The 288,358-nt window shown below is 44.9% G+C and overlaps 1 protein-coding gene across 1 annotated transcript; it reads right to left on the bottom strand.

Annotated features, from left to right (window-relative positions):
- Positions 1-25,942: 25,942 nt before the first annotated feature.
- Positions 25,943-27,139, bottom strand: POU3F4 (POU class 3 homeobox 4). Its single transcript, XM_056859815.1, is given in 2 exon segments — positions 25,943-27,109; positions 27,112-27,139. Coding segments are annotated over 2 exon segments (1,182 nt in total). The 3' UTR covers positions 25,943-25,955.
- Between the last annotated feature and the right edge of the window lie 261,219 nt (positions 27,140-288,358).

Below are 288,358 nucleotides of genomic sequence, written 5' to 3'. Positions count from 1 at the left end.
TTAGAGTGCCATAGAGTCCAATGGCCAAAGTGGCCATTTTCTCCAGGTGGACTGATCTCTATCAGCTGGTAAGATCAGTTGTAATAGCAGGAGATCTCCAGCCACCGCCTGGAGGTTGGCATCCCTACTCCTCAGGCTTCACCCCAAATATCTTCAGGTATTTTCCAACCCAGAGCTGGCAACCCTACATATGTATGAGCAGGCGGGAAAACACTTGTGCTGCTAAAGTTGGTTTTGGATGTGTAAAATATTTTCCCCCAGTGTCAAACCAGTGTGTAAATTCTACCAGGACCAGCTGCAATAGAAACTTTCAGAAAAATTTCAGCTGAGCAGTAATATTCCCTTCTGGTTGCTGATATAAACTTCAAGGGTTGTGCCCTTGGGGGGGGGGAGATAGGATAAGTTATAAATTTCAGTTTTAGATATCCTACATACTTTGAATGCAGCATGTAGAAAGGCAAATTAGAAACTAATAAAAGATATTTCCGTTAAAAAAAAAAGGATTAACATTCTATTAACATGAACCAAGTGTTTAATACTATGACCTCAGCTGGCACCTTGTAGAGAGGGCCATGCCATGTAATTATCTCTGTTGATGGACCAAAATGCTTTAATGACTCCCGCATAAAAAGGAAGGCAAATCTTAGGTGCCTGTCTACATTAAAAGCATGCATTAGTTGTATACCGCTTTAACTATCATGGCTTCCCCCATAGAATCTTGGGAACTGTCTAGGGTTGCCAGGTCCCTCTTTGCCATCGGTGGCAGGTTTTTGGGGCGGGGCCTGTGGAGGGCGGGGTTTGGGGAGGGGAGGGACTTCAATGCCATAGAGTCCAAATGTCAAAGCGGCCATTTTTTCCAGGTGAAGTGATCTCTATTCGCTGGATATCAGTTGTAAATAGCAGGAGATCTCCAGCTAGTACCTGGAGGTTGGCAACCCTATTCAGGTGAGAAGGTAGTGAAATGCCTCAATTACCTCAATTGTCCAATAAAGTAATTCAGGAGAGGTTATCAGGATCAAACAGTTCTTTTATTGGCCAATAAAAGAGCAGCGCGTGTGGAAAATGCCCTTAAAGCGTCAGAGCATTCCCCACCAAGAACAAAGAAAGACATTGTGTTTTATAGACTTTAGAATAAAGGGCAGTAATTAGAATTACGCAGAATATTACAGCCAATACACATTAGATTTGTGTGTGTGTGTGTGTATATATATATACAACCATTAGCATATCCAATTAGAGTGGTCTTTAAGGCGTTCACATAGGTGGCTATATGATTTCTTAATGAAGAAACGAAACTTAACATTCTTATCTGACACTTCTGTCTTCAATCATTGGTGTAGGCCTTGTTATGGCGGCTAGTGGTACCAGCCGAGCAAGGATGATCTCACTGGCACCTGATTAGAAGTGGCTGCCAGCTTATGCCCACCCAGTGATCACACACTTGTGAATCTGAACCAAAGATTAATTCTTTACCCCTTAAACATGGGGCAGTGCCTTTACATATGTGTGAAGAATATATGTGCCTGATGCTATGCTCTTATACCTGAGCATAGCACCTCATGAACCTATGAGTATACATACATGTGAAAGAATACATGTTTTCCCATAAATAAAGTTTATAGGCACTTCAGTAAGAGGGAGGATTGAGCTGGTGATCACAAGCATTGTGACAAGTATGAACATTGCCTCTGTGAGATTTGTGTACATCCTGGCCTAATGTTGGCTTGTTCTGCTGTCTGAATGCAGCCAAGTGTCTCAAAGTGAAGATTCAAATGCAAAAAAATGTACAATGCAAACAATGTGCAGTAACCATCCCCAAAGCATCCCCTGAATCTCAACATCCCCACATTCCCAGAGTCTTGTAATTTTTGACTCTGGCAGTACAGATTCTATTTTTAGGCTGAAATCTTACCTACGCAAACTTAAACTGGGAAAATCTGTTCTGCTATGTTAACAATATGCATTAATTTTATTCCTTCCTTTCTCTGCTTGATGGCTTTAGCAAAAATAGAGGCGTGCTGCTTAAAGCATGGTTTTAATACAGGCACTATTTAGCAAGTTGTTTTAACTATAATTGCTTTTGATATTCAAAAAAATAAAATTGAAAACAGCTGAGAGACTGTGGTGTTTCGGAAAAAAATTGGCTGTTGAACATTTGAAATAAATTTATCCAGCAATCGCTTGTAGGAATCTCTGACAGCTATCGCATATCCTAAATACGCAATTACTCTGGAGCCTTTCTGGTCTATTGGCTGCAGAATACTTGTGTTGAAGTGGAGTCTGAAAACAAATGGAGGCCCTGATCCTGCATACATCTCCGAGAAACGTCTCATTTCTGTGAGAAGAAGAAAAATATGGTTTTTACATGCCAACTTTCTCTACCACTTAAGGGAGACTCAAACTGGCTTACAATCACCTTCCCTTCCCCTCCCCACAACAGACACCCTGTGAGGAAGGTGGGGTTGAAAGAGCATGACTAGCCCAAGGTCACCCAGCTGGCTTCATGTAGAGGAGTGGGGAATCAAACCTGGTTCTCCAGATCAGAGTCCACCACTCCAAACCACTGCTCTTAACCACTACACCACGCTGGCTCTTGAGCAATTTGGCAAAAAACACTCTTGATCTGATTTCCCCCCTGCCCTTCCTTCATGAAACTTCGGGCAGCATGCACAGCTCTCCCTTCATTTTAGGCTCTCAACAACCCTCTGGGGTAGGCTAGGCTGAGAGAGAATGAATAATCCAAGGTCCCTTGTGAACTTCATGGCTAAGCGGGGTGTAGCGGTTATACTTTCAGGCTAGGATCTGTGAGACCTCAGTTTGAATCTCCACTCTGCCATGGAAGCTGGCTGGGTGACCTTGGGCCAGTCACACACACTCAGCCTAACCTTCCTCACAAGGCTGTTGCGAGGATAAAATGGGGAAGAACAAATGTAAGCTGCTTTGAGTCCCCACTAAGGGGAATAAAAGGACAGGCAGAAAAGGTCTCGCCATGGTGGCGCATGCTGTGGTTACAGCTAGGTTTGATTACTGCATTGCACTCCATGTGGGGCTGCCCTTGAGAATTGTTCAGAGAAAGTTCAATTGGTACAGTACTATGGAATGCTGCAGCCAAGATGTTGGAGTGGGCTGTAGGGACCATATCCAGCCTTGGCTGATCACGCTGGCTCCCAATTTGTTTCTGGGCTCAATTCAAGGGGCTGGTGTTGATCTTTAAAGCCCTATATGACTTGGGATGGAGAGGGAAGGCAGAATGGTATGGCCTGATCTTGTCAGATCTTGGAAGCTAAGCTGGGTCAGTACTTGGATGGGACACCACCAAGGAAAACTTTGCCAAGGAAAGCATTGACAAACCACCTCTGCTTGCCTGGAAAACCCCATGAGGGGTTGCCATAAGTCGGCTGAGGCTTGATGGCACTTTACACATACATGACTCAGGACCAGCACACCCGAAGGACTTCATACTCCCATACAAACCTACCTGACTGCTACCGTCATCTTATGAGGTCCTGCTTTGGGTGCCCCTGCCTTCTGAGATTAGATGGGTGGCAATGTAAGAGATGCAAAAGGAAAGTCCGAAGCTGTTCAATGCATATAGGAACATGGAATGTGAGAAGTGTGAATCAGGGTAAGCTTGAAATTGGAACATATGGACATTTCAGTCCTGGGAGTAAGTGAATTAAAGTGGACTGGATTAGGACATTTTCAATCAGAAAATTACAAAGTGTTTTATTCAGGGAATGACAAAAAGAGAACAAAAGGAATTGCTTTAATAGTGAGGCAAGATGTAGCAAAGGCAGTCAGGAGCTAAATGCAAAGTCTGACCGAATAATATCAATCAGACTTCAGGGAAAGCTTATCAACATAAGCATCATTCAAGTTTATGCCCCAACTACAGATGCTGATGAGGAAGAAATTGAAAGTTTTTATGCCAGTGTTCAGGAAGAAATTGATCACACACCTAAACACGATATGCTGATAATCATAGGTGATTGGAATGCAAAAATAGGAAATAAAGCAGAATCAAATGTTGTTGGCAGATTTGGGCTAGGAGCATGGAATGAAGCAGGTGAACGCCTCATAGAATTCTGCGAAGACAACAATCTGTTCATTGCAAACAAATGTTTCAGGCAACCAAATTGACGATTGTATACATGGACATCACCAGACGGCCAGTATAGAAATCAAATAGATTACATAATTGGAAGCAGAAGATGGAGAAGCTCTATTCTCTCGGCCAAAACAAGACCAGGAGCTGACTGCGGTACAGATCATGAATTGTTAATATCAAAAATCAAGATAAAGCTTAAGAAAAACACCAAAACATTCATAGCACCAAAATATAATCGAAGCAATATTCCTGAAGAATTTAAAGACCATGTAAGGAACCGATTCGCATTACTGAGTTCAAGTGAATGTAAACCTGAAGAACTATGGGGGGAAACTAGAGATATTATCAAGGAAGAATATGCCAAGACTATTCCTGTTGCCAAAAGAAATGAAAAACCTCGATGGATGTCTGAGGAAACTCTTAAAATTGCCAAAGATAGACGAGAAGCAAAAGTAGAAGGTGACAGAAACAGAAATAAAAGTCTAAGTGCAACGTTCCAGCGACTCGCGCGTAGAGACAAAGAGACCTATGATAATGACCAGTGTAAAGAAATAGAAGAGAACAACAAAAAAAGAAGAAGAAGAGATCTATTCCACAAGATCCAAGAAATCAAAGGGAAATTTAAAGCACTGTTAGGCATGCTGAATGATCAGCATGGAAATACATTAACTGAACAGGACAAAATAAAGAAAAGGTGGGAACAATACAGAAGAGATGAAAGGATAACAGATTCTTTCCAAGAAGAATCTTTTGAAGAAGAACCTGCAGTTTTAGAAAGTGAAGTGAAAGCTGCACTGAGAGCAATCGGGAGAAACAAATCACGAGGAGCAGATGGGGTATCAATAGAGCTATTCCAAGCCACAGAAATGGAGTCCATCAAAATCTTGACAAGAATATGCCAACAGATATGGAAAACAAAACAATGGCCCGCAGACTGGAAACGAACCATTTACATTCCAATTCCCAAGAAAGGAGACATCAAAGATTGCAGCAACTATCGGACCATCGCATTAATTTCTCACGCAAGTAAAGTGATGCTCAAAATCTTACAGCAAAGGCTGTTACCATATATGGAACGAGAAATGCCTGATGTTCAAGCTGGTTTCAGAAAAGGAAGAGGCACTAGAGATCTTATTGCAAATATACGCTGGTTACTGGAACATACAAGAGAATTTCAGAAGAAAATCAGCTTGTGTTTCATAGATTTCACCAAAGCTTTTGACTGTGTGGATCACGAAAAGCTATGGCTGGTTTTAAAGGAAATGGGTGTGCCTCTGCATCTGATCGTTTTGATGCACAACCTGTACTCTGGACAAGAGGCCACAGTTAGAACAGAATATGGAGAAACGGAATGGTTTCCAATTGGCAAAGATGTCAGACAAGGATGTATTTTATCTCCCTATCTCTTCAACCTATATGCAGAACATATAATTAGGAAAGCTGGATTAGATTTAGATGAAGGTGGAGTGAAAATTGGGGGAGGAACATTAATAATTTGAGATATGCCAATGACACTACATTATTGGCAGAAAATAGTAAAGATTTGAAACGACTACTGCTGAAAATTAAAAGAGAAAGTGCCAAAGCAGGACTACAGCTGAACATCAAGAAAACAAAAGTAATGACTACAGGAGAATTACACAACTTTAAGGTTGACACTGAGGAAATTGAAATTGTTCAAGACTTTCTATTCTTTGGCTCCACCATCAACCAAAAGGGAGACTGCAGCCAAGAAATCAGAAGGCGATTGAGACTGGGAAGGGCAGCCATGAAGGAGCTAGAAAAGATTTTGAAGTGTAAGGATGTGTCACTGGCCACCAAGACTAGATTAATTCATGCCATCGTATTCCCTATTACTATGTATGGGTATGAAAGCTGGACAGTGAAGAAAGCTGTTAGGAAGAAAATAGATTCCTTTGAAATGTGGTGTTGGAGGAGAGTGTTACGAATACTGTGAACTGCCAAAAAAACAAATCAGTGGGTTATAGATCAAATCAAGCCTGAACTGACCCTAGAAGCTAAAATGACTAAACTGCGGCTATCGTATTTTGGTCACCTGATGACACGACAAGAGTCACTGGAAAAGACTCATGCTAGGAAAAGTTGAGGGCAGCAGGAAAAGAGGAAGACCCAACAAGAGATGGACTGACTCAATAAAGGAAGCCACAGCCTTCAATTTGCAAGATGTGAGCAAGGCTGTCAAAGATAGGACATTTTGGAGGACTTTCATTCATAGGGTCGCCATGAGTCGGAAGCGACTTGACGGCACTTAACACACACACACAATGTAAGAGAAGGATTTCTTGGCCACTGCATCACAATTATGGAACTCTCTCCCCTGGGATATTCATCTTCTTCTGTTACTGTCTTCCCCCAGCAGATGAAGACTTTTTGGGTTTAATATGGTGTTCCCTCAGCGAGCTTTCCTTCCTGGCTTATATTTTAATTAACTGTTTTATGTGTTTTTATTTTAATTTGAGTTTTTATTGTTCTGATGCTCAGTTTTTATAATTTCGTTTTTACAGTGTGTGTTTTAACAATGCTTTGCTTTCACTGTTGGAACATAAGAACATAAGAAGGGCTGGATCAGTCCAAGATTCATCAAGTCCAGCCGTCTGTTCACAAAGTGGCCAACCAGGTGCCTCTAGGAAGCCCCCAAACAAGACGACTGCAGCAGCACCGTCCTGCCTGTGTTCCTCAGCACCTAATATAATAGGCATGCTCCTCTGATCCTGGAGAGAATAGGTATGCTGGGTACCCAGGGTTGGGTGAGAGGAAAATTTATGTAAGTCTATGTGGAAATATTACAAATATATTTTATTAGAAGCGCTGTACAGATTTAAAATTTTTTTTTTAAGCATTAAAATGGCACAATGGCCAAACTTAAGGTTGATATCTGTAACCACAAACCCAAACCCGTTTCGGCCTCTAGGGCCTTCATCAGTGGTTAGTTAAAACCTTTTCTAAAATCTGAACACATTTATAGAAATACAATGATGTGAACCAATACAAATACAAAATGCAAAGTACAAACAGTTTAAAACCCAACCAGGTAAGTGAATATATTGTAAAGTTTATTCTCAGTTATTCAAACAACTGGTATATTGGGTTTTTGTTGTAGTACTGGTTAGTATAAGTCTCTCGTATTTTTTGTGTGCAGATATCTACCTGGTGAAGCAGTATCCATGGATAGCCCTCTCCTCCATAGCTCAATGAAGGTGTCAACCCAGTGTGCAGCTGCTGTAAAAAAGGCAAATTCCATGCTGGCCATAATTAGACGAGGAATAGAGAATAAAACTGCTGATATCATGCTGCCCTTGTACAAATCTATGGTGAGACCACACTTGGAATACTGTGTACAGTTCTGGTCACCACACCTTAAAAAAGGATATTACAGAGTTTGAGAAGGTGCAGAAAAGAGCAACCAAAATGATTAGGGGACTAGAGCAACTGTCCTATGGAGAGCGGTTAAGACACTTAGGGCTGTTTAGCTTGGAAAGAAGGCGGCTGAGGGGAGACATGATAGAGGTCTATAAAATTATGCATGGTTTGGAGAGAGTGGACAGGGAGAAGCTTTTCTCCCTCTCCCATAATACTAGAACATGGGGTCATCTGCTAAAGCTGGAGGGTGAGAGATTCAAAACAGATAAAAGGAAGTATTTTTTCACACAACGCATAGTTAAATTGTGGAACTCCCTGCCCCAGGATGTGGTGATGGCTACCAGCTTGGAGGGCTTTAAGAGGGGAGTGGACATATTCATGGAGGAGAGGGGTATTCATGGCTGTTAGTTAGAATGGATACTAGTCATGCTGCATAACTATTCTCTCTAGTATCAGAGGAGCATGCCTATTATTTTGGGTGCTGTGGAACACAGGCAGGATGGTGCTGCTGCACTCGTCTTGTTAGTGGCTTCCTAGAGGCACCTGGTTGACCACTGTGTGAATAGACTGCTGGACTTGATGGGCCCTGGTCTGATCCAGCAGGGCCTTTCTTATGTTCTTATGTTCCATGAACATGTCCACTCCCCTCTTAAAGCCTTCCAAGTTGGCAGCCATCACCACATCCTGGGGCAGGGAGCTGCACATTTAACTATACATTGTGTGAAGAAATATTCCTTTTATCTGTTTTGAATCTCTCACCCTCCAGCTTCAGCAGATGACCCCATGTTCTAGTATTGTGAGAGAAGGAGAAAAGCTTTTCTCTGTCCATTCTCTCCATGTGAGAGAAGGAGAAAAGCTTCTCCCTGTCCATTCTCTCCATACTATGCATCATTTTATAGACCTCTATCATGTCTCTCCTTAACCACCTACTTTCCAAGCTAAACAGCCCTAAGCGTTTTAACCTCTCCTGATAGGGTCCATCAAGTCTGATTGGTTAGCCTGCTTGGTGGCCCTGATTGGGCAGAAAGGCAAGAATACAAATTTTATATATAAAAATGAAGTAAACAAATAAATAGGAATTGAAGGCTGGTCTCCCCAACCCACTTTGATCACCTTTTGGAGAGTTGAGAAGTTGGCTACATATGGTACACATTTCTAGAATTTTGTTTTAAACTGCATACCACTCAATTGATTTGCTTTTTCTTTACAGAACACCACATTCTCTTATATTCTAGCTGCTATTTGGAGCATGCTTGACACTAAGGGATCATTCAGGCATGATGTCCAATCCTACATCTTCCACTTCAGGTAGTGGGCAGGGAAAGGCCTTGTTAACATATTCAAAAGTCCCTGTAAGTCAGAGACGACAAAATTGAGCTAGGTGGGCTAATGTTCTAACTCAGCATGATGTAGTGGTTAAGAGCGGTGGTTTGGAGCGGTGGACTCTGATCTGGAGAACTGGTTTTGATTCCCCACTCCTCTATATAAGCAGCGGAGGCTAATCTGGTGAACCTTGGGCCAGTCACAAAAGCTCTCTGAGCCCCACCTACCTCACAGGGTGTTGTGGGGATGGGGAGGGAAGGTAATTGTAAGCCGGTTTGATTCTTCCTTAAGTGGCAGAGAAAGTCGGCATATAAAAACCAACTCTTCTTCATCTTCACAATAAGGCATATGTTCTCTCCCTTTTCTTCATGCAGACATGCTTTCCTCTGGGTGCCACAGAAGGAGCGGCCATGGCTCAGTGGTAAGACACATGCTGTGCATGCAGAAGGCTCAGTCACTGGCACTGCCAACAGAAAAAGATCTTGGGCAGTAAGTGCAGGGTAGAGAGCCATTGTGGTGTAGTGGTTAAGGTGTTGGCCTAGGACCTGGGAAACCCAGGTTCAAATCCCTGCTCATGCCATGGAAGCTTGCTGGGTGACCTTGGGCCAGTCACACAACCTCAACCCTGGCTAGTATTTGGATGGGAGACCTCCAAGGAACACCAGGATGGTGACGTGGAGGCAGGCAAGGGCAAACAACCTCTGAATGTCTCTTGCCTTGAAAACCCCACCAGGTTTCACCAGAAGTTAGATGTGACTCGATGGCCAAAAAGTAAAGTGCAGGGAAGGACCTTTCCTGGCCTGAAACCCTGGAGAACCTCCGCTAGGCAGAGTAGACAAGGGCTAATGGTCTGACTCAGGACCCACAATGCATCCACTAGCAGCCATTTCCATGGGGCAGAGAAGCAACAGGTTCAGGGGGCTGGTTTGGGGCGTCATTAAAGGACAGAGGAAATAGCCATGAACTTATTTATTCCCCTTTGGTTCCACCACTGTGCACCATTTGAATTGCTTTCCTTGGGTGCCCAGATATTTTGAGACCGTCCTGACGACTTCCCCCTTTCTCTGCTTCTGCTGAGTTGTTTGTGCAGTCTTGAGAGACATCTGAGAAAGTTATTCTGCAGGCTGAACTGGGCAATTTTGTGGTGACTGCGGTCTCTCAGTGGGTTCCCAAACAATTGGGATGGGAATGGAAAGCATGCCGTCCCATTTGGAAAGCTGGACTTCAACGTTATTATGAGGCCATAAAGATAGGCACGTTTTTATACAAAGCTTTTATTGGGCTACAGATATTTGGGGATGTTGTTATTGTTATAAAAGTCTTGGGGTGGCAGTCAACCTGTAAATGATCCAGCATTTCCGACTGGTGTCAGCAAGACTGTACATCTGTTTTGTTCAAGCCTGAATCTGGACCATACAGGATAACCCTGCTGTAAACATTTACTGTGATGTTAACCACTGTGCATTGTTTATGGAGGTTTCTGCACACTCTTGAGCAGGGGGGTTTTTTAATCAAGTTTCCCAGTCCTCGGCTGCTGTTTCAAAATCAATTTCGTTATGTTCCAAAATGGATTTGCTCCTAGATGAAATAGCCCTTGGAGGCTCTTCCAAGAAGCCCTGGGAAATTCTACTTTATGCCTTCTTAAATTTGCATTTCTGCTTTTTGGGGCTGCAGACCTGCCACCCCTGCTCTGTTTCTGTAAGACCACCCCCAAACAAATCAGGGGAGAAATATGTGGGGGACCCATAGAAGCTATGAAGTCCCAGGGTACAGTCTGAAAATACACGAGACAGCAACTTCGCTGAAAATGAGCAGGTCAGTACTAGTCATTTCTTGGATAGCAGAGTTCTGTATATGGCACTCTGTATATGGCACCCTTGGGGAAGGGCTGTGGCTCATTGGTAGAGCATCTGCTTGGCATGCAGAAGGTGCCAGGTTCAATCCCCGGCATCTCCAGTTAAAAGGATCAGGTAGCAGGTGATGCGAAAGACCTCTGCCTGAGACCCTGGAGAGCCGCTGCCGGTCTGTGTAGACAATACTGACCTTGATGGACCAAGGATCTGATTCAGTAGGAGGCAGCTTCCTGTGTTCATGTATTTCCACACGTTAAGCCTCTGTTAAAGGGACAGGACATTTTTCTCCATGCCTGCTGGCAACCCTAGTGTGTTGTCCTGAGTGCCTTGATGGACAGGTAGGATAGAAATGTGATGCTACATCTATTTGTGTGTGTGTGTGTGTCAAGTGCCGTCAAGTCACATATGAGTTCCATAATGGAAGAAAGATAGGATATATATGTAATAATAAAATATGAGGGCAGCATACTGCAGACGTAGGGCTGTCGATTTGGTTCAGCCTGAACTGAAAAACAGCCGAATTTCCCCTGATTCAGCGGTTTTTAGTTCGGGACGAACTGAACTCAAAAATGGCGGGAAACCGGAGGAGCTGAATTCAGCGAGTTCGGGAATTCACGAATAAATTCGGCAAATTTGGGGCGTCAGTAAGCAGCATAACCGTCAGTAAGCAGCATTCTCCTCCCCCGGCCAATCAGTGGCCAAGCTGGTTCTTCTTCTGGCCAATCAGTCAGGATTGAGTACTGGAGGAATCAGCTGCTGCGCGGCCGGGCCGGGGAGAGAGAAAGAGTGAGAGAAATCCTCATGGGGGGGTGCTTGTGCACATTCGCTCCTTTCCGTGGCTGCAGGGGGTACATTTTTGGGGGTAGAGACCCCAAACTTTCAGCAGAGCTTCAGACGAGCCTTCTTAAGAGACCCCCCATGTTTTTTAAACGTTGGGTCAGGGGGTCCCGAGATATGGGCTCCACCCCTTTTCCCTCCCCCCTTTTCCATTTCCGTGGCTGCATGGGGCGCTTTTTTGGGGGTGCAGCCCCCAAACTTTCAGCATAGCTTCAGACGAGCCTTCTTAAGAAACCCCCCAAGTTTTGTAAAGATGGGTTCAGTGGGGGCAGAAATATGGGCTCCCCCCTTTTCTCTTTCTGTGGCTGCAGGGGGTGCATTTTTGGGGGTGCAGCCCCCAAACATTCAGCATAGCTTCAGACGAGCCTTCGTAAGAGACTCCCCAAGTTTTGTAAACCTTGGGTCAGGGGGTCCCGAGATATGGGCTTTCCCCTTTTCCCTATTGGGATGAATGGATCACCCAATCCTGTATGCATCTCCAGAGCGGCAAAACCTTCCATGCTTAAATGGAATCATATTGGATTACCCTGTCCTCCCAGCCCCTCCTGATGGAACAGAAGACAGCCACAGTAAGACCCCTTTGGGGGCTTTAATCTATAATTTTTCTCCTGTGTGTGTGTGTGTGTGTGTGTGTGTGTGTGTGTGTGTGTGTGTGTGTGAAGCAGAGTCTGTGTGTGTGGGGGGAGGGAGCAGTTTCTGTGGGGGGGGGAGCCAAAGGGGGCTTTTGCCCGTTCTGCCTGGGGGGTGTGTGCCCCCTCCAGTCTCTCTCTCCCTGGTTTGAGGGGGGCTTCAGTTGTGTGTCCTCATTCATAAGATCGGTTAGGTCTATTTTGATGCTTGCTCAAAACTGGTTTTCAAATGGTTACTTAAAGAATGCATTTGCCTGGTCCCGGGTCCCATGCAAAAGGGGAAATTCCACCCCCTCCTGCTCATTATGCATAGCTAGCTGCCTTTGTCCCTTTCCATGGTTTGCAAACTCCCAGGTGTCAGGTGTTGCTTTGCATGGTTACAAAGGTGTTGCTTTGCAGTTGTGGGTGTTGCTTTGCAGTTCTGTTGCTTTGCAGTTCTGTTGCTTTGCAAACTTCTTGGCACCTGCCCCGCCCTTGCTCTCAGCTGTTTGTCGGGGCTGGGAGCTTTGTGCATGGGCGGCAAGCTCTGCTCAGAGATGCACATTAAGGGTGGGGGGACCCCTTTCGGGCCCATATCTCAGCCCCCCCTGACCCAATCTTTACAAAACTTGGGGGGTCTGGCAAGAAGGGTCCTTTGAAGCTCCACTGAAAGTTTGGGACCTCTACCCCCAAAAATGCCCCCCCTGGAGCCGCGGAAAGGCACGGTTGTGTTTTTAATGGCTTTATTCGGCCAAATTTGTTTCCCGAACTTTGAATTCACGCCGAATTGCACGGAACCGAAGTGGGGGAGTTCAGACTTCGGCATATCCCGAATCCAGACGGGCTGAATTTGGCCAAATCCGAACTATACCGAATTTTTTTTTCAACAGCCCTATGCAGAAGACAGAATTAGGGACGCCCAAACTTCTGTGGGTTTGTATCACCTCATAATCGCCAGGTGCAAATTTGCCACTGTTTTATCGATGATCAGATTGACTCATGGGCAAGCCGTTTGCTGGAATTCACCAGATGCCTGCACAATAACAGTTACACACACTCAGCTTTTACATGGGTATGTTGTCTCCTACAGACTACTGGTGCTGCTGCATACGCATAATTCTTTTCTCTGCAACCAAACTTAAATCTCCCACAAATTTCTTCCAAAATGAATTTGTTTTAAAGTAGATCCTACTTTTCCCTGTTCCCATTCATGATTTCAGGGTAGCTGCCTCGGTGTGATTTTCGTGCTTGCGCATTTTTGCAAAGGAGCATAGGGGCTGCCTTTCCCCCTAAAACATGGAATGGTTGAAGAACAAGGGAATGGGTCTAATATGATCTCTGCAAGTGGAATGAGGCTGCGATCCCTTTTTCTTGGTGGTAAGCTCATTGAATAAAAGGGGGCTTACATATGAGTCAATGTGCTTGGGGGGTTGACAGGGTGGCCAAAACAGCCCTGGAAAAGGCCACCATTGTCTCCCCAATGGAAGCCCAAACCAATTTACAGCATTCTCCCCTTTTCCCTTTTATCCTCAGAACAACCCTGCGAGGTAGGTGAGGCTGAGAGTATGTGACTGGCCCAAGGCCACCCCGCAAGAATCTCCTGGTGGTCCCCATCTCAAAGAGTGTTCGGCTGGCCTCGAGCAGGGCCACGGCCTTTTCTGCCCTGGCCCCTGCCTGGTAGGATAGCCTTTCTAATAAGACCAGGGCCCTGCGGGACCTTAGGGAATTCCACAGGGCCTGCAAGACTAAGCTATTTCACCAGGCCTATGGCTGAGAGTCACATCCTGCCATCACATGTGGGAATCTGCACGTTGAAGGGAATGGATAGTAGAGATTGTTTTTTGGGTTTTTTTTTTTTTTTTTGCATTGTCTTGCTTGGCAATACAGTCCACTTGGCTGCTGTGGGTTTTGGCCCTAAGGCTCTTTCCTGATGCTTCCATAGTCCCTGCTTAGGGGGAGAGGGAGAGAGCCCGGGAAGACTGCAGGAAGCAGCAGCAGCTTCCTCTCAAAGACCCAGTTCTTGCAACACATTTTCTAACCCCTGGGAGTTCTGCCCTGCAGTTCCCATCTCATTTCTTTTGACGTTTTTTAATATTTTTTTGTCAGCTGTTTCAGTTCTCGGTTTTCCTTTGGTTGCGTAGGTTTGTGTGCATATTGCAGGTTTTGTATATACCACACTCGCACGCACGTACATATAATATTTTAATTATATGTACTGTTGATATCATTTATGTGTAGAATGTACATATAATGCATACTTCTGGTTTATTGATGCACAAATAATTCTGAAAATGCATACGTTATATTTGAAAATGAGTTGGGTGGAAAGGGGGAAAAAACCTGCAAAAAGGAAGTTGCCTGGGTTCGAGGCACACATGGGGAAAAGCCAAATCAAAATGGAGATAGAGACGAGAAATTCAAAACTGTCTCTGGAACTTTCTCGTCCAACTGTATCTATTTAATCTTTGCAGTTCCTCTGTGGTATTTCATCTTACTACACATGTGTAGATGTTGCTAATGCACACTCAATTTGCCTGCCTGTATGTGTGCGCCTTTCAAAGGCAGCTTTTTGATGGACGGAATATCCATTTTCTTGTTTTGGCATGAAACCTTACAACTCTTCCTAGTTTGCTGTGACAGATCTGCCGCCAGGTTGGCTTTGTGTGTGTGTGTGTGTTTTTGTTTTGTTTTTTGCCATCAAATCATAGCAGAATTATGGTGACCCCATAGAGTTTGCCATTGCCTGCCTCCACGTCATGACCCTGGCATACCTCGGAGGTCTCCCATCCAAATGTTTGCCAGGGTGGACGCTGAGAGTGTGTGACTGGCCCAAGGTCACCCAGCAAGCTTCCAAAGCTCGAGTGGGGATTTGAACCCGGGTTTCCTAGGTCCTAGTCCAACACCTTAACCACTACACTACACCAGTTTTACAGAAGAAAAACAGCAGCACCTTACCTTATGTCTTTGGAGGATTCCCATTCTCCAGCCAAGGGCCCTCTGCTCTGATATGTGGCTTAAAGTCCTTCTCTGCAAGCACAGAGGTTCAAGTGGAGGAGTGGGGAATCAAACCCGGTTCTCCAGATCAGAGTCCACCCCTCCAAACCACCACTCATAACAACTACACCACACTACTCCAGAAGGGCTGAAAGAGAAGTGAATGCATTCTAATAGGTGCACACACAAACATAATTTTCATAAAGGCATCCTAAAATTTCCCCAAGAAGCAAAATAAAGACATGATGGGCCAGTGATGTCTTAATAAGTCTTAATAAGATGGGCCAGTCTTAATAAGACTGTAGTTGCAGGAATTGTAATTGAAAGAGGAAAACCTTTGCAGGAGGGAGCGGGAGAAAGACTATTTAACATGCTCATGTTGTACCTTTTTTGCCAATAAAAATTGCTACTCCCAAGTTACTAGTAAACTTTCCCCTAGAGGCAGACTGTGGAGTTTGAAGATGATGATCTTTGTCAGTGAAAAGACCCAAGGATTACAAATTGAATGGCTTCCCCAGTCTTCACTTTTGAATTGCACCTCCCCACACTCATACAGCTGCATTATTTTTTTTAAAATCATTGGGGAAAAATAATTACAGAACTTTAAGTTATGAAATCTTAGAAATGCTGGCAAGCATAAGGAAGCTAGAGGTTCACTACAAGGAAAATGGGCATGTTTAAAAGTCTCTAAATGTAAATGGGTATGGTCTCTAAGTGACAGCAGAATATAGGTTTGTCTGATTTTAAAATTGTAGAGTTCTGAAATGGCCGAAGGAAGTTTTCTGTAAGAACAGAAGATTATTCCTTTTTGGTCAGAGCCGAAGTCCATTGCCATGATCCCGCTTCCACAGTCCCCCCCCCCCCCAATATCTATAAGCAGGACACAGAGGCCAAAGCCTCCCCCTGATTTTACCTCCAACCAACTGGTATTCTGAGATATACTGTTTCTGAACATGGAAGTTCCACCAATGGATATCAGCCATCGAAGAACCCTATCCTCCATGAAATTGCCTACTCCCCTTTTAAAGCCATCCAAGATTTTATTCTCTTGATCCCCAGGAAAACTACAGGTTCCCCCCTTGCATTTATAAGTATTTTGAAGGAAAAATAAGAAATGATAGAGTAAGTATATCTCCTCTCACACACACCCCTTATGTGGAGGCTAGGCCAGCCGTATATTCAATCCATTGTATGGATTAAATGACGGAATGTTGAGAACTTCACCGAGAACGTCTGGCCATTTTCAACAGTGGCAATCACTCACGAGAGGCGCCGCTAATCTCCTTGCCGTCCTCCAACCTGAACTGCGTGCCAAACAGCTTTGCAGCTGCGCAGTAGCTCTGGCGGTGGAGCTTTATTTCCTTCTGCCATGCAACCGCTTTTGCACCTGCATGGGAGGCAGAGCAAATTCTCCTCTAGGCTCATGAATCAAACCCTGACTCCCACCAGACTGTGCAGAAACATGCTTGTGCAAAATTATCTTGATGATGGAGGCTTAGATGAACAGTAAGATTAAAAAAAACACACCACAGTGTTTGTTTATAAACAATTGGTTTTCTCTGTATCGAAACAACTGGCTGTGGAGCAGTGTACAGCAGCAACAGATCCATGGAGGGGAAGGAAACTAGGACTTCCATCAGGCTGTGTGAGAACATGCATATATGAAATACTGCCGATTGCACTATATTGTACTGTTGGAATCCATGGGAAGTAATCTGTCGAACAAACTTGAGCTGCTTACAACCAGCTGAACTGCCCCCAATGAAAAATTGGCTCACTACTCCTGACGGCTGAGCACAACGCAAGCCAAACTGGTGGGTGTTTAAGCATCCTCCACATGAAGCCTGCTGGGTGGCCTTGGGCCAGTCACAGTTCTCTCAGAACTCTCTCAGCCCACCTGGAGGTAGGCAATGGCAAATCACCCCCTTTTCGACAATTCCTCACCTCTCTAGAGCCTTCTTGAGCCAGTGTGGTGTAGTGGTTAAGAGCAGTGGTTTACAGCAGTGCAGTCTGATCTGGATAACCGGGTTGGATTCGCCACTCCTCCACATGAACGGCGGAGGCTAATCTGGTGAACTGGATTTTTTCCCTCACTTCTACACACAAAGCCAGCTGGGTGACCTTGGACAAGTTACAGCTCTCTTAGAGCTCTCTTAGCCCCACCTACCTCACAAGGTGTCTGTTGTGGGGAGGGGAAGGGAAGGTGATTGTAAATCGGTTTGATTCTCCCTTAAGTGGCAGAGAAAGTTGGCATATAAAAAACAATTCTTCTTTCTAGCTAGATTAAACGTTAACCCTTCAATGGGTATGCAAGGCAAAATTTTGAATTTACCTGACTCGGAAAGGACTTGTCTGTGCTCTTCTGGCTCTGTTGACTCATTAGCTCATGTGCTCTTGGAGTGCCGTTTCTCCTCTTTTAATACATAAATCCAATGCCTTTGTGTCTAATGCCTTTTTTATTAAGTGACAGGGACCCCAAGGCTACATTGACAGTGGCAAAATTTATCTCAGTCCTTATATCCCCCAAACATTAGATTCAAAACTATGCTGCTCGAGAGCAGTGGATCAAGGAGCTTCTAAGGGATAAAGGAAAGGAAATCACCTCCGAACATCTCTTGCCTTGAGAACCCTACAGGGTCGCCATAAGACAGAAGTGATGTGAGGGCTCTTTCCACCCCCACCAAACCCAATGGTAGCATCTATATGATGCTACACCTGTGTACATGAGTGCTTAAGAGCACAGTCTTGCTGTTTAAGTATCTTTAGTAGGGGGAGGAATCCGCCAGATGGTTCAGCTGCAGAACCAAGATTCATCTCAGCAGAGCTCAGATAAGATTTCCAGTCAGGCCATTGAGATGAATGGAGGCTGGACAGCAGCCATGGTAGGCTGATGGATAGATTAATTGCTCCTGCTGCCATGGGTGCAGAATCTTTGTGTGCAGTCATTTGGAAACACAGAGGATTCCCTTCTTCACTTACAAGCCAGTGAAAGATGCAATGTAAAAATGTCTGGCTTTCATGGATGCTACAGGAAGACAGTGTAGTGGTCCAGGCACCTGTCTGTCATGCCCAGATCTTTACCTCACTGAGCATCTCCTTCCTGACTACCTTTATAGTTCAAAAGTATTTCAAATGACATTTCTATGTTTTAAAATTTTAAAAAGCCAGGTAAAATACAATAATAAAACAGGCCCGGGTGAAAAGCAGAAACAAATTTAGACACCCCCCCCAAATCCAGAGAGATACTTGGGCCTCTCTCACGAACTGACTCATTTGAGCCATGGGGAACTAAAATGGTAATATCTCATGGGGTGAAATTGGAAACACCAATTACCCTATTTACCTGAAAGGAAGACTAGAGGGTTTTCCCCAGGAGTGCTGTCAAAAAAGAGGGGAGGGGTGTTCTTAAATTTGCATGCAAGTTACAGCTATGTACAATAATACCTTTTTGTGCATAACCTTGGGGGGGGGGCATCTTTTTGCCCTCCTAAGTGATCCAAAAATTGTTGCAGTATTTCTAGTTGACTCAGGAAACTGCCACCCAGCATAGTGATTGTTGGGAAAATTTTGAAAGTGGGACATTCTTGTATATTGGGACAGTGGACAGTGTTTCAGAGCAGAGTGTACCAGGCCACATGAAGAATGGACTATTGGGGCATGGAGAGATTCCATTGCCTCTTTAGGTGAAGGAGGAGGAGGAAGAAGAAGAGGAAGAGGAGGAGGAAGAGTTGGTTTTTATATGCCGACTTTCTCTACCACTTAAGGAAGAATCAAACTGGCTTATAATCATTTTCCCTTTCTCTCCCCAAAATAGACACCATGTGAGGTAGGTGGGGCTGAGAGAGTGTGACTAGCCCAAGGTCACCCAGCTGGCTTCATATGAAGGAGGAGTGGGGAAACAAATCCAGTTCACCAGATTAGCCTCCGCCGCTTGTGTGGAGGAGTGGGGAATCCAACTCTGCTCTCCAGATCAGAGTCCACTGCTCCAAACCACTGCTCTTAATCACTACACCATGCTGGCTCTCAGAAGAAGAAGCACGTCTGATAGCCACACCTATACCATACAAAGCTTCATGTACTATCATAAATACATATCCATGTGTCTAAAACATGCCTTGTATACATGCAGTGCATATATGAGCTATATATATGATCTCTATATGTCATATAGATCCTATACACACATTAAGATTTAACACACATACTATAGAAATATTGAGTAGGTGGCTAGAACCAAAGAGTAAGTACACCACAGCTGATCAATCGTTGCTTTGCGATTCACTCCTCTGTGGTGCCTCTCTTGACAATGACAGTATTTGGAGTACATCTCAGCAGCTATGAAAACAACATGCGCTGGTTCATTTCCAAAAAACTCCTTCACACACACAAAGCATTGCTTGATCCTAAGTCAATGAGCTACGAAACATGCATGTACTCAGCTGGACCAGAGACGCTGACAGTGATCTAAACTTAACATTAGGTGGCAGGAAAGAGTTTCTTTTTGCTCTGCAAGAGACTAGACTTTTAAAAACGTGTTGGATAAGAGAACTTGCTTTAAATGGGTTTCCTTGTAACCCTTTCCCTCCATAGCATTCTTTAAACCTGTTCTTTCCACAGCTAAGATAAATACAAGATTTTTGCGGGGGGGGGGGGATGAAAATAAGAGAAACTTCCAGGCGCACCATAAAAGACACGGCAAAATACCAAAATTGCAAGATTCTAAGCTTTGTACCCCCTTTAAAAAAATCTGGTTTGGCTTCAGTTTCCAAAAATGGTGAGCATTTCAGACATTCATATAGATATTTGATGTAAGATAACTGATACAAAATAATGTCCTTAAATTGCACTGTTTAGATTGCTTTAATTCCCCCCCAAGTGTTCAATTACGTTATTTTAATCACCATGTCAGTTCTTATTTTTAAAAGGTTAAAGAATCAGTGAGAATTTGGGAATTGATTTCCTTTTGTTCTCACCTGAGAATTAAATTTTATATACATGTATGTGTGTGAGATACCAATCCTGCAGTATTAAATCTACATTCACAAGCTTCCCTTGTTGTGATCAGTATATCCCCAGCCAGCAGAACTCCATATACAGGGCTTGATTAACAGCTATGCACCGTAGTTTGTAAAGGGATCCTAGCAAACTGGACCCTCTCTGCTGTAGTGTAATTATCTGAGATGTTCCCAGCAGAAAAAATGGTGCCCAGCTTGATCCTATCAAGGACATAAAAACAAAAGAAATCCAGTAGGTAATTATACGATAGTTGGGTTTGTACCAAATGCCCAGTGGTCATTTCTTCCCCAAATACAGAAGAATTCAACTTATAATACTAATCATCTAGCCAGTAGAAGAAATATAACACATCCTTTATTGTAGATTTTAATTCCAGATGATCCTCTGTTACCTTTTATTAGGTGTATCTGCATACATTAGAGCAGGCCTTGGCTAACTATCTAAGCCAAATTCAAACTACTGCCCACATATGCTAGCCTACCTGGAGAGACCCCCTTGCATTTACTGCCTGCTCAGGACATTAAAAATAAGCACGTATCAAGCATCAAGCATAGGTGTTCTGCTTGGTGAAGTCAAAAGCATAAGCTTCAGACTTCAGTGACCTACAGAATCTTGGGTTGCAACCCATGAGGTGCCATGTTGTGTAGTGGTTAGAAAGCCAGGGAGACCTGTGTTCAAATCCCCACTCAGCCTACCATGAAACTCACTGGATGACCTTGAACTAGTCAGTCACTCTTTCTGGGTAAACTAACTCATAAGGTTGTTGTAAGGATAAAGGGTACACTGACTTCCTTTGGAGAAAGTGTGGGATAAAACCCATGATAAACCCTGGCAAATAAAAAATAAAGGGGTAGGGATTAAGAATATCTGAATGTTAGTAGGAGGGAAATTGCTTTTGAGTTGGAGAACAACCAAGGCTCCAGTCCAGAGGAGTGTCTAGCAGAACATACATAGCTAAGTGGATGCTAGTCCCGAGATCTAATCTTACAAGCTGTTCTTGAACACATTATTCTTTAGGAATATTTTTTCCTAATGGTACTTAATTCTAATGCATACTGGCAATGCAGTTGTGTTGTTTGTTGATATACTGCAGACAATACCCCCCCACACACACTAAAATATTCGTATAGAATGTTTTAACAATAATATAAATTTTAAAAAACCATTTAGCTTCATTGTTGAAATACCAGCCAGCTCTAAGAATGGCTGGATTTTTTTGCTGTTGTTCTTGATGTAGTAAGAGCAAGAGTAAGTCTCTACTAAAAAGCATTGCATGGAATTTAAAACAAACAAACAAATAAACAAACAGGAACAATCTCCTTTCTAAAGCTATAAAAGATTTGGGCAATTTGCTACAAAACTATTTCTTGCTTAAATAAAATATTCTGTAGGCCTTCTCATCCCCGCTTTTCTATTTTTAGACAGCATAGATGGCTTGCACTGGGATTCTATTCCTTCTTCTCTAGCCTTATCATTCCCTCCAACCTATATCTCAAATCAGGGGTTAGATCTTTGATTCCCCCCAATTTCTTCCCATTACAGTTTCATCTCCTCTTAGGGTGACAGCCCTAACAGTGCAATCCTAAAAACAAAAGGAAAAAAACCCCACTCAGACACGCTTTCCTGGGGGTAAGCCTCTCTGAATAGATTGGGGTAGGATTCGGAATAGACAGACTTAGGATGGCTCTCTTAGAGCAGGTCTAAGCAAGCCATATGCAGCCCCTCACCATATTTTATGTGATCAGTAAAAACAGAGCCCAGCCCAAGAGTACCTCTAGGTTCCAAGAGGTTGGGGGGGGGGGACTCTGGATGGGGTGGCGGCTGCTTGGCAACAAAAGGAAGAGAATCCATGCATATTAACCATTCCTGCTCTGGCAGTAATCTCAACCTATTCATCACTTCTCCATCCCAGATTGTCGTGGTCTACATTAAGGAGGATGGAGGAAGGCTTAATTAAAACAGAGGGCACAAGCCGTGGTCTGAACGTTGCTCCTTTGGTTCCAAAACCATTCTTGGATATATGCTAGAATGACATACCTGGACATAGAGACATTAGGAATTAATTAATTAGGAAGGGAGGGGGTGGGTTATGTATCCTCTCCCCACATTCAAGCTCGACCCCTTGACTGTGTGGCAATTTCGCTGCGTGTTCTTCAACAGCACAAACACTCTGATGTGAAATACAGCTCCTCAGAAGCAAAACCATAGGACATACTTTCAAGTCGACGGGCGAGCGCTCACCTATCTGCTTCTGTTGCTAATCAATCCCAAAGCAACCGGATACCTCTCAGCTCCAAAGTTGCCCATGTGTACACCTCTATACAACACCACTTTTTGCCAACAATGATCGAACAGAGAGAGCTGTTGGGAGGGTAAACAAAACAAAGGCACGTTGAAAAGTGGTCCACGACTCCATCATAAATGCCTGACAACCACATAAATGTAATAAAAGTCTGTGTTCCTAGGAATTCACAATACAACTGTAGCAATTTTTAAAAAATATATATATCTGGGGGGTTGTTTCGGTTTCCAACAATCACCCTTTTAAACCGGAGGGGGGGGCATGACAACAACAATAACCAAGCATCCTGTCTTCACAAAGACACCGACCTATTTCCCCCTCCCCCACACCCTTCTGCAGCGGCGCCTCTCTGTTTTAAATTATAATATTTTTTTTCTTGCAGGCGGAAGGCGCCGGCGAACACATTCACACAAACGCAGGAGAGAGTTACATTGTGTGCGGCCGGTGCGTCGACCACAAACGTTAAAGCTGCCTAAAGTGGCGAGAGAATGAGACGCAGACAATGCCGCACGCCTGTGCTTCGAACAAGGAAACATATGTCATCCAAGCAATCCCACACACACCCCAAAAAGAAGCCGAATCAAAGACAAGAATCCCCCTTTGCCCAATCCCTAAGTGAAACTGATTCCATTGGCTGGCCTGGCAAGGAAAAATTTGCAACCCAGACTCCCCCCCCCCAAAAAAAAGAAACCTTAGAAAACTCAGCTAGGATTTTCTACAAGCTGGATTGCTTTACCTTGAAGGTATTACCTTAGAGCAGTGGTTCTCAACCTTTTTTGCTCCATCCCCCCCTTTCACCATTGTTCAGAATATAACCCCCCTAACTAAAAAAAATAAAAAATAAAAATACAGTTTTACAGATTGTACATAATTTACAGGACATCACACTTTGCTGAACAGTGGTCCCAATTTCCACCCAACCCTAAAATCCCTCCCCCTTGTTGAGAACCCATGTCTTAGAGGAAGACCCTCCTTCCGCTCCCAAACTCCTCAAAGGTGATTTTGGGACGTTAACAAGGGCCTCCAGTCCCCTGTAGCATATTGGCACAAAGATTGCTTAGAAGAAGAAATTGACAAATTCTTGCAAATCTCATCTGCGTTTGAAAGAAGAGCCTTAAGCAGACCGCGCTCTTTTTTTTATTATTTTTTTTAAAAGAAGCTTCACAACATATTTTAAGAGCAGGGCCGCACTGTAAGGTAGGAAATCTTGCAGCTTTTGTCGTTGTAAGATTTCCTCGTTCTTTCGACACCGTAACAAATAACGCAACATTTTTTTTAATTTGTAAAAACGTTTTATTTAGAATTTTTTGTGTGTCTTTACAACAATAAAATATTGCGTCAATATAAACCCCCCTCGACTAAAAGTGGTTGACAGTCAAACATCACAAGCGTATCGTTTATTTATTTATTTTTTCCCTTTTAAGCCTTCCTTCCTTTCCACAACCGCATCGGGTATTTTTTTTTTAATTTTTACTTTTTTTTAAACATAATGCAGAATTTATTGAAAATAAATAATTGTCGGCAACTGCGATAGGCAATTTTGGAATAAAATAGTTGAAAAAAGCAACCTTTAATGAAAATAGCGTTTATTATACATCAGTTACTAAATGAATAATCTAAATGATCTTTTTTTTCCTTTTAAATTAATAACTTCCCAAAAAACGTTTAGAATATACAAAACTGTACAAGGTTTTTTTTTCCCGTTTTGTTTTGTTTTTAATATAAAGTTGGCAGAGAAAAAGCGGGGTCTTCGGTGATGGGGAAATATTCACGCATATTCAAGATTCCTGGGGGAAAATAGACATGTCAAAGTAGAAAATTGTGATGCTGGAAAAGTGGAGTTGGGGGTGTCAAAAAAAGAGAGCGAAACCGGGGGGGGGGCGGTGCTCTTTTTTTGCAATTAAATCGGCAACACATTTTCGCCCTTCCAGGGTTGCAAATGCAGAGGGGCCGGGTTTTTCATATACTATTGGCTGGTTTCTCTGCTTTGCTGGTTCCGTAAAAGACCAGTCCTTGCGATGGAGGCCTATTTGCGGATGTTTTGCGTGGATCTGGGTCTAATATGTATACGTGTAAATATACATACCGCGGGTCTCTATAGAGGGTCTCCAGACAGACAATGCGCCAGACGGCTGTTTGTACAGTGAGTGTGTGTATACACCCCCCCCGTTGCGTGCGCCTTTGTAAACACACACACACACACACAAGCACAAATGCAGAAAGGCTATTTCCTCTGCCAGATGGGGTGGCCGGAGAGGGGGGGGGGATCTGAAAGCAGAATACATTTGAATTTCCTTTCTTTGGGCAATTAAAACCCGAGAATCCCTCGATCGGCTCGCCTAAGCCACCGCGGCAAAATCCCCTCCGCGCTCGGCTCACCTGCCCGCAGTCCTGCCCGGATCCTGCCCGACTCCTGCAAGGGAACCCGGCTGACCCCAGAGCTCCAGCGCCCGGCGACGCCGCGGAACGGAGCTGGTCGTCGGAAAGCCAAAGACCGGGGAAAGGGAAAGAGTCTGCTGGATCACAATCTGCTGGCGGCGACGTTTCCTGGGATCCCTTCTCTTGACGGAGAGAAGCCAACATTTAGCTTGGGAGAGATCGGAGAGTTTTATCATTGGGGGTGGGGGGGATTGGGGCAGCGTCGATCGCCGGAAAGTGATTTCCAGCGAGGGAAGCAAACGTGGGGAGAGACCGGACCCCTTTCTGTCCGGCCCTCCGCGGGAAACCGGTCCTCCGAATTAAATCAACGACATGTCATAGGCAAAAAAGAGCAGATGGGCTGCTATCAACCGGGCCCCAGTTTGAGGATGAAAAATGTTGCGTCCCGGCTGGAATAAAACACACACACACACACACACCCTCCGGGCCTCGGAAAGGCCTCCACGGCTAGACCAGAAGTCCCTCGGCCGGCCGAGTCCAGCAAAACCCCCTCCGCTCCGTCCGCGGAGACATCCCGGGTCTGACCGAGGTGCGGAAAGGTTAAGCAGTAGGCACATCTTGTCTTTTGCAAAAAAATAATTCAAAAACGTACATAGAGACAGAGATTTCTTCTTCCTTCCTTCCATCCTTCCCTTCTCTTCCTACCGGAGCTTTAAAGGGGAGGAGGGAGGGGGAGAAGCCTGGAGAGACCCCGGCGAAAGGAAGCGAACAAAGGACAACTCAGAGACGTATATAATCTGTACGCGCCGACAGCGAGAGGGGTCTCTCTGCTGCCCACGAGGCCAGAGCGCGCGGCCAGGTCTTCGCCCCCCTCCCCTGGAAAGGAGCTCGAAAGATGCCCCCGGGGTCAATTTTGGGGATGGTTTTTTTGTTTGGTTTCTTTTGGCTGGCTCGTTTCGTCCTGCAGGGCGGACGACAGAGGAGTGACCAAACCCTGGCGAGGGAAAAAGGAGGACCATCGGGGGAAATCATCATCATAATAATGACAATAATAACAATATAATAATAATAAGAATTCAACTTTTTGTCGCAAACGCTCACACCCAAAGCTCCGCGCCGAGGCCGCCCGAGTCCCCGCGTGGGGCGGCCCCTAGTCAGAGGTCGTGGCAGGAGGCGTCCGTTTTGACGGGGTGCGCGTACCCCTCGTGGGGCTGGGGGGGCTCGCCGGGGGGCGTCATGCGCTTCTCCTTCTGCCGCCGGTTGCAGAACCAGACGCGCACCACCTCCTTCTCCAGCTGCAGGCTGTCGGCCAGCGAGGAGATCTCCTGGGCGGCGGGCTTGGGGCATTTGAGAAAGTGCGTCTCCAGCACGCCCTTGACGCTCACCTCGATGGAGGTGCGCTTCTTGCGCTTGCGGCCCTGCGCGGCGATCTTGTCGATGCTGGTGGGGCTGCCGGTGGAGGAGTCGGCCTCCTCGAGCCACTTGTTCAGCAGGGGCTTGAGCTTGCACATGTTCTTGAAGCTCAGCTGCAGGGCCTCGAAGCGGCAGATGGTGGTCTGCGAGAAGACGTTGCCGTACAGGGTGCCCAGCGCCAGGCCCACGTCGGCCTGCGTGAAGCCCAGCTTGATGCGCCGCTGCTTGAACTGCTTGGCGAACTGCTCCAGCTCGTCCGACGTGGGCGTCTCCTCGTCCGAGTGGTCCTGGCAGGGGTGGCCGCCCAGCTCGCCGCCGTGCTCGGGGGGCGGCTCGCCGCGCAGCCCCGGGTGCAGCCCCGGCGGCGGGGGCGCGGCGGCGGGCGGCGGCGGGGGGCTCAGGCCGCCGTGCTCCAGCAGGCCCCCGACGCCGAAGCCGGCCTGCGCGTACACGTTGAGGGCGGCCGGCTGGCCGTTGGCGTGGGCCGGGCTGGCCCCCCAGGCGTTGGGCTGGTGGGGCGAGGGGTGCCCCCCGCCGTGGGGGGCGCGGTGGTGCAGCAGGGCGCCCAGCTGCAGGTCCTCGCGCCCGGGCTTCACGTCGGGCTGCTCCCCGCCGCCGGCCAGCGAGGCGGCCCAGGGCCCCGCGTCGCTCAGGCTGGTCACCCAGTGGTGGCCCAGCGGATGCCCGTTGCTGGCCACGCCCGGCAAGTAGTCACTTTGCAGAAGTTTGGGCGCGGCGCGGAAGGGGCTCCCCTGCTGCATGCCGCCCCCCGACGCCTCCCCGCCGCCGCCGCCGTGCACCAGCAGGCCGTAGGGGTTGGAGGCGGCCGTGGCCATCCTGCCTCCGCCGCCGCCGCCGCCTTGGCTGCTGCTCCCCCCCGGCTCGCGCGACTGCGGCGGAGGCAGCCGCGGCCAGCCTTTGACATCCACCCCGCCGAAAGGGAGCCCCAGCCGCCCAGCCGCCGACCGACAGCCCCGGCGGCCAATCCCGCCGCCCCCGCCCGACGCGCCAGCCAATCGCCGCGCCGCCCGGCCAGCCGGAGAGGGAGCGAGCGCGCGAGCCAGCCAGCCAGGCAGGCAGGCGCCGGGCGGGGAGGGCGGCGCGCCGAAGGGGTTAACGGAGCCGCCGTCTGGAAGCAGGAAGTGGGGCCGTCGCGGGACCCCATTGGCCGGGAGGCGCCGGCTCCGGCGCGCGCGGGGCGGGGGGCTTAACCCTTCGCGCGCCGCGGGGGACCCAGCGGCTCCTTTCTTCCTCTCGCTCGCCCTCCCTCGTCGGAGCTCACCGGGAGGGGAAGGAGGTTGCGGGGGGGGGGGGGAGCCGGGAGAGGAGGAGGAGGAGGAAAGGGGGGGGATGCCGGGGCATGGTTTACATTTGTCGTGATTGATTCCAGGTAGAGCCCCCCTCTCCCTCCTCCAAAACAGGGGAAGGGGGGGCGGGCGAGGGGGACGGAGGAGAGGTGCAATACCTGCCTCCGAGACTGACAGCTGCTCCTTAGCGCAGTTTGTAGGGGTGGCCCCACACTCCCCCCCCCGCGCGCCCCCTTTCACATTTTGCATACAATCTGAAAGCAATTGGGAGATGGGGGGGGGGAGAAAAGACCCCCATGAAACCAGCCCTGCTGCCCCCTCCAGAAAAGCGCCCCATCGCTGCGACCCTGGAGGCTCCGCCGGCCAGCCGTCCGGGGCTGGCTCCGCCGGTCGGTCAACCGGTGGTTAACCCGTCGCCCGCTTGCGATGCAAACCCCTGCCTCCGGTCCGGGTTCGGCGGGGCGAACTTGGCCTCCCCGCTCTTCCCCTGCCGGGCTCGCCTCTCCCGAGCTCTGCGACTTGGCAAAAGCCTCCGGGAGGCGGCCAGAAACTGAGCCCCGGCGCGGGCTGGCGATCCCGGGGAGCCCCGACGGAGCCGGCCCGCTTTCTGGGGGACGTGGGGTTCGTCCGAGGACTCACGTCGGGCTGAGCTCCCGCCTCCCTCTTTGGTGATCGCAGGCGCGTTGGAAGAAAGAAAAAGAAGGGGCGAACTGGTCCAATAAACCCCAGCGGGGTCTCCTAAACCTGACCCTCCCCCCAACAGTGAGATGATGCAGAGCCCAGATTTTTTTTTTTTAAACACTATGCTAGGGGTGTGAGGGTTTTTTTTTTTTTTTTGGGTAAAAACTCACAAAGTGCAAAGAAGGCGACCTGACAAATCCAGAATAGGTGTTAATATGTTTTTATTAGGTAAAGATTGTATTGACTAGACTTGGACACAAAAACCCAACTTGTTTCCCCCATTTCTCCCCCATCCCCCCCTTTTAATTTCTGTACCCTTAACATTATATATATATAATGTTAATTATATATATTGTTATATATATATAATTTTATATGCATAATATATATGCAGATCCCAGATAATATATAAAAATAGGTGAAACCGAGGAAAACGGTGGTGGGGAGAAAGACAGAGAGAGAGAGAAGGCGAATGGCTGAGGTCTCTCTGCCTTCAAGTTCAATTACGATCCTTTTTCTTTCTTTTTTTTTTGGTGAATCGAGAAAGTAAGCGTCTATTGTGCGCTTTCTTCTTCCCAACGTTCAGCGAAGGAGCAGGAATCGGCGCGTTGCGGGTTTGTTGTGGTGCTCCAGCTGAGAAAATTAAACCCTAATACCTTCGGAAGGAGGGAGGGGGGAAAAACCTCTCTGAAGTTTAGGGGGGAAAATGACCTTTCCGTGCATAATTCCGGAGGTAACCTAGCTGCGTAATTATATTTGTACTTGCCGAGGACCGCATCACAGTTCTCTTATTGGTTTGAAATTCCATTAAATATATTGCAGGAGCTCCTAGGTTAAGCTTGATTTAAATTTGCATACATTTTCATATATTTAGCAGAAATAAAAGAAGGCTTGCAGCTACCCGAAAGTCATTAAGGCGTTAAGTTCTCTAGGAAGACAGATCTGGAGGGGGGGAAATCGAGAAAATGAAAATATCGCCCTAAACAAGGTGAGCGTCCTCCATTCTTTCTCCCTCCCCCCTCTCTTTCTCTTCCCCTTCTTCTTAATTTGAGTTGCATCCTTTTTCTAAGAAGCGAAAGAAAGAAAGAAAGAAAAAAACCCTGGACGAACCAGTTGCTAAAAATATTTCCCAAAATTGCCCGTCTTGATCCAGTGGGCAGGAGTTTGGAAATCTGAAAGGATCCCCCCCCCCCTAAAAGTTTGCAACAAAATGGGAAACGATTTTTAATGCGTATTTATATCTTGGCCGGCTTTCTTTCTTGGTTGACAGGCGTGTGCTGTTCTGGTGTGGATGGCCCGGGTCTGCTTGCCGTCTACATACGGTTTTGTTTTTGTGTTTTAATTGGGCTGGGGGCTGGATTCCCTCTTTTTGCCGGTGTTCTTGACTGAGGTTCTTGCTAGATCCAGAAAGTTATCCGTTAAGGCCGTGGGGGGGGGGGCTGGGTGTGTGGAGTGCTTTGGGGGAGAGGTTTCAGGTGCCGTAGAAAGCCTGCCTTCCCACAGTGGGTGGGAGAATGGGTGGGAAGCACAGCAAGGTCCCACGGTGTATGGGGGCACAAAGGGGGGGTCTGCAAAATATCCGGCCCTGACCCCTACAGACAATCGAATCTACACTGTTTCTGAAACTGTCTTTGGAAATTTAGAAGAAGTAAAACCTCTTTCAATCAAACTTTCCTGGTACAGAGAAGCGATGTGTCTGGGGGTGGGTGGGGGGAAGAGAAGCATTCGCCCCAGCGCTACAACGATCCACAAACATCTCAGCAAAGACAGTGGCGGACTGAATCGGATCGTGCCTTCCCTCCTCGCGAGACCCGTTGGAATGAATGGGAGGGGGGAGGGGACGTCTGGAGGAGAAATGAGGAGGAGGAGGAGGCACCAAATGGGCCGGTCCATCTTTTCACCGGTTCGTCTGGGGATCGGCCCCGGGGGGAGGATTTGCAGGAAGCCCGGTCGCACCCGCCCAGCTTTGCAACCGGCCCCCTTTCTTCCCAGCCCCCCCTCCAATTAAACGAGCAATTGATTGAAAACAGTAGGCCTAAAGGGGGAATGTTTTTTTAATTTTATTTTTGGAAAATCGAATTTCTGTCTCCGAAGCGAAGGTGGTGCGGAAAGGCCCTGCATTTGGGGGAGATCCCCCTCCCGCTTATTTATCCCCCCCGCGGGCCCTGGAGTGTTTTTTATCTGCGAGGCTCCTTGCTTTCCCTCCTAATCTGCTGGAGTGGGTTTCTTTAGCTCTTTCCTGTCAGTCTAACTTCCCGAGTGTAACAGATGCCGCTCTCAAACGCTCCTCTCTGCTGCTTGCCTTTATTCAGGCCCGCATAGTTCTCCCCACGATCCGGGTTTCCATAGCGAGAGGCATAAAAGAGAGACCCCGAGCCGCAAATGCGTTGCCCCATGCGGAATAAAAGGAGCTCATTCAATAGGCCGACCCCGTCGGAACATGGGAGAGTTTTACTTTTTCAAGCGCTGGCGGGAGCAACTGTTGCAAGGATTTGTAACTTATTTTTCATCGACTCCGAGAAGCCCTTCATTTTTGTTGTTGTTTTATTTTGTTTTTAAGGGGGGGGGATCCACCAAGTTTGTGTTCTGGTTGATGAACTTTCTGGCTTAAAGGGGGAGGGGAAAAAAAAGCGGAATCTCTTTTCTTTTAAGTGCTTTTGGCGCCCAGCACTTTGTTCCTCTCGAAGAATAACTTTATTTTCATATCTATTCTCCCTCCCCCCTCCCCTCCCCCCCCTCCTCCCTCCTGGCTGTGCCTCCATCCTGAATAAAGCCGCAAAACCGACCGTTTTGGTTCGGGGCACTTCGGAGTGGCTGCAGGGAGAGGCCAGAACACTTGTTTGTTTGTTTGTTTGTTTGTAGCTCAGGAGGTGTCAAAACACGGTTCTCCCTGACCCCTTCCAACACGCACTTGGCAAAAAGTGTCTCTCTCCCCCCCCCTTTTCTTTGAAAGTGAGCTTGGACGGTTGACAGAGCTCATTGAGGGCGCTCGGAGTAGCTGTGAAAAGTGGTCCTCGCTATTGTGGAGCAAAGTCATGGGGGTGGGGGAGAGAAATCAACCCACAAGCAAACTCTGTGCTCAGAACAAAAGGTTTTTATTTTATTTGTTTGATTTTTTTTTTCCGTGGAGAGGTTGGTGCTTTTTAGTACATTCAGCACAACGCGTTTCTCCCAGATTACAAAATCCTCCCAGTTTATGAGTATCTATGTGCGCTCGCCTGTGTACACCCGTATAGGGTGAGCCCAGAGGATATGAGAGGGTGTATGGACATACACAACTGTGCCCACAGACACAGGGAGCCCAGAATTTGTGTGTGTATACAATTTACGGCGTGTCTGCACCTGTCCAGACATCTGTTATCTTCCCAAGTTGTATGACTGTAAATTTTTAAAATTAAAAAAGGCGTTTTCTGGGATCACACAAGTGCCAGAGCAACACACACACTCACACGGATGTGTGTAAACAGATTGGTATGGACCCCCCCCCCCAAAAAAAAATTGGTCTATTGCATTGGTTCTCAACAAGGGAATTTCCCCCCGGGGGGGGGAATTTTAGGGTTGGGGGAAAATTGGGACCACTATTCAGCAAAGTGTGATGTCCTGTAGATTATGTACAATCTGTAAAACTGTAGTTTGTTTTTAATAACTGGGAAGGGGGGAATTATATTCTGAACAGTGCTGAAAGGGGGGAATGGACCAAAAAGGGTTGAGAACCACTGGTCTTGGAAGCAGATCGGGGTCCGGTCTTGGCCTGGCTAGGGGCGCCCCTAGGAGCCCTCCCGGGGTGCCCTTTTGGGGAAAAGGTGACCTGCCTCCAAAGTGCACGGGTGGCCGAGGAAGCCCCCCCTCCCCCAGCCCTCCACCGAGGCCGGGTCGAAGGGGCAGCGACGGCCGGCCGGCTCCTGGCGGGGCAGGGCGTCTCGGGCTGCCACTGTCTCCGCTCCCGGGGACAGCCGGACAGCCGCTGCTCCTCCAAGGGTGCGGTTTGGGCTGGCTTGAATGCGGCCCGAAGCCGGGGAGGCCGGGCCGGCGGGAAGCGGCGCTGGGTGGGGAAGGGGAGCCTGAAAAGGCCGGGGAAGGGGAGAGTGGGGGCAGAGCAGGAAAAGTTTAACTGTTTCTTCAACAGGAGGGCAAGTTTGCTCCCCCTCCCCGGGCAGCCCTCGCGCCAAACCGAGTCTCCAGCGCCAGCCAGGCATCCAAAACCCCCCCCCCCACACACACACGCTTTCCCCAAACTGCACACACACTGGAAGGATTCTTTAGACCCGAGTTTGGGGGGGGGGGGAAGGAGAGAAAAGAAGGCAGGCGGGTTTGGGGAGTCTTAGCCATAGCAATTAGCCAATTAGCAGCAATTAATCCCTTTCCCCCCCATCTCCTCCCCCCCACCCAAAGAAGGGAGCCGGTGCTTTCTGACTGGGGAGGGGCGGTCGCCTGCCATTCAAGCGACAGGCTGAGGACAAGACGCCAAGATTCCCCCCCCACCCACGCGGAACAGGACTTTTGGCAATATTAACCCCCCCCCCCCAGTGGCGTCTTATAGGAGGCGCTTTGGAGAGGCGATTCTCCGCAGGGAGGGAGTCCCCGAGCCACTCCTCCCCACCTGGGCAAAAGGTAAAGAGCTTTTCTCTTCTTCTGAACCTCTCCCCAAACGCAAGGGGAAGGGCCCTCAGCTCAGCGGCCGCCTCTGCTCCCCCTCCCCACCACCAACGCGTGGCCGAAGGAGGATTCTGCTGGAAACTGTGGATTCCCACGTTGCCATGTGCGGGTTTCTGTGTATTTCGGGGAGGGGGGCGGCGGCTGGAGTTTCCTTCAACTCGGGATCGGATCTGCTCTTTTTCTAAAAATCTGGCTCAGCGGTAATTCCCCCACCCCGGAGAATAAGCAGGGTCTAGAATCCAGAGGGGGTCGCCTTGGTAGCCTGAAGCAGCGCAACTAAACAGGAGTCGGGGGGGGGGGCTCTTTTAGGCGAACAGCATTTATTCCAGCAGCCGCTTTGGGGGGTCGCAGCTCCCTTCTTCCGGCGCACGGGGCAGGAGGGGACCGTCCCGGCTTGTAGGGTGCGCATTAGTACGCATGCATTTATGGGCGAGGCGCAAACGCCGTCTTCTTGCAGACAGCCGGGACATTTGGCCGGGGTCTGTGATCGCCTCCGGTTCTTCTTTCCTTTCCTTCCGCCTTGGAGTAGTCGTTGCTGCAAAAGAAAGAAAGAAAACGGCCTTAGCGGGATGGCAACCGGGCCCTGGGATCGTCCCCAGAGTTCAAAGGCGGCCAGCTGGTGAGGACAGGCGGATCTCCTGATCCGGATCAGGCGTGCGAGGAAGTCTTTCGTCTTCTGTGCCCAGGTGGCGAAGGAGGCGGCCGGGATCTGTCTGCGCGGGCGGGGATGGCGAGTCTAGGTGGTGGTGGTGGGGGGTCAGGTGTGGGACGATTCGTTCGGACAGCCGAAGAGCCCGTTCGTTGCGTTTTGTTTGGGGTCTTGTGCGGCACTTTGGGGGCCGTCAGATTTCTACAGGGCGGACGTTTTCATCGACTTTTCGAACTGAAAACTTCCAGAGTTATGGAAAGGCGACCAATTGCTCGATTTGCCCCGGATGGCCCTAATTCTGCACCCAGTGGAATCAATTGTTTTAGAAAGCTATCGCTCTGTTTGGGATGGCACTGTTCACCCTAAAGACACCTTCACGGGAGCGAACCCCATTCGATAAAATGGGATTTCCTTCCGAGTAAATCTGATCAGGATTGCTCCCTTGGGTACCCTTGTTTGGATATGTTAATCAAATAAACCCCCCATCCCAAGTTATGACCTCGCTTTGCCAATCTCCTTTCTTCAGGCGCAGAATGTTTCTTCGGAGATTTATACTTCGTTTCCCATCGAAGAAACTCTTCAGGAGACCCATTCCTAATCGCCGCAGGCGTGTCTGTGTACTTTCAGACCCAAGGAAGCAGTTTGTGGTTTGTTGCCCAGCCCCTATATTTCGGATCGGCTATCTGTATTTACCTGCCAAAAAGATATTCTCAGAATCTCACTTCTGAAGCCGTTCTAAAGCCCCTTTCGTAGCTTTACAAACAAAAACCAATCAATCAAACAAAAAGGTTTTATTTATGTATTGACGTTTATATCTAAAGGGGCGTCCCGGGTTCTCCAAGCAGAATGAGTTTTGTTTTGTTTTGTTCTGCCTTGGATTTGCCACTCTTATATGCACATTTTCCCCAGCCAAATTCTCAAAACTCAACCATAAGCCCCCATGCAGAGTGCTGAGAATTCAGATGGGGAAAACGTGCACCCAGAGGGCGGCGAATCCAGGGCAAAGCCTCCCGCGCGTCAATGGCCCCACTTTTGAAACCCAGGCCGATTCGAATAAGCTGACTTCCGAGTAAGAGGCTCGCGGCCCAACCCTAGGGAGGGATGTCTGCTCGGAGGCAAGCACCACGCGGTTCCAGGGCAAGTAGCCGAGTCAGGATTGCAACCGTGGGAGAGTCATGGCCAAAGTTTCCTTGAAGGTCTCAGGACTGAATCTCTCTCCCCCACCCCACAACCCCCCAGCATTGAGAGGGGGGAGACATTGTCCTCTGTAAGAGGAGGAACGTGGGGAGGGGGGGGGCTTTCCCCTTGCGCGCACCCCCGGACAATGGCTCTCCGGCGCGGGGAGAGGCGGCAGCTCCCGAACAAAAGCCCGACGCGCCAGGGACGGGGGTCGTTTGAGGACTCCTCTTTTCCAGCGGCTCTCGGGACTGATCCTCCGCTTGGAAGGCGAGAGGCCCGGCGGGGGGGACGGGGCTCTCCGGCCGGCGCCCCGCCGCTCCGGAGGGAGCGGGCTGCGAGCTGCTCTGCCCCTCCGAAGGGGACGGAGCCCTGGCCCTGGCGTCCTCATGAGGACTAGAAACGGCTGGGAGACGACGGCGCCGGGATTCCGTGCCTCCTGGAGCCACGTGTGGCGGCAGGAGTCACTGAGCCGACAGGGAGGGGGGCCAAGTCCCTTCCAGAGCCAGGAAGCCATCTATCCTGGGAAGGGGGGGGGTTGCAGGCCCCCAGACGCCAAGGCCGGGGGGTTGCTGGCACTATAACCTGGGCATTAAATTGCTTCTCCAACACCCCCCTCCCTTCACCAGCCCCCTTTGGGATCCAGAGCCTGCATTGCCCCCTTTGGGGGGGGCAAGATGCCTTCAGTAGACATCTCTCCCTCACACACAGTGCATGTATTGGAAGGGGGGGGAACACCCTAATCCCGCATTTGGAGGAAGCAATGATGTTTTTCGTACCCGTCCCAGATCGCTCTGTCCAGCTTTGACATCTGATGTGAAATCGGAGTGAGCCCCCTCCCAGAAGAAAAGGAAGCAGGAAATCTACCTGGGTGGGCAGGGAAGAGGGGAAGGGAGCCCCTGATGAGAACGGCGCTTACCTGGTGTCCTCTTGGCTCTCTCGGCCTCCTTGGTCCCAGGTCCTTTGCCGTCCAGGTTGCGTTTGTATCGTAGCCACACACACACACCCGTCAGCCCAACGGGGGGGGGGTGGGGACGGCAGCTGGGCGTGTACTAGAGATCAACCTGCCGAAAGCACGCCAGCTCCGGGGGCTTCCTCTTTGGGGCGATCTATCAGTCATCTGAAACCGGCCGCCGCCGCCGCCGAGATACGTGTATTCTGGTGTGAAACCGGCTGTTTGTGTGGGTGTGCCTAGAGAGAAAGGACTAGACGATTTCACTGGGGGTGGGTGGGAGAGAAGAGAGAGAGAAACCCACTTTCCTTCCTCTCTTGTTTCTCTCTTCGGTGTTTGTGCGAATGTGAGCATCGTGCCACAATTGTGTGATATCACACCTGAAAAGCCTGAAGAGGTTACGTGTTTGGACAAACAGGCAGGTGAAGAAATGGGAATCTAAAGGGTAAATAACTTCAATGCTCCACCCCAAGTTTTAAAATGTATTACAGAGATATATTCGAAACAGTGACTCTGACTCAAGGATTATCAGTTGTATATTTTTAAAAGAGAGAGTAATGCAAAATAGCTAAGGGGAAAAATTCTCCCTATTTACGCAAACATGAGCTCAGTTGCTAACACTTGCTTCCGAGTAGTTTAAGCCCTAATGCGTCTTTGCTAGGGAGTAAATCCCGCTGTGCTGGGTGGGATTCAGTTCCAAACAAACCTGCCTAAACGGCAATCTTATGGTGCCTGCTTTCCCGGAGACTAAGGCCTACTGCCGTGGGAAAAGGCTTACTTGCGAGTAAACATGCAGAGCTTTCCCAGCCCTGGCATTTAGGATCACAACTTTGCCACTGGGGATGTGTTGGGTTTGAGTATTCATGGCCGGTGATCTCCTGGTTTTCAATGCTACGAGCGCTGAATTCAGTGGGGTAAATATGTAAATATGCCTAGCTCTGACTCTCAGAAACGTACACCCGGATGCAATAATGAAGTTGAAATGCTATTATTATTATTATTTTTTTTAAAAAAAACACGTGATCGCCATCTTGTCGCCTAGAATACCGATTTGCGTTTCTATGCTGCTTTTGTCCACTTAAGAAATCCCATTCAAATACAATACATTTATGTCTGAGTAAATGCACTGAACTGTCAATCCAATGGGAGTTGAAGGAGCCTTGCAGTCCTTAGACATGCTTACTTGGGAGCCCCATGAAGAAACGTAGTGGGACTTACTTCCGAGGAAACCTGCCACCAGATAGGGGCCCCTGCGCAACTGCCGAGGCCGAATTGGACCCTTGTGTGATTGACAGATAGGGGACGAGGTCGCCCGTCAGTAGAGGGGAGATTCTCCCCCTCCCGTCCCTTCAAGTTTTAGACGCCCCTCCCCCAGGCAGAATATCTAAATTGTTCTCATAATTTCATCTGCCAGGAAGTTAAGAACAACAAAGTGGTGTGTGTGTGTGTTGGGGGGGGGGGGTTCCCCTGCAAAAGTGGAAAGAAACCAGTAGATTATGTTGTGCTTCATCATTTGGAAAAAAGGCTCCCTTCTCTCCCATTTTTTTTGGGGGGGGGATCTTTTAAAATGGAAGTTGAATCTGTGAAAGGGGGACAGACGAATTTCTTATCAATATTTCATAATAACCTCTTCCTCCCAGGATCTATCAGCCACCGACATGGTTCTCCCTTCCCCATCCTCACAACACCCCTGTGAGGTAGTTTAGGCCTATGGAGCCTGACCCGCTCTGGGTCACCTTTGGCAGAGCGGATATTTGAATACGGGTCTTCCCAGGCTGGCACTCTAACCATTGCGTTCCACTGCCTTCTCTAGGGGCAGTGGAATTTTACAGAATTGCAGCATACATTTTTTGAAACTGGTAAATAGGTTCCAGCCCCGAGAAGCCTACAATCCAAAGGAGAGAACAACGGGGGGGGGGGGTGCGGCAAGAACTCCATAAACCCCAGTAAATGCGAAACGCTGGTGTTTCTGTTTAACAAATACATAAAAGAGCCAGAAAGAGTTAAGAAGAAACAAGAAGCCCCGTGCCATTGTGAACCGTGCAAATCTAGCCTCAGATGCAATTCCTTGGGACTCAACCCGATTTTATTTTATTTTTTAAAGAGCAGACTTCTATCTCTAAGGTAGAAATCCATGACCCTGGTCCCTGACTTCCACAGAAATGGGTTCAGGATCAGGGGGGTTTCGCTGAAGACTCAAGACAACGCTTGCTTGAAAAAGAGGCCGGCATCAACGAGCCGGACAAACGCTTGGCGGATCTGGGATATTTGGGTGGAAGCTGTTCTCCCTCTGGCACAATACCAGAAGACGGGATCAGCAGCTGAAGGTGGAGGGTGAGAGATTCAAAACTGATAAAAGGAAGTATTTCTTCACACAAGGTATAGTTAAATTGTGGAACTCCCTGCTCCAGGATGCGGTGATGGCTGCGACTTGGAAGGCTTTAAGAGGGGAGTGGACATGTTCATGGAGGAGAGGGCTATTCATGGCTACTAGTAAAAATTGATATTAGTCTTGATTCATACCTATTCTCTCCAGGATCAGAGGAGCATGCCTATTCCGTTAGGTACTTTGGAGCACAGGCAGGATGGTGCTGCTGCAGTCATCTTGTTCATGGGTTTCCTAGAGGCGCATGGTTGGCCACTGTGTGAACGGACTGCTGGACCTGATGGGCCTTGGTCTGATCCAGCAGGGCTTCTCTTATGTTCTTATGTAACTGCGCTTTGAACCGGCTGCTTAGTCCAATGGGGCCGCATCCACACGTGGCTGGACATTGCAGGTTCGTGACACTAGCAATAATTTGCAACGGGACTGTGCTGTAGTGTAAGGATAGTGCGCGGTATCCAGCGATGGGTGGATGAGGCCCGGCTGTCTGTGGATCTCTGGATCTCACCTCTGCGCGGATCGGCTTGCAGAAAGTCGGTCGGAGGGGGTTTCTTCCTGCGTCCATAAAACCACAGCCAAAAACTTTCCCCCAGTGTCGATTCCTGCGCTCGGATCCTTCTTTTTGACCCACTTTAACCTCAGCTCCGGACTCTTCAGAAGGCGGAGTTCCCAGCGGCCCAAACGCCCTCCTGTAAACCTTGCTTGGTTCTCACGCACCCCGTTGAAGTCTCCCCGCGATCGCTTAACTGACTGTGTGAACCGAGACAGACACACACACACACACAGGTCCTAAAGTTTTATGAAGTTCTGTGAACCAGATCTTGAACGTCTGAATCCGCGGGGAACAAAACAGCCCCGCGCGTTTGAAATGATGAGATGAAATTTCTCTCAGGAAAGTTAGAGCGAGTCCCTTTTGTCCACTGAAACCAGCGCGCGACAACCGGACGTGTGAACCAGTGCTGTGGATGCGTGTACACGTGTATCTGTGATGTCCCGGCTTTCTGTACCACTCCGTTTGGGAAACGGAAGGACTGTGACGGCTTCTGTACCCATGGCCTACGTTGTCTTGGACGTGTGAAGGGGGTGCTCGCGTGACTTCCAGTTCCGAAAGTTTTCTTTGCGGGAAAGGCGCTAGACGATCACTCCATTGTTCCAGGACTGAAGGTGCAAAGAGAGCCAGAAGCTAAGCCCCGATGACCTGGCCTTCGAACAAGTCCTGAATAACTAACCACTGAGTATCCACTGAGTAACTGCAACCAAGGACCGCTGGCTCCGAAGAATTGACGTCCAAGGACCCCGGCACGTTTTCGTTTTCCAGACGAACCCCGGTTCCTCCTCCCAACCCCCCTCCCCATCACCCGCTGCTTTTGCAAAGTGTTTAGAACCGACTAGTAGCGGCTAAGTAATTTGCAAGCCAACCTAGTGAATTAGGATGCTCCTCTCTCCGTTTAATTTATGTTTTATAGTTGGTTTAGCCTTCTGATTTGATTGCCTTAGTAATGCGGGTTGCCTCCAGCTGCTGATGATACAGCTTTAATTCTGTTTTAAAGGTCATGTAAACATGTGCCTGTAGCAGAAGGAATGCAAATTCAATTCATCTCTCCCCCACCTCCTTGAGAAGGAGGCCTCCCATTCCCTCCACCGGCTTTTGCCTGGAAAATATATAATATTCGTACGGACAGCCTCCTTCTTTATTCCCGCAGGGAAAAAGGTAAACCAGTTTTCTTCACTCTATATTAAACTAGTGGTAAACAGTCTATTTGTTCCCTGACAAAGAAAGAAAAACCAGAAGTTGTTTGGATTCCTTATGCTGCCATAGGGTTGCCAACTTGCCCTGCTCACATGAACACATGAAGCTGCCTTATACTGAATCAGACCCTTGGTCCATCACAGTCAGTATTGTCTACTCAGACCGGTAGCAGCTCTCCCGGGTCTCAGGTAGAGGTCTTTCACATCACCTACTTGCCTAGTCCCTTCAACTGGAGATGCCTGGGATTGAACCTGGGACCTTCTGCATGCCAAGCAGACCCTCTAACACTGAACCATGGCCCCTCCCCTTAAGCCCTTAAGATGCCTGGCAAACAGAAATTAGCCTGGTGACATTTTTCCTGGGGTGGGGGGAGGTGTAAGGATGGGCAGGAAGCTTAAACCGGCTTCCTTTCTGCATCTTCAGACTGCTGTAATTTAAACGCAGAGGAGCAGGGCTTGTAAAAAAAAATGGCAACCCACTTTTCTCACTTCTGCAGTGAGAATCCCAACTTCTTTATGAGCAGCCTATGTCTTTTTGTAGCTTCAAAAAAACGGTAGTCATTTAAGTGAGAGAGAGATCTACTTCCTCAGTTTTTCCCTTGTTCATTTTTATTTGTTAATGCTTTTGATCCTGCTTTTCTCCCCTAATGGGGACCCAAAGCAGTTTTTTTGCATTTCTCTTCCTTCTGCCATCTTGTTCTTACATCACCTACTCTGTAAAGTAGGTTAGGCTGAGAGAGTGTCTGGGTCCTTTGATATGACACTTCCGCAACTAGCTTTGACTTCATTTGTAAAAGAGATGGGGGAAGAATAGTGTTTTCTTCTCAAATGAAGCTGGATCTTATTGCCATGTGAACCCAGGGAGCTTCCCTGGCAGAGTGGCCCAGCCACTTCCACCTCTGTGCAGGTGCCACACCTGGGAAAAGCTGATGGGCTTACCTGCAACTGAAGAATCACAAGCTGCTCTCTTAAGGCCTGCTGGGTGAGCAGCACATTCTGGTAGCAAATCATTTATTATCACAAGAATGTGGGGGGGGGGGCTTTCTAAGAGCATAAGCAAAACCATGTTGGATCAGACCAAGGCCCATCAAGTCCAGCAGTCTGTTCACACAGTGACCAACCAGGTGCCTCTAGGAAGCCCACAAACAAGACGACTGCAGCAGCACCATCCTGCCTGTGTTCCATAGCACCTAATGTAATAGGAATGCTCCTCTGATCCTGGAGAGAAAAGGTCTGCATCATGACTAATATCTCTTTTGACATGAATATCCCTCTCCTCCATGAACATGTCCACTCCTCTCTTAAAGCCCTTTAAGTTGGCAGTCATCACCACATCCTGGGGCACGGAGTTCCACAATTTGACTCTGCGTTGTGTGAAGAAATACTTCCTTTTTCCAGTTTTGAATCTGTCACCCTCCAGCTTCAGCAGATGACCCCACGTTATGGTATTTCTGATCATGCCAAAGACCAAATGAGGAGTGTATTTGGGGAAGGGGACTGCTACACTACCAGCCTTGTGATCCAGAAGGGCCTCATTCCAGCTGAAAGACAGTAATGTGTAGTGGCTGGAGTGGCAGACTTGGATGTGGGGGTGTGGGGGGAAAGCCCTGGGTTCAAAGCCATGAAGCTAATTCAGTCTTCCTCACTGGGTGGTTGTGAGGAAAAAATGTGCGAAGGGAGAGTGGGTGTGTTTTGGAAGCTTGTCAACAGGCCTGGAGGAGAGGGGGAATGGTCTGTTATTTTAATACAGGTTTAATGGGATGTTATTGACCAAGTGATGTTGTTCACCTCCATGCCATGAGAAGCTTCCACATTCACAGAGCCCAGGACCCTCTTTACACCTGTATGTACATCCTGGCCTTTTTGTAGAAGTATGCATATGCACCCATAATAGGCCAGAACTGGCCTGATCTCATCAGAGTTTGGAAGCTAAGCAGGGTCAACAACCATGGTCATACTAGGGAGGGGCTGTGGCTCAGTGGTAGAGCCTCTGCTTGGCATGCAGAAGGTCCCAGGTTCAATCCCTGGCATCTCCAGTTAAAGGGACAGGGCAAGGAGGTGATGTGAAAGACCTCTGCCTGAGACCCCGGTGAGCCGTCCTGTTCAGTATAAGGCAGCTTCCTGTGGCCATGTATTTCCACACGTTAAGCTATTAAAGGGACAGGACATTTTTTCTCCAGGCCTGCTGGCAACCCTAGTGTGCTGTCCTGAGCGCCTCAATGGACAGGTAAGATAGAAATGTGATTCTACATTTATGTGTGTGTGTGTGTGTGTGTGTGTGTGTGTGAAGTGCCATCAAGTCACAGCCGACTGAAGGAGACCTCAGCAAGGAGTTTTCAAGGCAAGTGAGAAGCAGAAGTGGTTTGCCAGTGCCTTCCTCTGCAGAGACTCCCTTAGGGGTCCCCTTCCAAATAACTGACCCTGTTTAGCTTCCAAGATCTGACGAGACTGGGGCTATCCTATGATACCTTTCCTTCATTACATTTATTTACGCCTCTTTGTGAATAAAATATACTTCTTTCCTTGCAACTTATGAAATTTGTGCAGATGATGGTATGTGTATTATAGGTTTATAGTGCGCCTAGATACATCATGAAGTGGTGTTTACAGGGTGTTAGTGAAGAGAAGTGGTTTTTATACCCCGGTTTTCTCTACCTTTAAGGAGTCTCAAACTGGCTTACAATCACTTTCCCTTCCACTCCCCACAGACACCCTGTGAGGTAGGTGGGGCTTAGAGAGTTCAATGAGAACTGTGACTAGCCCAAGGTCACCCAGCAGGCTTGATGTGTAGGAGTGGGGAAACCCACCCAGTTCACCAGGTTAGCATCCACCACTCATGTGGAGGAGAGGGGAATCTAACCCGGTTCTCCCGATCAGAGCCCACCGCTCCAAACCACTGCTCTTAACTGCTGCACCATGCTGGCTCTTCTATAGACCTGACTGCTTGACTTATTAGATAGTGGGGTGGACTTTTTCATAATCTTAACAATGTGTCCATCGCTGGAATTTAGCAGCTTTACATATCTTAAAGCCCAGCTATTACTGCAGTGATCAGTATGAAGCACAGATGGGTGTTCTGTATATGGGAAATGTTTGTACCCTGTTTTTCTCCCTGATGGGGAGGGGACCCAAAGTGGCTTACAATGTTCTCCCTTTCTCCATGTTATCCTCACAATAACCCTGCGAAGTAGGCTAGGCTGAAAGTATGTGACTGGCCCAAGGTCAACCAGCAAGCCTCTGTGGTTCAAACCTGTGTCTCCCAGCATCCTTTTCTGACACTCTAACCACTACACAATGCTAGTAGCCGACTCCTTTGATAGTCCTAACCTCTAAAGACATTTGCTAAAAGTGTTATTCACATCAATGAAACTCACTTCCAAGTGTCAAGGTTATGCAGGCTTTACTTGGAAGGAAGCTCTAGCGTTTTCAGTGGAGCTTCCTTTCAGGGCAGAGTACCTGAAAGAAAGAAAGTACTCCTTGTACTCAGTGGGATTTCCTCTGTGTAAGTTGGGTTGCTTTCTCCACTCCTACACATGAAGCCAGCTGGGTGACCTTGGGCTAGTCACAGCTCTCTCAGCCTCACCTACCTCCCAGGGTGTCTGTTGTGGGGAGAGGAAGGGAAGGCAATTGTAAGCCAGTTTGATTCTCCCTTAATTGGTAGAGAAAGTCGGCATATAAAAACCAACTCTTCTCCTGTGTGTGCAGAAAGACTGGAGGCTCGGAAAAATCCTGTTATTTAATATGAGAAACCCAGCAGCTCTGTCCAGAAAACAAGCCAGATTTGCTTGTTTTTAAATGTGGCTTGGCATTCCCTTTCTGTGCTTTGGCAGGGCTTTGTCCCAAATCTGTTGCTTTAACTGGTTTACGGATCGAGGTTTGATTGTGATCCACAAACCTCTTAGGCCTGTGAGAAGTGGCTTTCAGGTTTCCCCTTAGGCGATCTAAAAAGGAGCAAGTCTGAGCAACTTAGTAGTTAATATTATCTACCCAAAGGCTGTGATCCACAAACCGTATCAATCAACTCCAAAGCCTCCTGAATTGTATTCCCCCCACCCCCATGCTGGAAGGCAAATCCAGTTTAAAGCTGGCTGGGGCCTTCCTCTCTGGTGTGAGCCGGCATTTTGCCAATCTATAGTTAAACCTGTGGCTGCGTGTCTGTCATTAACCCTATTTTAGAGGGTTACAAACTCAGCCATGCAGAATTGGCTCCGGGCAAAACTGCTTTTGCTACAGCACAGCTCCAGCCCCCGGGGGTAGCCTTGGTGGAAATTCACCTCCATTGCTTTTGTCCAGATTTTTTTTTTTTTAAAAAAACAACAACCTTGAAGGAGAAACCAGAAAGGGGGTGGGGGGTGGGAAGTAAAAGATCTCAGAGCTGTCATTGATTAGGAACTTCAGTGTCCAGCTTTGACTTCATTTGCAAAAGAGTTGGGGAGGGGGAGGAGAAGAATCATTGGCTCCCGAATGGAGCTCGACCTCTTTGTTATTTTGAACTCCAGAATTTAATAAGCAGCCTTGCAAAAGCCTGCCGGGGTGTGTGTGTGCTGGGGATCTTCTATGAGCTGCTTCAGGGAAATATTCAAAAGGAAGCCACCTCCGATGCAGTCCAGACGTCCAGCTTAGCATTATTTTCTCTCCTGCATGGCAGCTGCTCTCCAAGGTCTCAGACGGCAAGCCTTTCCTATTCTTGCCACCTAAGCACCTTTGGCTTAAAGAGCACCGTCTGTATGCAAAGCATGTGTTCAGCTAAGGACCCTTCCTTGAGGAATCCAACCAGGGCCATGGGCTAATAGCACCGTTGGCCAGAGAAGTCAAGCACCTGGGAGAAGAGCATGTGCACAAACACATCTTGCCCCAGTATTTATCACTGTACTAGGACTTTTAGCAGGAAAAGGTGCTTTATGGCCCATAATTCATACCCCAATTGGGAGTGAGCTTGTCTGGAAGTAAATGCCGCTGAAAGCAATCCGGCCACTTCATGTGCTTCAAAAGGGCCTCTGCGCCATTTGAATGGCTACTTATTGCTCCATGTGGCTCGCATGTGACGTCACCAGTAGTTTCTATGGCCCAAGGCAGGTTTTCAGTAGGGAAGCTATGAATTTTGCATGGAAACAATCAAACATTATGTCCCATTGTGTCGATCAGACATGAGCCGATCGCCAGCTCTGTTCAGTTTGGTACCGAATGTTTTGGATGTGTGCCAATCCAGTTTGCATTACCCCCCCCCCCCCGAACTACGCATGTGCAAAAATTCCACTGATTCAGACAGGCATTGATATCTCTAAAGAATGGTTAGATGAACACTGAATTGTATGACTAGAACATTTATTTGTGACTAATTTTGGGACTGATTTAACTGTCGATTTAAAAAATTGCCTGCCCAGAGGAACAGCAAAGGCGGGGGAGGAGTAGGACTCCATTGGGTTGTGTGAGAATGGTAGGGTTGCCAACTTCCAGATGGTGGCTGGCGAGCTCCCGTTATTACAACTTATCTCCAGGCAACAAAGGTCGAGTCACCTGGAGAAAATGGCCACTTTGGAAGGTGGACTGTATGGCTTTATACCGTCCTTCAAGGCCAGTATTGTCTACTCAGATTGGCAGTGGCCCTCAAGGGTCTTGGGCGGAGGTCTTTCACATTACCTACTGCCAGATCTTCTAACTGGAGAAGCTGGGGATTGAACCTGGGACCTTCTGCATGCCAAGCAGATGCTCTGCCACTGAACAACATCCATTCCCCAACTGATTTCAAAACTTGTATGAAAACAAGTCATACGAATTCTTGGCACAAGGTCTCACCTTTGTCCCAAGGGTCTCAGGACTATGAGTGGTCCCTCACTTTTTATCCTCACAACAGTTCTGTAAGGTAACTTAGGTGGAGGAAGGTTACATTCCCCTCCCCCTTGATAGAGGAGATGCCAGTGTGGCGTAGTGGTCAAGAGCGGTGGTTTGGAGTGGTGGACTCTGATCTGGAGAACCAGGTTTGATTCCCCACTCCTCCACAAGAACTGGGGAGGCTAATCTGGTGAACTAGATTTGTTTCCCCACTCCTCCACATGAAGCCAGCTGGGTGACCTTAGGCTAGTCATAGTTCTATTAAGAGCTGTCTCAGCCCCACCTACCTCACAGGGTGTCTGTTGTGTGGAGGGGAAGGGAAGGTGATTGTAAGCCGGTTTGAGTCTCCCTTAAGTGATAGAGAAAGTCGGCATTTAAAGGCCAACTCTTTTTCTATATCTATACATCTTCCCTGGATCATAGCAAGTTATCTGTGTTTGTGGTATAAGCATGCATGTGACATGATACCCTTATGCATTCAGTCAGAATGGTTCCCATTCCTGGGTCTGTGCTTGCAATCATTCACAGGGCCTGGGATCCTCTTTACACCTGTATGTACACCCTGGCCTTTTTGTGGAAGTATGCTTATGCACCCATAATAGGCCAGAACTGGCCTGATCTCATCAGAGCTTGGAAGCTAAGCAGAGTCAACAACCATGGTCATACTAGGGAGGGGCTGTGGCTCAGTGGTAGAGCCTCTGCTTGGCATGCAGAAGGTCCCAGGTTCAATCCCTGGCATCTCCAGTTAAAGGGACCGGGCAAGGAGGTGAGGTGAAAGACCCCTGCCTGAGACCCCAGTGAGCCATTGCCGGTCTGAGTAGACAACACTGACTTTGATGGACCAAGGGTCTGATTCAGTATAAGACAGCTTCATGTGTTCACGGATATTTGGATGGGAGGACCAGGACTACTGTGCAGAGGAAGGTTATGTCACACCACCCCTGCTCATCTCTTGCCTTGAAAGAAGAAGAGTTGGTTTTTATACCCCACTTTTCTCTACCTCAAGGAGTCTCAAAGCAGCTTCCCTTCCCCTCCCCTCCTCACAACAGACACCTTGTGAGGTAGGTGGGGCTGAGAGAGTTCAGAGAGAACTGTGACTAGCCCAGGGTCACCAAGCAGGCTTCATGTGGAGGAAGGGGAATCAAACCTGGTTCTCCAGATTAGAGACCACCACTCATGTGGAGGAGGGGGGAGTCAAACCCGGTTCTCCATATTAGAGTCCGTCGCTCATGTGGAGGAGGGGGGAATCAAACCCGGTTCTCCAGATTAGAGTCCACTGCTCTTAACCACTGCACCACGCTGGCTCTCCTGGGATTGCCATGAGTTGGTTGTGATACGATGGAACACTTTCCTTTGTGTTAGGAACTCTCTCTTTTACTCTCCTGATCGTTGGTGTAACAGGGTAGCTAGAGGGGCGCTGAGAGAGAGTGGACCTTTCTTGTCTCACCCTCATGCCCACCTGCTCAGTAGTTCATAACTTTGGGAGAGCAACACCCATACATACTTTTGGCTGGACCACTCTGATCTGGGTAGAAGTCACCAATCAAGGCCTGAGTAGGGTGAAGAGGGACCACCTGGCAACCCTGGTGGTGGTGGTGGAAAAGCACTGCTGTTCATATATCACAACCTGATCTACTGGAGTCTTCTGGGCTCCTCCCTCTGGCCCCACTGAGGAATACGGTTGCCAGGTCCCTCTTTGCTACCGGTGGGAGGTTTTGGGGGTGGAGCCTGAGGAGGGCAGGGTTTGGGGAGGGGAGGGAATTCAATGCCATAGAGTCCAATTGCCAAAACGGCTATTTTCTCCAGGGGAACTGATCTCTATTGGCTGGAGATCAGTTGTAATAGCAGGAGATTTCCTGCTAGGAGTTGGCAACCCTACTGAGGAACCAGGATTTTTGACACTGAAAGTCAATAGTGCAATATCAGGCCATGGAATGATTGGTGGCTCCAACCCCAGAATCCCTGGAATTGAAATATGTGGCATTAAAGCTGTTTGCAGTTACTCATTGCCAAGGGAGAGAAATGCAAGTGTGTGCAAAAAAGCAGATAGGTGGAGAAGACCTGCAACCAACACACAACCCAAGCCCAAAAGGCTGAGGAGTAATGAAAGATCAAGTCCACATTTCGGAATCAATGCATTCTAAACAAGTACCCTTTAATAAATTAACAACATCATCTGCAGAACATTCTCATTTTAAACCATAAAAGTCCAAATGCATTTTGAAATTTTGGTTTAGTAAGTGGTCTCTTCATCAAATTTTATAAATACAACTGTCCCACAATACATAGAATTAAAATACCAGAAGCACAGATTAAATGTCCATATATTAGCGAACCATTCCCAGCCAAACATTCTACACATGCTCAGAGGTACTCTCTTTCTTCTGCTTTCTATGCATGCACCTGGGCAGAATTTAGACTGAACCCATGAGAAGTTCTGATGTGCTATTTGGAGTGCTTGACCCAGCTAAGTTCAGGAGGAATTGTGAAGTGTTGTGCCTTATTGGAATCACCAACTGAAGGCTTTTTATTGCCCTGCTGGGGAAGCAGATTATATTCTTGTGTTTGTCTAGATCAGTGGTTCCCAACCTTTTTTTGACCAGGGACCACTAGGACTTTTTTGTTTGGTGCAGGGACCCCAAGGTTCAAAATAAAAATTCCAAGAATTTTAAAATAAACTTTGATCATAACTGTTAGTTAAACATTAAGCTTAGAATAGTATTTGAATATATATATTTATAATAGAGAACTTTTAATTGAAAATATTAATTTATTATGGGTTTATAACTTTGTTTCGCGGACCTTAATTTAGTTCTCGCGGACCCCTGGGGGTCCACGGACCCCTGGTTGGGAACCAGTGGTCTAGATGATGATCCTAGATGCATCTATGCATTGATCTCCTCATACGGATACATTTGCCTTTGATAATTATGCATGCACTTTACAGCCGGTGGGGCTGAGAGTATAATCCAGCAGAGAATTGGTTATCTGTTGGGATGTCACAGTATGTGCGGTGAGGGGGAAGAGGGTACAGTTGTTAATGGCCGCATTGATGTGATGTCACAGGAGGCCAGGATAGCCTTGGCAGGGTAATGGGGTTGCCAGATCCCTCTTTGCCACTGGTGGGAGGTTTTGGGGCGGAGTCTGAAGGCAGGGTTTGGGGGAGGGACTTCAATGCCATAGAGTCCAATTGCCAAAGTGGCCATTTTCTCCAGGGGAACTGATCTCTATCGGCTGGAGATCAGTTGTAATAGCAGGAGATCTCCAGCTACTACCTGGAGGTTGGCAACCCTACAGGGTAAGTATGGGAAGATGGACCTTAGATTTTGAATTCCAAGGTCCACGAGCAAGCTTTGTCCAACCCTTTAGAGCTGAGATGAAAATAAAATATTTGAAGTTCACTGAATTTTCCAGTTTCTTTGTCGAAATGGTCAGCATTCGAATCCTCATGCCAAATGTGAAATTTTCAATTTGAAATTCAAATGCATCCAGCTAGTTGGGTTCCCTTGTTGGTTTTGGCTTTGTCGGGCTTTGGATGTGAAACCTTGTATCAACTGTCCAATATTATTTACTACTGCACGCTGTCTATCAAATGCTCTAAGGCAAAACACATGTCAGCTCTCAAACGCTAGTGTTAAATAGCACTGCACGTCAACCATCAAATCCTGTCCAGTAAAATATACCAATGGGTTTCATGCTGTTTTCCAAGGATCCTTGGAAAGTTTTTCTCAGGGGTTCTGTGGTGAAAATAGCTGTTCGCTAACCTTTGCCTCTCTGCCTCTGCTATACTCAACCACAGGTGCATGCTGGGTATGTTCTAGGGCATAAAATGCCACACAATGTATTTTTGGATTCCTTGGCACACACACACTGAAGTTCTTTGATGGATGTTGAACGTGTCAGCTATCAATGTTGTCCAATGGTAAGTGTACATCAACTGCCACATGCTGCTAAATAGCCTGTATCACATAATGGCTGGGTTCCAAAAGACCACATACGGTGGGAAAGAGGAGTGGAGCTCTCTTTGCCCAAATTTCCATCCCATCTTTGACTTAGATTGGTCACAATGCTGCTGGCTATGATTAGGAGTCAGAATGCATATCACAAGTGGGAAGAGCTGCAAGTCAACAACACAAAAAAGTCTCATTTTCAAACTTTTCTGCTAATCGAATTTCCAGATACCATGTTTAGTTTTCTGCTCTTTTATTTCTATAAGTGACTGAATCAAACAGGGTGAAACAATGAGTCTTAATGTGTGTGTGTGTGTGTGTATGGGTGAAAAACTAAAATATCTCAAAATTACTTAACCTTAGCCATTAAAAGTCATTCCAATCAAGAAGAAGAAGAAGGAGAGTTGGTTTTTATATGCCAACTTTCTCTAACTTTTAAGGAGAACCAAACCGGCTTACAATCGCCTTCCCTTCCCCTCCCCACAACAGATACCTTGTTAGGTAGTTGGGGCTGAGAGAGTTCTGAGAGAACTGTGACTAGCTCAAGGTCGCACAGCTGGCTTCATGTGGAGGAGTGGGGAAACCAATCCAGTTCACCAGATTAAAGTCCGCTGCTCATGTGGAGGAATGGGGAATCAAACCTGGTTCTCCAGATTAGAGTCTGCCACTCCTAACTACTACACCATGCTGGCTGTGAGGGATGATTAGAAAATTCTCTGATAATTTTCCAAGGGAAGGGTTTTCCGCAACTTTGTAATGATTACCAAGTGGGCAGGGGACTGCGATTCAGGGGATAGAAGGCCTTCAGAAGGTCCCAGGTTTGATTAAGAGAGGAGTGGACATGTGCATGGAAGAGAGGGCTATTCATGGCTAATCTGGTGATTATGTTCTTGGAGGAGAGGTATTCATGGCTACTAGTAAAAATACTAGTCATGATGCATACCTATTCATGATCAGAGGAGCATGCCTATTATATTAGGTGTTTTGGAACACAGGCAGGATGGTGCTGCTGCAGTCGTCTTGTTTGTAGGCTTCCTAGAGGCACCTGGTTGGCCACTGTGTGAACAGACTGCTGGACTTGATGGGTCTTGGTCGGATCCAGCATGGCCTTTCTTATGTTCTGATGTTCTTATCCCTGGTGTCTCCTGTTAAAAGGATCAGATACCACATGTTGTGAAAGACTTACAATCTTGGAGAGCAGCAGCCAGCCAGAGTTGACAATACTGACCTGGATGGATGAATGGCTTGAGTCAGTAGAAGGCAGCTTAATATGTTCATAAGGATCATTCTCTTTGTGCCCTTTTCAGTTTGCAACTGGCATGGTAGGGGTAGGGCATGGTTGTTGCTATATTCCTAACAGCAGCAGTGCGAGAGAGCCATGTTGGTTGATGCTCGATAGGGATGAAGTATTATGTCACAAAGGTGCCAGTCAGCATTGGGCATATAAGAACTCAAGACTGTTCAGTAAGCGTTCCAGAAAGAACATTGCATATGCGTCTCTCTGTGTGTTGTGTCTCAGGCAAAGCAAATGTTTGAGCCAGGTAAATGTTTGAGAAGCATTCGGGGGGGGGGGGTGTTCCCATTTTGCATTCACTTGGAGTTTGCTGAAGGTCATGTCTGTTTCTTCTTAGCAAATCAGCATTTTCAAACAGCTAACTTTGCCATTTCCCCCCTCCTGAATTAAGCTCTTTGTAAGTAGACAATTTTATGTTTACCTACATAGAGAACTTCCATCTCTTTGCATCTATCTCTCCCCCCTCCTTTCTCTTCTAATATTATCCTAAGATTTAGGAAATCTTATTTCTTTGGTTGGTAGCAGTGCCGATGACTGAATCAAACTGAAAGTACAGTTGATTGTTCTGGATTGTCCAAAAGCTCGGTACCCCAGGTTGGGTAGAGAAGGTAAAATGATATAACAGAAAACTATTTTTATTTTAAGGCGCTTATGTCAGGGTTAAAAACACTAAAAATGATAAAACAAGGCATAATGGCATCTCATAAGGTTGATAGCCACCTCTGTTAGTCTCTTGCCATGAAAACCCCCAAAAGGGATCACCATAAGTCGGTTCCGACTTGACGGCACTTTACACACACACAAGGTTGATAGACTTAAACCACACTCCATACGTGTTTTGGCAAACAGGCCATCAGGGGTCAAATAAAAACCCATATAATGCACATGCAAGTAATTTACAAATGTATCACAATATATAGATAACTTTATATAAGCCCAGGCATATGTATAGGCCAAAACACGTATGGTGTGTGGTTTAAGTCTATCAATCTTATGAATTGCCACTGTGTCTTGTTTTATCATTTTTAATGTTTTTAACCGTGATATAAGCACCTTAAAATAAAAATAGTTTTCTATTATATCATTTTACCTTCTCCACCCAATCTGGGGTACCCAGCTTTCAGTTATTTAAGGCTGGGTTTCTTCCCCCCTTTTTTTGTTTATTGATAGAGTTGCCAACTAGCTGGAGATATCCTTCTATTACCACTGATCTCCAGCCGATAGAGATTAGTTCACCTGGAGAAAACGGCCGCTTTGGCAATTGGAATTGGTCCCTCCCCTCCCCAAACCCCGCCCTCCTCAGTCTCCGCCCTAAAAATCTCCAGCCGGTTGTGAAGAAGGACCTGGCAACTCTATTTATTGCTCATCTGGACAGTCCAATCCATCCCACCGGAGAGGTAAAATTACCAGGACATCAAGGGGCTTTTTGTTATTTGTAGAAGCCCCCCCTTTTTCCCCTTTAAAAATGCAGCCGGGATCCCAAAGAGATGCTACAGGTACTCTCAGGAGCTTGGATATGTCAAGTGGGATTTTTTTTTTTTTTTACTTTCCTCTGAATAGCTGACACTTTCCCACCAAGTGCTTTTGAATTCCTGTTGACATGCAGAGTTGGGGTGGGATGGAAACTATGGTTAAAAAAATGCTTCAAAAACTCTGTTTTTATTTTTTTCATACAAAAGAAGGAAATAAAGTTCTACAATAACAGTGGTATCCCCACCCCCAATTCGATTTGTCTTCTATCTCATGGTCAAAATAAAGTCAGTATGCATCAAAACAAAGCAATCACTACAATATCACTGAAGCATCATTCAAACTTTTAGCTATAACCATCTCTTAAAAGCTCTCTTAGGTGTGCAGAAGTGGTTGCACTGTTATTTTGGATCCAGGCCATAATCCAGGCCATAATTAGAGATCAGTTCACCTGGAGAAAATAGCCACTTTGGAAGGTGGACTCTATGGCACTATACTCCACTGAAGTCTGTCCTAGGGTTGTCAGGTCCCTCTTCAACACCGGCGGGAGATTTTGGGGGTGGAGCCTGAGGAGGGTGGGGTTTGGGGAGGGGAGGGACTTCAATGCCATAGAGTCCAATGGCCAAAGCAGTCATTTTCTCCAGGTGAACTGATCTCTGTCGGCTGGAGATCAGTTGTAATAGCAGGAGATCTTCTGCTATTACCTGGAGGTTGGCAACCCTAGTCTGTCCCCTTCCCAAACCCCATCCTCCACAGGCTCCACCCCTTAAATCTTTAGGTATCTCCCAAACTGGAGCTGGTAACCCTAGCCATAGTTCAGAAACGTGAAGGCATGATCAATTAAAATTAGCTTGGGCGAAAATTCTGCTTTTTCTTTTTTTCTTTTTTCTTTTTGTTTTGTTTGCTTTATGTATTTATGTGTTTCTGTGTTTGTGAACTGGATTGCATCTATTTCTGTTAATAAAAAAACAAAATGTGTGGGGGGGCAAATTCTTTCTATGGTACATTTTTAGATATTATGGAGAGAGCTCTGAAATATCAAACTTTCATTAAACTATTATTGGATAGCTAGCATTGCTTGGAAGAAAAACTTTGTATGTATGAACATGGCTCTATGGACCAAGGAATGGTCTGAAAGCACATGATAGCAACTTTGGAGAAGTTAAGTGTTAGTTCACTGCCAGATGGGAGGGAGACCTGGGAAACCTATGCACTCAAGCCTGCCTAGAGTTTTATGATGGAAGAAAGGTGAGATAAGCCTGCCCATTCAGTATCCTCAGCTGAGGCCCTGTCCATGGTGTCCTCTCCCTTGAAGGATGGCAGCTAGGGAGCAGGGCCTTTTTGGTAGTGGTGTCCTGTTATGGAATACCTTCCCTAGAAATATCTGTCAGGCACTTGCTCTTTTATCTTTTAGGTGCTAAGCTGAAATTCCTCCCAGCTTTATGAAAACAGTAATATGTTCCCTGATGTTTTAATGTTGCTCATTTTGTTTGTTACATGGTGTGTGTTTTACATGGGACTTGTTGGCTTAATAGTAAGTAGATTTTATTGTCCATTGTGTTATTCTGGATTGTAAATCACTTTACTAGGTGGAAAGGTGGAGTACAACAAATGTCTTCATCTAAATACATGTTGGGGCCTCATCACATAAACATTAAAAGAAGAAGAGTTGGTTTTTATATGCTGACTTTCTCTACCACTTAAGGAAGAATCAAACCTGCTTACAATCACCTTCCCCTCCCCTCCCCTCCCCACAACAGATACCTTGTGAGGTAGGTCTGGCTGAGAGAGCTCTAAGAGATCTGTGACTAGCCCAAGGTCGCCCAGCTAACTTCATGTGTAGGAGTGGGGAATCAAACCCGGTTCTCCAGATCAGAGTCCACCGCTCCAAATCACCGCCCTTAACCACCACACCATGCTGCATCTCAAAGGTGCACGTGAGGATCAAATGCCTGTGACGACGTGATCGTGGACTCTCTCTTTTAATGGCATGTGTTTATTTAATAGGTTAGGTTAAAATAATCTGATGGAGAGCACCTCGTTTCGAACACCCCATCATTCTCTATGGGCTTCACATGTGTTCTGTATGGTTTTTTTTCCGTGTGGCACACCCGGGGTTCTTGTACACCACCCCACCCACCACCACCACCACCACCATGCCTTCCTCCTTCTTTATCTGCTTCTTTATCTGCAGCTCTCCTCTGGCTCCCCCCTCCTCCGCTTCCCCCCCCCCACCCTACGCATTTGATCATTTTTTTCCCCTAGTCCCTTGGCTGAACCAATCTCTTTTCATGCAGAGGATAAAAAGAGAAAGACTTCAAAGTAGGTTCAGGTAATTAACAGCTGAGGGGGAATATAATCTAAACCATCGGCCCTGCTTTGCACCCAGGTCTGCTTTCTGAGCCAGCCGGCCTGGGAGCGCCTATTCCCTGTAGCATCCAGATCTGCTTCCTTCGAACAGCTTTGCCGGGCCTCCAGTTATCGCATCTGCATTTCAAACACCGGGGCTCTGGCATTAATTATTAATTAGCCTACAGTCACCCCCGAGGATTTAAGTTCCAGCCTGCACATACTTATTCATTGACCTCTATCTGAGTTTTTGTTGGGGGGGGGGGAGAGAGAGAGAAAGAGAGAGACAAAACCCCAGCAGAATGTTTAATAATTTCCTTTCTCTCGGATCCTCTGTTCCAGTTTCAGAGAAAGGGAAAACAGGGTATTTTTCAGAGTAGAGGGGGGAAACCGGGGAGGTTGAAAAGCTATTTGTTTACAGTAAAATGGTGTGATGCGTTGCTGGTCTCGGTCTTTTCCGAAGCTGCAAAGAGAATTCTGTTTGGTGGTTTTTTTTGGTGTTTTTTTACATTTGACAAAGTATCTCTCATACACAATATGGCTCCGTTTTAGTTAAAAATATCCCCATATACTACTTAAATATACACCCAGTAGTAGAGTTGCCAACTACCCTGAGAAAAAAGTACTTTCCCTTTAATAGAGGCATACTGGGATTTTATTTACCAGATTATGTTTTTTACCTCCATGCAATAAAAAAGTAAGCAGCTCATTTCCACATATTAAATCTTTTTTAAAGGGACAGGACATTTTTCTCCAGGCCTGCTGGCAACTCTACTCACTGGGCAGTATTTTGGCACAAGAAACTTACAATGAAATCCTAAGTAGAGCTATACCCTTCGAAGTCTATTGAGGTCAAAGGGCTTAGAATACGGTTGCCAACCTCCAGGTGGTAGCTGGAGATCTCCTGCTATTACAACTGATCTCCAGATGATAGACACCAGTTCCTCTGGAGAAAATGGCCACTTTGGCCATTGGACTCCATGGCATTGAAGTCCCTCCCCTCTCCAAACCCTGCCCCCCACAGGCTCCACCCAAATCCTAGAGCTGGCAACCCTAGTTTAGAAGGGTGTAACTGTCTTTAAGGTTGTGATCCTAAGCACATCTATTCTGAAATAAGCCCCCTTTTATACAGTGGAACTTGCTTCCAGAAAAATAGGATTGCAGCCTTATAGGGCCAACCCTGTTACCTGATTCAGGCTTTTTGTTTGCTGGTGTGTATATGCGGCAACATTATTGTGCCCACCAAGGAAAAACAAACCATTTTGTCTACATGGGGCTCCAATCTGTAATCATCAAATGTTTATTTCTTTTACTAGATAACGATAAGAGGGAGAAGTTGAGTTGGTTACTATTCTATGAAGTCCTACAGCATTCACATTCCTGTAATGCAAATGCCTTTCTTACCATGTTTTTAAAAATTACTATACTGTTTAACTTAATATTCAATTGTGTACTATTAGGAAAGCACTCTTGTTAGTGAAATTACTTATCCTTTTTCATGGGGGTTGCATTTTTTGGTTTCATTTTAATGTTCTTGCATTTTAGATTTAATCTCCTGAGCGACTGTAGATATGAAAGTAATTGTATCACCTCCTCCCATTTAAAATTATTACTGAAACATGAAATGTTTGTACAGTTTAACTAATTCCTGAAGGAATGATCATAGTGCAATTAGAAGGTCAGACTGGTTAACTTGTGTTTGACATTCCAGCATTGATTTTTATTTAAGAATTTAAATCTGTGCCCGTACTTTTCAGAATACTTAAGTAGGCTGTATATATGCATGCATGTATGTATTCAGGTTTTGTTTTACTAGGATTTTAGTCGTCCCCCCCCTTACTAGGAATTTTTGCTATTACATTAAAATGTTATCATATTTTATAATCCATTTACTGATTGACTGAATAGTTTTAATCATGATTGTAATCTCCCCTGAGTCTCAGTGAGAAAGGCAGACTATAAATGAGAAATAATAATAATAATAATAGTAATAGTAATAATAGTAGTAATAATAGTAATAATAATACAGATACACACATTTAGGGCATGATCCAGTCAAAGTTGAACACTTTTAGTCCCATTTATTACAATGACAGATTTCCAGCCCAATTCTGAGCACTTGGGCCTGCCCAGTGTGGTGGAAAGCTAGCTGAAATTGTCTGTGCTCTCAGCAGAGGAGAAAATACATAGGAAAAAAGATCACATTCCCAGGTGTGTTATGGTTAAGCTCAAGACCTTTGGTCAAAGGAGCTAGTAAATAAATGGAATGGATTCCCAGGTGTGAAGGATAGGGTTGCCAACCTCCAGGTAGTAGCTGGAGATCTCCTGCTATTACAACTGATCTCCAGCTGACAGAGATCAGTTCACCTGGAGAAAATGGCTGCTTTGGCAATTGGATGCTATGGCATTGAAGTCCCTCCCCTCCCCAAACCCCACCCTCCTCAGGCTCCACTCCAAAAACCTCTCTGCCTGTGGCGAAGAGGGACCTGGCAACCCTAGTGAAGGAGAACATGGCAATAGCACTGGAGTCCACAGCAAGCCTACCACAACCCTGCAATTGTGCTGGTGACGACTCCTTGACTGCCTGGCCATTCGTAGACTCAACCTGCCCACCTCTCATATGCACAATACTAAAAAGGAGGTTACAAAGGGAATACAGCGACCCCTATAGGATGGACTATGGCATCTATTCATTTAGAAAACTATTTTGGCCTGGTGCCTAAAAGAGCGCTATGAATGCACCAGGGAAGTCCCAACGGCATTCCATATTTAAGGTGCTTCTCCTGTAGGGTTGTCAACCTCTAGGTGGTTGCTGGAGATCGCCCGCTATTACACCTTATCCCCAGGCAATAGAGATCAGTTCCCCTGGAGAAAATGGCCGCTTTGTAAGATAGACTCTATAGCAGTGATGGCGAACCTTTTAGAGACCGAGTGCCCAAACTGCAACCCAAAACCCACTTATTTATCGCGAAGTGCCAACATGGCAATTTAACCTGATTACTGAGGTTTTAGTTTAGAAAAAACAACTCATACATTAACATCTTTTGTCTTAAAAGAAAAACACACTAACAGAGCTTTCAATGATACAAACAACTTTTTATGGAAAGATAAAAGTTTGCATTTGGCATGCTTTTGAACAAACTAGTCCAGCTCCTGTATTTCACAGTGGCTCACATCTATAATAAGGAGGTAGCACATACCCATCAGGGCTAGTAACCCATGGTGGACTTTTCCTCCAGAAATTAGTCCAATCCCCTCTTATAGGCATCTAGGCTAGATGCCATCACCACATCTTGTGGCAAGGAGTTCCACAGGTTAATTACATGCTGGGTAAGTGGGTATTCCTCTTTTATTGCGCAGAGGGAGAGTAACTGGTCCTCCGCACCCCAGCAATGTCTTTTCTGGCTACACAGTAGGATTCTTAGGTTCAAGAGTTTGGCAAAAGCATAGCAAGTTACAAAAATGTTACCCGTTCCAAAAGTGATGATGCACATCAGTTCAGCATTCAATAAATGTTCCAAGAGTTCTGTTTGGCATATCCCTGCCCCAGGAATCAGATGGATTGATGGTATCCGACATGCTGTCCGCGTGTCCAGACCACCATATGCACAGTTGTGTGTGTTCCTCTTTTATTTTCCAGGATCTGGGGGGGGGGAGGGAGTTCAAACCTCACTGAGATTCCGGAGATGCCAACTGACCGAAGATTGATGACATCCGGCTTGCAACAGAACACACCAAGGTGACAAATGCTTACAGAGCAGATCACCTGGGGTTCCCTGAGGCAGGATAAGAGTTAATTGCAGGACCATTTGTTACTATGACAACAAGTGGTCCGGCAGAGGGGGGAAGCAATTGCATTTTTTACCAATGTTAATTGAGCCGCATCCTGGAATGTCTTGCAGTTTGATTTCCCCAGCTAGGCCAAAGGCCTGGAGCAAAGATGTTTTAGCAACAAGGACTTGGGGGGAGGGCATTTCCTTGACATGCCTCACCCCAGACAGGGGAGGGAGGAAGCGCTCCGATTGGCCTGCTGGGCAGAGGGGCGGGTGATGTGAGAAATGCCCTCCGGTGAGCGGGGAGAGGGGGAGGGGAGCAGCCTGGCCCCGCGTCCCTTTGGCTTTCTAGTAATGAACTCCGACGAACTCTGTGCTGGGGTGACGGTGCGCGTGCCCACAGAGAGGGCTCTGAGTACCCACTCCGGCACGCGTGCCATATGTTCGCCAACACTGCTCTATAGCATTGTACCCTGCTGAGGTCTTTCCCTTCCCCAAACCCCGCCCTCCTCAGTCTCCACCCCTCCCAAATCTCCAGGTATTTCCCAACCCGGAGCTGGCAGCCCTACTCTCCTATGACTGGTAGGAACCCATGGATAGGGTTGCCAGGCCCCTCTTTGCCATAGGCAGGAGGTTTTTGGGGTGGAGCCTGAGGAGGGTGGGGTTTGGGAAGGGGAGGGACCTCAATGCCATAGAGTCCAATGGCCAAAGTGGCCATTTTCTCCAGGTGAACTGATCTCTATCGGCTGGAGATCAGTTGTAATAGCAGGAGATCTCCAGCTAGTACCTGGAGATTGGCAACCCTAGCCCTGGAACAAATGCTATGTGCAGTGGTGGGTTCACATCTTCATCTGGCGATCCACCACCACTACAAGATCCCTTTCTTGGTCTGTCGCTGCCGGCACAGATCCCATCAATGTATATATGATGTTGGGATTTTTTGCCCCAATATGCATCCCTTTACACTTGCTCACATTGAATCTAATTTGCCATTTTAATGCCCATTCCTCCAGTTTGAAGAGATCCTTTTGGAGCTCTTCACGGTTCGATTTTGTTTTAACCACCCTAAATAATTTGGTGTCATCTGCAAACTTGGCCACCTCGCTGTTCAACAAATTGGCTGATGTCATCATGATGGACATGTGATCAGGACATGAGCAAATGTTAGGGATGCTCGAAGACAATGGCTCAGACCGTGAGAGGGGCTGTGGCTCAGTGGTAGAGCCTCTGCTTGGCACGCAGAAGGTCCCAGGTTCAATCCCCGGCGTCTCCAGTTAAAGGAACTAGGCAGGTAGGTGACGTGAAAGACCTCTGCCTGAGACGCTGCCGTCTGAGTAGACAATTCTGACTTTGATGGACCAAGGGTCTAATTCAGTATAAGGCGGCTTCATGTGTTCATGTTCACCTTGTTGGTGAACAATGGGAACTTTCTTTTCAGTGCTTGGTTCGACTATTTTCTGACCTGTTTCTGACTGTTTGTCAGGTTGCTTTACTGTATTGCCTCCTAATTGTGCAGCACAGCACAACTAGTTTTTTATGTATGTGCATCTCACACAGCCTGACTGAGTTCTACTCCCTTCTCTATCCTCCTCAGCAGGCAATTGTTTCAATAGACATTTCAGTCAGTCCCAAATCATACCAATCAGTCATAAATAAGCGCTGTTTTAATAAAATCCTACCTTTTGATGTTTGTCTGAATAATCCCTAGTGATGATAATGGCTAACGATGGGTTTCAATTAGCAGCATCTTTGCACATGCGCAGTTTTGTAAAAGCCCCAATGCAAGCCGATTCACCAGGCACCCATGGCTGTTCGGCCCAAGCCAAACAGACTGGGTGAGTGGCACATGTCTGATGAGTGGCAGACTGGGTGAGTGGCACACCTTCAAACGTGGTATATTCGACCGTTGAACATATTCACAGTGAAATTTGCAGCATCTTTACCAAATGTTGGTAAATAAAATCCTGGGTTTTACTGCAGGAAGCCATGACGAATAGTGAATGCAGGCAACTGAGAGTAAAAGAAAGCTGAAGGCACAAGTGGACATTTAGCAAAGAGTACCAGCAAATCATCCCAAGGTGGAAGTGGTTTTGGCACTGCAGGATACCTCCACCAGAAAGGGCAAGTGGTTTAGGCTTAGCCCCAGTCAGAATTGGTCCTGCTGCTTGGATATATCTCAATAACAGTGTTAAAATATTTGGATTAAAATTTGGTTCCCTGATTCCTAAAAAGGTTGCCACCTAACAATGACTCTGGGTGCTAGGGGTTTTAAAGGATGGACGTGATTTGCAGAAATTCTTTTCAGGAACCCTGGCACTGAGTGCTTTTAGACATGAAACCTTTCCTTGTTACTTAGAAGAAGAAGAAGAGTTGGTCTTAATATGCTGACTTTCTCTACCACTTAAGGGAGACTCCAACCAGCATACAATCACCTTCCCTTCCCCTCCCCACAACAGACACCCTGTGAGGTGGGTGAGGCTGAGAGAGTGTGACTGGGCCAAGGTCACCCAGCTGGCTTCATGTGTAGGAGTGGGGAAACAAATCCAGTTCACCAGATTAGCGTCCGCTGCTCATGTGGAGGAGTGGGGAAATCAAACCCGGTTCTCCAGATCAGAATCCACCGCTCCAAACCACCGCTCTTAACCACTACACCACGCTGGCTTACTTTTTACAATGCTGTATTCTTGGAAAGCACACATGATATGCGTGGGACTCTGCTACTTGTGGGACTTTTCCCATGTCAGTGGGTATGCATGTGGTGTGTTGCATGTTTGAAAATGCCTTCCCCAAATGCTATCGTGAACATAGCTTTGATATGCAGACAGATTTTATTGTGGAAGTTTTCAAACCTGCAATTTCTCATGTGTACTCAAAAAGCCCTACAGGTTGTACAATGTACAGCCCCATGAGACAGCCACAGCCTGTGCACTTTCTGAACATTTGAATTAGCTTTTAGGGTTTTGTGTGTGTGTGAAGTATACTTTTTAAACAAATGCTGGAGGGTATGTTGCTTGTAATACTGTCAAAGTTTCGTGGCGGACAAGGGCATTTGAGTTTTCTTAGGAGGTTTTTTCCCTTTCTAAAATTAAGCTCCTTTAGAGATTTGATTTTGAAAAAGCCGTCTGTTTCCAAGGCTTCTCTTATGATCATCAGGCCAGAATTCGCATTTCTTCCCCCTCCGCGCTTTCTGGCTATAAAACCCAGGCACGCTTTATTGCTGCCAAAGCAGCATTAATGTGATCGGGCGTCCTCTTGGCAGCGCTCCAACCCTCTACCTCCCTGCTAGCCAAAGGAATAATCTACACGTGTGGCTCCATAATTTTGACTGCCAGGGAATGTATCTGCACAAGCATATGGACCATGCCTCTTGACCCAGAGGCCCCGCCTCTGAAAGCCCTTTCACAGCTCCTGTTGTGATCAGCCTATAGAACCTGATTGTGGCAACCAGGAACGGCTGCTTTCCCACCCCCGCACCCCCTCTGCGTCTGCCAACAAGCTTTGCTGGCAAGTGCCCGAGCCTCAGCGGCAGCCAAATTTGGCTTATTATTTGAGCAACTGTGTAAAAGGCCTCCTGGCCTTTCAACTTGCTTTTTCATATGAGCAGATAAGGCATCGTGAGAGTGCAGGGTTTCCCCCCCCCTCCTTAGCATTTGGAGGCGTAGTACATTGGACTGTTTGGGCTTTCTGCTCCTCTGCTGGGAATCCATGTGGGCTGCGTGCCGGCCCAGGCTCCAGAGTGCGGCTGCCAGTTGGCTGCTTGGGAGGAAGCTAGGGTTGCCAGGTCCCTCTTCGCCACCGGCAGGAGGTTTTTGGGGCGGAGCCTGAGGAGGGCGGGGTTTGGGGAGGGGAGGGACTTCAATGCCATAGAGTCCAATTGCCAAAGCGGCCATTTTCTTCAGAGGAACTGGTGTCTATCATCTGGAGATCAGTTGTAATAGCAGGAGCTCTCCAGCCACCACCTGGAGGTGTGCAACCCTAGAGCAAATGGGAAGTATGAGCAAGCTGCACTTCCTATTTTGAATAAATATTATAACTCACCACGAGGGCTTGATTGTACAATTCCTAGGATAAGTTTGGAGCTCCATTTTTTGCTAGCAGCCCGTTCGGGAGCTCCAAACTTATCCTAGGAATTGTACAATCAAGCCCTCGTGGTGAGTTATAATATTTATTCAAAATGTCTGTAGTTTGTTATAGAGGTCTTTTACATATTTTTGTATTCTCATGTTTATAATTTTGGACTAGGCTGATGAAGCTACCTCGTGTAGCGAAAGTGCTGGAATACTTCCGGAGCCGCGTTACCACCACCTACTTCTCCGTTGTCCGAAGAACATGAAATTGACTAGAACGCAACTATATGCTTCACATGAACTTTTGCATATTTATTAGTATTAAGTTCATTGTTTCTACTAATTTGCTTTGTAACCTCGGTTGCTTAGCTTTGCTTGTTTATCTTGTTACACTCGTGTAATACATTGATTGCACTTTGCTATTTTTGCTTGTTTACTTTTGCCTACTACTGTCTTATTTGACCAATACCCATTACAGTAGAGTGAGTTATTTGTATAACTACCTGGAGGTTGGCAACCCTAGCTTCATGACTGAGCGAGAGCTTGAACCCAGCTCTCCCCAGTTCTAGTCTAGCCTTTTAAACTTCATACTGCACTGCAAAAACACTTGATGCTAAACATTTCATAACAGATTCCCCCCCCCCCACAGAGTTGTCCATGCTTTACTTCATGCACCATCTCACTTGAGTCAGCACGCATCTTACTCTGATGGAGTCATTGAGTGTAAGTCTTGAAGCAATGTACTGCATTAAACTAGAAAGTTTAATAAACTGAAACATGTGAACACTGGCACAGTCATATTTTATTTAGGCAGACTATCTGCAGTTGGCAGACCGAAGCTGTGTTATTCATTAATTTCCAGTCTGGATCCTGTCTTTTAGTCAAGGTTAGACGTGTGGTTGTGGTGTGTCCTCCTGACCACTAGGGTCACATACCTACCAGAAGCCAGGCAATAGAGGAGGCAATGTATTTTTGTGTATAGGTAGGGTTGCCAGGTCCCTCTTCACCACCGATGGGAGGTTTTTGGGGTGGAGCCTGAGGAGGGCGGGGTTTGGGGGAGGGGAGGGACTTCAATGCCATAGAGTCCAATTGCCAAAGCGGCCATTTTCTCCAGGTAAACTGATCTCTATCAGCTGAAGATCACTTGTAACAGCAGGAGATCGCCAGCTAGTACCTGGAGGTTGGCAACCCTATGCCTAGGTAGGGTTGCCAGCTCAATGTTTGGGAAATATCTGGAAATTTGGGGGTGGAGCCTGAGGAGGGCGGGGTTTGGAGAGGGGAGGGACTTCAATGCCATAGAGTCCAATTGCCAAAGCAGCCTTTTTCACCAGGGGAACTGAGATTCCTGGAGGAACTTTTTCACCAGGGGAACTGCCTGGAGATCGGTTGTAGTAATGGGAGACCTCCAGCTACCACCTGGAGGTTGGCAGCCCTACTTATAGAAGCATTGTTGTTTTCCCCCAAAACGGGCACAGCAAGTCTAGTGATCAGCCTCCACCTTCTTTTACTCTAAGCTGCCTTTTACTGAGTCGGGCCATTGGTCCATCATGATGGCTATTGTTTACGTGACTGGCAGAGGCTTTTGAGGGCCTCAGGCAGAGAAAGGCCTTTCCTGAGGTCTTTTTAATTGGATGTGCCCGGGACTGAACTTGGGACCTTTTGCATGCAAGTCATGTGCTCTGCTATTGAGACCCAGCCCCTTTCCACAAAGGAGAAAGCCGAGCCATGCTATTAATTCACAACATCAATTCCCTGAAAGCTGCAAATACTCGGGGTGGTCTCTCACCCTTCTTCGCAGATTCTGTGACAGGGCTGGCACAGGCTGTGATATTTGTGCAGTGTTCAGTTGTGATGGTCGAAGATCTGCAGCGGATCCAGCCTGAGCTTTGCAACGAGTTTTCAGTTCCAGCCCTTTAATAGGGGAGAAAACGTCCCTCTTCTCAGTGGTGCACATCTGTGGTTATGGATCCAGTGTTTTATGTTGGAGGATGTTTCTTTCCCATGCAGGCTTCTGCAACAGGATATAATGTTTCAAAACCAGGACACTTTCTAAAATAATTGGATATTGGTGCGTGGCTCTTCCATACTGTGTGGTATCCAGGATACAGAGATGTTCTTCTTCATGTGAGAACAGGCTTCTGTGCACTGCTCTTTTCCTTGCATTGGATCTTTGCTCGAGGAAATTCAAGTTGAATCAGGGACTCTCTTCTGCATTCAGAAGTCTGCTTCAGGGACCCTTTTCTACATTTAAAAGTCTGCTTTGCACAGCCATTTCTGCATTGAATTCACATCCATGTTTAAAGCTGCTGAAGTAGTGCCCCCACCCCTCTTCTGGCCATGCTCTCTGGATTAGTTTTGGTTGGTTCTCTTAAGCTTAGGGTTGCCAGGTCCCTCTTCGCCACCGGCGGGAGGCTTTTGGGGCAGAGCCTGAGGAGGGCAAGGTTTGGGGAGGGGAGGGACTTCAATGGCATAGAGTCCAATGGCCAAAGCAGCCATTTTCTCTAGGTGAACTGATCCTTATCGGCTGGAGATCAGTTGTAATAGCAGGAGATCTCCATCTAGTACCTGGAGGTTGGCAACCCTACTTGAGCTGCACAGAGCCAGTTGTCTTTGTGGGCTGTTCACCCTCAACTGCATTCCTTTTGTGTTCCCAGTTGCAAAGATATATGCTGGTTTTGTGTCTATGCAATTGGTAACATCGGTCTTAGCTGGCTGGCTAGATAGCTACTGTTGAGGCTCTATGGGATTGTTGGGCTTAATGGTGATGGACGTTTTCTCAGATTTCTGATTTCAGGTGGCTGCAGCATTTATAATTCCTATGGCTGGTGCTAGGGGATTGGCAGCTGTATCTATGCCTTTTTCAAGCATTGTCTTGAACTTTTATAATGTCAGGATTTTTAGTGGCTTCAGGTTGAGAATTACCTGGAGATTTTTTGGGGGGGGGGATCCTGAGGAGGGTACAAATCTATGGTGAGACCACACTTGGAATACTGTGTACAGTTCTGGTCACCACACCTAAAAAAGGATATTGCAGAGCTTGAGAAGGTGCAGAAAAGAGCAACCAAAATGATTAGGGGACTGGAGCAACTGTCCTATGGGGAGCGGTTAAGACGCTTGGGGCTGTTTAGCTTGGAAAGAAGGCAGATGAGGGGAGACATGATAGAGGTCTATAAAATTATGCATGGTTTGGAGAGAGTGGACAGGGAGATGTTTTTCTTCCTCTCCTATAATACTAGAACACGGGGTCATCTGCTAAAGCTGGAGGGTGAGAGATTCAAAACAGATAAAAGGAAGTATTTTTTCACACAACACATAGTTAAATTGTGGAACTCCCTGCCCCAGGATGTGGTGATGGCTGCCAGCTTGGAGGGCTTTAAGAGGGGAGTGGACATATTCATGGAGGAGAGGGGTGTTCATGGCTGTTAGTTAGAATGGATACTAGTCATGCTGCTTACCTAATCTCTCTAGCATCAGAGGAGCATGCCTATTATTTTGGGTGCGGTGGAACACAGGCAGGATGGTGCTGCTGCACTCGTCTTGTTAGTGGCTTCCTAGGGCACTTGGTTGACCACTGTGTGAAGAGACTGCTGGACTTGATGGGCCTTGGTCTGATCCAGCAGGGCCTTTCTTAAGTTCTTATGTAGGGTGGGGTTTGGTGAGTGGAGGGACTTCAGTTAGGGTTGCCAGGTCCCTCTTCGCCACCGGTGGGAGGTTTTTGTGGTGGAGCCTGAGGAGGGGAGGGACTTCAATGCCATAGAGTTCAATTGCCAAAGCGTCCATTTTCTCCAGGTGAACTGATCTCTATCGGCTGGTGATCAGTTGCAATAGTAGGAGATCTCCAGCTAGTACCTGGAGGTTTGCAAACCTAACTTCAATGCGGTAGAGTCCAATTGCCAAAGCAGCCATTTTCTCCAGGGGAACTGATTTCTATTGCCGGGAGATCTGTTGTAATAGTGAGAGATCTCCAGCCACCACCTGGAGGTTGCAACTCTAGGCTTGAATGGGATGTTTGCAAAAATGTTAGTTGCAGCAGGATGAACGTGAAGGTATCCACCCAAGCTGCTGCCTCACCTGGACGCCAACTCTAGTGTAACTCATGTTTACACAAGTTGGGGCTCAGTAAATCAGTTTACTGTTATTCCCAGTACGTGTTTGTAATGCTGTTTCTTTTGTGCAGAATGTTGCTCTTTAACAACAAACTGTTTTGCTCACAACATAAAACACCAGGCATAGCTAAGAGGTCTTTTGAGAGTATTTCTCAACTGTGAGTATGACAGGCATGCTTATGATTATCCATGTATATGCATTTAATCTTCAAACAATATCTGTGTGTGAAAAGTGGCACTGGTGTTTACACCAGTGCAAATCACATGTAATTCTTGGCGATAATTGAGTTGGCAATTATGGAGTGAATTAACTTTCTATAGGTTTTTTTTTTTTTTAAATGCCTGGTGTATATAAAATGTCTCTCAAGATTTGTTCCCATGTAATGCTGCGGAGAGAAAAGGAGTAAGAGAAAAATGCCAACAAATCGGGATTTTGAGAGTCTGCCAACCCCAGATATACAAGGGAGAGCAAGTCCTATCCACGGAGGATAGACCAATCAACTGCTGTTGGCATATGGCTTTCATGAACTTGACCAACAGACCTCTGAGCTGAAGGACTTCAATGCCATAGAGTCCAATTGCCAAAGTGGCCATTTTTTCCAGGGGAACTGATCTCTGTTGGCTGGGGATCAGTTGTAATAACAGGAGATCTCCAGCTACTACCTGGAGGTTGGCAACCCTAGAGCAAGTTAAGTCCCTGCAGCATGCCAGTGCCCTCTTTGCTTGGGGGGCTGATGGAAAGGCCCTTATTCTAGGGTTTAAATGTGGGTCTTGGGTCTGGAAAGGCTGAAGTCTACTGTAAGGCGCTATTTAACCTGACTGTGCAGCAAGTTCATGCAGGTGTTCGAATCACCTCAGGGTGACATTTCTCTCTCTTCCCCTGCGGTAGCTTGATTGTATTTCCCTGCCAAGAGAACTTTACCCCTCTTCAGATGCGTGGCAAAACTGGCTTCCCAAGAAGTTCACCTTGGCACGGTGGTAACTTGCCAAGTGGTAAATGATTGTATTTGCTCCATAACAGGGGAAAAAAAGGGGGGAAGAGGGATTTCATGGGAAGCTGTGGGGCAAAACCAGCTGGCTCAAATATCACCATATGTAATTTCTTTTAAAAAACAAAATGCACTCCCCACGCAGACGCACAGCTGACCCTCCCCAGACCCACTCGGCGAATTCATTTATTTAGTTCCACCCTGTCCGCTTTCCTCACAATGGCTCCGTCCCCCTCCCCTTCCCCAGCAGCCACCGCCACACACAGCTTGCTGTACAGGGACTCCATTAATCCTACATTTCCTAGATGGTATCTGAGTCACAGTGGGTTTCCACAGAAATTAATTTGTCCTGACAACAGGACTAAAGATTGGAGTCCAGGGATCGCTTGGCATATTCCCTTTAAACCGAGCACAATAATAAACAGAAGGCTGATAAGGACAGTTCTTAAAGACCACACAGAGGAGCGGCCGAGAATAGACTGACTCGTTGGATATATCGGCGGATCCGTCCGATAACTGGCATGCCAGAAGCTCCGTGTTTGATAGGGAAACAAGCAGCCGGGATTTATGTATGTTTCGATAGAAGAGCAGCAGGCTGAACAAACCTAATCTGGGCATATGCATTTCTAGTTACTTTCAGGTATAGAATAATTTCCAAACTTCTACTGGAAAGATTCAAAAAGAGGAGTTTTTCATGTATCTATTTTTTTAAAGACAGATCCTTATGGGGCAAAATGGGGCCTCTAAATATTTAAAAAAATTCCAGGTGTTTTTACCTTAAAAAAAATCAGAATATCCAGTCTGGATAATTTTGTGTGTATGAGTATATGGAAACTCCCATGTCCTGTGATATTTTTAAAGTCAAAGGGTGTAAGCAATAAATATATATGTTTGATTTATTTGCTGTGTAATTATATTTTTAATCCACATGATGCTGTGTGTGTAATATATATTATTGAGATTAGATGGACTAAAAAAATCTATTAAGCAAGTGTGTGTGTATAATATATATATATATATATATATATATATATATATATATATATATATATATATATATATATATATATATGGAGCATGACTTTATTTTATTTTTCCATATCTACTTCACCTTTCTACCACAAGGAAGCCCAATGTATCCTGCAGCAATACAACCATTAAAGCAACATAGTCATTAAAACTTAATAACACACCCTGCAACATGTCGTTGACGAAAAAGGCAACGGTCTTGTAGACATATGACACCTCTATTGTCACGTCAAAAGATGTCACTTCCTGATGCACTTCTCGACACCCGCCCCCTTCCTTATACATTGCTGAAGGCACTTCTCTGCAAGATGTATTGATGCATTTTGTAATTGCCTGTCCTCTCCTGGGTTTGTGTGAAGCAAAGCATGAGTATAAAGACTCCTCTGTTTGGTTTTGTTTTAAATGTAAGAATGTTTAGTAGCAGGTTCAATCTCACAACTGATCTGGTAGTAGGGGTGGCCAGCTCCAGATTGGGAAATACCTGGAGATTTTGGGGGTGGAGCCTGAGGAGGGCAGGGTTTGGAGAGGGGAGGGACTTCAATGCCATAGAGTTCAATTGCCAAAGTTCCATTTTCTCCAGAGGAGCTGATTTCTATCGCCTGGCGATCAGTTGTAATAGTGGGAGATCTCCAGCCGCCACCTGGAGGTTGGCAACCCTATCTGGTAGTTCTGATTGTAGGAGAGCTGTCCCTCACATTTAGCTACATTTACTGTTTGGATAGGCAGTTAGTGGGGAAGAGAAGGGGAATTGATGCAATGGTTACACTTGTGATTTTTAAAATGTGTGGTATAGTCATTATGGTGTTGGACTAGGAGCTTGGAGGCACCCTTTGACATGGAAGTTTGTTGGGTGACCTTGAGTCTGTCACACTGTTGGCCTAACCTACCTCATGGGGTTGTTGTTGTGATGAATGATGTTGTAAGGTGCATTACGTCCACGTTTTGGAGAAAAGTGGGGTATAAATGTCTAAATAAGCCCTAAAACCTCTCCAAAGACAATACAGGGACAGTGATTTGCAAAGGATAGTCATCAGGAAAATAGGAACCATCCTGGTCAATAGGGTAACTTGGAATATATGGAGTGTTGTTTATTTCCTTAAGAAATGTATGTCCCATTTTTCTGCACATGGACCGTCTAAGTGCTTAGAGCAGATTTAACAAACTTGCAAATAGAATAAAACAATCGACAGAAAAAATTTCCCAGCTGGAAATCAGTAGCATCAGTCTTCTAGCAATCAAATTCAACAGATCAAAGTTACATACTGTTAAAAGCATAGGAAATAACTCTGGGACTGAACAGCTCTGTGTAATAATGGCCCCCTTTTAAGCACTGACTGCTTTAAGAATACTTGTATACCTGTGTTTGTTTGGTATATTCATTCTCTCTCTCTCTCTCTCTCTCTCTCTCTCTCTCTCTCTCTCTCTCTCTCTCTCTCTCTCTCGTTTCTACATTAAAGATTTTTTTTAAGTTGCCTGGAGAAACACCTAGCATTCCCCCACATTTTTTTATGCGATATGTTAAGTGGTTAGGTAATGCAGAAGAACGTTTTAACATGTTGCTTGTTTGTCAATAAGGAGTCTCAGTGCTTGAAGAATTGTGATTTATGGGGCTGCCAATAAAATCCATTTCAGCAGATTTACGAAAACACCATAATATTATGAACAGGCTACATGATGAAGTAGAATGTACGTTGCTTAACTTTTCCCTACTCAGACATAGAATATCTATCTGAGAAAATGATGTATCATGAAGAGGCAAGTTTAGACAGAAGTAGAAAAATGGTTTAAGGTGCTGGAGGGGTTCCCTCACCCCCTTTATTATTAGGGTTGCCAGCTCCGTGTTGGGAAATACCTGAAGATTTTTTTGGGGCGGAGCCTGAGGAGCGCTGGGTTTGGGGAGGGACTTCAATGCTATAAAGTCCAATTTCCAAAGCAGCCATTTTCTCCAGGGGAACTGATCTCTATCGGCCAGAGATCAGTTGTAATAGCGGGAGATCTCCAGCTACTACATGGAGGTTGGCAACCCTACATATTATCCCTCCCCACCCCCAAATGAAGCCCAAGTTGACTTTTAATGACCAAAGCACATTATTAAATGACAACTTCTTTGGTATTGAGACGGGGAATATGTACATGTGTTGAAAGCAAGGTGATAATACGCTTGGCAAGGATAGTTTCTGCACCTCAATTGGATAAGTCAAATATTACTTTAATACTGATGTTTCCCCCTCAATGAAAATTTAATGGCAGACTTTTACATGATAGTCTCCAGCTCAACAAAAAAGAATAATAATTGAGTAAGGTACATTTTTCCATCTGCTGATTTTTTTTTTAATGTATATGCTTCAGATAAGAAAGAATATTAAACTCACAATGCCTGGGGAAAAACAAAAGAAGGTAATGAGTCCAAAATAATCACGCAGAAATGATCTTTTAGGACTAGGGTTGCTTTTGGAATTTTCCTCCTCTGAGTTTCTCCCCAGATTTTACAGTTTTGAATTCTGTCGTTTCTAAATTGGAAACTGATGTATTAGGAATTCTACATGGTTTAATTTTTCATCTCTGAATTTTGTACAGTGTGTTATGCAAGCATTGTTCCCTACCATTTTCAATTCATTGAAGCCTGCTCCCTTCTGTTACTGATGATCTATCTCCATGCAATCTTACATATGACTGTGTCAAGATTTTTCTGGCTTTTACATTGTGAATGCATGTGTGCTTGGGTACATTGATTAAATATGCCAAAAGGCAGCCTTCATGTGATTGTACCTGTGGCTGTATCAAGATTCTTTTTGTGTGGTGTTTTATTGCAGCCAGAGAAGTGCATGGGCACATTGATAAAATGCCATACTCATAAAACCTTGATGCTCTTTAGGTGCAATCCCCATTGAGATTGCTTTTTTGCAGTGTTTTATAAATATGCACTTGCACATCAGTAACACAGAGTGGGGAAAGATGCAAATAACACAAGGAGTTCTGCTCCAGTCCTGACATTCACAGCCCATTCCTACTCTGAAAGGATGAAAGTTTTTTGGAGGCTAGTAAAGGGTTACGCTGGCGTAAGTGGCACAACTGCTGCCGGCCATGCCATTTATGCCATCCAGGTTGGCACGGACACTGGTGGGGGACCTGGGCGCTCATCTCCTGGTGCTGCTATGGCAGCACCACCCAGGGACACAGGCTGGGCCTTCCACCGGTGTCCCACCAGTGCAAAGTCCCACACCAGTGTCCCAGGGGCGTTCCCGGGGCGTGCTGGGGGGCAGCGCTGCCAGTTGCAGAGCTGCTTTTTTTGCTGGCGCAGCCTCGTTGTTCTCAATGGGGCAAAATGCCTCATTAAAAAATAAAATAAAAAGCCAATGAAAGGCTTTTTAAAACCTTTAGGCAGCCGGAGAATGGCTTCGGAGTCACGGCGTGGCACCTTGGCCATTCCGTTCCTAGCCACCGAAGGCTCAGGAATGGGCTGCCCTTCTCCTAGTTCATCTGATAGTGAAGAGGAGTGGAATGCAGCTTAGAGAGAACTTTTGGACCAGTACAGGACCTGGATAATGAAAATCTGCTCACCCCAACTCAATATGAAGCGATCTAATCTTGCTTCTGTGTTGTTACATGAGGCTGTGTGTGGCACAGTCTGTTAAGGAAGAGTTGAAGATCTGAGATGTTAAAGTTAAGGCACTAGATAAGCCTATGTTACACCATCTACTAGCAGGCAATGTGTTACTAATTTGTAGACCAGCGAAGACAGAGGAGAATCATGGGGCTGATTTTGCTGTGAAAATTACTGCTTTTATGGTTTGCCTACTTAATAAGCCCAGCAGGTGGCTAAGATGGTTCCAAAAACAAATTCACTCAGTATGGTCACACAACAGCATTGTTTGAAAATAATCCACAATAGGACAACAACTAATATGTTGAATACACAAATGGAAGCAACGTCTACCATGGTGATCCTTTGAAGGTCCTTCTTAAAGAGTGTTGTTTTGCATTTCCTCCTAAAAAATAAAGCACAAACGGAGGGAAATCTCTTGGATAGGAGAGAGTAGACAGTAGAGTCACAACAGCAAGGCCACTGCACCATCTTGCTGGAGGTTATTACTGCCTTTGTGAAAAGGATATTGAGCAGGAGTCTCATCAGATTTCATAAACAAATACAGGGAGAGAAGCATTTTAATGCAGACTCCATGGCAGAATTTGCAGTACAAGTTTGTGAGCAAGAGAGTAGATAGATGCCTGTCAATTTCTTCATGTTCATCTGTGCTAGAAACAGGTTGCATCAGTAGGGTTGCCAGGGGGTCGCGAAAAATTTGGCAACAGTAAATGGTAAAATTATATGTATACCAAAGAATTGTTTTAAAATAAATTTCTTTATGTTTTAATATCAGTAAATGTTTGATTTGTATACCTATTTTATCTCCTGATATACCCAGGGTCACTTAAAATTTCTCGGGCGAAAAGGGGTTGTGAGTGGAAAAAGTTTAAGAAGCCCTAGTATAGAGGATACCTTGTGCCTATAAATTACGTATCACGCTCTCCTGACCTCTGTAAACTCAATGCCAGGAGCCAGGATAATTACCATTTCTGAAGATTTCTGAATATTGTTGATGGGCATTAATTCCCCCCCCCAATTCAGATAATTCATAACAACCATATGAATAAATGGAGGTATTATATCCCACCTTGAACCATGAGGAAAGGTGGGATATAAATGTTTTAATAAATAAATAAATGTCAGATTAGGTTTTGACTGATTAATAGCCAAATGCTCATCCATATAGGTTTACCCACCACTGACCATCTCAACTAGATGTGTATCACTTAGAATTCTTGTACGTAGGTGTGTGCCGTGGAACGCTGCATCTTCTCCCTCCTGATAAAGTCTGAGCTACTGTGTTTTTCCTGAGCGTTCAGGTGCTTGAATTGCTGGAGGCACCAAATCAACCTGCTTGCAAAAAGCCTGGTGTTTATTATGCCACCACCTTGGGAAAAGAAGTAAATATCGGCCCCATGAATGCTCTCAAAAATTAGTTTACACGTTAAGTCTTAATCAATTACAGCTAGCGTGCTTTCAAAATTAAATTGAGAACAGCTGAGATTTTTTGTATTTGTCACACTTTAAAAACTTCATTAATTGTGCCAAAATGGAGAGGGTTGGGGTGTGTTGTGGAGGCAGGATTAGAGGAGAACTGGATTTTTATAACAAACTGGTTACCTTCTTTATAGCATCTCTTTCTGATTTTCAGTGCTTGACCAAATTATTTTGCAAAGCTTTTGGAGTTTGTAACTCTGGGATGACCGAGCAAAGGCTCCCCCTTCTCCGCGACGGGGATGAGTTTGAACTTCTTATTCCTGTTACAACCCCAGATTCCAGTTTCAGTGTCTCTTCTCCCTTGTACATATGAAAACCGTGCTTCTTTTCATGCCCGTGTCAGCACCAAACATTTCCTGCAAAATGTATGCATTTGCAATGTTGTTAAAAATAAAATTAATGTTATTATGCATAAATGACATGTGTTGTATGTATAGATTATATCTAGTTATGTGTACATGATACAAATGAATTTTCCAACCCAAACGAATCTTCCAACCCAATACTGAAAAACTGAAAACCGAAACGGCTAACAAAAACATAGAGCATTATCAACAGAAATGAAAGAGGGAACCCCTACCTTTCCCAAACCTTCCTGTCGTGAGAATGATCCCATGCATTTCAGTGGACCGTGGGCACAATCCACCAGTAAGGTCTCCTGCACAAGTCTCCCCGCAGAGGCTGGGAGCTACATAGAAGCAATGGGGCAGGGCTCTTGGACAACTCGCACTGATTTGACAGGGGCTTGTGCAAGAGATCTTCCCTCTGAATTGTGCCCCAAGCATTTTGAAACAAGGGACCAACAAAGGCCTTCTTTGCTCCCCTCCACACACACATGAACAAACATTTCTCTAGCTTGCTTTATCTACTGGGCATGTTTCGTTGATTTGATTGGAGTGACTTTGTATTATTTGATGCTCTGATGAGATAAACAGTCAACTTTTGAATATATATTTTTCTTTCCATTAGAATACAAGCTCATGGAGGCTTCACCCTGCCTGCCTCTTGCAGGCTGATTTCCCCTGGGACTCATTACAATGCTGCTCACACCGGCAGTCACCTACACTGTTGAACTTGCTATCAAATAACCTTCAAAACGTTACTAGTTATTATGTGTCATAGGCCAGATTTATGATAAAACTAACTTTGAAATGAGTGTGAATCTTTTGACGCTTTTGTTTCTTGTCAAGTTTTTTCCCCCTCCCTTCCCAATTTCCTTGGATTTAATTTTAAACTGGGAGCTTTATTCTGCCCAACTTTATTCCTGCTTACCAAAGAGATTTCTCCTTTCTTTTCCTGGATCCCGCTTCTTCTTAAAATATGATTTCAGGGTGATATTTTAGCCCTGTTTTTAAGGAATGCAAAGTAGAGAACATTGGTCTTAATGTTGCTGAATGGTTCTCTGGAGCTGTTTAGGCATGAAAAGCCTTCCTCTGTGGTTAAAATTTGTGCAAAAAACTCAAAGCAATGCTAGTTATGGTTTCTGTAGGGAGCATAGGCCAATGAGGGATGTCAAAGAGCTCCTGAAGCATTTTGGGTGTGATTGGCAATTTCCTCTGTTTTGTCCTTGAGAAGCTTTGGACTAGAACTAAGGGCCAATTTGTTCAAAACTGAGCACCTCGACATTGCAAATAGAAAACACGTTGATGTGCCATGGTCCTCCCACCCCAAGATTTTTGGTAAGCATTATTTGTGAAAGGCCTGATATTATTAGAGATTCCTACTGCTTTGCAGAAACGTTTACAGCATTCCATCGAAGGCAGGCCATGACAGTAAGGCAACTTTGGGAACTGGTTTATATTTCTAGTGGCCCAAGCAACATATTGATAGACTAATGGTCAACATGTCTTTCCACTGACCCACTCCAAAGTTGGTTCCACTGAAGTATTTATGGTAGATCCATGCTATGGCTAGATGCTCATTGCACTGCCTTCTCATTAGTGCTAACTAATTAATTAATTTTCATTTATACTCCACCTTTCTCCTCAACGAGAACCCAAAGAAGCTTACATCATTCTCCTCTCCTCCATTGTATTGCCAAAACAGCCTTGAAGACATGAAGCTGCCTTATACTGAATCAGTATACTGCCTTATACTGAATCAGACCCTTGATCCACCAAAGTCAGTATTGTCTACTCAGACTGGCAGCGGCTCTCCAGGGTTTCAGGTTAAGGTCTTTCACATCACCTACTTGCCTAGTCCCTTTAACTGGAGATGCTGGGGATTGAACCTGGGAACTTCTGCATGCCAAGCAGAGGCTCTACAACTGAGCCACAGCCCCTCCCTCTCTTGTGAGTCAGGTTAGGCTGAGTGTGTGTGACTGGCCAAAGGTCACCCAGCAAGCTTGCATGGCAGAGCAGAGATCTGAACTGGACCCCTCCAGATCTTAGTCCAAAACTCTAATCACTAAATCCAGAATAGCCATCACTAAAAACCAGAAGGGAAATAGGTGTCCTATACAATGTTGAAAATTCAAATCACTGTGAAATTGATTAAATAGTTCCTGTGTCCCCCAAAGAACTCTGGGGAGTCACACACCTGTGTCACATTAAACTCTTGCAGGGATGCTTATGAACCTAATCTGCAAGAAGAATTCATTCAATCACACTAAATGGCTGTATCCCAATCAGAACAGTATCGATTTTTCTAGCCACTCAGTAGCTTCACACCTGCATGGTGCTGCAGCTGTGGTCTTAACATACAGTCGTTAAATTAAGGAACATAATGGCTACAGTGTACCACATGCAATCTTCCCCTGCCCTCATAAACTTACTGTTCCTTATGCAAAGCTAAGGAATATCCTATCATAAGCAACGGGAGCTAGAACCAGGAACCTATAGATCTGTTTAGTGCAGTTCCATGTGGTGAGCGGCCAGCCTAGCAAGGTGAAGTGTTCCCTAGGTAGCACAAAGTGCCCGGACTCCAGAGTGACTTCGCCTACTAAGGTTGGTCAGTTATTGACTAGGAAGAACTATAAAGAGTTCCAGTTCAGATAGCAACAGACCTTAATGGACCAGATCCCTGGCGCATGATGCCTAGCTTCCACTTTCCCACCTCTGACTTCCGGATCTTGGTTCCCAGCTCTTGTTCAACTATAGGTGTAGTATCAATAGTGCATGGCTCTGCCCTTCCAGTACCAATTCAGAGTGTGTACTCAACTGACCCACACCTGCCCTATTGTGTTCCCTCGCCTTTGCTTCTGGGGCAGTGTCTCTGTCCAGCCAGCAAATCAGGCAGAAATTGATGGATTCATGCTCATTCCCATACTCTGCATCCAAGCCCTGTCCTGAATCTAAAATCCATCTCTCATTGGTGATAGCCAGGTCAATAGGTGTGGACAGCAGAATCTGCTTCTAAGGAATTACACATCCCATGCCAATTTGTTTTTGAGCAGCAATATAGCACCACTAATTTAAGCAGTCTCCCTATGCCCATGAGCAAAGTGGCTGTTACTGGCTTAGCCTTTCCTTTCCTTTCTCAGAAGTTGGGCAAATGGTCAAACAGCAATGAATGTGTGAAAGGGAAGAAAATGGAATCATGTCATTTCTACTGCCCTCCATGTTTGGATTGGAGCTTGTGCACAGGGGCCTACACATGCACATCAGTAACATGAGTACCATACGAGGTTGGTGTCAATATACATAGCTCTGAAAGGTTCTTGGGATCATCATGTAGAACTATAGCACTCATGTTCAGATCTATGTATGGAGGCCAGGCCATAGGATTGTGGCTGTGGGCCCTTTCCCATCTCCTGCTGAGCATTTATTAATTTCTATCTCAGCAGTTCAGGGACTTCTGTTTTATCTGTGTTTCTTCTCCTAGACAACCTGACACTGTTTTGTTCCTCATTATATGGAGTTGGCTTATATAGAGTCAGACCCTTGGTTCATCAAGATCATCTCCTCTAAGTGTTAGTACCTCTTTTGGGTCTTAGGCACATTCAGAAAATATGTGGTTGGCTGTAGATCCCGAATTTGCTACCAGTCTGGGACCTAAGCAGTCTGAGATGGGGCTAATGGAAGCATGGCATGCTCCCATATGAAGCTGCCTGATCATTGACATCCTTATCAGTAGGATTGCCAGGTTCCCCCACACCACCAGCGGGAACTTTGCTGGGGCTAGGCTTACCAGGTCTCTTTGCTCCACCGGCGGGAGCTCTTCAGCAGTGCGTGACCCACACGACTGCCTAGCGTGACTTGCTCGCAACCCGCATGAACTGATGCGGACACTCTATCAATCTCTGCTGAAACTCTCTGCATGGGCGTGTCGTGCGGGTACGCGTGCACGTGTTGCCCACCCGCCCTCAGGTGGTTGGCAGGCAGCCCGGTGGATTGGTGGGATTTTACCCGCCACCACTGGGCACTTGGCAACCCTAGCTGGGGCAGAGAGGAGGTGTTCTGCATGCGGTGCAATGATGTTGCTTCTGGGTTTACCCTGGAAGCGCCGCACAGGACACACTAGCACATTCCTCCAAAAGCTATATGGAAACCATAGAGGTTTTGGGGGAGAGCACTAGAGTGTCCTCGTCATTATGCCGGCGCTTCCGGGGTAAACCCAGAAGTGACACCATTGTGCCATGCTTGCAGATTGCTGCCCCCCGTCACCTGCTTCCATTTGCTGGACAGTTGAGGGGCAGCAGGCAGCTTGGTTAATTGGTGAGCAATTGCCCACCATAACCGGGCATATGGTATGCCTACTCATCATAGGCCCTGCTTCGTGTGATCTACAGAGATGGGGCATTCTCAGTTGTGCTTCCTTGTTTATTGAACTCTGTCCCCCATACTAATTTGCCTGTTTTTTTGTGTTTGATCGTAACTGGGCCAGTCTTTTGAATTTTAGGGACTGGGTAAAAACAATATTCAGTTCTCTGGTGGTTTGTTTTCTTCTGCGCCTTGATTGATCTTGCTGTCTGTTGCTGCTGTTTGGGTGGATTGGATTACTTTATGGGCTCATATACCGTTTACTGTACTTTTTAAATGGTTGTAAGCTGTCACCCAAACCCTTTGGGTTAGTAAGCATGGTATAAATGTTTTCTACTAATAAATAGCAAATCAATTATAGATGAGGCAAGCCCATTTAAAAGATAAAGAAGGTGCCTGCCGTGCTGTAAGGACAAATTCTTGGGGGCCCAGAGATGTGTTTAAAATGTCCACAGTAAAAATGAAAGAGAACTCAAAGCTAAGGGGGATGCCTGCTAAACAGGAAGTACATGTTTCTAGGAGAATGGCCTACATCATCAGTGTATGCAAATTCAGTAGAGTTGCCAGCTCCAGGTTGGGAAATACCTGGAGATTTTGGGGGGCGGAGCCTGAGGAGGGTGGTGTTTGGGGAGGGGAGGGACTTAAATGCCATAGAGTCCAATTGCCAAAGTGGCCTTTTTCTTCAAGGGAACTGATCTCTATCAGTTGGAGATCAGTTGTAATAGCAGGAGAGCTCCAGCTAGTACCTGGAGGCTGGACACCCTATTTATTTCATTTTATTTTGCAATTTATAGCCCACCCTCCCGGGCCAAGGATGATTTTGAATCTCTCGTCCCTGTTTTTTTACCCCCCAAATCCCCATCTGTTTTGTGCTTCTCTGTTGTGTGAATTGACTTGTGATCCCTGATGTCCATGATATTCTGTTTCTTCTCTCTGAATTCCTAATGTTGTTTGTGCACCAGTAAATCATCGTTACACATTATGGGTTTAAAAATCATATCAATTATCTACAAAACAGTACAGTGTGTGTATGCAAGGAGAACAAATCTACCAAGTAGAGAACCGTGCACCAAGCAGAGAACCAAAACTGTAGACAAAAATAGAATTCCAGAATACTCACTCATTCCCAATTTAAATGAAATTTACATCTTTTCTACTTTGGACCTCTAGACTGCAGCTTGGCTATTTTTCATTTGGGCTAAACTACAACACCTTGCTTCTGGTTTTTTGGTCTTGTCTTCTTCCTGGCAGACAATATCAAGTCACTGTTTTCTAAAGACAGTGAAGGATCCTTTGTCTCATGGATAACGATTGACTCGATGCTTTAATAGGGCCAAGCGCTGCAAATGTCTGCGCACACAAGCCCGTTCTCTTTCTTTTTTGAAAAGAAAAGAATTTGTCCCCTTTGCTCTTTTCCAGAGCGGGTTCTTCCTTTTAAAGGCAGTGTTATGCTTCATTCCTTTCCTCCTCCAACACCTTGCCCAAAGCTAACTCGAAGCTTCGTTCTGTCAGACGTGAGATATAGATATATTGTTGTCTTAATTACTGGTATTTCTCCTTCTGCTCATAATTCTACTTGTCCCACCAAAGAGCTCTTTAGAGAGCATTACAGCTTCCTTCCCTCCTTTCTTTGGGGGTTTAAAGGTTGTCAGATGTATAAATGATCCTTGCTGCAGAGCTTTTGACAGTGTTCTTCACGGAAAGGTTTTTTTTGGGGGGGCGGGTGGCAGTCTAAATATAGGTGAGCCATCTTTCCCTGGAGTGTTGTGGTGGAGGAGAGAGAACCCACACTCTCCCTCCAGAATGCCAGAAAATGTGAATATGGTACATTCAAACAATTTTTTCCCCTTTTCTGATGGCTAATGTAATAATTGTTACATTTATTGCTTGTTTTAAAACTAAAGCATCGCCTTGATTTAGCCCTGTGGGTTTCTCTACTCTTTTAGTTGTTTTTTAATCTATTGCTATTGTCTCTTTTTTGTGCTTTTTATTAATGATGTTCTTGCTGTATTTATTGATTATGATGTTACTGGTTCTCCCCCCCCCCTGCCAGTCTAATAACTTATATAGATGTTCTGTGCCCTGACCTGGATGCCCCAGGCTAGCCTGATCTTGTCAAGATCTCAGAAGCTAAGCCGGGTCGACCCTGGTTAGTACTTGGATGGGATTCCTCCAAGGAATACCAGGGTTGTGAAGTGGAGGCAGGCAATGGCAAACCACCTCTGAATGTTTCTTACCTTGAAAACCCCACCAGGGGTCACTGTAAGTCAGATGTAACTTGATGGCAATGTACAGTAGATAACTGATTGGATCCAAACAACTTTTCTGCTAGTGTAAAAGGAAAAAGCCAACGATCGGGATCATGGGACCTGTGTTGACAAAATCCATGTGGGCAGACAGCTGTAGTGTGTGTGTGTGTGTGGGGGGGAATTAGGGCATATTCCAGGAAAAAAGATGTCTGGATTCATCCCAATATCTTGAAAATGATAGATTTGCCAAAATATTAATGAACTTGAAATGCTTCTAGCCCACCTTCCAACTACGCCATTTGAAGGGTATCAAACATTCCAGTTTTAAAACATTTAAAGATAAAATTATGAAAACCAAATTAAAACTGGCAAAATAAAGCCCTCCAGCATTCCATCTCACACAACAAACAAAGAGTACTAGTGAAATGAATGTAATTCAGGTCTGGTGTACCCATGCAGACAAATGAGGTGCTGAGGAAAGAGGGCTATACTACTTTTGACGCCAGGTGGGGTGCCATTTTTGAAATCTCTGTTGTGTTAAAAAAAACCTTTCTCTGTAGCTAAAAAAAAATACAACTTAGCATTCTGTGCAGAAAGGTTCTATCCAAGTTTTCTCTTTGTTGCATTTGGTTTTCCAAAACTTCTAGGGAAATTTTTCTTAAAAAGTTAATACAAGGATAAATACAAAATATTGATCTTTAAGGTACAATTTGAATGGGTACAATATGTGCTGTACAGCCAAGGTAGAGTGTCAGTCTAAGGATACCTGGGTACAAGATTTCACTGTACCATGAAACTCAACAGCTGACCTTCTCTCTCAGCCTAATCTACTTCACAGGGTTGTTGTGAAGGAAAAACAGAGGAGGGGAGGATCACATATGCCAACCTGAAGGCCTCAGAGAAAATGTAGTCGATATTCTGTCTCCCCTTACTGTTGCATGTGCAGATTATGCCTTATGTGTGTGTGTAAAGTGCCATCAAGTCATATCCAACTTATGGCGACTCCATAAAGGGGCTTTCAAAGCAAGTGAGAAGTAGAGGTGGTTTGCCATTGTCTTCCTCTGCAGAGTCTTCCTTGGTAGTATTTCTTCCAAGGACCAACACTGCTTAGCTTCCAAGATCTAATGCGATCAGGCTATACCATGCCACCTTCCCTCCCATAAATTATGCCTCAGGTACAGAAAATGTCCATGTTATTAGCTCTCAAAGATTCAGGAGAACAAAACAGACCCTCTGTCTGACTTGTAGAAGAGGGGATCCTAAACATACATATCTGGAAATATTATTCCACAGTTGTGGTGCCTCCACAGAAAAGGCCATATCCCTTGTGACCACATTCCCAACCTGCCAAGATAGAATTACCAACAGCTGAGCATAAGCTGATATCCTCAGAAAATTTTAAAACTGATAATACATTGATGATCTCAATATAAAATTTGTTCTATGTTATCTATAACTACAACCATCAGGAAGTCTTTTCTGTCCAGAGTAGGGCTGTGCATATCAATAAACTTGAACCAAAAATAAACCAGAAAGCAGCCATTTCGGCAATATTCAGGTTTTGTTTCAGCTGAATACCAAAACCTGGGAATCTACACAAAGCCAAATAGCAATTCCCGAAAAGCCGAATAGATATTTGGCTTTTTTTGGGTTTTGGCTATTTGTCTTTGCTCATATGCATGGCTCTGTGCTTTCTCTCATTTTTCTATCTTTTACTGGTTTTGTTAGGGCCCCATAGTTGGGGCCCTTTTGAGGTGTGTGTGTGTGTGTGTGTAAAGTGCCGTCAAGTCACAGCCAACTTATGGCGACCCCTTTTGGGGTTTTCATGGCAAGAGACTAACAGAGGTGGTTTGCCAGTGCCTTCCTCTGCACAGCATGTCTACATAAGATGAGAAAGTAGTGATGGGTGTGTTTCCCTCAGGTCACTTCAGCAATTATGGTCTCCCATCCAAATACTAACCAGGGCTGACCCTGCTTAGCTTCTGAGATCTGACGAGATCAGGCTAGCCTGGGCCATCCAGGTCAGGGATCCCTTTTGAGGTAGGGGTCGTGTAATTGGAGCCAGCTTGGTCAGACCAAACTATCTGTCACCCTTCAGTGGATTAATCTGGATGGCAGAAGGGTCACTTTAAAAGACGGGGCTAACCCAGTCCCGTCCTGAGGGATATGCCCTCCAACTAAAAGCACCAGCTTCAACAGCTGTTGATCTGTCTTCTGAAGAAGACTTCTCACCAGCGCAGATGAGCAATCTCCTTCAGAAGAGCCCCCTTGGACATGACTTTGGTGGGCTCCGATATCACCCCCACCCCCATGAAAACCTGCTCTCAAACTGAAGGTCGCCCTGCTTAGTGGCTTCTTTTCCCTGCACCGTGACCATCTCTTGAAATCAGACAGTTCACAGGGAGACATTTGTCATCAAAAGAAATGTTTTCCATGCCTTATTTTTCTTGCATTGAAGCTGTTTCCCTCAGTTTGAATGCTAATTTACATGGACATCATGCAAAGCAACCCAGATGCAAATGGAGCCCCCAGACTTTGAGGTGCCAGCCTGCCAATCAGCTCTTTCTGCCAGTCCTCGGCGATGCTGACCTTCTGAATCTGAAAACCAATTGACAGCTTGGCTCACAAATGCCTGGAGGATGGGGGTGACCCCTTTGTGGGCCTATAAAATTGGACCCCCTGTCCCAAACGTCACTAAACTTTGGTGTCCATCTAAGGAGAGTCCCTTGCAGCCACGCTGCAAATTTGGTGACTCTACCTCAAAAAATGCCCCCACAGGAGCATAAAAAAAATCCCTATAGACTATAATGGACCTGAATTTTTCAGGAAACCCGGAAATAAAGCCAAAATACCCATTTACCAATATGAATATAGAGCTTATTTTGGGTTTACCAAAAAAAATTATGCCTGATAAACTGGAACTCGAAAAGTACCGATTTTTTTGTGTGTGTGTGCGTACCACTAGTCCAGAGTCAGTCCATGACATTTAACCTCAGAAGTGGCTGAACTGTACCATCCAAGAGATGTCCTTCAGGATCTTCTGGAACATCATAGAGGATAATGGAGGTGAAGGGAAAAGAACTCTTGGATTATGCTTGTCTACATAAGATGAGAAAGTAGTGATGGGTGTGTTTCCCTCAGGTCACTTCAGCAATTATGAAATTCCTTGGTGAGTATCATGAAAAAGTGGATGTGTTTTCCAAGAGTTCTCTCCTGTCTTATAATATTAGCGCATGTGTGCTGCTGTGTGATGCCATAGGCATGCACACTGTTGTGCCGCCCCTGGGGAATACTAGTTCTTGCGATACCTTGTAGTTTTCTTTCCGCCTCTTGCAGATACAGCTCCAAGGCTTGTGCTAGAACACATCAAGGGCTTGTCTAAAGCAGCAAATCGAGCCCTTCACAGCAAACTCTTGCATTTACAAGATGAATGCTTCAATGCCCTCTTGCCTCTTATTTGAGTTCAGGGTGGGCAGGGCACAGTAGGGTGGCTTTGTTTCTCCAGTAGTTCTGCCACAACCTCAGAACAGTATCTGTGTATTGAAGCAAATAACTTAATTCTCCCCCCCCCCCCCAACGGCAGTATAGAGAAAGACAGACTGTACTCTCCAGGGCATACCTTAATGTTCATGCACAGGCATTTATGCATATGCATGCTAGAGATGGGACATATCTGCCACCAATTTCAGAGATTTAAGTTCAAAATGCAGATGAGGTTGGGAGATCTGGCAGTTGGATCTTACAACTGGGTTCAGTTTAAATGTTTTCTACAACTGCCTCTAATCCAGTTTTTCTACAGTGGAGAGAGTCTTCCTCTAAGTAAGAGCCTTTCTACATCGGAAAGAGTCTTTCTCCATCAAAGGAAGACTTAGGAAGTAGGCTTGCCATTTGCTCCCTCCCACCTAGCGGTAGATAAGTACCCTCCCTTGAGAAATTGAGGAGCAGAAGAAAAAATAGCTGAAAAACAGTCTCCATAGTGATGCTCTAGGAATTTCCCCATGGCTCTATGGTCTTTACTGTAGAGGTCTGGGGAAATTCCCAGAGTGTCGCTTGGAAGGGATGTCACATCTTCCCCAAATTCCCCCCCCCTTTCCTGGCCCCGCACATTTGCCAAGGTAGTGCTGGCAACTCTAGGGGAATCATAGGATCCTACTTAGGAGAAACCAGTCATACAATCCAACCCTGTGAGTGGATCTTCCCACTTTTTTCAAAAGGCTAATAGCTATGGTTGCCAGCACCAGGTTGGGAAATACCTGGAGATTTTGGGAGGGTGGGGTTTGGAAAGGGGAGGGACTTCAATGGGGTATAATGCCTTTCCAAAGTGGCCATTTTTTTCAGGTGAACTATCTCTGTCGCCTGGAGATCACTAGTAATAGCAGGAGATCTCCAGCCACCACCTGGAGGCTGGCATCCCTACTAATAGCTATCATCCCCCCCACCCCGAGATTCAGACTGGGGTTGTAGCACACAGAGAGAAGAGGTTTAAGGCCTGGTTTACACATGTTAGATGACAGAGAACTAAGGTGGTAGAATGGGCTTCATCACTTCAGAATGCAGGTGGATGTTCATATGAACACATGAAGCTGCCTTATACTGAATCAGACCCTTGGTCCAGCAAGGTCAGTATTGTCTACTCAGACCGGCAGCAGCTCTCCAGGGTCTCAGGCAGAGGTCTTTCACATCACCTACTTGCCTCATCCCTTTAACTGGAGAGGCCGGGGATTGAACCTGGGACCTTCTGCATGCCAAGCAGATGCTTTACCACTGAGCCACAGCCCCTCCATGATGATGGTTTGGAAGGCTCCCCATGTATATAGCTCCCTGCCAATAGAAAACCAGGGCAGCAAGCAATGGGAGGAATTTTTTATATGGGGGAATTTGTGTGTGTGCAAAGGGGTATTCAAACCTGGAATCTATTACTTTAAATCTGAATGTATTTATTTTATTTATACTCTGCTTTTCTCCCTAGAGGAGACCTAAAGCAGCTTGTAACGTAGAATTTTCTTCAGGGGAGCTAATTTCTGTAGTCTGGAGATCCGCTATAATTCCAGGAGATCTCTAGGTCCCACCTGGTGGTTGTCAACCCTACTCCTCATTCTCTTACGTGTGTGAGCTGTGTCCAACATGTCTACTAGGGTTTCCAGCTCCGGGTTGGGAAATACCTGAAGATTTTTGGGGCAGAGCCTGAGGAGGACAGGGTTTGGGGAGGGGTGGGACTTCAATGCCATAGAGTCCATTTGCCATTTTCTCCAGGTGAACTGATCTCTATCAGCTGGAGATCAGTTGTACTAGCAGATTTCCTGCTAGTACCTGGAGGTTGGCAACCCTAAGGTTCCCCTTGGCGCAGAGTGGTAAGCTGCAGTACTGCAGTCCAAGCTCTGCTTATGACCTGAGTTCAATCCCAATGGAAGTTGGTTTCAGGTAGCCGGCTCAAGGTTGACTCAGCCTTCCACCCTTCCGAGGTCAGTGAAATGAGTGCCCAGCTTGCTGGGGGTAAAGGGAAGATGACTGGGGAAGACAATGACAAACCACCACGTAAACACAGTCTGCCTAGTATACGTCGGGATGTGACATCACCCCATGGGTCAGGAATGACCCGATGCTTGCACAGGGGACCTTTACCTTTTACCTACCTGGAGGTTGGCAACCCTAACGCTCTCAAGGTTCCCTGAATCTGCCCCCTCTCTTTTTGATATCTATTATGGGGGTTTGGTTTTGATCAGTGAAGTCAAATTAATGAGGAAAGAGGAATACCCATGCATCTCCCATCCCATACAAAGTTGGCATGTGGCTTTTATTCAGATCTGGCCATGGCTCTCCTAGCTTCTTGTCTAGTTTGAGTCTTAGCTTCTGGAGTTGAAAAGTGATAACTCAATCCTCTCACACTCTTCTTAAAAGGCATTCTCAAATTTCCACCAAAGCAAAACAGAGGTAGTGATTTTCCAAGGACAGAGACCAGAAAAACCAGGATCATCTATGATAACTGGGGACTTTTAAGCCTATCTTCCACTAAGCTTCCATTCCAGTTGTGATTTTGTTTTTTTGTGTGTGTTTTTGTAATTTCCCAAGGATTTATTTTATATTGTGACTAGTCACATATATTAACTGGCTGCAGATAATATCTTTTGACCAGCTTTGCTGGTAAATCACTGGGCTATGTAATTGAGTTTTGTGCAAAAATTATGCATTATGATCTTGAGAAGAAATAATACAGAAAAAAATTAAGCACTTTCCTTCCTAAACACTTCTGTAAAAAAATGTCTGTTTTCTTTTATCTTGCAGTTTTATAAGGTCTTCTCCCCCCCTCCGCTGTGGAAGTTTGAATGAGGAGAAAATGGCATCATCAACAGATGTCCCTCTAATTGTAAGTAGCATTAATAGATCTAGTTGGTACAGCTAAAGAGTTGGTTGCAGACTAAATTTTTCATCAGTGGGTTAGAACTTTATTGCCATTCCCTCCTACTTAGAGTTGCCAGCTCTAGGTTGGGAAATACCTGAAGATTTGGGGGTGGAGCCTGAGGAGGGAGGAGTTTGGAGAGAGGAGGGGCTTCAATGCTATAGAGTCCAATTGCCAAAGTGGCCATTTTCTCCAGGTGAACTGATCTCTTTTGGCTGGAAATCAGTTGTAATAGCTGGAGATTGCCAAGCCCCTCCTGGAAGTTGGCAATCTTACTCCTACGTCACCCCACAGATCTTCATGAAATGCTGTTCCTGTGGGACAGGGAATTCCAAAGAATGACATGGGGTGGTGTCTGCAGCAGGAAGGAGGAATCGGGAAATAGCCACACTAAGCTGGATCCAACTCAAACAGTTTAGAAATGATGATTAATTATTGCATTCAGACATATGGGGCCCATCATTTCAGCATTCTTAAGGAGAGCAGATAAGAAGAAGAGTTGGCATTTATATGTTGGCGTATGTTAGAAAGCGTTGCAGCTCTACAGGCGAGTAAGCACAGAAGACTCAGCACGTAGTACAAAAGTGCTCTTTTATTCACAGTGACAGAATGCTCCGCTTGGTCATCAACTCTCCACAACCCACAACCCAATACATATATAACACACCTATATACATATCTGGCATAGTCTCTCAGCCAATCACCTGTTGGCTGCCTTGTCTCCAGGACTATCTAGCTCAGTCCAGTACAAGCCAGTTTTTCTGCTCAGTCATTGAGCTGTCATGTGACACCACCAATCACCTGGCTGTCACATAGATCTTTTACATCTGCTTGCCATGTGCAGTCTCATATTCCAACACTCCTCCTAGACTGACATTGCAAGCCCCAATTTGCTTCTAAACAGTTCAAACTTTTCTGTAGGCAAACACTTGGTAAAAACGTCAGCAATATTTACATTTGAAGCACAATGTTTCAAAACCATTAAACCATTGTTTACCGCTTCCCTGACATTCTGGTATCTTATTGTGATGTGTTTACTTCTTGTTCTAATACCTTGATATCCAGCCAATTGCTGTGCTGCAGTATTATCACAGTAAACACTTACAGGCATTTCATATTCAAGATTTAGGTCTTTAGCCAGTTGACACAGCCATTCCAGCTGAATCTCACTGTCGCTTAATGCAGAATATTCTGCCTCACATGTGCTGGTAGCTACATGAGTCTGTTTTAAAGACTTCCACATAACCAGTGCCCCATGTAGAAATAACACGTACCCAGTGGTAGACTTTCCTTCTTCTCTTTCCCCCCAACTGGAGTCACTATACACTGTGATTGTTTCCTCTGCATCAGCCTTTAAACACAACCTGGCTGAAGCTGAGCCTTTTAAGTATCGCAGCACCCTTTTTGCTGCATTCCAGTCTTTCATGTATGGACATGCACATGTACTGCCATACAAATGTCTGGTCTTGTCCAACATGACAGATATAACAATGAACCCACCAACGATTGGTATTGATTTTTATCATGGAATACCTTATCATCCACCTCTTTCACATACCCTGTTGTCATGGGAGTCTCAGTGCTTTTGGCCTCTGTCATTTTAAATTTTTCTAGGAGCTGTTCAATCTTTTTCTCCTGGCACAATTCAAAATATCCTTCTGGGTTCCTGGTAATTTCTACCCCCAGATAATTTTGAATGTCACCAAGATGCTTCATTTTAAACAGTTTTCCAGTTGCCTCCTTAAACCAGTTTAGTTGTTCTTTTGTATGACACAACAAACAAAGATCATCAACATATAAAAATACAACACAGTCAGAGCCCTTTACACATTTGGTAAACATACAAGGATCAGCAACACCTTGCTTAAACCCAAGATTTGCCAATGCTTCACTAATGCATTGGGACCATGCACGTGCACTCTGCTTTAATCCATACAGAGCCTTATGCAATTTTAATACTCCTTGTTTACCCTTGCATTCAAACCCAGGGATCTGCTCCATATATATTTCTTCACTTATTGTTGCATTCAGATATGCAGTGGTGAAATCAAAATGGTGCACTAACATGTTATCTCTGACAGCTTTACACAATGCAGCTCTTATAGTATCAGCCTTCACAGTGGGAGCAAATAATTCATCAAAGTCTTGCCCTTCAACTTGGGAATAACCCTTAGCCACAAGCCTGGCCTTACGGAGTATCTTCCCTTCTGGACACTGTTTGACTTTGTAAAGCCATCTGCACCCTATGGCTTTTCTTTGAGCTGGCAGTTTTGTTACAGAGAATACCTTATTCTCTTTCAGGGAATCAAACTCAGTTTGCATGGCTTCTAGCCAGGCCTCCTTTTCCCTGCTTTCCAAAGCCATTACCTCCTGAAAGCTCTTTGGTTCTTTGACTTGTACATGATTTACATCAGTGGTCTCAAAACCATACCTCTCCGGGGGAATTCCTTTAGTGCTCCTGCTTGACACCCTAGGAATCTGTCTCCCCTCTTCAGCCCTTGGCGATGAAGCCCTTTGAGGAGACCCCTCCTGCTTCACCCCATCTGCATCCTGTGAGAGATCTGTCAATGGTAGCCCAATTTCTTTTTGCTCCTCCTGTCCATGAATTCTGGCCCAGTTATTACTCTCACAAAAATTCGCAGCTCTGCTGTAGCTGAGAGAATTATGTTCATCAGCAAACCTGTATGATTTCATGCCAGACTGATACCCAAGGAAGGTTAGTTTTTTAGCTCTCGCTCCTCCTTTCCTTCTCTTGGATATTGGCACATCAACCCAGGCTTTTGTACCAAACACTCTGAGGTAACCTAAGCTAGGATCCCTCTGGTACAAAACCCTATAAGGTATGTCTTGTATGGACCTGGTCCAGATCCTGTTGGAAACATAGGAGGCGGCCTTTATTGCTTCTGCCCAGTATGTCATTGGCAACCCTGCATCCTGCAACATGGAATACATTTTTGTTTGTAGCATTCCCCCATGTCGCTCAGCAACACCATTTTCTGCTGGCACCGCCACGTTGGCAACTCTGTGCCTCACACCTTGCACCTGTAACCACTTCTTAAACTCATTTGACATGAATTCTCCCCCAAAATCTGTTTGGAGAGAATCCAAGGTACATTTAAGTTGTTTCTGCACTCTTTTGGCCCAATACTTAAATGTTTCAAACACCTGTGACTTCTTTTTCAAAGGATACACCCAGGAGAATCTGGTGCAATCATCCACCAGAATCAACGCGTAATGGTTACCTGAGTGACTCTCCCTGTAGGGGCCTATTACATCTGCATGCACTACCTTTAATGCAGTGTCTGAGAGTCTCTCACTATGCTTAGCCACTGGGTAAGCCTTAGATTTGGAACTTTTGCATACCTCACAATCCAGGTAGTTCCCACACTCTTTAACTTTTTCCTTCCCCAGTAAGGCTAGCGTTTTCTTTATGGTCTCATAATTTGCATGAGCCAACCTTCTATGTAGCAGATGTATGCAATTGTCATGGGGGCTCTTATTAGTTATCATCTTTGCCTCCACATGCCTATTTTCTACCACATACACATTATTACACATTTTCCCTGTAAGAAGCACTTTCCCACCTTTGGATATCTTACAAGCCTTGTCTGTAAATGTTACAGTATATCCAGCCCTGTCAAGGGCACTTACACTTAACAGATTGTTCTCTAGTTCAGGGACACATAGCACCTTTTTAAATGTATAGTTCAAAGCTGGGAACCACACACTCCCCTCACGTGTCACCTCAGAATTCCTTCCATCAGCGAGGCTTACGTGCGGCAAACTTGAGTCCCGTGTGTCTTTTAAAAGTTCCTGATGCCGGCAAATGGTCTGTGACGCACCAGAGTCTAAAATCCAGACACCGGCTGTGTCACTGTGCTCAGTCAGCACCAATGATGCCTTCTGACCGCTCACAAACTCACGTGACGACTGGTCCCTTCGGCTTTTCTTCCTTGCTTCTGGGCAGTCACGCTTTAAGTGATTTGTAGCCTTGCAGATGTAGCAACGTCTGACCCTCAGAGCCACGTGCTGCTGTAAATCACCCGGCTTTCTCTGCTCCGCATTCCTTTCTCCGCCGGCAAACCTCCGCGTCTCCTGGCTTGGCAGGTTTCCCTCCGGCTTGGCAGGCTTCTCAGGATTTCTTGCAAGCAATCTCTTTTCATGTTCCAAAATTCTTCCAATAACATACTGTAAAGTTAGTTTATCAATTTCAACCGACTCCAGAGCTGTAATTAGCATGTTATACTGCTCAGACAGAGAGCTCAGGAGTATATAAACTTTATCATCCTCCGGTAGAGTCTTCCCCCTCTGCTCCAGCATTTGGAAACATTCAGTCAGTTCATTTATATGGTTTCTCACAGGAACTGACGGCAAAAGAAAAGTTCTGTACAAACGCCTCGTTATGGCTATCAAAGAGCCAGCTGTTTTTTGGACGTAGACCTGTGATAATGAGTTCCAGGCTGCTTTCGCTTTCAAAGCTCCCGTCACATGGACAAGCTGGTCGTCAGCCACGCTCAGCACTATGCTTGCCAGTGCCTTCTCATCTTTCACCACGTCCTGCGGCGTCTCAGGATCCGGTGGGTTGGAGACATAAATCCACAGTGCCTCTCTTTTAAGGTAGTGTTGCATTCGTAACGCCCACACATTGTAGTTGGTAGAAGTGAGCTTCTCCACAAGCAAGGACATTGCAGCTTGAGCCATAATTTCTCCCGCTCCCTGCTGCTCCTGCTCCGTGTCGCTCTCCTCCTCCGCCTCAGACGCACTGCTGCTGACAGACCTGCTGGGCACCTCCTCTGCTCCGTCTGACTCAACCTCAGACATCCACTCGCCTTCTGCTCACTACAGCCCTTGTTCCACAGATAGTACCTCTGCTCAGAACCTCCAGGATGTAGCGCAGTTGAGCTGACCTGGGCCCATAACCCTGTTGGCGTATGTTAGAAAGCGTTGCAGCTCTACAGGCGAGTAAGCACAGAAGACTCAGCACGTAGTACAAAAGTGCTCTTTTATTCACAGTGACAGAATGCTCCGCTTGGTCATCAACTCTCCACAACCCACAACCCAATACATATATAACACACCTATATACATATCTGGCATAGTCTCTCAGCCAATCACCTGTTGGCTGCCTTGTCTCCAGGACTATCTAGCTCAGTCCAGTACAAGCCAGTTTTTCTGCTCAGTCATTGAGCTGTCATGTGACACCACCAATCACCTGGCTGTCACATAGATCTTTTACATCTGCTTGCCATGTGCAGTCTCATATTCCAACATTATACCCCACTTTTCTCTACCTTCAAGGAGTCTCAAACCATCTTACAATTGCCTTCCGCTCCCCACAACAGACCCCTTGTGAGGCTGAGAGGTGAGGCCGAGAGAGTTCTGAGAGAACTGTTACTAGCCCAAGGTCACCCAGCAGGCTTCATGTGGAGGAGTGGGGAAACAAACCCAGTTCTCCAGATTAGAGTCCGCTGCTCTTAACCACTATACCACGTTGGCCCGTAGGATTGTAGCTCAGTGGTAGAGCATGTATTTTGCATGCAGAGGGTCCCCGGTTCAATTCCTTGGCAACTCCCGTTAATGAAAAAAACAGGTAGTAGTTGATATCAGAGACCTCTACCAAAGACCCTGGAAATCCACTACCAGTCTGAATAGACATAGGATAATGCTGCTGCAGTTGTCTTTTTTGTGGGCTTCCTAAAGGCACCTGGTTGGCCACTGTGTGAACTGACTGCTGGATTTGATGGGCCTTGATCTGATCCAGCATGGCTTTTCTTATGATCTTATGATCTTATGTTTCTTCTATTAGCCAGTCAACATTCCCTGCTCACAGACTCTGTTGAGAATCAGAATAGGTTTGCTCCATGATCTCAACAAATGGCTTTTAAAGCTCTTCTAATTTATTTTAATGAAAATAAGAGAAATGAAAATATTCTGCAAAAGGAGCAGCCATAGCTCAGTGACAGAGTGCCTGCTTCTTATACAGGAAGTTGCAGGTGTTGGGAAAGACCAGTCCTTGCTTGTGACCATGGAGATCTGCTACCAGGTGGATCAGTAGGGTTGCCAACCTCCAGGTACTAGCTGGAGATCTCCTGCTATTACAACTGATCTCCAGCCGATAGAGATCAGTTCACTTGGAGAAAATGGCCACTTTGGCAATTGGACTCTATGGCATTGAAGTCTCGCCCCTCCCCAGACCCCACGCTCCTCAGGCTCTGCCCCCAAAAAGAGGGATCTGGCAACCATATGGATCAGTGGTTTGACTCAGCATTAAGTAGCTTTATGTGTAGGATTGCCAACTCTGGGTTGGGAAATATCTGGAGATTTGGGGGTAAAGCCAGGGGAGGGCAGGGTTTGGGAAGGGAAGGGACCTCTTCAGGGCATAATGCCATAGAGTCCAGCCTCCAAAGTAGCCATGTTCTCCAGGGGAACTAATCTTTATCAGCTGGAGGTTAGCTGCAATTTCAGGAGATCGCCAGGCCCCGCCTGGAGGTTGGCAATCCTATTTATGTGACATGAAATTAACTTTTCTGCACATTGAATAAAAGGCCTTTGTGCCACTTCTAGACTTGAGCTTTGGTGCATCTTCAGAAGATGGGAGTTCCACAGTTTAGGGGCAACTTCTGGGAGTGTTTTTCAATACAGCATTGTGGCTGTGACCTGACACATCTTTAAACGATATACTTGGCCAAGACTGTGATGGAATGTAGCAATTATTTAAACAAGTTGCTGGTGGGTATGAATGTTTTACCCGCGTGGTCGTTCATGCGTCAAGAATCTCATTAAATTGGGTGCTCAGCTGCTTTGTATGCACCTTCAGTATACCAGAGATCCATTTCCTGGGTGGGTGTGGCTCTGGCATGGTAGTGTTGCATGACAGCAACACAGTTTAACCAAGATGCTGGGTGTGTACAAGATCACAACTAGAGTTGCCAACCTCCAGGTACTAGCTGGAGATCTCCGGCTATTGCAACTGATCTCCAGCCGATAGAGATCAGTTCCCCTGGAGAAAATGACCACTTTGGCAATTGGACTCGTAAAGAGGGACCTCGTAACCCTAATCACAAGGGTAAGTTCTTCCGGCTCACCAGTATCCTGTTTGGATCAGGCCTTAAGCTGGTAGATATAGGTTGTTGGAGGCTTTGTAGGTCTTCCTGAGCATGTTAAACTGATTTTAGAAAGCAACAGGTAACCAATAGAACCTTGGGGTAAGGAGCTTCTGGTAGCGTCTGCCTCTACCAGCAGGCAGGCTGCTGCATATCTCACCTCTAAAGCTTCCAAGATGTTACCAAATAAATACATCAGTGTATGTTGTATTAGGTGTTCTACTGCCAATGAGCATGCATTTATTAGATTCATTTAGCTCAAAAAGTTTCCAGGTGTGTCTGAGTGGAGAAATCTGCTAGAGCTGATGTTGAGTTTTCATGCCTGCGTGGTTGTTATACTGCTTACTCCAGCAATACTTTCCGCACTGTTTTGAGTCTTGAATGGTAAGGGTCAGCAGTTGTACATAACCTGGCCAACAGCTGTAGCAGAGAGATGACAACGTAGGTTTCGGATTGCGTTGCTTAACCTTACAAATGACTGATTGCTCCAATGCCCAAACGCCGAGTGTCAAAGGCCACAGGGAGATGTCAACAATCATCAAAACCTCCAGCCCACCAGAGGAAGCAAAGGTGCTTCACATGCCACTGAATGATTCTTCCTTGGTAGGCCACATGCTATAACCACATGCTATGGAGAGATCCCATTCAAGGCAATGCAAATGCTTTGCCATGAAAATGTGTTTTGTGTCCCTATTGTATCTGTGACAAATTCATTGCTAGAAAACTCCTTAGGACACTCCCCTCATTTTACAGTACTCTGTTTACTTGAAAAGAGGAGTAGGAATTTTTTCCCCCATCAAGAAAAAGAGGGGCCTTTCTTACATTTGCAAACACGTTTCAGTAATAATTAAAAAAAACCTTCTGCATAACTTTTTAGAAGAAGAGTTTGTTTTTATACCTCGATTTTCTCTACCTTTATCGAGTCTCAAATCACCTTCCCTTCCCCAAAACAGACACCTTGTGAGATAGGTGGGGCTGAGAGACTTTGGAGAGAACTGTGACTGGCCCAAGGTCACCATGCAGGCTTCATGTGGAAGAGTGGGGAATTAAACCTGGTTCTCCAGATTACAGTCTGCTGCTCATGTGGAGGAGTGGGGAATCAAACCCGGTTCTCCAGATTAGAGCATGTCACTTGTGTGGAGGAGTAGGGAATCAATCCAGGTTCTCCAGATTAGAGTCTGCTGCTCATGTACTTGAAGGGCTGTCATATAGAGGATGGTGCTGAGTTGTTTTCTGTTGCCCCTGAAGATTGGACCAGAACCTACGGGTTAAAATTAAATCAAAAGAGTTTCCATCTAGACATTAGGAAGAATTTTCTAACAGTTAGAGCGGTTCCTCAGTGGAAAAGGCTTCCTCATGAGGTGGTAAGTGCTCCTTCCCTGGAGGTTTTTAAGCAGAGGCTAGATGGCCATCTGTCAGCAATGCTGATTCTAAGACCTTAGGCAGTTCATGAGAGGGAGGGCATGTTGGCCATCTTCTGGGCATGGAGTAGGGGTCACTGGGGGTGTGTGAGGGAGGTAGTTGTGAAATTCCTGCATTGTGCAGGGGGTTAGACTAGATGACCCTGGTTGTCCCTTCCAACTCTGTGATTCTATGTGGAGGAGTGGGGAATCAAACCCAGTTCACCAGATTAGAGTCCGCTGCTCTTAACCACTATACCATGCTACAGGATTTCAGGGGCATCCCAAGTAAATATGGCATTTAATTTGTGGATATTCACAGAGTTTGCTAATGGCTTGCTCTTGGAGATGCTGCTGCTGCACTCCAACCAGTCCAGTGTTCTTACTTGACCAGCAGCATTTGGATGTGAATGATTGCTGCAAGATCTGGTGCTAGTTTATAGCTGTTTCCTAGTGATGCTTGGAAGAGATTTTGTGAACAGTTCAGAAGTTCTCTCCTTCTGTGCAGAGCCAGCGTGGTACAGTGGTTAAGAGTGGCGGTTTGGAGCAGTGGAGTCTGATCTGGAGAACTGGATTTGTTTCCCCACTCCTACACACGAAGCTAGCTGGGTGACCTTGGGCAAGTCACAGTTCTCTCCGAACTCTCTCAGCCCCACCTACCTCACAAGGTGCCTGTTGTGGGGAAGGGAAGGGGATTGTAAGCCCGTTTGAGTCTCCCTTAAGTGGTACAGAAAGTGGGTATATAAAAACCTCCTCCTCCTTCTGGGATGGAGTAGCCTTTAAAAGGTCCCCTTGATTTATTGCAATGGTGACATAGCCAGTTTAAGGGAGAAGTGCATTTGGCCCTATCTGTTCTATTATTTTCCATTTTTGTCCACTCTGCCAAATATTCCATCCCACCTGTCTTCTGGCTTAACTTGGAAAGTTTCTAAATTAATTTCCCAGTTGGAGCCTGCACCACATTTTTCAGTTTGCATTTCCCTCTTATGAGTTACCCATGTGCACCAATGCATATGGGCACTGATTAAATCACAGAGCATCCAAGGAACCTTCATGCGACCGCATGGCTGTGTTAGGATGTGCGTTAATCAGCTCAGATGTGTGCTTGTTTATACTGATTTAATTGAAACCACATAAAGGCATCTTGATCCAATTGTGAAATCATACCAAGATTCCTTTATGCACTGTTATTTAACCAGTGTGCATATGTGCTAATGCTCATTAGTAATGCTAAAGAGAAAAAAATGCAAACTGCAACAAATTGCATGCTTGCAGTGTTTTAGTAGATGAGAGGATTTTCCCCACTGGGTTCTTTTTCTGTTCCATAATTTCACTCTGCCTTGGGTTCCACTCCTTCTTTATTCTGGTTTAATCAAGAGACTATCTACAATTATTTCCAGAATTAGAGCATGCTCGGTTTGGCTCAGCTTTAATTCCTTCTGCTCAATTGCATCTTCTCCCCCTCCACACATTATTGATACACGTGTATTGATACACGTATAAAACACACTGCAAAACACAATTTTGACACATTTGTACATCTGGTGGGATCAAAATTACTTTTGTGTGGTGTTTTACTGATGTTTACACCTTCTTTTGCATTGGTAAAACAACAATCATGAGGCAACCGTTTATTAATTATTTCTCTAAAAGTACTTCGTACACTCCTCAACCAATTCAAGCTCTCAAGGCAAATGTATAATCAGCTCATATATTTTTGGCTATACATTATGTTCACAAGTGCCTCAGTAATCTAGACAGAGTTAAAAGACAGGAGGGAAGTGAGAGTTATAGCAAACAATATTTTTCACATAGGGTTGCCAGGTCCCCCGGCCACCAGCGGGGGATAAGGGGGTAGGGTTACCAGATCCAGGTTGGGAAATTCCTGGAGATTTGGGGATGGAGCCGGGAAGGACAGGGAGCTCAGGGGGGTGGGGGGTACAATGCCATATACTCCACCCTCCAAAGCATCCATTTTCTCCAGGGGAACAGATCACTGTACCCTAGAGATGAGCTGTAATTCCAGGGGATCCCCAGGGCCCACCTGGAGGTTGGCATCCCTAACTCACAATGCTTTGCACCATATTCAGACATGTTTAAAAATGGAACAATGGAGAATTTCTAATGTGTTGTTTCACTGTAGGAAGAAAACCAGGACAGATAATCTGAAACTCCAAAGTCAAGGAAGAAATTCAGTTGAAAAATTTAATCCATATGATCAGACATGTTGCGGGTTCTGTCCTGGACACTTAATTCACAGGTCTGATTTGGTTTAAACTCTGGTGTATGGGGAAAGGTGTTTAGGACCCTGTGCCATTTTCTCAAACTGAAATGGCTCCAGGGGAGATCTGTATGCACCATTACAGAAATATAGGTGCAGCCCACATGTGGAGCTCCCAATAGGACAAAACAGTCCCCACTCCAGATGAATTTCAGGTTGGAAAAATGGCTCAAGGGGAAGGCATAAGCACTCTCTTCCTACATACCATGATCCCTGTTTAGAATCAGGCCCCACACAACTGTGCTGTGAATAGGGTTGCCAGATCCCTCTTTACCACCAGTGGGAGGTTTTTGGGGTGGAGCCTGAGGAGGGTGGGGTTTGGGGAGGGGAAGAACTTCAATGCCATAGAGTCCAATTGCCAAAGTGGCCATTTTCTCCAGGTGAACTGATCTCTATCAGATGGAGATCAGTTGTAATAGCAGGAGATCTTCAGCTAGTACCTGGAGGTTGACAACCCTAGCTGTGAATTAAGTTCCCAGCACAGAACTTGCAATCCACGTCTGATCATGCTGACTAGGGGAGGACTTGGGGCAAAGTAATGTGGAGGTAGGTTCTAAGATGGAGAATTTTATAAGCATCCATAGCCACCGTATACTTTCACCTTCTGGAAGTACAACAGAGAAGACGGGCAATAGTTTACTTCTTATTAAAGTACTCATGCAATCTGTACATAAGTGACATGGCTTTTTATTGCTGATATAGCTGGATGGCCCAGGCTAGCCTGACCTTCTCAGATCTTGGAAGCTAAGCAGGGTCGGCCCTGGTCAGAACTTGGTGGGAAACCACCAAGGAAGTCCAGGGTCACTATGCAAAGTTTTGCCTAGGCAATGGCAAAACCCACCTGTGTTCATCTCTTGCCTTGAAAGCCCTATGGGGTCACTATAAGTTGACTGCAACTTGACGGCAATTTCTACCACCAGCTGGAGTTCAGTACAGATGTTTAAAAAGGTAGATACAGGTGCCCCACCATAAAACAAGAGTTTCTAATGCATGGGATATGTTGAGTCAATTTTCCTCCTGAGTTAATACAGTAAGGTCTTACTATGTTAGTTTGTCTGTTACATCTGGGTCGCTTAACTGAGTCACTTTCTGTATAAGGTCACTTCCCTCTCATGCTCAGAGGAACCAAGAAACAGGATCCAGAGAGGCGCTAGGCAGATAAGGAGCATGTTTGTTCACAGTGGCTGGGATCTTGAGGGGCAGGGAACAGATCTGATCTGTTTAGTTAAGGTATTTGTTTGTGCCCTCTTCCTACAGATGCCCGAGGCAGCTAACAGCAGACAAAGACAGTAAATCAATAAAAACTAGGAATAATGAAAGTTAAAAGCAGCAGGGAAAAAACAGCATAATAGCAGTCAACCGTAGCCATCAAGGGATAAAGTGCAAGTGAAATAAATTTTACAAATTAGACTTAGCCCTCTGCCCAACCATGTGCCTCTCTTTACTTTCCCCTCTGTCAATGAATGGCTTTCATTCGCTCCTATAAAGGAAAATAAAACAATACATGTGGGGTATTGTTGCATCAAGGGTAAAATCTGCCCACCATCACTGATGCTGTGTGGTCCAACCACCACCAGCAGGGACTTTGAGGAGGTGCTGGAGTAGTTTCCCACTTTTGAGGGCAGCTTGGGAGACAAGGGAAAGGGAGAATAAGATCTCCAAATGTTATCTGTTCAAGATAGTTCCATTTCAGACAAGAACGGCAGTTTTTGGCTTGTGTGTGTTGAGGTTCCTTACCTTCTCATTGCCTTACTCAGTTCCTTACCTTCTCAGGACTTCTTTGGGGCAAGAGAGGGCAGGGTAAGGTTGGGAAAAAGGTCTAGCCCAGGGGGTCCCCATCCTTTTTGAGCCTGTGGGCACCTTTGGAATTCTGACACAAGGTGGTAGGCCCAACCACAAAAATGGTTGTCAGGGGAGGCGGGGCCAACCATAAAATGTCAGGGTGTGAGGTCATGTCTAACTCTGACTGTAGCTCTTCAGCATTTCAGGTAGAAGCTCTGTTTAATGGGATGCTTTCAAAAAATAAACATACAGGCCATTTATGCACGGTCAATTTTGATGCTCGTTCAAAGCTCTTTTTTAAAATGCGGCTTTAAAAATGCCTATTCATGGTCCTGACGCAAAAGGAGAAATTCCACCCACCCCCCACTCGCCTGCGCCTTCGTTTGTTTGCATAGCCATTAGCATATGCATAGCTAACATGCCACTTTTTTAAAAAAAAAATTCCCCCACATACCTTTATTCGATTAATTACATACTTTAGACAATGATCAAAGCAGGATATACAGTAAGTACAGCACCCTTTAAATTAGGGATTAGTAATAATCCCTATAAATTGTGATTTACAAAATGTACTAGTTAAAAACAGTTTTTATCTTCAGCACCTCAGCAAGAAATGGAGCTACCATCGCCGTTATTTCAGGGATCGAGTCATTCAAGAGAAATTGGCATTTCAGGTCGTTGTTCAAAGATCTTTTGGGAGCTAATAAAGCAGACAATAGTTTTGCATGGTTCCCTCTGGTTATTCTTCGTAGCAGCAGCGACACAAAAGGTTGCTTTAAGTGGGCTCTTTTGTAATGCGAAGCAGGTCGGAGCCAGCTTTGCAGTCGCTTCTGGAATGACGGTTAAGCGTGCAAAATTAAAAAAAAAAAATCTGTGGGGCAATTCAGCCTGGAACACGCTGCTCATTACCATGCAAAAATGGCCATTGTTTAAAATATTTTGCATACACTCAAAAATCCTTATTGAGCTAGCCAAGATACACTCACCTGGCAATATCTGGAATATCTCCAGTGGCCAATCAGAAGCTTCATTGGCTCCACCCACTTTCTAAAACTTCTTGGTGGGCACTGAGAAAGGCATCGGTGGGCAACTTGGCACCCACAAGCACCATGTTGAGGACCCTTGGCTTATACCCTGGAAATCTTGATGGTCTTTAAGGTTGACCTGAATCTTGCTCATGTGAGTCAAGTTAAGCTGAGAAAGAATGAATGGCCTCAAGGTGAGTTTCATGGGGAGTGGGGATTAGAATTTAGCTTTTTCAAGTCCTGGTCCAACATGCTAACCTCTACACCTCACTGGCTAGCGGATATAGCTCGTCTATTAGCTCCTGTATCTATACATAATAGGGCAATTTCCAAAGTCCTGCCATACTCCGGCATCACACCAAGCATGGTACCCAAGGGCCTGGATATGAAAATGAGAGGGTGCGCCTTGTGCAGATTCAATTCATGTTGGCTCGTTTCTCTGTGGTTTCCTCTGAGTTCTACAGAATGCAGCCTGGAACCAATTTAACAGGGGGCAAAATCCTCACACTGGACATTTCCATAATGGGCGTTTGTCCTATAACTAGTTTTCTATTATTGGGCAATAAATGCAATTGCCATGCAGGCCAGCTTCCAGAGGGGTGTACTGTCTGCTGGTTAGGCAGTTAAAGCTATCCCTGATAATATTTGAAAGACACGTAGCCCGTGCTTGAACTTTTAAATTACTATTTGATGATGAAAAGTAACATTCAGTTATAGCTGGCTCAGAAAGGGGCTTCTGACTTGATGAGTGCTCTTTTTTCATATTGCCAACAAAAAGAACAAGATTAATACTGTGTTTGCATTCACCTAGGGTTATTCAGTCGGCTGTTGTAGAAAAGTGAAAATTAATTTCAGTAGTTGGGAAACACCTAATGACTCCTAAGTGTTACAGTGCTGGTGAAGAATAAAGGCCACTGGATATCTTACTTCGGATGCACAATAGGCCCCTTTTGCATGGTGACTCATATGAACACACGAAGCTGCCTTCTACTGAATCAGACTCTTGGTCCATCAAAGTCAGTATTGTCTACTCAGACCAGCAGCGGCTCTCCAGGGTCTCAGGCAGAGGTGTTTCACATCACCTACTTGCCTAGTCCCTTTACCTGGAGATGCTGAGGATTGAATCTGGAACCTTCTGCAAGCCACGCAGATGCTCTACCACTGAGCCATGGCCCCTCCCCTCTTTGGGCCTGGTGACAACATATAGTGTAGATCAACAGATGAGGTCCAGTCAGCTTTTTTGCTCAATCTCACCCAGTTCCCCTGCTAACTACAGGCGCTACAGGATGAGATCCCTCCTCCTTCCTTGGCCTCAGTTCCATCAAGACCAAATCCTCCTTCTTCATTGATTCTAGATCAGTGGTAGGTTCCATCTTATCCCTGGGGCTCAGTTCCAGGACTGTGGTTTCCTTACCCACCTGGACACCTACCACAATGGGGTCCATGAGATCAACAAATGTAGTTTCATCAATGCCAACCCTGGGGATCAGCTCCAAAGATGTTTGATTCTTACTATCAATTGGTTCCAACATCATTCTCTGAAGACTTTTGCCCACCATCTCCTGTGGAGCAGCAAGATTCCAAATAGGAAGAGGGTTCTAACCTTGACTCTGATGCCTTGTCTCTCCCTTCACCAGACGATGCTGTGGGAAGCCATTCTCCCATTTCCCCTACTGAGGACTTGAGACTGTATTCTGAACAGCTTATCAGAATGGCCAAGTCCCTTGAATTTGATGTGGTCTCAATGGATCTGAAGCCATCGAATCCAATCCAATCTTAAAAGTTCTCCATAATATGAACATGGCCCCTGTAGCCGTCCCAGTGCTCCAAGGGCTGCTAGACATGGCAAATGGCATCTGGGCCAAGGTGGAGGATATGTCATTTGAAGGCAAGGAGCTTTTTAGCTCCCTGACAGACAGTGCACTCGACAGAATGCGTGAGGATAGGCTCATGGCCAAGTCCTTAGGGGCTGCAAATGGAACAGGAAGAGTGGGAGGAAATGGCCGAAGAAGAGGAGCCCTTACCGGTGATCCTGCAGCTGAGGCAGAAGCTGTATTGGTGGCAGTTAGGGTTGCCAGGTCCCTCTTCACCACCGGTGGGAGGTTTTGAGGGCTGAGCCTGAGGAGGGCAGAATCTGGGGAGGGGAGGGACTTCAATGCCATAGAGTCCAGTTGCCAAAGCGGCCATTTCTCCAGGGAACTGATCTCTATCGGCGGGAGATCAGTTGTAATAGCAAGAGATCTCCAGCTAGTACCTGGAGGCTGGCATCCCTAGTGGCAGTACTGCCTGGGGTTGGGCAAAGAGCCCATCCTGTTCTGCCAGTCTCTAAAGGTCACCCGCAGGCCTCCACCCCCTTCCCACATTCCTCTGCCACTGGCCAGCTCTTGATGCCAGGAGGATGGAGTTGGCACCTTGTGGTGGGTGAAATAAAAAGGTAACAACTTCCCTGGAAAACAAAGGAAACTCTGTATCCAGATGGGGAGGGGGGAGTGCTCCTGATGCTTAGAAAACTCTAGAAAGTTTTGGAATTCCTGCTCGCAGCTGGCCTGCATGTGCGCAGTCCCACGTGCGCCTGCGCAGGAGACCACTCCATGAACAACAGTTGCCGGTAAGTGCAACCCTCTTTTCTGGGATGAAAATGCAGACTTTTTGGATACCAGTGTTAATTGTATGTTTTAAACTATAGTTAGAGTTTGTTATATTGATCTATGTATATTCTCAATCCCCAAACATGTATTTGAAATAAATTGTCCCCTCGCCAGAACATTTGCAAAGATGAGAGCTGCACATAAGCAATTTTGTACCTCCTTCTTGAGGAAAAAAAAACCAAAACCATTGTGAGTCATGCTGTTCTCCCCAGGTTTGGGAGTTCAAGCCACTCATCAGTAATTGAAATAAAAATAAAACCACTGGATGTTAAATGCATTCAGGAAATATTTGCACATTCAGGAAACAAGCAGCACAGATTCAAGGTCAACAGTGACAGAGGAGAATTTGGAGGTGTAAATTTGCTTAGGGTATAACCTGAATTCACGGTATGCCAACCTCTCTGAAGTTAAGCAGATCTGAGTTTGGTCTGTGGCTGAACTGGAGAGAGCTAGCCTGGTGTAGTGGTTAAAAGGGGTGGTTTGGAGCAGTAGACTCAGATCTGTAGAACCAGGATTGATTCCCCACTCCTCCACATGAAGCCAGCTGGGTGACCTTGGGCTAGTTACAGTCTCTCAGCCCCACCTGCTTCACAGGGTGTCTGTTGTGGGGAGGGGAAGGGAAGCTGATTGTAGGCTGGTTTGATGCTTCCTTAAGTGGTGGAGAAAGTAGGCATATAAAAACCAACTCGAACTCCTCCTCCTCCTCCTCCTAGGATCCCCCATGCATCTTGCTATGAGTTTCACGGAGGAAAGGCAAATTTCAGTTCCAGTGCAAAAAGAGCGCCTGTATGCAAATGAGCATTTAGGCGTAACTTGATTATAACTTTCTGTGTATCTTCAAAGTGGCCGTTAAATAATAAACTATGGATAGAGTAACAGCCTTATCTTTACCAGACAGCAGATAGATTAAATGGTAGTTGTATGAACATACAGGAAAGTGTGAAATCAATGGAGTAATAAAAGAACATCTTATAGAAGTATATAAATCAGAACTAAATAAAGAATGGGTAAGTGTTTCTGTCTTTGTCTTTCCACACGGGCAGACTCTCTGTGCGACTGTGGTATGTAAGAATCTGCCAAATAATTCATTGAGGGGTAAGGCATTATGTCTGGCCAAGAAGGAAAGTCTTCAAAAGGTTGGAATGGTTAAGAATTCAAGATAATCTGGAAGATGGGGGGCTCTGTCCCCAGAAGGGGGGGCACATTTCCTTTTGACATCACCACTTAGTTCAAAATGGTCCCTTTGTTCTAAATCTATATCTTATTCATTACTAAAGGGAGGTCTGAGGGAGAACTTGGTTAGGAAATCTGTAAACTTCATCTACTGTCTTTGTCCAAGAAGACATAAAAGGGTCAAGCTCAGTCCATTTTAAAAGATCAGGAAGAAAAACCAGATCGAATGGAAAAAAAGAAAGGCAAATTATAAATATCATAAAGAGATTATTGATGGATTATTAGAGGAAGAGCAGGAAGTAGCCAGAATATACACCTTTCATGATGTAAGGGCACTGGCAAGTAGAAGATGATACTAGGGGTTGGGTCCCACCATCTTTTCCATGGGTGAAAACGGGAGGAGGGAACCCCCTCTGACCACCCAAAAAGGTTTTTCTGGGAATCATGGGATCTGAATGGACAAAAATCATGTGGGATGGGGTAAGGAAACGACTGGGCAAGATTGAGCCAAAAGCCAGCAGAATCCAATCCAAGATATGAGGGTTTCGATTTTCAGCAGCCACCATGTGTATTTTGTTTCTCTCCACTGTCTGAGGTATAGTGGGCAAGGACATTTTAGCACTAGCACCAAGACTGTAGAGCTTCCTCTGCAGGGAGATTAACTCTGCTCCATCCTTAAATTGATTTTAGATGCCAAGCAAGTGTGGTTTTATTTCAGAGGGTTTTTGAAGGTATCTGAGTGATCTTTTTATTTGAAAGTCGGGCTGCTTCCAAACACAGGAAGCATCAAACTCACCCTGTTGTAGCGTCAGATGTCACCACAAGCCAAATCTTACTGGCTTGTCTCCTGCTATTATGACTGATCTCCAGCCAATAGAGATCAGTTCACCTGGAGAAAATGGTTGCTTTAGCCATTGGACTCTATGGCATTAAAGTCCCTCCTCCCAAACCCCGCCCTTCTCAGGCTCCGCCCCAAAAACCTCCCACCAGTGGCAAAGAGGGACCTGGCAACCCCCAACCACCCTCCAAAGCAGCCATTTTTCTCCAAGGGAACTGCTCTCTTTTGTCTGGCAATCAGTTGTAATAGCAGGAGATCTCCAGCCCCCACCTAGAGGTTCGCAGCCTTACTCCCCTGGTATCTTACTTCCCAGGCAGGAACGTGTGGAAGAAGGTGTGTGTGTGTGTTAAGTGCCGTCAAGTCGCTTCCGACTCATGGCAACCCTATGAATGAAAGTCCTCCAAAATGTCCTCTCTTTGACAGCCTTGCTCAGATCTTGCAAATTGAAGGCTGTGGCTTCCTTGATTGAGTCAATCCATCTCCTGTTGGGTCTTCCTCTTTTCCTGCTGCCCTCAACTTTTCCTAGCATGACTGTCTTTTCCAGTGACTCTTGTCCGTCTCATGATGTGACCAAAATACGACAGCCTCAGTTTAGTCATTTTAGCTTCTAGGGTCAGTTCAGGCTTGATTTGATCTATAACCCACTGGTTGGTTTTTTGGCAGTCCACAGTATCCGTAACACTCTCCTCTAACACCACATTTCAAAGGAATCTATTTTCTTGCTATCAGCTTTCTTCACTGTCCAGCTTTCACACCCATACATAGTAATAGGAAATACGATGGCATGAATTAATCTAGTCTTGATGGCCAGTGACACATCCTTACACTTCAAAATCTTTTCTAGCTCCTTCATGGCTGCCCTTCTCAGTCTCAATCTCCTTCTGATTTCTTGGCTGCAGTCTCCCTTTTGGTTGATGGTGGAGCCAAGGAATAGAAAGTCTTCAACAATTTCAATTTCCTCATTGTCAACCTTAAAGTTGTGTAATTCTCCTGTAGTCATTACTTTTGTTTTCTTGATGTTCAGCTGTAGTCCTGCTTTGGCACTTTCTCTTTTAACTTTCAGCAGTAGTCATTTCAAATCGTCACTATTTTCTGCCAATAATGTAGTGTCATCAGCATATCTCAAATTATTAATGTTCCTCCCTCCAATTTTCACTCCACCTTCATCTAAATCTAATCCAGCTTTCCTAATTATATGCTCTGCATATAGATTGAAGAGATAGGAAGATAAAATAGAAGAAGGTAGTCCTACAGATACCCAGATCCCAAGCTATGTAGGGCTTCAAATACATGAATGGATTAAAACAACGGCACATACACGAACCCATGAAGCTGCCTTTTACTGACTAAGACCCTTGGTCCATCAAAGTCAGTATTGTCTACTCAGACCATCAACGGCTCTCCAGGATCACAGATAGAGGTCTTTCACATCACCTTTAACTGAAGATGCTGGGGATTGAACCTGGGACCTTCTGCATGCCAAGCAGATGTTCTACCGCTGAACCACAGCTCCTCCCTACCTGCAGAGGCAAGCCCATTCTCCACCTGAGTAAAAATAAATGAGGGAGGGGGATTTCTTGAAACATGCCCTCGACCCCCTTTTAAGCTTAGCCTTGTCTGAAGGATTATTAGATTCTGCTGATCACTTTGCTTTATTGCTGTGTTTTCAATGTTGATGTGTTTTAATTGTTTGATCATTCGTGTTTATGGTTGTCACAATACCTTGTTGTGTTTGGGTGGGGGGAGATTTTTAATGGGAATGTGGGATGTGATTTATGATTATCGAGTTAATCGCAAGAACGTTTTCAAGTCTAGTTCTGACCTCAGAACCCCCAGTCTAACTCAGAGTTAAATTTGTGTAAGCCCATTGATTTCAACAGGCTTAAGCATTCTTACATTGCTGTTGGATGGGTGCCAACAATCTGTAGATGCGCCTAGCTGCTGTGGCACAGAGTCAAAAATCAATGTTCACTAGGAATAACAAAAAAGAGGTTTTCTCAGCCTCTCTCCCCCCCCCCACCCCAACCATGTAATCTCTGAAGATTCTGATTTCCTGTGCAGAGGTTTCCTCTAAGAACATTTGCAAATGTTGACACATGCAACAGATCTAAACACCGACACCCACCTTTATTCTGGGCTTTGATGCCGCCAGGTGCACACCGGAGAAATCAATTAGTTTGGAACATTTATGATTGTGTGTTAAAAAGACTGTGCCGGTCTGTGTTCCAAATCAATTGTCAAAACAATGGAGGATTAATAACTCTGGTATTATAACCTTTTACGTACCTGCAGGGCCAAGCAATGGGACATTTCAAGATCAGATGCCATACTTTATTAGTGCGGTGTAGATTTATAAGACCTTTATGATGGAATTGTATGTGTGTGTGTGGGGGGGGAAGAGGGAAACAGATTAGGGCTTACCAGAGCTGTGTAAATAACTTATAATGCTAATGAATAATGCATTTGATGAATTTTGCCTCATATCCTATTCAGGGAGTGTTTCCAACATTATTTGAGAATCATCTGGGAATTTTCATTCCGTCTGGGGCTCAGTATGAGAATTTCAAGGTGGGTTGCTTCGCTGTACTGGTTCAAGGGTATTCCATCTGCCCAATGACATGGTTTGAATACTTGGGACATTAATTTTTTGTTATTGCAAACTTTTCACATCTATGCAAACCTCTTGGAATTACCAAGGCAGCTGTATATATTGGATGCATCCGTGCAAACTCTGCCCTAATACAGCAAATCCCTTGTGGGCAAACGGGGGCTTCCAGTGAGAGGAACAAGAGAAATCAAGCAGTCTCCTGTCAAAGTGAGCATACAAATCCTCTACCGGTTGCTTGTAAGAGAGGGCATATTACCCGTGCACCAAGAATTAAATTGGTTGCCTATGTTGGGGTGCTAGTTCTGCATCTTAAACTCTTATCTGGGTTGTCTCAAAGGTCCCTTGAGGAGTGTCTGTTTCCATATGATCCCTCCCAGTCCTTAAGATGAGGGGCTGTGGCTCAGTGGTAGAGCATCTGCTTGGCATGCAGAAGGTCCCAGGTTCAATCCCCGGAATCTCCAGTTAAAGGGACTAGGCGAGTAGGTGATGTGAAAGACCTCTACCTGGAGAGTCGCTGCCGGTCTGAGTAGACAATACTGACTTTGATGGACCAAGGGGCTGATTCAGTATAAGGCAGTTTCATATGTTCATGAGATCCAGTTCAGGATGCCATCTCACACTAGGGTTGCCAACCTCCAGGTGGTAGCTGGAGATCTCCTGCTATTACAACTGATCTCCAGGCAACAGAGATCAGTTCACCTAGAGAGAATGGCCACTTTGGAAGGTGTACTCTATGGCATTGTACTCCATTGAAGTCCCTCCCCAACCCATGCCCTCAGGCTCCACCCCCAAATTCTCCAAGTATTTTCCAACCTGGAGCTGGCAACCTTATTTTCCCCATCTTATACAACAGAAGAATGAAAACTAACCACCCTATCTCGCACAGACGCAAGCTTCACATCTATGGGTGGGAATCATGGCCTTCTCAGAGCCAAACTAGATGTGACGGCATCCTCTTGTTTCCCCTGTACTTTTTCAAGTGCCAAAACATCTGGGGGTGGCTGTTTTGCCACTTGATGTGGAGGGGGGGACATGAGCACCCAGAGCCGGATTTAGGTTTGATGAGGCCCTAAGCTATTGAAGGTAATGGGGCCCTTTATATGAGCAAACCAGTGATATTTTAGGGAGCAGGCGGGGCCCATTACTTACATCATAGGAGCCTATACAACACAAAACACTGTTGCTGTATGTAGGTTTTATTTTATTTGTTTTTTATATTTTGGAAATGTACATCCAGGTTTTTTTCCTTTAAATGTTTTGGGGGGCTTCAAGAGAGTGGGGCCTTAAACTATAGCTTGTTTAACTTATACGTAAATCCAGCATTGTGAGCACCCCAGCCCGCCATGCTGCAGGTAGGGTTGCCAGCTCCAGGTTGGGAAATACCTGGAGATTTTGGAGGTGGAGAATGAGGATGGCGGGGTTTGGAGAGGGGAGGGACTTTGATGCCATGGAGTCCAATTGCCAAAGCAGCCATTTTCTCCAGGGGAATTGATCTCTTTTTTTTTATATAATTTTTTTATTTATATAATTGAAGGGGTACAGGAAAAAAAAAGGGAAAGGGATAAGCGTTGTAAATATAAAAACAGTAAATATAGATATTATATAAAAAGTAAGCTCAGTAATATATTGTAAATTGTATATTATAAAACATTTTCTATGCCAATGATAGTAATAATAATAAAGAGAAGAAATGTAATACTGTGTGTCATTAGATTACTCTATATATAATACTATTCTATAGTATAAGAGTTTATTAGCGTAACAACTATTTGAAACAGAGTTCTATAATACAGTGCCAGCATATTTCAATTAATTAGTTGCAAGTCATATAAGTATAAAATAGCGCCCACTGGGCGGGAATTGATCTCTTAGTGATCACATATTGAATGGAGGAACCCTCAATGGTCCATAGAAGGTGTTAGGCTGAAGAAACCTTAGGGTGAAATGTGCCAAAAATACCTGGGATACACGTTCCTTTGCCTGCTATCATTTATGGACATCACCATCGTTCCCCTGCAAAGAGAAGTCCGTGGCTGAATACCACCACTTCTGGTGCCCTCTTCTTCGGGACATTTTTTTTTTTAAAGAAACCAGAAAGTGCATCCCGACTCTGGGCTCAGTTGTGGAAACTTTGGAGGCGCTGTTCCTGTGCCTTTAAGGACCGTGGTCTTTTTTCTATTATGGACTTTAGAAGAAGGGGAGCATTTTGTTGTTGAATTGTTGCATTATTGTTTTTACACGTATCTTTGTACTGTATAGTTAGATAGTTACAGTTTTGTACTTTCACGGATTTTGTATCTTTTTGCACCTTGTGTTCTTTCAATATAGAGTTATGGTCATGTTCTAGTTGGAGCCACGTGCTGTGTCTTATGTGGAATAACCACCGGGAGATTGGCAACCGTACCTGCACCCTCGCAATATTTTTAAATGACTTGAAAATGGCAGTGGTGTCATGAGAACATAAGAAACGCCATGCTGGATCAGACCAAGGCCCATCAAGTCCAGCAGTCTGTTCACACAGTGGCCAACCAGGTGCCTCTAGGAAGCCCACAAACAAGATCACTGCAGCAGCATTGTCCTGCCTGTGTCCCACAGCACCTAATATAATAGGCATGCTCCTCTGATACAGCAGAGAACAGGTATGCATCATTACTAGTATCCATTTAGATTAGTAGCCATGAATAACCCTCTCCTCCATGAACATGTCCATTTCCTCTCTTAAAGCCTTCCAAGTTGGTAGCCATCACCACATCCTGGGGCAGGGAGTTCCACAGTTTAACTATGCGTAGTGTGAAGAAATACTTTCTTGTATCTGTTTTGAATCTCTCACCCTCCAATTTCAGCAGATGGCCCCGTGTTCTGGTATTATGAGAGAGGGAGAAAAGCTTCTCCCTGTCCATTCTCCATACCATGCATAATTTTATAGACCTCTATCATGTCTCCCCTTGACTGCCTTCTTTCCAAGCTAAACAGCCCTAAGCGTTTTAACTGCTCCTCATAGGGCGCTTCTCTAATCCCTTGATCATTCTGGTTGCTCTTTTCTGCACCTTCTCAAGCTCTGCAATATCCTTTTTTAGGTGTGTTGACCAGAACATGAACTCTTTTGAGGAGTGTACTATTGATGAGTTTAATTCTAGATTATTTATTGAAAAACCTGCAAGCCCCCAGTTTCAAATGTTTAGTTGTGTTACGTGCAACCAGTATCCTAATTTTCTTTCTAGTTAGGGATGTATGAATATTGCCCTTCTTTGTTTCTTTTTTAGTTTTTCAAATGTCACTGCGATCCTGTTTCCTTCCACTGACAGTATTTTTGATTTGTTTGTTTCTTGTGCACAATTTTTAGGCAATGTATATGCACCGATGCAAAAATAACATTAACAACAGTGTACAATTTAATGGGGGGGAAACTTGGCAAAAGGAAAAAAGAAAATAATGAAGCAAAATGGCTCACAGGTTGGATTCGCACGAGGGGGAAAACAAAATAGGGGGGATGTGCTGAAATGGGAGAGGGGTGTGATAGCATCACTTTTTCTAGTTGTCATTCAGAATAAGCTTTCTTTTTCTTTTTTTTTTAAAAAGGATGGTAGACATAATACCATAGCTTTCCTCTTTGTTCTCCTTGGTATTTAAGGCCACACTCCTGGACTTCCTTTACACAGGCATGAAGGTTACAAAAGGGGCAGCCATAGAAATTATGTTTCTTTTTGATCCATTATTTTGCCTTCTGTTTGTATATATTTCTTTATGGAAACCCCACAACATATTTTCCAGAGAAATGCACACATACAGTCTCGAGAGCCTGGAGTACCATTTAACTGTCATTTCCTTTGATTAACCTTCACCTGATCCTACTCCCTAAGGCAATTTCAGTTCCCTTTGTTCTGCCATTTAAATACCACTCTCTATCAGGTAGGCACAGCTGTTATTAAAAAAAGATGCCTATATCATCTATATATAGATTTTTGGATGCCACAGAATCGGTGCAGCTTAGCGGTCCTAATGCAAAGTGGGAACTAGCCTTGGCTAGTTTTTGGACCACAATGGGGTGAGCTGGTTTGGTCATAGAATCACAGAGTTGGAAAGGACCACCAAGTCATCTAGTCCAACCCCCTGCACAAGGCAGGAAATTCACAACTACCTCCCCCCCACACCTCCAGTGACCCCTACTCCATGGCCAGAAGATGGCCAAGATGCCCTCCCTCTCACGATCTGCCTAAGGTCATAGAATCAGCATTGCTGACAGATGGCCATCTAGCCTCTGCTTAAAAACCTCCAGGGAAGGAGCGCTTACCACCTCCCGAAGAAGACTGTTCCACTGAGGAACCGCTGGGTCTGGGAGATCAGAAATGTCTCTCATTAGGAGGGTGTGGTTCCAGCTGTTTTGAAAGAGGTGGTTGTGAAACCTTACCTGAAGGTGTCCTGGACACCAGTGACCTAAATAACAACTGCCTGGTAGATACGGAGCAGGAGGTAGCTTCAGGGAGTTTTGGAGAAGACCGATTATCTAGACCCATTTCAATCTGGATTCAGGCCAGGGTTTGGGATGGAAGTGGCCTTGGTCACCCTGACCAGTGGTCTTCCTTGGGCAAATGGCAGTGGGAATGTGTCCCTGTTGATTCTCCTGGACCTTTCATTTGCTTCTGATACCATCAACAATGGACACATGAATCAGCCTTATACTGAATCAGACCCATGGTCCATCAAAGTTAGAATTGTCAACTCAGACCGGCAGCATCTCTCCAGGGTCTCAGGCAGAGGTCTTTCACATCACCTTCCGCCAAACCCTTTAACTGGAGATGCTGGGAATTGAACCTGGGACCTTCTGCATGAGAAGCAGAGACTCTACCACTGAGCCACAGCTTCTCCCACAATGATATCCTTCTGGAGAGGCTGACTGGCTGGCTGGGCTGGGGGTGGGTGGTGGGGTTGGTACCATGCTTTGGTGGTTGCAGTCTTCCTTAGTTAACTGATTCCAAAATATATTTCTGGGAGACTGATGCTCTCTGTGGTATCTATGCTCTGGGGTCCAGCAATGACCTGTCTTCTCTCCCTTGGTATTTAACGTCTGCATGCAACCACTGGGAGAGATCACCCAGGGATTTGGAGTGAGGTGCCAACACTATGTGGATGACGCTCACCTCTCTTTCTCCTTAAGAGCGGACGTGGGTTGGTCTGTGGAATGAACTTGGATTGGTCTGCGCCTGGAGAAAGTAATGAGATGGATGAGGATCCATAAACACGCTCAGTCCAGACGAGAGTGGGGTGCTGTTGGTCAATGGCAAATCCCCTCAAGAACTGACGAGGCAGCCTTTCCTGGAGGGTGTGGCAATTCTGAAGGAACAGATTCACAGCTGGGAGGTGCTGCCTGCAGCAGGAGGCTCGCGTCTCCTTCGTGGCACATAGCACCTTTTTGTCAGCTTTGGCTGGTACATGAGCTGTTTCCTTGACAAATGTGGTCTGGCTGTGCTGATTCATGCTCTCATCATATCCAGGTTAGTTTGAACACATGAACACATAAAGCTGCCTGATACTGAATCAGACCCTTGGCCCATCAAAGTCAGTGTTGACTACTCAGACCGGCAGCGGATCTCCAGGGTCTCAGGCAGAGGTCTTTCACATCACCTACCTGCCTGGTCCCTTTAAACTGTAGATGCGGAGGATTGAACCAGGGACCTTCTTCATGCCAAGCAGATGCTCTACAAACTGAGCCACAGCCCCCTCCCCTAACACTAAGCTTAGTGAGTTAGTGAATTCTCCGCGATGAGTGTCATTGGAGGCAGGACAGGAAAGGGTTCCTCTGAGCAGGCATAGAGTGGCTTTCTATAGCTAGGGTCTATAGTCAAGCCGGAGGGTATTAATAATGGGGCTTTCCAAATATATGCAGAATACTCCAAAGAAATGGCTTTTCACAGCTTAGTAAGTTGGAGTTTTTTGAGCATGTGCAGAGTACTTTTCTTGTTACCTGGCTAGATAGTGTTAATAATGGAAGTCTATAACAGAGTTCATACTGAGCTTTTCTAATGCTTGGTAGATAGCTCAAGTGGTGCTTCAAGTTTGTTATTGGATATAATCATTTCTTAGTTATTGTTGAACTTCTTTAAATGGCATGTCAACAAAAGCAAACTATACTCCATTACTCTAGAACTATTATTCCTGGTTTTGAACTTAGAGTTGGTAACATGCTGCATAGACAGGACAATTTTTTGTTCTGGCTAAATGAATTTGGAATTATATGTTAAGAAGAAGAAGAAAAAGAGTTGGTTTTTATATGCTGATTTTCTCTACCACTTAAGGGAGACTCAAACCGGCTTACAATCACCTTCCCTTCCCCTCCCCACAAATGACACCCTGTGGGGTAGGTGAAGCTGAGAGAATGTGACTTGCCCAAGGTCACCCAGCTGGCTTCATGTGTGGGAGCCGGGAAATAAATCCAGTTGACCAGATTAGCCTCCGCCGCTCATGTGGAGGAGTGCGGAATCAAACCTGGTTCTCCAGATCAGAGTCCACCGCTCCAAACCACCGCTCTTAACCACTACACCTCGCTGGCTATGTTAGTCTGTTTCACTTAGCTATTCTCTCCAGTATCAGAGGAGCATGCCTATTATGTTAGGTGCTGGGGAACCCAGGCAGGAGAATGCTGCTGCAGTTGTCTTGTTCATGGGCTTCCTCGAGGCACCTAGTTGGCCACTGTGTTAACAGACTGCTGGACTTGATGGGCCTTGGTCTGATCCAGTGTGGCTGTTGTTATGTTCTTTACTGTAATGCAGTCTATGTGGGGTTGCCTTTGAAAACCGTCCGGAAACGTTCAGTTGGTCCAGAATGCAGCAGTCAACACATTGAGACTTGTTTCCAATTGCAGGGAGGCATCAGGTAGCTTCTGCTCACCGATCTGTGTTATTGTGTTGTGAAAACAGCACAATAAAGAGATGGTGCATCTGTGCTTAATTAGGAACAATTTGTTTAGGGGAAAAATCCATTTGGGAAATCCACAGGGAAATGTGAACATATGAAGCTGCCTGATGCTAATTCAGACCATTGGGTCTACCAAGGTCAGTATTGTCTACTTTGACTGGCAGCAGCTCTCCAAGGTCACATGAAACACATGAAACTGCTTTATACAGAATCAGATCCTTGGCCCATCAAAGTCAGTATTAAAGGGAGGGGTTGTGCCTCAGTGGTAGAGCATCTGCTTGGCATGCAGAAGGTCCCACGTTCAATCCCTGGCATCTCCAGTTAAAGTGGTAGGTGATGTGAAAGACCTCTGCCTGAGACCCTGGAGAGCTGTGGTCTGAGGAGACAATACTGACTTTGATGGACCAAGGGTCTGATTCAGTATCAGGCAGCTTCATGTGTTCATGTGCCTAGTCAGACTGGCAGCAGCTCTCCAGGGCCTCAGGCAGGGATCTTTCATATCACCTACCTGCCTAGTCCCTTTAACTGGAGATGCCAAGGATTGAACCTGGGTCCTTCTGCATGCAAAACAGATGCTCTACTGCTAAGCCACAGCCCACACCTTTTTAACTAGGGATGCTGAGGACTGAAATTGGGACCATCTGCAGGCAAAGCAGATACTCTATCATTGACTCAAACTGTTGGTCTATCAAAGTCCAATTGCCCCTGAGAACCATGGCCCCTTCCTGTGCCATTAGACCATGTAACAGGGCTGTACTATCTAACCCGGAACAATGATTTGCCCTGCCTTTTGAAGTAATGAGGTTTTATTTTCCTTTTAGAAAACCGATGAGGCTAAGATGGAGTGGGTTTTAAAAAATTCCACATGTGAAGCATGCTGCATAGAGTAAATGAACACATCAGGAAGCAAACCAGGCAAAATCCTTGCCTTTGAGATGCTAGCTTACTATATATAGCAAGCTTTTAAAAACATGGAGTTAGATTTAAAAATGCAGCCTCCAGTTGCAAACTGAACTGCAATAATTTAGAATTCTCCGATCACCATCTACCATCTAAACTGTGCAAGGCATGCTAACTAGTTCTCACGGATGGATTTTACTCGTCATCACCATCTTTTGGCATTTCTCCCGGGACAGGCTAACTAATGACTCTGATGGGTGTGTGTGCATATTCACCCATCGAAGTTCCATTTCAGGCTGTGGCACTGTTCACTTCCTCAATTCCTTGAGACCTCTTTACAAGTCAAACCTGAGCCGAGTTACATGACCTGGATGTCTAGCCCAAGCTCATCAGATCTTGGAAGCTAAGCAAGGTTTGCCCTGGTTAGTACTTGGATGGGAGACCTCCAAGGAATACGAGGGTCATGATGTGGAGGCAGGCAATGGCAAACCACCTCTGAACATCTCTTGCCTTGAAAACCCTATAGGGTCACCGTAAGTCAGCTGTGATAACACTTTCCACCACCACCAAGCCCATTGACTTCAATTGATTTAGAAGGGTTAATTCTTCTTAGGATTCCACTGCTAGTTTGCAGTGATCACCTGCTCTCTGCTTATGGCATGCTGAAATCTTCACAGTGTGGCTTGTCCCTTGCAGGACTGGTGAGTTGGTGCATCTGCCTTGCAGGGGTGCTTGGGACTGGAGCTTTGGAGTTGCTTTTCAAGTCTTCCTTTCTAAACTGAATCACATAATATCAGCTTCAAAGAAGAATATCAGGTGTATTAGTTACATTGGTTACATCAGCAGTCAATGGTGTCTTCAGGACTGGACGTTGGGGGGACAATCAGGAGCCCCTAGCTCAACAGAGGACCCCACAAATGAAGGCTGTTACACAAAATGGGCATTCCCTGTCCAGGTCATTGCCACATTTATTCCTCTACCTCTTTCTCCCCAATGCATTCTGGAAGTTGTAGTTTTAATGCATTAATGTGTGGGGAAGGGCTAAGATCAGGACTAAGACAATTAAGAGTAGAGTCTAAAATTACATAACTATACTATATTAGCAGTCCCTGAACTTGTACTTTTGTCTGTTTTTAGAACCTGCCCATCAGTGTTTTTGGGTCTTGACCTATGTTTCCTTGCTTATGACTTCTGCTTCTTCAACCATACCATTTTAACTTCCTGAAGGATTCTTGCTCTGACATTTTTATTCTAAATTCATGGACTCCCACCAATCAAATATATGGTGCCACTTCTCTCTATTTCTCTTGAAGACCCTCCTCAAACCTCACCCTTTCATTCCTTTCCCCCCTTGTGCAGAAATGCCCTCCATCCCAGAATTCACCCCAATAATCCAAACATTGGGATGGCATTTGGGAACCCAGCTGCAAACTCATAGCTGGTAAGGGGGAAATTACAGGAGATGAGTAATCTCTCTCTCAAGCACAGAGCACTCCAGCTCTAGTTATTCTAATAGCTCTGTCTGAAGGGGTAGTGGGTGAGCTTGCCAATCCTAAAGTATGAAAGTGCAAAACTCCTGGTGCTAACTAATAGGAGTGAAACAGGAGATCGGGGAGCTAGGCAGAGCCTCTGATTGCAGCACAGACACAGGATTAGTCGTACAAATCTGTTTATCAGGTGATGCTCTTCCAGATTTGTCAATGGCAGCAGTTACAACCCAGAGAGAAGCGGTTACCTTTTGGGAGTAAGGGAAAGGGGCAGTGTTGCCAAGAAGAGACTTGAGATGGCTGTGAGGCTTTTCTGACCTCCTTGGACCCAAGGGAATGGGGATTCTTCCACATCCCTTGTCTCTCTTTCCCTCCCCTCTGTTGTTTTCCCCGTTGTCTGTTTTAGATTCTGAACTCCTTGGGGGAGTGACTTGCCTAATTTTACTCTGCAAGGGTTAGTGCGGGAAAATTGTTGTTGCTGGTGTTATTTACTAATACCGCACCAATATTAATAAGTTAAACCCTTTAAGCCAGATCTTAAAGAATCAGATTGCATGTTTGATGCTTTGATGTGCTATATAACTTCGGCGCAACCGCACCTTCAGGGAAACAGGGCAAATGGTTAATTCATGGATATGACTGTAGTCGTGAGAAGAATTGTTCACGTTGGGGTTTTAGATTGCAAAGGGCAATCTACCAGGCAAATTAGTGTGTTTCCAAGTTATAGTTAACATGTGGAAGTGATTCCTGCATTTGCTACACCCTTAGGGTTGCCAAACTCCAGGTACTATCTGGAGGTCTCCTGCTATTACGACTGATCTCTAGCAGCATCTTGCATGACTCATTGCTCAAAGGCACTCTTTTGAGAAAGATGCTGCATGTTATGTTAAAGATGGTACATTGAAGCCACTGGGATGATTCAGTGTTTGCAAAACAGGTGTTAGAGATAAAAATGGAGTTTGTTTTGTTCCCAGTGCCTCTCAACTGTGTCAAGGGGAAGAAGAAGAGTTGGTTTTTATATGCCGACTTTCTCTACCACTTAAGGGAGACTCAAACCAGCTTACAATCACCTTCCCCTCCTCTCCCCACAACAGACACCCTGTGAGGTAGGTGGGGCTGAAAGAGCTCTGAGCTGTGACTAGCCCTAGGTCAACTAGTTGGCTTCATATGTAGGAGTGGGGAAATCCACTCGGTTCACCAGATTAGCCTCCGCCGCTCATGTGGAGGAGTGGGGAATCAAACCCGGTTCTCCAGATCAGAATCCACTTCTCCAAACCACTGCTCTTAACCACTATACCACGCTGGTCTCATTGGAGAACCTCCAATGAGATGATTTGCTCACAATTCCAAGTGAGCAGCATTTTGGGTGTCTGCACGTTGGTGGCATTCAGCATGGTGACTGGCTGAGTAGCGTTTGAGGATGCAACGTCTTGGCTTGCTTGGGTTATGTTATCCCAGGGTCATAACAGAGGAGCTCAAAGATCATTTGAAATCAGCTGTGTTGGAGTCTACTTTGGGCTACTTTGGAACCTGTGTAGTTGGTAACATTAACCATGGCGCAGGCTCTGAATCTGCAGAACCAGACTGCAGTTCCCAGGTAGCAATGTGGGGACCTGCACAGAAGTGATTTGGCAAACACAAATGTCTGTCCGAGCCATGGCTTTGGAAGTCAAGCAGGGAGATAAAATGAACAAGGCTGGAATGCAAGAAAAGTGAGCCAGGTTGTTTTTGCCTCTCAGCTTAGCAGGGTTGAGGAGGAGGAGGAGAAGGAGGAGTTGGTTTCTATATGCCAACTTTCTCTACCACTTAAGGAAGAATCAAACCAGCTTACAACCTCCTTCTCTTCCCCTCCTCACAACAGACACCCCGTGAGGTAGATGGGGCTGAGAGAGTTCGGAGCAAACTGTGATTAGTCCAAGGTCACCCAGCAGGCTTCATGTGGAGGAGTGGTGAAACCAACCCGGTTCACCAGATTAGAGTCCACCTCTCTTAACCACTGCTCTGTACCACTACTACACCATGCCGGCTGTCTCTCAAGGAAAGCACTTCTTTTGTATAATTATTTTCTGTCAGGTGCATTGGATGGATGAGTTGGGAAGGGGACAACTATTGGGAAAACTCTGTAAGAATTAGCAAAATATTTGCAATCAGTCCTGAATGAACCCATTCAGTCAGCCAGGCAAAACAGCTAAGGCTGGAGTACAGAGAAAAGTTCTCTCCTAGGGAGGACTGAAACATGTTTTTTGAAAATCATTAACAACAACATGCATTTGGTGGAGCAGCATGTGGAATGGTATAATAAAACCAGATCTTGTCAGATCAGGGAAGCTAAGCAGAGTCAGTCTGTACTTTGATGGGAGACCAGTAAGGAAGACATTACAGAGGAAGGCAATGGCAAACCACCTCTGCTTCTCACTGGCCTTGAAAACCCTACAGGGTAACCATAAGCCAGTTGTGACTTGATCGCACTTTGTGTGTGAAGTGCCGTCAAGGCGCTTCCGACTCATGGCGACCCTATGAATGAAAGTCCTCCAAAATGTCCTCTCTTTGACAGCCTTGCTCAGATCTTGGAAATTGAAGGCTGTGGCTTCCTTTATTGAGTCAATCCATCTCTTGTGTTTTTGGGTCTTCCTCTTTTCCTGCTGCCCTCAACTTTTCCTAGCATGACTGTCTTTTCCAGTGACTCTTGTCATCTCATGACGTGACCAAAATACGACAGCCTCAGTTTAGTCATTTTAGCTTCTAGGGTCAGTTCAGGCTTGATTTGATCTATAACCCACTGATTTGTTTTTTTGGCAGTCCACGGAATCCGTAACACTCTCCTCCAACACCACATTTCAAAGGAATCTATTTTCTTCCTATCAGCTTTCTTCACTGTCCAGCTTTCACACCCATACATAGTAATAGGGAATACAATGGCATGAATTAATCTAGTCTTGGTGGCCAGTGACACATCCTTATTCTTCAAAATCTTTTCTAGCTCCTTCATGGCTGCCCTTCCCAGTCTCAATCTCCTTCTGATTTCTTGGCTGCAGTCTCTCTTTTGGTTGATGGTGGAGCCAAGGAATAGAAAGTCTTGAACAATTTCAATTTCCTCATTGTCGCGTTTTACACAGACATATTTGGTGTATGAGGAAGAGGGAACAGCTGTACGAGAATGCATATGTTTAAAACTATCTGTGGCTGGACTTGAATGTTCGTTTGGAGAAATGCTTAGCCAGACAAGATGGGCAAGAATAGTGGCAAGCCACCCAGGTTCCCCTAACCCCAGCAGAAGCAAAACACCTTTTTTTATTTTATTCATTTGTCACTGTACATTTAGAAAATTTAGAATATTTGTATGCTGCCTTTCCAGATCCCTGCTGAAGGCAATATAAAGAAGATATAAACAATAGACCCAAGGGGGAACGAAGGTACTAAAAATATTGACTATGCAAAAGCCAACAGTAGTACCTTTTATCAAAAAGTATAATTAAATACAGTTGTGGATTTCTGGTATCAATCTCTTTAACTTAAAAAAAAATACAGGTTGTCAATTCACCAGGTCAAGTTCCAAAATGAAGAGGTACTACTGTAGGCTTTTGAATATAAAGAAGATGTCATATGAAGGACGTGTATGATGACAGCAATGTGGTAAATGTGCCTTTATAAACTAATATTGAATGATAAAGAACAATGCAAATTTCCCCCTAAGCCTTTGAGGTTGCTGCTAGCAGCTTGTGAACAAACTGCTGGCCAAGCATAGGATCCTTGACTGACAGCAGAATGAAAGTGAGAGTACCAAAGATGGATAGTGTGGGTCCGATTGGGATAATGTCAGGACTGCTATAATCTGGTAATAGAGGGGGAAAATAGGCTGGGAAGGTATACAAAGAGGAAACAGGCTCCTAACCTGCAGCAGGATGCTTTTTGTGCCTGCACAGCAATTCCATTTAATTTCAAAATGGCAGGGGCAGATGCTGAAATAGCAGCCTCACCCACAAAGGTCAATGATATTGATAGTTTCTGCCTGCTCTCGGCAAGTTCATCAATGAGCAAATTCAAGTGATCTTTCTCAATCGGCCTCAGCCTGGCTCATAATTTTTTTTTTTTAAAGGGAGATGTGTTCCTAATGAGGCCATAGGCTGGCTGAAAGAACAGAAGGAAAGGCATTGGTGATATAGCCAGCTTATACCTCTATGTGTACGTGTAATAGAGCAGAAAGAATGAGTTAATTTGAGCCTCCGCTCACCGAGGCTTCAACTTGGGAACTTCCATTTGATTTCCAGATTTTAATTCTGGACAAGGTGAAGATGAAAGAATAGGTTTCAGGACTGAAAAGAGGGAAGTGTTTCTCTGCTGCAACATCAAGAGAAAGTTTGCATGTGTGAATGGGGTTGAACACCACAGACAAGAGTGTTATAAAATCAGGTAGAAAAGAGCACCTTAAAGACTGATAAAATTTCTGGCAGGGTGTGAGTTTACGTGAGCCACAGCTCACTTCTTCAGATGCAGCTAGAATGGGAGTCCATCTATCCTTAAGTACAGAAGAGTGAATTAGACACACAATGGCAATGTAAATGTCAAAAGCAAGTAAATGACATTGGCAGGCATGATTGGATTAGGTGTGATTTGCAGAGGGGTAGTAGAGAAATTAGCATTGGTAATGAGACAGGAATCTCAGATCTCTATTCAATCCAGGAGAATGCATAGTCTTGAATTTCATTAAAATCAAGTGTTGAGCACGAATGCTGCAGTTTGTGGTGGTGGTACCAAAGTTTATAATAGACTGGCTCATCAAATTTGTTTCCTGGCCTTTATCCCTTGTTTGTCTGCTCTCATGAGGATTCACATGTGTGGAATTCACATGCGGTCTGTCATCCAAGCACCGATCAGGCCCAGACCCAGGCTGTTTCCATATGGAGCTTTTGGTCCAGATTTGCAACCAAAGAGGAGCGGACCATCCACACGAATTGTTCCTCAGTGGTGCTGTGGTTGTCCTTTCCCCTGTCCGCAGCATGCTGTTCTCCAAACTTGCTTTGCTATCGTATGAATTGAAAGGTACAGCTTTCTGAACTTCCCTGCCCACAGTGGCACCACGTTCCCTCCTTATCCCCTTGGGTCCACCATTCCACTTCTGACACCAGCAGACCTTTTCCAGATTTTTTTTTTTTTACGGATTGTTGCTATGCTGCTCCCACACTATAGTGATATAGCTTCTGCCCATTTAAAACAAAAGCAAAAAGCCTTCCAGTGGCAGGAGATGAACGTGGCAGGCACCAGGGGATATGGTAAAAAGCATGGAGTGTACCTTTGTGTAGATGCTCGATCGCCACTGCAAATGACTCAGCAGTAGTGTTGCCAACCTCCAGGTACTAGCTGGAGATCTCCTGCTATTACAACTGATCTCCAGCGAATAGACATCAGTTCACCTGGAGAAAATGACCACTTTAGCAATTGGACTCTATGGCATTGGAGTCCCTCCCCTCCCCAAACCCAGCCTTCCTCAGGCTCCACCCCAAAAACCTCTTGCCGGTGGCAAAGAGGGACCTGGCAAACCTACTCAGCATGCGCAGTGGCAATGAAAGCACAAGAAGGAATTGTCCCTGTGTGGAAGCAGCCTGGTTTGATTTCAGCAAGGCTGCTGTATCATGTGTTTTCCAGCTGTACTCTGGGACCAATTATGTTATGAGCATGTATTTGGTTAGTTCAGAGTATATGTACTAATTAGAGCCAATATCTTATTTCTTTATTGTTTTAGAATTTCACTCTGTATTGCATTTCATCCCTTTTTCATTGCCATTTACCGAAATCAGAAGCTAACAAAGGTATTGAAAGCTGCAGAGAACCGATCAGGAGCAAAGCAGGGCATCAATATTTTTAAATACATTATTTAAATAAACATGCACAAAATTAGAAAACAATAAAATAAAATAAAACCATTGAGTATTCCTAATCCCTCAGTTGGTCTTTGGAAATGGGACCAGGTAATGTGGAGCTCCAAATTCCAGGGAGAAGATCTTTGAAGAGGCAGTTTCTGAGACCGTATCTTTCATGTTCAATCATGGCTACGCATATTTCTTATAAAAACTCAGGATGTATTAAGCAGAGCTTCTGGAGGCCTGCTCATGATGGCGATGGTGGGGAACAAAAGCCAAAGCCAAAGAGAATAAAGCTCCTTTTGTTTTTGGAGTGTTTCTTTGGGCAATTGAATGATCAATACCCAGGAGTGCAGACAAAAATTGAGTTAAGCGTCTTAATTTGCTGGTGCGGCTACCGTTTGCAGAGGGGGGCACCCCCACGTCCATGGGTGTGCCCCATTTCCCCCAGAAGCATGTTAAAATGTGAAACGTTGACAAGCAGCAGTCTTCTGAAAGAAAACTTGCTGTGATATTTCGTGCCTGCTAGCTTCCTCCCCCACCTCCCCAAGTTCTAATTCTGAGATTGGCTGTTGCAAGTTCGGTGACTTCAGATTTGAAACTTGATTTCCTCGGTTGAGTTGCATTAGCATTCAGCTGTGGGGCTGTAAGATAATAGTATTAAAAGCAACCTTCCATCCTGTTGTCATGGATGCAACACAGCCCCAATATTGGGAGCGGTACACCACTAGAACATTATGCAATCTCGTTTTTATCTACCAATTTTAATTTAATTACAGCGGAAATTCTTTTCCCGAATATTGAATGTGCATTTATTTTTCTCCCTCTGCTTCCCCTTTAAAGGCATTCCAACTATTAGCATTGTGCAGTGAATGCTTTGTCCGATGTTCTTTATTTTCCCTTTTGTATTCTAAATATCTGTCTGTATTAGTTATGAGATTGCTTGAAAAAAATAGCCATGCAACGTGTCAGTTTCTATGATGGAATTAGTGTTTTTTTTAAAAAAAAGAAATGAATTTTAAAGGAACCTCATTTGTATTTCCTCTTCAGAGACTAAATAAGGCTACTCACAAATAATTGACAGAAGATAATTGTTTCAAGATGTAAGATTCCGTTTAAGATTTTTGGGTGGGGGATATTGCTACTTTTATAATTTTCCACTTATCTGTCTACAGAAGCTGACTTATTATTTCTGTAATTTATAAAATTAAAGGAGTCTTATCCCATCTGCCCTAGTACCTGTTTTGGGAGGATGTCCTTCTTCTGCCAGCAAAAATAATGAATCTGCTATTTGTTAGATCACAATGGTTAGCCTGTTAGTCTGTAGCAGTAGAAAAGAGCAAGAGTCCAGTAGCACCTTAAAGACTAACAAAATTTCTGGCAGGGTGTGAGCTTTCGTGAGCCACAGCTCACTTCTTCAGATACAGCTAGAATGCGATCCCATCTATCCTTAAGTAAAGAAGAGTGAATTCACATGCAGTTCTAGATCCGCCATGAAAAAGTTGGCATACTGTGGAGCCATGCAGGTGCCCTACAACCAATGCTGGACCGTGACACCTCCCTTGCCAAGACACTGGGGGGCTGGCCCCCACCCCTTGCTCACAGCCTGCCAACCCAAAACAACTTCTCACCCACAATGTCAAACCACTCAACAGTACCATGGACTCTGGTACCAGCCTGAAGAAGTGAGCTGTGACTCATGAAAGCTCATACCCTGCCAGAAATTGTTAGTCTCTAAGCTGCTACCAGACTCTTGCTCTTTGCTACTGCTATTTGTTGGTCATCCAGTATGGAAATGTTAGCAAAATGAATGGGGTTTTATTTCTGTCCACATGAGACAAACATGTGTGTGATAGCTCATCAGTTGAACACATTGCTTGCGATCGTTGACAAAAGTTGCATGGAAGACAGTGAGGAAATGTCTCTAAATAGTAAATAGAATCCCACCCAGACTTCCATGGGTATGATGGGGTGATATTCACCGATTCCTCCCTCCTGCATTATCCCAAAATGCCCCCCCAAATGCTGCCCCTGGGGAATGTGGCATCACCTTCACATCATGCTTTTCTAGCCATTTCACATGTTCAGTTGTTTCACATGTTGAGCATTGAAGTGATAAGAAATGAAGTGCCTTCAAGTGTATTCTACAGTGCAAGCTAGAGATCTGTCATATGGCCCAGGGGTCTCAGTTCTATCTGGATATGTCACCCAGTGCTTATTTGGGACACAAATTAGGCTGGATTACCATGTTTTATTTATGAGCAAAGCAAGTCTTCAGCCCTTGTAGTTCCAGAAATATGAGGCAAAATATGTCAGCAGAATTGCCCCCTGTCGTCGTGGTATGGCTGCCATTTCCTCCAGGAGAACTGATCTCTGTGGCCTGGAGATCAGTTGTATTTCCGGGAGAAATGCACGCCCCACCTTGAGTTTTGTTAATCTATGAGCTAGGCATAGTTCTAACAATTTATTCCCATGATTTACTAGCATTTCTAATTTCCCAGCCTTCTTCTTCTTGCTAAAGTAAGTCTCTAGCTTAGCACATTACTTTTGCAGGACAATGACTCAGCTCAAACCCAACCCCTTTCTGACTATATCTTCCTACACACTTGACACTGAGAGACACTGTCCTTCAGTGTTACTACTCTGAAGATGCCTGCCACAGTTGCTTGTAAAACGTCAGGAAAGAAAATTCCAAGACCACGGTTACACAGCCCGGATAACCTACAAGAACCAATGAACTCTGACCGTGAAAGCCTTCGACAATATTTTTAAGTCTCTAGCTCTTTTTGCTGCAGAGATATAAGGGGAAAGGTGACTCCTTATAGCTGAGTGGGATAAAAATGAGATCATTTTTTATGCATGGGGAACTGTTTTTGTTTTTCTTCATCGAGTAAGCCTGTACCAATGTTTTGAAAATGGCATGGTGTGTGTGGACATATTGATCACCAGACAGAGAACAATACCTGAGAGTCCATTCTCAAGAGACCCAATATTTCTTTTCACCATTTTTCACAGTTGATATGGGTTGCTAAAAGTTCCTTTCCCTAATTTTTTTCCTCAGGGCACTGCAGAGTGTTTTCAGTGGTAGCCCCCTCATTTGTAGAATTCCATATCCCAGGAAGTTCATCACCACTGATGAACTTCTGGAAACCAGTAAAATCTTTTTTTATTCCAGAAGTTGTTGGGTGGTTGTATTCATGAACCGTTATGTTTTAAGACACTGTGAATTATATTCTGCATCTTGTACATCTTGGTGACTTAATATTGTGTTTATTCTTGTATGACTTTTTTTTTAGTGAATTTGCTGCTTTATTTTATGATTCATGTTGCTGTTGGCTATCAGATGTGCTTTTTTTGATTGTGCTGTTTTAACGGGTCTTCTCCTGTTCTTCGTCCCGTTAAGGTGGGATTAACAGAAAGGCAGGGTATAGATTTTCAAAAATAAATGTCTCCATTTCGAGTGAGTTTAAGAAGAATAATAATTGGTTTTTATACCCCGCTTTTCTTTCCTTAAGGAGTCTCAAAGCAGTTTACAATCACAATCCCTTGCCCTCCCCACAACAGACACATTGTGAGGTTGGTGGGGCTGAGAGAGTTCTGAGAGAACGGTGACTGGCCCAAGGTCACCCAGCAGATGAGGTAGGCTAGTGAGCATCCATGGGGACTGGAACCCAGGACTCCTTGGATTTAGTCCAATATATCACACTTATAATAATCCTTAGGATGTATACAGTGTTTTCAGTGTTGCGAGCAATTTGCAGCTCCCTTTGATGTAATCGGACAGTGCTCTGAACAAAATTTGGAAATAAGCGGGAGAGTCAACAGGCAGGTTTTCAGGAATCCCCTTTTCTGAACGATTCTGTGACTGCAAATCAGGGAATTTGGACACTGTTTGGCATTTTTTAATTGATCGTAAAAAATATCATCTCACCATAGATAAATGGATCACAGTATACATCCTGAAGTGGGGACCTGGTCTAAAGTAAGAGATAGTTGCAAAGCTATTGGCTGATAACTGATCCAAATGTAACCCTCAGCATGGGAAATTCTTTATCTATGTCTTTTAATGATACTTCCTTTTAATTGTATTATTTGCAATTTACAATTATTTAATTGTATTATTTAATTTAATTAGGGCTTATATTTGTCTGCATTTGTTCTTTCTTTTACTGAATTTGTTTTGCTCATGGCCTGTTGGTCCACAAGCATAAAGAACAGAAAGAAAGGAAATAAATAAAAAGGAAATAAACAACTGTAACAATGAGAGGACTCCTAATGCCTCAGTTTCACAGGCCAGGGATAGAGGAGGGGCTATAGCTCAGTGATAGAGCATCTGCTTGGCAGGCAGAAGGTCCCAAGTTCAAGCCCCGGCCTCTCCAGATAAAGGCAAGTAAGAACATAAGAACATAAGAGAAGCCCTGCTGGATCAGACCAAGGTCCATCAAGTCCAGCAGTCTGTTCACCCAGTGGCCAACCAGGTGCCTCTAGGAAGCCACAAATATGACAACTGCAGCACCACCATCCTGCTGTGATTTGAAAGACCTCTGCCTGAGACCCTGGAGAGCCGCTGCCAGTCTGAGTAGACAACACTGACTTTGATGGACCAAGGGTCTGATTCAGTATAAGGCACCTTCATGTGTTCATGTGATGCAGCCAGCTTTTCTGCTGGTGAAAAGGGGGAGGAGGGGTCCTCTTTGACCACCCAAAAGACTATGACAGAGATCACAGGACCTACGCAGGGAGAGGCTGTAATACAGATGGGAATCAGGCGAGACTGAAAATGCTGGCTGGATCCAACCCTAGGTCACCCAGAACCACAAAATATGAAGGAAATTTCGGCGAGGAAAATTTCAGCTGCACAGAACTGAGTATGGGCAATCCCATTTTCTCTGTGTAAAAGAAGCCTTCCCTAGGGACATTTAAAACCTGCAATATTTTGAATACTGTGCCCAGGGTTTCAACCCTTCCTCCGTCCCTTTGTAAATGTATATCCTTTTCTGGCGACCATGTTTAATGGTGTGTTTTTTTTTAACAATGCAGGGAGGCGGTTTTTCTTTCCCAAATTCTGAGCACGCCCCTAATTAAATGGCTACGAAGGTGCGTGCATCAGTCAGCAAAACCAGGCAGCGACATTATGGAGTGAAAATTAAAGAATCTCGACATCAGAGAGTCTACTGTATATGCCTGCTGTTAGACACTCAAGCATGGAGAACAGGATACACTTCCATGGATGGATAGCTTTCCTTATTAAAAAAACTCAGTTGGACGCACAGTAGGGGAACACACTAAAACAAGGCTTTGTAGTAATTTCCTTGAAAGAAATTTCCCAAGATAGCAAGTCGAAAAGCTTTTAATCTTTCCGCTGGCTTCCAGAAGGAGTTTTGCTGTAGGTGGTGTAAAAAAAAGGACCATTTTGATTACAGCTGATCAGGTAGAGCTGGTCCAAAAATCCAGACATTTCTGTTCCCCCGAGAGAATTTGAATTTCCGCAGATAATAAAAAAAAAAAATGTTGAAAAAACTTTTCTCTGAAAAGTTTCAGTATCTTTAAGGACAGGAGAATATTTGGTGGTGGGGGTGGGAAGGCAAATGGCCTTTTCGTTTGAGTTAAAAATTCATGCTGTAAAGCCAGGTGAGATTTCCCGGCAGCTACGAAAATGACGGACATCCGTGGCAGTGTTGACTGCCTTTTGGAGACTTTTAACTCATTCATGTGATGACCTCGATGTTTCGGCAGGTGAATGCGAAAGACAATGTCATCTCGTTTCAGCTGTCATTCCTGACTTCTGATTTCCTCCTGTCTAATGGTGCTATAAATAGGAGCTCTTTGCAATGTAAGCTGTCCAATTTACTCGTCTCCTGTCTTTTGAAAATACTCCCTGTGAACATTTGGGAGTGCCAAACAAAGCGCACTGGATACCCCCCCCCCCCATTCTGTCGGATTCCCAAAAGCTGCCCTATATAACTGATATCCCCACTTGTAAAATTTGTCTTAGTGCAATCTAATGCACTATTAACCTCTGCCTTTCCTGATTTGGGGGGGGGGGGAGAACCAAGAACCAGAATTATTTGTGTTAGAACTCACAGGGGGAGTATTTGATACAAGCTTTTTGCCTGTGGCATGGGAGGTTAAATTGATGATATGACTGATAAAATGCAAGTGAGCTCCATTGTGGGTCCCACTTATGCTTTCTTGGCTCTCATTTGCACTCTTATCCAAGCACAAACAATCTCAGCGCTTACCTGCCTATTTATGAGGTAAAAGAGGATGGGAGTGGGGAGGAAAGTTGACTGTGTAGAGCAGTGGTTCCCAACCTTTTTTTGACCAGGGACCACTAGGACTTTTTTGTTCGGTGCAGGGACCCCAAGGTTCAAAATAAAAATTATAGAATTTGAAAATAAACTTTAATCATAACTGTTAGTTAAACAATAAACTTAGAATAATATTTGAATATATATATATTATAATAGAGAACTTTTAATTGAAAATATTAATTTATTATGGGTTTATAACTGTTTCGCGGACCTTAATTTAGTTCTCGCAGACCCCTGGGGGTCCATGGACCCCCGGTTGGGAACCAGTGGTGTAAAGTCACAGTTGAAGCTGCCTTATCCTGAGTCAGGCCATTGGTCCATCAAGGTTAGTCTTGCCTCCTCTCACCGTAGGGTTGCCAGGTCCCTCTTTGCTACCAGGGGGAAGTTTTGGGGGCGAGCCTGAGGAGGGCGGGGTTTGGGGAGGGGAGGGACTTCAATACCGTAGAGTCCAATTGCCAAAGTGGCCGTTTTCTCCAGGCAAACTGATCTCTATTGGCCGGAGATCAGTTGTAATAGCAGCAGATCTCCAGCTAGTATCTGGAAGTTGGCAACCCTGTCTCATTGGAGGTGGCTCTCCACTCTCAGGCAGAGGTCTTTTATACTTACCTATTCTCTGATTCCCTTTTAAACTAGAGTTGCTGGGGACCGAACCTGGGACCTTCTCTATGCTAAGCAGATGCTCTGTCACTGAGCCACAGCTCCCTGTGACAGGTGGGAGACAGGGGTAGACCAGGAAGTTTAAAATCCCCCAGGTGCAAGTCAAGCTGAGGGGCCTCTGTGACATTACAAGCCAGCACTGCCAAGGCACTCAGCTCAGACCACCCCAGTGGCTCAATCATCTGCTCTGTATGGTTGCCAACCTCCAGATAGTAGCTGGAGGTCTCCTGAAATTACAACAGATCTCCAGGTGAAAACGATCACCTGGAGAAAATGGCTGCATTGGAGGGCGGACTCTATGGCATTATACCCCACTAGGGTTGCCAACCCCCAGGTACTAGCTGGAGATCTCCTGCTACTACAACTGATCGCCAGCCAATAGAGATCAGTTTATCTGGAGAAAATGGTTGCTTTGGCAATTGGACTCTATGACATTGAAGTCCCTCCCCTCCCCAAACCCTGCCCTCCTCAGGCTCCACCCCAAAAATCTCCTGGTGGGGAAACAAATCCAGTCTACCAGATTAGCCTCTGCAGCTCTTGTGGAGGAGTGTGGAATCAAACCCACATCTCCAAATCATAGTCCACCACTCCAAACCACTGCTCTTAATCACTACATGATGCTGGCTCTCAGAAGAAGAAAAAGAAGAGTTGGGTTTTTATATTCCAATTTACTCTACCTTTTAAGGAGAATGAAACCGGCTTACAACCTCCTTCCTTTCCTCTTCCCACAACAGACACCTTGTGAAGTAGGTGGGGCTGAGAGAATTTGGAGAGAACTGTGATTAGCCCAAGGTCACTCGGCTGGCTTCATGTGGAGGAGTGGGAAAACCAACCCAGTTCACCAGATTAAAGTCCACTGCTCCTAACCACTACGCCACATTGGCTCTCCTTAGCATGAAAATAAGTGTCCCTGTTTTAGTCTATGCAGTATTGGAGTGTTCAGCCTCCCTTTCCGCTTGTGGACCTTGGACATCTTTGGGTTTGTATCTGAATGTTCTACATCTAGAGCCAAAGGATTTAACTGCATCACAGAAATAATTAAAAGTATTTGCACGTAAAGTAGAAAACATTCCAACCTTTGTTCTTGGGCAAGTCTTTCCTTAGGTCTTGTGTATACTTACATTGGAAGCGACTGGTGGAAAAGGTTTCGATTACACTCCCTTTTGCGTCAGGCTGTTAGGTCATGGTTTTGTGGAGCTCCGCTTTGGTTGTGGTGGCCCTCTTCAGCTTTGCGTCGCTTTCAGGAGAGCTGAGAACACTCCCAGCACGCCATAAACTCGAGTAACCCATAGTTGAGAAACGCTCTCCGTGTTGTGAATATCTCATGTCAGCCACCAAGGGCTGAGAACAGGAAACAAACACACTTCATAATGCGCTGCACATTGAAATAATTAAAGGGAATGGTTGCTGCAGGGAAATGTGTCTTTAAAAATTAACCCTGATTTTCTCACTGACACTTTTCATTTCTTTAAAGTGGCCCTTGGTTTTCCCTCCCCCTCCCCTTACGAGGATATCAAGTGTAATAAGTGACAAAAAGTCAGGGCTGGGAAGAATGTGAAATCCACTCTGGTAATGTGTTAGTTGCCCCAACAGTTTGGACTAGGAATAGGCACGCAACTTTGGATAAGCCTGGGAAATTTACATCGAGCTCAAGAATACAGATTGTCAAAACAACGGCCACCACCAAACTTCAGATTCCCTTCATGTCCAGATTTGAGTCCAGTAGTACCTTACAAACCAACAAGATTTTTAGGGTATAAGGTTTTGAGATTCTGTATCTGATGAAGGGAGTTTTGATTCTCGAAATCTTATACCCTGAAAATCTTGTTGGCCTCTAAGGTGCTACTGGACTCAGATCTTGCTGTTCTACTGGAGACCAACTTAGCTACCCTCTTGAAACCATCTTCCTGTCCAGGGTTGCCAAAAAGAGCCACTGTGTCTGCCAGACAAAGGTTTCCTCTGTCATGCCTACAGTTTCAAGACCCATCTAGAACTTTACATGAAAACAAATCTGATGACTTACTCTGCTCTGTAGGTCCCCAGGGTGACTACCGGCTCTTGAATCTTGCCCCCTTCAAGACAGTTCTGTTCCTGCCACTTCCACACACACCCCATCCCTAAACCTTGGGTTTTAAATGGTCAATATATTAACACCTGCAGAAGAAGAGTTGGTTTTTATATGTTGACTTTCTCTACCACTTAAGGAAGAATCAAACTGGCTTACAATCACCTTCCCTTCCCCTCCCCACAAAGGACACCGTGTGAGGTTGAGAGAGTTCTGAGAGAACTGTGACTAGCCCAAGGTCACCCAGCTGGCTTCCTGTGTAGGAGTGGGGAAACCAACCCGGTTCACCAGAGTAGCCTCCGCCACTCATGTGGAGGAGTGGGGAATCAAACCCGGTTCTCCAGATTAGAGTCCACCGCTCTAAACCACCGCTCTTAACTACTATGCCACACTGGTTCTCACAAGCCTTCTATGGAATGAGATTGTTAAGTCCAGCCAGGCTAGTATGGTCTACAAGGCTGGTGCTGGGGAAGGCATCTGCCAGCACCCAGCAAGCTTCTTAGCAGAGAGGGGATTTGAACCTGGGTCTCCGAGGTCCCACTACACCCTGTTGGCTCTTCAACTTTTGTATAGCATTGCTATGAGTGGTAAGGCTGAAAGAGGGCCAGTCTGTATTCTCAAAACTTCAGTTGTTGCTGGCATTTTTGTTATCAGTAAATAGGTTGTCATAAAGGGAGAAACAACAAATTGCAAAGTCGTTAGGGTGGGATAAAGGGGCAACTGTGTACCCAGAGACCGGGTAGAGCAGGGTTGTCAAACATAAGGCCAGGGGCAGGAGCTCTTATCTGGCCTGCGAGCCAGCCATGGCAGCTACCCCCCAGTCCTAATCTGGGCTGGTGAGGCATGGGCCAGCCTGACCAAGTGACATTTATGTCATATCCAGCCCTCGTAACAATTGAGTTCAACACCCCTGCTCTAGATCCTAATGTAGATCACGGTAGGTACTAAAGATCTTCCAGCCACCTTATTACCAACCACAGTAGGTAATAAAGATCTCCAGCAACTCACATGGAAGGCCTCCTTCCAATCAAAATGCAAACAAGCATTTCACAAGTTATTTCCTGGTACTCATTCTTACTTAGGGGCATGATGTTTGTTTAGGGCCACTTTTTAACTGAGATTGTTGTGTCTGTCAAGGGAAGTGGTGACTTTTTCTCTTGTCCTTTTAGAGTTAATAGTGAAGGATGCTTTTCTCACATGCATTGATAACTCAAGGATGATTGCTTAAATGAGCATTCATGGATTCTGGTGGCTGGTGGCATCTAGGTATTGACAAATCCCCACCTGCTGGGAGGGGAGCTGGAGAGAAGATTTGGTAGTTGAAACATTGCCCGCAAAGTTGTGAGAAGATGGAGCTTGTCATTTGTTTGGCAAGAAGCAGGCTTTGCTGTGTGTGTGTGCTATTCATGTATGAATTTGGGGAAACCAATGCTACATTAAAGAGTAGCATTTTAACACATTTTGATCCCTGTCTTCCTTCTTAGGGGCTCTAGGCAATGTACATTATTCCCCTTCCCCCATTTTATCCTCATAACAACCCTGTGAGGTAGGTTAGTCTCAAAGAATGGGATTGGTCCAGGTCACCCCCACATAGCAGAAGGGGGATTTGAACCTGGATCTCTCATCCTAATCCAGCATTCTAACTACTGCACTATACCTGACCTCTTCTTACCTGCTGAACCTGTATAAACAAACATATTACAAAACCATCAAGGTCGTTTATGCATGGGAATTTTACCTGAGGTTCATTGCTTGCTGGACCCACACTTTCCTGTTGGGAATCTATGCACCAGCAGTCTCTAAGGTCAAATCAAGCCCCCACCCCTTTAAATGCTGCTTTGTAGTTGGCTTACTTTGTAGAGCTTACTGTGAGAGAACCCCCCCCCAAAAAAAACCCAATTACTGCATAAAAAAGCATTTTAAGAACAAAAAAAACACACAAAAAAATGGAGCAATCTGAAAGGAGGATGGGGGGGGGATAAATCCAAGCCTCAGTTTTAAAAGGCTTTCTTCTGCTCAGAAAGAGCTCAGAGGAAGCAGGAAGCATTTTAATCCCCGCCTCTTTACATGCTGCTTTGTAACTGTCTGTGAGACAAACCAAGCTTGCGTGTCCCGCACTTTTCCTTATGCATGCGGATTTCACCCGGGCTGGACTTAGCTCAGAGGAGAGGGAAGACAGAAGTTAACAGAGGAACCTCTGTTAACAGAGGGTTAACAGAAGAACGGGAAGCCCTGGGATTTGTGAGGGCTGGCAGCGAGGTCTTCTCTAATGGACGGAAAACTCATGCATAACTCCAAGGAACAACCAAGACAGACCGGGGGAAACATGAGTGAAAGTACTCATGCATAAATGACCCAAAAGTCTCCAGTACTCCATCCCCGCAAAGAAACTGTCCCTGCTACTTCCTGACACCTGGGAAAACTGTTGAGGCCACCACAATATTTTTCTTCCTATATATGGAGATATTTCCTTTTGGGAAAAGGCATGCACACAGTCAGATATATGTTCAGCTCGTTGCTTTTTCTGCCAATACATGGGTTGGGCTGCTGCCAATGTTAATTAGAGATGGTGCTGTACTTTAGATGGCTTCTTAGGCCAGTTCCCTGTGGTTTTCCCTTTCATGCAAACACTCTTTGCCTTCCTCACAAGCTAATTTAAATGTACCATTTCAATGACTGAAGCATGGTTAGCAGCAGTATCTGTGATCATAGTGGCATGTCCACCCAACTGATCGCTGGGAAATGGATACTGACCATATCTATGATCATCTTCAATTTGCTGTGGAACCACATGCCTTGGAAAGATTGGGATGACTTGCATCAATGCAAAAGATACTATGCAGACTAACTTTTGGTCTTGTCAATTTTCATTTGGGACAAAAGGATTTCCCCCATTCCATTTCCCCCTGTAATTTTGTTCTGTTCTGCATTTCACTCGTTCTTAATTCTAGTTTATTGGAGAAATTTTGTAAACCAAATTCCAGAACAGGAGCATGTGGGAATCATTGCATCTTTTTAATAAATCAGTTTGTGTCTCTTTTCCCCTCTCTAAAATACTGATGTATACATCCATTGAGAACATACTACATACTAGCAGTCTGATTTGGATCATATAATGCGTCAAGATTCTTTTTGAGCAGTATTTTACTGATGTGCATATGTGCTCTTGCACATATTGGTAAAACACTACATAAAAATAATCTCGCCATACAATCACATCGAGATTACTTTTTTGTAATATTTTATCAATGTGTACATCAGTAATGCAAGGGAGGAGGGAAAATATAAAAGAATGGAAGAACTGAAAATTTAGACCAGCTGCAGATAAACAGCGTTCCATACAAAATTCAGAAATGAAGAATGCAACAGTGGAAAATCCTTAATGCATTGGTTCCACTCAAGGCTAGTTAATTTAGAACTCCAAAATTCAGGGAGAAATTTGAATGGGGAAAATTTTAGTAGCATCTATAATTTCAAAAATATCTCTAGATGCTCATTTTTGGATAGCTGAGGGCTAAACTGCCTTATACTGATTCTGCCAAGGTCAGTATTGGTTACTGTGACGGGAAGTAGTCCATGGTCCCAATTAGAAGTCCTTCACACCACTTCCTACCTGATCCTTTTAAATGGAGGTGGCAGGGATGGAACTTGTGCATACAAAGCAGATAGTTTATCCATGAACTGTGGCCCCCTCCTAAGGTAGAATGTCCCGCTCTCCCCTGAAAGTAGACAGTTTCAGGAGTAGAGAACCCAACACTCTGGGACAGCAATCCACAGACGTCCCTGGTTGCTAAGCATCATCACTTTCCAGTGGCACATCCGATGACCACTGTGGTCCATCTTTTGTCCACTTAGTGAATCAGTGGGAGACATCCTCTCTCAGTGTGGTTGGGCTAAGGTGAGATGTTAGTCCTCCCATATCTATGGGGAAAAGTGGAACGAGCTCGATTACACAAGTCTTCCTGCTTACTCTGTCTACCTGCAATACTAGAAAAAAGTATTTCCAGCCAACTACATACATAAGTGCCTTCAAGTCACAACAGACTTGTGGTGACTCCACCAAGGAGTTTTCAAGGCAAGCAGGAAGCAGACGTGGTTTGCGATTGCCTTCCTCAGCAAAGCCTTTCCTGGTGGTCTTCCATCCAAGTACTAACCCCACTGAGCTTTCCAGATCTGCTGCTGCTGATGATGATGAAGAAGAGTTGTTTATATGCTGACTTTCTCTAACTTTTAAGGAGAATCAAACCAGCTTACAATCTCTTTCCCTTCCTCTCCCCACAACAGACACCTTGTGAAGTAAGTGGGGCTGAGAGAGTTCAGAGAGAACTGTGACTAGCCCAAGGTCATCCAGCAGGTTTCATGTGCAGGAGTGGGGAATCAAACCCAGTTCTCCAGATTAGAATCCACTGCTCATGTGGAAGAGTGGGGAATCAAACCCGGTTCTCCAGATTAGAGTCCACCACTCCTAACCACTACACCACGCTGGCTGATATCAGGGCAGGCTATACCATGCCGCCTTCTTTCCAAACAACTAGGGATATATAGGGAGTTTTTAGTTTTTGCACATCGATAAGACCATTTTTGTCCTGGCGGTTTCCTTTGGCAGTTTCCTCTGACGATATGTTTCTACCATCTGAATGCCTTTAATATGCCATTTATGCAGTAGATGCTATTTTAATGCCATTTTTATGCAAGAGTTACAAAAATAAATATCCATTATAACTCCAATATTTCTGTCAAATATGGTTAGGAAAAATGATGGCTGCAGTTTTATCACAAGTGTCCCATTTAAAAAAAAAAGTGACTTTCAGATTTTCAAATTGAACCAGAAATCTCAAAGCATTTGGTAACATCCAAAAACCTAACAGGTTAGAGTTCATTTTATTGGAATGCTTCTCAAACTGACTTTCTGTATTCATGCTCATGAATCCAGCACATTCTTAACCAAGTCAGAAATATAGGAGAGTGAGGCAGTTACCTTTGAAGACAACTGACATCTCTACCCCCAACTACCTTTTTGTTTCTTGCAGAATGCTAAAATATCTGAAGTAAACATGGGTGGTGGGTTATGATTATTTCATTTGAAGATTACTCTACATGATCCTTAATTTAGTTAACCTAACATTAGACAGCTATAGCCTTGTGCAGTAATAAATTTCAAAATCTTCCCTGTTCGTTTGATCATATTTTGGGAAATCCAAGTTTGGATTTTCTCGAGATGTCTTCGATGGCTCTTCATTAACCAATCAAATATGTCAGTAGGCATTTAATGAGAGTGAAACAAGAAACATTCTTAGGTGAAAGATGTGCGCACCTGAAGTTCTGACTTCTTTGCTCTTTTGATGTTGTTTTAGCTGTCTGGAATTTTTAAAAGGCAAAACCTTTCTGTGTGCACGTCTGTCAATGCTGAGTTTAAATAATTTCTTTCAGCCAAGATGGCTGGAGATTCCAGTTTTTTTCTGTTATAAGGAATATGCAAACCATATTTTTGAATTAAAAGTCGAGTGAGCATGATGCTAGTTTTATGCCATATTATTTGATTCAAGGCATCAGAAGTGGAGGGACTTTCCATACCTTTTAATGCTTTTAATTCTTCCATATTTTTTTTGCCATCCAGTCACAGCTGGCTTAATGGCAACCCCTTAGGGTTTTCAAGGCAAGAGACATTCAGAGAAGCTTTGCCATTGCCCACTCCTCCACATGAGCGTAGGGTTGCCAGGTCCCTCTTGGCCCCCGGCAGGAGGTTCTTGGGGTGGAGCCTGAGGAGGGCGGGATTTGGGAAGGGGAGAGCCTTCAGTACTATAGAGTCCAATTGCCCAAGCAGCCGTTTTCTCCAGGTGAACTGATCTCTATCAGCTGGAGATCAGTTGTAATAGGAGATCTCCAGCTAGTACCTGGAGGTCGGCAACCCTACATGAGGGACACACCTTAATCTGGAGAACCAGGTCTGTTTCCCCTCTCCTCCACATGAAGACTGCTGGGTGATCTTGGGCTAGTTACAGTTCTCTCCGAACTCTCTCAGCCCCACCTACCTCAAAGGGTGTCTGCTGTGGGGAGAGTAAGGAAAGGAGATTGTATGCCGATTTGATTCTCCTTAAGAGGTAGAGAAAATCAGCATATAAAAACCAACTGTTGTTGTTGGTGGTATCTCAGGAGCTGCGGGACTGGAATCTGTTCATGACGTCCGAGCAGAAAGTGAGCTGGGAACATCCTTACTTCAGACGCAGGTGGGTGTGCACAACATGGACTACTTCTCCATTAAAAAAAAAATCTCTGCATAAACAATCTGGCATGTCAGGGAAAAGACTCAGCCTAGAGTCCTCCTCTCTAGCATGCTGGTTTTCTCTAAGCAGGGAATTGTTTTCTACACAGAAACAACCAGTCATGTGATCCTCCACCTACATGCTGAAATGATACGACCCTGACAAAGCTAGCTAAGCAAGAACCAGACCACTGACGTTGCTGAACATCCTACTATTCCTCTCTTCTAGGCATTTGCTCAAATATAGGTTGTTGTTGGTTTTTTTGCATTCTTTGTAATTGCGCATCAGTCTGATTTGACATTGACAGCCCAGGGGTTAAGGCAAAATCAAATGCATCACTATAACCACTCTATGATGGCAATTGTTCCCATCCTGCCCCAGTTGTAGAAACACACATTTGGGGTTCATTCCTTTTGGCCTGTTCCCTTAAAAACAACAACCACGGTTTACAATCTTTTCCACTCAAATAGCCTGATATAACAATTCTTTAACCAGGATGTTAAATCTTGCTGGGGGTGGGGGGGAGGCAATTCATGTACTATACTTGTATACTAGAGAGGGGGAAATTCCTCAGATCAGATGTAATTTTATTTGTATTATATAGAAGAATTTTTTTGCAGAAGGAATTCCTGCAGGGAAATGGTTAATCTATTTTTAACTAAAGCTTACTTTTGTAATCTATCCAGTGCTTAGAGTTCTGTCATTGATCTATGATTTATGTGTTTTAAACCACCTCTTGGCTGCAACATTGCTTTCTATCCCGTACGCTGAGCTGAATACTAATTGCGAGATCAAATTTATGCTGCCGGGCTAAGCAGCTGAAGGGAGTTTTCCTTGCAGGACTTCCATAAAGCATGCCACAGTAGACGCTCAGGGAAATAGCGTGTTTTTCGCCCCCTCCTTGGAGAGGCAGAAATGCTGGGAATGTTTGCCGAAAAACCGTATGTCCTTTTCAAAGATTTTATTCAGAAGGCATTGGATACAGAGGGTTTATTTGAAGTATGCCGGATCGTGCTTCCATGCACTGTGGACCTGCATAGCTTGTGCGCAGAATTGATGTGAGCCCAAGATTGAGTTGGGTCATTTGGAAGCAACGCGCAGAAATCAGACCCCTCTGTACTCCTTAAGCCCCCCCCATCCTTATATTATGTTGCCAAGGGTGAAAATAACTTATGTGTCTCACTATGGTGAGGGGGGCTCGAAACAGAAGAGGGAGGTACCGTTTTGGCCCCTTCCTTACCCTTAATGGCCTGTACTGGCTTACCTTCGCCCCTGAAAATTGCCCCACCCATTCCTTGCCCCTCCATTTTGACCTCTCTGCTTTCCATCCCCTCTTTCTCCTCTTGGCAGTGCGCAGTCAACATTTCTTATGACAAGGCCAGAGGTGGGCAAATGACTCCGCATCTGGCCTGCTGGAGCTTTCGGTCTGCCCTCAGGCTGTTTAACAATTGGTTGGGGAGCATCTGCTGAAGCTGGAGGGTGAGAGATTCAAAACAAATAGAAGGAAGTAGTTCTTCACACAATGCATAGTTAAATTGTGGAACTCCCTGCCTAGGGCTGCCAACCTCCAGGTAGTAGCTGGAGGTCTCCCGCTATTACAACTGACCTCCAGCCGATAAAGATCAGTTCACTTGGAGAAAATGGCCGCTTTGGCAATTGGACTCTATGGCATTGAAGCCCCTCTCCAAACCCTGCCCTCCTCAGGCTCCGCCCCAAAAACCTCCTGCCGATGGCAAAGAGGGACGTGGCAACTCTATTCCTGCCCCAGGATGTGGTGAGGGCTGTTAACTTAGAAGGCTTTAAGAGGGGAGTGGACATGTTCATGGAGGAGAGGGCTATTCATGGCTACCAGTAAAAATGGATACTAGTCGTAATGCATACCTATTCTTTCCAGGATCAGAAGAGCATGCCTATTATATGAAGTGCTTTGGAACACAGGCAGGAAGATGCTGCTGTAGTCGTCTTGTTTGGGGGCTTCCTAGAGGCACCTGATTGGCCACTGTGTGAACAGACTGCTGATGGACCTTGGTCCAATCCAGCATGGCCTTTTTTATGTTCTTATGAGACCAATGCACCTGACAAACTGCAAAAGAGAGCAAGGGCCAAGGGATACTTTCTTTCGGGGGCTCCAAAGGTGGACATCAACATGTCCTGATTCCAGTGCTGACAGCGCTGTAAACAGGAAGAGGCAGCCCCAACCTGGGGCTCTCAAAAGTGGATAGAAACCCAGACCTTTGCCTAACCCATTCTAGTCCCTATGTCAGGTTTTTCCTCCCATCTCTGTCTTTATCCTAAGGACGGACAAAGCTCACTCATTCAACATTTGCTCAACCATTTTCCCATCAGGCTTCCATTGCGTATGTTTCCCATGACCTGAAGCAAATTTCTGTATGTTTCATTTGTGCAGATGTGCGCATGCTGTGCATGTGGATGCGTATTTTAGATGTGCTCTGTCCGGATGCCATACTTACGGCAGCCCGCATCGTGCAAGCCGTCATCACCCCCCCAAATTTGAGATGCACCAACAGAAAATACAAAAATTTAATCTCTTTCAGCGCCATGGACAACTCCAGTGGCATATTCTGGGGAGAATTCCTATAAAGGAGGAATTTGGGACCCCTTTTCCGTTGCCCTCCCCCCTGGTCTTTTTGACACTCAGCCTCCTCTGATCCTGGTCCTCAGCCCCCCCCCCCCAAGTCCTCATCCTCGACAGTTTTTCAGCAGCAGCATGCCACCCCTTCCCCTTTGCCAGATCCTGTGTGACACTCCTCCTTTGGCTTCTGCATGTGGCTATAGGATAGAAGCATGTATTTGCAATTGTGCCGTTCTCAGTAATGATCAGGGGAATCATCTAGCATAACCAAGTGGCACACACAAACAAACAAATGCAGAGGGCCAGGGCCATTTTATCCTGTTTTGTGTTATGTGCCTTCCTTTTGACACATGTCGAGCAGGCGGTGTGATTTATGAAGACTTCACAGAGCACCAGTGTATGCGCTACAGTGTATTTTATTAAGTGTAATGAAGTCTTAGTAACATCATCCTTGCTCTGTTTCTTTCCCTCCCCCCCCCACTCTTCTGAACATCAAAGCAGAGAGATCACTGTTTTCCCCATCAGTAATGTAATTCTTGCAGCTTTGCACAAATCCTGTGTGTGGGTTTATATAGAAAGAGGCTTGGTGGTTGCAGAGGATAGAAAAAGAAATCTTTCTTGGCAGTTTTGACTTCGTGCTTTGGGACAACAGGAAGAGGTAAGAATTAGGGATATGTGGATTTTCCTTGTTCTAGTCTGTCTTTGTTTTGGAATTTTTCTGTGGGCTGCATTCCACTCTGGCTGAATTCTGGTTTAACTAGGAGAACATTCCAGAATTAGCATTTTCAGTTCTTTCTGCTCATTTATATCTTCCCCCGCCTCTTCATTATATGGAGGCATACATGTACGTTGATAAAACACTCCCCTCAAAGCAAACTGTATTGCTTCAAGATTATTTGTGTGCGGTGTTTTAATGAAGTGTCCTGGTAAAACACTACACAGAGAGAATCTTGATGCAAGTGTGTGTACAGTCACGTCAGTCTCCTCCATTCCCCAATGTTTTATTCATGTGTAGAGACGCAGGTGGTAATATAGGAGAGGGGCAACACATTTGAACAGGAGTTGATGGAACTGGAAGCTGCAGAAAACTGTGCTTGTGCAGAGCTCTGAACAACATTTTGATGTCAGAAAGGGAACAGTGGAGGATTCCAAATGCTTTGGTTCCACTTGGGAAACAGGGCCAGATAATTCAGATGTCCAAAACCTGAGAAGGCATTTTTCTAAGGATGCTTCTAAATATGTGGATTGAGTGCAAATGGGGGCAATGGAGGTGGGCATGACTGACATGTTGCAGGTCCATTTCCTCTTCACCCCTAAAGTAGGAGTGAAAAATGTTGGGAAAAATTGGACCCAGTGATCCATCAATGGAAGATGCAGGAACAATCCCCCCCCCCTGAATGGTAGCCCACCAACTAACATGGCTATTACTCCTTGTCCTTATATCCCTCCAACACTAGATATATGCTGCTCAAGATCAATTGATCAAGGAGCTTCTAAGGGATAAAAGGAAATTATTCCTTGTCAGTTTCATGATCCTGGGAATCAACTTTCCAGGGTCAGAAGGACTGCTGATAGGGATGTCAGCCTCCAGGTGGGACTTGGGGATCCCCCAGAATTAGTGCTCATTTTCAGATTACAGAGATCAGTGGGTGGACTCTATGGCAGTATACCCCACTGAGGTCCCTGTCCTCCCCAGGCTCCATCCCCAGATCTCCAGGAATTTCTCAACCTGGCTCTGGCAACCTTACCTCCTCATCCCCCGCCAGTGGCCAGGGGGACTTGACAACCCTAGTGGAGGGGATCACTGGATCCAATCCAACATTTAGTTTGGCTCTCTCGCACTAATAAACATGGGACTGATTCTTCAATACACTCCAGTGTAGAATAATGGTTTGTGTCAGACTTGGATCTGGGAGACCCAGGTTCAAATCCTCACTGAGCCACAGAAGCTTCCTAAACCAATTCAAGCTTCCTGGACCAATTCCTGGACCTTGGACCAATTCAAACACTCTCAGCCTAACCTACCTCACAGGATGGTTATGAACATAAAATGGAGGGCAGGAGAATGAGAATAGCCACAGTCCCAGACCATACCTATTTCCCACTATAGAGCTGCAACCTCTAGATCGAAGTGTCAAACATAAGGCCCGAGGGCTGTATCTGGTCCCTTGAGAGCTCTTATCCGGCCCGCGAGGCAGCCGAGGCAGCCACCCCCTCTCTATCTGGGCTGCCGAGGCATGGCCTGGCCCAAGAGGGTTGCCAGTCCCCCCATCTGATCGGTGGGGCTGGGGTGGGTGCCTGCATGCGTGGCCGCACCCACACAATGACATCAATTCCGGTTTTAGTTCTGGAAGCGCCACATCGCTGTTGCTGATTTAACAGTCGGAACCCCCTAATTGAGTTTGAGTGTTAAATTGGCTGTGGTGATGCGGCACTTCCGGAAGTAAAACTGGAAGGGACATCATTGTGTGCCTGCGGCCGCCACTCCAGAACAACTGGGTGGATTGGTGGGCAATTGCCCGCCAAAACCACCCACCTGGCAACCCTACAGCCTGACCAAGTGACATTTATGTCATATCCGGCCCTCGTAACAATTGAGTTCAACGCCCCTGCTCTAGATCCTAATGTAGATCACAGTTGGTAATAAAGATCTTCCAGTAGGCTCATCCTATTTCACTTCTGTATAGGATGTCACAACTGCTGCTGTATCCATGCAAGCCACTCTCTGACCTCTTCAGCACCATTCATGCGGGATAAACTTGCCATGGTGTGGTATGACTGAGTTGCAGTTGTGTGTGGTGTTAAGACTTGATCTGTTCTTGCACGGCACCTGCTGTGAAGGGTTAGCAACTTGTGTCTGAAGTCAGCAGGCTACCAAGCTCCTACTGCAGGAGGCCTGCTGGTGTAGAACTGAGTCCCATCTATTATCGTTCATATTTAATTCATCCTCTGTGTACTTTTTTTGTTCCAAAAGAGGCAATCTCATCCCTGGTTTCAAGCCAGGGATTTTTTCTATGTGCATGTAAAGTTAGAAGGAGCGTTTCCATCCATGTGGGTATGTGGGCAGTGGGGGACTTAAAAGAGAAACTCCTTTCTCTACCTCAGGGGTCCCCAACATGGTGCCCATGAAAACCATGATGCCTGTTGACACCTTTTCTGGTCCCCACCAAGTGTTGTTAGAAAGTAGGCGGGGCCGGGTGGGGCTTTTGGCCAGCAAGACTTCTGATTGGCCACTAGAGATTTGATTGGTGGTACAGATTATTTTTTTTAAATGTTTCTTTGGCAACAGCTGCCACCATAGCACAAGGATCTTCACGAGGATTGTTAACCTCCAGGTAGGGCCTGGAGCAGGGCCAGAATAAGACTTTTAGAGGCCCTAAGCACTTAAAACAGTTTGGTGCCCCCATATATATGTAAAAAACAACAATTAATAATAAATTATGTAACAATTTTATAAAAAAATAATATATTGGGCCTAGTGTGATTAGTGTGATTATTCTCAGTTCCCACTTTTTCTTTATCCTTATGTTTTTTTAAAGGATAAGAGTAAAAATGGTGGTCAGGGTTGTTGTTGTTTTTAGTGACTGTATGTATGTAATTTTTTCATTTATTTTGGGGGCCTCTTTTTGTGGACCCTGGTTCAGCTGCACCATTTGCAGTTTTGCACCATTTGGTCCATGGTAAATCCAGTAATGAAAAAATTCTGTGGTGCCCCCCACTTCCCTTGATGTTCTAAGCACTTGCATATTTTGCTTAATGGTTAATCCAGCCCTGGCCTGGAGATCTCCTGGAATTATAACTGCAAGCTGCAGAATACAGTTCCCCTGGAGAAAATGGCTGCTTTGGAGGGAGGACTCTATGGTATTATACCCCGCTGTGGTCCCTTCCCTCCGCAAACCCTGCCCTACCCAGGCTCCACTCCCAAATATCCAGGAATTTCCCAGCCCAGAGTTTGCAATGCTAATTTTCACTGTGTGACTGAAGGTAAGCTGCAGCAGCCGTTTTGGTTGCTGGTTCCACCCTCTGTGGCAGCTGTTTTGTGGCTGCTCCCACCAAGGTGTGTCAGAAATCTAAAGGTGCCCACAGGCTCAAAATGGTTTGGGGCCCTGCTCTACCTCAGCCAGCATGGCGTGGTGGTTAGGAGTGGTGGACTCTAATCTGGAGAACTGGGTGGGTTTCTCCACTTCTACACCTTGGGCTAATCACAGTTCCCTCTGAACTCTCTCAGCCCCACCTACCTCATAAGGGGAGAGGAAGGGAAGGAGATTGTAAGCCGGTTTGATTCTCCTTAAAAGGTAGAGAAAGTCAGCATATAAAAACCAACTCTTCTTCATCATAAACCATGCCAGCTCTGGGTTGGGAAATACCTGGAGATTTTTGGGGTGGATCCTGAGGAGTGTGGGGCTCATGGAGGGGAGGGACTTCAATGCTATAGAATCCAATTGCCAAAGCAACCATTTTCTCCAGGGGAACTTGTCTCTTTCAGCTGGAGATCAGTTGTAATAGCAGGAGATCTCGAGCTAGTACCTGGAGGTTGGCAACTAGGGTTGTCAGGTCACTCTTTGCCACCGGCAGGAGGTTTTTGGGGTGAAGCCTGATGAGGGTGAGGTTTGGGGAGGGGAGGGACTTCAATGCCATAGAGTCCAATGGCCAAAGTGGCCATTTGCTCCAGGTGAACTGATCTCTATCGGCTGGAGATCAGTTGTAATAGCAGGAGATCTCCAGCTACTACCTGGAGGGTGGCAACCCTATTGGAAACTCTAGTGTGGAACATGTCCATTTATGTCTTTGGCATGGGTTACAGATGGGAGAATGAACAAGGCTTTGTTCCCGACCCACCACTTTGAATAGTCATTCATATCCACATGCATACTAAGCACTTTCTGAACAGTAAGCTGCACTAAGTACTTTTCAGTAGGATTCTGAGTAGACCTGTAAGCACTTCAACTACCTACAACTGAACCTGGAATACAATCAAAGAGGCATATGGAGAATGCGTTCTCTGTGGGTCTGTACAGAATTTAGGCCACTGCAAATTGACGGTGCACCCAGCTTGCTGTGTTTTCCTGTATGTTAAACCTAAAAACCTTTGGCAGTCACCAGGAAAGGTTTCTCAGATTGTCTTTGCCCCCCTGCCCCCATCCATATTTAGCATGCCACTCTAAAGCTGGCAGAGATGTGCTGATCAAAGCAGATATGGGCTGAGTTGGAAGCACATGAACCCTTCACTGTGCATTGAACCCTGCATTGATGTGCTATGCCACTTAAACTGCTTTCTCAACATGTTGGGATGGTGTGAAGTGGAGGTGACTCAGTGTTTAATTTTAACCACATGCATTCATTTGGTCTATGCTGGGCTTCTTGTGTAAAAGTATTTGATTAAGACCTGGTCTAGAAATGCAGCAATGTGAGGTAGGGTTGCCAGGCCCCCACCAGGGACAGGGATCCCCCGCACCAGGGACCCTCCCCAGTACCAATCAGCTGGCTGGCAGGGGACTTACACTGGCATCACAGTGATGTCACTTCTCGCATGCACCAGGAGTGATGTCATCACATCGCTGGTGAGGCAGATGTGCTCTGGTATTTGGGCAAAAACTCTATGGTAAAAATTACTTCTACCATACAGTTTTTGCCCAAATACCAAAGCTTCCCTGCATTGCTTGTGATGTGATGCATGCAAGGCAGTTGTGATGCATTACTACCAGGGTTGCCAACCTCCAGGTACTACAAGAAAAGAAGGCTCAGTGCTGTAAGGATAATTGGAGCAACCCAAAACAGCACTATAACACTATAAAGCAAATAAGTGAATTTTATAAAGTGCAAAGTGAATAAATATATACAGCATATACAAAGGGAGTACAACCAGATACAAAATTTACAATAACAATCCAATAAATATGACTTATCAAGAGGATGCCAAGGATCCTGATTCAACATCCTGTTGAATCAGGATCCTTGGCATCCTCTTGATAAGTCATATTTATTGGATTGTTATTGTAAATTTTGTATCTGGTTGTACTCCCTTTGTATATGCTGTATATATTTATTCACTTTGCACTTTATAAAATTCACTTATTTGCTTTATAGTGTTATAGTGCTGTTTTGGGTTGCTCCAACCTCCAGGTACTAGCTGGACATCTCCTGCTATTACAACTGGTCTCCAGCCGATAGAGATCAGTTCACCTGGAGAAAATGGCCGCTTGGGCTATTGAACTCTATGGCATTGAAGTCCTTCCCTTCCCCAAACCCTGCCCTCCTCAGGCTCCGCCCCAAAAACCTCCCACCGGTGGCAAAGAAGGACCAGGCAACCGTAATTACTACTGATCTCCAGCCGATAGAGATCAGTTCAGTTGGAGAAAGTGGGTGCTTTGGCAATTGGATTCTATGGCATTGAAGTCCCTTCCCTCTCCAAACCCCGCCTTCCTCAACTCCACCCCCAAAATCTCCAGGTATTTCCCAATCCGGAGCTGGCAACACTATTATGGGGCCTCTTAAACCTGTGTTTAGGACTGCAGCAAGTATTAATCTGGCCCTGAGTAGGGCCAACAGAGGCAAAGGAGGATGGACTTCCTGCTTGTAGTTGTGTAAAAGAGAATTTCATTAGGTTTCACTTTCCCTTACCCCTGGAGGGGAATTCTTCGGGAATTCTCATCATTTGAATGTCTCTCCAGATTTTCAACTTCTAATGAACTTGTCCTGTTTCCAAACAGAACAGATGCATTAGAAGATGCAAAATGCTTTTTGAAAATTCTGAATTTTGTGTACTTTTATCCATATACAATTTGTTCCATTCCTTCCATCCTTTGGCTTTCCCCCGGCATACCAATGTGCTTCTGCACACTGGGGTAGGGGTGGATGGGTACACTGCCACCTCTCTTCCAATCTTGAGGTAATGGTACATAGGGTTGATGGAGCATGTGAACCTCAGCACACAAACAATCCTCATGCAGTGTTGCATTGAGATTGCATTTTGTTTGCAGTAATGCACTCACATGCATTGGTAAAATAGAAGGGAAAGGAAATGCACATGCATGAAAGGAAGAAAAATCTGTGGCAAATGACATGTGCTTCAGTTCTGGGGTAGGAACCCTAATTAAATTGAAATTAAAGCGGCTTTGGAACCAAGTGCAAAATAAAATTCTGAAACAATAAAGACAGTTTCAAAGGGTAGTTGTGTTGGTCTGCAGTAGAACAGGTAGATTCGAATCCTGTAGCATCTTGTGTGTGTGTAAAGTGCCGACAAGTCGCAGCCGACTTATGATGACCCCTTTTGGGGGGTTTTCATGGCAAGAGACTAGCAGAGGTGGTTTGCCAGTGCCTTCCTCTGCACAGCAACCCTGGACTTCCTTGGCGGTCTCCCATCCAAATACTAACCAGGGCTGGCCCTGCTTAGCTTCTGAGATCTGACGAGATCAGGCTAGCCTGGCCCATCCAGGCCAGGGTAGCATCTTAGAGACCAACAACATTTTGGGGGGTATGAGCTTTCAAGAATCCAAGCTCCCTGAGTGGATATCTGATTTGTTCTCTGATTTGACTCTCGAAAGCTCATACCTAAAATCTTGTTGGTCTCTAAAGTGCTACTGGACTTGAATCTAGACGAAACAATAAAGGATCAGAACTGCGGGGGGAGAGATCTGCGTATTCCTTCCTCTTGTGTGATGCTGAAGCTGCCAGATTCGTTTCTCCTCCAAGGTTCAGATCTTCCTTCCCTTTTCTGCACTCTACCAGCGGTCCATACATAACTTGCTTAAAAAGGAGTCACCCTTTGCTGGTGTCTCGCATAAGGGCAGGAAGCGTATAGGAAGCCTCAAGAAGGAGCTCTCTCTCTCGCTCCTGCTTTTTCTCTTTGCCAGGTAACTAGCTCCAAGGCCCGAGGAACTTTGCTGCTCCATAAAGAAGGCCGGGTTGCTTGGCAACCAGCAGCTAGGCCCAGCGGTGCAGCAGAGCAGTCATTCCAAGCTGGCAGTTTCCATCCTGCAAGTTGGAGCACAGGTGTTTCTCCCTGGCTGGTTTTACAGCCGCTCCACAGCCCCCGGGGTCATGTGTCCAGCCAGCCTGAGAAAAGAACTGCAGGAGGAGAGCTGCCATATTGCCCCCTTCCCTGGAATGGCATCGGTGGCTCATTAAGGTGTTTGATTTGCAACTGGAATGGAGTTTCCCCCCCACCCACCCACCCGCACATCCAGGATGCAGTTCTCAGTCACACACGAATGCCTTTTTGCTGCTGAGGTTTTAAGGCAAATGAAACACGTCGGAGGCTGAAGAATACATTTCCGCAGTCACCTCAATTGTCTACGTTAACCCTTGGATGTTTGCCGTGCAGAACGTCGCCGTGGAAATCAGCATAGAGGGAATCGCCCCATGGGCAAAAGTTTGGCATGCTGTTGGAGCAGATCTGCTGCCTGTGAGTTGGTGCTTGAGAGTTCCTCTGCAAAACATGTATGATTTTATCATGTGGCCCCGATAAAACCTGGATCCGTGATCCAAGATGCCAAGGGAGGAGCCATGGCTTAGTTGTGCAGTGTCTGCCTGGCATGCGGAAAGTCCCAGGTTCAGTCCCTGGCATCTTGGATCCAGGCAGTAGGTTATGTGAAAGGATCAGGCAGTAGGTTGTGTGAAAGGCCTGGAAAGGTACTGCCCTCTTTCCAGACATAGTAGACAACTGTAGACACAGTAGACAGTGCTGTCCTGGATAGACCTGACTCAGTAGAGGGCAGATTCCTGTGTTCATATGTGCCCTGGACACCATACAAGAAATTATTCTTTATATCCTCACAGCAGCCCTGTTAAGTTGATCAGAGGGAGACAATTTGCCTCCAAAGCATCACATTAGGTTCATGGCTAGGGTTGCCAGCTCTGGGTTGGGAAATACCTGGAGGTTTTGGGGGTAGAGCCTGAAGAGGGCAGGGTTTGGGGAGGGGAGGGACTTCAATGGTGTACAATGCTATACAGCCCACCTTCCAAAGCAACCATTTTCTCCAGGTGAACTGATCTCTGTCACCTGCAGATCAGTTGCAATAGCGGGAGATTTCCAGCCACCACCTAGAAGTTGGCAACCCTATGTATATCCCCTCCCTTGGGCCATGGTTTGAAATTGCAGTCAGAAATCAGTTTAAGCCAGCATCTAGGTGGGGGGATCAGGACCACAGCAATGGGTGTAGGCATACCCGGTGGATCCTCCAGGGAAGCACATACCAGGAACTTTCCCAGTGAGTTAAATTCAGTCCCTGGATGAGGCAGTCTTTTCTTAGGCCATTTATGCTTGGTCATTAGCAGTGCGTTCCAGACTGAAGTGCCCCGCATATTTTGTTGAGTTTTTCACGCTGAACCATCATTCAGGAAGTGACTGTGAAGCCAGCGCATACCTGATTCGCATTTCTTAAGAGCCCCTTTAACACAACCTTTTGTATTTGCTCCGCCCCCACACTGAAGCATTTACTGAAGAAACCATGAAAAATCACAAACGCTGGCTTAGCTATGCAAACGACCATTGCCAATGGCTATGCAAACGAAGAAGCGAAGGAGCGGGCGAGTGGGGTGGTGGAATTTCTCCTTTTGCATTGGGACCGTGAATAGGCATTTTAAAGATCACATTTTTAAAAAGAGCTTTGAGGAGCATCAAATTTGACCCTGCATAAATGGCCTTAGCCATATTGAATAATGCACTTTCAATCCACTTTCAATGCACTTCGAAGCTGGGTTTTACTGTGTGAACTGGCAAAATCCACTTGCAAACAACTGTTAAAGGGCGAAAACGCACGGTTGCTTTAGTCTCCTTTATTCCCTGTTTCAGCCAGGATTCAGCCAGGATCGAACGCATGCGTTTCTCCAAACGTGCATTCGATCCTGACTGAATTCTGGCTGAAACAGGGAATAAAGGAGGCTAAAGCGACCATGCGTTTTTGTCCAAAGTTTACTGAAAGTGGATTGAAAGTGCATTTTGGCATGTGCGAAAGTGCGAAGATAGATATATGTGTAACTAGGCAGGAAACTCTTTCAGGATAAAAGTCTGGTGGTGGGGAAAGTCTCCTGCTATTCTTTCCCCCTTGAAGTCAAAGGAGTTTAAACGAGCAAGTGATGTGTTTTTGGAAACTCGAGGCCAGTTTAGGCAAACAGTTTTTTTTTCCTTTAAAAAAAATGAGTTATTGGGAAAGGAAGTGGGCCCTTCAGTTCTCTTCCCTACCGATGACACTAATGTGGGATCGTCTCTCCCTCTCTGAGGACAAAGGGTATTTAGGTTCCCTTCCTAGTTTTCAGCAACTCCAAAAACAGATGATTTCAAAGACATGGGAGGTCACAGCATGCGGTGGAGCAGAATACAAAACATCACACACGCCTCACTGACACGAACGGAATTCTGTTGCGCGCAACCGGATGCAAGATTGCATTTTAAAACTGGGGACTGAATCAAACCAAGGCAAAGCGCTTTCCCATCAAGATGATTTCAGTGGTAGGGCGGGGGCGGGGGAACCTCAGCCAGTGCTTAGCTCTCCTGCTGAAATGAATAAGATTGAAAAGCGCTTAATTATAACTGAAGTTGTGTCTCACCAGCCTCCAAGACAGTACTATGCAGGGCCGTGAACACATGACGCTGCCTTATACTGAATCAGACCCTTGGTCCATCAAAGTCAGTATTGTCTACTCAGATCGGCAGCGGCTCTCCAGGGTCTCAGGCCAGGGTCTTTTACATCACCTACCTGCCTACTCCCTTTAGCTGGAAGGATTGAACCTGGGACCTTCTGCATGCCAAGCAGATGTTCTACCACTGAGCCACAGCCATGGCACTCCTCAAAGTAACAAGGGTAACCCTTTCTTTTACATTTTGCCTGAAGCTGCTGTGTGCCCCATAGGGAAAAATATGTTCCTACTGTACCTCTATACAGGGGCAGTCTTAGTGATTCTGCAGTCCTGGGCAAAAGTCCAGGATTGGCCCCAGGATCACTGTGCCAACCTCCACACACACCCATTGCCTCCCCTGCTGGGGCTAAGTGAGAGCAGCCCTTGTCCCAGGTGAGGTGGGTGGAAGACGGCACAGAGTGGGCACCAGCGGTTGTTGCTGTGAGCAGATGACCTGAGTAGGATTGCCAGCTCCAGACGGGGAAATACCTGGAGATTTTTGGGTGGAGCCTGAAGAAGGCAGGGTTTGTGGAGGGGAGGGACTTCTATGTCACAGAGTTCAATTGCCAAAGCGGCCACTTTCTCCAGGGGAACTGATCTCTGTTGGCTGGAGATCAGTTGTAATAGCAGGAGATCTCCAGCTACTACCTGGAGGTTGGCAACGCTAGGCCTGAGCCCCAAACAGGATGGCTGTGAGTGGCAGTGACATAGAGTTGCCAGCTCCGAGTTGGGAAATACCTGGAGATTTTGGGGGTGGAGCCTGAGGAGGGTGGGGTTTGGAGAGGGGAGGGACTTCAATGCCATAGAGTCCAATTGCCAAAGCGGCCATTTTCTCCAGGGAAACTGATCTCTGTCGCCTGGAGATCAGTTGTAATAGCAAGAGATCTCCAGCCACCACCTGGTAGGGTAATTATATATTACACACACACACGCACGCACACACAGATATATAGAAATTGTATTAAAATTGGTATTCACATTCAGTATAATGGGTATGACATTATGTTGTTTATCTTTGATATGTTTGACACCCATATTCCCCATTTTTATATTTGTGATTACAATCATTGGGATATTTAACTGGATGGCTCAGTGTAGTATTTATCAAAAATATATAAAAATGCTATAGTCATTAGAAATCCTAAGTGAATCATCTATTAACTAGCCTATAAGGACTATTCACCATGTTAGGGGCTATGTGCACATACAATAGCCTTAATAAAACCAATATACCTCTATAATTTAAAACTTATATTTATAGTTGAGAATAACAAAAAAAAAAAAAAACCTTGGAATATTTTTCTTATGTCATATCAAGCTCTAAAATGACTATAATGGAAGATAATTAATTACAATAAAAAGGGTGGTTGTTCTTTTGAGGCTTTCAGCACATAAAACAACCTAATTAACCCTAAAAATTAAAATTCAAAATTTTAAATATATATCTTCAGTTGAGAAGATATGTTTGGCACCCAGGTAATAGCTGGAGATCTCCTGCTGCTACAACTGATCTCCCTCTCCAAACCCTGCCCTCCTCAAGCTCCACCCCAAAAACCTCCCACTGGTGGCGAAGAGGGATCTGGCAACCCTACCACTTAGAGGTTGGCAACCCTACTAGGGCTGTCAATTCGGTTCCATCCGAACTGAAAAACAGCTGAATTTCCCCCGATTTGGCGGTTTTCAGTTCAGATGGAGCCGGATTTTTAAAAAGGCAGGAAAACAACAAGCCAAATTTGGCGAGTTCGGGCGACTGCCGAATATATTCAGCAAATTCGGCGGCTCCGAATCAGCAGCATAACTGTCAGTTAGTAAGCAACATTCTCCTACGGCCGATGGTGGCCAATCTGGGTCTTCTTCTGGCCAATCAGAACAGGGATTCTCCCTTTTGAATTGGCCAGGAGAAGAGTATAAAAACACCCGTCTTCCCGTCCCGTCCTGAGTCTGGAACTCATTTCCTTCCATTTTGGTGGTGCTGCTCCTGACTCTGAGAGATCCCGATTCCTGCTTACTGGAACAGGACTGAATTGGATTTACTTCTCATCCTTGCTCCTGCTGGAAGACATCCACACAGTTTGATTTTTTGGGTTTTTCTCTATACCTTTTCTCCTGTGTGTGTGTGGGGGGGGAGCAGTTTCTGTGGGTGTGGGGGAAGCCAAAGGGGGATTTGCCTGTTCTGCCGTGTGTTTGTGCCTGCTCACCTCTGTGGGGGTTTACGTTCTGCTTTTTTTCTGCCCGTGGCCTGGCCACCCTCGCCTGGAGTTGAGTCCGTGCATTGGTACACGCATGTGAGTCTCTCCCTCCGCTTGCCAACCACCCTGCCTCGTCCTTGGGTCGTCTGTAGGTGGTTGAGCCGAGCCGTGCTGGCTTGAGGGGGTGGGATTTGGTGCCCGCTCGCCTCTATTTGGGGTTGAGCCGAGCCGTACTGGTTTGAGGGGGGTTTTGCCTGTTCTGTTTTCAGCTACACTTAAAGTTTGGGACCTCTACCTCCAAAAATGCCCCCCCTCCGGAGCCGCGGAAAGGCGTGATTGTGTTTTTAATGGCTTTATTCCAATGGGCAGATGGGGGACCCCTTCCGGGCCCCATAACTTTGGATCCCCTGACCCAATCTTCACAAAACTTGGGGGTTCTTGCAAGAAGGGTCCCCTCAAGTACAGTGAAAGTTTGGGACCTCTACCTCCCAAAATGCTCCCCGGAGCCGCGGAAATGCGCGAATGTGTTTTTAATGGCTGTAAATGGCCGAATTTATTCTCGAACTCCAAACTTAGTGCCAAATTCCATGGATCCGAATCGGAGGAGTTTGGACTTCGGCATTTCCCGAATAAAAACGGGCTGAATTTTGCCAAATTCCCCCCCCCCCAACAGCCCTAAACCCTACAGGAGCCCTATTTCTCCCCTCTTCTTTCTCCCCTCCATTGATGGGGTGGGGCTGAGGGTGGTTGCCCCCCAGCACAGAGCCTGAGAGCACCTGCCCCTGTTGCCTATTGGCTAAGACTGCCCCTGTCTCTGTAGTGCCCATTATGGCGAAAGCAGCTCCAGGCAGGGAGGAGAGGTTTTGATCAGGGAAATGGCATAAGTGGGGGGGGGGGAGGATGAAAACTCCCTCACCCAGCACCTGCTTGGATCTTTCAGCCCTCCCACAACTGCTTCTTCAGACTCAGAATGGCTTTCAGAGGACCCATTCCTGCATCTTCTGCCTCATGTCTAATTTAGGGGCTCCTTCCCCCAAATCTCCAGGTTCTTCTGAACCCGGAACTGGCAACCCTATGTTGCTGCCACTCACAGCCTGGGAGGCTATGAATATGTCTAATTTTTAAAAATCCCATCCGTATGCCAAGGATCTCAGTGCAACATGCATGGTCTATTTGATCTGCGCAACAACCCTGCAAGAAAGGTTAGGCTGAGAAAGTGTGATTGGCTCAACATCACTCCAGCAAACTTCATGGCAAAATAGTAGGGTTGCCAACCTCCAGGTAATAGCTGGAGATCTCCTGCTATTACAATTGATTTCCAGCCAGTAGAGATCAGTTCACCTGGAAAAAATGGCCGCGTTGGCAATTGGACTCTATGCCATTGAAGTCCCTTCCCTTCCCTTCCCCCAACCCTACACTCCTCAGGCTCCATCCCCAAAATCTCCAGGTATTTCCCAACCCAGAGCTGGCAACCCTACAAAATAGGCATCTGAACCCAGGTCTTTCTGGTTATGGTCTAATGCAGTTGGTACTCTGTTGGAGTTAGCAACAGGCCCAAAATCACCCACTGCTTGTCACAGGTAGGTGTAGATTTGACCCTCCAGTTCTCTGGGTTATGCCTGCCCAACCTGCTACCCAACACCCCAGCTCACAGACTGACTGTCTTTTATTTCTTCCACTTTTGGAGGTTGCCATTTGGATTCTTTGAACCAAAGTTTCTTGGGCCACCCTTTGGGGCCTGTGCCTTGTATTATTGAAAGGATGGGGGAAAGTTGTCACACAGTGGGGCTAAGAAACACAAAGAAAAAGAGAATGTCTGTCTTGTGATCTCTTTTTAACCAACTCTTTCTTCGTTGTACCTGTAAAAGTGACACCAAAGTGTGTTTAAAAAAAATCTGTCTTTAAAAATGTTATAATAGGCGATTAGAACAGCGGCTTAGAGGAACAGATGTAATTTCAAAAGGAACTCAACCCGCTAAGCATTTCCTTGGAAGTTCTCCGATTTCTTGTAGAATCAATGACGAACTTTTAAAGGGGAGACCTTTGATTTGCAAGAACCTGGCTGTCTGCAGCGGGCTCGTGCCAATGGAGGCCCACCAGTCAAAGGCAGCGGTTGTGATGACAATTGCCCCTGTCAGGTCGCGGCTGTGATTAGAGTCGTTCATATCAGGGCTCATCAAGCAGACGACGACCATCCCACTTATATTTGCCACAAAGGATGCGTAGCAAATCAATCACTGTGGCCCACAGCCCCATTTTCCCTTCTATAATTTTCCGAATGACGGTGTGCCAATCTCCCCAAGCTCTCTGATGAGGGACTCATGAAAGTCCCCTTAGCAGAGAATCCCAATCTTTATGTTCTCCATATTCATCAGTCACAGGACTTTAAGGCATGGGAGCCTTCGAAGAGCTCCCTCTGTCGACCAAAGGGGTGCAATTTGCATCTCAAAGAAGTCCAAAGTCAAAATACTTGTCTGGTTTAATAGAACTGGGTTGTAGTCCTTGTTAGCTTCTGTCCAGAGATTTAGACCTTCCTAGGTCTCCTAAGTCCTGTGCACAGGAGAATCAACTGGTGTCACAATAATAGGAATGTGGTGTGTGCAGGAGTGCTTCTCCAAATGAGAATATCCCTGCTCGTAGCAAGTTAGCATGACAGGGGCAAAGATTCAAGCCTAGCTTTCTCCATGAGATGCTGATTTTCCAGAGGCAGGCAGTTTGCCAGTGAGTCATGGTCAGTCTGGACATCCCGACATTTGCACCTGTTAGTGACAGCTTATATGTTGGCTGAAGCTCAGCACCACTGAATGGAGGAGGGGATTGGAATATGGTATCCTTACCGGAAGGCATCAAGAAGAAAAAGAAGAGTTAGTTTTTATATGCCGACTTTCTCTACCACTTAGGGAAGAACCAAACCGGCTTACAATCACCTTCCCTTCCCCACAACAGACAGTGGGGAATCAAACTCGGTTCTCCAGATCAGAGTCCACCGCTCCCAACCGCTTCTCTTAACCACGCTGGTGTTATCAGGAGCCCCAAGGTTTTTGGAAGAAAATGAAGCAGTTTTCGATTTACAGATTGCTTAGCCAAGGAAAACTTATTTCAGCTGGATCCACCCTGCTGGATATTGGAGTATAGTAAATCATTCAGTGCCTGGATTCTCCTGTGTGTACAAGATAAGATAATCAGGAGGGTGATGATGATGATGATGATAATGTGTGTGTGTGTGCTGTCAAGTCACAGCTGATTTATTGCAACCCCATAGGGTTTTCAAGGCAAGAGACATTTGGAGGTGGTTTGCCACTGCCTGCCTCTGCATGAGTTGAGAGAGTTCTGAGAGAACTGTGACTGGCCCAAGGTCACTCAGCATGCTTTAGGTGGAGGAGTGGGGGATCGAACCTGGTTTTCCAGCCTAGAGTCCGCTGCTCTTAACCACTACACCATGCTGGCTCTCAGTGATGATCGTTCAACAATAATGCAGTCTTCAACAATGTGTAGATCAAGCCTTCTTGATCCTCAGAGGCTGCTTTATTACTAGGGTTGCCAACCTCCAGGTACTAGCTGGAGATCTGCTATAACAACTGATCTCCAGTCGATAGAGATCAATTTGCCTGGAGAAAATGGCTGCTTTGAATTGGACTCTATGGCCTTGGAGTCCCTCCCCAAACCCCACCCTCCTCAAGCTCTGCCCCCAAAACCTCCTGCCAATGACGAAGAGGGACCTGGCAACCCTATTTATTACCTAAACTGATTTTTCATATTGAAAATGTATAGAGCAGCGTTTAATTTGAAACAGGCTCAAGGTAGGCTAGCCCTGGAAGCAGAGTGAGATTTATGCACGAGCAAAGTCAACTATAGTTTAGGTCCTCAGATTATGAAGGGGCTCTAAATGCAAACAAATTAGTAACAATTACTAAATCACATTCTATTTTGGTAACACTATGGTGCCTGTTAAGCTTGGCATAATTTAGGCCCAATACGTTTCATCCAATGTTGCCGGAAGCTGCTAGTTTTTAAATTCCAGGGCTCCACCTTGGAGTATAAAGGTGTATGTGTGTGGGGGGGATGCACTTGGTCTCCCCCCCCTCCATGGGACCTCTTTTGTCCACCCCGATCAGGAGAGTTTTATGGATACTATGGACTGCCAGAAGGACAAATAATGGGATTCTAGATCAAATCAAGCCTGGACTCTCCCTAAAAGCTAAAATGACTAAACTGAGGCTTGTCGTACTTTGGTCACATGAGAAGACAAGAGTTGCTGGAAAAGACAATAATGCTAGGAAAAGCTGAAAGCAGGAGGAAAAGAGGAAGTCCCAACATGAGATGGATTGACTCAATAAAAGAATTTAAGGCTCTCAGTTTGCAAGACCTGAGCAAGGCTGTTAACAATAGGATGTTTTGGAGGTCATTAATTCATAGAAGCCCTGACCTGGATGTCCCAGGCTAGCCTGATCTCGTCAGATTTCAGAAGCTAAGAAGGATCAGCCCTGGTTAGTACTTGGATGGGAGACTGCCAAGGAATACCAGGGTTGCTGTGCAGCGGAAGGCACTGGCAAACCACCTCTGTTAGTCTCTTGCCATGAAAACCTCATAAGGGGTCACCATAAGTCGGCTGCGACTTGACAGCACTTAACACACACAATCAGACCTCAGTGGTGGGAAGTAGATGAGAACCTTCACTCTTTCTCCTCCACAATGCCTTAAGATATTTCTTCTTCAGGAAGAAACCCCCAAATTGCATTTTTAAAACATTTACCATTTAAATTATATTAATTTTAGCAAACATTTTGCAAATACTAAAATTAGTTTTACATAATGTGTTATTTCTTGTTCATACTCTTTTAGGTCCCAGTGTCTCATTGCCCCTTCTCATCAACAAAATCCTGGCAATGTCAAATCTTCTTTTAAAGTTCCTCCTAATAAAAGAGAGTCAGCATGGTGTAGTGGTTAAGGTGTCGGACTAGGACCTGGGAAACTCAGGTTCAAATCCCCACTCATAGAAGCTTGCTGGGTGACCCACACATTCTCAGCCTTGACCCTGGCTAGTATTTGGATGGGAGACCTCCAAGAAATACCGGAGTCATGATACAGAGTCAGGCAGCGGCAAACCTTCTCTGAATGTCTCTTGCCTTGAAAACCCTATGGGGTCGTCATTAAGTCAAAACCAAAAAAAAACCTATGGAGAATTAGCTCTTTTACTTATTCAAGTACCATGCCTACACCCATGTACGCAAAAGAGACCAAACATACAGAAAATTCAAAACAAGAAAAAAAGAAAGGGGGGGGGACTACACATTACAAGGGACACAAGTCACCCATAGGGACTTGTAGCCATATTGCAGCTTAGATTTTCTGGCAGGAACTCCATTTAAAAGCACCATGAGGACCTGATTCAGATCAGATCCCTATTGCCAACCATGAGGTGGGGCCTGTGTCAATATTACAAGGCTGTCAGATTAGTTTGACAGGTGCAGGTTAGATCAGATGGATCTAGTAATGATGCAATCAGCCTGGAAAGTCCCTAGAGAGCAAGAGGGAGCTGGCCTGATCCGGTTATGGCTAGGTGGCTGATGCAATGCATTAGCAAGTCAGAATGACTAAGCATCTGCTGTGATTGGTGGCTGCGACCACCAGGTATATATAATGGAGTGGAACTGAAACTCTGTGTGGCATGCTATGAGCAGAGAGTGTGTAAGAAGTATTTGTATTATATCTTTGCACTGTGAAATAAACTACACTTTTCTAGGTAGCAGAGGACTTTCTGATAGTGTTATCCTGGACAGACCGCCAATCCGCTGGCTTCCGCGTCAGCCTGGAGATCTCTGAGAATTACAGCTGATCTCCAGAATGCAGAGATCAGTTTCTCCTGGAGAAAATGGCAGCTTTGGAGGGTGGACTCTATGGCATTGTACTCCATTGAAGTCCCTCTGCTCCCCAAACCCCACTCTGCCCAGGGGCCACCCCCCAAATCTCCAGGTATTTCCCAACCCTGAGTTGGCAACCGTGGGGGGTGGGTGGAGAGAACACCATATTATGTTAATATTTCTTTATGCTTCCTTTTCCATACCTTAATTTTATGACGTGCTACTTCTTCCTTGGCTGCTAAGTCCAGTAACTTGTGGAATTTAAAGTGAACATTTATCTCTTAAAATTATTATCTTGCTAGCTATCAATAGTTATTAATTATTTCTTTCTGATATTGTTCAAATGTAATACCAATAGCTATTAGTTATTAGAGATATCCCTCTTCAGTAATGAACAGCTATCAATATTCTAACTTTTAGAAATATTGTTAGCTATTAGAGAGAGATTAATCTCTATCAATAACTATAAGAGCTCCAAATTCACTTAATTTTTTTATTGTAGGTGAAATTCAGCAAATGCCTAGAGATGTGCAGACCCCCCCCCCCAATATGCTGTTAGTTTTATAGAAACAGATGGGCTTCCCTTTAAAAAATCATCAGCGGTTTCACATGAAAGAAGAACTTGCAAAGTATCTTCACATTTTCCTTCAGGTGACATTTCAGTGGCTTTGGGGAGGGGGTTTGGAGGCTTGATCCACACATTCAAGAGAAGGGGGTGGGAAAATGCTGCGGTGGGAGAATCAATGGTACTGCTTCAGTCAGACAGGCAGCAGACGTTCATAACGGATCGTATTTTGAAATGCGCTCTCTCTCTCTTTTTCAATAACTCCCTGCAAACCGAGAAACCAAAGAGAAGAGGAAGAACCATTTTTCCTGCTGGGCTGGTTTACACTTAGCAGGGAGTTTTTATGCAAAGCACTATTCAAAGCCCAAATTCATCATCTGCCCTCTGAAGAGATGAAGCCTATTTTACCGCCTCAGCGTTGCACCACCTCATTCTCTTGCATGTGTGAACCAGGCCTTACTTTAGGAATACAGAACCGATAAGAAGTCATCTGGTTTCTGGCCCAAACAGCACCACAGAACTGTTGCATATATTTGTGGCCGAGGTCCCTTGCCTTCTCCACTATCGCCAAGATCTTAAAAAACAGCACCACAGAACTGTTGCATATATTTGTGGCCGAGGTCCCTTGCCTTCTCCACTATCGCCACGATCTTAAAAAACAGCACCACAGAATTTCGGAGGGTAGCCAGGTTGGTCTGCAGTGGAACAGCTAGAGTCAAATCCAGGAGCACCTGAGAGACCAAGAAGATTTTGGGGGGTACAAGCTCTCGAGAGGCTCATGCCCCCCCCCCAAATCTTATTGGTCTCTCAGGTGCTCCTGGACTCGAGTCTAGCTGCACCACAGAATTGCTGCACATGTTTGTAGCCCAGGTCCCTTGCCTTTTCCACCATTGCCAAGAACTTTAAAAAGACGAGAAGCAGGCAATACAGAGGCCAAAATGGGAAAAAAAGAAAGAAGAGGATGCTATGTACTTGTTAAAAGAACACAGCAGGGGGAGAAATAACTGCTCTAAACAGACAATGTAAAGGAGGGGGAAATGGCTCCCATGGTCGCATTTGGATTGTTGATTCAGGTACCTTGAGGTAATTTGCAAGATCGTAGTTTTACAGTGTAGGAGCAGCTTTCCAGCTTCATTGCACACAGCGGGAAGGAAAACAGCAAGTGAGGCTCTTCATTTCTGCTTTTTATGTTGCTTCACAACCTAGGAACCATATGGGGTATAAACGGATCACTCTTCCTGAGCAGGCTGTGGACGGGTTGCAGGGATGGGGCTTAGTGAGGCGGGAGGAAGCGGCAGCAGAAGCGGGGATGAAATATGAATTGGACGCTCGCCATTGGGTGCAATATCCCTAGTCGCGGCAAAAGGTTTACTAAAATCCCAAAGATATTCAGGCGTATTGGAATAGCGTTCTAATCAGGACCTTTCCCCTTCATTTTATTTCACCAGTCTTGTGTCAAACCCTTTATGGAGGGTTAGAGGCTTTTTTTTTTTTAAGGAATTTTACCAAATTGCTTGACGACTTTGGTTTCGTTCAGAAGTTCAACATAAAAAAAAAAAATTCTGCACCTTTGGGATGAAACTGCAGCCTCCTTTTTTCTGGACTGTATTGTGGAAATTCACTGGACATTCTGGCATTAAAACTGACCTCTGTTTTTTGCATCAGTCACGTATCTTATCGAAACAATTGAAAATGTGGCATAGGATGGAGCACGAGCTATGGACGGCATTAAAATGGCATAAAAGAAACCCAAATGGGAAATTTGTTGGTGAAAATCGCCTGCCTGACGAGACATGGGAATGAAAAGGAATTGAAACGTACGTCCCTAATTGACGTGTGTGTGTCGTTCCCATTTTCGTGAAGAACGAGAGATTCTAAAGCAAGGGTGTCAAACATAAGGCCCGTGGGCCGGATCTGGCCTGTGAGAGCTCTTACCCAGCCCACGAGTCTGGCGGGGCAGCCACCCCCCCCCCACTCTCGATCTGAGCTGGTGAGGCATGGCCCGGCCCAACCAAGTGACATTTATGTCATATCTGGCCCTCATAACTAGGGTTGCTAGGTCCCTATTCACCACTGGCAGGAGGTTTTGGGGGGCGGAGCCTGAGGAGGGCGGGGTTTGGGGAGGGACTTCAATGTCACAGAGTCCAAAGCAGCCATTTTCTCCAGGGGAACTGATCTCCATTGGCTGAAGATCAGTTGTAATAGCAGGAGATCTCCAGCTAGTACCTGGAGGTTGGCGACCCTACTCATAACAATTGAGTTTGACACCCCTGTTCTAAAGCAATTATACAAGATCAGGTCAGCATCCTTCTGAGGAATGAGAACTGGAGATTTATTTACACTGGTGGTGGTGATGGTTATATCTATTTGTTTACAAATTATAAGTAGCACATGTGGGAAACAAGAAGGCCTGGAAGAATCTTTTTGTTCAGGAAAAGTCAGTTTGCCAGAAGAATGCAACAGTGCACCTTAAGAACTCGTGAAGAGTATTTCTTTCAAACCACCTCATCAAGTGCAAACTGTGGCTGGAGGATATATATATATATATATATATATTTAAGGTGGAGAGAAGGCCAAACTACATGATATGTTCTTGGGTGAGTTGAGTCTGGTTTTCTCAGATCCAGCTCACTTTCCCTGCAGCCACACAGCAGCTGTGGGGAATGTTGTTTTAAAAACGGGTGTGAGCCTGATTCATAGAATCATAGAATCACAGAATTGGACGGGACCACCAGGGTCATCTAGTCTAACCCCCTGCTCAATGCAGGAAATTCACAACTGCCTCCCCCTCCCACACCCCCAGTGACCCTACTCCATGCCCAGAAGATGGCCAAGATGCCCTCCCTCTCATGAACTGCCTAAGGTCATAGAATCAGCATTGCTGACAGATGGCCATCTAGCCTCTGCTTAAAAACCTCCAGGGAAGGAGAGCTTACCACCTCCCAAGGAAGCCTGTTCCACCAAGGAACCTTTCTGTTAGCAAAGTCTTCCTAATGTCTAGACGGAAACTCTTTTGATTTAATTTCACACCATTGGTTCTGGTCCGACCTTCTGGGGCAACAGAAAACAATTCAGCTGGGAACAGTGGCTGGGTGGAGGGAGGATTAGTTTGGCACCAAAAATATCATCTCTTGCAAATGGGTTTTGTGTGTATATGTGTGTGTGGGTTTTTTTTTTTTTTCAAAAACTTGCAAACCTTTTTGATAAGAGGTGATTTCTGGCATAAAAGTAAGGCTTCACCAAATTTTCTCCAGGTTCTTTATTCAGAGTGCATCCTGTTATTTTTCCCTGACCTGGATGGCCCAGGATAGCCTGATCTTGTCAGATCTCGGAAGCCAAGCAGGCTTGGCCCTGGTTAGTGTTTGGATGGGAGACCACCAAGGAAGCCCAGGATTGCTATGCAGAGGCAGGCATTGGCAAACCTCCTCTGTTGGTCTCTTGCCTAGAAAACCCTGTGGGCTGTGAGTTGGTGGCACTTTCTACCACCATTGTGTTATTTCAGGTCCTGGGAAGGGTTCACTGGAAGAGCATCACCCCTTAATGTTACATATTAAATATATATCCTCTGTGGTCCACAGAGTGGCAGTCTTAAGGTTCCATCGAATATAGGGAGGGAATTTTATCCCAACAGCCATTAAACCTTTTGCTGCAAAATCAATAGCACAGCTATTATATGGTGCTTCCCTAGTTCCCTTCTCTAATCTTGACTCTTATGAAAAAATTCAAAATGGGTTCTTTTGACTCCTAAATGTGTCCCAAATACAACCCTGCGACTGGAGACTGGCCTGCTTAAGATTGATGCCAAAGTTTGGCTAGTTACTCTGAATACATGGATAAGACTCAGTAAATTTCCAACTGGATTACTCTCTCTGATGCTGAGTGACAATTACCAAACAAAATGGTGGAAGGGAATCATAGGTAAACTACTTTCATGTGGTCTTTCCTCTGATTCTCTCTTAGACTTAGAAGTAGGGAGGGCCAGAAGCATTATAAAAGAGCAGATATGGGAAATAGAATGCCAAAATGACATTAATCGATCTTCCAAAAGTTATCAAATGTTATGAGATCGTGAGAGATCTTATTTAGCAATTTATTAAATTTACTAGATTATTCCAAACATTGCTGGGCATTTTCTAGAGCCTGCTTTAATACCCTCCCTCCAGTTTTATGAGAGGGCAGATATCACAAGAACAGAGAATATGTCCATGTAGTTCCGATGAGATCGAAACAATTGGCCACATTCTCTTATACTGCATGTTTTATTGGGTGTCATCCGAAGAGAGCTGATCTAACCTCTATTAAGAAAGCTGCCTGGTCATTCAGGGAAAAGTCACTAAACCTGTTGCAAAATTCTGTTTTATGACAAGGATAAGACATGCTATAGTGATAGCAACGGATGAAGGATAGATATTGATCTTGATTTTAGATAGTCCTCATATTTTAGAATGAGAATTTAATGAAACAATGTGATTTAACGATAAATTGCATTCTGATTTTATTTACCATATTTGTCTTTTATGTCTTTGTTATTATTATTATAATGCTGTGATCGTAATAAATGATCGTAATAAAGTAAAGTAATGTTACAAATAGTCTTCCATTTTGTGTATTGCTGCTGGTTGGAAACACACTTTTCTGTCTGGAATGAGTCCATTTCTGAAACTATTTAACTCCATTTCCCCCAGTGCTCTAGATTTTCTCTCTGTGTCGATGCCAGTTCCACTGCCATATTTTCTGGCTCTGTGAATAGGACTGCCAGCTCTGCCTTGGGAAATGCCTAGAGATTTTTTTTGGGGGGTGGAGCCTGGGGAGGGCGGGTTTGGGTAGGAGAGAGACTTCAATAGGGTATAATGCCATAGAGTCCACCTTCCAAAGTGGCCGTTTTCTCTAGATGAACTGACCTCTGTTACCTGGAGATCAGTTATAATCCCAGGAGATCTCCAGTCACCACCTGGTTAACCAACATGGTGTAGTGGTTAAGAGCGGTGGTTTGGAGTGGTGGACTCTAATCTGGAGAACCAGGTTTGATTCCCCACTCCTCCACATGAGTGATGGACGCTAATGGGGTTGGTTTCCCCATTCCTACACATGAAGCCAGCTGGGTGACCCTGTGCTAGTCACAGCTCTCTTAGAGCTCTCTCAACCCCACCTATCTCAGAGGGTGTCTGTTGTGGGGAGGGGAAGGGAAGGTGATTGTAACTGGTTTGATTCTTCCTTAAGTAGTAGAGAAAGTCAGCATATAAAAATCAACCCTTCTTCACCTGGAGGCTGGCAACCCTAACTGTAAAGTCATCAAATTAGGCAGATTTAGGACAGTAAATAATGCAGTGAGATAGTCAAAATATGTCATGTTTTTCAGCAATTGTGAAAAGGTTTACAAAAGAGAATTCCCCTAAAAATACTTGGCATAGACCTAGATGAAGGAAATGTATTCCATCAGTAAAATCCCTCCCAGATCAGTTTCAATTTGGTTAAATTTTTTTGCCTGTTTACCTTTCCACCACAACTACCCCTCCACATCTTGACCCTTCAGGTCGAAGTCCATACCCATTTGAGCTCCAGCCACATGGATAGCTATGACATCTTTTGATGGGGTAGATTTCCCATTAAGAAGCATTCATTGCTTCATTCAAAGCTAAAAGAAGACATCATTCATAGCTAAAGGAAGTCATGAATGCACAACAGGACCTTAATTAAAGTGAACACTTCATAAAGGGAAGAATAGATGCACCATTGATCAAAATGCAAAATTACCTGCTGCTATTTTATTTTTTTCACATCTTTCATTACTTTTATATGCCTTTACTTACAAAATGCCAATACAAAACATACCGATACCAACTTACAATGATCAAAGAATAAAACACCAACAATTCCATCTACTTACATGTAATACATATATCAGAACAACCAGTAATTCCACTTCACTTGAAATACATACATCAAGACAACCATTAATCTCTACTTGTTATATCTGGCCCAAATAAATATTAGATACAACTTTCTCCTGGACTTTATTGTTCCAATAGATAACAAACCTGGTCAATTTCTCCACAAATCTATCAGAAGATTTGTTAACTAAGCCATTAGACTTTGTACAGTATGCCAATTTTATCAAGACAATTTCCCATAATCTATTTTTATACATAACTCTTCATCCAGTGACACTTCAAAAGAAGCCACCATTTCATGACTTAGCTTAGAGCCAGAGCCACGGAGCCAGAATTGAAGGGAAACAAACAGTTTGGGGACCCATGGTTCTGATTCTTTTTACAAGATATTTGGGCTGAGTCTGGATGAGAAGGACCCAGATAGGGTCTAGGTCTGGAGAATCCTGAGGCTTGCAGCAACCCTGCCAATGGAGGCTACAGATCTCCAGTGTAAGGTTGCCAAGCTGCTGTTGGTGATGGTGTGACGTAACTTCTGGGGAAAACTGGAAGTGACAGCATGTCTCTCTAGGAATCACTGGAGCTCTACGATAAAACCATAGAGTTCTGGGAGATCCCTAGAGAGGACTGATGCCATATCTGGGTTTTCTCTGGAATGATGTCAGTCCTCTCTAGGAATTGCCAGAAACTTTGTGGTTTCACTGGGGGCCTGGCAACCCTGTTCCTGTGTCATGATCTTTGTGGTAAGAAATTGCTCTGGGAGAGGAAAGCTACTGTGGAAATCTGTCTAGAAGCCATTGTGCCTCCAGCTTTTGATATATTTTTGTCCTGCACCATGCAGTTCTTTCTGCGTGTAACAGTGCGTGTGAGCATGAGGAAGAACATATCCTACAAGTCTTGGCCACCAGTCTATCCATTATTTTTACTTAGAGTTACCTGAACATCAGACTGCACACTTCAGTGTTGTATGATGACCTTTTGGGTATTGAATGGTGCTCTTTTTCTGGCAAGATGCAAGCAAGGGATTTTGAAGGGGGACCCCCTCCTGTGCCATGTAAAAGTCTTTGAATTGTTCCTGGTCTGCTTCTGAGGCTCCCCACTTATATGTAAGGTGCTTTGAAGCTGAATATACCTATTATAAAGAGGGGGAGTTCTTTCCCTCAGTTCATCACAAGATGCAGATCTGGCAAAGATGTTTGCTATAATGGTTGCTGCTCTCTGGGTGGGAGGAGAGGGGTTTGGGGATTCCACAGCAAGTCAAAGGACCAGCCTGGGAATGTTTGCAGGGCTCATGACTCCAGATCAATGGTGACATCATATATGTCAGCCAGTTACTTGCAGGCACTCCTGTTAATAACATTGATAGAACAATTATTATCTCTGCAGTGCTTAGCTGTGAATAGGTTGGAGAATCTCGCACACCTCCCAGCAGCACCCACTCTTCAGCCTGTACCACTGTGTGAGAGAGCATGGGGTACTCAGAGTGTTGGACTAGGATCTGGGAGAGCTAGATTGGAATCCCCACTTTGTCATGGAAGCGAGGTGGGTGACCATGGGCTGGTCACACTCCTTCAGCTTAAACTAACTCACTGTGGTGAGAATAAAATGGAGGAAATGATGAAGCCATTTTTGGTCCCCATTGGGGGAAAAGATGGAGTATCAATGAAGTAAATAAACATGTTCTCCTCTTGCAGGCTCCTTCTTAGAGTAGATCAGGAAATCCTCCTTGGTAAATCCCTCCTTCTGCCTCTTATCATTAGGGTTGCTAAATCCCCCCTCTTTTCTGGCGGAAGGTTATTGGGGCAGAGCTGGGGCGGGGATGACATGATTACATCACTTCCAAAGGCTGACTTGGGAATAAACTGTACTCTGGAATGAGACCCTCCTTATGAGTAAGAAGGTAGGGGGAGCATCAGAAAATGTGTGAAGCATGAGAAGTAGGGTTTCCAGGTCGCTTGGACTGGTGGGCAATTGCCCGCCATTCCATCGGCCGGCTAGGGAGCGGGGATCACGTTACATGATGACATCACTTCCGGTTTACACCTGGAAGCACTGCATCGTGGTGAACCTCTTTATCACTCAACCCCCCCCCAAGTGATCGCGTTTGGGGGGTATAAGTGGTTAAGCGGCCCGTCGCGATGTGGTGCTTCAAGGTATTAACCAGAAGTGATGTAATCACATAATGGGATCCCCGCTCCTGAGCCGGCCGATGGAATGGCGGGCAATTGGCCACCAGTCCAAGCAACCTGGCAACCCTACTTATCATACTTCACACATTTCCTGATGCTCCCGCTACCTTCTTACTCATAAGGAGGGTTTCAATCCAGAGTACAGCTTTATTCCCAAATCAGCCTTTGGGAGTGGTTCAAGCTGTGGGGCCACTGCTGAAAAGTCATACCCAATGTCCGATTCAGTGAAGCCAAGTTAAGCATCTGCTTGGCATGCAGAAGGCCCCAGGTTCAGCTCCTGGCATCTCCATTTTAAAAAGCATCCCATAGTAAGCAGGTGATGCAAAAGACCTCCACCCAAGACTCTGGATAGCTGCTGCCAGTCAGAACAGGCAATACTGACTTTGATAGACCAATGGTCTGACTCAGTATAAGGCAGCTTCATGTCTTCATGCATTTAATTCAAAGATGAAATGCCTGCATATGTCCTTTTCCATGACTGAAGGGTGTGGCTCAATAGTAGCGCACATGATTGACAGATGAAAGCCCCCAGCTTCAATCCCTGGCATCTCCATTTACAAGCAGGTGCTGGAAAAATACCTTTCTTTGCTTGAAGCCTTAGGCCTTTTATGCATGGGTAGTATGTCCCTGGTTCATCCCTCTCTTGCCACACAGTATTCTGAGATCTGAAAACCTTATGCATGGAAATCACGGCCCTACATGAATCCCTGCATACAGGGATCACGGCCCTACATATGATCAGGGTGGAAAGTTCCCTGGCATCGTGCTCTCTGTGAAACACGAGTTAGTGGGGAACTGCTCAGCTTTGCACGGACCCAGGGCCGGATTTAGGTTTGATGAGGCCCTAAGCTATTGAAGGTAATGGGGCCCTTTATATGTCCAGCTGTCCTTTGTCAACAACAAATTGTCGCTGTTTTTTATGCAGAATGTAGACACCCTATATATAGAAATGAGCAAACCAGTGATATTTTAGGGAGCAGGCTAGCAGGCGGGGCCCATTACTTACATCATAGGAGCCTACACAACACAAAACACTGTTGCTGTATGTAGGTTTTAATTTATTTGTTTTTTATCTTATATTTTGGAAATGTACATCCAGTTTTTTTTCCTTTAAATTTTTTTGGGGCCCCCAAGAGAGTGGGGCCCTAAGCTATAGCTTGTTTAGCTTATACGTAAATCCGGCGCTGCACGGACCTTCGCCTTTTGTGTCACCTCTTTGTGAATGACTGGTTGGTGGGGGGGGGCTTCCTTTTTTAAATTAATTTTTTTGGGTCAGCTTATTGGTATACAGATATATATATATATATATATATATATATATATATATATATATATATATATATATATATATATATGCAGATGAGGAATGGTGGACACAAAATGGCAGAGATGTTTTTGAGGTCAGGCAGGAGGGGAAATGGGAGGAAGAGGAAGAGGAGGAGGAAAGGAGAATGGGACTATGTTGGGATGTGGGAAGATCGATCCGCAGCTGAACTATGCACCTTCCAGTGTCTGAGATGGGCTTGGAACAAAACTAATTAGCATGATAAAGCAGGGATTGGAAAACCCGGGGAAGTAAAGGGACAGAAGCGAGCTGAGACCCCAGGGAGGAGAACATAATGCATAGCCCTAACAGAGAACTGAGACAATCGTGGGAGAATCGTGAGACAAAGTAGCCATGCATAAAATGCCTTAGACAATCCTAAACTATGAAACAAGGATCTGATATGAGGCAGCTCTGTTCCCCTTGCATTCAGCTTTCGTGTGTGTGTGTGTGTGTGTGTGTGTGTGTGTATGTGTGTGTGTGCTGTCAAGTCACAGCTGACCTAGGGTGACGTCGTCGTAGGATTTTCAAGGCAAGAGAGGTTATCAGGTGGTTTGCCAGTGCCTGCTTCCATGTCACGACCCTGATATTCCTTGGAGGTTGCCCATCCAAATACTAACCAGGGCTGACTCTGCTTAGCTTCTGAGATCTGACAAGATCAGGCTATCCTGGGGGATCCAGGTCAGGGCTGCATTCAGCTTGGTGATATTTATTTATTTAAAACACTTTTATCCCTCCTTTCCAACCCAATTAGGGTTCTCAAGGTGACAAACAGTTAAAAAAAACATTAATAAAAGAATTCCAAATCCAACTAAAGGGTCTTCATCCACTGGGCCAAACCACAAGTTTTTCACAGGTTCCCTGCAGTCACAGAGCTGTGGGGAATGGCTTTAAATAAATAAAGGAGATCCCGAATGGGCTCAGAACACCACTCCAAGGGGAGGAAGGGCTCCTACTGTGCCTCCCAAGGCCATTTTCCTGCATGGGGGGGGGAGTTATTTACACCCCTTTCGCTGCTCCGCTTAAAAACCTGAAAGTGTAGTTTGGCCCAGAGAGGAGGACATGCAAAACTCTCCGTGGGGGGAGTTGTACAGTATTGGTGCCACAAACGAGAAGGCCCTGTCTCAGTTTGCCACCCATCCGGCACCGGAGGATGCAGTACCCAGAGAAAGACCAGTTTAGCTGGTCAGGCTGGTCAGTTCTGACAGGGCTTGTTTGAGAGATCTGGAAGGACCTGAATCCAAGGCTTCCATTTGCCACTATGGGGAATGAGTACCCACCCTCCATCTCTCCCCCCTCCCCGACTGGCAAAAGAAAAGCTTGCACGCCATCTGGAATCATGCACATGCATCTCCCCATATTGGATAACAGAAATTCGGAAGCAAAAACTGAGTGGTGAGCCTGGCAACCAGTGGGAGGGTTGGGGGCTGGGACATGATGGGGGGGGGACACGCTGGTGCCAGAGTAACGATGTCACCCCTGGGAAAAACCTGGAAAGTTCCAGGGACAACCCAGAAGTGACGGTGGGTAGCTCTAGGAATCTTCGAAAACTCTATGGGTTTTCTCTGAGCAGGCAATGGGAGCTTGGGGTGGGGAATCCTTTGCTTCAACCAGGGGCTTGGCTCCACTAGCCTGATCCCAGACTGAGCAGAGACTGCACCAACATAATCTTCTTTCTGTGTGTGCAACACCCTTGCCGGATCAGGGCACAGAGAGTGAGTAAACAAAACCTACTACCTCCTTTATTCTGCTTACTTGGGGGGAAGGATCATATTTCTTCTAACTGATATGCATAATGGCACAGTGTTTGTCTTAATCCATGTCGTGCATGCAGACGAGAAATATGGATGGTTCAGAATAATGTCGCCTTTATTGGTATTTTGTCTTAAAGCTGGGAATGTTTTGACTTTCTCTGTTGGCATCCTTCTCAGGATTATTCTTGCCATGATATAGGACTTCTGAATGTGTTACTAATTCTAGGGGAGCCAGGAGGATGTGAAGGTAAAGACAAGGCTGTGTTTTGATTTGCTGTGCAAGTCATGTAGATGTATCGGTAGCGTCTCACTATTTATCTTTCTTAATATAAATATGGCAGTTGTTACTGGCTATATTTAGCAAATGAACTCAATTTCTCTCCCTCCCTTCCTCTCTCCTATTTTCTGTCTGTTCCTGGCTTCAAAGACTTGACTGTTCAGAATACACAGAATAAAGGCAAGGAAATCCAATAACGTACAAAGGATCATATATTATTTTAACTCTTAATGCAACTAAATAATCACTGCTCGACGGCGATAATTGGATTTGAAAAGGGAATTTCTGCCATTTTATTACGCATATCATATTTCTAGAGGCCTGCGTCTTAGTATTTAATTTTCTCCTAATTGCCACGAGAGCGTTGTTCATATTCTGTGCTCACTTCCTTCCTAGAATCCCCTGACACATTTATAGCAAATGCTCTTTCCCAATGGGAATCCCAGCATAAAGCAATGAGAGCCTTTCTCCTCCAGAGGAAAGGTGGCATTGTGATGAAGACTTTTAACATGATGCAGTCAGGATGGAACCATAAAAAAGATGGAAGAGAATTTATTTACTTATACCCTGCCTTTTCCCCCAATGGGGACCCAACGTGGATTACCTTGTCCTCCTCTCCTCTATTTTATCCTCATAACAACCCTGTAAGATAGGGTAGGCTGAGTGAGTGGGTGTGACTGGCCCAAGGTTACTTAGCAAGCTTCCATGGCAAAATGGGGATTAAAACCTGGGTCTCCCAGAGCCTAGTCTGACATACTAACCACTACATTGTGCTGCCTCTCTAATTATGGAGAGTATGATGGCTTATCATTGACTGCCATGTAAGGTGGAACAATCCACTGTGTTGAAACCCATGATTGCATTTGTATACCGCTTCCTTTTTCAAAGTGCCTCGAATACCTTCTCTTGCAGTAATCTGTATAAGAATCCCATAAAATAGGCGAGTCTTAGTATTCCCATGTTACAGCTGGAGAAAGGAGCTTATCTGAACTAGACCATGGCAGAAATGAGATTCAAATCAGGGGTTACCTGATTCATAACCCAGTGTTACCTGCTATACAACACAAGTTGTCACTTCTCATTACAACCACTGTGGATTTTCCGCCCTTTAAAACTTTGCATAATGGAGCACTTCTGTTATTTCTTTGCCAAGCAGAATGCTGCACTAAACAGCTGATTAGACCTGTCAGCTCTAAGAAGCTGATTAGAACTAAGCAAGTTATTGTTGCTGAATAGAGCATTAATGCCAATAGTCATAAATAGATTAAAGATGCTAAACAGTTAACCTGTCAATACCTGTTAGCTGAATGTTAGATGCCCCCAAAAGCTAATTTGAATTAAATAGTCTTCAATCCACCTTCAGTTTGTATGGCAAGAGAGTCTGTGACTCAGTGACAGAGTCCATGTCTTGCACGCAGAAGGTTCAAATCCAGGTGCCTCCTAGTTAAAGGTGGTCAGGTAACGGTTGCTAAAGAAGAAGAGTTGGTTTTTATATGTCAGCTTTCTCTGCCACTTAAGGAAGAATCAAACCGGCTTACAATCACCTTCCCCTCCCCACAACAGACACGCTGTGAGGCAGGTGGGAAAGACCTTTCCTTGCCTGAGCCCCTGGAGACAATCTGCCAGTCAGTGTAGACCCTGATAAGCTGACAGCATACTCAGGCATAAAGTGATGCACACACTGGGGCTAAACTGATGGTTCAATGTCATGTCTTCAGTGCAGTCCCACACAGGACTGCGCAGGCACAGGCTGGCCACAGAAGAAAGATTTCCAAGCTTCTGGAAGTTTCAGAGCGGCTGGAGCGCTCCCCCTTCCTCCATCTCGAGCTGAGAATGGGTGTTTCCTCACCCAAATGGTCGCTCTTTCCCTCAGTTCTCCTTTCCCCGCCGTGGAGGGAGGACATGCTCTCAATCACAGCAAAATTACCTCACGACTGTTCGATCATTATTGGAGGATCTATTCTTCACAGATAGCTTTGTTTCATAAATGTACAAAGTGTGGGATGAAGATAGTCTCCAATGATAAACACTGGGAGTGCCTTTTCTGTTTGGGTGAGTCTCGTGTCGTCAATACTTGACCGGTTATCTGTTTTTGTAGAAAGTTGGTCAAACATTACTGCCGACTGTTGGGTCCTCTCTATAATAAAGGTTGGATGTAGGTTGCACTCAAATCATTGCCTCCTTGTTCAGGTCCTCCTCCTCCTTCCTCCTTTTGACTGAGGAGATCCAGAGTCTGTTGAGAAAAGGGGCCATTTCCAGGCTGGAATCCCCTGTGGCAAATTTGGGGTTCTACTCTAGATATTTCTTGGTTCAAATGAAAGGGGGTGGGCAGCATCCCCTGCATCTTGGACCTTCATGCCCTTAATAAGTTCCTCCATGTACCTAAGTTCCGTATGTTATCCCTAACAGACATCCTTCCACTGTTATCAGGAGATCTCTGGTTTGCTGTCCTGGACCTGAAGGATATGTATTTCCATGTGGCTATTCATCCGACCCATAGGAAATACCTCAGTGTGTGTCAGCTTTCTTTATCTGGATGACAGCCATGCCTGGGATGGAGATCTGTTGGACAACACCTTGCTGAGGGCCCCCCAAACTGGAACTGGCCCTGGATCTAAAACATTCTCTGTGACGGCCCTCACAGTCTGAAACTACCTTCCTGGTGAGATATGGAAAGGCATATCATTCTTTTTGTGGTTACTTTATTTTCCAATTGGTATATGGTTGGTAAGAGCCCTGCTGGATCTGGAATTTTGGCTGTGGTGGCTCCCGCTGTTGGGAACTGCTTCCCTCTAGAGATATGGAACAGAGTCCCCTCTTTTTGTAGATACTTTCTTTTTCCTTTGGCATTCAGTTGATAAGAGTTGTCTTTCCGCTGTCCTCTGTTGGTTCTATCTTCAGTTGCTTCAGGTCAGTAATGGGTAGATGGAAGTCTTAGGTTGTACATTGAAGGTTTATTTTGATGAGGTTATTGAATATATTCATTTGGTTTGGATTGGTTTAGCATCAAACTGTTTTGCATCCTGGGAAATCAGTATATAAATATTATCCTGGTATACTCCAAGAAGAAGAAGAAGAAGAAGAAGAAGAAGAAGAAGAAGAAGAAGAAGAAGGAGGAGGAGGAGGAGGAGGAGGAGGAGGAGGAGGAGGAGGAGGAGGAGGAGGAGGAGGAGGAGGAGGAGGAGGAGGAGGAAGAGTTGGTTTTTATATACTGACTTTCTCTCCCACTTAAGGGAGACTCAAACCGGCTTACAATCACATTCCCTTTCCCTCCTCACAACAGACACCTTGTGAGGTAGGTGGAGCTGAGAGAGCTCTAACAGAGCTGTGACTTGCCCAGGGTCACCCAGATGGCTTCGTGTGTAGGAGTGGGGAAACAAATCCAGTTCACCAGATTAGCCTCCACCGCTCCAAACCACCGCTCTTAACCACTACACCACGCTGGCTCTCAGAGCATTACGCTCTGCTCACAACAATCTGTTGGTGGTCCACAGCCCCAAGAGTGTGTGGCTGTCCTTTACTAGAGCCAGGGCCTTTTTGGCCCTTGCTCCAGCCTGGTGGGATGCTCTGCCTAGTAACATCAGTGCCCTGCGGGACCTGAAAGAGTTCCGTAGGGCCTGTAAGACAGAGCTATTCTACCAGGCCTATAACTGAGGACAGCCACCAGTGATATCAATACTGGCCTCCCTACTTCCCCTCTTCTTTATAGCGTTGCCAGGTCCCATTTCGCCACTGGCAGGAGGTTTTTGGGGTGGAGTCTGAGGAGGGTGGGGTTTAGGAAGGGGAGGGACTTCAATGCTATGCAGTCCACTTGCCAAAGTGGCCATTTTATTCAGGTGAACTGATCTGTATTGGCTGGAGATCAGTTGTAATAGCAGGATATCTCCAGTTAGTACCTGGAGATTGGCAACCCTATTTCTTTACTATACAACTGATGTTATTGGTGGGGGGATGGCTGATTGGTTGCCTTGTTCAGCATTTTTTGCTGCAGCCAGCACTACTATATGATGACCATATTTTTTAATAATTTAGGAGTGGTATTTATGGTTTCAAATTTTTAAAATGTTTTATTGCTATATTTGTGTTTTAATGTTGTCACCTGCACTGAGCCTGGTCTTGGCGAGGGAGAGTGGGTTAGAAATGTGAAAAACAAACAAACAAACAAACAAACAAACAGAATTAACACCAACAGGAATAAGATTCCCATACAAAGGGGACATCTTTCATTAAAGATCAGGCTATGTTGAGGAATGGCAGGATGCAGCTTCTGCAGAAGCTATATCAAAAGAAGTTAATGTTTTACTGCTTTAAAGGGGTGGGAACATCGCAAAGTTCTTTTGAGGGGGAAAAACGGCTTAGTAAATTAATTGCAAATTACTTATTAATGAAACAAAAATATTCAGCTGTCACTGGAAGCCAAATACTGATTCACTTAATGATTATTTTTTGAGAAAACACGTTAGTGTTTCTTTGATCCTCAAAGTGTTAACAGCCGTAGGAGGAAAAAAAATGAAGCATTTGGTCTTTGAATGGAAACCTAACACAGGAAAAAATGCAATGTGAGGAGAGCCACATAAAATACCAAATAACTGACAGGATCATGAATAAATTTAGAAAACAGGAAGGGGAAAATAATCCCAGCCAGGGAGTATAATTATTAAAATAAATATATAACACTAAGCATGTATACAACCCAAGAGGAATTATACTCTATTTTTCAATTCCATTTTCCAGATCTTAACTAGCGGAAATCCAGATGCCCAATTAAATTAGGACATTGTCTGCCTCTGAATAGCAAGTATCAAATATTAGCAGTTTGTTTGTTTCAAGTTAAGGCCCTGGATGCTTCAGCGCAAACATTTTTTACTTGAAGTTGCTCCACATCATCTGCCACATCTGCCAATCAGACCCCCAGTGGCCAATTAGAAGCTGCTGGGCAAAAGCCCCACCTGCCCCACCCATTTTCTAAAAACACTTGGCGGGCACCAGGAAAGATGTTGGCGGGTGCCAATTCACCTACAGGTGCCACGTTGGGGTCCCTTGTAGTAGATTCTTGTATATTCAACAGATGAATTCCCCTCGTCCTGAAACAGGCCAGCTCTCAACAAATACCCTACATCCATCAACTGAAGCTTCTAAACCAGCGTTTCTCAACCTTTTTACCCCTGTGGAACACTTGAAATAATATTCATGTCTCAGGGAACTCCTACATATGATTACATATGATTTACATATGATTAGCCTATTCATTACTATTTCTCGCAGAACCCCTAGCAATTTCTCGCAGAACCCCAGGGTTCCGGGGAATCCTGGTTGAGAAACGCTGTTCTAAACAATCATTAGGGGCACAAAAAAAATGAATGCTGTTTATGTACACAAGAGGTTTCATTTATACATACAGTAAAATATATATGTTTAACATGCGTAGAAATATAATAATTGTGTAAAACCCCATGAGGTGGAACTTGATGGGGTTGCCATGTGTGGGCTGCAACTCAGCATAGGGTTGCCAACCTCCAGGAATTGGGCAAGAGAATAACCAGCAGCGCTGGCTTTACAATAAGAATTTCAAAAACAATAATAGACGCAAAAGTCACAAATCTATATTAACAATGAAATAAACAAGTAATGAGGTGCAAAATTTGTGAGTGGACAGAATTTACTGCATGCCATATCCTGTGATGTAACAGGCATTGTTTTGAACTCACAAATTTTGCACCTCATTACTTGTTTATTTCATTGTTAATATAGATTTGTGACTTTTGCGTCTATTATTGTTTTTGAAATCCTAATTCGATGGCACCTTATTTTGATTTTTAATCCATGAAATACTTTGAATGCCTTTTGTGGAGGGGGGGGCAAATTAAGAACCCATATAAGAATATTGCAAATTGATAGATTTCTCCTTACCGATTCTGTGTGATTATTACCCCTTTTCTCTCTGCTCACTGTTCTGGCTTTACTAGGTAAGCTTTTAATGGTGCTTGTAGGTTGTTTTTAATTTGGTTTCGATTTGATTTTTACAAGAGTTTCCTTATGAGCTGCTCTTTAAGGGCTGAGAGGCAACACGAATATTTTATAATAATACAAATATGAATAAATAACAAACATTTTACAAGGGGCTATCTGAGTCGTCATAGGTTAGGAGGGCTCCCCCCCATTATAGCCAATGAGGCATTTGAAGGTGTGTAGTTCTGCTTGCCAGCATTAGATAAAAGCCATCGCTTTCTGTAACGGACAGCTAAAAAAAAAAATCTTAACACGGCAGAAATCACCAGTTGTGCTCAGCAAAAGGAAGTCGAGCTTAAATATTGAAAGAAATCCAGAAAGATAAAAAGATTTCATTTTGGTACTTCTTCAGTGTTTTTGCAGTTTGGCAGCTGTCAACATCTCAAAATATCATCTCCCCCAAACCGCTGAAAGAAAGAAAGTCTTTGATTTCCCCCCTGAGACTCTGAAGCTGAAAATGGGTCCTTTGTAGTCTCAATTCCAGTTCAGATGTGGAGTCTTCCCTGCCCCCCCCCCCAGCAACCACCCCCACTTGAAACAACTAATTCATAAGCGGAATCTCTGTTAATTAAATAAGTTTTATCGTTTTTACTCCTCTTTTAAAATTATTTTTTTAAAAACTTGAACATATTTTCCTCTTTATTACAAATCTTAAAGAGACTCCCCACGCCACATTTTTTGCATCATTAATAATGCAAATTAGATTTTGTTTGGCTCTACCATAAGTTTATAATTAGAAGTAAATATTTAATGCACAGATCAGGAAATCAAATTGTCTATGGCAGCTACTGTATTCCCTAGTTCCTGGAAGAAATATTACAAATATGGTGAGTTTTGTTTATTTGGCTTTTCTCAAGTATCATTTTTGTCACCAAATGTTCTTGGTATATCATTAAATACCATCATTTTCTTTGCCAGTCTGCTGTGACTAGTTTGATAGCTGTCCCAGTTATTTCACAATTATTGTTAAGCCAGAGATCAATCCATTGGTGGCCAAGATTCTATGGACCACCGTCATAAGCCCTTTCCAGAGATATATTGAACTACTAACTAATCATTATACTAACTAATGAACCAGCATGTTTTATTCAGATGTTTTTTAGATGACTGTAAATTGGTAATTTACCTGTTTTACTTGTGCTGGTCATTGACTATAATAAAATTTCTATTCTATGTTGGGGAGGGGATAGACAGATTTTGGGATTGTTTTGTTTATTTAATTGCATTATTTATATCCTCTTTCTCTATGGCAATATCCAAAGCAGTTTACAATAAAATGGCAATTGAATAAAACCACAGAAGACAATACATAATCTACCGTTAAATCAAGCGACCAAACATATCACATTAAAACAAGATAAGGCAAGATATCTTCAAAACAGTGTTAAAAAAGATTACCAATCACAGTTTAAGACTATTAACAGGATTTGGGAGCTAAAAATCAGCTGCAGAGGGGTCTAAAAGGTGAGAGAATAAAAACACCATCATTTAGTGCCTAACAATTGATACCAGGTCAACCTATATGGTGTGGGAATCCAGCATACAGATAGCACCACTGAGAATCCTCTGTCTCTGGTGCCTATACATCTAACTTCAGAATGTGGGGGTACAGAGATCAAGACGTCTGCTGATGTCCTCAATTGGGAGCCAGTGTGGTGTAGTGGTTAAGAATGGTGGTTTGGAGCGGTGGATTCTGATCTGGAGAACTGGGTTTGATTCCCCACTCCTCCACATGAGCGGTGGACGCTAATCTGGTGAACTGGATTTGTTTCCCCACTCCTACAAAGCCAGCTGGGTGTCCTTGGACAGGTCTCTCAGCTCCACCTACCTCACAGGGTGTCTGTTGTGGGGGAGGGGAAGGGAAGGTGATTGTAAGCCGGTTTGATTCTTCCTTAAGTGGTAGAGAAAGTCAGCATATAAAAACCAGCTCTTCTTCTTCTGCTGCTGTTTCTGCATCCAACCTTCCTGTGTTTTGTTTTGTTTGCTATTTTATTTATTCAATGTATATGCCGCTTTTCAAAGATTTTTATCAAAAGCAGCGTAAAACAATATTAAAATAATATAAAAATAAACTAACAATATTTAAAAATAAGATCCAAAAAAATATACAGAAAGCAGCAAGTCGCAGAATTCCCCCCCACACACACACACACACACAAATAAGCAGGAAACTAAAATACCAAGAATATAAGTGCTACCTTTCAGTATAAGGCCAAAACAGGAAAAAAGTTGACCGATCAATGGAAGACCTACAGAGAGAGATCCAGAAGAACGGCTTTGGAAGGTCAACCCAGAGTGTTAGGTAAGCAACTGATAAGGCGCTGGTTCCTGCCAAGGCCAAACTTGCCTCTGAATTAGGATCCCTAAATTGGATGACAAGGTGGCATACAAATGTTTGAAATTATAATAACAATAAAGTCCATTACATAGGGCCTTTCAGCTGATTTTAAACTACGTGCAGGTTCATGAGAAAGAAGGGGATACCCAGACTGTTTAAAGATTTGTGGGTCAAAGCTAGGGTTGTGCATTCAGATATACCGAACTAATTTAAACCCCAAATTAGTTGTTTCAGCTTGGCTTGGGAATATTCAAAATGACCCGAAACACTACTGAAATTTTGGGACTAACAAAAATTATCTCCCAGAATTTCAAGAGTGTTTTGGTTCTGGTGAGGCATGGAAAAGGAGAGGGAGAGAGGGGAAGGTAACCCACCAAACAGCTGTTATTCGGCGTCTTCATCCCTTTATACTGGAAACACCTCCTAACAGCTGATGCTGACTAACCGCAGATAGTCCTGTATACAGAAAGCCAGGTCTACTGCCGCTGGAAATAATGGGGCCATTATTTCCAGCAGGTAGACTGGCCTCTCTGCCAAGTCCCTTGTTTCATTTCTGGTATTTCCAATCCAAAATGAAACAGGGAATTTCAGGCACTGTTTCAGATCGGAAATATCAGAATGCATCCCCCTAGCTGGTCCAACTTCCAGCAATGCAAAAAGAGACCTCATGTAGTATCTTGACCATCTGTGGGTTGAGAATTGTACCTAGGGTAGATTGAAAAAATTGCTTCCGTTGGGATGAAGTTCTACCGTGTAGCTTGGAGTCTATATATGTCATTGTTTTGTGTTAATAATAAAATATGGACTTACTGCAATCAATCAGTGGCAGGCCTCTCTTCAGCTGAGATCCACAAGCCAAACACTAGCAAAGTGTGGCAACATTTTAGGCTTTGTTTCAGGAACTTTATTTCTATTTATTACAGTAGATAACATAAAATAATAATAATAAGGGGGTTGTTATCTTGCCAGAGAAATCTGATAATGAAAAATACACAAGGAAAGAGTTTTCCAGTGATAAAAAAATTAAATGAATCCATTTATCAACCCGACATTGATGGAGCCTATTTGACCCATGAGTAAAACTACATGAAAGTTGGATGAGCAGTTTTAAAGAATGCTTGGCCACTAGCATCTTTTAAGTTTTATTCCATTCATTGCTACATGGAAACAAGATGACATTCAGAGGCTGAAGGAAATCTTTGAAAGTTTAAATTTTGGGATCAAACCAGAAATGTTCATGGAGTTGATTTTTTTTAACAAAAAAGCCGATTTACTATGTACCCTTAAAAGATGTTGCATTGTGCCATTGCTTATCTTGTTTTTATCCTGTGTTTCCCCCATGTTTTCTGGATGGCACCAGAAACAGCATCCAGAAAACACGGGAAAAGAGCGAAGTGACTTCTAAAGGTCAGAAAGACGTGCATAATGAAAACGAAGCCCCAACATAGTGTGTGTGTGTGTGTGTGTGTGATCACAATGGAAACAACCCGTGCATAAAAGGTCTGCATCAGGCATATTAATACGGCTAAATATTGATATCTAAAATTATACAGGTTCACACAACCTACTTTAATTACTGGATTTTTGCCTATAACCCCTTTCTGCTGCCAACTTCTGAGTTCCCCCTCATGCTGTTCGTGAGGGCCCCTCCCCTGCCCCCCAGGAGCAGCATTTGCAGGGCATTTTGGGCTGCAGCAAGAGAGGAGAGGCAAGGAAGTCCCACTCTGCTGAGAGAAATTCCTGTTGTCTGAAGAGATTTTCTATGGGATATGAGCATTTACACATTCTTTACATGTTCTTCAGTTTTTCATAACTCCGAAAGTTCACCTTTGACCAGCATTCGAAGCCACACATCCTTTCCAACTAGGGTTGCCAGGGCCCTCTTTGCCACCAGCGGGAGATTTTTGGGGCGGAGCCTGAGGGGGCCGGGGTTGGGGGAGGTACTTCAATGCCATAGAGTTCAATTGCCAAAGCGGCCATTTTTCTCCAGGTGATCTGATCTCTATCGGCTGGAGATCAGTTGTATTAGCAGGAGATCTCCTGCTACTACCTGGCAGTTGGCAACCCTATTTCCAACATTGAGCTGCCTTTGACACATTATCTCTGGCCACTGAGTTCAGTCATGTGCATGCTGGCACACATTAAGCCGTATGCTCAGTAGTCACTGGTTGCTCCCCCCATCTGTCCTTCTGCACTGTGCATTTTATGCTCTGATCACTCCAATGGTGTGAAAGCATATGCTATAACAGAAGATGAGCACCAAACCTGCTTCTGTATATGCCTGGCATGGGCAAATTCCAGGGCCCAGAAAGTACACTGGCAGACCCAGCCAGCATGGTGTAGTGGTTAAGAACAGTGGTTTGGAGCAGTGGACTCTGATCTGGAGAACTGGGTTTGATTCCCTGCTCCTCCACATGAGTGGCAGAGGCTAATCTGGTGAACCGGTTTGGTTTCCCCACTCCTGCACATGAAACCAGCTGGGTGACTGTGGGCTAGTCATACTCCCTCAGCCCCACCTACCTTCTTTTTCTTCTTCACTCACCAGGCCACCAGAAGTCCTCCAGACACACAGCCCACCAGGAACTTCTCAAGTTCCTAAGCTTTGCTTGTTGGACTTTCAGAGTCATCCGGTTGACTACAGGATGACATAAGAAGCTGAACTAGATGGACAGGGTTGAGAAATACCAGCTAAGGGTTGAGAAATACCTGGAGATTTTTTCTCTCTCATTGTTCAGAAATGTGTGTGTGTGTGCTATGAAGTCACCCCTGACTTATGGCGACCCCATAGGGTTTTCAAGGCAAGATATGATCAGAGGTGGTTTGCCATTGCCTGCCTCCGCATGGACTGAAAGTGTTCTGAAAGACTGGCCCAAGATCACCCAGCAGGCTTCATGTGGAAGAGTGGGATATCAAACCCGGTTCTCCAGATTAGAGTCCGCCACTCTTAACCACAACACCACACTGTTATCCCACACAATTTTTGATCTGTTAAAAGTAAGCGATGCTGGGAATGTTGGGCAGGCAAACATGCCTTTGTTTGTCAGCAGTGATCTCACCAAGCACCATGCTTAGCCTGGCAACATAGCAGCGATAGGTGGGCAGGGGTTAATGTGCACTGCGTACAGCTTTCAGCATGCATGGAAAGTAACCCAGTCAACAGCCTTCATGTTGCTCAGATGTAACCCAAACTGCTCATGAAACCATCGGTCCCTGGCTCATGATGGGTGAGCGGGATATGAACTGAACCAGCGGGTACTCAGGCATCCCTAATTAAGAGAGTCACCCTTATAATGGTATGAAGGTAAACCAGACAGGCGTGATTTTTATCCTGATTCATGGCTCTGAGGGCAAAGACCTTGGCATAAGCGACAGCTAGAGAGACAAGACCCAGTCAATGCAGTTCATTTCCCTACCTTCCTTGAAACTCATGAGATTCTTGCCTGATCTGCCAATGGAAACCATGCTGTGGACCCATACTGTGCCCTATAAATAGTAATGTCTTCTCTCCATGAAAAATGCTTTCGGAAGGGAAAATAATTCTGTATGGATGCCAAGCGAGAAAGAGCCAGTCCCATTCCCCACTCTGCAGGGAAGCTGTGGCTCTGAAAGCTCATGAAAAGCGGAAGGGATGGGGGGGGGGGGCTGGGGAGAGAAACTCATTCGTACTTCACATCCTCCAACTATATTGGAATGTGTGCTATATTGCTACGTTTTTATTTGTATCTCTTGTAAGCACTGAAATTGTACCCACTGCCAGAGATTAAGTTTCATTTGGGCCTAGTGTGGGTGGCACAGAAGAAGAAGAGTTGGTTTTTATATGCCAACTTTCTTTACCACTTAAGGAAGAATCAAACTGGCTTACAATCACCTTCCCTTCCCCTCCCCACAACAGACACCCTGTGAGGTAGGTGGGGCTGAGAGAGCTCTAAGAGAGCTGTGACTAGCCCAACTTCACCTAGCTGGCTTCATGTGTAGGGGTGGGGAAACCAACCCGGTTCGCCAGATTAGCATCCGCTGCTCACATGGAGGAGTGGGGAATCAAACCCAGTTCTCCAGAGTTCAGGATAGAGTCTAAGAGGCCTCCATGGTGCTTGTTTTACCTCTGCTCTTATGTGATCCCTGCAGGGTTCTCTCAGAAACTTATATCAAAGAAAATGAGAGAGAATTAACGGAAATATTTATAGAATCAGCGAATGTGTTTAAGTAAGCTGTTACTTAAATGAGTAATTATAAAAGTGTAAACTTTTTATAAGGGAAACTCCACATTCAGAGGCAGTCAACCTCTGAACACCAGTGCCAAGGGGCAACATCAGGGGAGGGCCATGACCTGTATGGCCTGTTGCTGGCCCTTCAGCAGAGTGGGTCACTGTGTAAGTAGAGTTGCCAGCTCTGGGTTGGGAAATGCCTGGAGATTTTGGGAGTTTGGGGAGGGGAGGAAACACAGCAGGGTATAATTCCATAGAGTCCACCTCCCAAAGCAGCCATTTACTCCAGGGGAACTGATCTTGGTGATCTGGAGATTAATTGTGATAATGGGAGATATCCAGTTGCCACCTAGAGGTTGGCAACCTTATGTGTGAGACTGGATGCTGGACTAGATGGACCACTGGTCTGATCCAGAAGGGCTTTTCTGATGTTCTTATCGGGAAAGCCTCATTCTCTGTGCCCTGTTATTGGACCTCCAGAGTAACTGGCTGGCCACTGTGGGAGACAAGGATGCTGGACTAGATGGACCACTGGTCTGATCCAGCAGGGCTCTTCTTATGTTCTTATGTATACAAAAGTATGGATTGAGGCACAGTCCTCAATCTGTTCTACTTCCCGAGGTACCCTCTTGAATTGAGGAGAAGCTTCAATAAGAACGTGAGAGTCTTATGCCTTGTCAGGCCAACATAAAACCTTGTTACAGAATCAAACACATCACAAAGAACACCCATGAAGCGGCCTTATACTGAATCAGACTGTTCTATCAAGCTCAGTATTGTCTTCTCAGACTGGTGATAAAAAATAAGGCCAGGGCCAATGGTGCAAAATAGTTTAAAAATATATTTTATTACTCAGCTAAAATCCCCAAAATTCCCTTTGTGTTTCCCCAACAGGCTTCTTCAGGGGAATCTGTTACTGTTGCAGTGATTTTCCATAAAGAGTACTGATTTTATATATTTATTTATCTATTTTTTATATATATATATTTAACCTTATTTTGCACCATCGTTCTTGGCCTTATTTTTTTTTTAATCTCCTGTAACCGGTGTGGCCCTTTTATTTCTCCATCCTGCTCAGACTGGCAGCAAGTCTCCAGGTAGGGTTGCCAGCTCTGAGTTGGAAAATACCTGGAGATTTAGGGGGTGGAGTCTGGGGAGGGTGGGGTTTGGGGAGGGGAGGGACTTCAATGGAGTTGGGATTGGGAACCCTAAGTGTAGGCTTCCCTGTGGCCAATAAGGTAAGGGGCCCCCTAGCTCATTCTTACTCCAGACCTGTTTTAATCCTCTAATCCATGCCTGGAAGGGAGGGTCTTGGATTTCGGCTGGATTTCTCCAGCTGCAGCTCCAGGGGGCTTGGGGGTTGAGGGGGTCTTCTGGATGGGAATTCAGTGTGACACCAGAGACTGAAGCTTTGGGCAATTGGCAGAAATCAGAGACCACCCTTTGCACATGCAGGCTCCTGGCTGGATACTATTAGATCCAAGACAGTTAAAATAGCACCAGGGCATGGGCAAAGGCCCTGTTTGAAACGGTGCTCACTCGATAGCTTTGGAATATGAAAATCTATTGAAAAGAAGACAAAACACTTTAAGAATGTGGGAGGCCACAGCTCAGTATTTAGATTTGTATGTGTGGCTTGAACTCTACATAAATTAACTCTTGGCCAAGAAAAGGAATTTATTTTTTTTGATCCCCTAAACACACAGAAATGAGACGGCATATGGAAACGCTCCCAATGCTGTGTCAATTTCCCCCCACCCAACATGTACTTCTCACATAGCTATAAAAAAGTTTACTCTTTTTTAATTACTCATTCCAAAAGGGAATGTATGGGATTTTTTTTTTTTAAATGAGCGCCTCTTTCCTTTACCTCTCTTGTGTTCTGTTTTCACAGCTTGCAAAAGCCTATTGAATGGAAGAAATTGGTAACATCCATTTTGCGGGAAAGACTGACAGACGGACACAGTCCTTTGCACTTTCAAAGAGGTGGAAAGAGGAGATGTGTAAAAATTTAAAACAAGACCCGACTGCTGAAATGATATACCGGTACTTAGTAAAACTTCAGTCACATAGTTGGTTCAGAAATTGTAAATGAACAGTATTTTAGAAACAGACTGTAGTAGTAGAAGAAGAAAAGTTGGTTTTTATACGCCAATTTTCTCTAACATTTTTAAAGAGAATCAAATCAGCTTACAATCAACATTCCCTTCTTTTCCCCACAACAAGCACCTTGTGAGGTAGATAGGGCCGAGAGAGTTCAGAGGGAACTGTGACTGGCCCAAGGTCACCCACCTGGCTTCATGTGGAGGAGTGGGGAATTGAACCCAGTTCTCCAGATTAGAGTCCTCAGTCCACCGCTCTTAACCACTACACCATGCTGGCTTATACTGAAGATATGGAGAAAAGATCTGCTTAAAATTAGACCCAAAATTGGGTTGTTTCTTTTATTTATTCATTCAGAATTCTATACGCTGTGCTTTCAGCACAAAAGGCTCATGGGGCTGTTTCCAAATATTGGTTGCAACAATTCAATGATGATGATGATGATGATAGTACCATAGACTATAAAATAAATCAATCAGCAATGCACAGTGATCTATAAGTAAATCAAATCAGTTTCAAAAGTAGGGTTCCCAATCTCCAGGTGGTGGCTAAAGCTCTCCTGCTGGAACAACTGATCTCCAGGTGACACCATGCTGAAGAGGGCAGGGTTGGGGGAGGAGAGGGACTTCAGTGGAGTATAATGCCATAGAGTTCACTTTCCAAAGAGTCCTTTTTCTCCAGGTGAACTTATCTCTGTTGCCTGGAGATCAGTTGTAATAGTTGGAGATCTCCAGCCTCCACCTGGTGCTTGGAAGCCCTACACATGAAGCCTGCTGGGTGACCTTGGGCCAGTCGCAGTTCTCTCTGAACTCTCTCAGCACAGGCAGAGGCAGGCAATGGCAAACCACCTCTGAACCCCTTGAAAACCCTACAGGGTCACCATGAGTCAGCTGTGACTTGGCTGCACTTTCTACCACATTTAACTTATAAAGAAATATGTTTATTAGCTGTTCTTTGCGTTTCTAATGTTGTTTGATTCATAGGTTTGCCAACCTCCAGGTAATGGAAATCACAGGCACTTATGGCAAAAAATGCAGACTCAATTATGCTGTTACAAGAAATATAATGTGAGCATAAACATGAACACATATAAAACAATCTGGTAAATATAATCCGGTTAATGCCGAAAACATGATCATGCATGTGTAGAATCCATCTGGAATCACAGGAACAGTCCTTTCAGCTTAAAGTCCTGAAAGCTGTATAGTGAACGCCAAAATAGGTCTCCGGTAAGTGTCCTATTTCGCTACTGCTTTGTCGTCATTGGCAGTCCACAAAAACAATTTCCTCAGAACTCTGTTTCCGAGTACACAGGCTCGTAGCCTCCCTGTAGTAATGGATGGCGAATCTGCGTCAATCAGAAACCTTGCTGATGAAAAGCCCCACCTAGCTATAATTCCTAGAAACATTTGGGGGGTCCCAGACAAGTTGTCAGTGGATGCCATGGTGCCGATGGGCAGCATGGTGTAGTGGTTAAGAGCAGTGGTTTGGAGCAGTGGACTCTGATCTGGAGAACCGGGTTTGATTCCCCACGCCTCCACATCAGCAGTGGCGGCTAATGTGGTGAGCTGGATTTGTGTCCCCACTCCTACACATGAAGCCAGCTGGGTGACCTTGGGCTAGTCACATTCACTCAGCCCCACTGACCTCACAGGGTGTCCGTTGTGGGGAGGGGAAGGAAAGGTGATTGTAAGCCAGTTTGCCAGACTGTAAGTGGTAGAAAAAGTCAGCATCTAAAAACCAACTCTTCTTTTATGTTGGGGACCCCTGGTATAAGGCATGTGCATCAAAAACAGCTACCTATATTTTGTTCTACAAATAAAACCCAGGTTTGAATCCACATTCTGGCATGGAAGCTTCCTGAGTGAGCGTGGGCCAATCACAAACTGCCTAATCTATCTCACAGGGTTGTTGTGAGGATAAATTGGAGGAGAGACGAAAGATGTAAGCAGCTTTGGGTTCCCATTTGGAAGAAAGGTTAAGTGTAAATGTTAGGCATAGTTATGGTACTCGATGCTAACTGTAAATTAGTGTGTGTGCATGTGTGTGTGGGCCACAGAAAATGGCATAGGGAGGACAGTCTGTTTGAAGGCATTGTCCTAGGACAGGATTGACATAGGGTTGCCAACCTCCAGGTGGTGGCTGGAGATCTGCTATTATAACTGATTTCCAGGTGACAAAGATCAGTTCACCTGGAGAAAATGGCTGCTTTGGCAATTTGACTCTATGGCATTGATGTCCCTCCCCTCCCCAAACCCCACCCTCCTCAGGCTTCACCCCCAAAATCTCCATGTATTTCCCAATCTGGAGCTGGCAACCCTAGGTTGACACCCAATTTTGCAAACCTCCCAGCTTGATTAGAGAGTTCCAGTTTTTTTAATGGTTTCTCCTTGCAGTTGCCTTCCCCCCAATTTGTCGAATGAAATTGGATAGATCTGTTACCGATAAAATGGGTTCCTACTAGGGTTGCCAACCTCCAGGTACTAAACAAGACATGTTAACGTAACATAAATATCCACATAGAAAGTCCCGGCAAAAGATAGAACTATTACCCACAGCCATTCTTCCGGGTTTCGCTCCTTGCTCTCGGCATTCTACTTCTCAAGGCTTGAATAACACTCGACACCGGGAACTGGACAGCCCCGGCTTCTCAGCTCCAGCCTTGCGATATCATCAGATTCTGGTTGTGATCCTATTGTTTTTTTGGGACTTTCTATGTGGATATTTATGTTATGTTAACAGATTACACTTTAATTATAGTTCTCTTTGTAGCCGTCAGTGCTCGCATGTCTTGTTTAACTCTGTTATTTAAGCACGAGGAATTGATTTGAAACCTCCAGGTACTAGCTGGACATCTCCTCCTATTACAACTGATCTCCCGCCGATAGAGATCAGTTCATCTGGAGAAAATGGCTGCTTTGGCAATTGGACACTATGGCACTGAAGTCCCTCCCCTCCCCAAACCCGCCCTCCTCAGGCTCTGCCTCAAAAACCTCCCGCCAGTGGTGAAATTGGACCTGGCAACCCTAGTTCCTGCTTCTGCATCAACTGGTGTAAAAACGATGTATGATGTATAAATGTTGCAAAACGTGCTGTCAAAGAAACAAACAAATCGGGGACAGCAGCAAAGGAAGGGGCTGCAATAAAAAGGTGCTCGATGACAACCGTAAGAAGAAAAAGGAAACTTAAAAGCTCACATTTGTACAGTTGTAGCTTATGAAGGCATCAGCTGATATATTACCAAGCATTTAAACTTTACTTGGTCATATGCAGGGAAATCTCTTGCGGATTTGCATGTTACAGCAAAGCTAGTCATTGTGCTGGTTTGCAAATTTCCCGTGTTTCCTGGAGAAGTGTAATTCATCTGCATTTCCCCAGGCTCTGAAATTTCAAGCACAGATCAGAACTGCGCACAAAGTATCCCCGCTTGCTAAGCCCTCTTGAGTTGTTGGGGGTTTTTTTGTATTTTTTTACAGCTTTGGTTCTACCAGGCAAACTGTTCCTAAAACCTATTCAGTGCATTCGGAGAATTGCGCTTTCAAAGCCTTTCAGAGATCCTGCATTCAAACGGTTAATTTGCACTACGTTCTGTTTCAAGAGAAGGGGGGGGGGAACTGTCACCCTGTCATTTGAGAGCCTGACACTAAGCTTGTCAAAAGAGACAGCTGTTAAAATGAATTACTGTTGACACACGGAGAAACGGCCCTTGCCAGATGTAAAGGACATCTGCGGCAAAGGAGTGGTACAGGGTGGCTTTTAAAATGTGGTCATACTGGTATTTGAATAGGCCATCTATGGCATTAAAACATGGCCTTGACTCAGACTGTTTAAAGCAGTGAACCGGAGCCAATGAAAAATCGCCAGGAAGTGCTGATCTGTTGCCGTATCCATAACTTATGCCTGAATATGAAAAAGGCACCCGAGTTGGGAGCTATTAAGCTCTTATCTTGTATCCGGGAGGATGTAGGCTTAAAAACGCAGCAGGGGAGAATTGTGTGTTTCTAGGCCCTCAGATATAGGAAGAAGTGAAGTGTAAATTCAGGAGGTAGATTCTGCAGCAAAAAAAGTTGTTTTTTGTCTTCCACTAACAAACGTCCAGCTTAGAATTGTGAAAGATGTGAAAGACTGAGCCTAGAAATAGTCTTGGGAAAATCTGCTTTAATCGATTGTGCATGTTTGGCTTTGTGGAAACACACCCCTGTCTTGATATTTTTAATTGGGAGTTTAATACTTCAGATTAAAAAAAAAATTTTTTAAATCGTGATCACCTGTGATAGAGATTTTTTTGATGATTTTACATAGTGGAAAGAAGTAAATGTATATGTTTTTATTTTATAGGCCTTCTTTCAGCCCAGTCATATCCCCAAGGTGGGGTACAACAAATATATAACATGCATTTGTTATAAACAGCATGCAGTTGGGCACTCACTCACTCACTCACTCACTCACTCACTCACACACACACACACACACACAAAAGAGGGGAACCCAGGACACTCATGGATTAATGGAATTTCCTTCCCATCCACTGGTCCCTTTTGCTGCATCATCCTTCCCTTCTGGCTCGTGCCCACCTTGTCATCTTCCTGCCTACTTATTCCTGTTCTCCCTCCACTCACCATCTTTCAGTTTCATAGTGGAGTAAACTACCACCAAAACCCCGCAAAATTATCTAACAAGATCTCAGCAGTCCTTTTAGGTTGCTTAGGCAACCACAGATAATAGTAATGTTTGTTGTGGTTGCTTGGACAATTCAAAATGGCTTCCAAGATCTGATGAGGTAGTCTTGTGAGATCTTGGCACAGCTTATCTTATATTTATTTTCTCCCCTGCTATTAATATTTTAGTGGATTTTCTCTAGAAATCTGGAGTTTCCCCAGATTTTCTTTTTAAAAAATCTTCTCAATCCATACATGGCCCCATTGTGTGGATTTTTAAATTTGCACTCTGGGGGCAGGTTCAGGACTGGATATTTAGATACACCTCCTATGCACACATATGTCCATCAAATGGTAGGAACATGAATGAAATTGTACTCATTTCTTTCATCTGTAGGTTCCCTTGGACACTGGACCTTTATGTCTGGTCCTGTGAAACATAACAGACTTTGCTCACATCTTTAGCATGAGCTGAGTTCATTGCAAAATGGTGAATTCTACGTGAATATTACAAGCCACAGAGTTGCTATGACACAGGTGGAAAGGTACCTGGAGTACCTTAGGGGTTTTAATTTTCATACAAATTAGGGTATGATCCAACAACCCTGATTTGCAGCTTTTCCAGTCAGGACCAACTGTAGATCAGCATTGAAAAGACAGTGAGAGAGAGAATATTTTCTTGCCCACTTATTTCTCTATTCATCCATCGGCTACAACAGTGCTTCCTGGATCTGTGGTACACTCCCAGAGCTCCACACAAACAGAAGCTTCACCATTCCACCCAGTAGTGGAGAATGTGCTGTAGGTGGTAGAGCATCTGCTTGACATGCAGGAGGTCCCAGGTTCAATCCCCAACATCTCCAGTTAAAGGAACCAGGCAATTAAGTGAAGTGAAAGACCTCTGCCTGAGACCCTGGAGAGCCACTGCCAGTCTGAATAGACAATACTGACTTGGATAGACATAAGGTCTGATTCAGTATAAGGCAGCTTCATGTGTTCATGTGTTCTTAAACATTAAAAGAGTGCAGAAGCTCTTCAAGAAGCTCTTCAAGGGTGGGGGCACATCACAGTGAGACTTGAGTCATGGGAGAGGTTTCCTTCTTTCCTTCATCCCTCTTAATATCAGGGCTTGCTCTACACTGACAGTCCACTGCCCAGGTTTGAAGGGCTCATTAGGGTTGCCAGCCTCCAGGTACTAGCTGGAGATCTCCTGCTATTACAACTGATCTCCAGCCTATAGAGATCAGTTCCCCTGGAGAAAATGGCCACTTTGGTAATTGGACTATGGCACTGAAGTCCCTTTCCTCCTCAAACCCCACCCTCCTCAGGCTGTGTCCCCAAAACCTCCTGCCAGTGGTGAAGAGGGACCTGGCAACCCTAGGGCTCATAGAAACGTCGGTATAGATACCTAAGTGCTAGAGTTGCCAGGTCCCTCTTTGCTACAGGCTGGAGGTTTTGGGATGGAGCCTGAAGAGGGCGGGGTTTGGGGAGGGGAGGGACTTCAACGCCATAGAGTCCAATTGCCAAAATGTCCATTTTCTCCAGGTGAACTGATCTCTATCGGCTGGAGTTCAGTTGTAATAGCAAGAGATCTCCGGTTAGTACATGGAGGTTGGCGACCCTACTAACCACCACCACCACCCCGCAAATTAAGGTTGCCAGCTTTGGGTTGGGAAATACCTGGAGATTTTGGGGGTGGAGTCTGAGGAGGGCAGGGATTTGGAGAGGGGAGGGACTTCAATGCCATAGAGCCTGATTGCCAAAGCGGCCATTTTCTCTCGGGGAACTGATTTCTATTGCCTGGCGATCAGTTGTAATAGCGGGAGCCCTCCAGACCCCACCCGGAGGTTGGCAACTCTACCTCATAATGCGTGCAAGTCAACGCATGAACGAGGGGGCTTTTGTATTGCTTTTGTAAAGAAAACGAAGTACCAAGTCAGTTCCATGTGGGATAACTGGCAGACAGCGGACCCTCTGGGGTCCTCACCGCTTTAGCCTTGTTACAGTCGAACGTTTCACGGTTAGTGGAAGCTATTAGCTCAGGTGAGACCGAGAAGAAAACAGCGGCAGCTGGAACACAAACTCCGATTGTATCTACTACAGTAACTGATTTACAGAAGCGAGCCTCCCTAGAGGTAGCCTTTCAGCACGGCAACCCAAGGCAGGCTCCCCTTTCTTCTTGCAAGGATGTGGGGAGGGGGAGGAAGAGACTGTTTGCTTATTTATCTTATTACTTAGCACTTCTTGCCGTTTCCCCTCCATGAATTAATTCACTCCTTAAAACGTCCCCGGCAATAAGTAACGTCGTTGGCGCGTTGGCAGACGGCGGGAAGGATTAATTAAACGGAAAGGGCACGAGAGGAAGTTCCAGCTTGTGATTACTTATGACCCAGATATTTAGTGCTCGTCTTATGTGGAGGCCTCAGATGTTCCGGGAAGGATGGCCCGTTCTCCTTCGCCTTCTTTTTTAACCTTGAAGCGAGACACATGCGGACATTTTTCAAGGCAGCCCGTCTTTCTTATTTGCCTCTGTGCTGGGCCCCCTTCATTCCTCATCAATATCCGCAGGAAATAATCACCTCTTTATACTTCGGGTTCCTCTGAGCGCCGCAAGACCCTTGTTATGATTTCTTTCCAGCTGTTTTTTCCCCCCTCGTCCCTAAAGGGAACTCGCTTGTGAAGAGTTTCTGGTTACCTACCAGTCATTTTAACAATTATTGATTGATCCCTACTGGTAAATTCCAACTTTGACAATCTCAAATAAAGATTTCGGCCGAGCGCTTGACGCTGTGAATTATCGTTTTCCACGGGAAGGTCGTGAACTTCCTCCACTCAAACTCTTGACATGAGGAGCTTTTAGATCCTAGGAAGGACAGAGGTTAATAACAGCGAATCAGTTCAATGCTCCCTTGCTCTGGCTTGCTCTGTGAAGTTGCTTCTGTAGTTAGATTTTAACAAGTTCTGCTTTGCCAAGCAGGCGGAAATACAGAAAGGCGTTAGGGCAAAGTATGGCTAAGTGTTGCCCATACACGGGGCCCGTTTATGACTTTCGGAGAGGGAATAAAGACACATTTATTTATTTAAACTATTTCTATTCTGCCCGCCTATTTCCAAGAACCAAGACACCATCAGCGGTATCTCCCCGGCAAAAACCATAACCTCCTTCTCCCAAAAAAGTATTAAAAAATTTAATACTCTGATTTTAACTTATCAACAGGAAGAGAACTCCTTCGTGAACTGGGAGGCTGAAAGACTTTAGGAGGTGCGCAAGGGCCTGCGCTGGCGTCCGCGCAACATGCGCTGATGCCCGGGCCACTTACGCTACCAGACTCTGGCATTGGGCTGCACATGCCGGACTGGCTGCACTGCCCCCACCAGCGCACTTCTGTGCACCGTCCTCCCGGGTGTCTCGGGGCATTCTCAGGCCGGTCCAGGGGAGGCACGATCTTTAGGCGGCCTCCTAAGATCTTTTGGCCCAGGAACGCCCCCTTTGCCCTTACCTTGAGATACGCCTTTTTAAATGGTTCCATGGGCCTAAAAGGTAAGACTGGATTTTGGCTTCATTGGGGGGAGGGCTGAATCCTCCTTTGGAGGTAGCGACACTGTGCTGCTTCCATCCACCAGCGCAGCCCCTCCACTCAGGAATGGGATGCCAGAAATTATATAGTATTGTCATTGTTCAAGGCAGTTCATATGCACTATCTTGTAATCCTTAAAACAGCCCTTTAAGGTAGGCCAGTGTATTGTTGGGAGGGCTAAGAGGCTCAAATAAGGCCACTTGGAGAATCCATGGCTCAAGCATGATTTGAACCATAGACTTCAGGCTACAGAGCTAATATTTGTGTTGTACTATTATCTCCATATTGTAGATGACAGACTGAGAACAGCTTGCTAGCAGCGCTTCACTGAGTTTGTGTCAGAGACAGGAACTGAACTGCAGCCCTTCCAACTAAGTCTCTTACACCCTATGTTACAGCACCTTTCCTTAATCTCTGAAACACAAAGGAATGTTTTGTGAAAAGTAGCAGCAGCATCTGTTGGGAGTGGCTTTGGCAGGGGAAGGAGAGCTGGGTATGCTCTGAGGGTTCTAGAGGACCCAAAATGACTTTGTACATGAGACAACAAAAGGTGACTTTTGCATGACTTTTGCATACTTAAATTGTGGAACTCCCTGTCCCAGGGTGTGGTGATGGCTGCCAACTTGGAAGGCTTTAAGAGGGGAGTGGACGTGTTCATGGAGGAGAGGGCTATCCATGGATACTAGTTAAAATTGACTTGATGGGCCTTGGTTGGCTCCAGCATGGCTTTTCTTATGATCTTACGTCCTCTCCAGTATCAGAGGAGTATGCCTATTATATTAGGTGCTGTGGAACCCAAGCAGGATGTTATTGCATTCGCTTGTTTGTGGGCTTCCTAGAGTCACCTGGTTGGCCACTGTGTGAACAGACTGTGGGACTTGGTCTGACCCAGCATGGCTTTTCTTATGTTCTTATGACTCACATTTTCAAATTGCACAGAAATTCTTTAACTGTTCATGTGTGTCCGGGGAACTGCATGCTCAGTGCCTGCTTTCACATTTTAAAAACAAAGCCTTGGGCTTTATTCCTCCAGCACAAACGCTGTTGATCTGGCCCTGTCCCTGTTTTTGGCTTTGCACAGGCAATAGTAGAGCTGAGTTCGCAGAGAAATAAAACTCCTCCAAAATGTTTTACAGGTGGAACGAAGTGCAGAAACGGCAGGAGAGACAAAGCGGGAGAAATGGACCAGGCAATGTCAAAGGGCCAGTATTTTCCCACTGAGTCATCATACATCTCAAGAATGGTGACGAACTGAAGGCTGCCAGACTGGGGAACGGTGACACTTCAGATGAAGGATGGCTGCATTCAGAGTGAAGCCGCCACTGGATGATCTAGGGAAGTTATTGACTGCAACTGGGGTAGCTGTGAAAAACCAGCACGTGGGGGAGGGGGATATGCACAAACTCTGGCGGGCAGGAGGAAGAGATGGTGGGCCTAGAGACATAGTCCAGCTATGGTAAATGTTGCTTGAGAATCACAATGGCCAATGTAGGTAGAAAATCTGTAGGAAGGGTATGCAAAATTTTGCAGAGTCTGGTTCATTCATTCTTTTATCCCACCCTTTCAATCCTGTACTGGTTGATGAGTTTGCACAGTCACAAAAACATTTTAAAAACTCACATGTAATAAAAAATGAACACATTTCAAATCAATCAGTTAAAATACAGACCTCTCAAATAAATTAAATAATTAACATATCAAACAGCAATGAAAAATCTCAGTTAAAATTCAAGCCTATAATCAATCTCTCTCTCACACACACACACAGTCAATTTAAATAGTCTGGGCAAGCAGGGTGAAATAGCAAGTCTGGATTCCAGGTGAACCTCTACTGAGCCTTTGCTATAGTTGAGGTCAGCCGCAGGTATCATCTTTACTGGCCTTCCTACCTTTCCCCCTTCCCATACGCTAGATTTTATATGGACTTGAACGGTGGCTGCCTGGTTGTCTCATCCAGTATAATGGGAATTGTGCGCCATATCTGATTTTAATGGTTTTAAGTTTGTAATTTTATTGTTGATTGTTTATTGTTGCCAATGCAATGTTGTATGGCTTTTCAGTGTTGTTACCTGCCCTGAGCCAGCTGCGTCTGTGGAGGGCAGGCTACAAATTTGAAAAAAAAATAAAAAGTTAAAAATTGTCCCCTTCCGGCAGCAGAAGAGCCGCTTATGTTGGAGAAACCTTTCAGACTTTGCTGAGCAGAATGGCCTGATAGAGGTCAGCAGCATCACTAGAAACTAAGGCGGGGTGGGTGTGAGCCTGACATGCAGGACAGTTAATGGGAGTGGATCCTACCTTCCATCCTACCACTCTGCTAAGCAAAGTTTGTCTCTTTATTTGTTAATTAAAATATACTCCACCTTTCCTTTTGTTTTGTTTTTATTATAATTTTTATTAACGAAATACAATCCCCCCAAAACACAAAATAACAACATCAATACAACACCAACTGCCTACAAACAAAACAAAACACAAAACGTAACTACAGTTGAATCATTATTGATCAAGGGCTTAATATTTGATACATACAATTAGAGATGTGATAGGAATACATTAATGGCATAGGTGGTTCGAAAAAGAGAAAAAAGTTAAAATGAAAAGCAGAGGAAAAAGAGAGATCATAATATTTTTAACTTTAATTTCTCTTCCATAATCTACGGAATAGCTTAGATGTATGCTGAATATCTTTCTCATTTGTGTATGAAATAAAATCATGCCACATTTCATAAAAGTGTAATATTTTGGCTTTACCTTTGATTACTCTAAGTTGGTGTGTCGAGTTTTCCGCTACAGCTATTTGCCACAATTCGGAGTACCAACAATGTAATCTGAAGGATTCTGCCTTTCCTTTTGGATCAAGTGTGAAGCCTTCTTCCAATCTAAGGAGATTTATGGCTGTTCCATTGGAGGAGGAGCCATTTACCTTGGAGGAACAGCTCCCTAGGCTAGAGGGAGGCTATTTGGAGGATGGGAAGATTTACTCCATTGTCACTGGTTGGATCCTCCAAACTGATAACCCCCCCAGAGGCCATCTTGAAGGTTCCATGTGATTCATCTTATTGATTAAAGGTGGAATCAAAGACCAACAACAATCCTTCTAATATTTTATCAACTTTACCCAACAGCAGATTTAATCAGGTATAAACGTAAAGGTTGCATCAGCTTCTTGGAATGTTTGGGGTAGACAGACCATACCAAGCCTTTCCTTATCTTAATTCCTTGTTCTTGGCCCACATCCTTGCACCAGGCAACCAAAGAATGTCATGTTGCTTGCTTATTACTGCAGTTGGCTTGACAATGGTCAGTGCAAAGATGACTCTTTCAGTAGTACCATGTCAGAATACAAGATGGGAGATTTGCATGGCTGACCACTACCAACAGGCAAATATCTCTACACAGAAGGACCATCTCTACCTGTTGTCAATATTAAAGTCTTCAGTCATATATGCATGGGTACTTGGACTCATGTTCGCCCCCTGTCTGACTCGGTTGTTCCTTGGAGATCTGCACGAGTTTTCCGTCCATTCAAAATGACTTCGCTGCCAGCCCTCGCAATGTCCGGTCTTCCCATTCCTCTGTTAACCCGATTCTTCCCTCTCCCCTGAGCTCAGCCTGGGTGAAATCGCCGTACAGAAGGCAAAGTGTGGGCCACAGGAAGATGGCTTTCTCTCATAGCCAATCACAAAGCAGCATGTAAAGAAGCAGGGATTCAAATGCTTCCTGCTCCCTGCTTTCTCAGAGTCCTTTCTGAGCAGAAGAAAGGCTTTTTAAAACCGAGGCTTGGATTTCTCTCCCCCCTTTCGTTTCAGATTGTTCCCCCCCCTTTTTTTTGTTCTTAAAATGCTTTTTAGTGCAGCAATTGGTTTTTTTGTGGGGGGAATCTTCTCTCACAGTGAGGACTGCAAAGTAAGCCAATTACAATGCAGCATTTAAAGAGGCGGGACTTCATTTGAGTTTGGAGACTGCTGGTGCAGAGATTCCCAGCTGGAAAGTGTGGATCCAGCCACAACGAACCTTCGGTAAAACTCCCATGCATAAATGACCTTCCACTCCCGTCATCCTCGGACTTTCTCCTTTTAAACTGGGACCATGAATAGACATTTTAAAGTCTGAATTTAAAAAATCAGCGTTGAGTGAGCGTCAACATCAACTGACCTTCATCTCAAGCATGACTGCCAATGGAATGCCCATCCCCATAAAGCTCACCTGGTATTACTAGCTTTTAGGTCCTCAGATAACTCGGAGTCAGAGAGGGCAAAGAAGTTGTTCTCAGATGAAAATCCAAGGGTTTCTGTTGACATTGCTAAATTTTGTGCCGCCGTGCCCAGAATTGGGCGCAAATTGTTGGGATGACCTGCCTTATTATCTATATATATAGCAGTGTCCTTTTAGGATTTTATGTAGACTCCAGTGTATTTTATTCTTGGAATTCCTGGTTTTAATGTTTTAATTTTTTTTGTATATGCCTGGCTATGTGCTGTATCAATAAATGACTGACTGACTACCTTTTAGGCGCAGAGCCAAAATGTTTTTACCCACTCAGACTTTTAACTAAGTTTTATCCCCTTTTTCCTTTTCTCCCCTACTTCTATGCTGGTCATTGTTACATTGATTTTATTGGTTGTCATTTTGGTTTACTAAGTTTCCATTTTCAAACATAGTTATTTATATAAACCCACACATACATATATAAAACACACCAATAAATACTCACCCATCCTGCAATACATTAAACCTTTTCATTCTGCAGACTATTTTGGATCCCTGAAAGTATGTAAATACTGAAGGGCCTTTAGTCTTGCAAGTTTCAATCTCTTACCTTCAGCCCTTCTGGAAGGCAGGTAATACCGTATTCCTTTTTACCAATGATTATGTCCATGCAAAACAGAGAAAGTGGAAACTATAGAACATGTCCTATTGCACTGCCCTTTCTACAAAGATATAAGATCGCAGTGTATTCTCCCTGTTTTGTCAACTTTTCCTGGGAGATCTGAGGAATCTAAAGTTTCCCTTCTCTTAGCAGACTCCTCTTGGGAGATAACCACCCAAGTAGCCAAATTTTGTCTTCTGTCTTGTGGGATTCATAAACGGCTGAATGAAAATCGCACCCCATAGATGATTCTTCCTCCCCCTCTACAAACCATCTTTCCCAGAATCATCAACATATTTTATTATTTTAACTATTTAATTTTTATTCAGAGCTGATCTTGTATCGAAATAAAGATTTGATATGATATAAAACACACACACACACATATAAAAGGAAAACTATTTTTACTATTTTGCTATTTTTATTCTTCAATAAAACCAATGTAAATTATACAACCGCCTGCTCTTTTGAGAGTTTTCACCCAGGACTATCCTGGTATACACAGGCTATCGATCCCAGTTACCCCCTCTCGCTCTCTGTCTCCAGCAAATTCCCCCCAAACAAAGTGGAGACTGGCTACTTAGGGTAACAATAGTGTCACTAGAAATGAACTGTCGAAGGCTTCAGTCCCTTTATGCTGACAATTCAAGACCAGTTCGGTTCAGTTCTATGCCTCATTAGAGATTTATTATTTCTTTGCATCTCTTCTTGGGGGGAGCCTGTGTCTCCCGGATAATGCGATGGGGCTCCTGTGGCGGAGAGGCGGGTGTTTGCTACCTCTATAGCAATAAAGACTTTGAGAAGGATTTTAGAGATATGAGTGGGAAAATTCCCCATGCAGGGGTCTTTAACGCTGTTATCCCTTGCTGAGCCCAGAGCTGGTATAATTCGACGCCTGTGCAAATAAGAAGAGAAACCTGGGCTTTTTTGCACTGGTTTCAAGGCATTAAGCTGTTATTGTTCGATGAATTCCTGCAAGCGAAGCTGAGACAATTGCATAACATTCCCTCGGAATTGTCATGATAATGAAATGAAAATGAAGTTGCATTAGACTTTGATAGGCGAGAAGACCATCTTGCTTATTGCAAGATGAGACTTTGGAGATAAGCTAATAACCAAGGAAGGAAATGTTTAGCATTGCTTTTCTATTGGAAGCACCACTGGCACCGCTGGTTTTGCAGAAGCGAAGAAAGCCATCATTAAGTGCTATTCTATAAATCGTGAGGGCTTGCTTCGGAATGGTATTATTCAGCCCTGCACACAAAACTGCTTTATACCAGACCAGACCATTGGGAATCTAGCCCAGTATTCTCTCCAGAGTCGCACGTGGAGAAAAATCTTCCTTGGCACCTACCACTCTTGGACAGGAGATGCCAGATGTTGAACTGGGGGACCTTCTGTATGCAAAAGGTGTTCTATCATGGAACCCTCACCCCTGTGGACCTCTGTGCATGAACTACCTTACATCTGGTCAGATCATCGCTCTAGAGAGCCAGTGTGGTGTAGTGGTTAAGAGCGTGGATTCCAATCTGGAGAACCGGGTTTCATCCCCCACTCCTCCACATGAACCCTGCTGGGTAGGGTTGCCAACCTCCAGTTGGTGGCTGGATATCTCCTGCTTTTACAACTGACCTCCAGCCGATAGAGATCAGTTCACCTGGAGAAAATGGCCACTTTGGTAACTGGACTCTATGGCATTGAAGTCTCCCCCACTCCAAACCCCACCCTCCTCAGGCTCTGCCCCCAAAATCGCCAGGTATTTCCCAACCTGGAGCTGGCAGTCCAACTGCTGGGTGACCTTGGGCCAGTCACAGTTCTCTCAGGACTCTCTTAGCCCCACCTACCTCACAAGGTGTCTGTTGTGAGGAAAGGAAGGGATTGTAATTGTAAGCTGCTTTGAGACTCCTGAAGGTAGAGAAAAGCGGGGTACAAAAACCAACTCTTCTTCTTCTATCAAAGTCAGTATTGTCTACTCTGACTGGCAACAGCTCTCCTGGGTCACAGGTTACATACATACTTGCAGCTTGATCCTTTGAATCTAAGACCTTCTGAATGTAAATCAGATGCTCTGCCACTGACCATGGGCCATCTCGAAATGAAGTTGCCACATACTGAGTGGGACCATTGGTCTTTCAAGGTCAGTATTGTCTTCTCTGACAGACAGTGGCTCTCCAGGTCCAGAATGCCAGATATTTGCCATGAACCTCAGATCTTTTGCATGCACAACAAATGCTCTACCACTGAGTCATGCTCCCTCCCTAGGCTTGCTAGTTCCTCTGCAGGTTCCACAGAAGCAAATTTTATTATTTCTGTCCTGAGGTTCCCTCCAGTATTTCAGAAATGCCAATAGCATTAAATTCATGGATGATCATTCTATCAAGCAGCTGAATAACATCTCACCGAGTTTGTTCTCCTCTGATGTGCTGACAGGTACTTGAGTCCTCTGCATGCCCAGAAGCACGAGCCCTTGGGCCCAAGCTGAAGGACAAGAGCCGACAGGTTATTGTTTTTGACCCTTTTGTGTTCTTTTGGACAAAGATAGTTGATGAAAGACTTTCAAGTTTACAGATTTCCTATCCAAGTTTTCCCTCAGACCTCCCTTTAGTAATGAATAAAACATTCACGGACTTAGAATGGAGGGACCATCTTGACCTATGTGGTGATGCCAGAAGGAAATGCACATCCTCCTTCTGGGGACAGAGCACCCCATCTTTTCCAGTGCTCCCAGATTATCTTGAATTCTTAACCATTCCAACTTTTCAGACTTTTCTGCTTGGCCAGACATAATGCCTTACCCCTCAATGAATTAACTGGCAGATTTTTGAAGACCCCAGTCGATCAGAGAGTCTGCCCGTGTGGAAAGGCAAAGACAGAAACACTTACCCATTTTTTATTCAGTTGTGATTGATATTCTTCTATAACATATTCTTTGATTACTCCATTGATTTCACACTTTCATGTATGTTCTCATGACTACTACTTAATCTATCTGCTGTCTGGTAATTATAAGCTGGTTACTCTATTTGTAGTTTATTACTTAACATTTGAAGCTTTGAAGATACACTGGAAGTTATAATCAAGTTATGCCTAAATGCTCATTTTCATACAGGCGCTCTTTTTGCACTGGAACTGGAGTCCTTGTCCTTCAGCTCTTAGCTTGAGAGTTGTAGCCTAGAGATGCGGTAGGGTTGCCAGGTCCCTCTTCACCACTGGCGGGAGGTTTTTGGGGTGGAGCCTGAGGAGGGCGGGGTTTGGGGAGGGGAGGGACTTCAATGCCATAGAGTCCGATTGTCAAAGCTGCCATTTTCTCCAGGTGAACGGATCTCCATCGGCTGAAGCTCAGTTGTAATAGCAGGAGATCTCCAGCTACTACCTGGAGGTTCTCATTTAACAAAAAACCTATGCTGAACAACAACAAAGTTAACAACAGCACAAGAGCTCAACTAGTAAGTCAGTCATACAATATTTTACTGACAAATTTCAAATTTCAGCTTAAGCAATTTAGTAATTCTTTATCTCAAAATGTTGTTTATGCCATCCTGTGTTCTTGTTTACTTATGTATATCGGATCAACAAGACAATTAAAATTGCAAATTGGAGAACACAGGGCGCGCATACGCGCCAAAACAATAGAGGCTCCCTTAACGGGACATTATCTCCAAAAAGGACACACTGATAATGATTTATTATTTTTTGTATTGTGGCAATACAAATCTTGTCCCTATTGCCATCAAGACATTAACAAATTATTACACAGACAAGAAATGAGATTCATATTTCTCTTTAAAACAATGATTCCTACAGGTTTGAACAATGAGTTTGACCTAGCATGTTTCCTTTAAGAGCCACCTTAAAAAAGTGTAACCCTAACTACATCCTTAAAATTGAACACAGCTGGCGAGCATTCTTGATTCTTAATTTATACTAAGCAAACTGACAATTTCTAAAACTTTTCAAGAAGATAGGAGAACCCTGTGGGTCTTTTTGATAAACTGCTGTGGTAAGCTGATTTTTACATGCCTTTGTATATCTTTGTTCTTGTATGTATAAATGAGTAAGCATATTTTATAAAATCTCTTTCAGAGGTATTTTTACCCTAAGCTTGTTACCTATCATGTTGCAATTCGCAATAATGACATTGAAGACCAACTGATGAAGCGAACTAATGCAAAACGAACACCAACCTAGAGGTGTCGTCTTGTTTATGGTTGATTGGACTCTGCATGATTTCAGGACATATTTTTCTCATTGGAAATAGTGGAACGCTACAATGAAGTAACCCAGCGTTTCCTTGGAATTGAAATTGAAAGGAAGTTTATAACTTCTTCGCTACTATTTCGCTACAATCTATGTTGTCATCTTTTAGGTTGCTGTTAATTTATTCCTTTGAGACATTGATGTAATATTTGTACCTTGCAAATTGAATTTTGTCAAGAGTATTGCGGACACTTTTGTCAGTAAAATATTGTATGACTGACTTACTAGTTGAGCCCGCGTGCTGTTGTTAACTACCTGGAGGTTGGCAAACCTAAGGTGTGGGGAAGATTGGCTAATAAAGAGAAAGAAGATCTGCTTAGTCTCCCCACCTCACTTGTTTGTTTCTGTTGTGTTTTTTGTCTTTATTGTAAGCTGCTTTGGGTCCCCATTGGGGAGAAAAGCAGGATATAAATAAATACACATTTGTGACGGTCAGAACAGAAATCCCCCCAACAGATCCACTGACTGCCAGTAGCTGAGTAACAAACTGCAGAGGAGGGGTGCTGCTTGTGGGCCTCTTGAAAACCTTTGTTTGGCCACTAGTGGAGATAGGATGGTGGTATAGATGGATTAAGGTCTGATTGGGTAGGACTCTTCTTTTGTTCTTCCAGGTAGGAAAATTCCTGGTGATTTTGGGTTGGATCCTGGGGACAGGGGGGTTTAGGGAGGGCAGCAACTTCAGTGGGGTATAATGCCGTAGTGACCACTCTCCAAAGTAGCCATTTTCTGTAAGGGGACTGATCCCGGTAGCTTGGACATCAGTTGCAATTCTGGGAGATCTCCAGGCCCCACCTGGAGGTTGGCAACCATATTTCCAGCACATAGGAAAATAGAGCTGAAAGGGACCTCAAGGGTCATGCAGTCCAACCCTCTGCACAACACAGGAAATTCACAGCTACCTTTCCTTCCCCCACTCCCCCAATGAGCCCTGCTCTATGCCCAGAATAAGGCAAAAACCTTCCAGGGTCCCTGGCCAATCTGACCCCAAAATGGCAATCACCATTATCCTGGATGTGTAAGAAAGGGCCACGAGAGCTGAGCACTGACTCATCCTTTCCCATCCTCCCTCTCATGATCTAAGTTCACAGAATCAGCATTGCTGTCTGATGGCCATTCAGCCTCTGCTTAAAAACCTCCAAAGAGCTCACTGTCTCCCAAGGAAGCCTGTTCCAATGAGAAACCACTCTGTCAGGAAGTTCTTCCTAATGTTTATCACCTTTCAGTAATCTCTCCAGGTGATACATACCCATCTCCTTCAACTTTTTCTCATAGGATGGTCTCCAGATGTCTCACCATTTTTGTTGCCCTCTTCTGGGCACATACAGCTTGTCTACATCCTTCTTAAATTGTGGTGCCCAAAACGGAACACACAACACTCCAAATGAGGTCTAACCAGAGCAAAGTGATACCATCACTCTGCATAATCTGGACAGTATACTTCTGTTGATACAGCCCCAAATCTCATTTGCCTTTTTAGCTACCACATCACACTGCTGACTCATGTTGAATGTATGGTTCATGTAGACTGAAATCCTGAAAGGGGGAGGAGCTGAAGCTCCTTAGGAGCCGGCATGACCCCATGCCAGCATAGGTGCCACATTATCATGGAATAAAGTGGCACCTATGCTGGCAAGGGGTCAAACACGCAGAGCCATGCCATGCTGCTGTGTGGGCCTTGCCACCAGGGCTGCTATGCCAGCAGCAAAATCCTGGAAGTGGGAGCCTGTGCTGACATAGGGGGATGTTCCCGGGGCGGAGCTGCCTTTAGGCAACTTCCTAACCCCTTTGGACCTGGGAATGCCCCATCGAGCTGCAGCATGGCTATGCCAATTTTTTGGGTGGCGTAGCCTCGCTGTTTTCAATGGGGGCATTTTCGCTTTTTTCTTTTTAAAATGCAGTTTATTTTCGGTGGCGGGGAAACAATGTGGAGGCGACATGGCTGCGCTGCTCCTGGCCACTGCCTAACTGCCCCCCCTTCAGGAATGGGCTGCCCGACTCCTAGATCCTTTTTGCATTTACTATTGCCAAGACAAGTCTACCCAACCTATAATTATGCATTTGATTTTTCCTACTCAAATGCAGGACTTTACATTTATTTCTCTTGAAATTAATTTTGTTAGTTTTAGCCCACTTTTCCAGCCTGTCAAGATCATCCTGTATCTTGGTTCTGTCTTCTACTGTATTTGCTGCCCCTCCCAATTTAGTATCATCTGTAGATTTAATGATCATCCTCTCTATTCCGTCATCCAAGTTGTTTATAAAGATGTCGAACAACACAGGGCCCAGGACAGGTCCCTGAGGCACTCCGCTTGTCACTTCTTTCCAAGAGGATGAGGAGCCATTATCAAGCACTCTTCAAGTGTGATCTGTCAACCAGTTACAAATCCACCTAACAGTAATAGGAACCAAACACATTTTACCAACTTGTCAACAAGTATATCATGACTTCAGTATATCTGAAGTCAAGATAAATGATATCTATAGCATTCCCCTGATCCAGCAAGGTAGTAACTCTGAGGTTAGTCTGACATGACTTGTTCTTGAGGAAGAAGAAGAGTTGGTTTTTATGTGCCGACTTTCTCTACCACTTAAGGAAGAATCAAACCAACTTACATCTCCTTCCCCTCCCCACAACAGACACCCTGTGAGGTAGGTGGGGCTGAGGGAGCTCTAAGAGCTGTGACTAGCCTAAACTCACCCAGCTGGCTTCATGTGTCGGAGTGGCGAAACCAACCCAGTTCACCTGATTAGTGTCTCCCGCTCATGTGGAGCAGTGGGGAATCAAACCCAATTCTCCAGATCAGAGTCCACTGCTCTAAACCACTGCTTTTAACCATTACACCATGCTGGCTCTTTGTAATCACAGACATCCTTTTTAAATGCTCAAGGACAGTTTGATGATTTGTTCTAAACACCTTCCAGACTTAGATGCCAAACTGATGGGTCGGTAGTAATCTGGATCCTCCTTTTCCCCTTCTTGAAGATGTTGGCAACATTTGCCTTCTTCCAGTCTTCTGGCACCTCACCTGTTTGTTCTCCAAGAATTCTCAAAAATAATGGACAGGGGCTCTGAAATTACATGCTGGAACACTGCCTAAAGGCCCCAATAACAATCCACTCAAGCTTCTTCACTGGTTGTTCTTCATTGCATTCATTACTCTGTCCTAGCCTGTCCTGCACTGGCTTTCAAAACAGATGTGTTAGTAGGATTAGTGTGCACGTTTTCTTTTTAGAATTCAAGGATAGTTAATAGAATGCTGAATCCCATAATGAATGTGGATATCCTTGTTGTAGGATGGTTGCAACTCAAACACATTCAGCCCTATTTATTACCTGGATAGGCAGTTATTGGGGAAGAAAAAAAGAAGGGGAATAAAACCCAACCTGACTGCTTTGCTAGGTTGATACCTGCACACATAGTATTTGAGAGACTTATACTAACCAGTATTACAAGAAGAACCTATTATACCAGATGTTTGAGTAATTGAGAATAGAATTTACAACATATACACATGCCTGGTTGGGTTTGAACTGTTTGTATTTGTATTTGTATTCATTAATGTATTTCTGTAATTGTGTGCAGGTTTACAAAGGGTTTTGATTAACCACTGATGAAGGCCCCATAGGCCGCAACGCGTTTGGTATGTGGTTATAGTCATCAACCTCAGGAAATGCCATTGTGCTATTTTAATGCTTTTAAATAATTTTAACTTTTATATAGCGCTTCTAATAAATTATACTTTCAGTATTTATACATAGACTTATATATATTTTCTTTTCACCCAACCTTGGGTACCCAGCTTGGGCAGTTATTGGGGCCAGGGAAAAGCAGTGCTCTGGCGCCTACATAGATGCACACTAAATTCAACATGCAACCTCTGGCTTCGATATTTAACTCCAAGAGGCCCTCAGAAAGGGCTAAAACCCAAATCACTCTAATAAAATTTTAAAACTGGCATTTTCAACCTTTCCCTAAGACAGGAACAAGATTATGACAGGTTTTATTTTTAATTAGAAGTAAGATCTTAAAATGAGGACACAGAGAGTTCAGACAGGCAAGAAAAAGCTCATGCCTCACAGTGTGCCCACAAAATGCTAATTGTAAGCTCATGCAGACTCAATTTGCCTCAGAGCCATGTGGGGAAGGGAGAAGGGGTTCAACTCTTTGACTTCCATTCAGTGGTGCCTAGGGTTGCCAACCTCCAGGCATTAGCTGGCGATCTCCTGCTATTACAACTGACCTCCAGCTGATAGAGATCAGTTCACCTGGAGAAAATGGCCACTTTTGCAATTGGACTCTATGGCATTGAAGTCCCTCCCCAAACCCCGCCCTCCTCAGGCTCCGCCCCCCAAATCTCCAAGTATTTCCAAGCCCGGAGCTGGTAACCCTAGTGGTGCAACGTGAAGCAGCATTTCCTGCTGTGTTTTAAAGGGAGGGGAGTTTTTCTAAGCAACACTTTTTTCTCCTATAAAATATTAGTATCTGAGCGAGGGGGGGTAATTTGATGCAAGCCAATTGTAGGAGAAGGAAGTGACTACCCAATTTCCTCTCATCATCACAACTCTGTTGTATCTGAGAGATATTTTTTTCAGAGCAAACAGCGGGCGGTTTGCAGTAAGGGGAATGGGGGAAAGATTCACTCCACAAACTCCTTCCGTGAACGTTTCTGCTGGAACCAACCTATGACCTTCTGCTGTTTGCCTTTTATAGACAGATCAAGATCTTTATCACATCTGCTCAAGCCCTTTGAGTGTATGAGTGGGACAGATTACCGTTAATGTATTTTTTTTTTTTTTTTGGCTTTCCTACCCATTTGAAAACAGATGAGTTTAGTGGGCCTGGTTTTGACCTTGAACTTTAGAATTATGCTGGGAATGTGTATATGAAGTTTCTTTCCAGTGTCTCATGGTTCAAAGGAATAATAACATTACAAACAAATGAAGAGAAAATGCCAAGTCAAGGTCTCTCTTTGCCCAATCAATTACCAGAAAGCAGACTTGGATAATTAGAGAGGAAAAGATTGGGCCTGTCTCCCAAACTATTGGGGTCAAGGGCAGACTCACGGTGACATTGGATGAAGTCTGAAATGAACAAATGACTATTGGATGAGACCATTTTCTATGCATCTATATTAACTTGACACTTAAATACCCTTCAAAGGAAAACAATATTGCCGTAATCCAGATACTCCTCCGAGGCTCACAAACAAAACATTATGGATTGCACATACAAGCTGAATGTATGCATTGGTTTTAGACTTATACATGTGTATGTATATATGCATGTAGGCTTTGTTCTTGCCTACAGAGTCTTTGTTTGTACACTATACTCCTACAGAAGACCTTTTCAATCATTATTCTGTAGGGTTGCCAGCTCCAGGTTGGGAATTGCTGGGATATTTTGGGGGGTGGAGCCTGAGGAGGGCGGGGTTTGGATAGGGGAGGGACTTTGATGCCAAAGAGTCCAATGGCCAAAGTGGCCATTTTCTCCAGGGGAACTGATATTTTATCTCCTGAAGATCAGTTGTAATTGTGGGACATCTCCAGCCACCTGGAGGTTGGCAACCCTATTATTCTGAGACTCCGCCAAGCTACCCTCAAGCCTTCTTATACATGTGGTTGCCTTCTTATGGGCATGATGGGGCAACACACATATTTACCATGTGTGTACATGAACCATGAAAAATCTAGTGGTTAATTTACATGTACCAAGACTGCATACACATGGTAAATATAGTAACTGTCCATACTGGGAGAACTGCCGGTGGAACTCACTCCCATTATTTGCAGTTGGTGGATTCCCACTGAGCATTATTGTAATGTTTGAAAAGACCTGGATAATCAGTTGTAAGTGTGGACATCTGTCAGGGGTCTGGGTAAAGTTCCAGGTTCAGAACCAGAGGTTCAAGTAGGATCGAGATCAGGCCAGGATTCAGTTGTCCAAGAGAGCAATCCTAAGTGCAAAGGCCAGAGATAAAAAGTGCAACTTGAGACAGGCAGAAGAGAGTTTTGGAAAATCAGGCTAGGTTAAGTCAGCAGGAGAGCTACGCTCAGCCTGAAACAGATCCTCACAGGCTGACCAGTTGACCAAACTGATGAGCCAGCTTGCAAGTCCAGGATTTAGAGGACCTGAGATTTTGTCCTGATACCAGGAAAGAAACTGCAGTCCAGGATAGGGTAGCCAATAGGGTTGCCAGTTCCAGGTTGGGAAATACCTGGAGATTTGTGGGTGAAGCCTGAGGAGGGCGGGACTTGGGGGAAGGGACTTCAATGCCATAGAGTCCAATTGCCAAGGTGGCCATTTTCTGCAGGTGAACTGATCTCTATCAGCTGGAGATCAGTTGTAATAGCAGAAGATCTCCAGCTACTACATGGAGGTTGGCAGCCCTAGTAGCCAGATTGCCCGCTATGGTAACCTCCTGCCCCTGTGCTCCTGTCCTGCCACTCATTGTGGCAATGGGAGCAAAAATGGGGAAAGAGACCGTGTCACATAGTGTGGCAATATCATTTTCGAGCGACGGCCCAGAAGTGATGTCATCATGCTGAGCAATGCTCTAGGATTTCCCCCAATGGAAATACGGGGGAGTTTTTATAGTGTCACTCAACACGGTGATGTCACTTCTAAGTCTTCCCCCAGAAGTTAAATTGTTGCATTGAGAGATATTTACCCTCCCCATGTCCTGTCCCCCAAACCTCCAAGGATTGCCAGTCTTATACCTGGCGACTCTAGTTCTATGCAGACTGCAGCAGCTGGCTCTCTGGAGAGAGTTGTAAAAGAAGAAGTAGAAGAGTTGGTTTTTATATGCCGACTTCTGTAATGAAGGATTAAACCAGCTTACAGTCACCTTCCCTCCCCCTCCCCAGAACACACACCCTGTGAGGTAGGTGGGGCTGAGAGAGTGTGACTAGCCCAGCTGGCTTCATGTGGAGGAGTGGGGAATCAAACCCAGTTCTCCAGATCAGAATCCACCACTCCAAAACACCCCTCTTAACCACTACACCACGCTGGCTCTCAACATTGGACCTGGACTGGGAAGGGTGCCAGTTGACGTGCTGACGACACCTTATAGTGTCCGAGACAGATCCAGAGGGTGTAATTTTACTCCCCTCTATGCACAAAGAGTTGCATGTGCTTTGAAAGACTGAATGGGCTAACATGTTTGCACATTCAAATCTAGCAAATGTTACAACCTTGTAAAATTCTAACACTGCACAGCTGCGAACCAAATATGCCACTGCGAGTATGCTCGGCCCAGAGCCACTGCCAACCTTTACTCCTTAATAAATATTCATAAATAATATGTATATTATATGCTTGTTTGCAACCAAGAGTTTTCGTACTTGCTTGGGTCCTGCTCAAAGCTGAGGTCTGGGAGTTGAGTCAGAAAACTGGGGCTGCCGCCAACAGTATTAAAGGTAAAGGTCCCCTGTGCAAGCACCGGGTCATTCCCGACCCATGGGGTGAGTCACATCCTGACGTTTTCTAGTCAGACTTTGTTTGCGGGGTGGTTTGTCATTGTCTTCCCCAGTCATCTTCCCTTTACCCCCAGCAAGCTGGGTACTCATTTGACCGACCTCGGAAGGATGGAAGGCTGAGTCCACCTTGAGCCAGCTACCTGAAACCAGCTTCCGTTGGGATTGAACTCAGGTAGTGAGCAGAGCTTGTACTACAATACTGCAGCCTACCACTCTGCGCCAACAGCATTACATCTTAAATATTATTCCATGGAAACGCTGATAGTAGACTGATGGTGGACTGAGGCCTTAAGTACGCGGGCGAGGAGGTGAAGACACAAGTCCTGCCACTCCAGGCTAGGGTTGCCAGCTCCCTCTTCGCCACCTTTTTGGGGTAGAGCCTGAGGAGGGCAGGGTTTGGGGAAGGGAGGGACTTCAATGCCATAGAGTCCGATTGCCAAAGCAGCAAAACCCTTTAATTACAAGACAGGTTGCGAAATACTGTGTTGTGGCAATTAAAGCTCGAAGTAGGATAAAAACTAAAGATGTAGGTAATGACGAGCTTGGTCTACTGAAGCCTACCAGAGGGTGATTCTGATTACTGTTTTATGTGTAAGAAAGAGTTTATAGTTAAACTACCATGTTGTAATCTGTTTTATCTGATAGATTGTTATATTTTATTTTATATGCTATTATGTTGTGTTGGTTATTACGTACAATATGTATTTATTGGTCTTTGGCTGCATATAAATTTATTCTGTTCTATTCCATAGAGTCCAATTGCCAAAGCAGCCATTTTCTCCAGGTGAACTGATCTCTATCGGCCGCAATAGCAGGAGATCTTCTGTCACCACCTGGAGGTTGGCAACCCTATTCTAGGCGTAGGCTGCTAGTTCTTAAAGGCTCCATTCCTTGTTATGATGGTGAGTGCTCCAACTGGGCTGGGGGTGGCTCTTGGCTTTGTGGGGCTTGAGGGGCCAGTTGGGGAAAGATCCCCCCCCCAGGTGCTGCAGTGGGCTCTGAGGTGGAGAATTCAGGATCCGAGAAAGTCAGAAGGCAGGGCTATATTCCAGGGTGAGGATGCGGACTCAAAGGCTTGGTTTCCCTCCCACACATCGAAGGGGATACCTGGAGATATCTCAGCTTCCTTCTTCTGAGGTGATCCCAGTGCTTCTCCTCCTCCTCCTCACCTGAGTCTTTGGCCTCTTTGTCTGACAAGTAGGAGTCAGTACTCTGTTCCGTGGCACCTTGTTCTCTATTGCTTTACAAACATCTGGGATGTGCACCTAAGAAAATGTAATGTATAAATTGGCCCTGAGCCATAGTACCGCTTGTTCACGTTATTGTGATTCGGGTTTCTGGTACTTGTGCTGCTCTAGATTGCTTGAGGATCATTTAATAAACCCATTAATTTCTCCTTGGGTCTATCAAGTACCATTAATATGCTCAATGGTACTTGGAAGTCCACAAAGTGGTTTAATTTTTATCACTTTTATCCTCTTAACAACACTGTGAGGTAAGCTAATAGGCTGATTAATTGTGAAGCAGCAAAAATGAAAAAAAGTTTGGAATATTATTGTATGAAGTCAGTGACTTTTTTTTTATCAGACTTCCTGTAAAGAGATTTTAAACTTCTGTCATTAATTTTTGACAACCGAGGGCATGTTAATATTAAACAGCCTGCAAGTTAAAATTATGAAGATCTTCTCCTCTCCTCTCCTCTCCTCTCCTCTCCTCTCCTCTCCTCTCCTCTCCTCTCCTCTCCTCTCCTCTCCTCTCCTCTCCTCTCCTCTCCTCTCCTCTCCTCTCCTCTCCTCTCCTCTCCTCTTCTCTTCTCTTCTCTTCTCTTCTCTTCTCTTCTCTTCTCTTCCCCTTCCCCTTCCCCTTCCCCTTCCCGCCTCTTTCCAATGTCATGTATTGGCAACCTAGGTTTGTCTACTCGGAAGGCCCACTGGGTTTGGTTGACCTTATTCCCAAGTATGAGTTCTAACGAGGCATACTGGTCATTTTTTCAGGGAGGTTTGCAGCGGTTTCACTTTTGTTTTGCCACGCTGCTAATTTTTGATTTTTCATGACTGCTTTGAATTTGGGGAAAATATCGCTTCATCCCTACATCAAGTCAAACCTGTTTTGGTCCGTTCTTTTCTTTTGCTACGGGGTTTTTGGCGCAGATCTCCATGAAAAACTCCCTGGAATCGGATGTATTCTCCCCACCCATGCAGACAAATTTCTCCTCTCTCCCCATGACGCACACGAATGGTGATTGGACAAGGGGAGTTTTGTGCTCCGACAAGTATCACAGGCCGCCATTCCACCTCCGCAGAAGTCTTCTGGCTGGAGATGTGTGCGTTTCCTCTTCATAGGAGTGCCGGGTGGCGCATAGCTGCTGCAGATCACGCTCTTTGTTCTTCGGAGAGCGAGTGCCACAGCTTTGCTTGCAGGGGGGGGGTCTGTTTAGGGGATCGTGCCCGGGGGACAGCCTCCCTCCAAGGCAGGACGGATCGGCATGCTGTGAAGGGAAGGGAGAGTGTTTGGCCATTTATGCATGGGAGGTTTCGCCTTGGGTTTGCCACTCTTTAGATGTACATTTCCCCATTCAAATTCTCAAAACTCTCCTTTGGGGGATTATTGTTGAGTTTTGAGAATTCGGATGGGGAAAATGTGCATCCCAAGAGTGGCAAATCCAAGGCAAAACTCCCTCCCGTCACCCTTCTCAGGAGGGGCGGCCAGTCTGCTCTGAGTCTCCCTCCTCTATCCCCCCCCCATGCATCCTGTGCATCCCCAACCTGGTAAAAGAACAGAACAAAGGAATTATGGAAATCTTTGGAAAGTGTGTGGATTGGCATGCTGCAAAGGGAAGGGAAGAGAGAGTGTGCCCCCAGAGAGCATCCAGAGAGTGGCAAATCCAAGGCAAAACTCCCCATACATTCGGTTGCATGAAAGTGGAGTCGAGCAGTTTGGTCTCCTGAGCACTTGCCACCAAGGCTGCCAAATCTCTTGGATGGAAGTTCCTGGCACTGGACAGCCAGAGTTGTACTGGGGGGGGGGGGCACAACAATGACCGTCTGTCAAAGTCTGTGAAAGAGGGGGGGAGCATCGCCAAGTATGGGGGTGGAGGGAAACGGGGAGCATGGTAAATAGAAAAATTATATAAGGAAGAGGGACTGGTGCTTGTTTTTTTGCTCTGGGGCCGTGTCCACAGAGGTGAACCGCACAAGGTAATCCGCTGGGTGGAGTTGGGGCGGAGTTGGGGGCGGACATAAACAATGAGCTTATCAGAAGGGGAGGGCTCCAGCAAAGGGGCAGACCAAACCGTTGTAGAATACTGCCTGCTTTGTTCCCATGAAAAACCAAAACTACTTCGGGATTGATGGGGATGATCCGCGGCCATGAATATATTTTTTTAATCGGGGGGTGTGTTTTTTTTTTGCTCCATGGCAAGAGAGAAGCAAAATCTACCGTGAAAAGTTGGCCACTGAGTCAGACTGGGGCCTATTTAGAAATATCTCTATACTCTTTGAAGAAAACATGGGAAATAGATGTCAGTTTGGGCAATTTACATAGATCACAATTCCATCCATATGTATTTACTTGGAAGTGAAAACTTCTCTCTTTACTCCAGTGTTCCCATATTAACCCATCTTTTCATTGGGACCTTTTGTTTTGCACATTTTAGTTGCTGGTGATCCTGATTTGTATGCTTCTTTGATAGTTGGCTATTTATACACCATTTATATGCCATTTCTATGTAATCAATGTAAAAATAACATCAAAAAATGGCATGGATTAGACAGAAAGAATTTAGCTTGGGGAACTAAAAAATGCACAAAAATAAAGACCCACGTGTTTGATTTGCATAATGTGAGAAGCAAAATTGAAATGGAGATTTTTTTGTGTCAAAATGGTGTGTGCTGCAAAACTTAGTAGCACCCCAAGGGATACGATCACAGTAACATTTGGTGATGAAAGTCTCTCAGAGCTTCTCAAACTTATATATTATGGGATGACTGGAAGAGAGATTCTGGGAAGAAGTTGCTTCTTCCTTGAATATGATATTAATTCCACTTTGTTCATTTTGTTTTATCCAATGGAATCTTTGATGATTCCCCAGACTTTGGGATCTTGAAAATGGACAAGTCGTCCTTTTCCAATTGCTTCAAAATGAATGACGAAGCATTGAAGTTCAATGGGTTGAATCTCACCAGCTTTTTTGCTGGTATAAGAGGGAGGAGGAGTGATCTCATCTCACCTCCTTCCCCTCCTGACTTTAGCCTCACCACTGGTGGCTTTATATTCACATGGATCTCACAATCCTTGAGCCCTTCTTCCTTTGTACCAACAGGAGAATTGATAGGATCCAACCCAATGTCTATCCAACTACACAAAAGTGTGTTTTAGGAGCCCAAGTAGGGTTGCCAACCTGCAGGTGGTGGCTGGAGATCTCCTGGGATTACAACTGATCTCCAAGCAATAGAGATCAGTTCACCTAAAGAAAATGGTTTCTTTGGAAGGTGGACTCTATGGCATTTTACCCCACTGAAGTCCCTCCCCTCCCCAAACCTCCCCCTCCCCCAGCTCCACCCCCAAAATTTCCCGGTATTTCCCAACCCGGAGCTGGCAACCCCACGCTCAAAAGAGAAAAAAATTGTTTGTTAACACAGCAAGAACATATGGTTTAATAAAATTTAGCATGTTTTTATAAAATTCAGCATGTTTTCTTAGGCTGATTCATTGAATATTTCTGTCCCGTTCCCCCCCCTCAATTCACCTGGTTGCCCCAACTGACTTTGTGTGTGGTTTAATAATGAACTAAAGCTTCCATTGCTTAATGTTGGTATAAAGGTTTGTTAGTCACAATATACATTCTGAAACTGCCTGTCCATCTGTCCATCTATCCATCCATCCATCTCCCTTTGCTCCAAAGGAGGAAAGCAAGATTACAAGCATATATAAAATTCAGGACACTTTTTTCCCCGGTTATTCACAGCGAAACACCTATACTGCTCTTCATCAGAAATCATTCTTAATGATGTCGGTGACAGTTTTACCTGTGAGAGGACTGTTTGTGAATTTTAATTCAGAAAGGGCATGCTTCCTGGGAGAAGGGCTCAGTGACAAAATTGATTTCGCAGGTTTCAGAAGAGACAGTGCTAAAAGTCCAAAAGGTGATGACTTTTCTCTTGATCAAAAAGAGGCACGGATAGTTTTGTGCTCTAAGGACAGGTGGTTGTCACCCCTGGAGCTACCCCGGCATGCTCTCCTCTGGTCCTCAGCCCAGCTCCCGAACCCTCATATTGAAACGAATCCTCTTTCATTCCTCCCTACCCAGTATGATCAGCACCATCAGAGCCTCACTGTAAGAGCTCTCCCCTTATTTACACTGGCTGTTCATTCTCAGGTCCACTCAACGCATTCTTCAGAACCAAGCTTTTCCTGGACTGACCCATTTTAGGCAGGGAACATTCAGATGTTCAGTCTGTTAAGTCTGGGTGACCTTGGGCTGGTCACAATTCTCTCAGAACTCTCTCGGCCCCACCTACCTCACAAGGCGTCCGTTGTGGCGAGGGGAAAAGAAGGTGATTGTCAGCCGCTTGGAGACTCCTTAAAGGCAGAGAAACCCTGGGTATAAAAACCAACCCTTCTCCTTCTCCTTCCTCTTCTATCTGATTCCTCCTTAAGTTCGTTTCCCACAGTGGATCTTCCCAACTTTGTGTACTTTCTTGGCTGAGACTCATTCCTCATCTAATTTAAGAAGAAAACGTAATTCTCATCTGGCTGAAATCCAAACCTTTTGCCCAGAGTGCATTTTCCCGTCAACACAACCACTGTTCAAACTTTTTCTGCATTCTGCATGGAGGGGGAAATTGTTTGTATTGTTTAGCGCTGCCAAAAACCCTGCCATCCCTGCTTGGAATCGAATGTCAGTGAACCAAGTACATTTACCAGGCTCTGTCAACCTGTCAGGATCCGTTAAAGCTTCTGCCTAGATGTATAACCAAGAGAGAGGGAAGAAATAGATAGGAGAATGGAGGAGCCAGAGCATACCCCAAAGGCTGCCCTCATGCAATTGTTCCTGCTTTGTTTCTTGGCCCATTCCTTCATTCATCACAATGGACTATTCACACATTTCATCCCTCCCCACCATCTTCAATCTAAATAAGCAACTCCCATCCTGCAAATTTTCTGTCTCATGGTTATAATACCATTTCCACAATAACAGTAGTGTTTTGCAACTTCACTTTTTATTTATTTATTTATTTTTGTTACAGTTGCATTAACAAGGGTGACATTTCTAAAAGACAGCACAGGGACCCTTTGAGAACCAGCGCTATATAGTGGTTAAGAGTGGTGGACTCATCTGGTGAACCGGATTGGTTTCCCCATTCCTCCACATAAAGCCAGCTGGTGACCTTGGGTTAGTCACAGTTCTCTCTGAACTCTCTCAGCCCCACCTACCTCACAAGGTGTCTGTTGTGGGGAGAGGAAGGAAAGAAGATTGTAAGCTGGGTTGAGTCTCCTTAAAGGTAGATAAAATTGGGATTTAAACACCAACTCTTCTTCTTCTAGGAGGCATACTGCTAAATCCATCATGCAGTGTCCACCATTACACTCTCAACTCGGGGGGGTGGGGAATGCAGTGCATACTGCCCTAAGCTCCTTGGAGGAAGAGCACAGTAAAAATGGGACCAATGGATCCAGCTTGGGAGATGCTCACAACCAAACAGCTTCCTCACATTAGCACATGATGCTGTAAGAAGAGATGCTGAGAGTTCTGTGTCAGGATATCCTAACCTCTTTTTGCCAGGAGTACAGGGTAGGGTAGGGTTGCCAACCTCCAGGTACTAGTTGGAGATCTCCTGCTATTACAACTGATCTCCAGCCGATAGAGATCAGTTCACCTGGAGAAAATAGCTACTTTGGCAATTGGACTCTATGGCAGTGAAGTCCTTCCCCTCCTCAAACCCTGCCTACCTCAGGTTCCACCCCAAAAACCTCCCGCCAGTGGCGAGGAGGGACCTGGGAACCCTAGGATAGGGTAGGGTCCCAATACTGCCTTGACAAATGCTGGGAGATTTTTTTTTGGGGGGGGGGTGCCTGGGGAAGGTGGGGTTTGGGGAGGATGTGATGTCCCAAGTGACTTTCTAGATTGCCTTCTAGATGCAGAGTGCCCAGTGTTACCCTAAGTAGGTAGTCTCCTTGAGAGTTGGGGGGAATTAGCTTGGAGACTAAGCAAGAGATTGTGTGAGAGGGGAAGACCAATGTTTATAGAGACAGAAAGACCAATGTCTTTCAGAAAGACCAATGTTTATAGGGACAGAAAGACCAATGTTTATAGGGATTGTCCCAGCGAGTCTCTAAAAAACCAGGCTGATGTTCACCCGGAAAGTAACTTTATTGGCGAGAAGGATGTACAGAGTGGCAGTCACATATAAATGTGTACAAGATCTAACTAAGGATCATCTTGTTTATGGGCTTCCTGAAGGCATCGGGTTGGCCACTGTGTGAACAGACTGCTGGACTTGACGGGCCTGGGTCTGATCCTGCAGGGTTTTTCATATGTTCTTAATAAAAAAGAGCGGGAATAGCTTTAAGGAGATGGGGTGATATTTAAAGCAGAGCTGAAGAGAGAAACAACCTGTGTTTCTGGAAGCGAGAAGAAGCCCCCTGAACTGGGTGGGGGTGTATGATGGATCTAAGAACACGCACACATAATGGGGCCAAAGGACCTGTTTTTATACCCTAAAATGGGGTCTAAAGGGGTATGAGGTGTTCTGGCAGAAAAACCAGAGGACAAAGATAGGAGAAGCTTAATGGTTTGTTAACGGTTTGGCTGATAGGGTGGGGTCCCACAAGAATGCCTGGACCACTTCCTTAAGTGCTGATTGATTAGAGTGATGGGTACAGATAGGGTGAGTTATGGTCTGCTCAGAGCGCTGTTTAAATCACCTTAAGGTGACACAGTGGGGTTTAGCTGGTCCCATTGTTAAGCCAGGCACACCTCTAGGCTAAGGGGGAAAAGGTCAGCGGCCAACCCCTTCCTGACCAGGCTTGAAACACAATGGTTCCCAAACTCTGCAGGGACTCCATTTTGTGGAGCAGTGGCCTGCTCTGATGCCAGTCTTAGAGGCTGCCTTGCCTCCAAGCCTATGACGGGAGGAAGGGTCCGACTGCTAATGCTAGAACTGCCTCCTAGAGAAATCACTCGAGCTTAGGGTTGCCAGGTCCCTCTTCGGCGGGAGATTTTTGGGGCGGAGCCTGAGGAGGGTGGGGTTTGGGGAGGGGAGGGACTTCAATGCCATAGAGTTCAATCGCCAAAGCAGCCATTTTTCTCCAGGTGATCTGATCTCTAGAGGCTGGAGATCAGTTGTATTAGCAGGAGATCCTGGCAGTTGGCAACCCTACTCAAGCTTCATTATGTGGAGGTGTTTTTTTTTTTTTAATTCCTGCACCTCAATTCCTTGGGGGCAGGAAATTGGGGGTGGGCACTGGTAATTCCCCATCCTGGATGGGAGGTCTAGTACAGAGATCCAATTCAGATTAGAACCACAGTAGGAGGGAAATGGAGTTTGAGCCTTCCGCCATGCCCTTTTCCCAATCTAAAATGTTCCAGGAGGACACTATTTGTCCCATTATGTTTCTCCAATGGGGAAGATACCAGCTCCCCAAAGTTGTTTTAGATTGGGGAAACAGTGCAGGGGAAAGCTAACTCTGCCCTTCCCTTATGTCATAGCTAGGGATGCCAGCTCTGGGTTGGGAAACACCTGGAGATTTTGGGGGTGGGTGAGGAAACACCGGGAGTCTGGGGAGGGTGAGGTTTGGGGAGGGGAGGGACTTCAATGGGGTATAGGGTTGCCAGGTCCCTCTTTGCCACCGGTGGGAGGTTTTTGGGGTGGAGCCTGAAGAGGGCAGGGTTTAGGAAGGGGAGGGACTTCAATGTCATAGAGTCCAATTGCCAAAGCAGCCATTTTTCCAGGTGAACTAATCTCTATCAGCTGGAGATCAGTTGTAATAGCAGGAGATCTCCACCTAGTACCTGGAGGCTGGCAATCCTAATGGGGTATAATAACATAGAGTCCACCTTCCAAAGCGGCCATTTTCTCCAGGTGAACTGATCTCTGTTGCCTGGAGATCAGTTGTAATCCCAAGAGATCTCCAGCTACCAGCTGGAGGTTGGCAACGCTAGCCATAACCCTGATCCAAATTGCCCCCCACGCAAGGAAATTGGATTTAAATACATGCTGGGAGCCCCCAATATGGAACTCTCAGTGTGATTCACCGAGTGACAGACCACTTTTAATTGTAGCCATTTTGATGTTTTTGTTTAAAGGACACAGGAGGAGTTCGCCCCCAAAAAGACATGCTGGATTAAGATAAGTATAGTGTTATTTGCTCTAAAGTTTTGCCCTGGATCATAAATAAATCTTAAATAGGTTGTTCCTGGCTATGCATAGAAGCGGCTTAGTTTCTGCCGCATGTATCACAACTCAATAAATATTATCTGCATTTTGAGAGCCTCCGTATCATCCCCAGAAGTGACCTTAAAACAGATAATGAAATTGTGTATGTGTGTGTGTATATATACTGGTTGCAACTGGAGCATAACTGCTGGGGAAGAATGGCTAGTGTCAATAAATCTTTGGTAACTCAAAGGAGGGCAGATGAAGCACGAGAAAACTTTTCCCTCCGATTTCATCAACATTCACATATAACCCGCTGAGAGTTATATACGTGATTATTTACTGTGCTCACAAGGGTTACGCAGCATCATTCTATGCATTATATTTCCAGGAACGGCTCCCGAGAGAAAACAAAATTCTGATTTTTTGGGGGGTAAGGGAAACACAAGATGAGCTATCTGGAGACGAGGTTTTTATATTTTTGTATAGGGAATGGGATTTGCATTTTAATTACTATTTGCATAAAATCCCTCTTCCTTGGTCATAGGGCTGGCTTGACTTTCATTCAGATGCTTGGAAGATGTAAATTTGTTTATACGGCTTAAAAAAAAAAAGTCTTGCCAGAAAAGAATAATGAGACCCTCGGTGTGGTGTTGCAATTGTAATAAATCTAATAGTGCCATGGCTACGGTCTAAGCGTAAGGCCCTTGGCAACTAGGGAATAGGAGGGGGGATATATGTTTCCTTGGCTAGATTTAGAAAAGTAATCTGAACTGTGGGAGCAAGTTACATACAACGTTGGGCAAACAGAAAAAATTACCCCAAAGACAGGCTCCATCCCCCACATATGTGGAGAGGGGCTGTCTTTTGGGTAAACATACACACGCGCACACACAAGACCCCCTCCCAAGACAAGGAAGGATGTCCTGAGATTTAGAGCAAGCTTTTATTAGAAAATAAAGTCCAGAGTGTTTATTAGGCCTGGCTATATTCAGCTGCGTGCCTATGTGGTCTGTGAAAATAAAGCTATCAGTATTCTCATGGCAGGCTGAGGTTTACAGCTGCAGTGGGTAAGAATACTAATAATAAGATAAAAAGCGGATGCCATATTAAGAGGTCTTGGATGTGACACTCAAGACATGCCTTGTTTTAGTTTTACGAATCTTGTGCAGCGTCGACGCCAGTCCCAGGGAAAGAAGCAGAAGCAGCGGGAGGGGGAGAGTCGCTGGGCTGAGATCCAAAGGAAAATTAGGTACAGGGTCGATAGAGTCGACCACAGGGATGGAGCCGACGGAGTTGACTGTAGCGGTGTTGGCGAAATGGTCGTAACAGGCTCATACGATTAATCATAGGATGAATCAGGCAGACTTACCCTGGAACTCTTGCCCCGTTCATAATTAACAGCGAGACTCATTCAGAGCTGATATTGTCCTTTAATACCTGCACTGCCAGAGTTTGTCATACCAGATAGTCAAGGCCAGTAGCCTCTGTGGCACATGTTCAGAACTTGATGACTTTAACCCTTTGATCAGTATGAATGAGAAATTGCCCTTCCTTCCTGATACCTAGGGATGTTTGTGTGTGTGTTAAGTGCCGTCAAGTCACTTCCGACTCATGGCCACCTAGGGATACTTGCAATATTATCCACATAGGAATTTTACAGGGGATTTTAGCATTCCCCCAGTGTAATCCTAAACAGAGTTACTCTCTCCAAAACCCATTGACTTCAGTGAATTACCTGTCTTGTTTCCAAATCAATGAATCAAGAACCTTCAAAGGTGCTCCTTAGGAAAGTCTGGAATCCAAATGTCAGATTAATGATCACAGTTATCTGACAATTGCTTGTTCTTTTATACACATTCATTGAGATATTAACATCTGTTTTTAATCCTGACCCTTCTCAAGGGCTTGGAGTAGATAGATATTACTCATTTAGGGAGGTCAACATCACCACCTATGCTTGATGAAGTACTTTTTAAATTTTATTTAAAACATGTTTAACCTGTCTTTCCATCCAACATAGGATCTCCATAGGGTTGCCAGGTCCCTCCCCAGCCCACTGGGGGACACTCTAGCACTCTCCCCAGAAACTCTGTGATTTCCATAGACTTTTTGTGGGAGAGTAGTAGAGTGTCCTCCGGCGCGATGCTGGCACTTTCGTGTCAAACTGGAAGTGATGTCATTGTGTTGGGCGCACTGATCGCTTCTCCCACCCGCTGTCCTGTTTCTGCCTGCTGAACAGTTGAGGGTCAATGGGCAGCCACATGATTTGGCAGGCAATTGCCCGCCATGACCAGGCAACTGGGAACCCTAGGTCCCCAAGGTGGCAAAACAAAAATGAAGACAAGATTAAAAACTCATAGAAATATATAAGAAACATTAAAGCAGAATACATTAAAAATGAATAGGAGGAACTTTGAGGCAGTGGTGCATGAATTTCCCTTAATTGCTTAGTATCAGTCTGAGTATACAGTTAAGCAGTTGTTGGAATAGGGTTGCCAACCTCCAGGTACTAGCTGGAGATCTGCTGCTATTACAACTGATCTCCAGCTGATAGAGATCAGTTCACCTGGAGGAAATGGCCACTTTGGCAATTGGACTCTACAGCATTGAAGTATCTCCCCTCCCCAAACCCCACCCTCCTCAGGCTCCGCCCCCAAACCCTCCCCCAGTGGTGAAGAGGGACCTGGCAATCCTATTTTGTAAGGCTTTGCCAGTCAGGACAAGATGCCCCCATCATATGTTCAGCATGCTCTGCTTGATTAGGTGTGGTGTTCACCACGAAGCTGTTTTCCTTACCTGAGATGGTGCGCAAACCAACAGAGGTAAAGAATCATGTTCCATCCATCCCAGGACAAAAGAAACAATGAGAAAGCAGTAAACTTCTTGCCCTTTAATTTTTTTTTTTAATATTTATAGTGCTCAATAATCTGGAAACAGCCGAACGATGCCATTCAAAAACTTATAAACCAGGGAAATCAGTCATGCTAGACAGCTTGGTATGACAGGACCCTGTGCGGAATTGCCGTTTTATGCTTGAGTTATAAAAACGGGGGCCCCCCGATGCAAGAGCTGACACAGCTTTAACTAAAGATGCTGTGGGAAGCGCAGCGATAATTATTGGCTCGTTAATTACAATTTTTTTGCAAGTCACAGGAGTAACACAAATTGGAAAACAGAAATAATCATCAGTAATAATGCGATAGAAGCCAGGCACATTGCGAGTCTCTTCCTCTTCCTCTTTAAATTTAATAATAGCAAGACAGCGAGGGAATTAATAAGAAACACATAATTGAAAATTAACCTTGCAAATCTGTTGTTAATAATCTGCAGTCCTCTTGCAGTGAGACAATTTTGCAGGGGCCTTAATCTGCATCTGGTGCTACTCCAGGTTAATGATAGCTGAACACTCACATGTCGGAAATGAAACCATTTACATTTTTTCAAGCATCCCCATCAAATACTCTAAACCGTTCAGTGGGCGTTTGTGTGTGTTCAGCAGAAACCATACAAAAGGCGCACACAGTTCTGTATTCCTGTGCCTGCATTCCTTGCTTCCAGTTCAGCCCTTCACCAATCTAAAAGCCTTTGCAAAGTGGAAGGAGTAACCTGCCACAAATAACTGCTTAAATAGAACATAGGCTCTGACCCTGCCCAAATTACTCTTCCCAGTCTTCTCCAGCATGACCTTCTGTAGGGTTGTCAGCCTCCAGGTGGTGGCTGGAGAGCTTCCGGGATTACAACAGATCTCCAAGTGACAGAGATCCTTTTCCCTGGAGAAAATGGCTATTTCGGAAGGTGGACTCTATGGCATTATACCACATTGAAGTCCCTCCCCTCCCCACCCCCCCACCTTTGAGCCCTGCAAAGATTTCACATAGGGTTTAATGGACCCCAAAATTTCCAGATATTCGAGAAAGCCAGAAAAAATCCATATCAGTATGGGGCTTCGGCTTTTTTTTACATTTTCAGAAAATTTGCAGGTCTGTTAAACCCAAATCTGAAAAATTGATGCACTCCCCTAATGACGAACGCTCTCACTTCTGCAAACAAAACCCTTTGTTTGAAATCGCAAACAAACCCTCTTTGCGAACAAATAGGGAACTCAGCTCCAGAAAAACTAGGCATTGTGAACAGGTTAAGTTCAGTATTCGAACATATTGGCTTGGATCCAATGAAGCATTTCCACAGAAGGATTCCCACTCTCAGAGTGTCTTGCCTTCCCCTCCCACTGCAGCACAAATGTTGCTCCTGTGGGGTCCCCCAACCTCTAGGAATATCATTTGGGAGAATATTTTGGGCTGCAGTGAGAAGGTAAAGATGAGAAAGCCACACTCTGTGAGTGGCAATCCTTCCATCTGTGGCAACTCTTCACTGGATCCAAGACATTATTTAGAAAGATCACCGCGTCGCTATGCCAGACAGTATTTGGGGGAAGCCAAACTAATTATTTTGGGGGATGGGGGTTATATCAAAGACTAAGGAACTGATGCAAAGGACACCGCCTTCCAGGAAGTTCTCTTTCCTAAGCCCAGTGGATATGGGTGACAGTTGTTCAAGAGAACAGCATGAATATTTCCCAACTCTTAACCATCTCAGAGGTCCAAGAACCTTAAACAGGTCCCGTGGTTCATACAGCTGAAGGAACTACAGCAGCACTCTGCAATTGGTATATGGGACAAGGCTGCCTTATAATGCAGTCACAACTCCCCTGTGTGGACTGGGTTTGCAGCTATGCCTAAACCTGGAAGCTCTATTGAAACATCTTCATTGTCACCTCTGGTCCCAGGGAGTCAATCTAGTTAGCCAGGCTCCAGATATAATCAAGCACTAGGTGTCAACTCAGGCGTCCATCCCTAACATCCCATGAACAGACACAATCAGGCAGGTGGTCCTAAGCAATGCTAATTTATTAGGAGCAAAAAGACAGATTACCTAACAGAAGTTGACTGCCTCTCAAGCAGGAGAGGGTGTTAATGGGGTCTATGCAGGTGGGTTACAGTATAAAAGCATTCTAGGCAAAAAGCAATACAAAGTGAAACCACAGTGCCGTACTAAGAGATAACGATTCCCATAGAATCAAAGATATAACACGAATACAGGATAAACAGGATTTGCAGCATGAGAACAAGACCTTGACCAGCATCCAGAACCTGGCCTTGACAGGAAGCCAGCCTCTGGCCTGCAACTGCCAAACGCCCAACTTCAAAAGAAGCAAAGGCCTGACACTAGGGTTGCCAGCTCCGGATTGGGAAATAACTGGAGATTTTTGGGGTGGAGCTTGAGAAGGGAGGGGTTTGGGGAGGACAGGGACTTCAGCGGCACAGAGTTCAATCGCCAAAAGCCATTTTCTCCAGGGGAACTGATCTCTATCGGCTGGAGATCAGTTGTAATAGCAGGTGATCTCCAGCTACTACCTGGAGGTTGTAATCAAAAAACGGCTTGCAAGTGCTTAATCAGGAGTGTGGAATTCAAAATATAGCACAAAACAATTGTTTCTAAAATAAAGAAACCAAACAATAGCAACTCATGCTATTACAGATATATATTGGAAACATTCAATAACCACAATTCTGGAGCAAAGAAATGTATATCACAATTGGTCTAAGTAAGACCCCAGCTCTCAGCATAAGGCTTTACAATGCAAAATATAAGCCAAAATGTTCAGTCCTTATTCAGTCCGTATTAATAATTTCAATTTCAGAAAGTGCATCAGTAAACCACGAAAACAAGATGTAGATCAATGGAGATCCGGTATAATTCCATTTCGTGTACATTGAATGTTTCCAATATATATCTGTAATAGCATGAGTTGCTATTGTTTAGTTTCTTTATTTGAGAAACAATTGTTTTGTGCTATATTTTGAATTCCACACTACCTGGAGGTTGGCAACTCTGTCAAGCACCATTGCCGGCATAGCTAAGCAGAGCCATGAAGGAGCCGAATGAACAAAATTCAAGATGCTATAAACAGCAAACAAGCTAGAGCCAAGAGCAATTGGGGCATAATTCCCTAAAAGCAAAAAAGAAGGGTAAGCTATCCAGGTCCCATCGGTCTTCAGTACTGTGCAAAAAAAAGTCCTGATGCCATCATATGGTGCTTTTTTATACTGTTTGTAAATGTGTGTGCAACCTTTGGGAATGTGTTGGCAATAGGGTTGCCAGGTCCCCCCTGGCCACCAGCGGCGGATGAGTGTAGGGTTGCCAGCTCCAGGTTGGGAAACACCTGGAGATTTGGGGATGGAGCCTGGGGAGGACAGGGACCTCAGTGGGGTGCAGTGCCATGGAGTCCACCCTCCAAAGCATCCATTTTCTCCAGGGGAACTGATCTCTGTAGTCCAGAGATGAGCTGTAATTCCGGGGGATCCCCAGGTCCCACCTGGAGGCTGGCATCCCTAGCTGGCAAGGAAAAACAAAGGAAGGGAAGGAACAGAAAACTGTGGCAAACTGCACACGTTCCAATTCTAGAATTATATTTGGAAATTCTCCTAATTTAGTTGGAATTGAGAGGATTACAGTATAGAGAAAATTCCTGGAAAGGGATGGAAAATCCACTTATTCTAACATCGACAAATAGCACATGAACCTTGTAGCAAACAAGTACCGTCTTCTGTTTCCCTTGACCTTTCCAGGGCTTCACAAATTCCATTATTTCAAAGGAAAGTGTGAGATTTCCTATGTTATCTATTTTGCAGCTACACTTCTGAAGGACTTGCTGTGGTTAACTGCCACTCCTTGTTAAGTATATCCCAGGTGGGTTGGCCTCTGTCCAATGGATGAAATGGCCCACCGCTTGGAAAATGAGCCAACTAACTCAGACTTTTAGCTCATTCCTGAGAGCTGCAGCGGCCGGGAATGGCATGGCCATGGTGGTGCTGCAGTGTCTATGAATTAATTTAAAAAAAAAAATCAGCAGGAGCCTGATTCTGTTCAGAGCTGTGGTATATTTGGGGAGAGGAGGGGCTCCTGCCTTCCCCCAGTGCCATTTTCCAAAGTCCAAATGGCCACCACAGGGGGAAATGTGGGTTCTCTAGGCTTTACTCTTTAAAAAGCATCAGGACTAGTCTGGCCCTGAGTCACATGGAAGCAGACCTGTATCAGCAAAAGAGGGGTGGGAGACAGTGAGATAGGGCTGTTGAAAAAAAAAATCGGTATAGTTCGGATTCGGCAGAATTCGGCCCGTCTTGATTCGGGATATGCTGAAGTCCAAACTCCCCCGATTCAGATCTGTGGAATTCGGCGTCTAGTTTGAGTTCGGGGGAAAATTCAGCCGAATAAAGTCATTAAAAATGCACTTGCCCCTTTCTGCGGCTCCGGGGGGGGGCATTTTTTGGGGGTGGAGGTCTCAAACTTTCAGGGTAGCTTGAGGGAACGCTTCTTGCAAGAACCCCCAGGTTTTGTAAAGATGGGATCAAGGGGTCCAGAGATATGGGTTCCTCCCCTTTTCCCTATTGGGATGAATGGGATCAGCCGATCCTATTAATCTAGAGAGCAGCAAATCCAAGGCAAAACCTCCCGTGCTAACCATTGCAATGCAAAGCAACATGCGAGCGGCCATGGAAAGTAACAGAGGCACACTAGGCTAGCTATAGCAAAAAGGAAAAAAGGAGCAGGTGACTTGGACCGTGAAAATATATTGTGAAAGTCAGATTTTGCAAAAACATTTTTGAGTGAGCAGCAAAACAGACCGTGCAAAAAACAACAACCCAGAGTTTGTATTTTCTGCCCTGCTCCTTCTTCTCATGGTGGAGGGACACTCCCCCCTTATGCAAACGACCCCACCAAACTCAAGCAAGTCTCACCAACACCACCCCCCACCTCTCCAACCAATACGGTGCCGCGGTGCACCCCCCAAACGGGGAAAAAATCCAAGACGCAGGGGATCTCACGCAAGCCGCCCCGTTTACTCAACCCCATGCTAGAGGCAAAAACAGTGAAAAACACCAAGGAGGAGGCTCGACACCAAGGGTGCCGAGCTGAGAGAGACTCGCTAGCCGCCGCACAGACTCAACTTTAAACTTAACTTTAAAAGCAGTACACACACTCCCACAGAGGTGAGTGGTCACACACCCCTCGGCAGAATGGGCGAAAGCCTCCTTTGGCTTTCCCCCCCACAGAAACTGCCCCCCCACAGACTGCTTTCCCCCCCACACATACACACGGGACAAAATTATAGATTAAAGCCCCAAAAGGGGTCTTACTGTGGATGTCTTCTATTCCATCAGGAGGGACTGGGTAATCCAATACGATTCCATTTAAGCACGGGAGGTTTTGCCTTGGATTTGCCACTCTCTAGATGCATAGGATCGGCTGATCCCATTCATCCCAATAGGGAAAAGGGGGGACCCATATCTCTGGACCCCCTGATCCCATCTTTACAAAACTTGAGGGTTCTTCCAAGAAGCCTCATCTGAAGCTACGCTGAAAGTTTGGGGGCTGCACCCCCAAAAAATGCACCCCCTGCAGCCACGGAAAGGAGCGAATGTGCACACGCACCCCCCCACACACACACACGGGGATTTCTCTCTCACACAAACAGATACTCTCTCTTTCTCTCCCCGGGCCACGCAGCAGCTGGACTCACGTGCTCAATCGCGACTGATTGGCCAGAAGACGACCCTGCTTGGCCACTGATTGGCCGCAGGAGAATGCTGCTTACTAACTGACGGTTATGCTGCTGTGCCGAACCCTGAATTTGCCGAATTTATTCACCGAACACCCCAAACTCGCCGAATTCGGCTCCCCGAATTCGGCTCCCCGAATTCGGCTCCAGCCTTTTTTGAGTTCAGTTCCATCCGAACTAAAAACCGCTGAATCGACAGCCCTACAGTGAGATCATCGGGTTTGGAGTTTGCCAAACTCAGCTGCAGGGCTGGAACAGAGGGCGGAGTGATTTAGCTGTTACGATTTCATTTCACGTTTCATACATAAAACCATAGCTAACCTGTAACTCAGGTTTATGCGAAGTGTGTCTCGTTTGAAACTTTGCAATTAAATGAGATGTTTGTGAATGGCATGTTTACTGTGTCTCCCATATAACTTCCCCGAGCTGATGGGAAGAGGAAACCCTGTTAGCTTGAAATACGGCTCCTGCTATATTAACATCCGGGATGTTTCCCTGTAGCTTTCCAATATGAAAATATTGCTGAGAATAGCAGAGGTGGCCGCGGAGAAAAATTACCGTTTCGAGAGGCTCCGCACCACTGTTGAAAAATAAATAAATAAAGGGGAGTGCTCCACAACCCAGGATTTAATGAGGACTTTAGTTTATGGAATGGGGGGTGAAGGGCTAAGTGGGAAATGGATTTCTTAACCCTGAAGGTACATCCAGATTGGGTGACTCTCAACCACCTGCTCCCTATTATTTTTTACTAGGAACAGGAGGAGGCTCGCCATGACATCCAATTAATGGGGAAGAAGCGACTTGTGGCTTGTCTTGTTTAGAAGATGATGCTTAGGGAGAAGGTGAGGGACCAGCTCCAATCACCAAGTCATGGGAAGGAGCGGGGGGCAGACAGCGCAACAGTAATGGGGACAGTAGTTACAACTTTGCACACACACAAACACACAACTTTGCATATATATTCCATACTAATGATGGGTGAGAAGCTATTTATATGCTTGCTTGCTGTAATGACTTTGGCAATTGAACTCTATGGCATTGAAGTCCCTCCCCTCCCCAAAGTCCAAAGAGGGACCTGGCAACCCTAGGCATTGGACCCCTAGTCGGTTCCATCACTAAGATATGAACCTGAATCTTTCAGGTCCTAGTTTCACACTCTGCCTGCTGCACTGAAACTCCATTTTGTTACTTGTTGATGTTACAACGCATCCGGAAATTGTTTTTTTTTTTTTGCACCAGACACTTGTGTGAACAAATTACCGTGCTGAAAGACCTATGATTGGTATTATTAATTTACATCTAGCCTCGCAGGATATAAGGTTTATAAATTTCTGAGATAATACCTTGTAAAGTGCATTTCCGGATGTGTTTTTAATAATCATGTTTTGTATAATTTGACCCCAGAGGAAGGCCCAAGAGGCCAAAACGCTTATGGTCGATTGGTCATTTATATTTTGTATATCATCAGTGGTGTTGATTATTGTGGTAACTGTTTATATTGATGGTTTAATATTTAGCCTGTATTCCAGGCCCAATGTTTTAATCCATTTTATTAATATGCACCTAAGAAATATACGTATTACTTTATACGAATTTTTAGTTTTCAGCTCCACCCTCAGGTTTTCTGTACTTTTCTGGTCGATTTCTTTTCCCCTTTTTGGTTTGTCTTCTCTCCACCAAAAACAACAGAAATGTTAAGAACCCTTGGAACCATGTACTGTTTTGGCATCTATGAATTGTTAGCATCAGAAATATGTACGCTGGATAAGAACAGCTATTTTTAAGTCCAGAAACTTCTCCCTGCTTATAATGAACACCTTGCAAAACTCAATAATAACTTTCGTAGGTAAGTCAACGCTCTCGTTTAAGGGGAGGGATGGTGGCTCCGTAGGAAACAACTAGTTTTTCACGCAGTGGGTGTCAGATTCAGTCCCCAGCCTCTCCAGTTTTAAAAAGCATCAGGTAGTGGATGATATGAAAGACCCAGTGGATGATATGAAAGACCTGAGACCCAGGACTGCCACCATCAGTCAGAGTAGGCAATATTGACTTTGAGAGACCATTGTTCTCTCATAAAGGCCACTTCACACGTACATGCATTCACCTTCCCAAGCCTAGGGCCACAGTAGCTAAAGGGAAATGGCCAGGAAAATTTGAGGTTGGAGGACTGGAATGGTTAGATGGGGTGGACTTTGGAGCACTATCATTTTGGAGGGTGGAACACCTTCTGTTCCTGATTATTTTGTAAATGATAGGCGTTCCTTTTCTTTTTTAAAAAAAACACTCCTCCTGTTCTTTAGAAGTAAATTTACAACCACCATCCTGGTTGGTGGAAAAAACAGCAACTTTTAGGAAAAAATCTTAGGTAGGGTGAATCAGTGCTCTAGGTGGGGCAGTACGCCCACAACCCTGCAGAGCATTCACACCCACAATGTGTTGCTGGATCAGGGTATTTGTGTGTGTGAAGTTCTGTCAAGTCACAGCTGACTTATGGAAACCCCTTATGGGGTTTTCAAGGCAACAGATTAACAGAGATGGTTTGCCAGGGCCTTCCTCTGCATAGCAACTCTGGTCTCTCATCCAAATACTAACCAGGGCTGACCCTGCTTAGCTTCTGAGAGCTGACGAGCTTGGGGTATACCATGCTGCCTTCCTTCTGGATCAGGATATTTATATGGACATAATTCATAACATACCCTGACCTGGATGGCCCAGGCTAGCCTAATCTCATCAGATCTCAAAAGCTAAGGAGGGTTGGCCCTGGTTAATACTTGGATAGGAGGTCACCCAGGAAGTCCGTGGTTGCTACACAGAGGCAGGCAATGGTGAACCACCTTTGTTTGACTCTTGCCTTGAAAACCCTATGGGGTCACCATAATTCAGCCGTGACTTGACAGCTCTTTCCATCTCCACCACCTAGCATTCCATAGAGTAGACAGAGGGCTGCTCTGTGCCTGTTGGCTGCCCATTATCATACATAGTTTGGACTAGGAGAACATTTGAAAGTGTATGGCAGATAACGTATGGGGTCGCCATAAGACAACTGTGACTAGAAGGCACTTTTCACCACTAGTTAATAATACTCCAGCTTTGCATATAGATAACGCTTTCTCTTTGGAGAACCTTGTTGTTTGCCCTACCAATAGAGCAATACCTTCACATTAATTTTGCAGTTTCTTCAATAATTACATTAAGTTTGATTTGTAGCCCCCCACAACTCACACTCTGGGATGGGGAAGTACCTCTGAAGAGAACAATCTGATACAGCCAACTGAGTGGATAACATACCCATCAAAGCACTTAAATCCCACATGGATTTACAATTACCCTACAGCCACCATCCTTGTCACTAAAAGCCAAGCCAAGCCAGAATGACTTCCAGTGGGGAAGAGGCAGTTGTGAATTTCCTGCATTGTGCAGGGGTTGGACTAGATGACCATGGTGGTCCCTTCCAATTCTATGATTCTATGATCCCAGAAAGTGATCAGGACTCTCGTAATAACATTTCTGATTAGTGATCCAAAGCAGATTAGAAGGCAGGAAATCCAAGTAACAGATGTCTCCCTCTAGTGGCGTCAGAAGAGAATCTAAAAGCCCTTTTGAAAATGTTCTATGACAATTATTACTCATCGTAAAAAATTACATATAAACAGGGGTATGTGTTTTGGGTGATTCTGGCATAGGGCTAAACAAGCGCCGAAGTTGTATCGAACATAGGACATACCATGCTGAGAAACCTCCCCTCCATTTCTTTTCAAAGTTTCTAGCCCTCAAGGCATTGAAAATAGGCTTGCTGTGTGCACAGATGTTCTCGCAAGGGACAAGACTGAATGTTGAAAGCTGGCTGCTCCCATTTGGATATCCTTGTTTTGATTTTGTTTCTCCCTAGTGAGAGATGAACCTGTCTTTGTAGTTCATGCTGGTTCCTCTTTCCTTGTGCTAATTTCCCTCCATAATGCTGATGCATTTGACCAGCGTTATTTTGGTGTCAGTTTCACATAATGTCATAGGGCGAAAACGCACGGTCGCTTTATCCTCCTTTAATCCCTGTTTTAGCCAGGATCGAACGCACATTAGGTGAAACGCATGCGCTCAATCCAGGCTGAATCCTGGCTGAAACAGGGATTAAAGGAGGGTAAAGTGACCATGCGTTTTCGCCCATAGAAGGGGTAAACGCAAAGAATCATCAGTGGCAGAAAAGACAATGAGGTGAACCAAACCCTACAACAATGACAGCAGACAGAATCATGGATGAAATGGAAAGGGATATCCCTTTCCCACAAACAGATGCAAAAGAATTAAAAGTATCCTGAGGACAAAAACAGTCAAATACTAACCGGTTGAATGAACCTGCAGCAGATTTGAGAGGAAATTATTACAGTAAATCTGGTGGCTTTAAAAACAAACAAACTCTGTTTCCCTTTATCAGAACTGTACATTTTGAGCAAGTTCCTGTTTTTCTCTCAATTTAGCAGCAAATCTCTCCAGATCTCTGCCTTGGACCAATTGGAAGGAGCAAATGAATCTTGTTCCAGGAAAGCATAGGCTGGAAACTGTGCATTCGTCAGCCAGCCTAGAACAAAATATAGCTTTTCTGATTGGATGATCCTAAAAAAAAAAAGTTTCATCAAATTCTGAAATCTATAATAACAGCAATGAAAAGAATTGCCTGAGATTACTTTTCCATTTGCACATCTGAATGCACCTGAGATTCAGGATGGGATCCATCATATATCCCACACCTAGGGTTGCCAACCTCTAGGTACTAGCTGGAGATCTCCTGCTGTTACAACTGATCTCCAGCCGATAAAGATCAGTTCACCTGGGCAAAATGGCCGCTTTGGCAATTGAACTCTATGGCATTGAACTCCCTCCCCTCCCCAAACCCCGCCCTCCTCAGGCTCTGCCCCAAAAACCTCCCGCCGGTGGAGAAGAGGGACCTGGCAACCCTACCCACACCTTTGACCACTGAACTCATCTTGTTTTATTCATCAGTATATTTGCCTTCCCTGTGCTTAGACCAATATACACTCTGTTTAACCGGCTGCTTGTTGCTGGTATGTGGGAACCTGAAAAATCGGCGGCTCCATTTCATTGTGCCAGTTCCTCTCCAGTCTCTGGCTTGGCTATTTTTATCCCTTTTCATGCGCCCTTAAACTTCATTATGCAATCCGTTCAGTGCTGTTCTGCATCTGACGCTTTATAACTCATGCCTGCCTCTTTTCTCACCCTTGATTACTTTTACACTTCCCTGTTCCTTCACAGTGGCCCCGAAAACAGTGCTTGGGCAATTATTGCTAGATGGCATGCCTAACCCTTGGGCACGCATTAATTTGTCTTTGAACGCATTCGATTTCCCCTCTGTGTCCTTTCCCTACATTGCTTTGTCCTCTTCAATTTCACCTTGCACTTCCTGCATTTCCCCCCCAAATTTTGCACTGCTGAAACTCCATCTACTTGTTGTTTCTCTCCTCCCCACCCCCCTCCCGTTTCCTCTTCACAGTTGAACATTAATCCCAATTAGGAATCCAACCACAAAGCAATCCTGGTCGTTTGGTGATTTCTTCACGGTTTCAGAGTCAGAAAGCCCAACGACAGCGTTATTTGAGTCTTCAGCAAGAGATACGCCTCGCCTTGGTAACACATAAGGAAATAATCAGGCACGTTGACCCAGACACAACTTTAGTTGCATGATGCCCAGCTCTGGGTTGCAAATGCACAGCGCATGACTAGTGGCCCCATGTGGGAAAATGGATCCAAATCAACAGATGTATTTCATCAAATTTGGCAGCGCCTGGATGAGCATCACAATGTAGCGGTAGAACTACGTCCAAGTCAGCCATGCATAGTTCCCAACCAAAGATGAGAGAGAGAAGAGTTAGCTTTTTATATGCCAACTTTCTCTACCTTTAAGGAGTCTCAAACCAGCTTACAATCACCTTCCCTTCCCCTCCCCACAACAGACACCCTGTGAGGTAGGTGAGGCTGAGAGAGTGTAACTAGCCCAAGGCCACCCAGCTGGCTTCATGCATAGGAGGGGGGAAACAAATCCAGTTCACCAGATTAGCCTCCACTGCTCACGTGGAGGAGTGGGGAATCAAACCCGGTTCTCCAGATCAGAGTCCACTGCTCCAAACTACCACTCTTAACCACTACACCACGCTGCAGGCAAATTGCTGGATTGGCCTAAGAGTCCGCATGTGTTGGTCCTCCCTCGGTTCCATCATGGAGAGTCAGCACAGCATAGTGGTTTAGAGCGGCGGACTCTAATCTGGAGAACTGGGTTCGATTCCCCACTCCTCCCCATTAAGCCTGCTGGGTGGCCTTGGGCCAGTCACAGTTCTCTCAGAATTCTCTCAATTTATGTGGAGGCAGACAATGGCAAATCACCTCTGAACATCTCTTGCCTTGGAAACCCTACGGAGTTGCAGTAAGTTATCTGCGACCTGACGTTACTTTCCACCACCATGTTCGATCATAGCCTCAGTACAACACATCTGTACTTAGTGGATAACTAGAAAATTTAGAAGGTAAATGAGTTTAGGACCTCTGTGGATGTAAATCTGGGGGAGGGGGTAATTTTTTAGAGGTATAGATTTGCTATCCCCAACAGAATCAAGACAAATGCTCAGATTTTGATCACTGTTGCACCTCAAAGTCTGGAACAGCTATGATTGGATCATCTGGAATACAGGAAATCCAAATCATTCCACTTAATCCCATTTAATTCTGGTTTAACAAGGAGAACTTCTAACAAGGAGAACTTCTAAAGTTAATACACATGAAGCATGTGTAATTTGCCACAGCATTATTTCTGTTCATTTTCATCCCCCACCCCCGTTCAACTTCATTGATGCCCCATATATGCACAAGTAAAGCACGTCACATAAAAGAATGGTGGTGCCATCATATGTACCAAGATATTATGTTTGCTTTTCTGTGAAGTTTTGTCTAAACACTTATGTGCTTTGGTAATGCAGAAGGGGTGAAAAGACATGAAAGAACTAAAGAGTTCTGCCAAAGAGCATATCTACAACACTGCAAAACTTGGAAATTGAAACAACAGTACTTTCATTCCTCATTGGAAACAAGACCTAATCATTCAGAATGCTGCGGAGAAATTAGAATAAGTTCAAAAGCATCCGTATCTGGATATATAAGTTTGGAACCATCCACATATCACAGAATATTGTATCACTGTTGTGTTATAACAATTGTTTGCAATTGCATTGCCTTGTTAGCACAGGAAAATCCAGTTGGGAATGAATGCTATACAGTCATGATAGCGCAAGTTCCAACAGTGTGCAAATGGAAACTTTCATGCTCTAAATAGGGTCACAGACCTCTTGAAGAACCAGGGGTGCAGGGTGATCTATTTGTTGATCCAAAGCTTTCCTAACGACTGAGCAAGAAGTCAACAGTGACCCATTTCCTATGCTCCAGAAGCATGAAGTCCTGGAGATGTAAACCTACTCAGAGAACAGTGGTCTTAATTGGGAGTGCAATGGAACATAGCACTTATTTTACTTTCAAATAATTTGTAGTGGAAAAGGATTCTGCTTCCTACCTCCTCCTCCTCCACCCCCTCTTTCCCCTGACTCACTTGTGTTCCTGAAATGCCTGACAGTTACCAAAAACGCTGTGGCTTCTCTCTCTTGGCATCTACTTGAACTGCAACGTTATACAGGCTGGGAACAGCGATATTATCTCCAGGCCATTACTGTGACATGTAGGGTGGGTGATTTGACAGGTGGCATCTAGGAGAGGGGAGTCAAAATATTGGAAGAAACCTGGTAGCAAAGCACCCCGATCAAATCTGGTTTGGTTTCACCTCAGAGCGGCTCCTCATCTTTTCAGTAAGACCTGTGCTTTAACGGCTGCCTTTCCTCTTCCCAGGAAAGCAGTGACCGAAAAAAAGCAGCACCAAAGCTGGACTGTACAGCATGTATTATAAGTACAGACATGGGACAGTCTGATCTGCTGCTTCGTGTCTTTAAAAGGTGCTCTTGGCTGTCGAGGCTAGCCCCAACTTCTGGATGAGGATTGCCTGGCAAGCAGAGATGCCCTTGCTGTTACTGAGATTTCTCCAAAGCAAGGCCCTGAAACAAACTTCCGCTTCTCCCATGTGCAGGAGGACTTATGGAATGTAACATAAGAACATAAGAGCCCTGCCAGGTCAGACTGGGGGTCCCTCTGGTTCAGCATCCTACTCTACCAGTTGCCCCATAGGGCCAAGCAACAGGGCATAGCAGTAGGGTTGCCAGGTCCCTCTTCACCACCAGTGGGAGGATTTGGGGGCAGAGCCTAAGGAGGGCAGGGTTTGGGGAGGGGAGGGATTTCAATGCCATAGAGTCCAATTGCCAAAGCTGCCATTTGCTCCAGGGGAACTGATCTCTATCGGCTGCAGATCAGTTGTAATGGCAGGAGACATGACATGGACACAATCACAGATTTGAATCCCAAATATGAGAAACAAAATCACAGTTTAAAAGCCCGATTTAAAACCACCCATATCTATTAACCCCTTTTAGATAACCAACCTGAATTTGGCGAATGCGTGCACAGAGTGTGAGGGAAATCAGCTCAGAGAGGCAGGCTCTGCCCTTGACCTATGTCGGTTTACTGTAGGGTTGCCAACCTCCAGGTACTAGCTGGAGATCTTCTGCTATTACAACTGATCTCCAGCTGACTTCAATGGGATATATAATGCCATAGAGTCCACCTTCCAAAGCAGCCATTTTTCTCCAGGTGAACTGATAATAATGGGTGATCTCCAGCTACCACCTGGAGGTTGGTGACCCTATCTGTCAGGGTCTATTGGGTGGTAGCAAATCCAGGATTGCCATCAAGGGCACACTGGGCAAGGATTTGTGATCCCAGCTCTCTGATCAGTGTACTTACGATGCATCCAAACTAGGATTGCCAAGCAATAAGGTTGCTAACCTCCAGGTGAGGAGATCGGTAGGGAGGGACTACAAATAAGAGACACTGCCTAAGTTGTATATCTTGAGTCTTTATTGCATTAGCACAAAAAAAAAAATAGCAATAATACAGAATAAGGTGGAAATTTTGCCAAAATAAAATCAATAACATTAAAAATAGTAACATAATTTAACATAAGTTAAAGAATTTAACATTTCCCATAAAATATTAAAATGCAAATACAAATTCATCATTAAAATATATGTCTAGTAATAGGAAGGAACAATCATACAATCCAGAGACAGATAAAAGATGACTTCCAGCCAAGAAGAGTGTGCAACGTTGTACATAAATCCACAGCAGTGGTCATGAACCCTTCAATAAGGAATCAGCAACCAGAAGGGCCAAGTCTGACCCCTGGGGCCAAGCAGGGACCAAGAGGTATGTGTGAGAGGCAGTGTGGTGTAGTGGTTAAGAGTGTCGTACTAGTGTCTAGTAGACCTGAGTCTGAATTCCCAATCATGTCATGTAAGCTCTCTGGGTGACCTTGAGCTAGTCACGCTGTCTCAGCCTTATCTACCTCATAGAAGAAGAAGAAGAAGAGTTGGTTTTTATACCCCACTTTTCTCTATCTTTTTAAAGCTCAAAGTAGTTTACAATCACCTTCCCTTCCCCTCCTCACAACCGACACCTTGTGAAGTAGGTGGGGCTAGGGTTACCAGGTCCCTCTTCACCACCGGCAGGAGGTTTTTTGGGCAGATCCTGAGGAGGGCGGGGTTTGGAGAGGGGAGGGACTTCAGTGCCATAGAGTCCAATAGCCAAAGCAGCCATTTTCTCCAGGTGATCTAATCTCTATCAGCTGGAGATCAGTTGTAATAGTAGGAGATCTCCAGCTAGTACCCGGAGGTTGGCAATCCTAGGTGGGGCTGAGAGAGTTCTGAGAGAACTGTGACTAACCCAAGATCGCCCACAGGCTTCAGGTGGAGGAGTGGGGAAACCAGCCTGGTTCACCAGATTAGTCTACCACTCATGTGGAGAAGTCGGGAATCAAACCCCGTTCTCAATATTAGAGTCTGCCACTCTTAACCACTATATCACGCTGTCTCTCTGTTGTGAGGATAAAATGGAGGAGAGGAGAACCCGGTCAGCCGCTTTGGGCTCCCACTGGGGAGAAAGGTGTGGTATAAATGAAATAAATAAATGTGCGGAAGCGAAGATTGCCAGCCCAACCCACAGTTGGCAACCCTACTAAATACCGGGGGGGGGGGGGAACCCTGACTGCCATTTTTTCTACTTTTACCAGATACATCACATAAAGACATCTTGACAACATCATTTTTCTGCAGAGGCAAACCACAGGATCCTCTGTGAATGGTAGGATGCACATGTTATTGGATATTGCATTATTGCAATCATTCATCTCCTGAATTTCCCCAAGAAATCTGAGAGGTGAATGATTGCAATAGTACAATATCCAATGGCATGCTGCTTCTCCTGTACAGCCCTTCTGATTTGGAGCTGTTCAGTCCATACACATGTAGCAGACAGAGATGATCGGATTACCCATCCTTTTATTTTTGTTCCCAAACTTCAACCTATCCTTGATTTTTCTTCTTAATTCTGGTGTAAGTTGGATAGTTTCTTCCCCCAGGCATATACATATACTTTTATTTGTTTGCATTGTTTGAAACCAGTACAGCACAACAAAATAAGACATAATTATTTACCCAACAAAAGAAACAACAATGTACAGCACTTATCTCCTGAGAAATAATTTACCGAGCAGTAGAATCCAATTGCAACTGTAACCGTTTTTATACCTAGGAACATAAAAACTGATGTAATTGATCAAATCACAAGAATGCTAACTACGATCTGTGGTATTCCAGTCTTGTATTCTCAAGATAAGTTTTAAAAATAGTTCCAGGATCCAAGTGTGTGCACGTTGAGAGTTTTGAGTCCTTTCTGCTCATTTGCCTCTCCCTCCCATGCTACAAATGTACACGTTCCCATTGATAAAACACTGCAAAAAAGCAATTTTGCTGTGATTGTATAATTGTAAGCTTCACTCTCATCCAGCGGCATAGACTCCTCAATTTCCTGGGGTGGGGGGACAGGGCTTACCCAGGCCCATACCTAGTAATCTATATGAAATTCAATATGCAACTATTTTTATTTCCAAAAACTACCTACCATCAACAATTAATTATGTGGTTTTAGACACATAATTTTTCACTCATAATAGTCAGAATCTCAGTCAAAGAAGACTTTGTAAATGAGAGGAAAGATGTCATGAACTGCTTCACTGAAACAATCAGAGTAAATATTTTGTTTGTGTTTGAAAGGAAATACTTCCTCCCTTTCTCTCTTTTCCTCAGAATTATCCTGTGTGGTAGGTTAGGCTGAGAGTGTGCGACTCGCCCAAGGTCACAATCACATGGTGAGATTCATGGCTAAGAGGGGATTTGAGCTTTGGTCTCCCCAATCTTGGACCAACACTCTGACAACTACACCACTCACATACTGAATACTCAGTATGAATCTTCACATGAATCTCAGAATCCAGAGTAATTTCTGGCTTTTAAGATAATCTGTCCTGAAAATATGGGAGCATTTGTTTGGTTGAAGTAGGGTCCAGGACACCAGAATCACCTCACTTTCCATATTTGGGGAACCACTTTTATATCCCCCCCATATACAGATGCAAATAAAATGGCTAAAGACTAAGGTTCCCAGTCGCCCAGTAATGGCAGGCAATCACACGCCAATTCATGTGGCTGCCTGCTGACCGTCAGCTGGTTGGCGATCTGCGCACTTGGCACAATGATGTGGAAGCACCAGCATCATGCTGGGGGGTGCTCTAGCCCTCTCCTCAAAAAAAACCTCTATGGAAATCATAGAGTTTTTGGGGAGAGTGCTAGAGCATCCCCTAGTGTGATGCTGGCTCTTCCGCATCAACCTGGAAGTGACATCATTGTGCTGACACAGAACGTTGCCCCCAACCCCACCTCTATGAAGCTCCCATCATTTGCCTTGAGAAACCCGGCAACCCTACTAAAGCCAGAAATATTCCTATTTCCTCCATTTTTTTTGGTCTCTAAAGCACATTCCAGGATACCAAAGCCCACTTAACTTCCACCATTTGGGTCACAGAACTCTGCTCACTCCTCCCCCACCAACACACAACTTCCAATATTTGGACAACTGGTGTTTTCACAATCACCCAAGGAAATTTTTCTTTATTTAATGGAGTACCTAGATAATAAAATAACCTTGCCACCTTAAAAAAACAGTTTTTCTCTCCCCCCCTCCACCCATAGCTAAAGATAAAATGGAGATGGGACCATTTCCTTGTCTAAGGCAGGGCCCACCAGGGCAGAGTAATATTGCAATCTTTACTCTCCCATCTGCGAAGGCAAACCATAATTCTCTTGATCCGTTACTTACATCAGAGTTTCTGTTGCAGGCTGCTGTATTTATGACACGGACGTTGTCTGGATTAACTAACATGCTTTCACCACAAAAATTACCTTAAACTTAAGGTAATTTACTATAGGAGAAGCTCTGAAGGAGAGAACAGCTGCAGAGGTGTCCTGCTTATAACATTATTCTTTGAAAAACCAAACTTTGAAAAACCAAGCTTGAAGTATTGAAAAACTAAGCTTGAAGTATTGGCTGAAGAAGCCACCTTTTTGTGGTGAAAGCGTGTTAGTTAATCTGGACGTTTCCATGTCATAGAGTCCTATTGGACTGAAATTGGAGTTCCATTATGAATACATGAAGATACCTGCAAAAAGAAAAAAGAAACAAGGAAGAATTATAGAAAATATATACTGAAATTTGCAGTGACTTTGTACTTGATACTTACCTCCATACAAGGAGTTTTGTGTTCTGTTCTGTCTTGCTTGTTTTGTTGTAATGCTGATACTATGTTTGCGATTCGCACTGCTCACTTTTTGTGTTGGTGGTTGTTATGTAAAGTGTAATAAGTAAATCACTGCGTTATGCACTTTCACTTATACAAGTTTGAATTGTGTTTCATATCATTTCAGAGCCTAGTACTGTTACTTTTCTTAACTTACCATACAGTATTGGTGATATTTGATTGTGAACTTCCAGATACTCGCTGGAGATCTCCTGCTATTCCAACTGATCTCCAGCCAATAGAGATCAGTTCACCTGGAGAACATGGCCGCTTTGGCAATTGGACTCTAGGGCATTGAAGTCCCTCCCCTCCCCAAACCCCGCTCTTCTCAGGCTCCTCCCCCAAAACCTCCTGCCGGTGGCAAAGAGGGACCTGGCAACCCTATATGAACTAGCTAAGCTGTTACAAAGACAAACAGGACTGACTGAACTTGACAGTCTGGTCAGCTTCATGATGCTACATGGAAGCCGGGTGGGGGGAGGCATTGCCCCTTCTGGGAAATCCTGGATAAGACTGGAGCCCTGCTGCTTCCCTGAAGTTCACACCCACGTTCTCATCTTTTCAAAGATATTCCTTCATTTCTTTACCAAGTTGTCCTGCAAGGTCACAGCATAGCTGAGGGTGGGGAATTAAAGTACTTTAAAGGGCCGCCCACTCTGGGTTGGGAAATTCCTGGAGATTTGGGAGTGGAGCACAGAGAGGGTGGAGGGTGGGGACCTTAGTGGGGTACACCTCCATACAACCCACTCTTCAAAGCAGTAATTTCATTCAGAGGAGCTGATCCCTGTAATCTAGAGATCAGTTGTAATTCTGAAAGATCTGCAGGCCTCACCTGGAGGTTGGCAACCCTAGCTCAAATCCCCCCACTTAAACATCTTTTGGTTTGAGCTGTAGGAATCTGCATGGCATTATTGTCTATGGTGCTGAATTTTTTCCCCATCGCTTCTGGTAGTGATACAGTTCTCCTTATCTGCGGGCGTCATTCATATTGTGCTGGCAAGATCTGGATGCCAAGAATGTGCTAAAGAGCGCCCCGAAGGGGAGAAGCCTGCTCTGAGTTTCTGGCTGTGGGCAGCCTCTAATAGTGTAATAGGTCCCCAACACACACAGCATGTGCCCAGAGAACATAAATCGAGAACAGAAAGGAAAGCCAGGATTGGTACGTTTTGCTCTGCCACTTTGGGACAGCGGAAATAATTATTCTCAGGCAAAGTTGGGAATTCTCCCCAAACGATACCCATTTATCAAGTGAACAATTAATGACAACTCACTAATGGCTGCGACGTTTTAGTCTCCGCGTTCGGTAGTATGAGCAGCTCCAAGTTTCCGAGCGCCGGGGTGCTCCCGCCTCGACCTCAATTACTTTGGCAAGAGCTCTCGGCACGCTGCGGGGACCTCCCATAGTTTTGCCCGGCAAAGGAGTTCTCAGCCAAGAACGAGGCAAGAAGGTTTTTGGCACAGAGACAGCGCATAGCCATAGCCATGGGTAGTGGAAAGCTCCGATTGTCTCCAGCAGATAAATGACAGTTGTTTTTTAACTGGCTAATTAATTGTCACAGGCTGGGGGGGAGCGGGGAATGGCGTCGCACTTTGATTCCTGAGCGCACACCTCTATGTGCGAGGGGTAAGAGAATGGAGACATCGGACTTGGGCTGACATCATTTAAAGTATTCAAAAGGATTATTCTGCTAATATCCATCCAAGGGTTGCCAACCTCCAGGTACTAGCTGGAGATCTCCTGCTATTACAACTGACCTCCAACCAATAGAGATCAGTTCACCTGGAGAAAATGGCCACTTTGACAATTGGACCCTATGGCATTTAAGTCCCTCCCTTCCCCAAACCCTGCCCTCCTCAGGCTCTGCCCCCCAAATCTCCTGCCCATGGTGAAAAGGAACTGGCAACCCAAATCCATCCTGATTGTGGAATTCAATGTCCTCGGACATGTGCCAAAGTGGTAACCAGAGCATCTTCCAGAGGCACCCTGAGGCTCATTGAAGCCTATGCCTTCTTGAGGATTGCTTGAATGAACATATTTTTCTAGGGGAAAGCACTGGAGGTGATGTGCCAAACCCTAGATGTGGTGGTAAAGACACATGAGTGGCTTGCCTTAGCATAAGCTCAAAAGCCAGCAGGCCAACCAGGACAGAACCTCCGAAATGTATATTCAACTTGCCGGTGGGTGATGTTATAATAATTATAACCCTGCCAAGATCCCTCCTCAGGCTCCACCTCCAAATCTCCAGGAATTTTCTAACCTAGATCTGGCAACCCTAATGGGCAGGGTGTAAGCCAAGCCAGTAAGTGTCCAGGGGTCCCTACCCCTAACTCTCAAAAGAGAGTTCCTTCCCACATATCTCCTAGATATGTTCCTTCCCACATATCTCCTAGACACATCTAGACCCTCCCCACAAACTCTCTTCTCTCTCCCAGTGCTGACATATAGTTTGCTAACAGGGATGCTACCGAATTTTCTACACCCACCCTTTCAGCTTGAAAAACACACACACAGGTGTTTCAGTTTTACTTCTCCTATGTGTGAATTGAAACTAGGAAACTTTATTTTCATGCCTTCTGTTTCCTTGTGCAGAATTCGCCTGTTAAACATGCACCATTTTAATGTCATTTTTTGCATCGATGACGTATCAATTGCATATCAATGATGTGCTTAGGGTTGTTTAGCTTAGAAAGAAGATGGTTAAGGGGAGATATGATACAGGCCTATAAAATTATGCATGATATGAAGAACGTGGGCTCCTCTGCTGAAGCTGGAGGGTGATTCAAAACAGATAAAAGGAAATATTTCTTCACACAACACATAGTTAAAATGTGGAACCCCCTGCCCCAGGATGTGGTGATGGCTGCCAGCTTGGAACGCTTTAAGAGGGAAGTGGACATGTTCATGGAGGAGAGGGCTATTCATGGCTATTTGTAAAAATGGATGCTAGTCATGATGCATACCTCACCTATTCTCTCCAGTATCAAAGGAGCGTGCCTATTATATTAGGTGTTGTGGAACACAGGCAGGATGGTGCTGCTGCAGTCGTCTTGTTTGTGGGCTTTCTAGAGGCACCTGGTTGGCCACTCTGTGAACAGACTGCTGGACGTGATGGGCCTCGGTCTGATCCAGCATGGCTTTTCTTATGTCCTTAAGATGTATAGAGGTGTATATTGCAGAAATGGCATAAAGATGGTATTAAAATGCCATAAAAATGATGAGAAGTGAGAAATGAATCAGGGACATCATGATGAAACAAAGTTGAAACATAACATATGAAAGGTAAAAATACGTCCCTAATTGTAAGCTCCTGGGGCAGAGTCCTCTCTCTCTCTTTCTCTCAAACACACACACACATCTTAAATGGTACATAGAAAGCAGAGTATAAATAAATCAATAATAAGCAGCAGGGAGAATTTGGAGAGCTCGCTGGAGCTATCTGGCTGGAATCCTTCTCCGAATGCATCGCATTAAAATAAAATGTGTACAACCCAGCAACTCCCTGGTTATGCGCCTTGCATTTTGGAAAAGCACAGCAGGCGAGGTGCTGGCAGACCATGCAGGCTGCTTGCCTGCTTGGACAGCTATTTTGTAGATGTATATTTTAACATGATTTAATTACATTTTAAAAAGCACTAACCCAGAGAGAGAACGTAATGCCCCAATGTTTACATTACTCATGCACTAGGAAACATCCCAAGTTGGCTCGTAGCTTGAAATGAATTAACATCTTATTATTTCTGGGCTTCAGCTTGGTGGATGCTGCTGCTCTACTTGATCGTGGGAGACTGGCGGAGTGAATGGGCAGGTTTTACCGAGGCCTGCCCTGCAGTACTCTCTGTATTTGTCAACACAATAATGAAGGGTGCTCACAGACCAAAGATGTGTTGATTCTCCAAGGAGTTAGAGCTAGGGTTGCCAGGTCCCCCTTCGCTACTGGTGGGAGAATTTGGGGGGCACAGCCTGAGGTGGGTGAGGTTTGGGGAGGGGAGGCTTTGAAGCCGCTTTGAAGATACACCAAAAGTTATAATCCAGTTACGCCTGCTCATTTGCATACAGGAGCTCTTTTTGCACTGGATTGGATAGGATAAACACTTTGGGTTAACAGTATACCATCTTGGAGAGGCATTCCTGTTTCTCTCACCCACTGGAGGGAATGGCTCTTTTAAGATGCTGACCACTGTGACAAGTGCATGCAGCTGTAAATGTGTTGGTTGTACCATGAGAATTAATAAACCCACATACAAAGAACAATCAAGTGTACTCTGTACATGAACATGCACTTCCTGGAAATTGTGAAGACGTTTGCTGTTAAACTTAGTCCCCCAAGCTCTACCCCGTCTGTGCTGGCTGGGAATGGATTGACAACATCTCAGGAAGAGAAAGGTAGACTAGTAGCTACCTGAGTTCTTTTTCACAGGAGGCATCAGAGATTGATCACGGGACCTTCAGGCTCCTCCCCAAAAACCTCCCGCCAGTAGCAAAGAGGGACCTGGCAACCCCATGCTGCCTCCAGGTTATGGAATCCTCTCCTCCAAGTGGCATTTGCACATGCCTTCTGCAGAAATCTGAAGACAATCTTATTCCAGAAGGTCGTTGAGTTGACTGATATTTTGATGACACCATGTCCTCTTTTATGGATTTCCTATGAATGTTTTCATGATAATGTTTTAAGATGTTGTCACAATTTTATTATTATTATTGTTGTGTCATGATGGGGCCTATGGAAAATGGCTCCATGGGAAATGGCAGTGTGGTCTACCTTAGGTTGGTACCCACTCACCATTTGAAGACCAATGATCTAGATGGCGCTCTCTTCTTTAAGGCGTTCGCTTCTTCCTATTGATAATTTGCCTTTTTTGAAAACAGAAAGTGGCACTTTTTATACAAAGAGTATGACATTTCCAAATGGCTTGGACATACCTGTATCTTTTTATTTGGTGTTGCATACAGTGGGATTAAACAGCTGGGAATGTTACACACACACACACACACACACACATATAAACATGTGGCGTAAATGCAAATATTTAGTTTAAGATTAGATTTCTATGACATTTGAAGAGGGTAGGTTCATGTTGGTTACTAAAGCAATTATAGCTCATTTGGTTTGGAGAATGTAAACAGATCGGGCAAAAATGAGTACAACTACACCAAATAAAGTTGTTATTAGAAGAATGTGTTTTCGAGGAGACCACCCCAGCCCTTTTTCCACGAAACAGCATCGATTATTACAAAACTAAGCCCTACACTAAATTTTTAAAATATCTATTTGTTAAGAAAAGAAATCAAGTTCAGTTCAGAAATGATTAGTTAATATTCACTATGCACTCAATCACACTACACAAACTTCTGAGCATTCAAACACAGACTAAGCAAAGTATTTGTTTAATAGCCACTGATGACTTTCTCTTTTTCCAATGGCTGCCAATGCTGTAAGAAAACTTTGGGCTGCCAGTTCTTAACCACAACAAGTGCTATTAAAAATTACCAGGGGAAAGGGCAATTTAGGTCATTTATGCATGGGTACTCAGACTCACATTTGTCCCCTGTCTGACTCGGTTATTCCTTGGAGTTCTCCATTAGAAATTACCTGGCTGCCAGCACTCGCAATGTCCGGGTCTTGCCATTCCTCTGTTAACCCGACTTTTACCTCTCCCCTGAGCTCAGCCTGGGTGAAATCCCGTGCAGAAGGCAAAGCAGTGGACACAGAAGTTTGCTTTCTCTCACAGCCAGTCACAAAACAGTGTGTAAAGAGGCGGGGATTCAAATGCTTCCTGTTTCCTTGGGGCTCTCTCTGAGCAAAAGAAAAGCTTTTAAAAACTAAGGCTTGGATTTCTCCCCCCCTTCCTTTCAGATTGTTCTTTTTTTGTTTTTGTTTTTTTGTTCTTAAAATGCTTTTTTATACAGCAATTGGGTTTTGGAGGGGGGGAATTTCTCTCACAGTAAGCACTGCGAAGTAAGCCAATTACAAAGCAGCATTTAAAGGGGCAAGACTTGATTTGAGTTTGGAGACTGCTGGTGCAGAGATTCCCAACTGGAAAGTGTGGGTCCAGCCAGCAACGAACCTCAGATAAAACTGCCATGCATAAATGACCTTAGTCTAGAATATGTGTATGCAGACCTTTCAACTCAGCTCAGAATCTTGCCTACTTCTGTGAAAGTCTTGCCTATTAAAATCTGAAATATTCTGTAGTGATCTCTCCAGGAAGAGGAATCAATTCCTTCCTGAAGTTCAGCAGCTTTGGCAATCTTAGCCTTTTAAAATTAACTCTGAAGACTTAACCACCCCCACACACATACACACACATACAAATTTTTTCTCCCAAATATGTTCCATGGCTTTAGCTGATTCCATTGGCAGCAATATAATCACTCCTCTTTTTTATTTGTGGTTTTATTGTTATGGCTGTATTACATATTACATAATTACATGTATGTTGCATCACTCCGTCTAATAGCAGACTTGATGGTCGAGTGCCTATCAGGAGCATAATGAAAAGAAGCCGTCCACAGACAAAAGAGCAGTTTTGACATAGTCGGGGAACTCCCCGGGTATGTGTTTCATAGATTACAGGAACGCTTTGGACTGTTGATCTTGAGAAGCTATGGTTGGTTTTCAATGAAATGAGTTTGCCACAGCATCTGATTGTTTTGATGAGCAACCTGTACTCTGGACAAGAGGCTACAGTTAGGACAGAATATGGAGAAACAGAATGGTTTCCAACTGGCAAAGGTGTCAGACAAGATTTTATCTCCCTATCTCTTCAATCTATATGCAGAACAAATTATAAGGAAAGGTGGATTAGATTTAGATGAAGGTGGAATGAAAATTGGGGGGAGGAACTTTAACAATTTGAGATATGCTGATGATGCCACTTTACTGGCAGAAAATAGTGAAGACTTGAAATGACTCCTGGTGAAGGTTAAAGTAGAAAGTGCTAAAGCAGTTTGAAAATCAAGAAGACAAAAGTAATGACTACTGGGGAATTACACAACTTTAAGGTTGACAATAGGGAAGGTGGCATGGTATAGCCTGATCTCGTCAGATCTCGGAAGTTAAGCAGGTTCCGTACTTGGAAGGAGGCATGCAAGGAAGACTCTGCAAAGGAAGGCAATGGCAAACCACTTCTGCTTCTCACTTTCCTTGAACGCCCCTTGCTGAGGCTGCCATAAGTTGGCTGTGACTTGACGGCACTTCACACATATACACACACAAGGCTGACAATGAGGAAACTGAAATTGTTAAAGATTTTCTATTCCTTGGCTCCATCATCTAACAAAAGGGAGACTGCAACCAAGAAGTCAGAAAGAGATTGAGATTGGGAAGGGCAGCCACGAAAAAGCCAGAAAATATTCTTAAGTGTAAGGATATGTTGCTGGTGACCAAGATCAAGTTAATTCATGCCATAGTATTCCCCATTACTATGTATGGATGTGAATGTTGGACAATTAAGAAAGCTGACAAGAAGAAAGTTGACTTATTTGAAATGTGGTGCTAGAGGAGGGTTTTACGGAGACTGTGGACCACCAAAAAGACAAATAAGTTTGTTCTACATCAAATCACGTCTGAACTCTCCCTAGAAGCTAAAATGCTGAAACTGAGGCTATTGTACTTTGGCCAAGAGTCACTGGCAAAGACAATAATGCTAGGACAAGCTGAAGGCAGCAGAAAAGGAGAAGACCCAACATGAGATGGATTGACGCAATCAAGGAAGCCACAGCCCTCAGTTTGCAAGACCCGAGCAAGGCTTTTAACAATAAGAAGACATTAATCGATAGTGTTGCCATAAGTCGAAGTGACTTGACAGCACTTAACATACACAAGATTAAAAAGAATCCACCCTCAGATCTTTTGAGCATGCTCATTGCTCTCTGGAAGATGGAACTTTGAGGGCAGTTGACCTCATTTAAAGGGGTGAAAATGAGATCTGAGAGAAGAAAGGGAAATTGGCTTGTTCAGGCTTCTAATAGGTATCACCATCCCTCCCAGTTCCTCATGATTTTCCCACAGTTTGCTGTTTTTAATTACCATTCCCCAACTGGGTTGATTGATTGAGATATTGATTGATTGAGAGCCAGCATGGTGTAGTGGTTAAGAGTGGTGGACTCTAATCTAGAGAACCAGCTTGGTTTCCCACTCCTCCACATGAAGCCTGGTGGGTGACCTTGGGCTAGTCACAGTTCTCTCTCAGCCCCACCTACCTCACAAGGTGTCTGTTGTGGGGAGAGAAAAGGAAGGAGATTGTAAGCCGGTGTGATTCTCCTTAAAAGGTAGAGAAAGTCAGCATATAAAAACCAACTCTTCTTCTTCTATTTATACCTTGCTTTTCTCACCAAAGGAAACCCAAACCTGCTTACAACATAATTCTCCTCTCTTCTGTTTTTATCCTCACAATAGGTTTGTGAAGTAGGTTGGCCTGAGAGAGGGTGATTAATCCAAGGAAGCTTTGCTGGCAGAGTGGAGATTTGAACTTTATCCTGATCTGACACTCTAAGCACTATACTATACAAAGTTCTAGAGAAATCTGTATTTAAAGGTGGATTATAAGTAAAAACAGAAGAGGGGAGGATGATGGGGGAGTGGCTGTGGCTCAGTGGTAGAGCATCTGCTTGGCATGCAGAAGGTCCCAGGTTCAATCCCTGGCATCTCCAGTTAAAGGGACTAAGCAAGTAGGTGATGTGAAAGACCTCTGCCTGAGACCCTGGAGAGCCGCTGCCAGTCTGAGTAGACAATACTGACTTTGATGGACCAAGGGTCTGATTCAGTATAAGGCAGCTTCATGTGTTTGATGTTGTAAGCTTGTTTTGGTTTCCTTTGGTGAGAAAAAAAAAGGTAAAGGTCCCCTGTGCAAGCACCGAGTCATTCCTGACCCAAGGGGTGACGTCACATCCCGACGTTTCCTAGGCAGACTTTCTTTTATGGGCTGGTTCTGCCAGTGCTTTCCCCAGTCATCTTCCCTTTACCCCCAGCAAGCTGGGTACTCATTTTACCGACCTCGGAAGGATGGAAGGCTGAGTCAACCTTGATCCGGCTACCTGAAACTGACTCCCGTCAGGATCGAACTCAGGTCATGAGCAGAGCTTGGACTGCAGTACTGCAGCTTAACACTATGCTCCACGGGGCTCTTTTGATGAGAAAAGCAAGGTATAAATATCTCAGTCAACCCAGTTAGCGAATGATAATTAAAAACAGCAAACTCCAGTTTCAGTTCCAGTGCAAAAAGAGCGCCTGTCTGCAAATGAGCATTTAGGCACAACTTGATTATAACTTTCGGCATATCTTCAAAGCAGCTATTAAGTAGTAAACTATGGATAGAGTAACCACTTTTTCATTACCAGACAGCAGATAGATTAAGTGGTAGTCACGAGAACATACAGGAAAGTGTGAAATCAATGGAGTAATCAAAGAAGATCTTATAGAAGAATGTAATCACAACTGAATAAAAAATGGATAACTGTTTCTGTCTTTGCCTTTCCACATGGGCAGACTCTCAGTTTGAGTGGAGTTTTCAAAAATCTGCCAGTTAATTCATTGAGGGGTAAGGCATTAAGTCTGGCCAAGAAGAAAAGCCTTCAAAAAGTTGGAATAGTTGAGAATTCAAGATAATCTGGGAGCACTGGAAAAGATGGGGTGCTCTGTCCCCAGAAGGAGGGTGCACATTTCCTTCTGGCATCACCACATAGTGAATAGCAAACTGTGGGGAAATCATGAGGAATTGGGAGGGTGTGGGTGTAAATATATCATTGGAAAATTTCTTCCACTCCAGGTTGCTGTAAACTATTAGAAGCTTGAATAAGCCAATTTCTCTTCCTTCTGTGTGTATTTTCGCGCCCCATTTTTAAATATTAATTACTGTTTTAATTTTTAAAAATGGTGCGCACGTGCACACACACAAACACAGAGTAATTGAGGACATCTTCTTGCTAGTTGGATAATACTGGCCCTGGCTTTTTAGATTTTTTTGCTTCAGCAACAAGTATACTGAGTGCAGACTCTCCCCCTTTCCCTGGGTACTAATCACTCCTCCCTGGCTGCAACAGCGTCCCATAACACCGAAAGACGCGGCTGGCAAAATGAACACCAATTATCTGCTTGTCTGAGCTGAAAATGCACCAGGTACTGCAAACGTCACAGGTGATGGTATGTTTATCAGAGGAAAGGGGAGAAACAAATGGTAGCCATTACAAAGGTGCATAATTCGGCAATTACCCCGATTTGTTTTGCTGACACCTCCTGCAAACAGTTATTATAAAGGCCAAATATGACCGGATTATGTATTTCAGCGCCCATGGTATATACAAACAGAGAAACCGGGCGGTTTGGAGGGGGGGGGGGGAGAGAAAGAAAATACCGTGTGGTCTCTTGTAATACAGAAAACAGTGGCAAACTATTAATACTCCTTTGAAAAGAGTAGTTTTAACAAAGTAAGCAAGAATCATTTCCTTTGGTTGAGTGTCGATTCCCCAGTGTGCTCTCAGTAAGTAATTAGAATGGCCCAGTGAATGTCAGCATCCGCTTGTTTATTCTCATTATTTTATCATTTTAAAAACCCTCTAGGTGATGAGACATGCAGTATAGAACATAATTACCATTATTAGCATACTAATTGGACACAAAAATAGGCCAGCTACAAGGTAGCCAACTGAATAATTTCACATTAATCAAACACCAGAGTGAATAAGCCCATTGTTGAATTGACAGCTCCCATAATTGGCAATTTTTTTTTTCCTTGCAGAAAAATATTAGAATTTCCCCGTAATGCTCGTGGAGATGCTCGGTAATTTAGTCATTCCCCCCCCCCCATGTTCCCATCTTTACCTTCCCTACACCTTGTGAGAGTTCAAGGAAACATCAGGATAAGAATGCAAAGTCTATTAGCAAGTGGACTGAGGGAGAGAAAAGGCCTGCCTGTTAACAAGCGATTCACATGATAAGCAAACAAAAGAAGGACCAATTTAGATACTTGTTGCTTCCAGCTTTCCATTTAGCCTTAAATGCACATAAAGACTCATAATAACATTTGAAGGAGGAGGGGTGGGGAACATACACACACACTTTATCTTAAAGTGTAATTCACTATCTGGGAGAATTACATTAGAAAATTGTAAGCAAGGAAGAAAACTGCCAGTGAAGCCTGGTGGAGTCACATTTCTCTCTCCCCCCCCCCCCAGCCGTTCAGCAGGTTGTCATATTGACTTGTCATACTTTCACACCATAGAACATTCACATAATAGAATCTATGTCATAGCAGTCATTGTATAAAGGGTTGCCACCTCTGGGTTGGGAAATACCAGGAGATTTTGGGGGTGGAGCCTGAGGAGGGCAGGGTTTAGGGAGGGGAGGGACTTCAATGGGGTATAATGTCATAGAGTCCACTGTGCAAAATGACCATTTTCTCCAGGTGAATTGATCTCTGTTGCCTGGGGATGAATTGTATTAGCAACCTCCAGCCACTATCTGGAGGTTGGCAACCCTAATTGTATAGCACTTCTGAGTGTTCAAACCAGTGCCTCACATGCTTTATTTATTTATTTATTTAAACATTTATATCTAGGATTGTCAGCTCCAGGTTGGGAAATACCTGGAGATTTTGGGGGCGGAGCCTGAGGAGAGCGGGGTTTGGAGAGGGGGAGGGACTTCAATGCCATAGAGTCCAATTGCCAAAGCAGCCATTTTCTCCCGGTGAACAAAACTCTGTCACCTGGAGATCAGTTGTAATAGCAGGAGATGTCCAGCCACCACCTGGAGGTTGACAACCCTATTTATATCCTTCAATTCCTCTTGGTTCAAGGCGGCTTACAATAAAAGTTAAAACCTCCCCAGCTAAAACCAAAGATAAAATAAGCCCCCCCCAAAACCTCCCCCCACCCGTTTAAAAGCTGCCTGCCATTCAAACCCCCCTCAAAAGCCCTGGCAAACAGGCTGGCCTTGCAGTGCCTCCTGAAGATTTCTAAGGAGGAGGCCCCTCTCAGCTCCTCAGGGAAAAGAAGAAGAAGTTGGTTTCTATACCCTGATTTTTTCTACCTTTTTAAGGAGACTCAGACACAACAGACACCTTGTGAGGTAGGTGAGGCTGAGAGCGGTCTGAAAGAACTGAGACTAGCCCAAAGTCACCCAGCCGGCTTCATGTGGAGGAGTGGGGAAACCAACTCGGTTCTCCAGATTAGAGTTCACCGATCTTAACCACACCACACTGGCTCTCATGATGGAAAAGGCCCAGGCTCTGGTGGATGCCGATGGGTCGCCCTAAGTAGGGTTGCATTTGATAATTTACAGAACCAACATTTATCCTGCATATTCCCATAGATTTTAGCTAAATTAAGTGGTGGCAGAGGCCATTGCTATAATATTTGTATCGAGTTTCCTCTGAATCCAAGGGAAATAGAGAAAATAAACCATAGGTAAAGATATATTTCCACTTTTCTTCAGGAATTTCATAACCCAGATTCTTTTCCCACTTGTATTGAAATGAGTACATAAGAATATAAGAAAGGCCCTGCTGGATCAGACCAAGGCCCATCAAGTCCAGCAGTCTGCTCACACAGTGGCCAACCAGGTGCCTCTAGGAAGCCCCCAAACAAGGCGACTGCAGCAGCATTGTCCTGCCCGTGTTCCACCTCACCCAAAATAATAGGCATGCTCCTCTGATACTAGAGAGAACAGGTATGCAGCATGACCAGCATCCATTCCAACTAATAGCTATGAATACCCCTTTCCTCCATGAACATGTCCACTCCCCTCTTAAAGCTCTCCAAGCTGGCAGCCATCATCACCACATCCTGGGGCAGGGAGTTCCACATTTTAACTATGCGTTGTGTGAAAAAAAACTTCCTTTTTATCTGTTTTGAATCTCACCCTCCAGCTTTAGCAGATGACCCCGTGTTTAGATACACTGGCTGTTTGGCATAAAACTTCTGGGATTCTGGAAAGTATCTGCTCCTGATTTTTACTTATAGTTACCTCAAATTTTGTCAGGATTCTTACCCTTGGGCCTGAATGTGTGCATCTAAAACAGGAAGCTTCTAAATTGGAAATATTCGAACCATTTAATATTAAAAAAGTAAAGGTCCCCTGTGCAAGCACCGGGTCATTCCTGACCCATGGGGTGATGTCACATCCCGACATTTTCTAGGCAGGCTTTGTTTACGGGGTGGTTTGCCAGTGCCTTCCCCAGTCATCTTCCCTTTACCTCCAGCAAGCTGGATACTCATTTTACCGACCTCGGAAGGATGGAAGGCTGAGTCAACCTTGAACCAGCTACCTGAAACCGACTTCCGTCGGGATCGAACTCAGGTTGTGAGCAGAGTTTGGACAGCAGTACTGCAGCTTTACCACTCTGCTCCATGGGGCACATTGCTTATTTGATAGACTTCTTGAAAGTCAATGATAGTATTGCCTGTTATCAAGTGATTATATATATCTATATTGTATTTCCCATTTATCATTTAAACTTTTGCAAGATACCTAAATCTCTCACTGCAGAAGCCAGTGGCAATATGCCTGGTAATAATTTTTTTCTTGTTTGTCTCAGATCTGTAAAATTCCATTTATAATCCATTTTTCTTCATTACAGATTTTATTTCTTAAGCATTTATTCAACCGCAAGAAGGTCTTTAGAGGCATCTTCACATAATGTTGTTCTGTGACAACTTCTGAGGAATCTCCGCTACCACCTAGCCATTTAGCAATCCATGCTAGACATGAAGCATCTTGAATTAATTTTATGTTAGGGATACCTAAACCACCTTTATTAATTTTATTTATGATATCCCAAGCCAAAGTTGGCATCTTCATTTTGCTTGACTCCACAGCTGCCACTAGGGTTTCCACCTCTGGGTTGGGAAATTCCTGGAAATTAGGAGGGTGGAGCCTGGGGACAGTGGGGTATGGAGGAGGGGAGAGACCTCACCGGGATGTAATGCCCTAGAGTCCCCCCTCCAAAGCAGCCATTTTCTCCTGGGGAACTAATCGGTTTTAATGCCAGAACATCTCCAAGGCCCACCTGCAGGTTCGCAAGCTTAGCTGTTACACAAACCTTTTTGATCCTTGCTGGGCCCTACTGGTTGCTGATTCCTTGTTCATTACAAATGCTGCAGATTCATACAGAATCTAGGTAATGTCTCTTATTTTCAATCCTTTCTCCCTCTCAGATTCCATGCCCTGACTTGGATGGCCCCAACTAGCCTGATCTGATCAGATCTCAGAAGCTAAGCAGGGTTGAACCTGCTTAGTTCTTGGATGAGAGACCACAAGGGAAGTCTAGTATTGTGACACAGAGAGGCAGGCAATGGCAAATGACCTCTGACCATCTCTTGCCTTGAAACCCCCATGGGGGTCACCTTACGTCAGCGGGATTTGATGGCACTTGGCACATTTTCTTTTAGGCCTGACTTGGATAGCCCAGGATCAGGGCCATCTTAATGCATGGGCCCGATGGGCACTTGTCCGGGGGCCCCACAAGCATAGGGGCCCTAGGGCTGTTGAAAAAAAATTCAGTAAAATTTGGATTCAGCAAAATTCGGCCCGTTTTTATTCAGGAAATGCCAAAGTCCGAACTCCCCCTATTCGGATCCTTGGAATTCAGCATGAAATTAATCGTTCGTGAATAAATTCGGCCGAATAATGCCATTTAAGTACATTCGCGGCTTTCCGTGGCTCCGGTGGGGGGCATTTTGGGAGGTAGAAGTCCCAAACGTTCAGTGTAGCTTGAGGGGACCCTTCTTGCAAGAACCCCCAAGGTTGGTGCAGATTGGATCAGGGGGTCCTGAGTTATCAGGTCTGGAAGGGGTTCCCCCCTCCACCCATTGGAATGCAGAGGAGCCGGCAATCCTTAATGTGCATCAGAGAGCGGCAAATCCAAAGCAAAACCTCCCATTGTTTCTGGGGCAGCCAGAGAAATACTCACCGACCCACACTGACCTCCAGGCGAAGGTGGCAACCAGTAAAAACAGCAACAATCACACTCGCAAAGAGGAGATCAAGCCCCCCCACCAGGACAGGTTACTCCCCCCCCTTTGGCTTCCCCCCACACACACACAGTAGAAGCCAGTCCGTGCCTTCTAAGAGCCGATGTAACTACGCCAAAAGTGCATCCAACAACGCTCAAAGCATAAGTAAACAGCGTAACTAGCATGGGTAACGTATCTTTTCATTTCAACACAGCCAAAGTGCATCTTATAACGCTACTAGCATAAGTGCGACCTGCGCAAATTGCGTAACTTCAGGATTGATAGATTTTACTCGCAAAGAGGCAATCAGCCCTCCCCAGGACAAGTAACCCCCCAAATCACACTCCACAGAGGCAATCAAGCCCCCCCAGCAGAAACCCCCCTCAAACCAGTATGGCTCAGCTCAACCCCAAACAAACGAACCAAGGAGGAGAAGCGGGTGCTGAGCGAAGGGAGATTCATGCCGCACCACCTCACTGACTCAACTCCAGGCGAGGGTGGCAACGGGCAATAAAGGCAGGAGGCACACTCTCGCAGAGGTGAGCGAGCAACCCCCCCCCCCCCCGGGCAGAACAGGGAAAGCCCCCTCCCCCCTCAAATCAGTATGGAGCTCGGCTCAACCCCAAACAAACGATCCAAGGAAGAGGAGGAGGTGCGGGTGCCGAGCAGAGGGACACTCATGCCACACCACCACACTGACTCAACTCCAGGCGAGGGTGGTAACGGGCAGAAAAAGGCAGAACACACACTCTCGTGGAGGCGAGCGGGCACACACCCCCGGCAGAACAGGCAACACCCCCCTTTTGCTCCCCCCCAACCACAGAAACTGTTTCCCCACACACACACACAGAATCTGCTCCCCCAAACACACACACAGGAGAAAAGGTATAGAGAAAACCCTCCAAAATCAAACTGTGTGGATGTCTTCCAGCAGAAGCAGGGAGGAGAAGTAAATCCAATCCTATTCCAGTAAGCAGCTCAGCTCAGGATCTCTCAGGAGCAGCAGCACCAAAATGGAAGGAAATGAACTCGGGAGGGGACGGGACGGGAGGGAGTTTTTATACTCTTTTCCTGGCCAATTCAAAAGAGAGAATCCCTGCTCTGATAGGCCAGAAGAAGACCCAGCTTGGGCCACCATTGGCTGCGGGAGAATGCTGATTCGGGGGTGCTGAAGTTGTACGAATTTATCCGGCGTCCGCCCGAACTCACCAAGTTCGGTTCGTTGTTTTCCCACCTTTTTTGACTTCGGCTCTATCCGAACTGGAAACCGCCGAATCGGGGGAAATTCGGCTGTTTTCCATGTTGGATGGAACAAAATCGATAGCCCTAAGGGGCCCTATGCTAATCTGTGTATGTTTAATATTATCGACCATTTACTTTTTATTCCTGTGAGTGGTTGTTGTAGGGGCCCCAGCACACTGGTTTGCCCAGGAGCCCATAATGCTGTTAAGACGGCCCTGCCCAGGATAGCCTGACCTCATCAGATCTCAGAAGCTAAGCAGGGTCATCCTTGGTTAATATTTGGATAGGAGACCTCCAAGGAAGTACAGGGTCACTATGCAGAGGCAGGCTATGGCTAACTATCTCTGTTAGTATCTTGCCTTGAAAGCCCTACAGGAGGGGTTGCCAACCTCCAGGTACCAGCTGGAGATTTGCTATTACAACTGATTTCCAGCCAATAGAGATCACCTGGAGAAAATGGCTGCTTTGGCAATTGGACTCTATGGTCATTGAAGTCCCTCCCCTCTCCAAACCCTGCCCTATTCAGGCCCCAAAAACCTCCCGCCAATGGTGAAGAGGGACCTGGCAACTCTACCTATGGGGCCACCATAAGTCTGCAGTGACTTGTCAGCACTTTCTAGAATTCCACAGAATAGTCTACTGTGCCAGCATTGGATACCTTCTGTTATGCAACTAGGAGAATGTTCAAACAGCAGAGAACATATGGAAAATGAAGCCATGAGGTAAGATACAGAAAAGAGAACATAAGTTGGCAGAGAAAAGAAGCAGAAAGTACATTAAAAGTAACGAGACATTATAAACAAGCAAGGGTGAGGGGAGAAGGAATTGCTTGGCATCGAAGGAGAAGAGCCAGAGATGCCAAGGGAGGGAATGGGGAGTTGTTCTGGAGGCACTCAAAACAACATTAGCCTTTTCACTTTGTGGCAAGCCATAGGAAACACAAATCGATCGTGAAACGGATCCGCCATCCCTCTCGGGGCTTTCAAAAAATGTAGCACTGGAAAGACATGGGGTGCAGCAATATTGTGTTTGTATTGTGTTTCCCGTCTTTTGAATTGCTAAACACAGGCATGCTGTAGAGTTCTTGAAGAGCTGCCTGAATTCTTAATACAACCATTTCTCTGCTGGGTAATTGCAACTTAGGAGGCTTGAGGAAAGGCCGGGGGTGACGGTGGTGGTGCTGTTTTCGATCTGCATGCAGGCAAATTAAACCTAAGGTATTACAACTTGATAGTTGGAGTGCGTACTGTAGAGCGCAAAGAGCATGCTCCATATAGTATTTGGGCCTCTCAGTCCCTACGTCTTTACCTGCTTACCGTAAGTTTCTAATGGTCCCCAAATACAGAATTCTATTCTCTAGGGCAATATTATACGCTTTGTCATTAGGGGAACTATCTGGTAGACTCCAAGGGACCCCCTTCTCAAGCTGATTTTGCAAATGTAACTCAGGGGACCTAGATACCGTTTGGCACTTTTTCATCAATTGTTAGAAATACAAAGTGGCCCGCGAGAAATGGATCTATAGGTGTATTCAAAAATGGGCCCCCGATGCAAAGCAAGAGCTTGTAGGCAAGTTGCTAGCAGATGTTGATCCAAATGTGTCCTTGGCAGTTACAAAATTCTTGTCTATGGCATTAAATGGTACTACTTTTAAAATTTTAACTTTTATTCTCATATAGTTAAAATAATACATTTGAAATGAAATGTTACATATGATTTTAGTCATTTAGTTGTCAATTTGTGTACTATTTTTGTTTTTTGCTTGTGACCTGTTGGTCTTTGAGCAGTAAATAAAATGGAATAGTGGTGGTGCTGGGAATCAGTTGGGAGAGCCAGATCGTGTCAGCTACTAGTTCCATTGGAGGAAGCGATGGTCATGGCTGGCCGGCAAGGGTGCTCCCCCCCCCGCCTCTTGAAAGGACACTTTTGGTCGACCCCACAGCTGCCCACCACAGCCACTCCTGGCTCCTTGCTTCTTGCTTGGCCCTGCTAATTGCTGACCATGTTAGAATTCATTATAGCCCCTGCAGATTCATGTAGCATGTAGGAAATGTGGGTTATTTTCAGAGCCTGATAGAATTCCATGGCTTCTTTGTTTGTTTGGGGCGTCCACACAGGGTAGTTTCCTGCTGGAAGTACAGCCCGAGCTGCTTCACCTGCTGTGTGATACACACTGGACCACAGGCTTAACCTTAAGAGAAGGGTCATGGCTTAGTGAGAGAACACCCACACAGAGTACACAAATCACACTGTTCAGTTCCTGGCATCTCCACTTGAAGGATCTCAAACAGCAATAGGGTTGCCAAATCCCTCTTCACTACTAGCAGGAGGTTTTTTGGGTGGAGCCTGAGGGAGGCGGGGTTTGGGGAGGGGAGGGACTTCAGTGCCGTAGAGTCCAATTGCCAAAGTGGCCATTTTCTCCAGGGCAACTGATCTCTATCAGCTGGAGATAAGTTGTAATAGCAGGATATCTCCAGCTAGTACCAGGAGGTTGGCAACCCTAGATAGCAGGTGGGGGGGGAGCTCTTCTGTGCCTGGAAAGCTGCTTCCAGTCTGAGGAGACAGCGCTGAGCAGGGATGAGCGAATGATCCTTGTTCCATTTCTTTTTGGTTCTCTTGCATTTTTTTACTGTTGGTTTTGTAGCTTTGTTTGTATGGTGTGTAATGTATGGTATTTATATTTACATGTGCAATGTATGGTATTTATATATGGAATATATGTCAAATGCATCATGCTGGTCTAACAATGCACACATAAGGTTGACGGATATGGACGCTCTATGTGAAAGATTAGGTTTAAGGAGAACAGAAAACGGTGCCAAAACAAAGACTCGCCATTCCAGTTTGCAAAAAGGAAGACGCTTGGAATCATGTTTGTGTCCAGTCTAGTGGGGATGCCGATAGGCAGAAATTAATGAGATCTTGAGCTACTCAATACCTGAAATATCGCTTTTATGTTGAATCCACAAAATAGTAAGCAATGAGGGTCTGGAATTAATCCAATATTTATTAGTAGTTACAAAAATTTTGTTTAGCCAGACTCTGGAAAGACCCCAGGGTGCCAGATGTGAAGGGCTGCCTGCTACAGATCTGGAATCTCATGGTTATGGGGGGTGGGGAATCAGACCTTATATTAAATAAAGAGGTCAAAACAGATGCAGATGCTTTCCAAACAAAATGGCGATCTTTTATTTTGGCTTCGGGAACACACTGTCAAGCATATAGATTCCAGAATGCTGGGGTTGATGTTCAAAGGTTCCCCCCCTTTTTTTCTTGCTGTAAATACAACTGCTACCTTGTTAATTCTTTGTTTTGTAGACTGGTTGAAATTAATACGGCTCGGAAGAACCAAAAATTAAAAGACATTAGAGAAACCTTGATGCATGCACCGTCAAACAGCTTGTTTCTCTGTTTGTTTACAACATTCAAGGGAAAGTATGACTTCCCCCCACCCTCGTATTTGGCTTTGAGGATTTGAAATCCTCTGTGAGCTTCATCGCTTCAGAGTGTAGACTGGATTTTAATGAGATCAGTGAGGACTCCCAGTACCACACTGACCACTGACCAATGAATGTGCTGCTGCAATTTCTATTTGCCCCGTGGCATCTGGGAGCGGGAACCTTACCACTCACGTGCTTTGCATTTGATTAGCTTTCCATAAAATGTATGACCAGCAAGGGATTCCACAAAAAAGAGAGGGGCTGTAGATCTTGCTTCTTGTTTGTGGCTCACAAGCTGATTATTTTCAACATAAGACTGGCTTCAAAATGGTCCGAAAGAGGACATGGAAGAAATGTGTGTGTTTTGTGCTTGAAAAACTTCGGAAAGAAATTACAACTCATCCCTAAACCAATTCCTATTTTTCCTTCTTGGAAATATTTTTAAATGATTCCCATGGATGGATAGTTGGAAAATGAAGGTTGCCAAGTTGCTACCTGGAAAAATATAACCTTACCTTTAACATTAGTGATGCAGCAGGAGGAGATTTTGAACACATGAATACATGAAGCTGCCTTCTACTGAATCAGATCCTTGGTCCATCAAAGTCAGTATTGTCTACTCAGACCAGCAGCAGCTCTCCAGGGTCTCAGGCAGAGGTCTTTCACAACACCTACTTGCCTAGTCCCTTTAACTGGAGATTCCGAGGATTCCTGGGATAGGTAGGGTTGCCAGCTCCAGGTTGGGAAATATCTGGAGATTTTGGGGGTGGAACGTGAGGAGGGTGGGGTTTGGAGAGGGGAGGGACTTCCATGCCATAGAGTTCAATTGCCAAAGTGGCCATTTTCTCCAGGGGAACTGATCTCTGTTGCCTGGAGATCAGTTGTAATAGTGGGAGATCTCCAGCTACCACCTGGGGGTTGGCTACCCTAAAAATACATGTATTTTGTATGAATGTACACATGAAGCTGCCTTATACTGAGTCAAACCACTGGTTTATCAATGCCAATATTGTCCATTCTAACCTTCATTGGTTCCCCAAGGTCTCAGATGGAAGTCTTTCACATCATCCACTACCTGATACTTTTAACTGGAGATGCATATAAAGCAAGGATATACCCCATACAGACTTTATACATGTGTGGTGGATATGCATTAGGGAAGTCAAATATTGGAAGATAGTAGCAATCATGTTTTCAAAAGGGATTTCATACAATAACGAAATGATACCAGAGTTATTTTTATTAAAATTTGTAGCTTTTATGCCAAAGAAATATAGGGTGGTTACACTGTTATGTTGTTATGGCAGCCAGGCTAACATTGGCTTAATTGTGGAAATGAAAGAAAAGTCCAACTAGGAGAACTTTTCTAGGTATAACTAAAATAATGATGTTCTTGTAAGGTTCACAGCACTTCAAAAAGAAGATGCGCTAGACATTGGTGAAATATGGCGAGAATGATTAGCACAAGGATTAGCACATTACCTTTGATACTTTTTGCAGGACAATGATTCAGCTCAAACCCAACCCCTTTCTGACTATATATTACTCTTCCTACACACTTGACACTGAGAGACACTGTCCTTCAGTGTTACTCCTCTGAAGGTGCCGGCCACAGCTGCTGGCGAAACGTCAGGAAAGAAAATACCAAGACCACGGTTACACAGCCCGGATAACCTACAAGAACCAATGAACTCTGACCGTAAAAGCCTTCGCCAATATTTTTTACATTTAAGTTTCCTTGGCAGGGCAAAGAGTGGCTCCAAAAGGCAGTTCCATATGGGGAAAATGGCATGGGGGAGAAGGCTTAGTCACCCTCTCCCTGTTCACCATGATCCCTAACTGAACTCTGCTCATGCATTCCTGGGAATTAAATTCCCATTATGGAACACCCGGGAAAGCCAGCGTGGTATAGTTGTTAAGAGTGGCGGACTCTAATCCAGAGAACCGGGCTTGATTCCGCTCTCCGCCACGTGAATCCTGCTGGGTGACCTTGGGCCAGTCACAGTGCTCTCAGAACTCTCTCAGCCCACATGGAGGCAGGCAATGGCAAACCACCTCCAAATAACTCTTACCTTGAAAACCCTATGGCTTTGTCATAAGTCAGCTGTGACTTGACGGCGTTTCCACCACTGCATGAAACTCCCAGTGGACACCTGATCTGCAGGACCCGGGTATCTGCATGGGGGATGTAAGGACTTTTTAGCATGTAGTGTAACCTTTGATGGTACGAGTAAGTCAGCAGTCCTGTTTTGAGCACCTTGGGGTTTCTGAAGCTTGGGAAATGGTTACAAGAAGCAGGGATTTCTCAATGGCAGCCTGAAAGTTATGAACCTAATGAGAGAGTGGACAGGGAGAAGCTTTTCTCCTTCTCTCATAATACTAGAATGCGGGGTTATCCGCTGAAGCTGGAGGGTGAGGATTCAAAACAGATAAAAAGGAAGTATTTCTTCACACAATGCATAGTTAAATTGTGGAAATCCCTGCTCCAGGATGTGGTGATGGCTGCCAACTTGGAAGGCTTTAAGAGGGGAGTGGACATGTTCATGGAGGAGAGCGCTATTCATGGCTACTAGTTAAAATGGATATTAGTCATGATGCATACCTATTCTCTCCAGGATCAGAGGAGCATGCCTATTATCTTAGGTGCTTTGGAACACAGGCAGGACAATGCTGCTTCAGTTGTCTTGTTGGTGGGCTTCCTAGAGGCATCTGGTTGGCCACTGGATGAACAGACTGCTGGACTTGATGGACCTTGGTCTGATCCAGCATGGCTTTTCTTATGTTCTTATGAAGCCATGGGTGGTAAAGACATGGAGTTGAAAGAAAAGGAACGAGGGGAAATTAGAACACAGTCAAAACTACTCACAGAACATATGAGCATAAGAAGAGAACATAAGAAGAGGCCTGCAGCATCAGACTAGTGGTCTATCTAGTCCAGCTTCCTATATCACAAACAGTCTGGAGAAACAGTACACTATTGACTGTAAGCAAAGAAAGAGCCATGAATGCAAAGGGGTTCCAGTCTAGAGAGTAGACCCTGGTGAGAATTCTGCTTGCTGTGGCTTCTGCTGAGACTTGGCACTGTCAAGGGGGCAATGAGATCCAAGAAACAGGAAAAAGAGAAAATGTCAAGGCAGCGGGGCTGTGCTTCACACATTGACTTGAATTAACCAGCCAGCCTGCAAGCTTTGAGTTTTTAATATTTAAACAGACATTTGATTCTTAATTTCACCCACTTATTGTTTTTAACTGTCTGTCTTTCTATCCTTAAGCATCACTACACTGCCCGATAAAAATGTTATTGTTCTTATTAAAAGGGGAGGGGAATGCAATTGATCGACATTAAACGCATCAACCGTTCCATTCTTCTTCAATCCTGCTTTATTGTAATGAAGTCCCACTCTTAATACTCCATGATCTTCAGTGTCCTTTACAAGTAATTTTTTTAATAAAAATTAATCTATAATAATCTAATTCAAGTCACTTAAAATGGATAACTGTTTCAATTATGATATTGGGAAAGGTTTTTTACATAATGTGAGCTTTAATACAGACACTTAACACTAATATAGTAGTTTACAACATACTGTATGAATAGCTAATTAAATGTCTAAGTAGCGATAATGGAAGTGCAACTATCAATACAGCGAAGGTATCAGTGATGTAAGGCATTAATAAAACTTTATGGCACTATTTAATTTTCTTTTATAGATATTACATTATACCAGCAAGGGGAACCGGCAGGACAACACACACCAAAAGTGAAATCTACGGGAAGACCATGACAGCTAAAATCCAGAATTGATTGCTATTTTTTTTCCACCTGCAGAAATGTTTACTAAGTGAAGCCAAATACTTTTAATATAAATTGAGGATTTTCTGTACTAGCATAATTTTTTATTGCAGATATGACTTAAGAGTTCCTTCAGAGTTTTTGTCTACAGTCCTAACCACATTGGGTTGGATGATCCATCCAAGTTTTTCACTCAATCTTGGCCAAGGTCATTTATGCATGGGTACTTTCACTCCTGTTCGCCCCTAGTCTGTCTTGATTGTTCCTTGAAGTTATGCATGAGTTTTCCGTCCATTAGAGATGACCTCGCGGCCAGTCCTCACAAATCCCGGGACTTCCCATTCCTCTGTTAACCTGATTCTTCCCTCTCCCCTGAGCTCAGCCCGGGTGAAATCCCCATACATAAGGCAAAGCATGGGACATGCAAGTATTGTTTCTCTCACAGCCAATTACAAAGCAGTGTGTAAAGGTGCGGGGATTCAAATGCTTCCTGCTTCCTGGGACCTCTTTCTGAGCAGAGGAAAGGCTCTTTAAACTGGAGGCTTGGATTTCTCCCCCCTCTTCCTTTCAGATTGCTCCATTTTTGTTGTTGTTGTTCTTAAAATGCTTTTTTTATGCAGCAATTGGGTTTTGGGAGGAGGAATTTACTCTCACAGTAAGCACTACAAAGTAAACCAATTACAAAGCAGCATTTAAAGGGGAGGGACTTGATTTGAGCTTGGAGACTGATGGTACATAGATTCCCAACAGGAAAGTGTGGGTCCAGCGAGCAACGAACCTCAGATAAAACTCCCATGCATAAACGACCCAATTCTCCTCTTTACTACAGACTCCATCTCATATGGCCTATGCCCATGCATGTCCCAGCATAGCCTTTTTAGAGGTCAAAGGAGGAAACCTTTTTCCTTTTTCACCAGTGGAAAAGCTGGTGGGATCCAACTCAGTTTCTTGGGTGTAAGCCAGCATGGTGTTGCGGTTAAGAGAGGAGGACTCTAATCTGGAGAACCGGGTTTGATTCCCCACTCCTCCACCTGAAGCCTGCTGGGTGACTATGGTCCAGTCACAGTTCTCTCAGCACTCTCTCAGCCCATGTGGAGGTGGGCAGTGGCAAACCACCTCCAAATGTCTCTTGCCTTGAAAACCCTACGGGGTCACCAGAAGTCAGCTGTGACTTGATGGCACTTTCCACCACAAAGTTGAAATGGAAAGGCATAGCTCAGTGGTTGAATGCATTTGTTGCATGCAGAAGAAGGTCTTAGACTTATGGCCATTAATGCATCCAACTGAAAGCAGGAGGACAGAGGTGGGAATGACCTTGGAGTGCTGCTGCCATTTGCAGTAGACAGGTTAGACTGGGCAATGGTCTAAACTCAATGGTTCTTAATCTTTAATCCATTATTGCCTACCGAGTACACAACATAATAATCAAATGCCCCTTTTCCAGCCAAAAGATTTCAAGTATACTTTCAATGAGCCCCTTGTGTTTGATGGCTGCCATCCAATTCCTTCATGTTAGGTTTGATTCCCATTTGATGTATGTCACTTTGTTAAAGAGCTTAAGGGAGAAATAGTAGATTTTAAGATTTTATTCTCGGGGCAGGTTGAACAGTAAAAAAACAACAACTCTTCTCCACCGACTGGCAGAAGCCATTGCAAAGACAGGAGAAAAGTGTGCTTAGTGACTCCCATTTGCCCCCAAACGTCTGAATAATCCCCAAGATTTGGAGATAAGTATATGGACTTCATTCAGAATCATTGGTTTAATTCATTATCAGTTATATCTTGAAAATTCAGTGGGATTTACCTGCAAGGAATAAGGGCTTTAGAACTTAGAATAAAAACCTTGCAACAATATTCCCATGTTCTGGTGGATTATGGGATTGGCTGATGGGCTGCTTTAGATTTTTACATCATAACCAGGTGCACATGAATGCCATTCCAGAGCGCATTGGATGAATAAACATAGCATGACTTCAACCTTGGGGTAATGCTACATTGGGATGAATCCTGCGCTGATTTTGGCCAGGTGAAAATATCTTATGTCCTCGGTGCTTCCAAAGGTAAATGTTATTTAAAGAGCTAGACGTTTCATGGAACCTGTCAAAAAGCAGCACAAACAGAGGGTACACTTAGCAATGCATTGATCACATCAGGAACAGCTAAACTGTTGTTCTCCAGTGACTGGCCAACCAGGATGACTCGCAAAGTAACTGTATAAACATTTATACTGGAAATCAGATCCATTAACAAAGGTATTTTATTTGAAAACCAAAACACAAACATGGCTTTGACTGTGATCCAAAGACTGTTTTAGGCTTCCCTCCCAACAGGACATCTATACTGTGTTGTTTGGAAAGCATCCAGTGTCCCCTGCAGGAAAGCAATCTGCCAATTTGCATATCAAAGCAAAGGAATAAGCCAACCCCAATAGACCTTGAAGGGGAAGTGAAACCAAAGTGAAAAGCTCAATTTTTTTTAACAGCTCCTGATTAAATAGAAAGGCCTACATCCACACATAAATAACCACTTCCATTCTTTTTCATAGAACATCCACTTTGTATGATTTGAACCAGAGGTTCTCAAAGTAGCTACCTTTCAGTAAGTCATTCTACACCAAGATGTTGGCCTAGGTGTGCTGGGAAATCTGCTGTGGCATCCCAGAGGGCTGCAAAGGATTCTGGGGAATGTTCTAGTTCGCTGACTTGGGGTCAAACTTGACGAGATGTTGAGTGGTCCATGTTTGGAGCTCTCCAGTATTTCCCCTTGTAAACAGCAGCCATGAGGGAGTTCAGTTCAGATCCTGGCCATGGCATGGGAAGTGGGGGATAAGGTACAACCCTTTCACATCACATTGTTTTCTCAACCCAATCTGAAAAGGCCCAACAGAACAGCTGTGTTTCCCATGTGGGAAAACAGAGAAGTTGTGTGCATGGTGCCTCTATGGTTTTCCCAATGATCATAAGAGATGGGGGAAATGGCAGAGGGAGAGGGCTAAAAAATGCTGTTCTTATGCCACAGTCCAATCTGTGCTTTTATTTACAACGAAAAAATGATTGGGAGCTCCGGACATGGAACTCCCAATGTCCTCTCTAGCTTGAACTTCAGTAGACACGGGATGGTGACCAGGTCTTGTTGTCCTACCAGAGTGCATTGGCCTGCAGCTGATACTTATTTATCTCATACATGCTCACCTTTCTCTCTCTTCGGGGGGGGGGGGGGAGAAGGTTCTAATGTTCTCCTCTACATTGTTCATCCTCACAAAAGACCTTTGAGGTTGTTCATGTGTGATGGCCCAAGGTCACCCAGCAAGTTTCCACGGCAGAGTGGGGATTTAAATGTGGGTCTCCCAGATCCCAGTCTGACGACCTTGGGGCAGTTGCATACTCTCAACCTAACCGTTCTCACAGGGGTGTTATGAGGAGAAAATGGAGGAGAGGAGAACGATGCAAGCCTCTTTGGGTCCCTGTTGGAGAGAAAAGCAGTATTTTTTTAAAAAAAATTCCTATGCTAAACATTAGTTCTCATTACATTAATGAAAGCTTTTTACACAAATGAAAGACCCTAAGTTGCTGCCTCCCCCTAGGGTTGCCAACCTCCAGGTACTAGCTGGACATCTCTTGCTATTACAACTGATCTCTAGCCAATAGAGATCAATTTACCTGGAGAAAATGGCTGGCAATTGAACTCTATGGCATTGAAGTCCCGCCCCTCCTCAAACCCCGCCCTCCTCAGGCTCCACACCAAAACCCTCCCACCAGTGGTGAAGAGGGACCTGGCAACCTTACCTCCCCCCACCCCAAAAAAAGAGCATGGGGCCAGTGGTGGTGGAATGTGTCATCAAGTTGCACCTGATTTATGGTAACCTCAGAAGGTTTCCGAGGCAAGAGATGTACAGAGGTGGTTTGCCTCTTTTTTTTAGAGAAAAACAACTGGTATCCTGGGAAGGAACCTTGAGACTGTTATATACAAACTTTATGGCAAGGAATAAGACATATGGAATGTGAGGAGTGGTGAGGTGGAACTGATAAAGACTTGATACGATAGTCTTCCCCTCTACTTCCGTGACCTCCCTATTTCGGGATGGAATAATACCTACCCGCCATCCCCATCTGAAAGAGAAAAAGAACAATTAAGAACCATTATTGGTATACAGGACTGATTTTTCTGAATAATATTTACCTGCAGCCAATTTTTTGGAAAATAACCATTATTGGTATACAGGACCAAGACTTTTGTATGGTGAATTATATTCTATATAACAGTTTTGTATGTGTTTGCATGTTATGTGTATGTTAAGTGTAATTTGTAATTTGTACAATACAGTTTTTGTTTAAGCTATACTAGGCGTATAGATTATTTGTGTCAGAATTTGAATAGCCTCCAGGTAGTAGCTGGAGATCTCCCGTTATTACAACTGAACTCCAGCCGATAGAGATCAGTTCACCTGGAGAAAATGGCTGCTTTGGCAACTGGACTCTATGGCACTGAAGTCCCTCCCCTCCCCAAACCCCGCCCTCCTCAGGCTCCGCCCCAAAAACCTCCCACTGGTGGCAAAGAGGGATCTGGCAATCCTACCTTGGTAGGTGGCCTTGATCCATGCATGCAGCCCCAGAAAGGGTCCTGTAGCACAAAGTAAAGAGAAGTAGACCTGCTATTTCACACTGGGCTTCCTGCACCACTGAACAAACACCGACATGAGATGGATTAGCTGCTTTAATTCAACATCCAAAACTAGCCCAGTGATGTCTGCTGGGCCTTCCAATTCTGTGAGTTTGGGGTGGAAACAACTAAAACATTCTGCACAATATCCCTTTGTACCAATTAAAGATGAAGTCAATAGTGAAGATTCTGCAGATCAAAATGTGCTCCTGGAAATGTGCTCTTTGTAGTTGGTCTTTTGCCTTGGAGATAGATCACAATGGGCAGCCAGCCATGTTAGTCTGTCACTAGCAGTAGAAAAGAGCAAGAGCACCTCAAAGACTAGCAACATTTCTGGCAGGGTATGAGCTTTCGTGAGCCACAGCTCACTTCTTCAGATACAGCTAGGATGTGATTTCATCTGTCCTTAAGCAGAGAAGAGTGAATTCACACATCCAATGGCAATAGTATGTACATGTCAATACCAGGTAAATTACATTAGCAGGCTGATTGGATTAGGTGTGATATGCAGAGGGGTAGTAGGTGTAGTGAGATGACTGGTTTTGCCAACTACTTGTTCAGGTCCTTGGTACCAGCTCCTTTCCTGTTACAGTGCTGAGTTCCTAATCTATAACTTTGCTCCTGCTCATTGCTGTTGCTTGGGAGAAAGTCCTAATTTTCTTGAAGAAGTGGAAATTTAATAAGCTTTCTTTCTTTCTTTCTTTCTTTCTTTCTTTCTTTCTTTCTTTCTTTCTTTCTTTCTTTCTTTCTTTCTTTCTTTCTTTCTTTCTTTCTTTCTTCCTTCCTTCCTTCCTTCCTTCCTTCCTTCCTTCCGCCTAGCTCAGCTAAACACCATCTGCTGGTTAAAACCATAAATGACACCTACTTGTAAACTTTAGAGCGCAATCTGACTTCTTTCCTTTCCTTTCCTTTCCTTTCCTTTCCTTTCCTTTTATCCCTTAGAAGCTCCTTGATCAATTGATCTTGAGCAGCATATATCTAGTGTTGGAGGGATATAAGGACTGAAACAAATCTTGCCACTGACAATGTAGCCTTGGGGTCCCTGTTGCTTAGTAAAAAAGGCATTATGTCAGTCACAGAGGCATTGGATTTGTATATTAAAAGGGGGGAAATATAGTGCGATCGAAGTTCCTCGTAAAAGTGGCATTCCAAAAGGGCATGGGCTAATGAGTCAATAGAGCCAGAAGAGCAAGGACAGCAATCTGACTTCTATCTTTTAAAATTTTGTAACATTCAGCCTGATAAAGAGTTCTGTAGCTTGAAAGCTTGCAGAATGCTTTGTGTCAATTTGGTTGGTCCGAATAAAAGTTATGACAAACTTCATTCCTGTTAAAAGTTTTTCCAGCAGTAAGCAGAAGAACAAAATCACACCTGCTCTGCACTGTAATTGAAGAAGAAGAAGAATTAGTTTTTATACCCCACTTTTCTCTACTGAAAGGACTCTCAAAGCGGCTTACAACTGCCTTCCCTTCCCGACCCCATAACAAGCACCTTGTGAGGTAGGTGGGGCTGAGAGAGTTTGGAGAGAACTGTGACTAGCCCAAGGTCACCCAGCAGGCTTCATGTGGAGGAGTGGGAAATCGAACCCGGTTCTCCAGATCAAAGTCTACCTCTCTTAACTACTACACCATGCTGGCTCTAACATCAGACTCTGATCATCTGTACCCACTGCCCCGCCCACTCATGCACAGCGATCTTCCTGTTTTCATCTATGAAACTCAGGATATTTAGAGCTGTGCCTGTAAGCACCAGAATTATAAGCATGAACTCTCATACCATTGGGAACAGGAAGTGAAAGGATTTGGTCTGAGCCTGAGGGATACAGTGAGGATGCATTAGGTTTCAGGTGTTCAAAATAAACACATGGAACACATGAAGCTGCCTTCTACTGAATCAGACCCTTGGTCCATCAAAGACAGTATTGTCTACACAGACCGGCAGCAGCTCTCCAGGGCTTCAGGCAGAGGTCTTTCACATCACCTACTGCCTGGTCCTTTTCAAGTGGAGATGATGGCGATCAAACCTGAGACCTTCTGCATGCAAAGCAAATGCTCTGCCATTGAGCCACAACCCTTCCCATCCTTATTGAGATTCCATTTGTGATACACTGGCCTCACAAAACGGGGGGCCTAATCCATCCCCTGCGCATATGTGCAGCTTTTGCAGGCACATGAGGTGATGGTGCTCAGGAAACTCTGTGCATGGAGTAACCACTGCAAGAAGAAGTGGGCAGGAAAGAGTCGAAAAAGAGCTGAATCCTCTTCAAGTTACAAAATTGCTGAGCTTAGCTAGAAGGTGTTTAACATGAATAACCTTAAAAATTCATCAGCAATCCTTAAGGTTCAGGAGCTGACGGAGCAAAGTCATTAAGAGAAGGAACTGTTCTCCTGCAGGAACCAAGTTCATCTCACCTCTGCCATGAGGTGATTGGGCGACCTTATTTTTTCCCCATGTTGAACTTTTTTTAACATTCTCTTTTCTTATTTTTATCATTTAAAAGAAATGCAGAGGGGAAAAACACAGAGAACATTCTATCAATTCTTGATGATGCATACCTAAAATATATACAGTAAGCCTTAAATTGTACAAGGCAAATAGAAAGAATGAGCTCTCAAAATAAATATACCTATCCTGGTTATCAATAGAGAAAGTCACCAAATCCAACCCTTAATGCATGCATTATTGTAGCCTCCTTTCTCAAACATTGACTCCAAATACTTCTATATACTTTGAGTTGGAAGAAGAAGAAGAAGAAGAAGAAGAGTTAGTTTTTATATGCTGACTTTCTCTACCACTTAAGCGAGACACAAACCGGCTTACAATCACCTTCCCTTCCCCTCCCCACAACAGACACCCTGTGAGGTAGGTGGGGCTGAGAGAGCTGTGACTAGCCCAAGGTCACCCAGCTGGCTTCATATGGAGGAGTGGGGAAACAAATCCAGTTCACTAGATTAGCCTCCGCCGCTCACGTGGAGGAGTGGGGAATCCAACCCGGTTCTCCAGATCAGACTCCACTCTCCAGAAATGCAGCTGTCAAAAAAACCTTTTCCCCTAGCCCGATTTGCCTATTTTTTTAATGAAAGAGGAGGTTTTGAGTAAAATATAGAATACAGTTGTTGTTTTTTAGCTAAATGAACATTGTGGATCTTTTGATATATGCTGATGTGTGCAAAACAATGTAAACAATCTGTTTTTGTGATTGGGATACCTAATTGAGATTCTCAGGAGGCTTCCTCATGGCAATGATTCTCCATGGAAGTCAGACTCATTCTCCCATCTGCAATATAGGGACAACAATACTAGGCCACCTTACAGGGATTTTGTAAGAATTGCACCATAAGAGCGCATGCAGAGTGCTTTGAGCCAGGGGCTCAAATCCAGGTGTGCTTTCACTGCAAATCCAGATGCACTTTCAGCAGCCACAAATCACCTACAAAGTACATGTTAGTTTATTTATTTACTTCATTTATGCCTTGCCTTTTGAGGACCTAATGTGGCTTACATAATTTTCGCTCCACCATTTTATCCACATAATAACCCTGTGAGGTAGCTTAGGCTGAGAGTGGGTGACTGGCCCGAGGTCATCCAGCAAGCTTCATTGGCCGAGATCCTACTCTGATACTCTAACCACTATAAGTAGGGTTGCCAGCTCCGGGTTGGGAAATACCTGGGGATTTTGAGGGCGGAGCCTGAGGAGGGAGGGGTTTGGAGAGAGAAGGGACTTCAATGCTATAGAGTCCAATTGCCATTTTCTCCAGGTGAACTAATCTCTATCGGCTGGAAATCATTTGTTATAGCGGGAGATCTCCAGCCACCATCTGGAGGTTGGCAACACTAACTATACAGCTCTGGCTCGCAGTAGATTTTCCTGCCTCCAAGTCACTAAAAGGCTTTTTATAAAATTCGTAATTGACATATCACTGTAATCTAACACTGTACCAATATGTCAATTCCCATTCTTGTAAAGGCTCCGCCTGCAAAAACATACACATACTTTGAGATCTTTCCAAAGAGATCATATGAAACCAGGTTTAGGAAAGATTGATTGCTTCAGTGGAAAAACAGGGGGAAACCTCGATAGTGGATGATTAGGGGATAAATTTGTGTAGATGCTAAAAAAAACTTTGTTCCAAACCAGAGCAGAACCTCAGTACGGAAGCAGTCTCAGACTCATTCTCCCATCTGCATTATAGGGATAACAATATTGGGCCACCTTACAGGGGTTTTGTAAGAATTTTACCATAAGAGTGCATGCAAAGTGCTTTGAACTAAGTGCTCAAATCAGTGCTAATTATTATTCAAAATCTTTCTAAGTATCCCCCAAAGTCAAATTAAAACAACATTGCAAAATCTTTAACATTTTTTTTTTTAAGCCAAGATCCAATCCTGAAATTTTGCTGAATTTTAAACTGGGTTCAGTTCCCCACTCCTCCACATGAAGTGTCCTAAATTTCAGTTTAGCTGTTTTGCTGGAGCTCCCTGCATTCGTTGGTGCACAAATGAAGCTCCAGCCAGGCTCAGTGGATTTTGTTTTCTCAGCGCTTACTCATGAATGCCTACCATTGGCTACTTTGCATTTGGATCCTCGCCCTGCATTTTCTTTCAGCCACTCAAACATTTTCGCTCTTTAAGGACAGGCAACTCATCTGTGATATTACATTCCCCCCTCCCCAACTGGCTGAAAACTTTGCTTCTGCTGCATGTCCATGATAATAAAAGCTGATGAGAAACAGCAGAGGCAGACCCACATAACGCATTCGAGCGGTGTGCGCACACTGTGGCTTGAGAAATAGTGAACGCTCTGTTAATGGTGCGAACCCTTGACGCTGGATCAGCAAGATTATATGTCTTTATTATGATTCCTAGCGAATTTCACTCACTGGAGGTTTATTTGTTTTTAATTAAAATAAAACTGATCAGGGCCAGTAAATTTGAGTCTGATTAACTGATCTCATGCAGCCAGCCCTTCTTTCCTTCAAAGGTGCTCTGACTAATGAAACCAACTGGAGGGGATGTGGTTGGAGGCATTCCGTAGCCACAAATACCCACAGAAAAGGTAACAGTGAACGAAATGGCACCTTTGATTTTAAGTTTGCAAATGCAGCTGTCTCATCACTCTCCTTCTGAAGTCGAATAACTGACAAACTGTGATGCGGGTATGGGCGGCTTTTTGCTATTCTTGCACCATTTTAGCCATGAAATAGTAAAGTGTTGCTACATTGATGTTTTGCATTCTAAAGTGCTGGGTGGGAAAAAATGTTAAAGGGAGTGCTCCCAGATGATCTGGAATTTTTAACCATTCCAACTTTTCGCAGACTTTTCTTCTTGGCCAGACATAATGCCTTACCCCTCCATGAATTCACTGACAGATTTTTGAAAACCCCAATCAAACAGAGAGTCTGCCTGTATGGAAAGGCAAAGACAGAAACACTTACCCATTTTTTATTCAGTTGTGATTGATATTCTTCTATAAAATCTTCTTTGATTAATCCATTGATTTCACACTTTCCTGTTTGTTCTCATGACTACCACTTAATCGATCTGCTGTTCAGTAATGATAAGGCTGTTACTCTCAGTAGTTTACTAAACAGCCACTTTGAAGATACGCCGAAAGTTATAATCAAGTTACGCCTAAATGCTCATTTGCATACAGGCGCTCTTTTTGCACTGGATTGGACATGTTAAAGGGAGGGAAATCTTTATTTGGGATTGGCGTCTCCAAACTCCAGCCCAGGCTATCTCGACTACTCGACAGTTCCCAAATACCGACAAGCCTTTATGTTGGCTTGCCTTCATTCAAGCCCAATGGCAGAACTTTTTGGCCACTTTGGGAGGACTCCATGTGCAGATGGACTTTGTAGCTGTGACACAGGGAGCCTGGACACCTTGCTCCATTGTCTATTGGATTGTCCAAAATTTCATAGGTTTAGAACTGTTATTTATTTATTTATTTGTTTGTTTGTTTGTTTGTTTGTTACATTTTTACCTCGCCCTCCCCAGCCCAAAGGGTGGGCTCAGGGCAGCTTACAAAATCCAGAACAATAGAATCAATAAAACATTAAAATACAATGTAAATACATTTAAAAATAACCCAATCAGTTCAGTAAATAGGGGGAATAATACTCCCCCCAATGGCACTAAAATCACAGAAATCGCTGTCTACAGCTCGATGGTTGAATCTAACCTCCCCCCAGAATGGGGGAAAGGGCTCAGCAGCGAGGGAGGGGAGAAAGATTGGGGCGGCATTTATATGGAGAACCGTCGCTGGCCTCAACCATAAGCCCAGTGGAATAGCTCTGTCTTGCAGGGCCCTGATCTCTCTGGGGAGGCTATTCCACCAGGCAGGGGCCAGGGCAGAGAAAGCCCTGGCCCTGGTCAAGGCCAGCTGGACACTCTTTGGGACATATTTGTCTCTCCCTCTCTAAAGGATCTGGTTAGCATTCCAGCTCATTGTAAACTACAGACCCTTTTGGCTGGAAGTGATCATGATATCACCCTGGCATTTGTCAAGTCTCCCCCCCCCACCATGTAATCAGATCTAACAGTCAGATAGATCTGAGCAACCTGATGCCCTGGATATCATAGGCATATTTATTGTTATTATTATTGTTACTATTTTTGTTGTTGTTCTATTGTTCGAACTGTTTGGGCTCAAGACTGTTGTCATAACAGCAGAGAATAAAGAAAGAAGAGGAAAGAAGCTGCCCTTTCCAGGCCGTGATCAACACGGAGACCCGCGACGAGCACAATCCCTGCCATTTGCACTGACTATCTTATGTGCGTTTTTTTAAAAATTAAAAAGTCAACTGTGCTGCATTTTCCATTTCTGATGAAACAGAGCTGCAGGGGGCATATGGAAGATCATTGCCCTTCATGCCCATTCCATAACTTTGAACTACCTTGCTGTGCTCACTATCAAGATAGCAAAATAGTGGATAGCGGGTGTATCCCTCCCCCACATTTTTAATACACACTTATGAATAAAATAGAGCTTCTAAATGCAGTCAGAATGTTTCTCCTCAATTTGGCTCAATGGACAGTGAAAGGTCCCTAGCGTAGCAAGGGCAACTGCCTTTCCAAAACCAACCAACAGATTCACACATGTAGCAGAACATCACCTGCCTCTTCCTGCTGAGGCTTCTGGGACATTAGAACATCTTTACTTCTCTTGGTGGGGGGAATAGCCTCCAGTCAGCCACAGAAAGGTAATGCCTTGGAGACACAGGTCAGTGCTTAGAAATGTAGGGTAGCCAACCTCCAGGTGGTGGCTGGAGATCTCCCACTATTACAGCTAGGGTTGCCAGGTCCTCCCTCTCCTCTGGAGGGAGAATTTTGGGGCAGAGGTAGGAAAAGATCACGTGGGCGCACGGCCACGCCAACACAATTGCTTCACTTCCAGTTTACAACCAGAAGTGCTGCATCGCAACGGGCCTTTTACCACTCAAACTGGGAGTTTGGGTGGTAAACGGCCCTTGCGATGCGGCACTTCCAGTGTACAACCGGAAGTGACATGGTGTGGTGGGCAGGCACGCGTACCCGCATTGCCCGCAGACCCTCAGCTGGTCGGGGGGCAGCCAGGGGGATTGGCAGGGGTTTGCCCGCCACCACCTGGCACTTGGCAACCCTAATTACAACTGATCTCCAGCTGATAAGATCAGTTCACCTGGAGGAAATGGCCACTTTGGCAATGGGACTCTATGGCATTGAAGTCCCTCCCCTCCCCAAACCCCGCCCTCCAAGGTAAGATGGAGTTGTTCTGCCAGGCTTATGGTTGAGGGCAGTGACGGTACCATTTAGAAGTTGGTGTCCCCCCCCTTCCCCCTCCTCCCTTCCCTTAATTCCCTCCCTTTTCCTTTCTGATGTTCCCTAGGTCCTCCCTTTTCCTTAAATGAGTACCTGCTTTGATACTCCCTCCATTCTCTCCCCCTCCCCTGAGACTCGCAACAGTTGAATAGTGGTCACCGTATTTACAACTCTCCCTGTAGGGATTCATATTTTGGTGCCACTGATATTGTTACAGAATTTAGCTCATTGTGTAAGAACATAAGGACATAAGAAAGGCCATGCTGGGTCCAGCAGTCAAGTCCAGCAGTCCGTTCACACAGTGGCCAACCAGGTGCCTCTAGGAAGCCCACAAACAAGACGACTGCAGCAGCACCATCCTGCCTGTGTTCCACTGCACCCAAAATAATAGGCATGCTCCTCTGATACTGGAGAGAATAGGTATGCATCATGACTAGTATCCATTTTTACTAGTAGCCATGAATAGCCCTCTCCTTCAATGTGTACAATGTTTTAATTTATGTATGATTTAATGTTTTTATTGTTCATGAAAATGTGTTGACATGATGTTAAGCCGCTCTGAGCCTGGCGCTGCTGGGGGAGGGCGGGAAATAAATAAAAGTTTATTATATTACGATTATATTATTACAAAGGTCTATGCACCAGCATGAAACACTCCAACCTAAACCACAACCATCAAAGCTTCACACCTTAACCAAAACACATCTGAGAATAAAAATCAACCAGAAAACATCAACAAAGAAGGATCTATTGTGTGCCTCACAGCCCAAAATCATGCAGTTTGACAGCAAGTCTCTCAGGTGAGAATTGTTTTGTGTTGCCTCCTAAAAAACAGCAAATAAGACTGAATGGGTGCAGGGGTATCAGCCTAGGTAAATAACTCTATGTCCCTCAAGCATGAATGAATTAACCCCTGGGTGGGATCGTCGGGCCAAGGACCATGGCACTGTGGGTTCAGCAAAAACATTATCTTACAGCCCATAGACATGTGGTTGTGAGATCCACCTTAACAAAAAAATACCAGCTGCCTGACAGTGAGGGGATGCTATGGTTATGAGGAGATGTGTAATTAACCCATCAACCAGAGGCCTTGGAAAGTACACCATGGGCTCGCCAACACCGTATGGACCTGACGCTGGACATTTGGTGTGCAGATGGGCGGGTTGATGATCTCTTGTGATATGTCTGGTAAAGAATCTATATTTCTTTAATACATGGATTTTCTTATCCTTGCATATTTCATTTCATGTACGTTATGTAAGATTAATAATGATATGTACTCTGACGATATTCATAGGGTAAATAAATTAATGCCTAATTATACATAGTATGTATTATGTAAGATTAATAATAATATGTACTATGTAATATTCATGGGGTAACTAAATTAATCTTTGTCTCTTGGAAGACAGGAGCCATGACTTTGGTGTAGGAGCCTTGACTTGGTTCTCCAGGGGCTGAAGATGCTCTTAGAATCCTGTGAGATGGCATGGAAGTTAAGAGCCACTGGGTGGAATGCAACTTGACACGTGGACTCAGATCAAGAGAGGAGATCCTTTGAGGAACTGATTGCGAAAAAGTAGAATACAAATCAAGACAAATATGCTAGTGACTGGAAACAGAAGCTTCCCCAAATTTTAGAAGTTAGTTGTAGAAGCCAGGGTACACTATCAACCATGGGAAATGCTCAAATGGCTACAGTCCTTCATAGACACTCACTAAACTGCAGCTAGAATAATAACATATAAACTCATAGCATCAAAACCCAGCAGAAAATCATACAAACCAACAATGACAAAAGCAATAAGAGCAGCAGTGGCAACAAACAGGCAATAGAAAAGTAACTGATACTCATTAAACATCCCCAACAGTCTGGGGAAAGTAAGAATGTTTTCGACTGGTATCAAAAATGTGGGATATTGAGCCAGTCACTTACTCTCAGCCTAACCTACCTTGCAGGATTGTTGTGAGAATAAAATGGAGGAGAGGAGGACAATGTAAGCTACTTTGGGTTCCCATTGATGAGAAAGGTAGGATACAGATGAAGTAAATAAATAATGCTACTGAATTTCATGACAACTTTGGTTCAAGAGCTAGCGTGGTGTAGTGGTTTGGAGGTGGTTTGGAGCGGAGGACTCTTATCTGGAGATCTGGGTTTGATTCCCCAATCCTCCACATGAGTGGCAGACGCTAATCTGGTGAACTGGATTTGTTTCCCCGTTCCTCCACATGAAGCCAGCTGGGTGACCCTGGGTGGCCCTGGGTGGCCCTGGGCTAGTCACAGTTCTCTTAGAGCTCTCTCACCTACCTCACAAGGTGCCTGTTGTGGGGAGGGGAAGGTGATTGTAAGCTAGTTTGATTCTTCCTTAAGTGGTAGAGAAAGTCAGCATATAAAAACCAACTCTTCTTCTTCTTCAATTTGAAGTTTAAATTTCTCTAAACTCGAGACAAAACTACTTATTTCCCTGATCTTTTGAATGAAATTTGCCAGGACTATCATGGTTAAAATCAATGCTTGGTTTTGTGTTAATGGGGCATAAACAATGTTGTAAATGGCATCAAGGAAACAAACAAAAACAGGAAATTTGTCAAAGCAAATATGGGATGGGTGAAAATGGATGTTCTAGAGCATGAATAAAAATTAAAACAAAGAAAAAACATGGATTTGTGGAGCCCCTCCCAAAGTTCAGGATATAAAAGAATACAGGATGCGTCAATCGAAGTAGTAATTATCTGGATATTTGTATATGGTTGTTCAAGGTAGAGTTAAGATTCGATGCCTTTGCAGATGCTATTCATTGTAATAGAGGAACCTTGCTAGCCTCTTGAAAACGGCATTATTGTCAAATGCAAATGCTGGCTGATTTGGAGATGCTGGGCCAAGCCATCAACAACAAGGTCCCCTTATTTTTCTGACCAGTAAGCAAACTTGGCCTGGAAGCTTTTGTAGAGTTTGAGGAGTACCAACCAGCCTCCTGCAGGCTATTATTGTTAAGAAGCTCTCTTGCTGGTCTGGATGGTTTCCTTGTACTTCTCAGCTTTGGGCCATGCTGAGTGATGGTGCACAGGCTAAATGGATGCCTTTTGCGAAGAAGAAGAAGAACAAGAAGAAGAAGAACAACAACAAGAAGAAGAAGAAGAACAAGAACAAGACACCCTGTGAGGTAGGTGAGGCTGAGAGTATTTGACTAGCCCAAGGTCACCCAGTTGGCTTCATGTGTAGAAGTGGGGAAACAAATCCAGTTCACCAGATTAGCATCCACCGCTCATGTGGAGGAGTGGGGAATCAAACCTGGTTCTCCAGATTAAAGTCCACCACTCCAAACCATCGCTCTTAACCACTACACCACTCTGGCTCTCCACACCCTATGTTCCAGACGCCCCCTGGAGCTCACTTCTAGAAACAAAAAGTCAAGGAAAAAGAAGCTCGGGTGATTCTGTGCATCTGTCATATTCTGGAAAAGCCCTTCATATCATCTCTGGTACATTGTTTTGGACGGCGGATGAATCAGAGGAGCTGCCGTGCAACAGAATTCGTCTGCATTTGTCTTGCACCTGCTAGGCTGGTGATAAGCACCAGTGAGAGACAGAAAAGTTCATTCTCTCCAGCAAGGTTACCCTTCTTGATGAGCATTAAAAAGATAGCTCTAAGCCATTCACAATTATGACCTTGACTAGGAAAATGTAAGTTAATAAGGCTTCAACAAATTATGGTCTTTTTGGTCGATTTGCCTAGTGAACTGTTAATTGTAAAACTGAAAGACATTATGTTCAGCTTTCTCTATCACATCTTTTGTGTTTTAACAGTGACACTTCATTGAGTGCAATTAACAAAGCCTGGGAGATTTATTAACACACTTCTTCATGGCCAATGATCCATTCCACTTAAGACATAACACTGTAAAATGCACATTATCTCCTTTTGGCACTTACAATAATGCTTCATGAACTAGGAAGGCATATGTTAAAGCAGATAAAATAGCATTATTAGCTGACAAATCTTACAATTTATTAGACAGTTAATTTATCAGCTTAAAAGACACTTAAAACAGCTGTGCCTTTAATGTCTTTTTAATGTATCCAGTAAAACTTGCATAATTGCCTGTAGAGCCATTTATTTTTAGCTATGTTGCAAAATGTCTGCATTTACTGTTTACATCTTCTTTAATTTTTCCTGCAAGGCTCATCATGCCAAGGCGCAAATCTCACCAACGCGGGGGCAGGTCATCAGCTGCAAGAAGTCTTCTCCATACAGACCGGTGCCCAGGAATGAGCTTAAAAAAATAGCATGCTGAGTTGCATTGAAAAGGTATTGCTTTTTATCTTTACCCGAAGGACAAAAACAGAGAAAGAGGGAAGGAAAGGGGGAGAGAGAGAGAGAGAGAGAGAGAAGGAGGGTGGAAAGGAAGGAACGAAGACATTAGAGGGGTGCTTCGCGTGGGAATGAATACAGGGACTGCGAAGTGCTGCTGGCAGAGATCAACAATGCCAGCTCTTTGCACTTCGAACCCATTTTCAGCCCCATGCCTGGGGTATAAACTAACAAGGTTCCAAGGCTACATTAGCAGAGGTGTTTCATTTCATAATTAAGGCAACAGCTCCCCGCGGATCAATTGTAGCAGACCTAAATACTATCTGCAAGGGAAGAGTGGGCGAGGATTCACATTTAATGACTCTGATGCATAAATTGGCTCTGTTTGTTTATGGCTCCCTAATTTAATGGAACCTTTGTTAGATGTTTCTGGCCTTTATTTTCTTTTCTCCCTCCTTTTTTAACAGACTCATGCAGTAACGATTGGGGGGAGAGGAAGGGGAAGGGCGGTCGAAACAAAAGATATCTGATTAATAAAAATGAAAAGGCAGGCATTGTGGTTTTCATTCATTGTCAGATTAGTCGTAATCATTGTATAAATATTTTAGCTCTCTGCTAGCAGAGGGAATGGAAGAGGTCCCAGTGCTGCAGATAAATGCCTTCAGGTTGTATGAATGCTAAGGAGATTGGCCACAATCCAGTACTGAGTTAGGCAAAGTCCAGCACACTGATTTTAATAGAATGAATGTGATCACATATGGCCTCCCTAGGAATATATATACATGATCATTGTAGGTAAGGTGGACAGCTGGCCAGGTATTTCTGTACCTGTAGAAGTTAGGTGCATGTATATAGTGCCATCAAGTCACAGCCGACTTATGGCAACCCCTTTTGGGGTTTTCATGGCAAGAGACTAACAGAGGTGGTTTGCCATTGCCTGCCTCTACATGACACCCCTGGTATTCCTTGGTGGCCTCCCATCCAATTACTAACCGGGGCTGACCCTGCTTAGCTTCTGAGATCTGACAAGATCAGGCTGGCCTGGGCCATCCAGGGCGAAGAAGTTAGTTAGAAGAAGGATTTTGACTGGCACTGCTGACTGTTGTGTTGTGGTGTTGCAGAGGTAAAAGTGTACCCGCCACAAGACCCTTTTCTTAACACTTGTGAAGGGTGCAAGAGTTTTATCCTCTGTCACATGTGGTCAAATTTAGAACCCCGTTTCTGAACTGATCTCTCATTCCAGAGAAAAATCCTACAAGCGGTTAAGAGAAAGCAGGTCCATTCCTAAGGTGGGCTCCCTGAAATGGATTTATTCCCCTTGGGCAGAGAGGTAGGATCCCTAAGGTCGTTTTATGCATGGGAGTTTCGTTGCTTGCTGTACCCACACTTTCCTGTTGGGAGTCTATGCACCAACAGTCTCCAAGCTCAAATCAGGAAGTATTTGAATCCCCGCCCCTTGAAATGCTGCTTCATAATTGGCTGTAGTGAGAGAAAAGTTCCCTCCCCCACAAACGAAATTGCCACATAAAAAAGCATTTTAAGCACATAAAACAAACAATGGAGCAATCTGAAAAGAAGGGGGGAGAATCGAAGCCTTGTTTAAAAAAGACTTTCTTCTGCTCAGAAAGAGCTCCCAGGAAGCAGGAAGCATTTGAATCCCCATCTCTGGACATACTGCTTTGTTATTGGCTGTGAACGAAACTAAGCTTGTGTGTCCCGCACTTTGCCTTGTGCACGGAGATTTCACCCAGGCTGAGCTCAGGATAGAGAGAAGAATTGGGTTAACAGAGGAACAGGAAGGTCCAGGATTTGTGAGGACTGGCAGCGAGGTCATCTCTAAGTGAGGGAAAACTCATGCATAACTCCAAGGTACAACTGAGACAGACGAGGGGTGAACGCGAGGGAATGTACCCATGCATAAATGACCTAAGTCTCAGGTTATGAGCTAAAGTTTCAGGGGTTTGGCCTTCTTCTCAGAATCACTGGAGAAACAAGCTAAATCTCAGAAATTTATCTAAATAAATACATAAAGAAAGGGGACAGAACTAGCAGGAAGGGCCCAGAGTGTGGGTTTGTTGGGAGGACAAAGTTAACATGGCACCTTAAAAGAGGAGGAGGAGTTGGTTTTTATACCCCGCTTTCCTCTACCTTAAGGAGTCTCAAAGTGGTTTACAATCACAATCCCATCTTCTCCCTGCAACAGACACCTTGTGAGATAGGTGGGGTGGAGAGAGTTTGGAGAGAACTATGACTGGCCCAAGGTCACCCAGCAGGCTTCATGTGGAGGAGCAGGGAATCATACTCCAAGCTCGGTTCAACCGCTCTTAACCACTACACCACTCTTCTGAAATTGCAAAACTGACATTCACGTTTGTGATAAACTGTTAACCATCTAACTTAGCAGGGGCGTGAGGACACTAAAATGTGAAAACAAAACAACCAGGAATGATATTGACACAGGCATACCTATATTCATTAAAGCAAGGTCTCATCAATTACCTTGCTAATTAAACCCCGCCACTTAATAGTGTGTTACTCAGGCAGAGGTAGTCATCTAATGAGCGGTGCTTTATTATTTGATTAGCACTGCATCGTTGATGAGTTTATGGTTATGCTGTCAATTGTTAGAGTGGAGTCTTTACCCCAAGTATAGTGTGAGCCTCATTTGTATAGCTTTTCCCATCTTCCCCATTCCAAGTAGCAATCAAGTTGCCACTTGTGGACTGTGAAGCAACCCTGTCTTCATGGGAAGATCTCTCCAGGAGCATGCCTATTACATTAGGTGCTGTGGAACACAGGCAGGATAATGCTGCTGCGGTCGTCTTGTTTGTGGGCTTCCTAGAGGCACTTGGTTGGCCACTGTTTGAACAGACTGCTGGATATGATGGGCCTTGGTCTGATCCAGCATGGCTTTTCTTATGTTCTCATGTTCTTATCATGCTATGGGAAGAGAGATGCAAAACCCAGTTTTATGATATTGGTTGTGCGGATTTTCTTCAAGATGTCTGCTGTGGTGACCCAGCGGTCCTTGCAAGCCTGGGGAGGAGCTCAGTGGCAGAAGGTCTCCAGCCCCCATCATCTCTAGTGAAAAGAATTTGGTAGTAGGTGATTTAAAAGGCCTTTACCCAAGACCCTGGAGAGCCGCTACCGGTCAAAGTAGGCTATACTAGTCTCGATAGACCAAATGTCTCACTCAGTGTAAGGCAGATTCATTTAGACAAGGGCTGTGGCTCAGTGGTAGAGCATCTGCTTTCCATGCAGAAAGTCCCAGGTTCAATTCCCAACATCTCAAGTTAAAAGGATGTCAAACAAGAGGGCTTCCCTCCCCATCCACCCCATCCACTTCTGATGTGCTAAAGCAAGACCATGCCATTGAGATCTAAATGTGGCATTAGAATCTCAACTCTTTAGTGGCCAGTTGTTCCTTGAACATGACTGGTACTTTAATAGAATCATTTCAGCCTCCGCTTCCAATCAAGAATCCATCTATGGTTTAATTGTCACTGGTGTGATCAGACGTAGACTTTTAGAAATGCAGGAACTTAGAAGCCATGCAAGTAGTAGATTTCCCCCCTTGAGTTGGGAGCCTTGGCCAAATAGACAACATATAGCACTATACGTGTCTAACTGCACCACAACAGCGTAGAGCATATATGCTTGCCAGGCTAAATGCCCTACCCTCCGCCTTGCTATATGGAAGATTTAATAAAATCCCATTTGCGGACAGAGTTTGCCCCTGCGGGAATCCCTTGTGCATGTCCTTTTCTATTTTTGCTTTTGTGCATGTAGCCAATACCAATTCATTGACCCACTGTTTATAAACAAGGAATGGCTCTCTGGTGAAATAAGAACATCCTATCTTATGACTGCACAAAACCCAAAAATAATTGAATCAGTGGCAAGGTTCTTACAGCTAGCAATCAGGTATCGTGAATGGTGTGTAGCTTTCCTTAATGGCTGATTTGGGATGGCTTTATCCAATTTTATTTATTTGTACTCAGTTTTACCCAAATGTATGTTCTTCCTTTTATATGCCAGTAAAGGCTTGTGTTGTGTGTCACTGGATTGGTGATAGACTGTGAGACTGTGTGAGTGTGGAGACTCATCAGAATGGTGTTCAAGAATCTTGTGACATCATTTCTGGTAATGTAACCAGAAGTGATGTCACCGCATATGATCCGACCTAGCGCATACTGCAGTGTGGTGATATCACTTCCCATTACATGGCCAGAAATGACATCACAATGGCAAGGGACACCATTCCAACCCTCGCATTTTCTCCCCGCTGCTCGCCAGAGTGAGAGTGGGCAACAGGGAAGACAGGAACTCCCCCATCCCCAGCAGGCAAGATCAAACCCTAGTTGGTGCACCTGTCTTGGTTGTACCATTCAGACTGTAGATGAGGTCTGGCATGCTTGAATGTTACTCCAAAGGAAAAGGAAAGAGTCCTCTGTGTAGAAAAATACCATGCAATAGATATGTATATATGTGTGGTGTATATGTGGTATATATGTGGTGTTGGAGGAGAGTGTTACGGATATCCTGGATGGCCAGTGAGTTATAGATCAAATCAAGCCTGAACTGACACTAGAAGCTAAAATGACTAAACTGAGGCTGTCGTACTTTGGTGACATTATGAGAAGACAAGAGTCACTGGAAAAGACAATCATGCTAGGAAAAGTGGAAGGCAGCAGGAAAAGAGGAAGACCCAACAAAAGATGGATTTAAGCCATCTTTTAAAGGAAGCCAAGGCCTCAATTTGCAAGACCTGAGCAAGGCTGTTAAAGATAGAACGTTTTGGAGGACATTGATTCACAGGATCGCCATGAGTTGGAAGTGACTTGACGGCACTTAACACACACATAGAGAAGACTAGGATAGAACATGCCTCCCTGACTTCTTTTTTCTGAGCAATGGGAATTTTTTTATGCATGTGGAGGAACCCCAAGTTCTGTAGGCTCCTGAAGTGAGACGCCAGAATCCAAGCAACCGCCAGCATATGTCTGAGTGAGAAGGGAGGACACTGTCTTTTTTCCTCTTTTTCAAAAAAAAAATTGGAGACAGCTATCAAATATCGAGTAACGAGGGTCACTTGAGTTGTGAAACATATGGTGTGCTTGAGACAGAAACTCCAGAGAACGTTGACCTATTTTGCAGGACGTGTATCCCGCTAGACGGAGAAAAGGAGGGGGGAATCTCTCACTCCTTCGATGCCAGCAATTTGTTGCGAACTTGAGTGGGCCTGAGAGCTCCTGTAAATGAACCCCCAATTGCTCTCTGTGTGAGCTCTAACCATGCCCTCTGTCCTAGAAGACAAGAGTTACAAATAGAAAGGGTAAAGACCAGTGAAGTCCATGTGGGTGGTCACGTTGAGTGGTGTTAGCTAAGAACTGGGTTCGGGGGGGGGGAACACATCTGGAGATGGGAGAGATATTTTGCCTGACCTTCAGAAGGGAAATGCAGGGTCTACTCCAGGGCTAGACCCTGCTGGGCCCAAAGACCTGTTTCCTTCATCTGAAATCCCAGAGTACAGGAAAAGGGATCTCATTCCAGCATCCCAATGGCTTGGAAGTCTTTTCAAAGAAAAGAAAACGTAACAGAGCTCGCATGGCGGAAAAACAACAACCGTCTTTCTTTTCCTTCCCCCACACCAAAAGATCTCTTGAGGGAATGTGTACATATACAAATGTGCAAAATTAGCATGCCTAAAACGGAAATGAAATTGTTCATCTGCATCAGTTGACTATAAGTGTATCTACACTACAAATCTATACTGGTTGTATACCATTTTAACTGTTACCAGTTCGCTCTAAGAATTGTAGCTTGGTGAAGGTGTCAAGGTGTTAGCTAGTTACCAGAGGAAGCTTCCAAAGTGATCTCCACCCCAATTTCTCCCTATATTTCTTTTGTTCTGAATTACTCTGTCTTGTTTCTGAAGTGGATGCAATCCCTCCCATTCTGTTTTTTAATTTCTGAATGTTGTACAGAGTTGTGAATGCATAGCTCACTATAGGCCTCACTTTCTGCAGTTCCTCTGTGTCTCTTACCCCCCCCCCCACATCTACATTCACATATGCACAGAGATAAAACATTGCAAAGAAGCGCTCTTGGTGTGCAGGGGTAGACTGGCCCTTTAGGAAGAAGAAAAAGAATGTGCTGCCAATAGCACTGTGCAAAAAAAAAAGGGGGGGT

The sequence above is a fragment of the Euleptes europaea genome, chromosome 13, assembly GCF_029931775.1.
Source record: "Euleptes europaea isolate rEulEur1 chromosome 13, rEulEur1.hap1, whole genome shotgun sequence".
In the NCBI taxonomy this organism is placed as follows: domain Eukaryota; kingdom Metazoa; phylum Chordata; class Lepidosauria; order Squamata; family Sphaerodactylidae; genus Euleptes; species Euleptes europaea.
The sequence above is the reverse complement of the archived record's forward strand: the minus strand, read 5'-3'. Positions and strand labels throughout refer to the sequence as shown.